General features: G+C 43.5%; 1 protein-coding gene across 1 annotated transcript; it reads right to left on the reverse strand.

The window, feature by feature from the left end:
* Positions 1-46101: 46101 nt before the first annotated feature.
* On the reverse strand, positions 46102-241387 carry cusr (Copper-only SOD repeat protein). Its single transcript, XM_078565163.1, has 10 exons — positions 241171-241387; positions 238913-240995; positions 230177-230276; positions 130618-130701; positions 129351-129452; positions 108762-108903; positions 98596-98719; positions 81060-81184; positions 57264-57347; positions 46102-55289 (listed from the first exon to the last, which is right to left on the reverse strand). The coding sequence occupies exons 1-10, from the start codon at positions 241208-241210 to the stop codon at positions 55186-55188; spliced, it is 2988 nt and encodes a 995-aa protein (XP_078421289.1). The 5' UTR covers positions 241211-241387; the 3' UTR covers positions 46102-55185.
* Between the last annotated feature and the right edge of the window lie 29127 nt (positions 241388-270514).

The raw sequence follows: 270514 nt of genomic DNA on the forward strand, positions 1-270514 counted from the left end.
CAGACAGACTGATAGAGAGAACACAGACAGACTGATAGAGAGAACACAGACAGACTGTGATAGAGGGAACACAGACAGACTGATAGAGAGAACACAGACAGACTGTGATAGAGAGAACACAGACAGACTGTGATAGAGAGAACTCAGACTGACTGATAGAGAGATCACAGACAGACTGATAGAGAGAACACAGACAGACTGTGATAGAGAGAACACAGACAGATTGTGATAGAGAGAACACAGACAGACTGTGATTGAGAGAACACAGACAGATTGTGAAGAAGAGAACACAGACAGAATGTGATAGAGAGAACACAGACAGATTGTGATAGAGAGAACACAGACAGACTGTGATAGAGAGAACACAGACAGACTGTGATAGAGAGAACACAGACAGATTGTGATAGAGAGAGCACAGACAGATTGTGATAGGGAGAATACCGACAGACTGTGATAGAGAGAACACAGACAGACTGTGATAGAGAGAACACAGACAGACTGTGATAGAGAGAACACAGACAGACTGTGATAGAGAGAACACAGACAGACTGTGATAGAGAGAACACAGACAGATTGTGATAGAGAGAACACAGACAGACTGTGATAGAGAGAACACAGACAGACTGTGATAGAGAGAACACAGACAGACTGTGATAGAGAGAACACAGACAGACTGTGATAGAGAGAACACAGACATACTGTGAAAGACAGAACACAGACAGACTGTGATAGAGAGAACACAGACAGACTGTGATAGAGATAACACAGACAGACTGTGATTGAGAGAAAACAGACAGACTGTGATAGAGAGAACACAGACAGATTGAGATAGAGAGAACACAGACAGATTGTGATAGAGAGAACACAGACAGACTGTGATAGAGAGAACACAGACAGACTGTGATAGACAGAACACAGACAGACTGTGATAGAGAGAACACAGACATACTGTGATAGAGAGAACACAGACAGAAAGTGATAGGGAGAACACAGACAGAGTGATAGAGAGAACACAGACAGATTGTGATAGAGAGAACAGAGACAGACTGTGATAGAGAGAACACAGACAGAAAGTGATAGGGAGAACACAGACAGAGTGATAGAGAGAACACGGACAGATTGTGATAGAGAGAACACAGACAGATTGTGATAGAGAGAACACAGACAGAGTGTGATAGAGAGAACACAGACAGACTGTGAGAGAAAGAACACAGACAGACTATGATAGGGAGAACACAGACAGACTGTGATAGGGAGAACACAGACAGACTGTGATAGAGAGAACACAGACAGACAGTGATAGGGAGAACACAGGCAGACTGTGATAGAGAGAACACAGACAGATTGTGATAGAGAGAACACAGACAGACTGTGATAGAGAGAACAAAGACAGACTGTGATAGAGAGAACACAGACAGATTGTGATAGAGAGAACACAGACAGATTGTGATAGAGAAAACACAGACAGACTGTGATAGAGAGAACACAGACAGATTGTGATAGAGAGAACACAGACAGACTGTGACAGAGAGAGCCCGGACAGACTGTGACAGAGAGATCACAGAAAGATTGTGATAGAGAGAACACAGACAGATTGTGATAGAGAGAACACAGACAGACTGTGATAGAGAGAACACAGACAGACTGTGATAGAGAGAACACAGACAGATTGTGATAGAGAGAACACAGACAGGTTGTGATAGAGAGAGCACAGACAGATTGTGATAGAGAGAACACAGACAGACAGTGATAGAGAGAGCACAGACAGATTGTGATAGAGAGAACACAGACAGACTTTGATAGAGAGAACACAGACAGACTGTGATAGAGAGAACACAGACAGACTGTGATAGAGAGAACACAGACAGATTGTGATAGAGAGAACACAGACAGACTGTGATAGAGAGAACACAGACAGACTGTGATAGAGAGAACACAGACAGACTGTGATAGAGAGAACACAGACAGACTGTGATAGAGAGAATACAGACAGACTGTGATAGAGAGAACACAGACAGACTGTGATAGAGAGAACACAGACAGACTGTGATAGAGTGAACACAGTCAGACTGTGATAGAGAGAACACAGACAGACTGATAGAGAGAACACAGACAGATTGTGATAGAGGGAACACAGACAGACTGTGATAGAGAGAACACAGACAAACTGTGATAGAGAGAACACAGACAGACTGTGATAGAGAGAACACAGACAGACTGTGATAGAGAGAACACAGACAGACTGTGATTGAGAGAACACAGACAGACTGTGATAGAGAGAACACAGACAGATTGTGATAGGGAGCACACAGACAGATTGTGATAGAGAGAACACAGACAGACTGTGATAGAGAGAACACAGACAGACTGTGATAGAGAGAACACAGACAGATTGTGATAGAGAGAACACACACAGACTGATAGAGAGAACACAGACAGACTGTGATAGAGAGAACACAGACAGACTGTGATAGAGAGCACACAGACAGACTGTGATAGAGAGAACACAGACAGACTGTGATAGAGAGATCACAGACAGACTGATAGAGGAAACACAGACCGATTGTGATAGAGAGAACACAGACAGACTGTGATAGAGAGAACACAGACAGACTGTGATAGAGAGAACACAGACAGATGGTGATAGGGAGAACACAGACAGACTGTGATAGAGAGAACACAGACAGATGGTGATAGAGAGAACACAGACAGACTGTGATAGAGAGAACACAGACAGATTGTGATAGGGAGAACACAGACTGACTGTGATAGAGAGAACACAGACAGACTGTGATAGAGAGAGCACAGACAGACTGATAGAGAGAACACAGACAGATTGAGATAGGGAGAACACAGACAGACTGTGATAGAGAGAACACAGACAGACTGTGATAGGGAGAACACAGACAGACTGATAAAGAGAACACAGACAGACTGTGATAGAGAGAACACAGACAGACTGTGATAGGGAGAACACAGACAGACTGATAGAGAGAACACAAACAGATTGTGATAGAGAGAACACAGACAGACTGATAGAGAGAACACGGACAGATTGTGATAGGGAGAACACAGACAGACTGTGATAGAGAGAACACAGACAGACTGTGATAGAGAGAACACAGTCATATTGTGATAGGGAGAACACAGACACACTGATAGAGAGCACACAGACAGATTGTGATAGAGAGAACACAGACAGACTGATAGAGAGAACACAGACAGATTGTGATAGTGAGAACACAGACAGACTGTGATAGAGAAAACACAGACAGATTGTGATAGAGTGAACACAGACAGATTGTGATAGATAGAACACAGACAGATTGTGATAGAGAGAACACAGACAGACTGTGATAGAGAGAACACAGACAGACTGTGATAGAGAGAACACAGAGAGATTGTGATAGGGAGAACACAGACAGACTGTGATAGAGAGAACACAGACAGATTGTGATAGGCTGAACACAGACAGATTGTGATAGAGAGAACACAGACAGATTGTGATAGAGAGAACACAGACAGATAGTGATAGAGAGAACACAGACAGATTGTGATAGGGAGAACACAGACAGACTGTGATAGAGTGATCACAGACAGATTGTGATAGAGAGAACACAGAGAGACTGTGATAGAGAGAACACAGACAGCTTGTGATAGAGAGAACACAGACAGATTGTGATAGAGAGAACACAGACAGAATGTGATGGAGAGAAGACAGACAGACTGTGATAGACAGAACAAAGACAGACTGTGATAGGGAGAACACAGAGAGATTGTGAGAGAGAGAACACAGACAGATTGTGAGAGAGAGAACACAGACAGACTGTGATAGAGAGAACACAGACAGACTGTGATAGGGAGAACACAGACAGACTGTGATAGAGATAACACAGAGAGATTGTGATAGAGAGAACAAAGACAGACTGTGATACAGAGAACACAGACAGATTGTGATAGGGAGAACACAGACAGACTGTGATAGAGAGAACACAGACAGATTGTGATAGAGAGAACAGAGACAGACTGTGATAGAGAGAACACAGACAGATTGTGATAGGGAGAACACAGACAGACTGTGATAGAGAGAACACAGACAGATTGTGATTGACAGAACACAGACAGATTGTGATAGAGAGAACACAGACAGATTGTGATAGAGAGAACACAGACAGATTGTGATAGAGAGAACAGAGACAGACTGTGATAGAGAGAACACAGACAGACTGTGATAGAGAGAACACAGACAGACTGTGATAGAGAGAACACAGACAGATTGTGATAGAGAGAACACAGACAGATTGTGATAGGGAGAATACCGACAGACTGTGATAGAGAGAACACAGACAGACTGTGATAGAGAGAACACAGACAGACTGTGATAGAGAGAACACAGACAGACTGTGATAGAGAGAACACAGACAGACTGTGATAGAGAGAACACAGACAGATTGTGATAGAGAGAACACAGACAGACTGTGATAGAGAGAACACAGACAGACTGTGATAGAGAGAACACAGACAGACTGTGATAGAGAGAACACAGACAGACTGTGATAGATAGAACACAGACATACTGTGAAAGACAGAACACAGATAGACTGTGATAGAGAGAACACAGACAGACTGTGATAGAGATAACACAGACAGACTGTGATTGAGAGAAAACAGACAGACTGTGATAGAGAGAACACAGACAGATTGAGATAGAGAGAACACAGACAGATTGTGATAGAGAGAACACAGACAGACTGTGATAGAGAGAACACAGACAGACTGTGATAGACAGAACACAGACAGACTGTGATAGAGAGAACACAGACATACTGTGATAGAGAGAACACAGACAGAAAGTGATAGGGAGAACACAGACAGAGTGATAGAGAGAACACAGACAGATTGTGATAGAGAGAACACAGACAGACTGTGATAGAGAGAACACAGACAGAAAGTGATAGGGAGAACACAGACAGAGTGATAGAGAGAAAACGGACAGATTGTGATAGAGAGAACACAGACAGATTATGAGAGAGAGAACACAGACAGACTGATAAAGAGAACACAGACAGATTGTGATAGAGAGAACACAGACAGACTGATAGAGTGAACACAGACAGACTGTGATAGGGAGAACACAGACAGACTGTGATAGAGAGATCACAGACAGACTGATAGAGAGAACACAGACAGACTGTGATAGAGAGAACACAGACAGACTGTGATAGAGAGAACACAGACAGACTGTGATAGAGAGAACACAGACAGACTGTGATAGAGAGAACACAGACAGACTGTGATAGAGAGAACACAGACAGACTGTGATAGAGAGAACACAGACAGACTGATAGAGAGAACGCAGACAGACTGTGATAGAGAGAACACAGACAGACTGTGATAGGGAGAACACAGACAGACTGATAGAGAGAACACAGACAGACTGTGATAGAGAGAACACAGACAGACTGTGATAGAGTGAACACAGACAGACTGATAGAGAGAACACAGACAGACTGTGATAGAGAGAACACAGGCAGACTGTGATAGGGAGAACACAGACAGGCTGTGATAGAGAGAACACAGGCAGACTGTGATAGAGAGAACACAGACAGATTGTGATAGAGAGAACACAGACACACTGTGATAGAGAGAACACAGACAGACTGTGATAGAGAGAACACAGACAGATTGTGATAGGGAGAACACAGACAGATTGTGATAGGGAGAACACAGACAGACTGTGATAGAGAGAACACAGACAGATTGTGATAGAGAGAACACAGACAGAGTGTGATAGAGAGAACACAGACAGACTGTGAGAGAAAGAACACAGACAGACTATGATAGGGAGAACACAGACAGACTGTGATAGGGAGAACACAGACAGACTGTGATAGAGAGAACACAGACAGACAGTGATAGGGAGAACACAGGCAGACTGTGATAGAGAGAACACAGACAGATTGTGATAGAGAGAACACAGACAGACTGTGATAGAGAGAACAAAGACAGACTGTGATAGAGAGAACACAGACAGATTGTGATAGAGAGAACACAGACAGATTGTGATAGAGAAAACACAGACAGAGTGTGATAGAGAGAACACAGACAGATTGTGATAGAGAGAACACAGACAGACTGTGACAGAGACAGCCCGGACAGACTGTGACAGAGAGATCACAGACAGATTGTGATAGAGAGAACACAGACAGATTGTGATAGAGAGAACACAGACAGACTGTGATAGAGAGAACACAGACAGACTGTGATAGAGAGAACACAGACAGATTGTGATAGAGAGAACACAGACAGATTGTGATAGAGAGAGCACAGACAGATTGTGATAGAGAGAACACAGACAGACAGTGATAGAGAGAGCACAGACAGATTGTGATAGAGAGAACACAGACAGACTTTGATAGAGAGAACACAGACAGACTGTGATAGAGAGAACACAGACAGACTGTGATAGAGAGAACACAGACAGATTGTGATAGAGAGAACACAGACAGACTGTGATAGAGAGAACACAGACAGACTGTGATAGAGAGAACACAGACAGACTGTGATAGAGAGAACACAGACAGACTGTGATGGAGAGAATACAGACAGACTGTGATAGAGAGAACACAGACAGACTGTGATAGAGAGAACACAGACAGACTGTGATAGAGTGAACACAGTCAGACTGTGATAGAGAGAACACAGACAGACTGATAGAGAGAACACAGACAGATTGTGATAGAGGGAACACAGACAGACTGTGATAGAGAGAACACAGACAAACTGTGATAGAGAGAACGCAGAAAGACTGTGATAGAGAGAACACAGACAGACTGTGATAGAGAGAACACAGACAGACTGTGATTGAGAGAACACAGACAGACTGTGATAGAGAGAACACAGACAGATTGTGATAGGGAGCACACAGACAGATTGTGATAGAGAGAACACAGACAGACTGTGATAGAGAGAACACAGACAGACTGTGATAGAGAGAACACAGACAGATTGTGATAGAGAGAACACACACAGACTGATAGAGAGAACACAGACAGACTGTGATAGAGAGAACACAGACAGACTGTGATAGAGAGCACACAGACAGACTGTGATAGAGAGAACACAGACAGACTGTGATAGAGAGATCACAGACAGACTGATAGAGGAAACACAGACCGATTGTGATAGAGAGAACACAGACAGACTGTGATAGAGAGAACACAGACAGACTGTGATAGAGAGAACACAGACAGATGGTGATAGGGAGAACACAGACAGACTGTGATAGAGAGAACACAGACAGATGGTGATAGAGAGAACACAGACAGACTGTGATAGAGAGAACACAGACAGATTGTGATAGGGAGAACACAGACTGACTGTGATAGAGAGAACACAGACAGACTGTGATAGGGAGAACACAGACAGACTGATAAAGAGAACACAGACAGACTGTGATAGAGAGAACACAGACAGACTGTGATAGGGAGAACACAGACAGACTGATAGAGAGAACACAAACAGATTGTGATAGAGAGAACACAGACAGACTGATAGAGAGAACACGGACAGATTGTGATAGGGAGAACACAGACAGACTGTGATAGAGAGAACACAGACAGACTGTGATAGAGAGAACACAGTCATATTGTGATAGGGAGAACACAGACAGACTGATAGAGAGCACACAGACAGATTGTGATAGAGAGAACACAGACAGACTGATAGAGAGAACACAGACAGATTGTGATAGTGAGAACACAGACAGACTGTGATAGAGAAAACACAGACAGATTGTGATAGAGTGAACACAGACAGATTGTGATAGAGAGAACACAGACAGATTGTGATAGAGAGAACACAGACAGACTGTGATAGAGAGAACACAGACAGACTGTGATAGAGAGAACACAGAGAGATTGTGATAGGGAGAACACAGACAGACTGTGATAGAGAGAACACAGACAGATTGTGATAGGCTGAACACAGACAGATTGTGATAGAGAGAACACAGACAGATTGTGATAGAGAGAACACAGACAGATAGTGATAGAGAGAACACAGACAGATTGTGATAGGGAGAACACAGACAGACTGTGATAGAGAGATCACAGACAGATTGTGATAGAGAGAACACAGAGAGACTGTGATAGAGAGAACACAGACAGCTTGTGATAGAGAGAACACAGACAGATTGTGATAGAGAGAACACAGACAGAATGTGATGGAGAGAAGACAGACAGACTGTGATAGACAGAACAAAGACAGACTGTGATAGGGAGAACACAGAGAGATTGTGAGAGAGAGAACACAGACAGATTGTGAGAGAGAGAACACAGACAGACTGTGATAGAGAGAACACAGACAGACTGTGATAGGGAGAACACAGACAGACTGTGATAGAGATAACACAGAGAGATTGTGATAGAGAGAACAAAGACAGACTGTGATACAGAGAACACAGACAGATTGTGATAGGGAGAACACAGACAGACTGTGATAGAGAGAACACAGACAGATTGTGATAGAGAGAACAGAGACAGACTGTGATAGAGTGAACACAGACAGATTGAGATAGGGAGAACACAGACAGACTGTGATAGAGAGAACACAGACAGATTGTGATTGACAGAACACAGACAGATTGTGATAGAGAGAACACAGACAGATTGTGATAGAGAGAACACAGACAGATTGTGATAGAGAGAACAGAGACAGACTGTGATAGAGAGAACACAGACAGACTGTGATAGAGAGAACACAGACAGATTGTGATAGAGAGAACACAGACAAACTGTGATAGAGAGAACACAGACAGACTGTGATAGAGAGAACACAGACAGATTGTGATAGAGAGAATACAGACATATTGTGATAGAGAGAACACAGACAGATTACGATAGAGAGAACACAGACAGACTCTGATAGAGAGAACACAGACAGACTGTGATAGGGAGAACACAGACAGACTGTGATAGGGAGAACACAGAGAGATTGTGATAGAGAGAACACAGACAGACTGTGATAGAGAGAACAGAGACAGGCTGTGATAGAGAGAACACAGACAGACTGTGATGGAGAGAACACAGACAGACTGCGATAGAGAGAACACAGACAGACTGTGATAGAGAGACACAGACAGACTGTGATAGAGAGAACACAGACAAACTGTGATAGAGAGAACAGAGACAGACTGTGATAGAGAGAACACAGACAGACTGTGATAGAGAGAACACAGACAGACTGTGATAGGGAGAACACAGACAGACTGTGATAGGGAGAACACAGACAGACTGTGATAGAGAGATCACAGACAGACTGATAGAGAGAACACAGACAGACTGTGATAGAGAGAACACAGACAGACTGTGATAGAGAGAACACAGACAGACTGTGATAGAGAGAACACAGACAGACTGTGATAGAGAGAACACAGACAGACTGTGAAAGAGAGAACACAGACAGACTGTGATAGAGAGAACACAGACAGACTGATAGAGAGAACGCAGACAGACTGTGATAGAGAGAACACAGACAGACTGTGATAGGGAGAACACAGACAGACTGATAGAGAGAACACAGACAGACTGTGATAGAGAGAACACAGACAGACTGTGATAGAGTGAACACAGACAGACTGATAGAGAGAACACAGGCAGACTGTGATAGAGAGAACACAGACAGATTGTGATAGAGAGAACACAGACACACTGTGATAGAGAGAACACAGACAGACTGTGATAGAGAGAACACAGACAGATTGTGATAGGGAGAACACAGACAGATTGTGATAGGGAGAACACTGACAGACTGTGATAGAGAGAACACAGACAGATTGTGATAGAGAGAACACAGACAGAGTGTGATAGAGAGAACAAAGACAGACTGTGAGAGAAAGAACACAGACAGACTATGATAGGGAGAACACAGACAGACTGTGATAGGGAGAACACAGACAGACTGTGATAGAGAGAACACAGACAGACAGTGATAGGGAGAACACAGGCAGACTGTGATAGAGAGAACACAGACAGATTGTGATAGAGAGAACACAGACAGACTGTGATAGAGAGAACAAAGACAGATTGTGATAGAGAGAACACAGACAGATTGTGATAGAGAGAACACAGACAGATTGTGATAGAGAAAACACAGACAGACTGTGATAGAGAGAACACAGACAGATTGTGATAGAGAGAACACAGACAGACTGTGACAGAGAGAGCCCGGACAGACTGTGACAGAGAGATCACAGACAGATTGTGATAGAGAGAACACAGACAGATTGTGATAGAGAGAACACAGACAGACTGTGATAGAGAGAACACAGACAGACTGTGATAGAGAGAACACAGACAGATTGTGATAGAGAGAACACAGACAGATTGTGATAGAGAGAGCACAGACAGATTGTGATAGAGAGAACACAGACAGACAGTGATAGAGAGAGCACAGACAGATTGTGATAGAGAGAACACAGACAGACTTTGATAGAGAGAACACAGACAGACTGTGATAGAGAGAACACAGACAGACTGTGATAGAGAGAACACAGACAGATTGTGATAGAGAGAACACAGACAGACTGTGATAGAGAGAACACAGACAGACTGTGATAGAGAGAACACAGACAGACTGTGATAGAGAGAACACAGACAGACTGTGATAGAGAGAATACAGACAGACTGTGATAGAGAGAACACAGACAGACTGTGATAGAGAGAACACAGACAGACTCTGATAGAGTGAACACAGTCAGACTGTGATAGAGAGAACACAGACAGACTGATAGAGAGAACAGAGACAGATTGTGATAGAGGGAACACAGACAGACTGTGATAGAGAGAACACAGACAAACTGTGATAGAGAGAACACAGACAGACTGTGATAGAGAGAACACAGACAGACAGTGATAGAGAGAACACAGACAGACTGTGATAGAGAGAACACAGACAGACTGTGATAGAGAGAACACAGACAGACTGTGATAGAGAGAACACAGACAGACTGATAGAGAGAACACAGACAGACTGATAGAGAGAACACAGACAGACTGTGATAGAGAGAACACAGACAGACTGATAGAGAGAACACAGACAGACTGTGATAGAGAGAACACAGACAGACTGTGATAGAGAGAACACAGACTGACTGATAGAGAGATCACAGACAGACTGATAGAGAGAACACAGACAGACTGTGATAGAGAGAACACAGACAGATTGTGATAGAGAGAACACAGACAGACTGTGATAGAGAGAGCACAGACAGACTGTGATAGAGAGAACACAGACAGACTGTGATAGAGAGAACACAGACAGATTGTGATGGAGAGAACACAGACAGATTGTGATGGAGAGAACACAGACAGACTGTGATAGAGAGCACACAGACAGACTGTGATAGAGAGAACACAGACAGACTGTGACAGAGAGAACACAGACAGATTATGATAGAGAGAACACAGACAGATTGTGATAGAGAGAACACAAACAGATTGTGATAGAGAGAACACAGACAGATTGTGATGGAGAGAACACAGACAGACTGTGATAGACAGAACACAGACAGATTGTGATAGAGAGAACACGGACAGATTGTGATAGAGAGAACACAGACAGATTGTGATGGAGAGAACACAGACAGACTGTGACTGAGAGAACACAGACAGATTGTGATAGAGAGAACACAGACAGATTGTGATGGAGAGAACACAGACAGACTGTGATAGAGAGAGCACAGACAGACTGTGATAGAGAGAACACAGACAGACTGTGATAGAGAGAACACAGACAGATTGTGATGGAGAGAACACAGACAGATTGTGATGGAGAGAACACAGACAGACTGTGATAGAGAGAACACAGACAGACTGTGATAGAGAGAACACAGACAGACTGTGTCAGAGAGAACACAGACAGATTGTGATAGAGAGAACACAGACAGATTGTGATAGAGAGAACACAAACAGATTGTGATAGAGAGAACACAGACAGATTGTGATGGAGAGAACACAGACAGACTGTGATAGAGAGAACACAGACAGATTGTGATAGAGAGAACACAGACAGATTGTGATAGAGAGAACACAGACAGATTGTGATGGAGAGAACACAGACAGACTGTGATTGAGAGAACACAGACAGATTGTGATAGAGAGAACACAGACAGATTGTGATGGAGAGAACACAGACAGACTGTGATAGAGAGAACACAGACAGACTGTGATAGAGAGAACACAGACAGACTGTGATAGAGAGAACACAGACAGACTGTGATAGAGAGAACACAGACAGACTGTGATAGAGACAACACAGACAGATTGTGATGGAGAGAACACAGACAGACTGTGATAGAGAGAACGCAGACAGACTGTGATAGAGAGAACACAGAAAGCATGTGATAGAGAGAGCACAGACAGATTGTGATGGAGAGAACACAGACAGACTGTGATAGAGAGAAAACAGACAGATTGTGATGGAGAGAATACAAACAGATTGTGATGGAGAGAACACAGACAGACTGTGATAGAGAGAACACAGACACACTGTGATAGAGAGAACACAGACAGACTGTGATAGAGAGAACACAGACAGACTGTGATAGAGAGAACACAGACAGATTGTGATAGAGAGAACACAGACAGACTGTGATAGAGAGAACACAGACAGACTGATAGAGAGAACACAGACAGATTGTGATAGGGAGAACACAGACTGACTGTGAGAGAGAGAACACAGACAGACTGTGATAGAGAGAACACAGACAGACTGTGATGTAGAGAACACAGACAGATTGTGATAGAGAGAACACAGACAGACTGTGAGAGAGAGAACACAGACAGACTGTGATAGAGAGAACACAGACAGACTGTGATAGGGAGAACACAGACAGATTGTGATAGACAGAACACAGACAGATTGTGATAGAGAGAACACAGACAGATTGCGAGAGAGAGAACACAGACAGATTGTGATAGAGAGAACAATGACAGATTGTGAGAGAGAGAACACAGACAGACTGTGAGAGAGAGAACACAGACAGACTGTGATAGAGGGAACACAGACAGATTGTGAAAGAGAACACAGACAGATTGTGATAGAGAGAACACAAACAGATTGTGATAGAGAGAACAGAGACAGATTGTGATGGACAGAACACAGACAGACTGTGATAGAGAGAACAAAGACAGATTGTGATAGAGAGAACACAGACAGATTGTGATAGAGAGAACACAGACAGATTGTGATGGAGAGAACACAGACAGACTGTGATTGAGAGAACACGGACAGATTGTGATAGAGAGAACACAGACAGATTGTGATGGAGAGAACACAGACAGACTGTGATAGAGAGAACACAGACAGACTGTGATAGAGAGAACACAGACAGACTGTGATAGAGAGAACACAGACAGACTGTGATAGAGAGAACACAGACAGACTGTGATAGAGACAACACAGACAGATTGTGATGGAGAGAACACAGACAGACTGTGATAGAGAGAACGCAGACAGACTGTGATAGAGAGAACACAGAAAGACTGTGATAGAGAGAGCACAGACAGATTGTGATGGAGAGAACACAGACAGACTGTGATAGAGAGAACACAGACAGATTGTGATGGAGCGAACACAGACAGATTGTGATGGAGAGAACACAGACAGACTGTGATAGAGAGAACACAGACACACTGTGATAGAGAGAACACAGACAGACTGTGATAGAGAGAACACAGACAGACTGTGATAGAGAGAACACAGACAGATTGTGATAGAGAGAACACAGACAGACTGTGATAGAGAGAACACAGACAGACTGATAGAGAGAACACAGACAGATTGTGATAGGGAGAACACAGACAGACTGTGATAGAGAGAACACAGACAGACTGTGATAGAGAGAACACAGACAGATTGTTCTAGAGAGAACATAGACAGACTGTGATAGAGAGAACACAGACAGACTGTGATAGAGAGAACACAGACAGATTGTGATAGAGAGAACACAGACAGACTGTGATAGAGAGAACACAGACAGACTGATAGAGAGAACACAGACAGACTGATAGAGAGAACACAGACAGACTGTGATAGAGAGAACACAGACAGATTGTGATAGAGAGAACACAGACAGACTGTGATAGAGAGAACACAGACAGACTGTGATAGAGAGAACACAGACAGACTGTGATAGAGAGAACACAGACAGACTGTGATAGAGACAACACAGACAGATTGTGATGGAGAGAACACAGACAGACTGTGATAGAGAGAACGCAGACAGACTGTGATAGAGAGAACACAGAAAGACTGTGATAGAGAGAACACAGACAGATTATGATGGAGAGAACACAGACAGACTGTGATGGAGAGAACACAGACAGACTGTGATAGAGAGAACACAGACAGACTGTGATAGAGAGAACACAGACAGACTGTGATAGAGAGAACACAGACAGACTGTGATAGAGAGAACACAGACAGACTGTGATAGAGACAACACAGACAGATTGTGATGGAGAGAACACAGACAGACTGTGATAGAGAGAACGCAGACAGACTGTGATAGAGAGAACACAGACAGACTGTGATAGAGAGAACACAGACAGACTGTGATAGGGAGAACACAGACAGACTGTGTCAGAGAGAACACAGACAGATTGTGATAGAGAGAACACAGACAGATTGTGATAGAGAGAACACAAACAGATTGTGATAGAGAGAACACAGACAGATTGTGATGGAGAGAACACAGACAGACTGTGATAGAGAGAACACAGACAGATTGTGATAGAGAGAACGCAGACAGATTGTGATAGAGAGAACACAGACAGATTGTGATGGAGAGAACACAGTCAGACTGTGATTGAGAGAACACAGACAGATTGTGATAGAGAGAACACAGACAGATTGTGATGGAGAGAACACAGACAGACTGTGACAGAGAGAACACAGACGGACTGTGATAGAGAGAACACAGACAGACTGTGATAGAGAGAACACAGACAGACTGTGATAGAGAGAACACAGACAGACTGTGATAGAGACAACACAGACAGATTGTGATGGAGAGAACACAGACAGACTGTGATAGAGAGAACGCAGACAGACTGTGATAGAGAGAACACAGAAAGACTGTGATAGAGAGAACACAGACAGATTATGATGGAGAGAACACAGACAGACTGTGATAGAGAGAACACAGACAGATTGTGATGGAGAGAACACAGACAGATTGTGATGGAGAGAACACAGACAGACTGTGATAGAGAGAACACAGACACACTGTGATAGAGAGAACACAGACAGACTGTGATAGAGAGAACACAGACAGACTGTGATAGAGAGAACACAGACAGATTGTGATAGAGAGAACACAGACAGACTGTGATAGAGAGAACACAGACAGACTGATAGAGAGAACACAGACAGACTGTGATAGGGAGAACACAGACTGACTGTGAGAGAGAGAACACAGACAGACTGTGATAGAGAGAACACAGACAGACTGTGATGGAGAGAACACAGACAGATTGTGATAGAGAGAACACAGACAGACTGTGAGAGAGAGAACACAGACAGACTGTGATAGAGAGAACACAGACAGACTGTGATAGGGAGAACACAGACAGATTGTGATAGACAGAACACAGACAGATTGTGATAGAGAGAACACAGACAGATTGCGAGAGAGAGAACACAGACAGATTGTGATAGAGAGAACAATGACAGATTGTGAGAGAGAGAACACAGACAGACTGTGAGAGAGAGAACACAGACAGACTGTGATAGAGGGAACACAGACAGATTGTGAGAGAGAACACAGACAGTTTGTGATAGAGAGAACACAGACAGACTGTGATAGGGAGAACACAGAAAGACTGTGATAGAGAGAACACAGACAGACTGTGATAGAGAGAACACAGACAGATTGTGATAGGGAGAAGACAGACAGATTGTGATAGAGAGAACACAGACAGACTGTGATAGAGAGAACACAGACAGACTGTGATAGAGAGAACACAGACAGATTGTGATAGAGAGAACACAGACAGACTGTGATAGAGAGAACACAGACAGACTGTGACAGGGAGAACACAGACAGAATGTGATAGAGAGAACAAAGACAGATTGTGATAGAGGGAACACAGACAGATTGTGATAGAGAGAACACAGACAGACTGTGATAGAGAGAACACAGACAGACTGTGATAGAGAGAACACAGACAGACTGTGATAGAGAGAACACAGACAGATTGTGATAGAGAGAACATAGACAGACTGTGATAGAGAGAACACAGACAGACTGTGATAGAGAGAACACAGACAGATTGTGATAGAGAGAACACAGACAGACTGTGATAGAGAGAACACAGACAGACTGTGATAGGGAGAACACAGACAGACTTTGATAGAGAGAACACAGACAGACTGTGATAGGGAGAACACAGACAGACTGTGATAGAGAGAACACAGACAGATTGTGATAGAGAGAACACAGACAGACTGAACACAGACAGACTGTGATAGAGAGAACACAGACAGATTGTGACAGAGAGAACACAGACAGACTGTGATAGAGAGAACACAGACAGACTGTGATAGAGAGAACACAGACTGACTGTGATAGAGAGAACACAGACACACTGTGATAGAGAGAACACAGACAGACTGTGATAGAGAGAACACAGACAGACTGTGATAGAGAGAACACAGACAGACTGTGATAGAGAGAACACAGACAGACTGTGATAGGGAGAACAGAGACAGATTGTGATAGAGAGAACACAGACAGACTGTGATAGAGAGAACACAGACAGACTGTGATAGGGAGAAAAGAGACAGATTGTGATAGAGAGAACACAGACTGACTGTGATAGAGAGAACACAGACAGACTGTGATAGAGAGAACACAGACAGACTGTGATAGAGAGAACACAGACAGACTGTGATAGAGAGAACACAGACAGACTGTGATAGAGAGAACACAGACAGACTGTGATAGGGAGAACAGAGACAGATTGTGATAGAGAGAACACAGACAGATTGTGATAGAGAGAACACAGACAGATTGTGATAGAGAGAACACAGACAGACTGTGATAGAGAGAACACAGACAGACTGTGATAGAGAGAACACAGACAGACTGTGATAGAGAGAACACAGACAGATTGTGATAGAGAGAACATAGACAGACTGTGATAGAGAGAACACAGACAGACTGTGATAGAGAGAACACAGACAGATTGTGATAGAGAGAACACAGACAGACTGTGATAGAGAGAACACAGACAGACTGTGATAGGGAGAACACAGACAGACTTTGATAGAGAGAACACAGACAGACTGTGATAGGGAGAACACAGACAGACTGTGATAGAGAGAACACAGACAGATTGTGATAGAGAGAACACAGACAGACTGAACACAGACAGACTGTGATAGAGAGAACACAGACAGATTGTGACAGAGAGAACACAGACAGACTGTGATAGAGAGAACACAGACAGACTGTGATAGAGAGAACACAGACTGACTGTGATAGAGAGAACACAGACACACTGTGATAGAGAGAACACAGACAGACTGTGATAGAGAGAACACAGACAGACTGTGATAGAGAGAACACAGACAGACTGTGATAGAGAGAACACAGACAGACTGTGATAGGGAGAACAGAGACAGATTGTGATAGAGAGAACACAGACAGACTGTGATAGAGAGAACACAGACAGACTGTGATAGGGAGAAAAGAGACAGATTGTGATAGAGAGAACACAGACTGACTGTGATAGAGAGAACACAGACAGACTGTGATAGAGATAACACAGACAGACTGTGATAGAGAGAACACAGACAGACTGTGATAGAGAGAACACAGACAGACTGTGATAGAGAGAACACAGACAGACTGTGATAGGGAGAACAGAGACAGATTGTGATAGAGAGAACACAGACAGATTGTGATAGAGAGAACACAGACAGATTGTGATAGAGAGAACACAGACAGACTGTGATAGAGAGAACACAGACAGACTGTGATAGAGAGAACACAGACAGATTGTGATAGAGAGAACACAGACAGATTGTGATAGAGAGAACACAGACAGACTATGATAGAGAGAACACAGACAGACTGTGATAGAGAGAACACAGACAGACTGTGATAGAGAGAACACAGACAGATTGTGATAGAGAGAACACAGACAGGTTGTGATAGAGAGAACACAGACAGACTGTGATAGAGAGAACACAGACTGTGATAGAGAGAACACAGACAGACTGTGATAGAGAGAACACAGACAGACTGTGATAGAGAGAACACAGACAGACTTTGACAGAGAGAACAAAGACAGACTGATAGAGAGAACACAGACAGATTGTGATAGAGAGAACACAGACAGACTGTGATAGAGAGAACACAGACAGACTGTGATAGAGAGAACACAGACAGATTGTGATAGAGAGAACACAGACGGACTGTGATAGAGAGAACACAGACAGATTGTGATAGAGAGAACACAGACAGACTGTGATAGAGAGAACACAGACAGACTGTGTTAGAGAGAACACAGACAGACTGTGATAGAGAGAACACAGACAGACTGTGATAGAGAGAACACAGACAGACTGTGATAGAGACAACACAGACAGACTGTGATAGAGAGAACACAGACAGACTGTGATAGAGACAACACAGACAGACTGTGATAGAGAGAACACAGACAGACTGTGATAGAGAGAACACAGACAGACTGTGATAGAGAGAACACAGACAGACTGCGATAGAGAGAACACAGACGGACTGTGATAGAGAGAACACAGACAGATTGTGATAGAGAGAACACAGACAGACTGTGATAGAGAGAACACAGACAGATTGTGATATAGAGAGCACAGACAGATTGTGATAGAGAGAACACAGACAAACTGATAGAGAGAACACAGACAGACTGTGATAGAGAGAACACAGACAGATTGTGGTAGAGAGAACACAGACAGACTGTGATAGAGAGAACAGAGAGACTGTGATAGAGAGAACACAGACAGACTGTGATAGAGAGAACAGAGAGACTGTGATAGAGAGAACACAGACAGACTGTGATAGAGAGAACACAGACAGACTGTGATAGAGAGAACACAGACAGACTGTGATAGAGAGAACACAGACAGACTGTGATAGAGAGAACACAGACAGATTGTGATAGAGAGAACACAGAGAGATTGTGATAGAGAGAACACAGACAGACTGTGATAGAGAGAACACAGACAGACTGTGATAGAGAGAACACAGACAGACTGTGATAGAGAGAACACAGACAGACTGTGATAGACAGAACACAGACAGACTGTGATAGAGAGAACACAGACAGACTGTGATAGAGAGAACACAGACAGATTGTGATAGAGAGAACACAGACAGACTGTGATAGACAGAACACAGACAGACTGTGATAGAGAGAACACAGACAGACTGTGATAGAGAGAACACAGACAGACTGTGATAGAGAGAACACAGACAGACTGTGATAGAGAGAACACAGACAGACTGTGACAGAGTGAACAAAGACAGACTGATAGAGAGAACACAGACAGATTGTGATAGAGAGAACACAGACAGAATGTGATAGAGAGAACACAGACAGACTGTGATAGAGAGAACACAGACAGACTGTGATAGAGAGAACACAGACGGACTGTGATAGAGAGAACACAGACAGATTGTGATAGAGAGAACACAGACAGACTGTGATAGAGAGAACACAGACAGACTGTGATAGAGAGAACACAGACAGACTGTGATAGAGAGAACACAGACAGACTGTGATAGAGAGAACACAGACAGACTGTGATAGAGAGAACACAGACAGACTGTGATAGAGAGAACACAGACAGATTGTGATATAGAGAACACAGACAGACTGTGATAGAGAGAACTGAGAGACTGTGATAGAGAGAACACAGACAGACTGTGATAGTGAGAACAGAGAGACTGTGATAGAGAGAACACAGACAGATTGTGATAGAGAGAACACAGACAGACTGTGATAGAGAGAACACAGACAGATTGTGATAGAGAGAACACAGACAGACTGTGATAGAGAGAACACAGACAGACTGTGATAGAGAGATCACAGACAGACTGTGATAGAGAGAACACAGACAGACTGTGATAGAGAGAACACAGACAGACTGTGAGAGAGAGAACACAGACAGATTGTGATAGAGAGAACACAGACAGACTGTGATAGAGAGAACACAGACAGACTGTGATAGAGAGAACACAGACAGCCTGTGATAGACAGAACACAGACAGATTGTGATAGAGAGAACACAGACAGACTGTGATAGAGAGAACACAGACAGACTGTGATAGAGAGAACACAGACAGACTGTGATAGAGAGAACACAGACAGACTGTGATAGAGAGAACACAGACAGACTGTGATAGACAGAACACAGACAGACTGTTATAGAGAGAACACAGACAGACTGTGATAGAGAGAACACAGACCGACTGTGATAGAGAGAACACAGACAGACTGTGATAGGGAGAACACAGACAGACTGTGATAGAGAGAACACAGACAGACTGTGATAGAGAGAACACAGACAGATTGTGAGAGAGAGAACACAGACAGACTGTGATAGGGAGAACACAGACAGATTGTGATAGAGAAAATACAGACAGACTGTGATAGAGAGAACACAGACAGATTGTGATAGAGAGAACACAGACAGATTGTGAGAGAGAGAACACAGACAGACTGTGATAGAGAGAACACAGACAGATTGTGATAGAGAGAACACAGACAGATTGTGAGAGAGAGAACACAGACAGACTGTGATAGAGAGAACACAGACAGATTGTGATAGAGAGAACACAGACAGACTGTGATAGAGAGAACACAGACAGATTGTGAGAGAGAGAACACAGACAGACTGTGATAGGGAGAACACAGACAGATTGTGATAGAGAAAATACAGACAGACTGTGATAGAGAGAACACAGACAGACTGTGATAGTGAGAACACAGACAGATTGTGATAGAGAAAATACAGACAGACTGTGATAGAGAGAACACAGACAGACTGTGATAGAGAGAACACAGACAGACTGTGATAGAGAGAACACAGACAGACTGTGATAGAGAGAACACAGACAGACTGTGATAGAGAGAACACAGACAGACTCTGATAGTGCGAACACAGACGGGCTGTGATATAGAGAACACTGACAGTGTGTGACAAGCTCTCCAATTTCTAGATGCTGGCACATGTTGAGGTTTTATGCTGATTAACCTTATCTATGCAATTTAACATCTTTGAGCCTACTATAAGGTCCTGACTTAGATGCCGCCTTTCAAAGCTAAAGGGCTCCAGTTTCTCTAATCCTTGCACATGACTCAATGCTTGATGCCAAGGTTCAGCCTCTTGGCTCCTCTCCATGGAGCCAATGTTACCATGGTTCATGAGAAACCAAATCTAAACACTTATTGAGATGGAACCTGACCAGGGATCCTTTTAGCATTTTCACATGATATCCTTGGATCCAAACTGACCCAGCGATATAATTAAACATTCAGAATTGCAGTAAGATTGTTTATTGCTGTTCTACAGTGACTTGACATGTTGGATGGAGATTATCAGCTTCCTGCTGTGTGGGAAGCAGTGGTGCCCTGATAATGATGGGGTCTTCTTATCTACCCATTCCTGTCGACAATGTGACAGCTGCTAATTCCCAAGGACTGAATCATGGGCGGCCAAAGAGCCAACCTGAGTCAGATGGGTTTTTTTCCATTTGTTCACGGGATGCAGGCTCCATTGGATAGCCCAGCATTTATTGTCCACCCCTAGTTGCCCTTGAGAAGGTGGTGGTGAGCTGCCTTCTTGAACCGCTGCAGTCCCTGTGCTGTAGGTACACCCACAGCACTGTTAGAGAGGGAGTTCCAGGATTTTGCCTCTCCAAAGTGAATGAACGGCAATATATTTCCAAGTCAGGATGGCTTGTGACTTGAAGGGGAACTCGCAGGTGGTGGTGTTCCCATGCATATCCTGCCCTTGTCATTCTAGGCGGTAGAGGTCACGGGTTTAAAAGATGCTGTTGAAGGAGGCTTGGCAAATTGTGGCAGGGCATTTTGTAGGTGGTAAGTACCGCTGCCATTGCGCGCCTGTGAAGGAGGGAGTCAATGTTTAAATTGGTGGATGTGGTGCCAATGAAGCGGGTTGCTTTGACCTGGACTGTGTCAAGCTTCTTGATTGTTATTGGAGCTGCACTCATCCAGGCAAGTGGGGAGTATTCCATCGCACTCCTGACTTGTGCCTTGTAGATGGTGGACAGGCTCTGGGGAGTCAGGAGGTGAGTTACTCACTGCAGAATCCCCAGTTTCTGACTTGATCTTGTAGCCATAGTATCTATATAGCTTGTCCAGTTCAGTTTCTGGTCAATGGTAACCCCCAGAATGTTGATAGTGGGGGACTCAGCGATGGTAACATTGTTGAATGTCAAAGGGAGATGGTTGGATTCTCTCTTGTTGGAGATGGTCATTGCCTGGCACTTATGTGGCGCGAATGTTACTTGCCACTTATCAGCCCAAGCCTGGATATTGTTCAGGTCTTGCTGCATTTGAACATGGGCTGCTTCAGTGTCTTAGGAGTTAATGTGCAATTTCGGATCCTTTGACATACATAGGAATTCAACTTAACTGGGGGGAGCGGTGGGGGAAGTACGCCATATATCCAGCTTCAGCTGGTGGTCCATCCAAAGAGGAGCCCAGAAGGTAAATTTTAATTTCTATTTGGGGGTCTAGGGGGAGGTGCAATTCTCCTCCAGATTCAACAAAAAAACTTCTGCATTCAGAACACCAGATCCTGAGATTCCCTCTCCCCAGCAACTCTCCCACCCAGCCCTCCAGCCCCCAACTCTGCCTCTCCTTTTTTCAAAGCTACACAACTGGATCTCCCTCCCCCCAAAAGGCTGTGAGGGCCACGGGTCAGCCGAAAATTTTCAAGACTGACAGCAACAAATTTTGTCGGCTAAACATTTCAGTGGATGTGGAACAAAGGCAGGTCAACGGAGTTGAGGTGCAAAGCAACCATGATCTAACAGAATGGGACTGGCTTGAAGGGCTGAATGGCCTGTTCATGTTCCAATCATGCTGACCAACTATTAATGGCGGCCCAGGCCTCATAAAAGAATTGAGCCTCCTTCTGGCACGATCATGTGGTTTGAGGATTGGAGGGAAAACCTGCCCTTGTGTCTCTTGATGTTTTCTGTCTCGTGCCATTTTTTTCAACTCTGCAATTTCCCATATACTTTTGCAAATTTGCTGCAGTTATGTATCTGGTGTTATACTGTTATGGTTTGATTAGTTTGATAAAAATCAAAAGTGTTTCCATCTAAATGTCCTACCTTTTGCCACAAGAGGGCAGAATTTGTTTTGCAATCGATGTGCTTCAGGTTCTAGTTTTCTTACATACAAAAGAATTGAAACTTCCTGTTGATTAGGAGTGACTCCGTAGGTGTGACACTTGTTGTTGTGTGAGGGGTGTCCTGTAATGAGAAAGAAAGCGTGCTAGCTTGGTTGCTAAGGAATCTCCAGTTGACTTCTGCATACCTGTTTTGAATGTTTGAACTGCCCTTTCGGCCAGTCCGTTTGAGGAAGGGTGGGTACGGTGCAGTTTTCACATAAGTGATACCGTTGAGGCTGATAAACCGTTGAAACTCAGCACTCGTAAATGCTGTGCCACTATCAGAAACGACTACTTCTGGTAGTCCGTTGATGGGAAAACTTTAATGTAGCTTCTCGATTGTAGCAGAAGACATTGGTGACTTCACCTCATATATGTCCATCCATTTTGAGTGGGCATCAACAATGAGCAGAAACATTGTTCCCATGAAAAGTCCCACATAGTCAATGTGTAACCGCACCCATGGTCTTCCTGGCCACTCCCATGGGTGTATTGGAGCTGTTGATGGTAACTTTTGCAGTTGCTGACATTGCACACAATTCTTCACTAAACTGTCTATTTCACCATCCATCCCTGGCCACCAAAGGTATCTGCGAGCTATGGTCTTCATTCAGGATATTCCTAGATGTGCACTGTGTAATTCAATTAACAGGGGTTCCTTCCCTTTGGAGGTTCTATCACTCATGCTCCCCACTATAAGATGCCATCCTGGCTGGTTATTTCATGCCTTCTGTTGAAATACGGTTTCATTTCATCAGATTGGCTCTTGTGACCAACCATGAAGCATTTGTTCTCATACTTAGATAGGACTGGGTCCCGGCTTGTCCAGTCTCTGATCTGTCGAGCACAGACCAGTGAGGAATCTAAGAAATTTAGCAATAAAACAAGTTCCTGTGGAACTGGGACATCCTCATCATTTTCTTGTAAAGGCAAATGACTGAGTGGATTGATGTTTGCGATTCGACTTCCAGGCCTATGTACGACAGTATACCCGTAGGCTGCCAGGATTAAAGTCTTATTTGTGTCTCTGTGCCTTCTTTCTACGTGCCTTCCTCTTTCTAGCACTGACTTTAATCCTGGCCTTCTTTTCAACTTCAAGTTTGGCCAGACTACTCTCAGGTGTATGCTTGACTTGAGTGAACTCAGTGGTTAATTTTCCAAACTTTCAGCATCTGTCTGCTTCTTAGAAAAATCTGCAACTTTTGCTTCCAAAGCTTCTTTGGCTTCATGTAGTTGATTCTTCAGTTCTTCCATCTCTTTTTTGTATTTGTTTGCTGCCTCCTGGAAAATTGAGCATTGAAGTGTCTTCTCTCCCAGCTCATCCTTCAGTTTATTCAGAGAAGTGCTGAATTCTTTCTGTTTCTTTTCATACTTTTCCAGAGGCTCAAACTTAGACTTGAGGGAATCTCGTTGTGTGTGAAAGTCTTTCAGCAGATTTCCCTTTTCCTTTTGGAGGTTGCTCACCTTGTCTTGAACTCTGTCATTAAGCAGGGTCTCTTCGAGTTCCTTTGCTGTTCTACCATATTTTGGCTTCTTTTTGCGTTTTGTGTTTCTTCAGGTTGTTGAGTCTTTACACACTCCTTTCTCAAAACAGGAACACTTCCAGCTTCCTTTTGGAATCTCAGTGGCCACTCAAGGCCGATTTCCCTTATCCAATTTCACCCCAGATGGTTTGGTCCTCTGCCTCTCAATACTAACACTAGTAGCTTTACCAATTGGCTTCCTTAATGGACAGTTACTCTACTTATGTTGATTTGAATGTCTTCATCCGTGTATGTTTTTAATTGGGCAGTTGTTTCTTCTAAATGTAATTGATGTTCCCCATTATTCAGATATCTGAAGGCATGTTCCCCGATTACTGTGGTGGAAGCTCCCGTGTCCACTTCCATTCTAACAGGTCTACCATTCACTTTCACTGCTACATATATTGGTTCTGTCTCTCCAACCTTCAAATTAAACAATGAATAAATATCTGAATTTGTTACTTTGGGCTCTTCTACATTGTAGATTTCACAGGTTATTTTCTTTTGATAGAAAGCCTGTTTGACTCTTTCCTTGCACTGTCTCATTATGTGACCATTTCTATGGCAATAAAAACATTAGATTTTTTAGGCTGCCAATCATTATAAGACTGCTTGTTTCCATTACTTTATTCCTTGTTTTCGCTGCTGCCATTTTTATTATCATTTCCTGGCTAGAGAGGCCTGTTTCACACTTCTTGGCACAGCCTTGCATTTTCACACCCTTTTTGGCTGAGGTTTCCTGCCCGATGTGGAGGACGGCACCATTTTGCGCTCCCTGTATTGCTTTTGAATCTCTTACTATGCTTTCCATGGCCAGCGCTACCTCTAGCGCCTTCTTAAAATCCAAATTCGCTTTGGACAACAATCTCTTCTGAATCATGTCCTCATTTACAACGTACATTAAATGATCACTGAGCATGTCGTTTAGAGATGTACCAAACTCACAATGTTCCATTAACTGCTTCAAACTTGTCACATAGCAGCAACTGTCTCCCACGGGGCTCTGTTTCCTGAGTTAAACTTGAACTTTTGCATCGTTACTGAGAGTTTTTGGTTGATAATGACCCTTCACGAGGTCCACCAATTCATCAAAATATTTCCAACCTGGGTGCCGTCAAACTTTGAATCAAGCCATAGCATTTTATTCTACACGTACTTAAGAGGATCGCTCGCCTCTTCTCTTCCCCCATAATCTCGTTCACTTGGAAAAAGAGTGTGAAGCGTTCAATATAATGAGACCGATCGTCCGTGGCCAGTTCAAAATGATCAATTCTTCTGAATTGCGGCATTCTGAGAGGGAATTACCTCTTCCATTCGAACGGAACTTCAACTTACAATTATTTTGCGAGATACAGCCCGATCTCATTTCTCTTGGTTTCTTCCTTTAACTTGTTTTATCCTTGCTTTATCCTCATTGCCAGTTTGCTGGATCTCATGGATCCTCGCCGCAGGCTTGTTGTAAGTGGGCCGAAGTGGTACTAAAGATAGAGTTGATCAGCAGACACTCCTTGGGTGGAAAACATAATGTTTATTTACAAAGGTGCTCAGAAGCAACTATATGTGCGCTTTCACATCAAACTCTATCTCCATACCACTGACTAACTACAGAGGTAGCCCACGCTACTCTTCTATTGGTTATGCAAGATCATGTGATCTTCCTGAACAGCATTCTTCTTAAAGGTATGTTACACATTAGATAAAACCATAATTACCACACGGTGGTACAGCCTTGTCCTCAGTAAACAACCCTAGCAATGGTTTGTGGTCTGAAATAATTGTATGTACTGGTGAAATTTCTTGACACCGAAGGTGATGGACAAGCTTTCTTTTTCTAGCTGCAAGTATTCCTTTTCCATTGTGGTGAGCGTTCCTGATATGTAACCTATTAGCCATTCCGTGACATTGTCCATCCGATGAGAGAGCACTGCTCCCACTCCATAGGGAGAGCGTCACATGACAGCACCCATTCTTTTGTCCGGTCATAATACACTAATAGATTGGACGAGTGCACCAATTGTTTCACCTTTATGAAAGCTTCTTTCTGGGGCGCCTCCCAAGACCAACGTTGGTTCTTTTTGAGTAGAGAATGCAGGGGGGCAGCACTGTAGACAAATTGGGCAAGAACCACCCATAATAGTTAATCATTCCTAGGAATGATTTGAGCTCGGAGGTGTTCTTTGGTACACGTGTCTCTCTTATGGCTCTCACTTTCTCCTCAACCGGGTGGAGGCCCTGTGAATCTACCCAGTGACCCAAATAGATTACTTCCCTCACTTGGAACGTGCACTTTTCTTTTAAATGCACTCCAGCTTGCAGGAAACATTTAAAGGCTTCTTCTAAGTTTGCCAAATGCTCTTCTTCAGTGAACCCTGTCACCAATACATTGTCTAAATAGACTACAACCTGGGGCAGTCCCTGCAGTGAGTTTTCTATTATTCTCTGAAAGGCAGCCGTGTATATTGGTACAGATCTTTGGGGGTATTAATTGTGACAAATTGCTGAGAGGCATTATCCAACTCTAATTGTTGATAACATGACTCATGTTAAGCTTTGTGTACATTGCCCCTCCTGCCAGTTTGGCATACAGGTCTTCGATTTTTGGAATGGGATGCCTGTCTAGCTTAGCTAGTTTATTAACTGTCAGTTTGTAGTCTCCACAAGTGCGGACGCTTTGGTTGGGTTTAAGGACAGGGACTATGGGCGCTGCCCATCCTGAGAACTGATCTGGTTGTATAATGCCCGGTTTCTCTAGTCTGTTCAGTTCAATGTTGACTTTTTCTCACAGGACACACCAGGCACCAGTCTTGCCTTCATGAAGTGAGGGATTGCTTCTGGATCCACATAAATCTTGGCCCGCAGGCCCTGAAATTCCCCCAGTTCATCCTTAAAGACGGTGGGGTATTTTCTAAGTAGCTTTGGTAGTCCACTTGCTCTCAATTGGAAAATTTCAGACCATTCTAACTTAACCTCCTTTAACCAATTTCGCCCCAGGAGGCTTGGCCCTTCACCTGCTACCACCATCAAGGGTAGCTTTGCCGATTAGCTTTCACAATGGACAGTTACTCTGCTTATGCCTTTTACTTGAATGTCTTCACCTGTATATGTTTTTAACTTGGCGGCTGTTGCTTCTAAATTTAATTGATGTTCACCATTATTCAAATATCTGAAGGTATGTTCCCCAATTACTATAGCGGAAGCTCCCATATCACTTCCATTCAAAACAAAAAGACTAAAAATGGAGCAGGATCAACCACAGCACTCAAAGGAAAAACACTGGTGCCTATATTGCAGCTTCCAATTTTTTCCTTTAAACCTTTTCCTCCAGGTTTTTTGGCTCCAAGATCCTATCTGGATTTACATTCTGAATATTGAACATTCCACACAAAGAACCTTCTGACTTTTGGCCTAAATTTGCCCTCGGCCACTTTGCACATAATCCATTTTGTCCTAGAGTCATGGTTTAAATTGAGATATGCTGTTGAATGCCTCCAGAGCATTTATAAGGTCTCTTCTCAGTTAGCAATCATAGAAGGACACAGCACTGGAGGAGACCATTCAGCTTATTGTGTCTCTATCAGCTCTTTCATACGGTTATCCATTTAGTCCCAGCTCCTTGCTCTCTCCCCATAGCCCTGCATTTTTTTTCCATTCAAGTAATTATCCAATTCCCTTCTGAAAGCTAAAATTGAATCTGCTTACTCCAGCCTTCAGGCAGAGCATTTAACACATAACAACTCACTGCATGAATTTCCGTAACAGAAACAAAAATACCTGGAAAAACTCAGCAGGTCTGGCAGCATCTGCGGAGAGGAACACAGTTAACGTTTCGAGTCCGTATGACTCTTCAACAGAACTAAATAAAAATAGAAAAGAGGTGAAATATAAGCTGGTTTAAGTGGGGGTGGGACAGGTAGAGCTGGATAGAGGGCCAGTAATAGGTGGAGATAACCAAAAGATGTCACAGACAAAAGGACAAAGAGGTGTTGAAGCTGGTGATATTATCTAAGGAATGTGATAATAAAGGTACAGATAGCCCTAGTGGGGGTGGGGTGAAGGGAAGGGATTGAAATAGGCTAAAAGGCAGAGAAAAAAGAATGGATGGAAATACATTTAAAAATAATGGAAATAGGTGGGAAAAGAAAAATCTATATAAATTATTGGAAAAAAGGGGGATCGGAAAGGGGGTGGGGATGGAGGAGAGAGTACATGATCTAAAATTGTTGATCTCAATATTCAGTCCGGAAGGCTGTAAAGTGCCTAGTCAGAAGATGAGGTGCTGTTCCTCCAGTTTGCGTTGAGCTTCACTGGAACAATGCAGCAGGCTAAGAACGGACATGTGGACATGAGAGCAGGGTGGAGTGTTGAAATGGCAAGCGACAGGGAGGTCTGGGTAATGCTTGCGGACAGACCAAAGGTGTTCTGCAAAGCGGTCACCCAATCTGCGTTTGGTCTCTCCAATGTAGGGGAAACTGCATTGGGAGCAGTGAATGCAGTAGACTAAATTGAGGGAAGTGCAAGTGAAATGCTGCTTCACTTGAAAGGAGTGTTTGGGCCCTTGGACGGTGAGGAGGGGGGAAGTAAAGGGGCAGGTGTTGCACCTTCTGCGGTTGCATGGGAAGATGCTATGGGAGGGGATTGCGGTGTAGGGGGTGATGGAGGAGTGGACCAGGGTGTCCCGGAGGGAACGATCCCTGCGGAATGCCGCCAGCGAGGGTGAAGGGAAGATATGTTTGGTAGTGGCATCATGCTGGAGTTGGCGGAAATGGCGGAGGATGATCCTTTGAATGCGGAGGCTGGTGGGGTGATAAGTGAGGACAAGGGGGACCCTATCATGGTTCTGGGAGGGAGAGGAAGGTGTGACGGCGGATGCGCGGGAGATGGGCCGGACACGATTGAGGGCCCTGTCAACCACCGCGGGTGGAAAACCTCGGTCAAGGAAGAAGGAGGACATGTCAGAGGAACTGTTTTTGAAAGTGGCATCATCAGAACAGATGCGATGGAGGTGAAGGAACTGAGAGAATGGGATGGAGTCCTTACAGGAAGCGGGGTGTGAGAAGCTGTAGTCGAGGTAGCTGTGGGAGTCGGTAGGCTTGTAATGGATATTGGTGGACAGTCTATCACCAGAAATTGAGACAGAGAGGTCAAGGAAGGGAATTTCCTTTTTCCCTTCAAGGCCAAGGAAGGGAATTTCCTTTTGCCCTTCATGTCGTCTCAGTTCCTTTGTCAATTACCTTCAGTCTGTTGCCTCTGGTTACCTGCCCTCCTGCCAATGGAAACACTTTGTAGCCTTTCAAGGCTACAGAGCTCAATATTCTCCATAACTCAGTCATTCGATGCTTGGGATCAGAGTCCTGTTGCACAAACCTTGATAAACACAAACTTTACAAGAAAACAATAATAACAAAAGTCGCAGTCTCATTGTTCAGAGCAGTTTGACAACAGCTACAGCAGCTATAAATAGTAAAGATAACACCATGAGCAGTGCTGGAGAGCCTCTGGTGTGCATGCATAATAAATGATGCGATTACAGTGAATGTTAATGAATACTCTATAGTGCGACATGGAGAGAAATTGTTTCTCAAGGCCGGAATAGAATAGGAGCTGTCCCTAATACTTGTTATTGAAGAATTGGTGGAACATTCCTCTTGTGGTGGGGAAATGAGGAAATGTGATCAATTTCTGTCAGCAGCAATAACAGAATGTGGAAAGAAAACTACAAAACATTAACCAATAAAGCAGTAACAACAATTACTCTTCCAGAACTTCACCAATCCTGTGCGGGGAAATATTTCAATCTCTGTTTATCAAAAATCCCTCACTAAAAATTACAGCTTTAACTTAAGTACCTCAAGTTTTAAATGTCAATAAAACAGTACATTCAGATTTAAAACCACCCAATTACTTTGTTAAAATCATTTGGATAAATGGTTGATTTTGAAATGTCATCCAAAGTTACAATTATGTTTATCCAGTATTGTTATTCTTTTTGAGTTATGGCATCATAAGTATAGAAACATCGAATGAGACAGCAGGGAAAGAGGCCATTTGGCCCATCATGCCTGTCCCGGCTCTCACTAGCACTGTTCTCGGTGTCCCACTCATTCACTTTATCCCCATGGCTCTGTAAAAGTTTTCCTTTCATATCATTAACCAATTACCTTTTTATAGTTACTATTGAAGTTTGTTACTATCGTCCTCAGTGATTACTACGTTTGCAGGTTATGCGCCATCCACAAAGTTTGAAATTATGCCCTGGATAAAGCAACCTAAGTGCAAGTACAAACCGTGCTCCCATTACAATCAGAATGACCAGTGACCATCACAAACCAGATTTGACTGATTTTCTTCGGCTATAAAAAAGCTAAAAGGTTATTAAAGATTATTAAAATTCCTTTGAAACATGCGCCAGAATTTTTTGTTCAGCGCGCGGGCTTGAGCCCGACATGTTCGAGTGTAGAGTCGCGCGCCGCGATGGGCGACCATACTGATGTCATCACGCACTCGCGCGGTAATTCGGGTCAGTGGGCGCACGCGGGAATCAGCAGCCCGCCCGCCGACAATTAAGCCACCTATTCAGACCCTTAAGCAGCTAATTAACTGGAATTTTTCGCTGCCTGTTCAACTGTTCGATTGGCCGGCGGGTGTAAAGGCCAAGCGGCCTTTGCATTTTTGGCGAAATCACTTCCACGGGCGGGATGAGATTTTGACCAGTGATTAAAAAAAAAACATTTCACACTCATATTTACCATGTCCCTGCTCATGTGACTCTGTCACATGAGGGACACGTTTTCATTATTTTGAAAATCTTTATTTTTATTGATAGGAATTGCAGGAATTCTCCAAGGCTCCTTAGACAGCACCTTCCAAACCCACAGCCACTAACATCTAGAAGGACAAGGGCAGCAGATGGATGGGAACATCACCACCTGGAAGTTCCCCTCCAAGCCGTTCACCATCCTGACTTGGAAATATATCGGCCATTCCTTCACTGTCGCTGGGTCAAAATCCTGGAACTCCCTCCCTAACAGCACTGTGGGTGTACCTACACCACATGGACTGCAGCGGTTCAAGAAGGCAGCTCACCACCACCTTCTCAAGGGCAACTAGGGATGGGCAATAAATGCTGGCCCAGCCAGCGAAGCCCACATCCCATAAATTAATTTTTTAAAATCCTAGTCCGAATGTAAGTTCACAACACAACACTGTCCCAAATTGTTGGCCTTCCTAATGTGAGGTGTTATGATCCCAGCTGATGTTATTACTGGACAAGTCAAATCCCAGAATAGAACCTGGCTTGATAGACTTTTGTTTTAATTTTTTTAAACCGTGGAGGGTATTTACTGAAATAGATTTCACAGGACAGAATTTAGCCCTCGGCAGCCGTCAGACAGCTGACCCCCGCCGCCGAAATGGGGCCCGCCGCCATTTTGAGTGGACGGGCCAATTAAGGCCCACCCAGCGGGCTGCCCAATGGGGTTCCTGAGCGGGAGGGTGGGGGAGGGATTCCCCAGCTGTCAAAGTGCGCTGTTTCGCGCATGCACACGAAAGAGCGCACTGCTCCCTGAGACCAAGTGCTGCCTCAGGGAGAGGGCTGAAAGTTTTATAAACTTAAAAAATAGAAAAATAAAAAAATTATTAACATCTTTAAGTTGAGAGGAGAAAACTATAGAGGCGATGTGCGGGGCAAATTTTTTACGCAGAGGGTGGTGAGTGTCTGGAATTCGCTGCCAGAGGAGGTGGTGGAAGCAGGTACGATAGTGGTATTTAAGAGGCAGCTTGACAAATACATGAATAGGATGGGAATAGAGGGATACGGACCCCGGAAGTGCAGAATGTTTTAGTTGACGGGCAATATGATCGGCACAGGCTTGGAGGACCGAAGGGCCTGTTCTTGTGCTGTACTTTCCTTTGTTCTTTGTTCTTTAAGAGTCATAAAACCTCATTAAAATGTATGCACACAAACCGGGTCTAGAGACTTCCTGGCTCCATCTCAAAAATACTCTAAAATAAAACCAAACCCAGGATTCACCTTTATTTTGGCACAAATAAAAAAGTATAAATCAAACTTAAAACTAAATGTTGTTCCTAACACCAAAAAATACAAATATAACTTACTTAAAAATATAGTTTGTTCTTAACAGAGGAGTGACATGTGGTGAACAATGGTCCTTTGTTAATTGACAAGTTTTTGTGACAAGGCAGAGGGACCATTACACTTTGCCTAGCAAATCCTGAATTGAATTGGAATGTCTTGATGAGGACAAAAAATACTAAGGCCAGAATATTGCGCTTGTCGGGCACACGCGGGCGCGACCTGAACGAGCATAAAATGGCACACGATGATGTTGGGCGAGCGTCCCGATGTTATCACGCACTGGTGAGATATTTCAGTTAGCAGGGGTCAGCAGCGCGCCCGCCAACAATTAACAGGCCTAATAAGGCCATTAAAGGCCTAATTGAATTAAATTTTTCGCTGCCCGTCCAACCTCATGGCCTTTGGATTTTTTGCGAAACCTCATACACGAACGGGATGAGGTTTCGATCCGTCATTAAATAAAAAACATTTTCAAACTAATTCCTAACATGTTCTAACAGGGGACCTGTTTTTTTAACATTTTAAAATTCTTTATTTTTAATTTTCAAATATCTTCGTCTCCCTGAGACAGCTCTGTGCCTCAGGGACCTTTCCCTGCATGCACCTGCACGCATGCGCTAAGTTCCCTCCTCGCCCTCCTCAATGCCACACACACAGGCAGCGCTGAGCACGGCAGCACACCTTTCAGGCTGGGCAGGTCTTAATCAGCCCACCAGCCTGAAATTGCAGCTGCAGCCCAATCGCGGGCAGCAGTTGACTTCCCGACCACTCCCGCCCAGCCCCACCAAACCCACCCGATGAGCACAATGTTCTGGCCCAAAGTGTGAACCACTATCCCAAAGGGACTTTTTTCATTCAAGTATGTTCACAAATGTGGTGCAATGAGTGTGCAAAAATATCTTACCCCATTGTGATGTCCTTTGACCTGGAAGCCGTAGAGTAAGGAGAATTTGTAATTTCTTTAAAATACCTGTAATTGGTTTTAAAAGCGCTTGAGAAGAACTTTTAAGAATTTGCATCACTTGTAAAAAGATCAATTGTAATTTTCTTGAATAATAAGAAACAATGGTCCACGTTACCTGGTGACCTTTGACCTGGATGCAGAGCCAACAGGATTGAAGTTAAAATACGGGAAGCATGTGGCAGACAGAAAGGAGAGCTGCAGACAGTGGGGAAAACAGAGAAAGCGAACTTACAAGGAGCTGTGTGTGTGTGTAATACAATTAAAAGGAACAGAAAGCTGAAGGCAAGGTTAGAGCAGAGATTGTGGCCTGAAACATTCCCGCGTCGGGCGGGTTTGGCGAGAGCGGGCGGGGGCGGACGGGGAGCTGACCACTGCCCGCAATCGGCTCTGCACCGCCATTTCACGGGGGCAGGCCAAAGACCAGCCCTGCGTGGATCACAAGCGGTAGCCCCGAGCACTACCTGTGCGGGCGGGGGGAGGGAGGGTCCAGCGCACAGTTCGTGCATGCGGGAGACAGAGTGCTTCGATCTCCCTGAGGCACGGAGCTACTTCAGGGAGGCCGAAGCGCTTTTTTGAAAAAATTAATAAATACAATAAAAATTCAATGAAAAAGTTCAATGACTGTGTCACATGAGATGGGACATGTTTTTAATTTCAAAAGAAAGTTTTTATTTAATGTGTAATAGCTTTAGGAAACCCCATCCCGCTCGTGGATGAGGTTTCCTAAAAAATGTAAAGGCCGCTTGGCCTGTTCACCTGAATTTCACCTAATTTCAAGTTAATTAGGTCCTTAATAGTCTTAATAGGCCTTTCAATTATCAGCGGATAACAGCTGAGTCCGGTGCACACCCGCCGAATGAAATATTGCGTGAGTGCGCGATGACGTCGGGACACATGCCCGACATCATCCCGCATCATATTACATTCGGGCGTATCGAGCGCACGCCCGCATGCTGAAGGTAAAATCCAGGCCTGTGAATTTGTCAATTCCACTGCTATGCCTCAGTTATGCCAGAACTGACCAGACCATTTAACAGAGCTTATTATAGAGAAAAACTAAAAGAGTCTCTGGGGAATCTGTGTCGTTGAGACTGTCATGAACCTAGCTAAGGAGGTGCTGCCAGGAGTGTAGCGTTCGGGTATTGACTGTCTCCAGGGAACTCAGAAAGAGTGGGTGACTCGAGGATCAAATCAATGAAGTGAGAAAAGTGAAGGCAGAGTTGGAAAGACTGTGGGATTGCACTTGATGCTACGTGTCTACAGAGAGTGAGGTGAATGCTTGTAATCTTGTGAGGTGGTCTTTGTGTATCTGCTGCTCCATGTGTAATTAATAGTTTGTACTGACCATAATTTGTCTGTTTATTCAGGTTTAACTTGTGTTGGTTCTGATTCATGTTAAACACTCAAGAAGCTTGAAACCAACCAGGACAAAGCAGCCGGCTTGATTGGAACTCCTACAAACATTCACCCCCTCCTGGCCTAGCCAGCAACCTCCAGAGCCTATGAATGAATAAAAGAAAATGTTAAAGTCAAAGTTACAAAAAGTGAAATCTTATTGGTAATTTCTTCACTTGGGATCATTTAGTAAATTTGGTTATTTTGATTTATGGTTTCCTCATGGAGATCGTAACATGCATATTTCCACACCCTGAAAAGTGTGTTGCCCTGTTCTCCAACCACAAACAAGAAATGGTTGGCAAAAAAATGTCTCTTCCATACAGTATTCCTTCAAATAAATGTATTCTATGTACTGCTTAAGAATGCCAGGAATGTTATTGTTGGTAGGAATTTATCACATGCTTATTTGAACCTAACTCATAAAAGTTGAACAATTAAGCTGCCATTTCTTCAGGAAATCTCTAAAGCCCAGCATTTTAACGACCTTACCCCTACAACTTTAATCTTCCCAGAACTGTAAATGACGTCTAATATTATTAACATGAACCATGAACTAGATATACACAATAATAATTATGTTTAATGGTATACAGGTGATAGGCAAAAACTGGAGGTCACTTTTGCCTCTGTAAATAGGCACAGACTAAAATGGTGGTTATTGAGTTAGGAGGTTCATGCTTGTAATAAATAAATGCTTATGAAAGTGTGTAAAAATTGGCTCCAGTTCCAGCCTTCACCAATTGGCTTTCTGGAGTGTTAACATCTCTGAGCGGCAACTAACTTATTTCTGTATATACCGTGTTTAAAAATCCGACTTACACGCAGGTGTTGAAGAGGAAAGTTTATTTTCACTTCCTGTTCATTGACAGTAGTTTCAATTGTGGCAGCTTTGGGTCATTGCTCTACTTCTCTGTCCTGATCTGGTTAGCCACATTGTGCATTTGAAATGTTTGAATTGACAGTCAGACCACCAGAACTGAGGAGGCTGAGGAGGCAGCATCTGGCAGTTCATCAGTTATTTCAGTAAAAATGCTCACCACTAGCTTGGGACTTAACAGCAATCTTACCACCAGCACAGACAAATTCTATTTTAAAGGGAATATCCCCACTTTGTCCCTTTCATAAGGGATGCTGACATTTAACACATGATGTACAGAAAAAAGCATTTTGTGATTATTTCAATAACTCTTTAGAACTTGCAGCTTCAACATTTTTGAGAAGAGAAACTCCTCCACGGTATTCGTTACACTCAAGGCTTCATGGAACCTTTGAAAACAATTGACAGAGAAATGACATTACCCCGATTGCCTTTAATTATTAATACTCTCTGCTGCACTTATTTTTAAAGTTATTTTTATTTGTCCTCAGGATATGGCAAAACTACTTTTATTATCTGTCCCTAGTTGCCCTGAGGAGTTGGTGGTGGACTTTGTCCTTGAACTGCTGCAGTCCTTGTGATGATGGTTCTGTATCAAGATGTTGGTTCAGGAATGACAGAATGTTGACCCTATGGTGTTGAAGGAATAGTGACATATGTTGCTGACTCTTAACTGCCCTCTAAAATAGCCAATCAAGCCACTCAAGGGCAATTAAGGGTGGGCATCAAATGCTGGCCTTGCCAGCGATGCCACATCCTATGAAAAGATTAATAATTTTAAAAAGTCAGAATAGTGTGCAACCTGGAAGGAAATAGTGGATGTGATTGCATTCCCAGAATACTGCTATTCTGTCCTTCACCATGGTTGATATTGCAAGGGAGGCGGGTATTTTGTTGGGTAGCTGTATTGCCTCCACTGGATCATACACGTTATATCTCAGTACATCAATGGAAAGGTTTTTTAAAATATTTATTCATGTTAGGTGGGCATTTGCTGGGCTAGGTCAGCATTTATTTCCCAGTGCTATTTGTCCTTGAGAAGGTGGTGGTGAGCTACCTTCTTGCACCGCTGCAGTCTGTGTGCCGTAGGAACACCCACAGTGCAGTTAGGGAGGGAGTTCCAGGATTTTGAACCAGTGACAGTGAAAGAATGGCTGAAGGAATGGGTGTGGGGTGAATATAAGAACAACTTTAATGTAGAAAAATGTTCCAAAGTGTTTCACAGGTGAATAATGACAAAAATAAACTTAGATACCGAAAAAGAGACATTAGTTGGTGTGACTGAAAGCTTGTTCCAAGCGGTGAGTTTCAGTGGTAACGAGGCTGATTGATTAACCACGCTGTATTAATCTAATTTACAAGAGAAACTTGAAAAGAGATCTGTTTTACAGTATTACTTCCTATGCAGGCATATTTTTATTATTTTTTGATGACTGTGGTGCAATCTAAAACTTTGAAACAACTCAACCCAGCGGCAAATTTATGGACGGAATTTCCTGCCTGTTGGGTGGGCGGAGCGGGAGCGAGAGAGGGAGCGAGAGAGGGAGCGGGAGCGAGAGAGGGAGCGGGAGAGGGAGCAGGAGAGGGAGCGGGAGTGAGAGAGGGAGCGGGAGAGGGAGCGGGAGAGGGAGCGGGAGCGGGAGAGGGAGCGGGAGTGAGAGAGGGAGCGGGAGAGGGAGCGGGAGAGGGAGCGGGAGCGGGAGAGGGAGCAAGAGAGGGAGAGGGAGCGAGAGAGGGAGCGGAAGCGGAAGCGGGAGCGGGAGAGGGAGTGGGACAGGGAGCGAGAGAGGGAGCGGGAGCGAGTGAGGGAGCGAGAGAGGGAGCGAGAGAGGGAGCGGGAGAGGGAGCGGGAGAGGGAGCGGGAGAGGGAGCAGGAGCGAGAGAGGGAGAGGGAGCGAGTGAGGGAGCGAGAGAGGGAGTGAGAGAGGGAGCGGGTGTGGACCCAATCGCCGCCCACGATCAGGTCCACGCCGCCATTTTATGTGGCCAATTAAGGCCCGCTCAATGTGAATTGCGGCTCCCGAGGACAGCGGGAGTGGGCGGCGGGGAGTCTGCAATGACCACCGGGTCCAGTGGAGACCCGGCCGCCTGTTTAAAAAGTTGCTGTAGCCTTTCAAAGAATGTGAATCATGTCCAGTGGAAGGGCTGCTCAGGGCGCTGCTGGTGAACAGGCCAGGCCGGAGGGTAGGGCAGGGGAGCACTGTGCCCCTCGTTTTTCTGATGATTGCCTTGCTGCCCTCCTCGAGGAGGTGGCAGCCCGGCGGGAGGTGCTGGTCCCCCAGGATGGGAGGAGGAGGCCCCCACATGCGAAATGTGTCTGGGAGGAGGTGGGGGAGGTGGTGAGCTCCCGCGACGTGGTGTGGAGCACCTGGGTCCAGTGTCACAAGCGTTTCAATGACCTGTTGCGCTCAGGAAGGGTGAGGACCATGTTAGCTCTGGTCACTTAACCCAGCAGGTAGGCTTTCCCCCCGGTACCCACACCCGCAAATCTGAGTGTAGTGACTGCATTGAATCATTGACAACATGTGTCCTTTGCTGGGTGGGCCAGCAGATATTGCCCATGCCGAGGTCACCCTGAGAGGGTGGTGAAGAGATGGGTTCTGCACCCGCAGTATGTGGTACACTGAGACCCACATGACTATTTTGGGGGTAACCTGGAGGAGCTGCACCTAGGCACAGAGCTGGAACTCCAGGACATGTCCAAGTCAGGGTGATGAGATGCTGGAAGGGGAGCTTCAAGGTGGCGTTGGCACCGATCAATCTGCTGTCCTCTGCACTCCACGTGCTTGTGCCTCCTTGCTATGGAAGGATATACAGTGTGGTGCTTAATGTGATGTAGGCAGCATTTGGCAAAGGGGGTGGGGAACAGGCCTAGCATCTTTGTGTGAGTGTTTGGCAGGTGAGGAGACACTGGAGCCCTGCAATGTCCCACTCCGGTTGGGGTGGGCCATCCGTGAAGAGAATCCAGGTACAAGTAGCACTAATCAATGTTCTTCTCTTCTTTTCAGGAGAAGAATGCACATAATGCCCCCGAGCGGGTGAGGACTGGCGGAGGGCCGGCACAGTTGGCAATTCTCAGCCGCTTCAAGCAGGAGGCCCTAGATTTGGAGAGGCGCCATGTGCCCAGGTCCACCGGTGTCGGTGAGGCTGGGGTGCCACGGGCAGGTATGTTTGCCCAGCAGTGAGGTCACCATTGTTCTGCCAGCAGCCATGGCAGTGCTGAATGTTCAGTGATTGAAGTTTGCAACATGGCTTGACCATTGCTTATGGAAGGATGAACGCATAATGATCCGGGGGACAGGGATACACATTGACATTGTCTCCACGTTAAATAATCAAATGTCCTCATTCATCCTTTCAGCATCAGCGGAGCAGGGCCAGGAGGAGGAGCAGCAGAGGCCCCCCTCTCACACCTGAGGGCCCTGAAATCTCACCAGCGTCACACCATCTCTGCCAAGCAGGCACCAGCGCAGATACTAGCACCTCGGTAGGAATTAGATCATCGGCTAGTGTCCCGGGGCACAGCGGTGAGGGCGCTTCACAGTCCCTGGAGGAGCTGGCAGAGACAGAGAGTGTCCATGGCGCCAACAGTTGGAGGACTGCAGGGGACCAGGCACATGCTCAGTCGGTGCCTGATGATGTGCCTCTGGAGTCGTCCGCGATGCAGCAGCTGCAGGAAATGCGGCCGGGTGTGTGGGAGCATCTGGGGGAGATACATGAGGCTATGCTTGGCTTGGTCTCCATGGTGGAGGAGTCTACGTGGACTATCGCTGAAGCAATGAGCCTCATGTCCGAGCACCAAGCGTCCTCCATGGAGAGAGTGGCGACTCTCATGGAGAGGATCCTCCAGGAAACCTGGAGGGTTGGGGGATGGACTCAGACCAGCAAGCCCTCACATCGGCGTTGACCTCAGCTGGTCAGTGCCAGTGTGGGAGATGGTCTGGGCACCAAGTTTCCCAGCTCGGTGCCCATCCATCCATAGTGAGCAGGGAGGTCCGAAGCGACCTCACGTCGGCGCAGCAGCTGCCTGGCGTCTCTGTGGGCTCCTCTCAGGGCGCTGCGGATGAGGACGGCAGCTCCTCCACCCCTCTGCCAGTGACCGTTGCATCTGCTGAGGCTGTGACAACTGGGGAGGTGCCAGCTGTGGAACTGGCAGCTCCCTCCCAGGCGGGTCCATCACAGGCTCCACAGGCCAGAGGACGTCCACCAAGGTCATCGAGGCCAACAGGACAGCAGAGTCAGCAGGCTGGCTCAGATACCACTCCCAGCAATGGGGCAGCACCAAGACATAGCACCTGAAAACGTAAACATAAGGCACGTTAGGCACACCACGGGTTTATCACTGGTGCTTTTGTGTTGTCCCGCAATGAGATCTTTATGAGTTGGTGTGATTTTTAACACCTTTGTTATTTGTTTTCTGAAGTTTCTTTGCCTGTGATATTAAATTCAGACATGTCACCATGGCTGTGGTGCCTCTTTTCTTCTGCACGTGGATGGTTTCCAATAATGTTCTGAGTGATTTGTGGGACATTCAGCTTTATTAACAAGGCCCTTAGTTAGTCTTCCTATCCAGGCAAATTTTGCACTTAGATATCGATTATGGAGCCTGTAGCCCAGGTTTGTCCTGGTGATCCATATGTGTTGTGCTTGCTTCATTGGATTAAAGCCTCCTGGGTGTCCCTGCCTCCCTGCAGTATGCCCAGGTCAGTGTCTACCCCCTCAGCATTTCCCTGTGCTCATCCTCGGACTCACTGCTGGACTCATCGTGTGCAGCCGCAAAACACAGGATAGTGGCGTCTTCTGCGGCCCATTGCACCTTGGACAACCTATGGGCCCTGCGCCCTTTGTGCCTGCGCCTGACCACCCAAAGGTGGCTCCCCTGGAGGCTGATTGTCCAGTCCTGGCCTCCTCCTTATTCTATCCCTCCCTTCCTCCTCAGGGGAGCTGCCTCCACTGGAGATGTCAGAACCCATAGCCCCAGGCTAAATGGAGGCCTCTGGAAAGCTGCAGGCCCAAGAAAGATTACTGTCTACAGACTGGTTTCAAAGTACACAAAAAGCTCTTGGAAATCGGTGTGAACTGCTAACAATCACACAGGCAACTTTAAAACACTTCATGTAAAACACGAACAACCCCTCTGAGTCCACATATCCCGACATTGCATGAGTTTTATTAAAAAATCTCCTTCCCGCCTGTCCATTGGGCCCGGGCACCGACCCGAAGTTCGCATGGGCCCCTCAAAATCCTGGACAATTGGCAAGTTAATGGCCTTAACGAGGCCTTTAATTAATGGCGGGCGAGCGTCCCGCTGCTGAGCGCGCACACCGTCCGAAATATCGCGATGCCGCGTGCTGACGTCGGGACACTCGCGCGACATTTTAAGCGCTGACGTGTGGGACCCGCCACCCATGCGTCAGCCAGAAAGTTCTGCCCTATGAATTTCTGAAAAAAATGTCCCCACACAGAACTCACTGATCTGGACATTTAGATAATAAAAATTAAAAATTAATCTCGGAAACCTCATCCCGCCCGTGGATGAGATTTCCTCAAAACTCCAAAATGCGTCTGGCCGATTCACCCGCCTGCCAGCCTCAAGTTTGGACGGTCAGTGAAAAATCGTTCTTAGTTAATGCATTAATGGCCTCAATAGGCCTCTTAACTGTCCTTTCCTCCCCACTCATCACTCACAGCTCTGGTCTTGTGGACTCTGCCAAGAGATCAGATATCATCGCTTTTCTCCATGTCACCCTCCAAAACGTATTCACTTGTAATTGAGGCCCTTGCCACCCATGGGCTTATTATGACTGTGTCCGTGACCTGCTAAATCTCGCGCACACCTGCTGACTGAAATATCGCGCGGGTACGCGATGATGTTGGAACACTTACCTGACCTCATCGTGCGCTATTTTACGCTCGGGCGTGTCAGGTGCATACCCACATGCCAAGCGAAAAATCCTGCCCTTGGCGTTGCTGTTAACTGTGTTATATGGAGTGAATATGTGCAGTTGAATCCAGTTTTACATGTGTTGGCTGCTCTCTCTATATATATATATATATATATATATATATCAAAGCATAGTTATCTTGAGGTAGCATGTCACCCCACTTAACTCTGTGCTCCATATCCATTTCTGTGCACTTTGGCTGCAGTTCTAGGCCTGAACCTGACACTTCCATTTACCCCTTTCTCTCCATTTTCCCCATTCCTCATTATCTTTCCTTGTCTCCTTTCTTTTTTCCACCTTCCCTCCTATAAATACCAATTCTTCAGTATTCATTGTCTTTCCTAATCTCATGCTGCCATTCCCAGGCTTGGCTCCCTCTTAAAGATCCTAGTTACCCTCTGTGTCTCTCTTGGCACCCTCCACTGAGGCACTCATTGCTGCCTCCTGATGAGCAGCAACTCCAATTGCCTTACACTACCTGCCTGCTCTTCCCAACCTGCGCACCTGGCTGGGGACTAATTTGGCTAATGTCCTTTCCATCCCACTCATCACTCACAGCTCTGGCCTTGTGGACTCTGTCAAGAGATCAGATATCACTGCTTTTCTCCACATCACCCTCCAAACTTGTAATTAAGGCCCTTGCCACCCATGGGCTTACTATGACTGTGTCCATGACAAACAGTCTCTTCTCACCCTTATCAACTTGTGTGCAGCTTTAGACACAGTTGCCCTAGCTCAGTTCCATTCTTAGCTAATCATAATCAGAAAATCCACCTGTAATGGCTTCCCTCTGGATTCCCCATGGATCTATTCTTGGTCCCCTTCTATTTTTCATCTGCATGCTACCACTCATCGATATAATCCAAAAATACATCGGGTTCCACACGCATACTGACAATACTTGGCTTTATCTCATCACCACCTCTTTTGGCTCAAAGGTCTCTAATTTGTCATATGCTTATCTGATACCCAATACTGGCTGAGTAGAAAGTTCCTGAAGCCATGTACCTACCAGATACTCCATTTCTATCCCTGGTAACTGTCTCAAGCTGTGTAATATCGTTTGCAACCTCGGTGTTGTGTTTGACCCCAAATTGAGTTTCCACTCATCCGACCACCAAGACTTTGTAACATTACTCGACCCTGACCTTCCCTCAGCTCATCTGCTGCTGAAACCCTCGTCCATGTTTCTTAATTCAATCCAGGTCCCCATCACCCAACACCCCTTTGCATGCTCACTTTCACTAGTTCCCCATTCGACAGTACCTCAATTTGAAAATCTTCATCCTTGTTTTCAAATCCTTCCATGGCCTCACCCTTTCCTATCTGTTTTAGTTCCTCCAGTCCATCAAACCATCAAGATCTCCATGCTCCTCTAATGATGGCTTCGTGTGCATCCCTGATATTAATGGCTCCACTATTGGAGGCCCTGAAATCTGGAATTTAGAATTCCTTCCCTAAATCTCTCCCCCTCTTTATCCTCTATTAAGATGCTCCTTAAAACTTAGCGCTTTGATCAAGCTTTTGGTCATCTTCCTGATTTCTCCTTCAGTGGCTTGGTGTCAAAAAAATCAAAAGTGTTTTTATTGCTATCGCTCTTGTTAAGCACCTTGGAACAATTCACTGCATTAAATGTGCAATACAAATGTAAGCTGTTAGGCAGAATATTACGCTCGGCATGCAGGCACGAGCCCCACATGCCCAAGTGTAAAATGACGCACGATGACATTGGGCGTGCGTCCTGACATCACCGCGCAGTCTCGCGATATTTCATTCGGCGGGCACGTGCCAGAATCAGCTGCACACCCGCCGATAATTAAAAGGCCTATTAAGGTCAGTAACAGCCTAACTAAATTCAAATTTACGCTGCCCGTCCAACTTAACGTTGGGCAGGCAAGCGAAATGGCCAAGCGGCCTTTACGTTTTTTAGGAAACCTCATCCATGAGCGGGATGAGGCTTCCTAAAACAAATAAACATTAAATAAAAACTTTATTTTTGAATTAAAAACATGTCCCAGCTCATGTGACAGAGTCACGTGAAGGGATATGTTTTATTAAATTTTTATTCTCTCCATTTTTTTTACATAACGCTTCAATCTCCCTGAGGCAGCTCTGTGCCTCACAGGAACACAGGTTCTTTGCTCCCATGGCAAGGAGGCGTAACTAGGTGCAGTGTCGAGGGCAGCAGATGGCTCTTGGCCACGAGACATTGAGGTTCCCCTTCCACAATCTGATCACCGTAAATAGGACATGTGTTGGAGTTCTGAGTATGCGCCGAGCTGCATCTCCTGCAGTTTGCCACCAGACTAGTCATGTGCGACTAAGAGCAACACATGGTGCGGGGGAGAACTGATCTCCTCATGAACCACTCAGGCTGATGTAAGCATAGGCACTATCTGCTTGACCACACAGCGTACGACAAATGCCCAACATGATTCAATGCAGTCACCACAGTAAGACTTGGGGGGAGGCTCTCAAAGGCTAAGGCTACCTGCTGGGTTAAATGCCCAAGGCCAACATTGTACTCACCCTTCCAGAGCACAACAAATCATTGAAGCGCTTGCGACACTGGATCCAGATGCGTCGCACCACATCGCGGGAGCTCACCACCTCCGCCACCTCCTCCCAGGCTTCGTCATGTGGGGGGGGTCTCCTCCTCCCATCCTGGGGGAACCAACACCTCCCGCTGTGCTGCCACCTCCTCGAGGGGGGCAGCAAGGCAATCATCAGAAAGGGGCGGGGCACATTGGCCCCCTGCTGGCTTCCCCTGCAGCCAGCCTCACTCCTCTGCCCTTCCCTCCAGCGTGTCCTGCTCATCAGACCCCCTGTGGTGTGACCTTTACGTGGCCATTGTGAGCAGCCTCCAGGAGGCTGCTGGGCCTTCCTTTAAACAGGCTGCCGGGTCGCCATTGGACCCGGTGGTCTGTGCACGCCCGCCGCAGCCCACACACTCCCGCTATCCTCGGGAGTTGGAAATGCGCTGGGTGGGCCTTAATTGGCCCGCTCGCGCAAAATGGCGGCGCGACCCTGATCACGGACGCTGATCTGATCCGCGCCCGTCCGCAGCCGCTCATACTCCGCCCACCCAACAGGCAGAAAATTCTGCCCATAGTTTCTAATATAGGGGTGGATGTAGGAATTTAAAATGGGAAAATATACAGGAAAAGTGTTCATATGAAGTTTTTAAATATGTTATAAATAGATGTTCCCAACTGCAGGAATACTTTTAAGACAATTAAAACAAATATGTTTCTGTTCTGCCGAAGGGTCATGAAGACCCGAAACGTTAACTGATTTCTTCTCCACCGATGCTGCCAGACCTGCTGAGTTTTTCCAGGTAATTCTGTTTTTATGTTGCTTTAATGTTAATTCAACCTGATTCACTTTGATGCTATTTGCAAATACCAAACCAACATTTTCTTCTGTTCTGTTGAAGGGTCATGAGGACTCGAAACGTCAACTTTGCTCTTCTCTGCTGAGTTTTTCCAGGTATTTCTGTTTTTGTTTTGGATTTCCAGCATCCGCAGTTTTTTGTTTTTATCAACGTTTTCTTCTGCCAAGCCTGTGAACCTTAAATTTTTCAATTCTTTTCCTTGTCAGCAGGACTTACACAATGGGGATTTTTGTCAGTGCGAGTGATATCAGTAAGGATCCATATTGCATTGGAGTGTCTAAGAGAATGGAACATTTATCCATTGTGAAAATTCATCCAAAAACCCTTAAAGTTGAAGAACATGCAGTGTTCTTAAGGAGTGTTTGACAAACATTTACATTATTTTTTGTAAACATTCATGTGCTGAAGCAATACACATAGAAACATGACGTTGTGTTGCCAAAACTTTATTGTGTGACTTGCACATGGTGTTAACGCAACAAAAGATATACACAGCTGTTCAGGCTCTTGCTTATCTCCTTTACAAAACATTTTAATGGATACTTAAATGTGAAAAGTGAAGAGAACCAAATGGCCTGCACTAGTGATCTCAAGTGAGTGGACTAGATCTACAACCACATCAACCTCCTTTTCAAGCACATATGCTTTAACAATGTTCCTTTTAGCAAGGGAGAAAATTCTCATCTAGAACCTTTAAACTAGTCTAAACACATTCACAACCTTGAGTGGAAGATTGTGGGATTTCCTACTTTCACATTGATACCACACCAGCAAAAGAATAAACTGAATCGAATGTCAGGAAGATATAATAATTTTCATAATGTTTATTTGGAATTTATTGTAGAGTAATAGTGGGGTCTGTGTCTATCTATGTATGTATGTGTGTATGTATGTGTCTATGTGTATGTGTGCGTGTCTGTGTGTGTGTGGAACATAAGTGAAACACAAGCGGCACTGCTCAGCGCTGCCTGTGCTCGGGGTGGGGGGCGTGAGCGGACCGAGCACGAACTTCACGCACGTATCCAAGTGAGCACTTAATAATCTCCCTGAGGCGCGGAGCTGCCTAGTGAGATTTGTTTAACTTTTAAACATCTGAACAAAGTAATTAAAAACTTTTAAAACGTCCCCTCATGGTGACAATGTCACAAGAGCTAGGACATGTCAATGAATTTTTAAAATAATTTTTATTGAATTTTTAAACCCTTCATGAAACCTCATCCCGCCCGTGGATGAGGTTCCATGAAAAATGCGAAGGCTGCCTGGGCTCTTCGCCTGCCCCCCCGACAACCTTAAGGTTGGACGGGCAGCTCATTTAATTATATCAATTAGTTTTTAACCGGCCCTAATAGGCCGTTGACAATTCAGCGGGAACGCACCTGAGTTGTCTGCATTGCCGCCGAACTGAAAATCTAAATAGCGCGCAGTGACGTCAGGACACCCGCCCGAAGTCACCGCACGTCATTTTACACACTGGCGAGAGGGCCCTGTCCCCACTCGCCGACCGGAAAATTCTTTCCAATGGGAATTTGCATTCAAAGAGGAAACTATGTATAAAGGAGAGGAGGTTGTGTACAAGGGAAGGAATTCTTAAGATCTAACAAGTGTGAAAAGCCTTCAGCCTCTAAGCCCCAAGTTGCTGTCTACACGAACTGAAGTTAAGAAAACTCACTTTAAATTTGACTGTTCAGGGTATCGTGTTACTTTGCCTGGGTCTTTTTAAATCTAAGCATTTTACTGTTGCTTTAACAAAGGTATAGCTGGGAGTTAGATTTAGTAGGGGTGCCAGGAGTCATCATAATAGTAATTTGTAGACCTATGTGTATGCTTAAAATTATGGGCAGAATATCGAGCTCGGTAGGTGGGCGTAAAATGCCGCGCGATGACATCGGGCAAGCGTCCCAACTTCATCGCATAGTCCCACAATATTTCATTCGGCGGGGGCACCAGAATCAGCAGCGCGCTTGCCGACAATTGAAAGGCCTATTAAAACCATTAAAAAGGTAATTAAATTCAAATTGACGCTGCCCGTCTAACCTTAACGGTGGGCGGGGCAGGCGAAAACACCAAGCGGCCTTTGCACTTTTTAGGAAACTTCATCCATGGGCGGGATGGGGTTTCCTAAAGCAAATAGAAATAAAATAAAAATTTTACACTTGAATTAAAAACATGTCCCAGCTTATGTGACAGAGTCACATGAGGGGACATATTTCGTGACATTTTTATATTCTTCATTAGTTTTTTTTAAACGGCGCTTCATCTCCCTGAGACAGCTCAGTGCCTCAGGGAGATTGGAGTGCTCTTTCGCGCGCATGCGTGAACTGCGTGCTAGGCCCGCTTGTCCGCCTCCCCCCGCCTGCACAGGCAGCGCTACCATCGCAATCCACGCTGGGCGGGCCTTAATTTGCCTACCCGCGTAAAATCGCAGTGCGGTGCCAATCGCGGGCGGAGGTCAGCTTCCCGATCACCCCTGCCGAGCACCCTTGCCAAGGGCAAAATTCTGCCTATTTCTCTTATTAATAAATGTTTCATTTAGCTTTGTAAAACCCTCTAAGACTTGGTGGACTTATTATTGCTGAATTCAAAGCACACATCTCAAAATAAATATATAGATTACAAAACAGTTGTGGCAGTTATTTCAAGTTTCCCTTTGGAGTTTAAGCAGTTTAGCATTTACCATCTGCTGTACCATAGGACAAAACAATGAAAGGTTGTTGCTCTACACATGAAAAAATTACCTATGCCTATTAATAGGATACCCAAGTTGTGATCTCCAAGGATCTCTTACATTGGTCTTATATGAAGACAGATCCCAGTTGAATCCAGTTTTAATCTAGTCTACAGGTCTATGTCAGTCTATGGAGATTGGAATTACCAGCAAAATAACGAGAGGCAGCTTATCGATGTCAGGCTTCTGAAATTCAATATAAAAAGATTAATATAAAAATAATTTCAGTGAAATAAAGTAAATCCTCTTTCCAAGTTAATTACTTTAATCCAAATTAATTTACATTTTTAGATTTTTGAACTCCCTTAATTTTGGAGGGGTTGGCACTCAACAAAGCAAGACACTGGGTGGTGGGATTTTCCAGTCCCGCCAGTGGTGGGAATCGTCGCAAGCGGGATAGGAAGGTGGCCGCTCTTCAAATTTTCCCATCCCATCCGTGACGATATCTGCCACTGGCGGGACCGGAAAATCCCATCCACCGTTTAATTCCAGTGCAACACCAATCATTACTTAGAACCAAGTAAAATCCATAAGACTTCCCTAGCTGAATAGTTTGGTTTAAGCGTGTAGCTGTGCCAAAGCAAAAGAAAACAATATAAAAATTAACATTTTACTTTGGGTGGTGTGGTGACGATCACTGCAGTTGTGTCTCTCATCTATGGACCAGGGTTACATTTTGAGAAGATAAGGTCACTGTCCTATTATTACAACGCTATTGAAAGCGAGATGGTAGAGCAGATGTAGAATGCAATAAAACCTGAACTACACAATTTTACACCAGAAGTTCATGGCGTGAAAGCCATTAATTCCTTGTGGTATTTACATTGCTGATGAACAGCAACATTTAGTTATTGGAAAGAGTTGTGGATGGACTTCCCAATGACCTAACTGGTTGAGGTACTCCCTGGTATATTAATATGCCATACAGGACAAACTGTGAGGATTATCTGAGTTTACTGAGATTGTAGTTTGGATCCTACACTTGACTACAATGCCCTACATTGCTGAGGTGTAATAAATCAGACATATCCTGTGATCAGTCTGGAAGATGGATGTCAAGTGAGAATTGAATTAAGTTTGGTTGTGCTGTTGTCCATGGTCAATAACCTGTCAAAGCTCATTGTCAAGTCTCACAAGTGAAGAACGGTTACTTTGATGAGGCATCAGAGAGTTGCTAGTGCCTTTGGAAACAAACACCAGCATCACTCAGCACCATCAGGAGGGAAAAGAAAACTGGAAAAAAAAGTGAAGGTGAGGTGTGAATCTTGTCACATTTTCACAATAACATTTCTTGGGTAGTTTTGAAAATCCAATATGATGTAAAAGATTGTGTACAAAAAGATTACATTTGTTTAAACATTCAGAAGATGCAATGATTTTGCACAAAGCATTCTGAGTTCAGGCTCTGCTACATGTCACATAAATGTGACCAGTATAAGCTATCTTCTACTTTGCCAAACTTTTAAAGGCACTTGTCAAAGATCAACTTTGACAATGCAAAACAGATGGCATTTGAAGAGATTAAGCACATTAGTGAGGGAATAAGAAGAACTCTAAATAATGTAAATGACATTGGTAAAAACATTTTCCCAGTACTTGTCATTTTGCTGCTTTATTTCTGAATTTTGGTTCACCATTTTCAATCCATATGGAGTTATTTTCACTTTCACAGTTTGGGGGGTAAACTGGTGCCCACCTATATCAAAGCCTGCCCAATTTCCATCAAGTTCAATGAAGATAAAAATCAAGTAGGCTCTATAACGAATGAGCAATCCCTTCCAACAGGCTACTTAGAACCTGTGACAGAACCTTTTCTTTGATAAAGTCCCGCAGCTGAAACTCATGGGATTGAAGGCAATTTATTGAACTGATTAGGAAATGGACTAAGTGGAATGAGGCAGACAGTTGAGATAATGGACAGGTACTTTAACTGGCAGAATGTGACTAGTGGTGTCCCACAAAGATCTGTGTTGAGGTCTCAACTATTCACTATTTATTAACTAATTAAATGATGGGGTAGAAAGCCACATGTTCAAATTTGTCGATGACACAAAGATAGCTAGCATCTTAAACAGTCTGGATGTAAGTGTAACATGACAAAGAATAGTGATAGATTAAAAGAATGGGCAAAACTGTGGCAAATGGATTTCAATGTACACAAATGTGAGGTCATCCACTTTGTACCTAAAGAGGATAGAACAGTGAAACAGTGGAGGTCCAAAGAGACTTGAGGATCCACATGTATAGATAAATAAAATGTCATGAAAAGTACAAAAAATAATCAAAAAGGCTAATAAATATTGGCCTTTATATTTAGAAGACTAGAATACAAGGAGTAGAAGTCTTGGTCACCCATCCAAAACCCTGGTTCGACAACACCTGGAGTACTGAGAGGAGTTCTGGACACCACACCGTAGGAAGGATATTCTGGCCTTGATGGGAATGTAGCATAGGTTTACCAGAATAATACCTGGACTCTAAGGTTAAATTACTATGGTCTGATTACACAAACTAGGATTGCAGTGCCTGGAATTTAGAAGATTAAAGGGTAATTTAATTGAAGTTTTCAAGTTAAGGGGAGCAGTTCAGATAGAGAGAAAATATTTTGGTTGGTTGGCAAGTATAGGATGAGGGGGCATGCTCCAAAATTAGAGTTTTCAGGAATGAAATTGGGAAACATCTTTACATGGAAAGAGTAGTAGAAGTTTGGAATTCTTTTCTGAAAACAACAATTAATGCTAGATCAATTGTTACTTCTAAAATGGAAATTGATAGATTTTTGTTAACTAAAGTTTTTAAGAACAAATGCAGGTAGCAGTTCAGCCATGATCTCATTGAATGGCAGAGTAGACTCAAGAGGCTAAATGGCCCACTCCCTTTCCTATGTTCCTAAGTGGGCAAGGTGAAAATTATCCTTGTGTTAGTCTAATACCTGATTTTATTTCTGTTTTCAGATTTATCCACACACAAGTTTACCAAATTACCAAATTATTTATGTCATGTGACATCTAAAATATGCAATACAAAGATAATTACAATACAGATTATTTCCCATTGCTTCTCTGATAAGTCACTTACAAATGGAATTTAACCAAGTCAAACTGGCTAATCAACATTAAGCTCCTTAAAAAGAAAAGGACAATATTCTAATCAACATTAAAAAAATTAATGACTGTACATAAAATCTGTTAGCCTAAGTGATTAATTTTGGATAGCACAGCATCAACTTCAAATGCAACATTTTTTAGTTTAAGCAACAAATATAACAAAAAGCAAAACATTAAGACCAAAATGGATGAATCTACAATGAGCTCAAAGGTACTTTGGTAAATATATACAGAGTTCTGTCAGGATAACTTGTGTTACTGAAAATTATATTGTACTTTTGATTGCTCCAGGGTTGCTTCATTTCTCACGAGTTACCTTGGGAGCTGTTTTATTAATTTCACTAATAATTGTGGTATAAGCAGGATAAAAAGATTGCAAGCAAATAATTTGGCTAAACTACAGGGATCAAAAACTCACGGAATAGTTTCTATAATCAGTGAACCATTATTGGCAATATAAAATATATATACATGGACAATATTCCCTGGCATAGAACTTCCTCGTAAACAACTAAAATTTTAACTGGATAAAGTTGCAGTATATCAATCATTAAAAAGAGAGATTTAAAAGGCTAACGATTATGGCAGTCTATATGAAAGAGCTATTACAGGCACATTGGCAGGATAGTTAAAGATGGGATAGAGACAAAGAGATCATCTTGTATTTAAAAATAGTTTGCCTTTAATTTCACAGAGATGGGTGAAAATGGAATGTAGGAGTAACCAAAGAGGATATGGACTAATCGTTATTGCAGATAAATATTCAATGGGGCCAAAAGTAGAACTGTCCCTGAATACTGCAGAGATGTTGGGAAGGAGCTGGTATGGGCACTAACTATAACTATCAAAAAGTCTTGTTCAAAGGACTGGAGTATTGCACTCGTTACATACCTGTTCAAGAAAGAATAAAGTGCAAAGTCAGGAAATTAGAAGCCAGAGTCTTACCTCAGTTGTAGAGAAACTACTAGATTGTAACGAAAAATTAGTGAAGACTTGCAGACACATGATCTAATCATGTAAAGGACATGTTTCATTCGGCTGCAGAGGTGGGCCGACAATTTCCCACTGTTAACCAGCATGCCAGTTTGCCAGCATATTCGAGTCTCAGGACCATTTTGAAACAGACTGCTTCAGGAGGATGCCACCCACCTGCTCACAAACCTTTCCAGTCAACTTGCAGGCACCCTGCTGAAGCTGTAACCTGCCCATGAATGGAGGCAGTCCAGGAGACCAGCACTCCATTATTAAAGTTAAGCCTCCTCAGTCACAATAACCATAGGGACACAGCTGCAGCTGCAGGCTGACCTGTGCAAGGGTTACTCCCTCCAAAATAGCTGTCTGGCAGTTGTGGCAACTTGTTATTTTAACGTTTTGAAGATTCCTCAGAAGGTACCTCCACCTTGAGATACCCTCTCTATCTCCCCTCTCTTTCTCTTAACTACATTGGCAGCAGCTGAACGGCTTCTTATTGACCCTCCCAGCCTCAGGAGCCCACCCTTCGTTCTTAGTTGGACAGGGGTCTCAGAGGCCTCTGGGGGTTCCCAACCCGCACTTCCTCCTGATGACGGGATTGGGACCTGAAAAATTCAGCCCTTTGTGCTTGACGAATTTAATTTTTTCTTAGGAAATCACAGAGCATATAGCTAAAGAGAACATAGTGGAAGCCATATATGTGGATTTTCAGTAAGTGTTTAATAAGGTTCCACAAGAGACTAGTTATGAAGATTAAGGTGCATGATTAGTTTTAAAGGGGAATATAAATGTAAACAGATGTATTTTGGTTGTGGTGCACCCATGGATCTGTGCTGCAATATCCTGCATTCAACTTTTATTAGTGACTTGGACATGGACACCTAAGGAAGAATGAAGTTGGCTGCTGTGATGAATAGTTTTGCAAATGCATAGACAGGAGAGTATAATGACTTGAATGGAAATAGATGTAATTCAATACAGAGAAATGTCAAGCAGTACATTTTGTGGTGTCGAGTGTGGAGGACAGTTAAAAGATGTCTACTCTAACCAGAAAAATCTGAATACAATGGAAAAATAGAAATGATCTAAGAGTGCAGATAAATAGATTTTTAAAGATGATGCAGGTGAAGATAAACAGACATAAAAAGGCAAATTTCAGGTTGTAAAATAGAAGCATTGAACACAAAAGAAAGGAAGTGATGTTGAACAAGACGTTGGTATGTCACAGCTGAAATCCATATATGTGTCTGAGCAACCTATTAAAGGAAAGTTATTTGAAAGGAAAGAATACTGCAATGTACCTGGAACAAGAGATTAATCTTAGGAAGAAAGGCTCAAAATTTTGGCAATTGTGTTTCACTGAAACAGGGAAAGTTACGCACAATCTATTGGAAGTTTTCAAGATTATAAAAGAGCTTGAGAGAGTAAACAGTGAAAGTTTGTTGGGGATTCAATAAAAAGAGGATAGGGGTTCAGAATTATCACTGGAAGAATGAAGGGGAATGCTGGAGAAAAATCTTCTCACAAAGTGTTATTAAAATTTTACCACAAGTAGCTATTGAAGCAGAGATTGTAATAATTCGAAGAATAGGATAAATGTTTGAAAAGGAAGATTATAAAGAACAGGAAAGGATGGCAAAATAGGATTAGTGCAGGGGGCTCCAATCTAAGCTAGTATTTGCAGTGGAACAGGTTGAATGCTGTAATTTCTATGATTCAATGGGCAATCTTTCTGTGTGAATGTCACAGACACGTCAGAATGTCTGATTATATCCACATTACAACAGTGACTACACTTCAAAAGTACTTCAATGGCTGTAAAGCACTTTGGGGCGGGTCCTGAGATTGTGAAAGGCACTATATAAACCTATGTTTTTTTAATCTTTCACATGGGCACAGAAATAGATTTTAAATTGAATTAACTATGGAAGTCAACTTTACAGTACAATGTTTAAAAATACCATAATGGGGTTTCAAGTCAAATGTGAAGGCCATCTTAATTAGGTACACATATCCTTTTTAATCATTCACTACGCAAGTGTCATACACTTACATGAGTCAAACTGCATATGAATTTTATTCATGGCTCATCTTGAATCTTCATTGCGTTGAATATGCGTTACTTTTACCAATGTAGTTTTAGAACTAAATAACTGTTCAATTTCTCTCCAGTAAGATGTGGCCAATTTCCCACCTGTTCATGTAACATTCAGTTTAGAACATACTCCTGAATTTTATTCAAGCATGTGTTCTTATTTGCCATACTGTATAGTATTTACCAAAAACACATTTCTCTGAGTTCATTATTTTATGATGCCTTAGACCTCTGATGCCTTAAAATTACAAATCTTTGAATATTAGTGCACGATTGCTTGCTGTATCGATATGACATTTCTTTGTCTGCTGTTTTAACAGAGATATTAACCTGCCTCTTTAAAATAGCAGGCAAATGAATTTCTTAAAAACTTTAAGTATTCACATGCTAAATATTTGAAGATCCAAATTTCAAGGCACAACACATTGATTCATAAGAAAATAAAGTGCAAGTCTAAGAATGGACCATTTGGTGCAATCTAAGGAAATCAACAGCAGTAAAACCCCTGGGTTTATTTAAATGCAATGCATTACATGATTTGTTTTTGTCATGAAACCAGCATTCTGGACCAGATGGAGGTGCTGACGCAAATGCCTGACATCATTTGCAATGCAATTATTCAAATACAGTGTACATGACAAGCTGCAACATCAGAGTCAGTATCCAGAAAATACTTTGTTCGACATTCGGGAGAAGGCCTGGAGCTATACCACTAGGATCTGTTAAAAATCACAAAGAGATGACAATTATTCCCTCCATTTATCAATAAGAGAAAGAAAGAAAATTGGCTCCATGTAAATTGTTATCTGTACGACTGCAGCTAGAATGCTTTAGCACTTAATAAGTCAATTTACACAACCAAACTAGGTACATTTAAATGTTTGATAGTTTAGGAATATTCACATTCTCCTCTCTTTTTCTCAAAGATTTAAAAAAAAATTATAATTCTTTTTTCCACAAACCATTTTACGCAGACTGGAGATTTGCTCAAATACTTTTATCAACAGAAGCCTAAAGCTAGTCACACGGATGTTTACATGAGTGGAATGCCTTGCTTGCTGATCTTCCCTAGATCCTAGTGTAGACAGAGCTGGACTCCTTCAGTTCATCCTTCTGGTAGCACAGCTTAGACTAAGAATTTACCACTTACAGAACCTTGGGGCTTAAAACTAGCTCCTCAATATCCTTCAAGAAAACAACTTAAAACTCCATTGACACTCATCTCTATGCCACGTTAGAGATTTTAAATCTAGTTTTTGACGTACAAGTGTTGACCAACACTCCAACATAGCCTATCCAATGTCAAAACAATGTGACGTTTTTATTAACCTTACATTTAACCTTAGTATGGATGATGTCAGAACCAAAAACAGATCATTTTTCAACATTGTGCACTCTGGGTCAGGATCATACAAGTCCAGGCAGCACGATTTACATGTAGAATCTGCTTTTACATTGCTCAAATAATTCACTTTAACCTCAACCTGAGAAACATACAATTTATCCTGTGTAATATTTTAATTTCCTATCCAAGCCATCTTACGGTACATCTGAACAATTGGGTAGAAATTGGTGTTCAGTTAATCAGATTGCTCAGGCAATCTTTACCTATAATCTCTTCATCCACTAAGAATTGGATTGAGACAAACTTATTTCAAATGGAACCCATATAATCATCTAAGAAAAGAAATTTCAATTGACAGAGGCAAAACGGCAGTGTACTAACCGACTGTCCTAATGAATCATGCAATATTTAAAAAGTGTCTGTGAGTTGCACAACATATGAGTCACAATGTATATAGCAGCATCCCACCATACATTGCTAATACAATGATGTCGATGAACATAATTTACATCTTTACACTGGGTACTATAATGAAAATGAAAGCTTGACTGAATACTCGTCTACATGGGAGAGAATGGAATTTACACACTGGATTTCTATACTTGGATCAAGAATGTACTTGTGTAGTGTGAGCTGCAATAACATTGGAATGGAGACATGACTCATTCTCCATCATTATCATTAGATACTGAACAAAGCACCAAAAACTATGGACAGATTTTTGTGTCCTCCTGGAGTCGGAATAGGATCAGAAATCACCAAAACTTTGTTTTTTTTCATAGCAAATTTAAATTTGTCATATAAAAATGCATCCACACAAACCTCCTATAGTAGGTTGTATTATAAGTTAGATGTGTTGTGTTTTGCAGTGGCAGTTCTATTAGATTGTTAGAGGTGTACTTTTTTATGTCCATTTTAAAGGATTCCTCTCGCTCTTAATGGCTGCTGAGGATTATGGATTTTGGATGATTGGTTATGAAGGATACATGGAAGGCATGGAAGGGGCAGGGGGTGGATGAGGAGGGTAAGGGGGATATGAGGGGGCATTGAGGGGGTATGGGAGGTGAGGCTGAGGAGGCATATGAAGTATGCTAGAAAGCTGGGCCAAAGTCCCAGAGAATTAAAGCTGGCCTTGTAACCAGCCCACTAGGCCCACACTCCTCCCACACTGCCTTGGAAATCAGAAGACCCAAACCCTGCCTGTTCACATCTCCAGGAGACAAAAATATGGTGGGTATGGACATAGGATTTCCGAAGTGGGGAAATGACCCGACTCGCGTTTCCTGAGCCCAACACAAAAATCCAGTCCTACACGTTTCAGTATTTACAAAGCTACACAGTAACATACCTGATGTACATTTGCTGGAGGCCTTGAATTTACCGAGTTTCTCTTGTTGATCTAAATTGTCCAGTTTGCTCTCATCAATAGCTCCTGAAAAGAAAAAAACATGCACTTTCTGAATTAGAACTGATATAGCTTTGGGGAAGACTGATCATGAACACTGTCAGCCTTGGCTTAGTGCTATAATTTTCACATTTGAATCAGAAAGTTGTAGGTTCAAGCACCATTCCGGAGACTTGAGCATGTTATCTAAGCTGACCATTTAGTGCAGACTAAAGCAGTGTTGCTCTGTCAAAGGTGCCTTTTTTCTGATAAGATGTTAAACAAAGGACTCCTCAGGTAGAAGCAAAAGAGCAATGTCAGTATTTGAAGAGAGGCAGCGTGTTCTGCTCGTGTCATGGCCAACATTTATCCCTCAATTAACATCACTAAAACAGATTGGCCTGGATCTTTGGAGTAGAGGCAATCATCACTCCATCCAGAAATTTTACCGACCCAACGCTGCTCCGCATTTCTGTTGGAATCTTCTGAACCCTACTGTCCCAGAAATGCAGAGCACACCACCCTTCAGAAAACTCCATCGGATAGTAATAGGGTCAGGGAAGACAAGACTCATCCTCTTTTTACCAAATTAGCTATCATATGGTAAGTTTAAATGTCCAGTCTGAATGTTAGTGAATGGATGTTAGTGAATGAATGTTAGTGAATGGATGAATGAATTAGTCAATGGGTGAGTGGGTGGGTAGGTAGCTGAGGTGGGTCAGTGGATGGGGGTGGGTGGGTGAGTGGGTAGTCAGGTCAGGGGTCATTGCGTCAGGTCAGGAGAATAGTGGGTTGGGTTGGGAGGGTAGTTGGTGGGTCGAGAAGGTAGTCAGGTGGTCATGATGGTAGTCATGGTTTCAGGAGGGTAGTCAAGTGGTTGGGAGGGTAGTCCAGGTGTGGCCAGGAGGGTAGTCATAGGGCCAGAAGGGGTGATTTGGGAAGCAGTTCTGTAGTTACCCAGGAGTTAGACTAGGTCTTAACCTATCTAACATTTCCTGGGTAATTATTCAGGTTAAGTACATCGGATCTGTTCCAAGTCTCCGACTCTAACTCGGAGTCGGACACATGCACAGAGAGCCCCAGGGAGCAGGGGAATGACTATCGGAAGTTGAAACTTCCTGGGCAATTCCCTTAAAGGTCCACACGTCAGGACTTCCACAGGGCTCGGATGTGCATCTCAAATGTATGTCCAGTTTCTGATGACCTGGAGACCGGAAGATTTGCCCATTGTCTCATCATTTATCACATAGTCATTTATGGAACCTGGTTGTGCGCAAATTGGCTCCTGTGTTTCCCCACTTTATAATAGTGGCTATATTTCAAACACATTTATTTAGCTATGAAGCACTTTGGGATGTCCTGAGGGTAGTATATAAATACATTTTTGGTTTTTAATTAACACAATGGGAATAAGTGTGATAACGTTAGCCACCTTTTAAAGAAGCAATAATAATCCATCTTGATACTTACCTGTTTAAGCAGATATCAATAGGTTATGGGTACAGTAAGCGATATGCTGCAGCTTCCCATGCAACCACCTCAGCTACATAAAGCTGCATTATACAGCATCTACCGTCAGCATCAGGAAATGGAAGTCACAACTTGGCATGAAAAGGTGAGAGTCTTCTGAGGTTAGGATTGTTGGGGAAGAACATGGAAGTTATATTCTGTATCGAACTTGAGATAAATCCCACAACCACTACTGTTAGAACAGTATGTGATTTTCTGCCCAATACCACAACTTTGCAGAAGAGTCAAGGAGACAATGTAATGACCAGTCTCTGGGCAGAGCCAAGTGATAACAGATCAGCTGTCATGCCAAGTCATTTGATCTGGATATGCTGCAGCAGCTAGTATTGGTTTACTACTGTGGGTAGTGTTACATCTACTCTAGTCTTGTTTTCAAATGTCTACTGTGCTTATGCTATTTTTCTTAACTTGAGTTCAGTTTAACAGAGGTTCTGAAGGCCTTTGGTTTGAACTACAGGCAACAGCAAAGCTTATAGGACCATTTCATCAAAACCCCACATTAAGCCATCAAATAAATATTGGATGGAGTTACTTTTTGCTTAACTGATCACTGACTGAGACACTGATACCTCCTTGCTTTACAGGACCATACCAGCAACGATCTAGAAATAAGAACAGTTCATTCATGTTTTAGCAGGAACTTCTACTAAAATACAATTAACATGCAATAGAAGCTAAAATATTAACAGAAAACGCCTGAAGTACTCAGTAGGACAAGCAGCATTTGTGGAGAGAGAAATAGAAGTTAAGGGTTTCAGGTCGATGACCTTTCTTCAGTCACCTGAAACGTGAACTCTGTTTCTCTCCCCACAGATGCTGAATGCCCTGATGAGTATTTCCAACATGATCTGTTTTTGGGCTGAATTTTTAGCCGCTGACTGGAGCGAGCACAGGGCCGGGCAGGTGCAAAATTTGCAATGACAATTGGTGTGTCGGCTCCCTGGCTTCAACCGCCCCAAGGCTATTTTCCCAGAGGCAGGATGGGTGGATGGCATGGCCACACGCACACAAGCAATGGAGAAATAACTGACCTTGTTAAAAGCCAGGATTTTCCATTTGGTGAGGCCGGGGGGGGGGGAGGGGAGGGAATGAGAGCGGACCTGTTCACCATCCACGATCGGGTCCGCGCTGCCATTTTACACGGGTGGGCCTCCAGCATATTTCCTGACTCCTGAGGATAGCGGGAGTGTGTGGGCAGTGCAAAGATCACCCACCAACCCCTGGAAGGAGCCAGAGGTGTAGAAATGGAGGGCAGATGTGACCTTCAGAGCCACTGGTATGGGGTGTCCGCCCACGCAGTTAGGGGAGATCTCAGGCCCAATCATCTGACAGATATAGTTGACTGTCCCCCTTGAGAGTCAGAGCCTCCTTCGGCACTGCACCTCAGACATATTAAGGTAGCTGCTTCGCCGCCTCTATACCCTGGCAGCAGGATAGTGGCATCTTCGGCGGCCCCTTTCGCCTTTGACTACCTCTTGGCCCTGCACCCCTTGTGCCTGCACCTGGTCTCCCAAAGGTGGCTTCCCTGGAGGCTGAATGTGCACTCCTGGCCTCCTCCTTATTCTAGCCCTCCCTTCCTCCTCAGAGGAGCTGCCTCCAGTGGACAGTTCAGCTCCCATTCCCAGGCTAAGGGAAGGTTTCCTGAAACCTGCAGACCCGGAAAAGATTCCTCACTGCAGAGTGCGGACCCGAAGGTTAAGAGTCCAGAGAAAGCTGCTGGGATGCATTCTGAAGTACTGTTGATCTCACAGGCAAATTTGAAAAACTTTCATCAATAAATACTTCACAGAGCAGATTCACGACCCCACTGACCCCACTTATCCCACCCGGGGATGAGGTTAATAGGAATGTCTCCTACCCGCCTGCCCGTTGAGCCCGCGCACCAACCCGAAGATCGCACGGGCGCCGAAAAACCAGCGTTGATTGAAGACTAAAGGGCCTTAAGTGGCCCGTTAATTAATGGCGGGTACATGTCGGACTTCATCGTCTGCCCACCCAGCGAAATATCGCGATGGTGCCCGGTGACGTCGGGACGCTCGGCCAACGGCACCGCGCATCATTCTACGTGCAGATGTACAGGGCCCAACCCCCCGCACGTCAAACGGAAAATTCTGCCCCAAGAAACAAAAACAGAAAATGCTGGAAAAACTCAGCAGGTCTGACAGCATCTGTGGAGAGAAAGAACAGAGTTAACGTTTCGAGTCTGTATGACTCTTCTTCAGAGCTGTCATGCGGAGTTTTTCCAGCATTTTCTGTTTTTGTTTCAGATTTCCAGCATCCGTAGTATTTTGCTTTTAGCCTTTGACCTTGTTAAAGACCTAATGAGGTTTATTGTTGGAGACCAACAATGAGGCGTCGAGGATCAGGGCACCTGCCTGAAGGTGGCCTCCTGGTGACAGACCAGTGGTGGGGGAGGGGGTCGGGCAGTGTTCCAGGCAAGCTTAAAGGCCCCCACTCCACCTGTCTTGTTTCTATTGCAGACCACACTGTGGAGGAGCTGTCCCTCCGCTACAGTGACCCATCTGTTGAGAGGATTATTTTAACTTTAAAGTTGAAAAGGTTGGACAGAGCGCATCTTCATCTTGTGGCACCCTCCTTCTCACCTATTTGCAAAGTGAGCCTCCTGCTGCTTTCAAACTGGGCAGCCTCTTATTGGCCCTCCAGCTCCTAGCGTCTACCCGCTGTCCTTAATTGACAGCAAGCCCTCCCTCTGGTCATTAATTGGCCAATTCGGGGAGAACCACAGTCCAGTAAATGTTTCCCCATATTTGTGCATGCTTCTGACCCATATTTGACCATGATGGTGTGGTCCTGAAAGCATGCCCTCTATTTCAGATTTCCAGCATCCACAATATTTTGCTTTTGTATTCAATAGAAGCTTCTATGAGGCCTGAAGAAAACTGCCTCAAACAATCAAATTTTCCTTATTATTTCTGCATCTTAAAGGACCTAATGAACAGAACATAAAGGGAGTACTAGAGAGCAGAATGAATAGAGGAAGAAGGGCCCATCTCAAGCCACTGCTCTGAAGTACCAGTTGCAGAGTTCTCCAATTACACAGATTATAAAGAAATGGCTTGTTCCCAGTGAAAATTAAGCAACATCTCCTTGGTCTGGAGGAAAAATGTTCAGGAGCTTATGACCAGAAAGTATGCTGCAGTGGTAGCAAATGGAGAGGGAAGCAGGAATATCACCAGCACAAAAGAATAATATTACAAAAATAAAGTAAATGAAGCTATTTTAAATGATACCCACTTGTTGTTTTAAATTCTCTTCCTATTCTCTGTTCCCAGGCCTCTCTCTATGCCAGTTTTACGCTGACTGCTAAAAGGTATAGATTTAGACTCTGATAAAGATCACAAAAGTCACTGACTCAGGCCAAATTTTCGCCTGGGCTTGGGAAAACCTGACCTGCACTTTTGCAGATCGCGAAATGTACATCCGACGCAGGTGTTACTTTATGAAGGAATTTTGTCTTTTCACACAGGGGTTGGGCTGACAGTGCATTTTGCGAGCAACAGTGGAATGTGGGTGGGCCAGTTAGAAGGCCTATCTCTGCTCTCCACAGCAGCCCAGCTCCCAAGGTTGTTTGAAGGTCCCCTAAAGCTCACCCCTCACACCCTCAAACCAACACCCAGCCCCCATGTCACCCCATGACCCTTCACATTTCCCCATGCCACCCCTATGCCCCTATGTATCCTCCATAGCCACTTACCTAGTATGCACTATGTATAGTTATCATGCAATAGCAACGTGAATTATTTAAAAGATCATTGGAAAAACATTAAACCCCTAAAAATATAAGAAAACCCTGAATTCAAACTCACTGTCATAGATATGGGACCAAAAAACCCAAGGGATAAAAAAGATGAAATCCTTTAAGTGCCTATTAGGTCTGTAAACAAACAAGGAACCACATCAAAGACACATTCTGTTACTATAGGCTCATAAAAGTTTCAATAGTTCTTGGATCAATAAGACTACCTACTGAGTTCAAGCTTTTGAAACCCAGCCTAGCATTCATAATCTAACAGCTGTTATAACAAAAGCTTCTAGCTACACTGAAACAACAGATATCCATTTCCATTTCAAAGCAGAGTGCCTGTCAATCAATGGAAGGGGAACAGATACAGGCCATTTTTTATACATCCAGAAGCAGGGGGCGTAAATTAACGCCTTCCCCTGTGGTGAGTTTAGTGACGGTCGCACAATTAATCGGGCAAGACAATGGTGGGTGGGGTGCTGCCACGTTCCCGCCTCCACCCTGATTAAATCCCTGGTGGGAAGGTCCGTTGACAGTCTTCCTGCTCCTCCAAAATTAAGGCCCTTAAATGGGCAATTAACACCCATCACACTGCCACTGGTATTAACCCAGCAGCAGGTGGTGGGCTTGCCATGCAGGAAGCGTGACAAGCAAACCCATGTGATATTGTTTGTGGGCTTCCAGAGGGTGCAGTCTCTGATCAAGGGATTAAACATTAGCAAGCCACCCCCTTGCCCTTGCTGCCAACCTCCCTCAACCCCTACTCTGTGACCCTCCCCTACCAGCTTGCCATCACTCACTTGTGGCCTGGAATCCAGTGACAATACTAGGCCTTGGACGAGTGCCTTCCCAGCAGCAGCCACCACTTCCCAAGTGGTGCGGCCATTCAATAAAGCTCCCAGTCTCTGATTCATCGACAACTGTCAGCTCGAGGCCCACCATTGGCCTGTCAAATGCTTGAATGACACATGATGCAACGGGCCTTCCCTAAAAGAGGCGATATCAGGCTCTTGTGAGCAGTCCAGCCAACGGATGGGGCAGTCCCCCTCCAACCCCCTATTGCCTCCATTAAACACCCACCCAGGGTGTTTTTTTAAAAGCCAGATCTGCCAGTCTAATTAAACCAGAGCACAAAAGCATGACACCAGAGGACGTTTTGTTTACACTTTTAATACATGGTAGTACTTTCTCCATTGGAAAAGTCATGTTTAGGGTAGGGCCTTTCTGCACTGTGGCTTGCCATAGGCTTGCCAAAGTCATGTGACTCTGATGCCATCCTTTAAGTATAAAGGCTTGAGAGCAGAAGTCATTTCATCCACCACTTGGAACAGGCTGCCAGGGGTATGCAGCCGAAATTGAGTGGATTTTGATAGCTGTAAGTGAGCCAACCACTGTAGGAAACAGCAAAGGAATAATTACAATTCTGTCCGCAACTGACTGCTCAGTGAGTCAACATGGTTTTGAATCTTCCAGCTCCGGCTCCTATGGAGGCGAAGGTAGAGTTGAGAATGAATTGGAAATTCTTCCAGTCTCACTGGCAGAACCAAGACATTGCCACAGAGTTAAACAAAAAAAAACCTGAACAAATAGGAGTAGCAATTCTGTTATTAGTGCTGGGGAAAGAGTGCCACAAGATGTATTGTAGCTTAGACCTCACTGGGGAGCAGAAACATCAATCTTGTGAAATTTTAGAGGCCTTGAAATCCCACTTTGAACCCTCGACTAATGTTATTTATGAACTTTACTGTGTGTTCAACACCAGAGCTCAGGGAGAGGGAGAGAATATTGGCCAGTATGGGAAGGCACTGAGATATTTAGCTGAATCTTGCGAGTTTGGCAAGCTGACGGATAACCTGATCAGAGATAGGATTGGTTTAGGAACAAGATGTGCTGCTGATAGCATGTTTGCTAAGAGAATGGAAACCTACTCTTAAGAAAGCCATTGACATGCACAGAAGTCCTGAGGCTGTTAGTCACGGCTGGAGAGTATTAATGGGAGAACTGATGAAACTTTGCGCTATGCTGAGAGGCAGTCTAGACCTTACAAGTGCAAGACAATAGAGAAAGGGAAGGAATATTTACAGAATGGTTAGCAGATAGGTCAAGGCTAGAGTACAGGATATAAATATTGCAGAGGACGCCATGTGAAAGAAAAGGAAACATATCCGGCGTGGGGAAAGCAGTTCTAACTGCAAGGAGCTGAATCGCTTTGCACGCAAGTGTTTTGCTGGAAAGAAGAAAAGCATGCCTATAAGGCTGGTTGCTGGAGAGATGTCAGATGACGATTCTGACGAATCACTCTACACCCGAGAACAGATTGGCACTGTCAAGTCACAAAGTAAAAAAAAAATGGTTTGTGATTATTGGAATGGTGACTGCAGAAGGAGAGCATTAAGTTAATATGAAGTGTCAGATAGACATTGGTATTACGTGCAGTATCATGAGCTTCACAGGCCTATGTGAAGTTGCTCAAGGTGGTGACCCGAAAATGAAGCTGTCAAAAGTAAAGTTGAGTCTATATAATGGAACAATGGTCACCCCAAGAGGACAAACTAATCTGAGAGCCCAATGCAATGTAAAGAAAGAAGACTGGCAGTTCCAAATAGTAGATACTAAGCAAAATCCCTTCATCTCAGCTGAATTAAATCAAAAGCTTGGACTGGTAACGCTCCAGAAGAAGTTTGCAGTGCTTTGCACAGCACAAAGCCATTGACTGCTGAACAGATCCTAAAAAATGAGGGGGGAGAATTTTTCCTATGGCGAGCGGGCTGGCCGGGAGTGGGCCGCCATTTTACGCAGGCGGGCCTTAGCGTAACGCGCGGCCAGTAGCACTCAGCTCTATCTGTGCGGACTGGGGGTGGAGGGAGAGTCAGGGCCTGCGCTCCTTCACACATGCGCATGAAAGAGCATAGCCATCTCCCTGAGGCACGGAGCTGCCTCAGAGAGATTGAATGGATTTGAAAACTTTTAAATAAATAAAGTGAAAAATTATTCAAACATGTCCCCTCATGTGACAGTGTCACTTGAGTTGGGACATGTTTGTGAAGTTAGTAAAATTTATTTTTTCATTTCATAAAATCTTCAGGAAACCTCATCCCACCCATGGGCTCTTCGCCTGCCCACCAACCTTAAGGTTGGACAGTCAGAGTTCTTAACAACTTTAATTTGTTTTTAATGGTTTTAATAGGCCGTTGACAGTTCGATGGGTGTGCAGCCACATCCGGCACATGCCCACCAAACGGAATATTGTAATGACGCACAATGACGTCGGGACACACGCCCAATGTCATTGCATGTCATATTACTCGTATGCATGTCGGGCCCGCCCCCACACGCCAATGGCAAAATTCTGCCCATGAAGATGTTTTCCTGATGAATATTATCCCGAAGTAGATGAGTGTGTGCGAACAACTCAGCATCTTCTGAGGACAGTTCCAGCTGCCCTCAAATCCAGCCTAAAAGATGAGATAGAGGAACTTAAAAAGATAGATGTAACAAAGAAAATGGCAACTCCTACAGACTGGATTTGCAGAATGGAAGCAGTGAAAAATCCCAGAAATCTGAGTGTGCATAGATCCGAGGACCTCAGTATAACTTCGAAGAGATCTCACTACCCCATGCCAATGATTGAAGAAATATTGCCACAACTTGCCAAGGCAAAGGTCTTTACTACCCTAGATTCGAAGGATGGTTATTGACAAGTGACAGTGGATGAAAGCAGCAGTTTCCTGACTATGTTCTGGACACCATTTGGGAAGTATTGATTGTGCATGCCGTTTGGCATTTCTACTGCTCCAGAAGGGTATCAACTCTGACAGCATGAGATAGTCAATGATCTCCCAGGAGTGCAGACGATCATAGATGATCTGCTAGTCTATGGATGGCTATTATCTTTGCTTGCGAGCATTTAGGAGAAACAAAGTGACAGTAAAGTCTGACCACAAGCCATTTCAAAGCATCTTTCTTAAAATGCTTCTATTTGTTCCAAAGTGTCTCCAAAGGATGTTACTTCGTTTGCAGAGATATCATTTGGAAGTGAAGTACAAGCAGGGGAAGCTGCACTCTCTTGGAAGGAAGTTGATGATGATAGCGCAGATTGTGAAGTCTTCCAGATTCAACAAAAAAAATAACAGCACAAAATGCTCTGGAAGTCATCAACCCAGCAAAGACATTGAATCTGACAGACAAGTATCTTGCTCAGATCAAGCAAACTGCACAATGAGAAACAACTCTCCAAATGCTGCAGTAAGTAGTAATTGATGATAGGATGGCCTGAAACTATTAAGGACACACCTGGTGCTATAAGAGAGTATTGGACATACAGGGATGATGTGATTGCCTTAGATGGCATCTTGTACAAAGAGACCAGAGTCATCATACCTAAAGAGTGAGAAAAGACATGCTGAAGAACATCCATGCAAACCATCAAGGAATTGAGTCTAGTCCTAGGAAGGCAAGAGAAGTGCTCTACTGGCCAAACATGAGCAATGAGATCAAGGACCACATCAGTCAGTGCCATGCTTGCAATGAACATCAAGCTAGGCAAGCTAAAGAGCTGCTCATGACTCATGATATCCCAGACAGACCATGGATGAAAGCTTGGAGTAGACCTCTTCAGTCTATTATGATGCTTGGCCAGACACTGGGATGTGGGGGAAGATCGGGTTAGGAACCAATAATGTTTTGTTTTGAAGTTGATAAAAGGTTGAGATTCAAGGCACCTGCTTTTGGAATAAAGCCGCAAGATTCTAGGGGTTTTGAACAAACAAAAACAAAACCTATTGTACGAGTTCAGAAAGATAAAACAATTTACAAATGTATCTTATACCCTGACATTCAGGGTAAGTATGAGGTACATTTGAATTAACAGATGAACTGTGATCAAACACACCAAACTACAGAGTAAATGACAGATGCAACTAAGACAGTGTCCTTGGATTTCTCAAGAACTCACCCAGACGTCAGTAAACACCAAGTCAAACAATCTTGTTGAAACTCTGTCTCATGAGGGATTCCCAGCTTCACCTTGGAAAACCTCTCTTTGGAATTCTCTCCAAAGGTCGCTCCCATTCGGACGGCTTTAACAAAAACCCATCTGGTTCATTAATGTCCTTTAGGGAAGGAACTCTGATGTCCTTACCTGGTCTGGCCTACATGTGGCTCCAGACCCACAGCAATGTGGTTGACTCTTAGATGCCCTCTGAACAAGGGCAATTTGGGATGGGCAATAAATGCTGGCCTAGCCAGTGACGCCCACACCCCATGAACGAATAGAGAAAAAAATGGCCCACCTCATAGGGTTTCAATCTCACCTTCCGAGATTCCTTCTCCCTGGATTTCTGAGTCTGTACTTCAGAATCTACTCACTGGCGTAATTTCAGCTCTTTTCCAGACAGCTTCACTGAGCTGGCAATGCCCCTGAGTTTCTCCAAACTCCAGTCTCCCAGATATATCCAGCTACGTATGACCCTGAGGGCTTCCTCTGAGCCCTCTCCAATTACCAGGGCTTTCCCTGAGCCCTCTTTTCAGCTCCTCAGAGCTAACAGCAGCCCTTTAGCTGCATGGAGCTTCTTGGCTGGCAGACTGCCTCCTACCGACTGACTCAAGAAAAGCTGCTCACTGACACTTGAAATGATCTGGGTACCTATCAAAACACTCCCATAGGGTCCCACCCTTGTTACTCGGCAGGAACCAATGTAACAAGCATTGGAACATCCTGTACCTTAAATGTTACAATCACCACAGACTGCGAATTTAACATATAGCGACACACAGATCAATGGGTTTCATGACAATTCTCATTGGAACTGATTATCTTGTCACAGTTGATTACTGGAGTCAGACCATCTGACGTAAACAACCACCAGTGAGATTGTGGATTGCCCGAAGGCACACTTCAGTCGTTAGGGCATTCCTGACATTGGGATGAGCAACAAAGGCCCTCAGTTCATGAGTGAAGAATTCAGGCACTTCATGAATGATTGCGAACTTCAGCATTACACATCACCTCTACACTATCCCCACCCAGTCAAATGAAAGGCTGAGGCAGCAGTGAAAATTGCCAAAAGGGTCATCAAAAAATTGGGTAGATCCAGCATGGATGTATACAATATTTAAAAGTAGAGAAACACACCAACTGAAGGCATGGAAAGTAGTCCAGTCCATCAACGAATGTCACGCTGCATCCAAACAACTCTTCCAATAGCTAAAAAAACTACTGAAATTAGTAACAGGAGTGAATGACAAAATTAAAGTGGAAAGACAAATTTTACTTTGATAAAGCTGCCAAATCATTTCCAAAGCTGACAGTTGGAGAGCTGGTCAGGGTGCAAACATTCAACGCTCTCAACAAAAGTCAGCCCACTTGACAACTTGGAACCTGTGTAGAGAAGTTGTCACCTCGATTATATGCAATGAAAATGAATCGCCGGTTATATCGTTGTAAGTGCAGATGTATACGTACAACTGGAGAAGGTGCTCCTTCGTAGCAGGCAGCGGGTGAGGATGATGTGATTTCACCAACCACATAAGGAACTGAATGATCATCAGTCCCAGAGGTCAACCATTCTCCAAAGGCAAGATCGGCAGCAACAATCGCCATGGCAGCGACATTCCCCAGAGAGACAGCATCACCCCAGGAACAAACGGACACCAGACAATCAGCCAATATCAACCCACACGCATACAATTAGAAGGCCTGAATGCTTTAAAGATTGTGCGCAATGGGACAGATAAAAGTTGGGCAGACTAGAATGAATAAACAGTTTTCTGTATGTTCATGATTTGTAACTGCAAATGATAGTGTATGCAGGTTCTGAAAAGGGGGATTTTTGGAGAAGCGCCTTTGGGCAGTGTGGCTTACCAGAGTCATGCGACCTCTGACATCCTTTTATATATAAAGGTTTGAGAGTGGAAGGCATTTCATCCAACACCTGGACCAAGCACTATAACGCATGAGAACAAATACACAATGCTGGTTAATGTAAGGGTCAACTTACCTCTGCACAGGCCTATATGATGAATCACTGCATTAAAAACACATCTACATTACAATACAGCACCTAATAGTGACAGTTGAAGCTGTAAAAATATTTTATGCTTACCTTTCAGAATTTTCCTAACTCCTCAACAGCCTTTCCATTTATTTCGTGAACTCTCAAACCTGGGGTAGAATTCTCCCCCCATCGGGAGGGTTGTGTGAGGGTGGGCACAGACCCGATCAGTGCCCCCGATCGGGTCCACGCTGCCACTTTATGTGGGCAGGCCAATTAAGGCCCGTCCACCCGGAAGCGCTGTGCGCTCCCTGTGCGGGCGGGGGGTGGGGGAGGGGGGTAATCCCTGAGTCGGGAGTGTGCTCTTTCACAGAAATCTCCGAGGCACAGAGGTGCCTCAAGGAGATTAGTTTCACTTATGAAACATTGATTAAAGGTAAACAAAGATTTTAAGGACATGTCCCCTCATGTGAAACTGTCACATGAGCTGGGACATGTCATTAATTCTATTAAAAACTTTTAAAATACTTTAAAAATGTTCATGAAACCTCATCCCGCCCGTGGATGAGGTTCCACGAAAAATGCGAAGGCCGCTTGGGCCCTTCGCCTGCCTGTCGCCCTTAAGGTTGGACGGGCAGCTCAGTTTATTAGTTTAATTGTTATTTAAATAGCCTTAATAGGCCTTTGACAGTTCGGCGGGCGCACAGCCAAATCTAAATGACATGCAGCGACGTCGGGATGCATGCCCGATGTCATCCCGCATCATTTTACACCTCGGTGAGCGGGCCCCGCCTCCAATCGCCGAGCTGAAGATTCTGCCCCTGGTGTCCTTTTAATCGGCTTCCAAAACACCGCTCCACCAGATGAAAATGGTGTGCTGGAGAAAATCCGATTTTCATTCCCCGTTTAAAATGAGGGGCAGGTGTGTGATTTGCATAGTTGGCATTCTCGACCCGCAAAAGGTCATAGGAAAATGCGTGGGATCAGGAAAATCACATTTCCTCCAGAAAAGAATTCAAGTGTAGCCATGTATGCAACGAAACGTGCCTCCGCACCCAGGCGAAAATTTAGCCCTCATTGTCAAAGAAAATTCAAGTTATGCAGCCCAGCATATTTACAGATCAGTGCTGCACTGCCAGGTTATCCAATGATGAAATAGTTACTTTAATGACAAAGTAATTAAATTCTTGAACAGTATCCAACATTGCATCTTTTACTTTTAGTGTGAGTGCAAAATGGTTTCACAAGAACAAACATTAAAATATTTCCCTGTACTACAATCCGGAAGTGCTTAAAAATACTTCTCTTTCTGTGGCAAAACAGTTAATCTGTTCTACATAATGAAAAAGGTTCCATGTTTGACCTGACACAATGGGATGTAATTTTCAACTTTGTCACTTGAATGGTAATCTGGCAGAGCAGGTCATCTGCCTGCTGTAGAATAAGCCTAATTTTCAGTCCATTGATTTTGAAAATTATCCTCAATGTGCCCTTGGGCTATAAACAATAATACAGCACATAACAACAGTGAATGACCCAGCAACTCCCAAGTTTGAGTCAGATACTCTGGGGCAATTTTAGCTCCTGCCTTGGCGGGTAGTTAATATTGCTGTGGTCATGTACCTGCCTTGGAGCTGACCTTCTGCAATTTTCACTTGCTCAACTGAACAAGTGGCAAAGAGACCTGCCAAAGCTGATGGGGTCATTTTTAGTCTATGCATATCAAATTGCAATGACTTCACCAGAACCCGACAGCTTGAGCAGAAGGCAGCAGTATGTTTTATCTAAGCCAACCCACCAAGAAAAAGAGGGCAAAAGGGGCAAAAAAGCTAAGTTTTGCATTTTGTTTCACTTTTCTTACTGAGCCAGGAGAAGCAGGAGTGTTTCTCTGGACCTCACAAAGAAATTTAGGCCTCCCCTGATATCCATCTCACCCACTCACTCCCCCTACCACTCACCATCCCCAGTCACAGGACCTCCACAGGTAGCCTGGCAGCTGATCCCAATACTTAGCTACTGTTTGGATTTTGAAATGCAATCATTACTACATGTCCTAGCTGGCTTGCTGTAGTCATGTGACCTCTGCCATGAGGCACTCCCTGCAGGCAGCCTTATAGTCATTTCGATAAAGACATTGCACTAGAAAGACAATAGTCTTTGAGCTTGTAACATGGTGTCAGAAGTGGAGCTGTGATTGAGTTTAGAAAAGCTGGAAGAAAAGCCACAGCTACTGAAAGAGGAACACGGGAATGTTCTAACTTGCTAAAAGCTACTGAAAAAAGCATTGTCAAGGAAAAGCTAACACAAGCTGAAGGCTGCAAGTAAGATATTGGGTGAGACAGAATGGCTATAAATTTTCCACTCCCAGCTCATGTCAAAATGAAAGGAGACATGTGGCAGAACTGGAAATGTTTCCACTTGCAATGGCAAAACTACAAGACTACAACAGATTTAATTAACAAGCAACAGCCAATACGAGTAGCAACACTTTTAACACTGCTGGAGACAGACGGCTACAAATTGTGTTCCACCCTAAATCTATCCGAAGATCAGAAAAAACAAACTGCAGAACTTTTTAAAGCCTTGAAGGCATGCTTTGAACCCCAAATGAACAGAACTTATGAATGGTATGTGTTCAATATTGTATGTGACTATGGTAATGCAGCTTGCAGAATCATGTGAATTCGGGAAACAAAAGGATGATCTCATTAAAGATGGAATTGTCTTAGGCATAAGAGATCTGACAGTGAGAGCAAGTCTACTGAGAGAGGAGAAACTTACTCTCAAGAAAGCAATAGACGTGTGCAGAAACACAGAGGTTGTAAAATGTCAGCTAGAGCACATGTATGGCAGAACAGACCAGGAGATACATTATGCTGTGATACATTCCAGACTGAAAGAGCAGAACAATCGTGGACAAACGGCAGGATGCAGATACAACGGAGGACATCATACAAAGGAAAAGAAGGATTATCCAGCAAGGGGGAAGCAACGTTTTAACTGCAAGAAGCTGAATCATTTCGCACACAAGTGTTTGGCTAGAAAGAAGCAAAACAAACCTATACAAATGGCCACTGGAGAGATATCAGCCGAAGAGTCTGGTGAAGCACAATACAACAGATTGGTTCCATCTAGTCTATAGGTGATAAATGGTTTGTGGCTGTTAAGAATGATGGCCGCAGAAGGAGAGCATCAAGTGAACAAGAAGTGTCAGATAGACACTGGTACATTATGGAACATCATGACCTTCACAGACCTGTGCGAAGTGGCTCAACATGGTGATCCAAAAACGAAGCCCTCAAAAGTAAGGTTGAGGCTATATGATGGCACGATACTCTTACTGAGAAGACAAATGAGTCTGAGAACCCAATTCAATGGCAAGAGTGAAGATCTGGAGTTCTAGATCATAGCCAGTACGCAACAGCCACACATCTCAACTGGACCAAGTCTAAAGCTTGGGCTGGTAACCCTAAAGGTGCCAACAGAGATTCAGAATGTGTCACAGCACAGCACGTAAAACCAATGACTGAGGAACAGATCCTAGAAGAGTACAAAGCTGTGTTTACAAGGTTTGGATGTGTACCTGGGGAATATCATCTTGAAGTAGATGAGAATATAAGACTAATTCAGCATCTGCTGAGAAGAGTTCTAGCTGCCCTCAAATCAAGCCTAAACAACAAGATAGAAGAGCTGGAAAAGAAGGGAGTAATCAAGAAAGTGACAACTCCTGCAGATTGTTTCATTACTACCATGCTGGTAACCCAATCTGGAGAGCTAAGAGTATACTTAGACCCAAAGGAACTAAATAAAGCACTGAAAAGATCTGACTACCCCATGCCAACCATCAAGAAATTCTGCCACAATTTACCAAAGCAAAGATCTTTACTACTCTAGATGTGAAGGATGGTTACTGGCAAGTGAAGCTGGATGAAAGCAGTAGCTTTCTAACAACATTCTAGATGCTGTTCAGGAGATACAGATGGTTGCACATTTGGTATTTCCATGGCTCCAGAAGAATATCAATGCAGCCAGCATGAGATAGTCAGTGATCTTCCCAGAGTGGAAGCCATTATCGATAATCTACTAGTCAATGGATGTGGAGACGCAATGGAAGAAGTGATAGCTGAGCATGAATCAGAACTGAAAACAACTGCTAGAAAGAGCTCGCCAGTTGAACCTGAAGCTGAACAAGAAAAAAATTGCATCTGAAGGTGTCTGAAGTCAAGTACATAGGTCATGTACTGACAGCAAAAGGTCTTCACCTGAATCCTGACAAGGTGAGAGCTGTAGCGGCGATGCAGATGTGAAAGCAGTGCAATGCTTTGTTGGATTCATGAAGTATTTAACAAAATTTTTGCCCAATTTGTTGTTGGATTGTGAACCGTTACGCAAGCTGATCACCAAGGATGTGCAGTGGTATTAGGGCACAGAACAAGAAGCAGCGTACGCTAAAATCAAACAACTAGTGATGACAAAGCCAATGCTGAAGTACTATGATGTCAATGATGAAGTTACCTTGCATTGTGATGCCAATGAGACAGGTCTTGGAGCAACTCTAATGCAGTAAAGATAACAATTTGCATTTGCATCCAGGGCATTAATGCAAACTGAATGACGCTACACTCAGAGAAAGAGTCCCTGGCTATTGTTTTTTGCTTGTGAGCATTTTCATCAACACATGCTAGGGTGAGACAAAATAACAGTGGAGTCCAACCACAAACCACTTCAAAGCATTTTTCTCAAAACCCTACTATCTGCTCCAAAGCGTCTGCAAAGAATATTACTTTGTTTACAGAAATATCATCTGGAGGTGACATACAAACAAGGAAAACAGATGTACATCATGACATGCTGTCAAGAGCAGCACTTCCCTTGAAGAAAGTTGAGGATGCTACAACAGAATGTGAAATCTTCCAGATTTAACCTGAAGCAGCGACATTGAATCTGACAGTTAAGCGCTTTGCTCAAATCAGAAAAACTACCCAACAAGGTACATCTCTCCAAGCGCTGAAAGAAGTAGTGATGAAAGGATGGCCTGAGAGCATCAAGGACAAACTTGTGGTCACAAAAGCATATCGGGCATACCGAGATGAAGTGACAGCCCAAGATGGCATCTTATACAAAGGAAATAGAGTCATCATCCCTAAGGAGATGAGAGCAGAGGTGCTGAAGTGCATCCATGCCAGCCATTAAGGAATTGAATCAATCTGAGAAGAGAAGAGAGGAGCTCTACTGGCCAAACATGAGCAATAAAATTAAAGACCACATTGGCTATTGTGGTGCTTGTAACAAGAATCAAGCTAAACAAGCTAGAGAGCTATTAATGATACATGACATCCAAGACAAACCATGGATGAAGCCGGAAATAGACATCTTCACTATAGCAGGAACTGATTATCTCGGCACTGTAGACTACTATGCTGACTACTGGGAGGTAGACCAGTTGACTTCAATGACTGCAGGAGAGTTAGTAACATGCTTGAAAGCACACATCAGCTGTTACAACATTCCAGATATTGTAATGAGTAACAATGGCCCTCAGTTCACAAGTGAAGAATTCAGCCACTTCACAAAGGATTGGGAAATTCAACACTATACCAGTTGAAAGGAAGGTTGAGGCGGCAGTGAAAATCGCCAAAGGAATCATCAAGAAATCGAGCAAATCTAGCACAGATGTATACAAGCCAATCCTCGAGTAGAGAAACGCACCAACTGAAGGCATGGAAAGTAGTCCAGTCAAAGACTAATGTCACACCGCACCCAAGCTACTCTTCCATAGCAAAACAGCTACTGAAACCAGGAGCAGACGTGACTGAAAAAAATTGAAGTGAAATGGCAGAAAGCCAAATTTCTTTTTGACAAGACTGCCAATCTATTACCAGAGTTGAGCACTGGTGATTCAGTCAGGGTACAAACCTTCAATACTCTCAACAGAAGTCAGCCCACGTGGCAACGTGTGTAGAGCAGTTGTCATCTAGATTGTGCACAGTGGAAGAGAACAGCCAAAGATACCAGCCCAACTGCAGGCATATAACTAACAATTAGAGAAGCTGTTCCTTCACTGCAGGCGACTGATCAGAAAGGTGGGATCTCACCAGTTGCACAGAGTACAGAACAACCACCACTCCCAGAGATCCACCAGTCCCCAACAAATGGAAAAACAGCAAGTTACCACAGCAACAACAAGTGCCACAGGAATGACACTCCCTGGAGAGGGTACATCACCCAGATGAACAGCCAATGACAACGCACATGCACAACATTAAGAGACCTGCACGATTTAATGGCGATTCATGTGCAGTGACTGACAAGAATAATGAACAGTTTGTTAATGCAGGAGAACAGTTCTGGGTGACTTGGGTAACTCAGTTACACATGATAGTGCATGCAAATTTGTCTTTTGTTCATATGGAAAAGGGAGATGGTTGTGTCTTTTGTTCGTTATTAAAAGGGGGATATTTTGGGTTTTGAAATGCAATTATTACTACATGTCCAATCCAGCTAGCCATAGTCATGTGACCTCTGCCATGAGGGACTCCCTGCATGTAGCAATCTTACATTTAGTTCAATAAAGAGATTACACTCGAAAGACTGTAGTCTTTGAGCTCGTAATAGCTACTGTTAAAACACCCAAGTCCTCATGTTTGAAGCAGCAGGTGACTTACACCATGGCTTACCTGCCAAATCCTAGCCTGCAATTATTCACCCCAGTGAATAAAATCTAGATTTTTTCTAAATGGTTCATAAATGACCATCTTATAGATTTCACCATTTCAGTACTCTAATGGTGCCAGCTAGATCTTTAATTGGGCACAAAAATATAGCAACACATCATTCAGAAACAAGTATTTTTCGTCACTGATGTTCTGGTGTTCACTAAGAGGATTAAGGGATTTCTTCTGAAAACTATTTTCCTCATTAGCAATATCATACATACAGCGGGGAGACTTTTTACGTTCAGTGTTCTGGAAAATTTGAAAAAGCATTCTAAAAGAATATATTCATGATCTCAGCAGATTGGCAATTAGGAGATATCTTCTTGCTATGTTTACAACATTGTTGACAGATAGTGACCAGAAGAAATCTTCCCTCAGGGTTACTCTGGCGACATTTTAACTCAAAGATGACTAAGGATATATGCAACAGGCATTTAAAAAGAAATCAAATTTTGTATGTTATTTCCATTTTAGGTGTCTCCTCCCCCTTTCCAAATTCCTGAGATAAATCTATCAGTTTCTTCCCAGACTCTGCTGAAAGTGCTCTGGAGTCACTACTGAGTACTTGGCAGAGCTGTATGTTAGTTTGGCTTCTGACTCAGTGCTTCCTCTCTATGGGAGCTTTAAATCCCTCCTCCTGAGCAGATCTGACTAAGATTAGCAATTCACCAAGGAACAAATTATTATCGTGTAACTCACATCCTACCATTCTACATCAGTATTAGCTTCCTAGTGTCCTGTACCATCAATCAGCTCCTTGATCCATCAGTCTATTTGACAATGTATGAGCAGGTTCAAAAAGAAATGTTTTGGTGATAAGGAAATTATTCTCAACAGGTTTGACTCTCTATAGGTTTGGATAGTTAAGGTGCTTTTTTTTTCAAAAGCCTTTTAGTTTTTGTGTTCATTAAGATTAAAATGTCATCACTAGGAAATGGAACACTTTCCCATTGTGGGTATCCCCAATATTTAGCGTTATGAATTTCAAGATCAAGTAAATCAGAGTAGTTAGATATCAGGAAATTTGTCTTCACATAAAGAATAATCAACTTTTGAAATAAATGTCTAGATCGGGTGATAGAGGCAAAAACCCTGAAACAATTAGATGCCACGAGGATTGAATTTTAGGATGACCTTCCTTGTCAGTAATTATGACCTTGTCTCTTTCATTCATGACAAAAGCCTTGAAATTATATTGAAAATATTAACATTTGAATGTTTTGTATCTTTGCATAAAAAGCTGATGGTCATTATTTTAAGAGATATTAGACTATTTAAAATAAATATGTTAATGCTTCTTTAAAACAGTTGATAATGGAATTGTAAGCTATCAAGGAGATCGAGGATACGAGTTTTGGGTAAATAAAAAGATTAGAAATAGTCAAATTGCTTCCTGGAACAAGACCGGGATCTTAAATGGCCCAAATGGAACTGAACAGCCTTTCCATTTCCCTAGCTATCTGTTATAAAATCATTCTTCGGGGTTAGCTATAAATATGCAGGCCAACAAGAGCTGTGAGGAGTTAAATCAAAAAGATAAGAAAATGGAATTTGTTAACATAATAAGGAACATAAAATGGCAAATATCAGTTTTAGAAAAGATAAAAGGAAAACTGAATCGCTGCTGTCAGTATCCAACTCAAACTTCAGTTTGCCACTTAAAGAGATAAATTGCAAAATATTTATAACACTTTGCATTTTGACTAAGAAGGGCTGAATATCATCAAATTTAAAAGCACTCAGGTGGTCTATGTTCTTCAGTTCTGGCTGATCTGCGTACAGCAGAACTGAATAAACGATAGGCTGTAAGACCTTACATCAAGTTTAGCTCATTGATCGATTCAGTTATTGACTTGTGGTCAAGTCAAATTTGACTGCAGTGTTGTTGTTTTCCTTTTCATTTAAAAAAAACCTTGGAAATTTTCTCTCAAACTATCCTCTACCAAAGGCATGGCCTATTTGCCATGGGCAGGTAGGATGCTGGTATAAGTTTGACTATGAAGTTAAAGTTAAAGCCTTTACTCATTGGCCCGAACCCACAAAAAATCAGGCCACAGTCATTTTACATCTCCATTACTAACTGTGATGGCCTGCGAGTTGCCTAGTTCATATTTGAACAACTAATCCCCATTCTTTAATCCCTTCCTACAACCAGCTAAACTTGTTATCTCGAGCAGTTTCCCTTTCAACTCCACTCACTTACTCCTGATCAAAGGTGTCAATCTGGGAATCCTCCTAGGTTCCAACCATACTTGTCTTTTTGTGGTTTATGTGGAACACTCTTTGTTTCAGTCCTATTAAGTAAGTCATTCCTCTCTGTCTTTAGGGCACTACTGCCCTGTTTCTGCTGAATCAGAGGCTTTAAAATCCTTAAAATCCCCCTTTCCATCTCTTTCCCTCAGTTTCTCCATTTCTCTTCTGATGACTATACTTTCTACAACAGAACTTTTGAAATGTCCTTTTTCCCCACTTATTAGTCAACAGGGCTCTCTATAAGGTCCATTTAATTTCCCGTGCTCCTGCTCCGATCCCTTCACCCACCTCTCATAAATGTGACAGTGGGTTGAATTTTGCCGTTGGCGAGCAGGGGGCGGGGCCCACTCGCCGACACGCAAAATGACGCAGGATGACATCGGGGGGAACCCCTGACATCATCCCGCCCCATTTAAATCTTCAGGAAGGTGGGTCCGCAGTAAAATCAGCTGTGTGCCCTCCGACCTGTCAATGGCCAATTGAGGCCATTGACAGGATAATTAGAACAATTAAAGGACCTGCCCGTCCAACCTTAAGGCAGGCAGGCAGGCCAGGAGCCCCGGCGGGCTTCTGAAAAAACATGGAACCTCATCCACCGGCGGGATGAGGTTTCATGTAGGGTTTAACAAACTTTAATAAAGCTTTAGTGAAATTTATTAACATGTCCCATCTTAAGGCAGCACTAAACCTCAGGGAGATGTGCGCACTCTCGCATTTGAGGATTCCCCCACCACCCACATAGGAAGTGCATAGCGCTTCCCGCTGGACGTCACGCTAGGCGGGCTTTAATTGGCCCACCCACTTAAAAGGGCAGCGGGGCCCGCTTCTCCTGCGGGGATCGGCTCCCCGCTTGCCGGAGATTGGGTGGGGCCCGCCCACCCGGTAGGCAGAAAATACTGCCCAGTGTCTCACTGGTCCCCACCAACCTTATTCATCAAATCATCATCCACCACTTACACCTCCTACAACATGATCCATCAGCAAATACACTTCCCTTTTCCACTTTCCAGAGGAACAATGCCATCAATCTGTCTTTCACCACCCCAACCACTGGTCAGTCTTTCTGTATAAATGCAGGGGATGTAACACTGTCCATGCACTTCTTCCTAACCCACTTTCTTGAGCCCAAACAGTTCTTCCATGTGAGACAGCAATTTACACGTACTTCATCTAATCATGCTCAAAGTGCAGTCTCCTCTATATTAGAGAAACCACATGCAGATTAGATGGCCACTCTGTTAAACACATCCATCCTGTTTACAATTATAATCCTGAGATATTTGTGGCAATATTTCTGAGTAAATTTTGGCTTTTCATGTGGTCCAGGATTTTTGAAACCTAATGACCGTGGCCCATAATGAGCTCCATACCTTCCTCACCTAATTAATTGAGGCAGATGATGATCATCAACACATCATTTAGAACCTTCACTGGGACACTTCAAGTTCTTTAGGCAAATTAGGAAGGAGCTCAACATGTGCCATCTTCAAAAGCTGCCATGAGGTGTCAGCTGTGGCTCAGTTCATAGCACCCTCGCCTTTGAATCAGAGGGTTGTGGGTTCATGTCCCACTCCTGGAAAAAACCAAGAACTGTGATTGTACTCGAAAGAGTTGCAATCTGTGACTGTTGATAACTCGAAAGAGTTTCAAAAGCTGCCATTCTTTTGGTATTTTAACCTTGAATTTAGTTACTGATTTGTTTTGATTCAGGTGGGAGTCAGACCTGTAACAGTTCAGTGCAGCTGGTGCTTTTTGAAGTTTCTCTTTCTACATGGCTATCCATGTGTGTTTAATGAGAGTTTTGTCAGTAATTTATATTGCTCTTGGTACAATGCAGCAAATAAATAACAACTTCATGACAGAAAGCGTAAGAAAATAGTGAGATGCACTTTCATTTTCAATGCCAAGGAAAAGTAGATTGGCTGCCATTTTACACCCCAACTGACTTTCTTTTACAGATAGAAACATTGGCCAGTGTGTAAAGTAGCAGCCAATCCACCACTGCCCAGCAGTAAAAGTGAAAAATCACCCTAATGCATTCAGCAGTGGCAGAAAATGTGGTTTCCCCTCGTATGTGTATTCTTATTAGTACCTCGCTCTAGAAATGTATCAAAAATAGCTGCTGGATGCCTAATATTTATGGTTGATGGCGTTGGTGACTTAGAACACAAGTGAATATTCCTGAAAGAAAAGTCTATATTATTATCCAATCACTTAAATGTTTTTTGCATTGGTCTTACTGCCTTTGATGGTATTACATGCAATTATTTTACTCTGTAGGTTGCATCAAAAATAATTAGCACTTAGATGGTCCCTCTAATTTAATAATACATCCAAAAGAGCTTCCCGGGGATCGGAAAAGAATAAATTCAGACACTAAGCTGGGGTTGGGAGAACAGTTAACAGAGTTAAAAGAGAAGGCAAATTCATTGTAATGTCTTTAAAATGCTTTCTTCCCTCACAAAAAATATTGCAATTGCTAAATGGAACATGTTTGAAAACTTGCCTGCCATATAGAAGCTGATTTTCTGGCATCCCTTTGTACTGGCTGCAGATGGGCTCCCTGGTAGTATAGTTACTCGCCAGATAGGAATCCCCAGAACATCAGCAACGGTACTGCGGAATTCATACCTAGAAAGAGAAAAAGAATTTCATTTATTATGTTCAGTATGCGATTTGTGACAAATCCTGATAGTTAAATACCAAACTGTCAGGCACTTTGGGCAACATATTCCCCCCTGTCAGGGCAGATGTGTGGGAGCAGGAGCAGGCTGGCGGGTTCCTGATCGGCGTCCCCGCCATTTTACGTCGGCGGGCCAAGTAAGGCCCGCCCAGCATGACATCCGCTCGGAAGCGCTGTGCGCTCCCTGTGCGGGTGGTGGGGGGAGGGGATTCTCTGAGCTGGGAGTGCATCTTTCGTGCATGCGCATGAAGGAGTGCACAGATCTCCCTGAGGCAAAGTGCTGCTGCAGGGAGATCGCTGGAAGTTTCAAAAATTTTTAGAAGTGTGAAAAAAAAATTCCTGACGTGTCCCCCTCATGTGACACTGTCACAGGAGCTGGGACATATCAATTTCTTTTATTTCAACATTTTGTAAACCTTTAAAATCCCTCATGAAACCTCATCCCGCCCGTGGATGAGGTTTCATGTTTTTTCAGAAGCCCGCCTGGGCTCCCGGCCTGCCCGCCAACCTTAAGGTTGGACGGGCAGGTCCATTGATTACCTCAATTACTTTATTAATGGCCTTAAGTGGCCGTTGACAGATCGGTGGACGCGCAGCCAACTCAGCTCCATGCGCACTGACCTGAAAATGTAAATGACGCGGGATGGCGTTGGGACGCCCACCCTGTGTCATTTTATGAGTCGGTGAGCGGACCCCGTCCTCCACCTGGAGGATGCAGCCCTTTAAGTTGTGAACTCACATCTACAAGGGACTGAATTGAGATTTCCTGAATCTATTTCACATAACCGCATTATAACTGGCAGGAAGAGAAAATCCATCAAATCTGACTGGATTCAAACTCATATCCTCGTTGTTTTCTAACTTCAGCTAAGAAGGCAAAGGACTCACTTCAAGGTGGTAAAATAAATAATAACAGAATGCAAGAATGGGTTGTGTCCTAGGCCCATCCATCTTCAGCTGCTTCATCAATGACCTTCCTTCCATCATCAGATCAGAATTGGGCATGTTCACTGATGATTGCACAATGTTCAGCATCTTTCGCGACTGCTCAGATACTGAAGTAGTCCATGTCCAAATGCAGCAAGACCTGGACAATATTCGGGCTGACGAGTGGTAAGTAATATTTGCGCCACATGAGTGCCAGGCAATGACCATCTCCAACAAGAGAGAATCTAACCATCGCCCCTTGATATTCAATGGCATCACCATTGCTGAATCCCCCACTATCAACATCCTGGGAGTTACCATTGACCAGAAACTGAACTGGACTAGCGATATAAATACAATTTATATCAGCAGGAGAATTTCATTATGCCTCTCATTTACATATCCAAGAGGCCTAATGCCTATTTTAGGCATCTGTCCCAGACATCAACACCATGCAAATTAGCTGCAAGCCATCTCACTGCTCAATTGGTATGCTTTGTATCCAATTTACATCCCAAAAACAGTGAAAGTGCATGCCAATTACTCCTTCTGTGCGTGTGAAACTCTTTAAATGGTACACTTCTTCCTGTTAAAGGGTGTGATTCTGCATTGAGGAATTCCGACAAGCTTAAATGGTCTCCTCCTTTTCCTATCTTTCTTTATAACAATGGTTATGTGTGTGATCATCTGTCCAACATTAGTCTCATCAGGTGATGGATGTTCATGCTAGGGAATTTCTTCCCTCTCAGATGGGCTAAGGTTCCAAGGCAAAAGAGCAGGGGCGTTCTCCCCAGTGTCCTGGCTAATATATAAATATCCTTCAAAAAAACAACACTAAAAAACAGATTATCTGGGCCTTTTATGATTGTTGTTTGTGGGAACTTGCTGCGTGCAAATTAGATGCCATGTTTCCTACAATAGAATCGTGACTACACTTCGAAAGTGCCTTACAACACAAATGGCTAGTATCTTACAAACACTAAAAGCTGAAACCAATAGAATTCCAGCCGTATTCAGGATCTCTGAGCAAATATACATTCACGATATGCTGATATAGTGAGATGAAATAAACAGAGTGAGAGAAGGCTTGCATGGAGCAGAAACACCAACATAGCCCAGTCTGGTCAAATGGCCTGTTTCTTTGCTATATCTTTTATGTCATTCTATGCCAACGTGATATCAATGCAAAAATGTTGGAAATATATAGGTCAATCAAAATATTAAAGAGAAAATGAGAATGACAATACTTCAGGTATGTAGAAATGATGAAAGGGAGGCATTTGAGTAGGATTGAAAAAGAATAGAGAGCAAAGTGGGGAGAGCAGAAAAGGAAAATGACAGAAAAGTAGATAAGGGGTCCAGTGACCTGCAGAGATCATTGATATGAAATGCTTCACCAAGTATTCTTTGGTTTGACATGTTTGCTCTCGAGCTTGAAAAATTGCTTATCAGGTAATATCAATGCCAGTTCAGGTTACCTACTTACACAGCATTACAAAGCCAACACAAACTTATAAGTCACTGATGTTTCCCAATTGACATCCAGGACCAAGAACATAGCTATCCACTTAAAATTAACTGAGCGCTTCTTTTATGTAAGTTTGGGAGCTGACATGACAATTCAAGCAGATGGACCTTTAATGCAACCTGTTCACTAAAAATCAAGGGGAAGAACTTTATATTAAAAATATTCCTTTGCCTCTTAGGTGAGAAACAAGATCTTAACAAAAAAACTGCTTGGGAAGTATCAATCTCCAAAATAATACTCATAATTTCCTGTCCAATTCAGAGGACATCTTAGTTCCTGTTAAAATGAATATGTTGGCACAAAATTTTACCTAAGGTAATCAATCTCTCAGCAGCTTGAACAAATATCAGAAAATTGCACTGTTGAATTCTTTTCAGAAACGTTTTTGTGCTTTCCAAAAGTTTATCGGAAGTGCACAGGTTTCAAATAATGAGCCTGTTTCCCTGACAAAATCAGATGCTAAGTGTGATGACTTCTGATTGAACAGGAATGGCACATACATTATACAGAACCAAACTCTGCTGAGTTTACACTTAACAGAAATAATTTATAATGAAATAATAAAGAGCTGTTTTGATATCAGTTGCAAAGGAAATCATCAACTTGTACAATAACACTGCTAGTAGATTATATTCATCCTTTAAGGAAGATCTCATTGAGGTTAAGTTGATTCGACAATGATATGCCTAAAGTTGGGAAATTTGATAATCCAATAACTAAGCCAGACAGATCCATGCTGTTCCAGGGCACCATTACTGAGCAAGTCTATCTGGAGGATCATAAAGGGGTGGGGTTCCTGTTACTAGGGCTGAGTCTCTTTCTGCTCAGCTCCAGATAACCTGCAGGTTAATAAACGGATTGTCAGAGTAGTTCTAGTTAGCTTTGGGAAACTTACTAGTGCTCTGTGCTGCTAAGTTGTGCACTTGTAGCCAACTAAACTCCAGCTGCACCCATTTAGCAGTTCCTAAAACTTCCTCATTTCCTGGGCAGCCTGCCATCCTCCACACTTTCAATTTCAACTCAACCAATATTCTGCTGTCTGTATCCAAACCTGCTTCAAGCACCATTCTCCCATCACTCCTGTCCTTACTGACCTACTTTGGCTCCAGACTCCCAACACCTCCAATTTAAAATTATAATCTTTGTATTTAATCCCAGCATGTTCTTTCCCCTCCATATCTCTAGCCTCCTCCAGCCCTGTAGGCCCCCATTCCCATAATTCTTTATTCCTCTGGCTGACTCTCACCTCTTGTTTATTCTGCCATCTCTTCAACTTGTCATTGACAATTATGCCTTCAGATGCATGGGTCTCATGCTCTGGAATTCGTTCCCTAACCATTCTGCCTCACCACCTCTCCTTTGTCCTTTAAGGTCCTCCTTAAAACCCACTTGGTTGGCTATACTTTTGGTTACCCTTCCTAATATCTCCCTCTTTGGTGCAGCATTCATTTTAGACTGACTGCATCTCTGTGAAGGATGTTTTCCTCCATTCAATGTAAATTGTTGCTTACGCAACTAGTGAAGCGGTTCAATCTCCCAAACCATATGGTGTTTAGGATGTTTAATATTATATTAAATTTTCATTAAAAATGAACATCAATGCTTGAAAGCAACAGCGTAAACATCTGCTGCAATATAAATCTCCCCACTGGCTGACATTAATTAGCACTTATTCCAGAAACCAAACTAATCTGACAGTTCATTGAAGTGTTGCTGTCACTTTTTGAGTACTATTTTTGACCTCTTCTTTTTATTAATGCTAGTTTCATTATAAACAAATCAGGAATAGAAATTAGGAAAAGCACAATGTGGTATATTCACACCATGCAGAAAGCAGAAGTATCATTAAAAATAAAACATTGGGCAGAATTTTCCATTCTGGAACCTTTGTGCAGTGGCGGGCGGGAATGCTGGCGTGATTCCTGCCAGATCTTCCGCTTTTCATTAGTTGTGCATCAGCGAGGAGCACGTTAAATCTCGTGGCTGGGAGGGCAGGTATTCATCCGCCCCACTGATACCTCATGGGGTCTAAGGTCTTGGCAGCATTTTCAAACAGCAGTCACACACACATTCACTCGCTGTAGTAAAATCAGAAAGTGCTGGAAAGACTCAGCAGGTCTGACAGGGAGACTCCGCAGATGCTGTCAGACCTGCCGATTTTTTTCAGCATTTTCTGCTTTTATTTCAGATTTCCAGCATCCGCAGTATTTTGCTTTTATCTCACTCACTATAGGCCAGGTCTGGGCTCAAGATCTAAATTAGCATGGCGCCCAAAAGAAATAAACCCTCTTCTGCACGGTTCAGAGAGGCTCCCCCTGGAGAAACTCCACCAGGAAGGGTGGGAAGTCCTCCTTCCTTGGGATGGGAGCAAGAAGTCCACCAACCTGACATCGGCCTGAGAGGAGCTCACCAGAGAGATCAGCACCCGTGAGCCACAAAAAAAGGACTGCCCTGCATTGCTGAAAAGGGGTGAAAGATCTACTCCCGTCCACCAGGGTAAGTGAACCTTCTCCTCACACTAAACTCCCATTCTTATAAAGGCATCAGCCGATCTAAGGGTTAGAATCCACAGGGATGTCACACACAACCAGCAGATGGAACATCAGCACTGATTGTCTGCCAGCCACTTTCAGATCCTCATCTCATGGGATCCTGGACAAACGGTGTCTTCCTCCATTACTGGGGAGGGCTCTGCACAGGAGGCATGTGTGCTTCTGGACTGCCCTTTCATCTGTGGTGCTGACAGTCAATCCATCTGTCTTAATGCAGGACAAGATTTCCCAGAGCGAAAGGGAGGGGTTAAAGGTGGAGGCGGGATCCCAGAGTTGAGGACCCTCTTTCTGTATGAGGTACAGGCTGCAGAACCGGCTGGAAATGGCAGAGATTGTTCCTGCATAGGAGGCGAGATTGGCCTCCCCTCCTCAACAACCAGTGAGAGTCCACCCAGTATATATCGGCCACAGACAGACAATGATTATGAGTGACCTATAGTGGAGGAGCTTGTCGAGTCAATCACTAATCATCTCTCTTCTCTATTCCAGCCACCAGCAAGAAAAGGCAAAGGACATCCTTCAGGGCACCTAGCCCCAGTTCAAGGACATCTCAGATGAGGTAGCAGACCAACAGTCTGATGAAAACCCATCACTGTGTTCACCTGGAGATAAGGCTGAAGCATTTGCTACAATCTTCAGCCAGAAGTGCCAAGTGGATGATCCATCTCGGCCTCCTCCGGAGGTCCTCAGCATCACAGGTGCCAGTCTTCAGCCAATTCAATATCAAGAAACAGCTGAAGGCACTGGTGACTGCAAAGGCTATGGGCCCTGACAATATTCTGGCAATAGTACTGAAGACTTGTGCTCCAAGACTTGCCACGCCCCTAGCCAAGCTGTTCCAGTACAGATACAGCACTGGCATCTACCAGGCTATGTGGGAAATTGCACAGGTATGTTGTGTACACAAAAAGCAGGACAAATCCAACCCGGCCAATTACCACCCAATCAGTTTCCTCTCGATCATTAGCAATAACCTGCTCACTGATGCCCAGTTTAGGTTCCACCAAAGCCACTCAGCTCCTGACCTCATTACAGCCTTGTTCAAACATGGACAAAAGTGCTGAGCTCCCAAGATGAGGTGAGAGTGACTGCCCTTGACATCGAGGCCGCATTTGACTGCATGTGGCATCAAGGAGCCCTAGAAAAACTGAAGTCAATGGGAATCGGGGGAAAGCTCTCCACTGGTTGGAGTCATACCTCGCACAAAGGGAGATGGTTGTGGTTGTTGGAGATCAGTCATCTCGGCTCCAGGGAATCACTTCAGCAGTTCCTCAGGGTAGGGTCCAAAGCCTAACCACCTTCAGCTGCTTCATCAATTACCTTCCTTCCATCATAAGGTCAGAAGTGGGGATGTTCACTGATGATTGCACAATGTTTAGCACCATTCGCAACTCCTCAGATATTGAAGCAGTCCCTGCCTAAAGGCAGCAAGACCTGAACAATATCCAGGCTTGGGCTGACAAGTGGCAAGTAACATTCGTGCCAAACAAGTGCCAGGCAATGACCATCTCCAACAACAGAGAATCTAACTATTGCCCCTTGGCATTCAATGGCATTACCATCACTGAATCCCCACTATCAACATCCTGGGGGTTACCACTGACCAGAAACTGAACTGAACTAGCCACATAAATACTGTGGCTACAAGAGCAGGTCAGAGGCTAGGAATCCTGTGATGAGTAACTCACTTCCTAACTCCCCAAGGTCTGTCCACCATCTACAAGGCACAAGTCAGGAGTGTGATGGAATACTCCCCACTTGCCTGGATGAGTACAGTTCCCACAACACTCAAGAAGCTTGACACCGTCCAGGACAAAGTAGCCCGCTTGATTGGCACCCCATCCACAAACGTTCACTCCCTCCATCACCAACACACAGTAGTAGCAGTGTGTACCATCTACAAGATGCATTGCAGGAATTCACCAAGGCTCCTCAGACAGCACAGAGGGATCTGGGTGTTCTTGTGCATGAAACACAAAATGTTAGCATGCAGGTGCAGCAAATAATTAAGAAGGCAAATGGAATTTTGGCCTGCATTGCTAGGGGGTTGAAGTTTAATAATAGGGAAGTCTTGTTACAACTGTACAGGGTATTGGTGAGGCCGCACCTGGAGTACTGTGCACAGTTTTGGTCCCCATGTTTAAGAAAGGATATACTGGCATTGGAGGTAGTTTAAAAGAGATTCACTGAGCTGATTCCTGGGTGAAGGGGTTGACTTATCAAGAACGGCTAAACAGGTTAGGCCTTTATTCATTAGAGTTTAGAAGAATGAGCGGTGGTCTTATTGAAATGCACAACATTCTGGCAGGGTAGACGTTGAGAAGATGTTTCCGCTAGTGGGGGAATCTCAAACTAGAGGACATAGATACAGAATAAGGGGGCACTCATTTAAAACTGAGAGGCAAAGGAATTTTTTCCCGCAAAGGGTAGTGAATGTCTGGAATTCTCTACTCCCGAGAGTTGTGGAGGATAGATCACAGAGTATTTAAAGAGGAGGGAGATAGATTTTTGAAATATTGGGGCATTCAGAGCTGTGAGGAGCTGGCACGAAAGAAGAGTTGAGGCCTGTGGCACAGCAACAATGATCTTATTGAATGGCGGGGCAGGCTTGGAGGGGTGGGGGGACGCGGGACGATGTAAATGGCCTACTCCTACTCCTATTTCTTATGTAATCCCATGACCACTACCATCTAGAAGGACAAGGGCAGCAGACACATGGGAACACCACCACCTGCAAATTCCCCTCCAAGTCACTCACCATCCTGACTTGGAAATATATCGCTGTTCCTTCACTGTCGCTGGGTCAAAGTCCTGGAGCTCCCTTCCTAACAGCACTGTGGGTGTACCCATAGCACATGGGCTGCAGCGGTTCAAGAAGGCAGCTCACCACCACCCTCTCAAGGGCAACTAGGGATGGGCAATAAATGCTGGCCCAGCCAGCAAAGCCCACATCCCATGAATAAATTTTTAAAAACCTGCCGCCTCCACCAGTACAGATACACGCACCTTGATGGGACCTAGTTCTAGAGTAGGCTTGGGTTCACAATCTGGTGATCACCTCACATACATGGGTCCACAGCAGGCAGAGAAAGTGATAGCTGATACCTTGGTTACTCAGAGGACTGCTGCGTGCAGAATCCAAGTCCGATGATGAGTGTCTGCAATCAGTCCTAAGACAAATGTTGCAGATGCAAAGACAGGCAGGGAAAACATCAGGCAGAGTTGTCAGAAGCCAACAACAGACTGGAATGAAGGTTGGAGGAGTTCATCCACGTTGTCTGATGTCATGGCTCTGGCAAGCGAGCGCAGCAAAGTCTCCATGAGAAGAATGGCGGCTGCCTTGGAGACCCAGGTCCAGCAGTTTCTGCCAGATTTGCGCTCAGACCTGCACACTATCACTCTAGCCCTTCCAGTAGTGGCTAAGCGAAAGGGGGACAGGGCACCACAACCTCCCTCAAGGCACTCTTTCTCAAGAAGTGATACTTGGGCACCCAAAGGGAGTCTCCAAGGGTGCCCAGCCAGTCCAAATCTCCTCTGCCCATCAACTCTAGCAGGTCAGGCCAAGGAGGCTGCACCTGCACCGGAGCAGGAGACCCTTAGCTGGCCAGGACCCTCCAGGCCCCCATACGATGCCTGCCAAAGTCATCTAACAACAGGGCATAGCAGTCAGCAGGCTGCCTCCATCTCTGCTACGGATGTCAGGGCTGCACCTAGACATGGCAGTAGAGTAAGGAAAATTAGGAAGTTGTTAATGCACAATGGCGGCACAGGTTTCCAATCGCTGTATATACTTTTCACCTTTATACATATATTTCACTTTTATCCCTCAAAGTCTCCGGTACTGAATGGCTCATCGATGTAATGCAATGTCCCGTTCTCATTCAAATGTACTAAATGCAACCCATACAATTATCTCCCATCTTGTCCCTCAGTTCCATGAAGTCTCAATTTTATTTCAGTCAATTGCCTTTAGTTCCACATCAGCGACTTGAACAAAGGCACTTCCAATGTAAAAATGATGGTTGGACAATGCACATGTAAGCCTTGTATCTGAGGATCACGTTATGTGACTTCATGAGAATTGTTCATCAAGGTTAGTGATTATCCTGATGCTACAGCCCTCATGTCTGTTTTTTGCGGATGTTATAAGTATTTATTGCAACCCACATTGGAGCCTTTTTTATCCAAGTGCGTTTTGCAATGTCCTTTATTTTATGACTGTGAGGTTTTGGTTAAAGTTTCATTCTTTGTCAAGCACAATAGCCTTTCAAGCCTCCCTGCAGTGTTATTTCATAACCACTTTTAAGGCTGAACATTACTTCTTTATTAGTTCACACTCTCCCCATGCATGATGCTGAGCGATGGAAGTTGATTCCACTTGGTGACATTTGAAATGTCTGCTAGATGGGCATGAATGTGCTATGTCAGAGATGTGTGCTCATCCCAATGATGACATCCAATTACCTGTGATGATGTTACTTTGCTATTGAAGGGCTGCATAGCGTTGCTTGACAAAATCTCTCTGTTAGGTCACAGAACACCAATTGATATGGATTTCGTTATATGACTGTGCAGTGTCTTAGGGTTCACATGAAATATTGAACTTTGTGAGATGAACAATCTGGAGGGCTGTCATGCTATGAAAGCAATGCTCTGGCACATCTCCTGAGTGCTCATCAGTATCTATGACGGGACTAACGTAGCTCTGTCTTGAGACGGTCAAACAATAATCATTGATGTAAATAAAAACAAAAAACTGCGGATGCTGGAAATCCAAAACAAAAACAGAAACAGAAATACCTGGAAAAACTCAGCAGGTCTGGCAGCATCGGCAGAGAAGAGCACAGTTGACGTTTCGAGTCCTCATGACCCTTCAACAGAACTTCTGTCAACTGTGCTCTTCTCCACCGATGCTGCCAGACCTGCTGAGTTTTTCCAGGTATTTCTGTTTCTGTTTTTGTTTTTAATAATCATTGATGGATGTTTTTCCTCTACGAGCTGCCTTGTTAGGTTCCTGTCACATTGGCATGAGTGCATTGATGTGTGCAATAGTGTTTCTGCCTCCTGAAGGCTGCTATGACCAGTGAATTTTTCACGCCATGGTTCAAAGAACTGCACTATGTGTAGTTGCTTAAGAGTGAGCGCTAGTGCAGTGCTTGTCCTATTACACAGTGGTCACATGCTGCTTAGGGTACTGCACCTTCCAAGGATGACCCCATGGTTAGGGTTGAAGATGACTAATGCTTCCTCTGTTGCCATTTTGAGATTGAAGGCCTTTCATGAGATATTGAAGATGACAATGAAGGTCTTATTGTCTCCCTTGCATCAAAGCATCAGGAGAACTGCATTCCTATCAGCTTGTCTTCACCTTATTCCTCCTGAAATCTTGTAGTCATGAGGTTGTCATCGGCACATCTTCCACGTTGTGCCTATGCAATGGCATCCTCACGTGGCTTGTCTGAATCTTCACCCTCTTCAAATTCGTTCCCTTCAACATTTTCTCGCCTGAGGAGATGTGTAGCTCCTCCATGTCATCATGTGGCAAATCAACCCCCCTTTGCAGCACAAGGTTGTGCAGGGCGCAACAAATAATGATGATCTGGGACACTCTCTGTGGTACTTGTTGGACAGCCCAGCCTGATTGGTCCAAACATCCAAAACACATCATTAAGAGGCCAATAGTCTGCTCTATTAAGGACCTTATGGCTGAATGTGCAGCATCGTATCTCTCCATAGATACACTCTGTGGATGACAAACTGGTCAATAGTCTTCTATGAGTTGTGCCATATAGCGATGGGTCCTTCTTCTCCTCACTCACAACAAAGCTATCAAGAGGGCAGCGTTGCCTGAAGTCTGCAGTCTCCACTCCTCCTTGTATCTGTGCACATTCCACAGGTCCACAGGAGACTGAGTATCCCCCTCTGACGTGACTGCACATTCACAAAGAGGGTCTTGATCAGGGTGAATACATCAATGTGCCAGAACCAGTACTGTCAGCTTGCCTCCATTAGCCTAGACACTAGCTTAGTCATGACTTTAAGTATTATGTCCTGTAAGCCATTGCTATTAAAATGAGAATATCGAGGCTTGTAGTGCACATGTAGTTTCTGTCCAGCAGCCGTGGCCCTTGATTGTTTGATCATCCTTCCCTTTTACATGCCTCTGTCAGGATCAGATGGCCAATCAGCCCAACTCAAATGTAGCCCCAAAACTTAATGGATTTTTGCATGAGTGCACACCATTAGTAAAGGAGCAATACTCCTTCAAAGGGCATCTGACCCTCAAAACCAGTGCTTAGCTGAGCCTTGTTCTCCATGTCTTGAGCAGATAATTAATAGGGTGCCCCTTCAATCAGCCTGAAATAGTGGTCATGAACATCTCTCACACAGCTTAAGACTCCTTCTGTATTGTTTTTTTCAAGCTTGTTTTCCCAACCTGTCATTACTCAGTGCTCCTAACCTTTGTGAATGTGACAACACCTTCCAATTGCCCCCATCACCCATCAAGTTCCTCCCATCCTCCTCCACAGTCACCACCTCCTAATTCCCATCCCTCCTGTTACTATTTAGCCTCCCCCATTACTCTTGACCCCATCATTGTGAACGTGGATATTCCTGTTCTCCTCCCGTTCCCTTCAATATTGATGTCGCCATGCCTATGACCCCTTCCTTTCTCAAGGCCACCTGCACGCTTACTTTCCGAGACCACCCCCATGAGACCATCCAATACCCGCCCCATGACTTTAAAATTGCCAATTTATTGAATCCAAATGGCTCCTCTGAATGTAACTGTGCTCTCTGCTTCCCGATGCCATGACTCTAACCCTCAGAACCAAAGACCTTAGTTGACTGACCATGTCCTGTACAACATTCTGTGAATGACCGTCACTGTCCAGAGAGGCCTTCCTCCACCAAGACTGGAACCAAGACATGTGTGCCATGCAGAGCACTCAAACATAGCCCACACAGCCCAGGACAGTCTGTTCAATCTCCCACACGACAGCATGGTCTCAGCCCCAGGACAGTCTATTCAATATGTCCCCGACAGCGTGGTCTCAGCCCCAGGACAGTGTCTGACTCTTCCTTGAACGGTCTTATAACTCTTGACCCAGGACAGTCTTTCACTACTCCACTCTGCCCCCTGAACGCCCCCCCACCCCCGCCCCGCACCCACCTCCCCCCCTAAGTCCTGCCTCATTTTTGCCCCTTCCCTCCTATGTTCCACCAACACCCTACAAGTTATGCTTCCGTCTTTCCTCTTTCCTCCCATGTTCCGCCACCCCCTCCCACACAGTCCTGCCTCCGTCTTCCTCCTCTCCGCTGGTCTTGCCTCCCGCACCTAGCCTTGGCGCAGATTGTGGTACAAGCACCCGAAATCTCTCAGCAATGCTGTTAAAGGTAGGCGAAAGCGGCATCTACGTACCATTGATGAAGTGAAGCCCACTAAGTGCACGCCCCTCATATACAGTGGGGAAATTGATCGTTTTAATTATCCGCTGGTGGGGCGCTTAATTTGGAAGGGGAACGTAACTCCAGCAGGTTGGCCTTTTAATAAACATTTATCAGATGCAAATGAATGCAAATGCAGTTCCCGACATAGATCTGCAGGAAACTTGACCTGCCTTTAACCCGCCATCAAAGTCGGGAGAACAAAATTCCAAACTAATTTCCTGCCAGCGGGAAACTGAATTTTGCCATCACTCCACATTCTGTGCCCCAGCCTGTCACGATTCCTGCCATTGGTGGGAGCAGAAAATTCCACCCATTATTTTATAATAAAGGCACTAAAAGCATCACAAAGACTGTGATCTGTACAACAAACGGTTTTCATTCGTGGTAAAGGTTTTTTTGGGGTAGTAAAGAGGTTTGGAGCACATATCTTTATGATTATCTGTACATGTAACCTTGGGCTGAATAATTTGCCGCATTTCAGAAGGTGGGACTCAGGCCTGCAAGAGGATGGATTTCCAACTCTAGCACCTGCCATTGCTGTAGCCCGTATAAAATGGCAATTAGCCAATTGATGACTTCAGAGTCAATTTTAAGGCTGTGACGTTGGAGGATTCACATTTGCCACCCTATCTGAGCAGGAGGGCAGGATGTCTGGCAGCTGTAATCGTTGGCCATCACTTGGAAGGAGGTCACAGTCACTGATGTAAAGGGCTGCCTGGCACAGGGCAGTGTCAGGTGAGCCTGTGAATGTAGAAAAGTAAAAGCCAAAAGGAAGGTTTTTTTTCAGAAAGATTGTCAGGCTTTGTTTGAGGTGTGTTATTATTTTGCAAAGCGTGTTAAATTCTGCAGAGGCTTTGAGTTGATTTTTGCCAGGGAACACAGATGGCATTAAACCTGATCATGCACATGATGTCAAGATATTACAATTGAGCAGCTGCTTAGTAGATGTTTTCCTCCATAGATGGCCGAGACAAGGGAGTGAGGGGAGAGGCAGGGAAGAATGGCCAGAACTGCTCTGCGTTTTGATGATGAATCTCTCCGTGCCCTCCTCCAGGCTGTGCCCATCAGGAGTGAGGACCTTATGCCAGCTGATGGGAAGAGGAGACCTCCCCCTATAACCCGACCAGCCTAAGAGGAGGTGGCCAGGGAGGTCAGCAGCTTGGGATTGTGCCTTGAAACTGGAGGCAATGCAGGAAGAGGCAGAATGACCTCTTGAGATCGGCAAGGGTGAATAAGTCCTCACTATGTGTACTATTGTACAAGAAGATACAGGGAAGGCTCAAAAATGCTGGAGCCTTGTGAGTACCCCTGAGATCCAAGGCAGCATTATGCACCAATGTCACCGTTCGTGGCCCTGATGCCTCTATGGAGGTATCGATGTGGTTCTGGGCAGGTGGCCTTAGGCTTGAGGCTGCCACCCATTGCGTAAATTCCTCCTTTACCTTTGAGACATGATGAAATTAAGCTACCCAAGAGTAGTCCCCCAGCACTGTGTCTCTGTCATCTAAAAGTAGCTCATTCTCTACTTTGCACATCCAATGAAAGCTCTGAAATGCCAATTAATGCCCTTTTTTCTGGATGTTCTGTAGTGTATCCTCCGGCACTATGTATCCGTCAACTGAAGGTAGCTCATTCTCTGCCTATAAACTCGATTGGCAGCATAACTCCTCCTGCGCCTCTGTTGCTGCAGCATTAGGCCTGCATCAACTTCTTGCTCCAGCACAGGTCTACCACCCTCATGTCCGCCAGTGCATTCTGAACCTCGCCATCTGCCCTTCTTCTTTTCCCTCTCAATCTCCTCTTCCTCCTCTTCATTTCCTCCTCACTGGACGATGTGTCTCCCATGAAGACCAGTATTCCCATGCCTTCACTTACATGGAGGCTGAGGTACAGTTGAGTGTCTAAATGCACCTTTCTGCAGGAAAAATGACGTCTTAGAACAGCAAATGTATCCCCTGGAAACGCAGCTTTCAATATCAAATATTGGCAGCACTCACAGCACCCTGAACTGCTGAGGTCAAACTATGGACCCAGCTGGTGACTTTTAACCAATCTGTGAAAAAAGAGAGATCCCACTGGTGCGATTCACACTCTCTAAGTGTTTTATTGCTCACAGCACATATTATTCCAGTAAACTGGGACATTAGCAAACTTAAATAAGCAGCTTAATTGAATTTGAATAAGGCGGACAGGCTCCCAATTTTTAGGCTCGCCTGTCTACTGCATTATTTTGTACAGGCGTGATGATGCTGGGAATGCGACCCAACATCATCAAGCATGATAAACATCTGTGCAGGCATGGTACAGGCATGTTTCCATTGCGTATCACTCCACCCCTTATTTTTCTTGATATTTCTCTCCTCCTGGTCCCTATCTGGCTTTTCCCTTTCTGTGATGAGGAACAGCAAAAGAAGGAAGATTGATTCCAATTAGCTGGCAATTGGATGAAGGTTACAAAAAAAATCATTTTTATTGGATTATGAAAGCAACAAATTACAGTACCACTATTTTGATCTGTGCAATTCTGATGAAAAGATTAATGACTGGAAATGCTAACTCTGTTACTCTCTCCGCTGATGCTGCCTGACCTGCTGAGCGTTTCCAGCATTTTCTCTTTTTATTTCAAATTACCATTACTTTATCTGCTTACTGAAACGAAATCTAATGAGACACACTAGGCTGTCACCTATCCCATCAAAGGTTCTAAGTCTGGCTTGAAGCAACGTGAGGTGAGGTATAATGTGGAACTGAAGCATAGTCAGTGTCTGAAAAGGAGGGAAAGACTGTGGACACAAAGCTCCAAAAGCAAAATGGAGGCAGCGTGAGGTGGCGACACTATGGCATGTAAATTGAGACTTTTCTTTCATTCATTATTTAATTTCATTCCTTTTTTTCAGTGATAAGTAGATTCACATTTTCCTGCTACAATTTTGAATAGATCTTAAATATTTTGTTATGTTTATGAAATTAGAAGAGATCAAAAAAGATTTAAAAAAAGATTTTAAAATTGATAAACTGATCAAACTTAAAAAGGTTAAAATTGCTGGTCAGGATGTATTACATCTATGCATGTTAAAAGAAGTTAGGGAACAGAAGAGAGGCACTATTGCATATGTGTAAAAATTGTTTGCAAAGGGAATAATGTCAGAGGACTGACAAACATCTGATGTGATTCCTATATTTAAAAAGGGAGATAGAACAGGTCAAGGAAACTATAGACCAATTTGCTTAACATTGAATAAGATAATAGAAACCTCACTCAAAAATGTAATAGAAAAACATCTAGAAATAGCAAGTATAATAAAAAGTAGTGAGCACGGATTTTAGGGAAGACTATGCTTGACCAACCCTAATGAATTATTTGAAGTAACAGAAAAAGTAGATAAGGGCAATCTTTGATTTCCAAAAGGCCTTTGATAAGGTACCACATGGTACACTTATGCCCAAATTGAGAACATATGGGGTAAGATAAGAAGTAGCAGAATTGATAACAGAAAAGAGAGAATAGGGGTTAAAGATAGTTACTCACAATTGGTTAAAGGTGGGAAATGGTATTCCATAAGAATTGGTGCTGTGAACACTGTTATTACATAAATCATCTGGACTCAGGAATACAAATTACAATCTCAAAATTTGTGGACAAACTAAAATAATACAAATGAGAACTGTGACAAAATATAGGGAGACATCAATAAACGTGCAGAATGAATGCGTTATTGGCAAATTAACTGTGATATTGTGCACTTTGGTAGGAATAAGAAGAAGGACACTCCTTGGAAAATAAGTTCTAAATGCAGTTGAGGGACAGAAGGAACAGGGGATACTAATACACAAATCACTAAAAGTAGTGATGGAGGTTAATTATGTCAAAAAAAGGCAAACAAAACACTGGGGTTCATTTCTTGAGAGATTGAATTGAGACAATGGCATAGTGGTTTTTTCACTGGACTAGTATTCCAGAGACCCTGGGTAATGCTGTAGGGACCCAAGTTCGAATCCCGCTACAGCAGATGGTGAAATATGAATTCAATAAAAAATCTGGAATTAAAAGTCTGGTGATGAAACCATTGCCGATTGTCGTAAAAACCCATCTGGCTCACTAATGTCCTTTAGGGAAGGAATCTGTCATCTTTACCTGGTCTGGCCTACATGTGACTCCAGACCCACAGCATGTGGTTAACTCTTAAATGCATACTTAAAGTAGTGATGCAGGTTAATTATGTCAAAAAAAGGCAAACAAAACACTGGGGCTCATTTCTTGAGGGATTGAATTGAAAAACAGAGAAGTCATGTTAAATATGTATAGGGTCTTGCTCACATCCCTCTCCTGGAGTACTGCGAACAGCTCTGGTCTCCATATTATAAGAAGGATACAGAGGCATTGGAGAAGGTGCAAAAGAGATTCACTAGAATGATACCAGAAGTGAGAAGTTATACCTCTCAGGAAAGAGTGAACAAACTGGGGCTTTTTACTCTGCAAAAGAGAGACTGAGGGATAAGCTGGTAGAGGCCTTTAAGATTCATGAAGGGTTTGATAGAGTAAACATAAAGATGTTTCCACTTGCAGGGGAGAACAGAACAATGAGCCATAAATATAAGACAGTGATCAATAAATCCAACAAGGAATTCAGAAGTTTCTTTATCCAAAGAATGGGAAGAATATGGAACAAGCTACCACAAGAAGTAGTTGAGGGGACGTTAGGACAAGGGGGAGAAATTAATAGAAGGATATGGTGATGATCTTAGATGAAGAAGGTTGAGCGGAGGCTCATGTGAAACATAAGCACCAGCATGAACCTATTGGACCAAGTGGCTTGTTTCCGTGCTGTAAACACTTTGTAATACTATACTTTGTACTATGTAACTTACTCCAACCTTTCCATGTTAGTCCAATTCTTACCTGCTGAATGAGTCCACTTTCGGAAAAACAAGTGACTTCACTAGATTATCAGCAACAATGTCAGCACAATCCATCAAGGTTTTACTAGGCCCTTTATTGTGAATCACCACCGACCTGCCCACAACTAGAAATAAAGAAACCAGTTATACATTTTCTCAAAATCAAATACCGCAGATGTGGAAATACGAAACAAAAGTAGAAAATGCTGGAAAAGCTCAGCAGGTCAGGCATCATTTGTGGAGAGAGCAACTGCGTTAACATTTCAGGTCAATGACCTTTCTCTCTCCACTGACACTGTCTGACCTGCTGTGTATTTCCAGCATTTTCTGTTGGTGTAAAACATTATCTGTCCTTTTTTAAGTTCATTTCTGCATTTTTGTCCTTTCATTCAAACAATCACTTTCCATTCAAAAGGGAAAACATACATATGGCATCAACGCTGGTTCAGCAAGTAATGGATTTGTACTTGTACTGTATTTAATGGCAGAGGTCTATTCAATGGTAGCCAGTTCCACAAGCAGGAGAAATAGTGTGTAAAGATACCAGTTTGTACTTTGCATAAATGTTTTAGTTAGCTTAGGAATTTTCAGCTGCAGCTTAAGCCATAGAACATTCCTTGGTGGAGTATTAATGGTGATCTTGTAACAGTACTGACACTCATCAAATTCACTACAACTAGAAAGGATCAATATGCAGGAAAGCTTCATGTAGACCATGGATTACTTCTTGTAAAAGTATAAGGGCAATAATATGCCACTTTACAGAGATAACTGCAATTTGTAAAAAGCTTGTATTTTTGGAGATATCCCTTTAAACAAAGTGAAAACAAATTAAGCTTCTGGAAAGGGTATAATTGGAATTCCTGGCTGTGAGATCATTTCTAAGAATAGACCCTATGACTTAAGGTTGCAATTAAAATGAAAGGTTGCTATGGAAATGAAAGCCATGTAATCCAAAAAGGCAAATAGAAGCTAATTGGGAGGGTCAAATTTCAGCCTGTGCTGCCGAACACAAAACTTTTAGTGTGTAGTTCTTCAGCAGGGAGAGAACAGAGAACACATTTACAATATGTTGTGTGCATAATATAGTTATAAAGGGCAGAAATCTATAGACAGAATTAGAGCAGGGATTATGACTTAGAAAATTCTGCTGTTACAGTTTTACCAAAGCCGACCAGGTAGGTCAATGAGGTATTAAAGGAATCTGATAAAAGAGTCTCTGGGGAATCTGTCATGAACCTAGCTAAGGAGATTCTGCAGGAGTGTGCTGTTTTGATGACGACTGTCTCTGGGGAACTGAATGGAGTGAAGCTGCCATTGCAAGTGACTCAAGGACTGAATCCATTGAATGGGAAAACTGAAAGATCCTACATATGGAAGTCAGAGTTTGAAGAACTTTGGGACTGCAAGTGATGCCATATATGTGCTAGGACTGCTGCTGAGAATCACATATGAATTACTCTTGTTCTATCAGTTGCTTAAAGTGAAACTTATTGTTTTTATTGAAATACCATTCCTCCTTTAATGCATGCTTATTTTATGTTGATTTTTATTTAATTGTTACAGTTATGAAGATGTATTATATAAAATATTAATTTATAATGTCATTGGCTGGACATATTGATCTTTTTGAAAAAAAACACTCTTTGCTAAGCAAAGGACACTGGCCTACAGCAGCTACTATGTTGTATTTACGAAGGACACAAGCTGCTTTTTACAGAGACACAGAGTGATGGACCTCTCAGAGAGAGGTCACGTGATCCACCTCTTCGGTGAAAAGATACTGGAGTTTGAATAGTCAGACAGACTGCTACAGGGGCAACAGCCTTACTATATCGCTCTTCCTTCTGAAACCTCACTCATCAAAGTTGAGCTGTTTGTAATTGAAAACCCCACCAGAAGACCTCATTGCTGCAAACCAAGAGTTCTTAAAGTAGAATTCTAAACCAACACCACCGTGTCCAAGAGAAGAGAGAACCAACCAACAGCTACCATGGAAATGGGCCCTTCAACTGCAAACAAGCTTCTGGACAATCCAGTGATTTTTTTTTCTGACTTTACTTGTTACTTTGCCAAGTTTTTAATATCTCATACTCTGCAGAGATTTACCTTTTCTGTGCATGCTTCGTTTGGGTGTGGCGGGGGCGCGGTGTGTGTTGGGGGGAGGATTGTGTGTGTGTTATTTTTGCATTAGTGGGTAGTTGGACATATTTGTGCATTTTAAAATTTCTGCATATTTACTTGGGTGACATTTAGCAATAAAACTAATTCTTTAGAAATATAGGACTGATGAGCAGGAATAGGCCATTCGGCCCTTTGAACTAGCCTCCACTGCTTTGTGGGGAAGAGAATTCCAAAAGCTAATGACCCTCTGAAAGAAAACATTTCTCCTCATCTCCATCTTAAAAGGGAGATCTCTTCTTCTTAAACTATGTGTCCTAGTTCTAGTTTCCCCCCACAAGACGAAACATCCTCCTGTTATCCACTCTGTCAAGCCGCCTCAGAATCTTGTACATTTCAATAAAATTATTGAAATTCTTCTAAATTATTTCTTCTAAACTCCAATGGGTAAAGACCAACATGCTCAACCTTTCTGTGGCAAGGCCCCGTACAACTGCAGTAAAACTTCCCCACTGTTTATATTCCATTCCCCTTGCAATAAATGCCCACATGTCATTTGCCTTCCTAATAACTTGCTGAACCTGCATACTAAGTTTTGTACTTGTTAACTTAAGGAATCCAGCTGGCTTATTTCTTGCACTGAGCTCTAAACAGTTAAATATATATATAAGCAGGTAGCATGCAATTGGGTGTATTTTATAGATCCCCAAATAGTAGGAAGAAGATAGAGGAGCAGATCTGCAAAGAAATTACTAACAGGTGCAAGAACTACAGAGTTGTGATAATGGTAAACTTTAACTACCCCAGTTTTGAATAGGGAGAACTTTCTAAACTGTGTTGAGGTGGGTTTTTTTTCATCGGTATGAGGAAGGAAACTTTGCTGGATCTATTTCTGGTGAATAAAATGGGTCAAATAGAGAATGTCACATTGAGGAAGCATTTCAACAATATTGACCACGGTATCATAAGGTTTAGATTAGCTATGAAGCATTCTAGAATAAAAATATTTAATTGAAAGAGGATTCTTTTCAGAAAATTTAGGAGGGATCTGGCCTAGATATATTGCAATCAAAGACTGGCAAGCAGAAACAAAATGGAACAATGGGTGGCCCTTCAAAGAGGAGATGGAGCCAGTACAATCTAGGTACATTCCCACAGGGAGGAAAAGTAAGGCAACTAAAGCCAGAGCTCCCTGGGTGGTGAAGGAGTTAGAAAGTAGGATGAAAGAGAAAAAGGGTTAAGATGTTAAGTTGACATATTCCAAAGGAGAACCAAGCTGAATATAAAAATTACAAAGAAATGAAAAAGGAAATAAGGGAGGAAAAGAATCAGTGTTAGAATAAATTAGCAGTTAACATAAAAGGGAATCTAAAGGTCTTAACAGTAAAAGGGTTGTGAGATGAGAGGTGAGGTTGTTTAGGAGGCAATGTGGAAATCTACTAAAAAAGGCAAAATACATGGCTGTGGTGCTAAAGGTGAGGTGCAAAATGAGTACTTTACAATGAAGAGGACTTAGTGAAAATTACTGTAAACTAGGAACTTGTCAGGATACTGAATGAAATAAACATAGGTAAAGAGAAGATACTAGCATGACTGGCAGACTTTCTCTGACATTACTTGTTACTTTGCCAAGTTTTTAATATCTCATACTCTGCAGAGATTTACCTTTTCTGTGCATGCTTCGTTTGGGTTTTGGTGGGGGGTTGGGGGGGAGGATTGTGTGTGTGTTATTTTTGCATTAGTGGGTAGTTGGACATATTTGTGCATTTTAAAATTTCTGCATATTTACTTGGGTGACATTTAGCAATAAAACTAACCCTTTAGAAATATAGGACTGAGGAGCAGGAATAGGCCATTCGGCCCCTTGAACTACCCTCCACTGCTTTGTGGGGAAGAGAATTCCAAAAGCTAATGACCCTCTGAAAGAAAACATTTCTCCTCATCTCCATCTTAAAAGGGAGATCTCTTCTTCTTAAACTATGTGTCCTAGTTCTAGTTTCCCCCACAAGACGAAACACCCTCCTGTTATCCACTCTGTCAAGCCGCCTCAGAATCTTGTACATTTCAATAAAATTATTGAAATTCTTCTAAATTATTTCTTCTAAACTCCAATGGGTAAAGACCAACATGCTCAACCTTTCTTCATAAGATAAGGCCTTGAACCCAGGAATGAGTCAAGTGAACCTTCTCTGAACTGCTTCTAATACAATTATATCCTTTTTCAAATAAGGAGACCAAACTGTACACAGTACTTAAGATGTGGTCTTGCCAAGGCCCCGTACAACTGCAGTAAAACTTCCCCACTGTTTATATTCCATTCCCCTTGCAATAAATGCCCACATGTCATTTGCCTTCCTAATAACTTGCTGAACCTGCATACTAAGTTTTGTACTTGTTAACTTAAGGAATCCAGCTGGCTTATTTCTTGCACTGAGCTCTAAACAGTTAAATATATATATAAGCAGGTAGCATGCAATTGGGTGTATTTTATAGATCCCCAAATAGTAGGAAGAAGATAGAGGAGCAGATCTGCAAAGAAATTACTAACAGGTGCAAGAACTACAGAGTTGTGATAATGGTAAACTTTAACTACCCCAGTTTTGAATAGGGAGAACTTTTCTAAACTGTGTTGAGGTGGGTTTTTTTTTCATCGGTATGAGGAAGGAAACTTTGCTGGATCTATTTCTGGTGAATAAAATGGGTCAAATAGAGAATGTCACATTGAGGAAGCATTTCAACAATACTGACCACGGTATCATAAGGTTTAGATTAGCTATGAAGCATTCTAGAATAAAAATATTTAACTGAAAGAGGATTCTTTTCAGAAAATTTAGGAGGGATCTGGCCTAGATATATTGCAATCAAAGACTGGCAAGCAGAAACAAAATGGAACAATGGGTGGCCCTTCAAAGAGGAGATGGTTTCAGTACAGTCTAGGTACATTCCCACAGGGAGGAAAAGTAAGGCAACTAAAGCCAGAGCTCCCTGGGTGGTGAAGGAATTAGAAAGTAGGATGAAGGAGAAAAAGGGTTAAGATGTTAAGTTGACATATTCCAGAGGAGAATCAGGCTGAATATAAAAATTACAAAGAAATGAAAAAGGAAATAAGGGAGGAAAAGAATCAGTGTTAGAATAAATTAGCAGTTTACATAAAAAGGGAATCTAAAGGGTTGTCAGATGAGAGGTGAGGTTGTTTAGGAGGCAACATGGAAATCTACTGAAAAAGGCAAAATACATGGTTGTGGTGCTAAAGGTGAGGTGCAAAATGAGTACTTTACAATGAAGAGGACTTAGTGAAAATTATTGTAAACTAGGAACTTGTCAGGATACTGAATGAAATAAACATAGATAAAGAGAAGATACTAGCAAGACTGGCAGTACTCAAAGTGGATAAGGTACCTGGGCCAGATGGGATGCATGCTAACTTACTGGAAGGAAGTGAAGTTAGAAATTATGGGCAGGATTTTACGTGTTGGCAAGCGGGGGCAGGGCCCACTCGCCGATGCGTAAAATGATGTGCGGTGACGTCGGGGGAACTCTCAACGTCACCGCGCCCCATTTAAATTTTCAGGAAAGAAGAAATTTTCAGCGAAATCAGCTGCTCGCCCGCCGACCTGTCAATGGCCAATTGACGCCATTGACAGAGCCAATTAACTAATTAATGGACCTGCCCAGCCAAACTTATGGTTGGCAGGCAGGCCAGGAGCCCCGGCGCAAACTAGGAAATGCATGAAACCTCATCCACGGGCGGGATGAGGTTTCATGTAGGTTTTTAAAAATTTTAATAAAGGTTTTGTAAAAATTATGGACATGTCCCAACTCATGTGACATTGTCCACTTCTGTGCAGACGTCACGCTAGGCGGGCCTTAATTGGCCCGCCCACGTAAAATGGTGTCGCGCCCCCGATCGGGGGTGCTGATCGGAAGCTCGCCTGTACATGCCCGCCTTTCAATTCCCCACCCCCCCCCCACCCCACCGATGGGGGGCAAAATTCAGCGCTATGGAAGTGCTGGTCAGAGTCTTCAAACCCTTCTTAGATTTAGGGATGGTTCCAGAGGACTGGTGGATTGCAAAATGTTACATCCTTGTTCACAAAAAAACGGGAGGATAAACCCGACAATTATAGGCCAGTTGGTTTAAAATCAGTGATGGGGAAGCTTTTAGAAACAATAATCTGGGAGAAAATTAATAGCCATACAGACAAACATGGACTAATAAAGGAGAACCAGCTTGGATTTGTTAAGGGAAAATTATGTTTGACTAACTTGCATGAGTTTTTGATGAGAGAACAAAGAAGGTGGATTGAGAGCATTGAGTTTCTGTGCGTAGATTTTCAAAACCTATTTGATAAAGTTCCACATATTAGGCTTGTTAGCAAAATTGATGTCCATGGATAAAAGGAACAGTGGCAGCATGGGTACAAAATTGGCTGAAGGCTGGAAGACCAATACTTGTGGAGAATGGTTCACTTGGACTGGAGGGAGGTAGACAGTGGTGTTCTCCATGGTTCACTACTATCCTTCTATTATGGATATATATATGTATTAATGATTTGGATTTGGAGGTACAGGTCATTATTTTGAAATCTGCAGATGACACAAAACTTGGAAGTGTATTAAACAGAGTGGAATACAATAACAGACTTTAAGAGGGCTGGTGGAACAGCTGGACAAACGCCAGATGAAATTTAATGCAAGCTATGTGAGGATGAGGAAAGGCAATACAAGTTAAATGGTACAATTTTAAAGGGTATGCAAGAACAGAGCTATCTGGGGGTGTTCATGCACACACCTGGCATGTTATAATTACAATTATGCACAAAAGTGGCAGGACGGGTTAATAAAGCAGTTAATCAAGCATATAGGATCCAGAGATTTAAAGCCTTAGCACCGGATTTACCCTACCAACGCAGTAGCTTGAGTTGGGAATTTCCTGACTCAGCCATCCCACCTCAGTTTAAAGTGCCTCGTTGGACCCAATTTTCACTCTGTGGAGGTGGGCGGGATAGAGTTGGGCCCACCGACCCCAGAAGCAGATTCTAGGTGGCCACGGAGCTGGTAACTGCCGAGGTGATCTGGTTAGAAGGCCAACCTCGGTTCTCTGGGACTTTGTTCCAGTTATTTTAGAAGCTGTCAGGCTCTATAGCCCTCCCCCTCACTCCCCCATTTGACCCTCCATGCCAACTCATGCCCCATCCATCTACTGCACGAATAGGGGAAAAGAGTGGGGGATTGGGACAAACTGTCTGCCCTCTGAAATAATAGGCACATACTTGATCAGCCATTTGTTATCACTCTGTGTTGCACTATATTATGATTCCACTATTCCATGAACATTCCATTAGCCTTTTTGACTTTTTTGAATCTGTCCATTACTGTTTAGTGTTTGTGCACAAATCTCTTTGCTCTTCCTGGTTCTTAGTTTCCAACCATTTAGAAAAGACTCTGATTTGTTATTCTTGGATCCAAAGTGGATGACACCACCCTTCCCCATGTTAAACTTCATCTACTACAGTTTTGACCAATCACTTTATCTATGTCCCTTATGTCCCTCCTGCTCTCACCTGCACTACATTGCTTCCTAATTTAATGTCATCCGCAACTTTGATACACAACTAATGAAAGGTCATTAACTCTCTCTTTCCGTAGTTGCTGTGCGACCTGCTGAGTATTTCCAGCACTTGCCGTTATTTTTTGATAAACAACTCGCTGGCCTAAAAATTGCTAAATGCTGTCCTTTGGGGAGTGGAGTTGAGATTTGCGATCTGCCGACACCCATTGAGGTGGAGATAGGCAGCCTATAAATTCCATACTGCTATCTCATTTGCCTGATCGTAATGTAGGGCCGAGGGTCTCCCAAGCTACTGGCTGACTCTGTGCTAATGTTCTCTTCTTCAAGGCAATCTGTCCCTCTTAAAAGGAAGCTGTATTGGCTTAGAGGAGGCTGCTGAATACAATGGTCACAATTGTAAACAAAGAAAATGGATCACCAGGTCAGAAAGAGGGTTCTAAGGTCACTGATGCAGTGCTGGCCTTATTGGTGGAGGTGGAGAAGAGGTGAGACCATGTTTCTGAAGGTGGAGGTTAGGAAGTCCTTAAGGATCAGCTTCAAAGGGGTTGAGAGCAGGTGGCTAATTTCTGACGTCTGGCCTCAAGGACCTGACAGCAGGATGTGCAACAAGATGTCTAATAATTTCATGTTGGTGGTCAAGGTAAGTGAGTGCTCAATGCACCACATTCCCAACACTCACCCAGCAATGGTTCCTAGCACTCAGGACTCATGCATAATTTACAGATGCTCAGTCTCATTCTCACATGACTCTCAATGCTTCCCACCTCACACCCAGCTCTTGTTGCCTCCACACATACCTCCAGCTATTCAGCTATGGCAAGTACATCACCCAAACCCAGTGCTCCACAGTCACTGACATTCTGCTGTCTCTCTTGCAGAACAGAAAAAGGATGGGAAAGATGTATTTTGGACTGGAGGAAGGTTTGCAGTGGAGTTCTGCAAGGGTCAGTGTTAGGACCCTTGCTTTTCCTGATATATATATCAATTATCTAGACCTTGGTGTACAATGCACAATTACAAAATTTGCAGCTGATACAAAACTTGGAAGCATTGTGAGCTGTGAGAAAGATAGTGTATAATTTCAGAGGGGCAAAGACAAATTGGTAGAATGGATGGAGAAGTGGCAGATGAAATCCAACATAGAGAAACGTAAAGTGATTCATTTTGGTAGGAAGCACAACATAAAATATAGGGTACAATTCTAAAGGGGGTGCAGGAGCAGAGGGACCTGGGTGTATATGTGCACAAGTCATTAAAGGTGGCAGAACAGATTGGGAGAGCAGTTAATAAAGCATAATCCTAGGCTTTATTGGTAAGGGCATAGAGTACAGTTTATACTAAATTTGTATAAAACACTGGTTCAGCCTCAACTAGAGTATTGCACCCAGTTCTGGACACCACACTTTAGGAAGGATATGAAGGCATTAGAAAGAGTGCAGAAAAGGTTCACAAGAATGATCTCAGGGATGAGGAACTTCAATTATGAAGATAGATTGGAGAAGTTGGAACTGTTTGCCTTGGAGAAGAGAAGGCTGAGAGGAAATTTGATAGAGGTACTCAAAATCATGAGGGGTCTGGACAGACTAGATAGGGAAAAACTGTTCCCAATGTGAAATGATCAAGAATGAGAAGGCACAAATTTAAGGCAAATGGCAAAAGAACCAGTGGAGATATGAGGAGAAACTTTTTTCATGCAGCGAGTAGTTAAGATCTGGAATGTGCTGCCTGAGAGTGTAGTGGAGGAAGGTTCAATCAAGGTATTCAAGAGGGAATATTAGCTGCAAAGGAAGAATGTGCAGGGTTACCGGGAGAAAGTGGGGGAATAGCATTGCTCATTTGGAGAGCCAATGTAGACATGACGGGCCAATTAAATGGCCTCCTTCCCTGTTGTAAAAATTCTGTGATTCTGTGATACTTCCAGAAACTTTGCAGAAGCATAAGTTATTCAAAATTACCTCACCCGCAAGTTGGGTGCTTGATCCTTTAAATGCCTGTAACACTATTGCTGGGGCCCTCTTACAGCTGAACGCTTGCTCTTTGGTGAGTGACAAGCAAATTCATTGAATGGATCTGCAACCAGGTTTGGAAAATGAGCATCATGTCAGCCAGCAGAGCTATGTGACCTCATGATAGCACCACCTCAGCTGCCTATGGGACACCTGCACGTGTGCCCCTTGCAGCATGGTACGCCATGTGGACAGAACCAGAAGCAGCAGGCAGGGCAGTGCCCAGAAGAGGGTTTGGCTTCCATAGTGCTGTCTTCAGTGGCACTATGGATCTGAATTTCACACCCTCTATTCCTCCATACAAGTCATCAATAAATAAGTGTACCAGCTACATTTTGCAAAATAAAAGCATGCATTACAAGTATAAAATATTTAGATGTCTAAAAACAAACAAAATATTTCCCAGCTTGCACACTTGAATGTTAGTATATTAGGAAACATACGTCCACACATTTGGCATAAACCTACCAGTAAAATCTCCGTAAAGTGGCAGATGGATGTCATTCATCAAATGTCTCTTCCCAAGACTAAGAAGGCCCTGTTTGGATTCTAGGTCTCCCACTTCGCAACGCAAAGGATAGGCTGAAGAACAACTGAACTGGTAGTTGGCCTGCAAAATAAATGAAAATAATAAATTCTTGGTCAATTAGTTTCCAATGGTGCCCGGTGATCTAGGATTAAAACACTGCTGGTAGCTTATTGACCTGCTTTTAATTGATAAATCTGAATATGGAAACTGTTTATATTTCTATGTTTTGAAGCATCATCATCTCGTACAGTCACAGTGATATCATGTCACCTACCATGCATGGGCATTTATCTTCCGGTATTACACAAGGATCTAGAAATTCTGACGCATCCATAAACTGTATACCTGAACAGTGAGGCCCGAGGCTCACCTGATGTTGGGCCTCAGTTCAACAGAACTGGCGAGATGCACACAACTGTCAGCAAAGCATAATTGAGGAAGCGGAGCGGCCAGGTATGAAAGGGTGTTGTGGGGAAAAGGTGACCAGAGGAGCAATTGATGGAAATTGGGGGCAACCCACTTTCTTTTAATGCGGAGTTGAGAGAAGCAAGATCCATTTTCAGGTTAAGTATATTTCCTGTTAAGCCACTTGCAGACCTGATTTTACTGAGTGCAGTGGTCCCTCAGGGCAAACTGAGATTGTGTTGGGGACCCCAAATAGGCATTAATCCATTTATCTGCACATGAAAAAGTAGTAGCAGTTTGGAAATAATCATTGGAATTAACGGCAGAGGAAATATTTGGGTTAAAACCTGTAATTTGTTTCACACAGAATTCATACATAGGCAACTGAGGTAATGGCCCCTGCTGCCTGAAAAACTTCAAACTGCCAATCTCAGGTTAATGACATTATCATCAATAAAATGTAATAAGAAAGCTTTATTTCTTTTGTTTTTCAATAGAGAGCAATTATTCGCACTGTAATTCTCCTTTCCCAGATCCCACTGGTAGAACTAGATTTGACAGAAATACATAAATGCAAGGCACTCTTTTTTTTATTTGCACCAAGCTTGAGAAATGTGGAAAACTTTATCTCTTTAGCACCTGTGACTCATGCTGTGCTGACATCACTCAGTGATTACTCTGAAGTAAAGTGCTACTACTGACATTTTTTTATCCAATTGTAATCGGATGCAGGCATTGGTTGTCATTAATGATTTCCTTTAGTTTCCTGCTGCACAACTTTTCCAAAAAACAGTTCAGTAAAATTCTAACACAGTGTACCATTTCCCACTGAAAAACAGGAAAGTGACACTCAACTTCAGTATGTTTTGTTTCAGGACCTTGCCAAAACTATTACTCAGAAAGAAGTGTTGTCTGTTTCCTTGTATAAATTACTGCTTTTGCCGAGCATTTGTTGACATTAAAAAGTTCATAGAGTTGATTCTGTGTGATGTCAAGAGCAAGATACATAGCAGATGGAATCCACAGAGTGCTTAATAGACTATAACAGGAAAATGTATGCTTCCTTATCTGCAAAACAAAAGCATCCGATCCCAGTTCAAGAACTGCACAAACATTAGAGATGGAATTTTGTAATAGAATATCAGAGTCACTGAGTATCATAAACCATATACTAATCTTCTGCGGGAATAATAATGATAGCAATGTTATGCTATATCACAGTTTGATTATGTTGTAGCAGAATATAATGCAAAGCTATAACAATAGAACAGTAATAATGATATAATGATCTCCATTAACAAATAAAGGCAAAGATAAGGAGCAGGATTTTGCATGGTGGGGGGGAAGGTAGTAACAGTCCACAATTTTTGCCCAAAGTTGAGAGCTAATTGGCTGGAGAGTGGGTTTGGCAGCCAATTAGTGGCAGGGGGCACAGGATGGAAGAGGGGCTCTTAAAATGCGGTCCTGATTTAAAGGTCTTTACTGTGGCAACTGTGATGCATTGGAATGGAAGACCGAAGTCTGCAGGAGGAGTGGCAGCGGTTTGGCATCCATGGCAGTGCTAACCACGGTTTACCGATGCTCTTGGAGGCTGTACACAAGAGGCAAGGAGGAGGCCACCCAATGAAACAAAGCAGGCCTGGCAGAAGGTAGCAGAATGTATCAGAATACGGTGAATAGTGTTGTTCCGGGTGCAGTACTGCAAAAGGTTTAATGACGTTCTTTGCTCTGGCAAGGTGGGTGCCACATGACACCCAGACGACAGACCTGTAGGTTTGCAGCCTCCAGCATACAACCCAGCTGGGTCAGCCTGAGGACGCATGGAGCTCCTGAACATGGGAGAGATGTGCACCTAGGGTAATTAATGACCCATCAGCAAGGCTTAGAGCCTCAGTGCCATTGCGAACCTTGCAGCACGCAGACCTGCTGCATGTATAGCACTGAAGTGAAATGTGCCTGGATCAGATGCACCCTGGCCTGCACTGGAGTGCTGCTTTGGGTGCATTAGAGTGCTTAGGATGGAGTTTGGTGAGTGAGGGAGCTGGCTCTTGCTTTGCTACAGGGGAAGATAATGATTGGTGAGTAAGTTATTCTAATTTAATGGATCGGGCAGAATTTTGCTGTCGGCGAACAGGGGGCAGGGCCCACTCGCCAACGCGTAAAATGATGCGGGATGACATCGGGGGGAACCATCCTGCCCCATTTAAATTTTCAGGAAGGTGGGCCCGCAGCAAAATCAGCTGCACACCCACCGACCTGTCAATGGCCACTTGAGGCCATTGACAGGATCAATTATACAATTAAAGGACCTGCCTGTCCAATCTTAAGGTTGGCGGGCAGGCCAAGAGCCCCGGCGGCAAATAGAGAAAACATGAAACCTCATCCACCGGCTGCATGAGGTTTCACGTAGGGTTTAAAAAAGTTTAATAAACTTATTATGTAAATTATGAACATGTCCCAGGGGGACATGTTGAGGAATTTTTTTTTTCTATTTTTAATATTTTCAAAAGTGTCAGCGATCTCCCTGAGGCAGCACTTAGCCTCAGGGACATGTGCGCTCTTTCATGCGCATGTGCGAAAGAGCGCACTCTTGCTTTTGATGGGAATTCCCCCCAACCCGCACAGGAAGCGCATAGCCTTAATTGGCCTGCCCACGTAAAATGGCGGCGGGGCCCGCTTCTCCGGCAGGGATCGGCTCCCCGCCCACCGGAGATTGGGTCGGGCCCACCCGCCCGACAGGCAGAAAGTTCTGCCCATAGTTTTTAAGTTACGGTATGGCAGGTCAGCTTGGCTGAGTGGAATATACATTCAGCGGTATGTGGGAAGTTATGGACGCACCATGTGTCCTGGATGAGCACATTTGTAGAAAGTGTCACTGGCTACAGAAGCTTGAGCTTCAGGTTTCAGAACTCCAGCGGTGGCTGGAGTCACTCTTATGCACCCATGAGGCAAAGAACTACATGAATAGCACATTTAGGGAGGTGGTCACACCACAGGTCTAGAGCATACAGTTTGAGAGGGAATGGATGACCGCCAGGCAGTTTAAGAGAACTGGGCAAGTAGTGCAAGAGTCCCCTGCTTCTTGAGTGTTGTTGAAGCTAGTTCAGTTCAGTTTCTGGTCAATGGTAACCCCCCCAGGATGTTGATAGAGGGGTATTCAGTGATGGTAATGCAATTGAACATCAAGAGGCAATAGTTAGATTCTCTCTTGTTGAAGATGGCCATTGCCTGGCACTTGTGTGACGCGAATGTTCTTTGCCACTTATCAGCCTAAGCTGGATATTGCCGAGGTCTTGCTGCATCTGCACATGGACTGCTTCAGTATCTGAGGAGTCACGAATGATGCTGAACATTGTGCAATCATCAGTGAAAATCCCCACTTCTGACCTTATGATGGAAGGAAAGTCATTGATGAAACAGCTGAAGATGGTTGGGCCAAGGACACTACCCTGAGGAACTCCTGCAGTGATGTCCTGGAGCTGAGATGATTGACCTCCAACAACCACAACCATATTCCTTTGTGTTAAATATGACTCCAACCAGTGGAGAGTTTTCCCCCTGATTCCAATTGACTCCAGTTTTGCTAGGGCTCCTTGATGCCACACTTGGTCAAGTGCAGCCCTGATATCAAGGGCAGTCACTCTCACCTAACCTCAGGAGTTCAGCTCTTTTGTCCATGTTTGAACCAAGGCTGTAATGAGGTCAGGAGCTGAGCGGTCCTAGCCACTGCATTGGTGAGCAGGTTGTTGTTAAGCAAGTGCCGCTTGATAGCACTGTTGATGACCCCTTCTATTACTTTACTGATGATCGAGAATCGACTGATGGAGCGGTAATTGGCTGGGTTGGATTTGTCCTGATTTTTGTGTACAGGACATACCTGGGCAATCTTCCACGTTCTGGGGTAGATGCCAGTGTTGTAACTGTACTGGAACAGCTTGGCTCGGGGCGCAGAAAGTTCTGGAGCATGTCTTCAGTACGATTATTGGAACAGTATCTGGGCCCATAGCCTTTGCAGTATCCAGTGCCTTCAGCCGTTTCTTGATATCACGTGGAGTGAATCAAATTTGCTGAATACTGGCATCTCTGATGCTGGGGATCCCTGCAGGAGGCTGAGATGGATCATTCACTCGGCACTCCTGGCTGAAGATTATTGCAAATCCTTCAGCCTTGTCTTTTGCACTGATGTGCTGAGCTCCTCCATCATTGAGGATGGGCATATTTGTGGAGCCTCCTCCTCCAGTGAGTTGTTTTATTGTCCACCACCATTCACGACTGGATGTGGCAGGACTGCAGAGCTTGGATCTGATCCGTTGGTTGTGGAATCGCTTAGCTCTGTCCATCGCTTGCTGCTTATGCTATTTGGCCTGCAAGTAGTCCTGTGTTGTAGCTTCACCAGGTTGATGCCTCATTTTTAGGTATGCCTAGTGCTTCTCCTGGCATGGCATTCTGTACTCTTCATTGAACCAGGATTGATCCCCTGGCTGGTGGTAATGGTAGAGTGGGGGATACGTCAGGTCATGAGGTTACAGATTGTGGTTGAGTACAATTCTGCTGCTGCTGATGGCCCATAGCACCTCATGGTTGCCCAGTCTTGAGCTGCTAAATCTGTTCGAAATCTATCCCGGTTAGCACGGTGGTAGTGCCACATAACACAATCGAGGTTATCCTCAATGTGAAGATGGGACTTCGTCTCCACAAGGACAGTGCTGTGGTCACTCCTAACGATACTGTCATGGACAGATGCATCTGCGTCAGGCAGGTTGGTAAGGATTAGGTCAAATATGCTTTTCCCTCTTGTTGGTTCCCTCCCACCTACCACAGGCTCAGTCTAGCAGCTAAGCCCTTTAGGACTTGGCCAGCTCTGTCTGTAGTGCTACTGAGTCACCCTTGGTTATGGACATTGAAGTCCCCCACTTCACTGCTTCCTCCAGGTGGTGTTCAACATGGAGGAGTACTGATTCATCAGCTGAGGGGCATTGGAATGGTAATCGGCAGGAGGCTTCCCCGCCCATGTTTGACTTGACAACATGAGACTTCATGGGGTCCAGAGTTGATGTTGAGGACTCCTGGGGAACTCCCTCCTACTGTATTCTACTGCCACCACCTCTGCTGGGTCTGTCCTGCTGGTGGGACAGGACATACCCAAGGATGGTGATGGTGGTGCCTGAGACATTATCTGTAAGGTACGATTCCTTGAGTATGACCATGTCAGGCTGTTGCTTGACTAGTCTGAGACAGCTCCCTCAATTTTTGACACAAGCCTCCAGATGTTAGTAAGGAGGTCTTTGCATGGTCAACAGGGCTGACTTTACCATTGTCTTTACCGATGTTCAGGTCGATGCTGGGTGGTCCATCCAGTTTCATTCCTTTTTATTGGCTTTTTAGCAGTTTGATACAACTGAGTGGCTTGCTAGGCCATTTCAGAGGGCAGTTAAGAGTCAACCACATTGCTTTGGGTCTGGAGTCTCATGTAGGCCAGACCAGGTAAGGACAACAGATTTCCTCCCCTAAAGAGGATTAGTGAACCAGATGGGTTTTTACAACAATTGACAATGGCTTCATGGTCATCATTAGACTTTATATTGAATTGAAATTTCACCATTTGCCATGGAGGGATTCAAACCCAGGCCCCCAGAACATTACCCTGGGTGTAGTCCAGTGACAATACCACTCTGCCACCGCCTCCCCGCTAATGTGTCAGTGGAATTCCCAAGCCTGGTTGTGAAAAAGTCACTGAGTTGCTTTGGTGGACACTGTTTATTGCTCGTCACACAGCTCACTTCTCCACTCTAATACCAGACACCCAGTGCTGGCTAACTGGTCTTTATATACACATTTAAGTACAATTAACTAAACAGTACCCAACACCCGCTCACCTTATTACCTTAAACTACTGGGTTTTAGTATCCATTAACAAAACCTATTCGATATTGACAGATTCCCCTCCTTTCTTTAAATTAAATTTGCAAACAAACTATTCAGAAGAAAAAATACAAAATGATAATACGTTATCTTATTATACAATCAATCTTTAAACGTATTCCATATTCTCCAATACCACCCCCCAACCACGTCTTGAAAACAAAAAAAAAATTCATAAGGTTACAACAAGAAAGGCCACAAGGCATCCCTTTTCGAGGACATCTAATAATTGCTTTGGGCAAGCAGTTCTTCTTGTGAAACAACCTGACAACTGGTGACAAAAACAGAAAGTGCTGGAAAAACAGAGCTCTGAAGAAATCATATGGACTCAGAATGTTAACTCTGTCTTTCTCTCCACAGATGCTGTTAGACCTGCTGAGCTTTTCCAGCATTTTCTGTTCTTGTTTCAGATTTCCAGCATCCGCAGTATTTTGCTTTTATCTTAGTGACAACTGGTGACTTGCATCGACCCATTTTATTTTTGAAATCTCCTTCATTTCCAACATCTCTTTTATACTCGTGAGATCAATCCTCAACCTCTTTTCCATAACACTCTTTGTAGAACGGACATTGTCCCAGAGCAAACGGTTATCTATATAGCAGACAAGGTACCAGAGGATTGGAGGTCTACGAACATTGTACCAACGTACCAACATTTCTTTGGTAGATAAGTCATCAGGGCCAGATGGATTGTATCCCAGGTTCTTAAAGGAAGCCAGGGAGGAAATAGCGGATGCTCTGATGTATCATTTTCCAATCCTCATTAAATACAGGCGAAGTACCAGACAACTGGTACTACGAACATTGTACCAATATTTAAAAAGGATATGAGGGATAGGCCAGAAAATTATAGGCCGGTCAGTCTGACTTCAGCGGTGGGCAAATTATTAGAATCAATTCTGAGAGACAGGATAAACAGTCACTTAAAAAGGCTCGGATTGATCAGGGATAGTCAGCATGGTTCTGTTAGAGGAAGATCATGCCTTACTAACTTAATAGAATTTTTTGAGGAAGTAAAAAGGAGAATTGGTGTGGGTAGTGAGTGGATGTCATCTACATGGATTTTAGTAAGGCATTTGACAAGGTCTCACTTGGCAGACTGGTCAGAAAATTGAAATCCCATGGGATACAGGCGACATGAGGAAGAACATTTTCACCCAGAGGGTGGTGGGCGTCTGGAATTCACTGCCTAAATTGGTGGTTGAGGCTGAAACGCTCAACTCATTTAAAAGGTACCTGGATCTGCACCTGAAATGCTGTAACCTACAAAGCTATAGACCAGGTGCTGGGAAGCGGGATTAAAAATGAGCAGCAAATTTCTTTGTTTCTCTCTTTTTGGCCGGCGCCAACACGATGGGCTGAATGGCCTCTTCCTGCACCGTAACTTTTCTATGGTTCTATGGTTCATTCTATAGGCACATTTTTCCATGGTTGTCCCTAATATAGGAGGTCCTTTAAAACATTCACTAAATACATAGCCATATCTCTCACTTCTCCCAGCGCAAGTGTCTCCACAGCTAAGGTGCTTTTAACTACTCTCTTTATTTTCTTTGATTCCCATGCTAATGGACAACATTTATCGTTTCTCCCCACTAAAACTATACTGAATCCTCCTGCACTCGAATAACCATCGGGAAGGTTAGTATGTGAGGCGTCACCAATAACGACGAACTTCATCCCTTCTAGGTCTCATAGGTCTGGAAATCTGAGCGTACATTCTTCTAAACTTAATTTCGTCAATGTCTTAACTGCTTTTAGCATTTCCCCAACAGAAGCATGCTTCAGCATGGTGCTCAATTCTAATTCACCATAGCACACCTCTGGTCTAATTTGTGTGCATAACCAGTTCAGTTGCCCAATTAAGCTTCTTGATCGATCTGCTTCTTCCTTGGTTGTGGAACCTTCCTTTTGTTAGGGTCTGGCCCGATTTATCAGGATCCTATTGACATTCTCTAGCTAAGACTGTGGAGTTAGGGTTATTCCCAACTTAGTCTGCCTAATGTCCAACCCAATATGTTTAAAAGCTCCTGAAGCCTGACTTCCAATTTTGAATTCCTTTATGATTTTTCCTATCACAAATTACTCAAATGTCACAGCTGCTCTCCACAGGAAATCAGCCACATGCATTACGAAATGCCTGCTAGTTTTTCTTCATAGTTGCAATAAAACATTGCTGGATCTGCTTTTAGCTGAAGATAACCAGCTTTTAATAGGACAGACCTAATGGAAAAATATCATACCCTGGATGCATTGTTTAGCCTGTAAACACACTTGTTCAGCCTCCATAACTTCTCCTCTATATTTCCAGCTTCTTTTGGAGGTTTTATGAATACTTCTCTTTGGAACTGTTCCCTTTGCAAAAATGCTGCTTTGACATCAATGGATTTACATTCCCAGGAGTATGTCACTAACAGTGCAAGGAAAATCCTCAAACTTAATTTTCCTGCTGTTGGGGGTCTACTCTGACTTCCTGGTCACCCAGTTGTTTCTGAAATCCCTGAGCTACAGGTCTGGCTTTAGCCTGTACCATCGGGAAGTACTTTCTCCTTATCTATCCATCTATGGGTTAACGCTGGCTGTCCTTTGTCTGGCAACTCTGTGTAAACACTAAACTCTCTCCAACTGTCAAGTTCTTTTTGTTTCGCCTCCTTTACCAATTTACCATCTAACTTGTTAGTAATCACTAAAGCTTCTCTATCATAGGGGCTCCTATTTCTTGTGTCACTCCTCGCCTATTCTTCGGTCCTTGCTCTTGTTAAATTACGTCCCTCACTAGATCTCCTGTCCTTATCTGAACAACTACTACTCAACCTGTCCCTCCTGCAACTAGACTTCCTTTCACAAGTTCTTGGTCTTTTCCTTGGACTATGATCATCATTAGGCCCATTGTCTGAACTTACAACACGTTTCCTGGCTTTCCACATTTTCACTTCCTTGTGCCAATCCACAGATCTGATAATCTGCCCCTTGTCTTGTACATTCAGCCAGTTTTTGTATTTCCCTGTGGTCTTTCCTGCCCTTCCTACTATGGTGGCTTCCTTCCACTCACTAGCCCCTTCTGGCATATATGCCACCCTAGTTCCAACTTTTGGTAGTTGATCTTTCTGATAAATGGTCCCATCCTGATCTTCACTATCACTTGGTCTACTCTCAGTTAGCCCATTATCTGCCACAATCTGTTGTTCGTACATGCCCGGCATATGTGTGCGCGAAGTGCATGGTGCATCTCCAGTTTCCATCCTCTGTTCAGGTTCCGTCAATGTGTAATCAGTGCCAGTTAGCTGCATGGAATGTACTCTAATAGTTTGGTTACCATGTTGCAAGATTATCATCTTGCCATCAGTGCCTATAACATTTTCCTGGGCCTCCCCATTCTTTCTGCCGTTCTCGTTTATAATACTCATGTTCCCGAGCTTAAAATTCATTTCTAATGGCCTGATTCAATACCTCAAAGCTCTGATTTTTTCTGAAACCTTTGCCTTAATAAATGCTCTCCTACCTGCATGCATGGCATTCAAATACTCTGCAAAATTTGAACCAATGGTAGTCCCCTCCAAAGCCAGGGGACGGTCCTATATTATGGAAGGTATCTTCAGATTCCTGCCATAAACTAATTAATGGGAGCTGTAGCCCCAAACCATCTGAAGCGTATTTTTTGCATATACTGCCCACACTAGAGCAGTTGTCAATTTACAATTCAGTTGATCAGCTAAAATTTTTCAGAGGATTTTGTCAATCACAGCGTGATTTCTCTCACATATCCCATTGCTAAAAGGACTTTATGCTGCTGTGCACATTGCTACAATATTCAAATTTCCACACACACTCCTTAATTCCTCATTGGCAAATTCTCCTCCATTGTCTGTAAAGAATTTAGCTGGTGCTCCCAGCCACGTTCCTACACATTCTTCCATTATTTTAATCAATAATTACTTTTTCTCTTTGCTATAAATTACCATTGACAGACTAAATCTAGTCGCTACATCCACAAAATGTAGAAGAAAAATATTTTTTTTTCTTTCTCCCGTCATTTGAGGCCCATCGCTACGCTTTCATTAAAGTTTCTCGCCAATAGAAGTCCTACTACTGGCTGTGATAGCATTCTACTGCACTGTATACAAATATCACATGTTTCACTAATATCCTCGACAAGTCTCATGTTTTCCTCATCCAGTAGCCCTGCATCCTTCAACAGAATCCGCAACCTAAATTAAGAAGCAGAACCTCAAAGATAATAATCTCTGGATTGTTACCTGAGCCACGTGCAAATTGGCATTGGGCAAATAAGATTAGAGAGATGAATGTGTGGCTCAAAGCCTGGTGTGAGGGAAATGGGTTCCGGCTCGTGGGGCACTAGCACCAACCCTGGGGAAAGTGGGATCTGTACCATTGGGACGGTCTACACCTGAACCGTGCTGGGGCCAGTGTTCTTGCAAGCCGCTTGACTAGGAAAGTAGAGAGGGTTTTAAACAAAGTAGTGGGGGCAAGGGTACAAATTTAGGAAGATGTGGTAAATCAAAGCAAAAGAGAAAGGTATTATTACGGGAAATGGAAAACAAACGGTGACAGAGTAGAGAGTATAAATCTAACAGTAAGTCATCAGATGAGACTAGAGGTTATAAAAAGAATAAAAGGATAAAACTGAAGTCTCTGTATCTGAATGCATGTAGCATTCAAAATAAAACAGATGAACTGAGAGCGCACATAGAAATAAATAAGTATGATTTGATGGCATTATAGAGACATGGCTGCAGGAGGACATGGATTGGGACCTGAATATTAAAGAGTATAGGACATTTAGGAAGGACAGGAAGTAAGGTAAAGATAGAGGGATGGCTCCATTAGTTAGTGATGGTATTAGCACAATAGAGAGGGGTGACCTAAGTTCAGGAACCAGGATGTACAAATGGTTTGGGTAGAGATGAGAAATGGTAAAAGCGAGAAGTCACTTGTGCAGGCCTCCTAATAGTAATTTGTGATGGGATGGAGCATAAAGGAAGAAATACAGGAAGCTTGTCAGAAAGGCACGGCAATAATCATGAGAGATTTTAATCTACATATAGACTGGAAAAGTCAGATAGGCAAATGTAGCCTAGATGAGGAGTTCATAGAATGTTTCCAGGATAGTTTCTTAGAACAACATGTTCTGGATCCAACCAGAGAGCAGGCTATACTAGCCCTGGTATTGTGCAACGAGATGGGATTAATTAATGATCTCATAGTGAAGGTATCCCTAGGTAGCAGCGACCATAATATGCTTGAATTTTACTTTCAGGTTGAGGGAGAGAGGAGTGGGTCCAAGACCATGTTTTTAAACTTAAATAAGAGCAATTATGAGGGCATGAAAACAGAGCTGGCTAAAGCGAACTGGCAAATTAGGTTAAGGGATAGGTGAATAGAGATGCAGCAGCAAACATTTAAGGGGATATTTCAGAATACACAGAATAGATACATTCCAACGAGTAAGAAAAAGTCCAAAGGATGGAAACACCATCCGTGGTTAACGAGGAAGTTTAAAGATAGTATCAAACTTAAAGAAAAAGTACATAACTGTACAACAATAGGTGGAAGGCCAGAAGATTGGACAGAATAAGGAACAGCAAAGGATGACTGAAAGATTAATGAGGGAAAAATTACAGTACGAGAGAAAGCTAAAATATAAAATATAAATATAAAAACAGGTAGTAAGAGTTTCTCTAAATATTTAAAAAGAAATTAGTTAACAAAATGAGCATTGGTCCTATAGAAAGTGAGTCTTGGGAATTGATAATGGAAAACAAGGAAATGGCAGATGAATTGAAGGGGTATTTTCTATCAACCTTCACTATACAAGATACAAGTAACATCCCAGATGCAGCTATAAACCAGGAAATGGAAGGGAGAGAGGAACTCAGGAAAATTACAATCAACAGAGAAGTGGTCCTGAGTAAATTGTTGGAGCTGCGGGCTGACAAGTGCCCAGGTCCTGATGGGCTTCATCCTAGGATTTTAAAAGAAGTGGCTAATGAAATATTTGATGCATTGGCTTTAATTTTTCAAAACTCCCTCGATTCTGGGGAGGTCCCACTTGATTGAAAGATAGCAAATGTAACTCCATTATTCAATAAAGGAGACAGAAAGTGGGAAACTACAGGCCAGTTAGCTTAACATCTATCATAGCAAAAATGTTAGAAGCTATTATTAAAGAGGTTATAGCAGGGCACTTGAATAAGTTCAAGGTAATAAGGCAGAGTCAACATGTTTTTGTGCAAGGCAAATCATGTTTAACCAACTTATTGGAGTTCTTTGAGAAAATAACATATGCTGTGGATAAAGGGGATGTACTGTACTTAGATTTCCAGAAGGCATTTGATAAAGTGCCACATCAAAGGTTATTGCGGAACATAAAAGCTCATGGTATAGAGGGTAATATATTGGCATGGATAGAAGATTGGCTGGCTAACAGGAAGCAGAGAGTAGGCATAAATGGGCCTTTTCAGGTTGGTAAGATGTAACAAGTGGTATCAGTGTGGGACCTCAACTGTTTACAATTTATATAAATGACTTGGATGAAGGGATGGATGGGATGGTTGCCAAATTTGCTAATGACACAAAGATAGATAGGAAGGTAAGTTGTGAAGAGGACATAAGGAGGCTATAAAAAGATATAAATAGGTTAAATGAATGGGCAAAGATCTGGCAAATGGAGTATAATGTGGGAAAATGTGAAATTGTACATTTTGGCAGGAAGAATAAAAAAGAAGCATATTATCTAAATGGTGAGAGTTTGCAGAGCTCTGAGATGCAGAGGGATCTGGGTGTCTTCGTGCATGAATCGCAAAAGGCTAATATGCAGTTACAGCAAGTAATTAGGAAAGCTAATAGGATGTTATCATTTATTGCGCGGGGAATTGAATACAAAAGTAGGGAGGTTATGCTTCAGTTACACAAAGCACTAGTGAGGCCACATCTGGAGTATTGTGTACAGTATTGGTCAACTTATTTAAGGGTGTAAATGCGTTGGAAGCAGTTCAGAGAAGGTTTACCAGACTATTACCTGGAATGGACAGGCTGTCTAATGAGGAAAGGTTGGACAGGCTAGGCTTGTATCCACTGGAGCTTATAAGAGTAAGAGGTGACTTGATTGAAACATATAAGAGCCTGAGGAGACTTGACAGGGAGTATGTGGAGAGGATGCTTCCTCTTGTGAGAGAATCTAGAACTAGGGGTCACTCATTAAAAATAAGGGGTCACCCTTAAAATGGGGATAAGGCAAAAAATTTTCTCTCAGGGGGTAGTGAGTCTTTGGAACTCTCTTCCTGAAAAGGCAGTAGAAGCAGAGTCTTTGAATATTCTTAAGGCAGAGGTGGATAGATTCTTGGTAAGCAAGGGGGTGATAAATTATCAGGGGTAGGTGGGATGCAGATTTGAGGTTATTATCAGATCTTTTTAAATGGCGGAGCAGGCTCGAAGGGCCGAATGGCCTACTCTGCTCCTTGTTCATATGTTCGTACGGCCAGAGGTATGTGCAAGTTGTCAATGTAATTTGGTAATAATTTGTTTCTCATCCTATAAATTATTATCCCCAGCTGTCATTAATACCTCTTTAAGATTCTGTTTAGATATGATAGACCTAAAAAGAATACAATAATGTTTAGACTGTGTAAATTGCAAATCTACAGATCTACCAAAAACAATCACTTTATCATGCTCCATGTCCAACTTCATTTGGTCCTTTTTCATTAAAGGCTTATAACAGTAAAGGTATTTCACTCGATACTACATCAGTACTGATAAAATGATTCAATTTTTCTATTTTACACAGAATTACTATTCTTTTTAGTGATTTCAACATGTTACTATCACTGAACCTGAAACAAGTAGAACTTGCAAATTCTTTACTTTACTTAAAGAATCCATGTAACACTTTAGCCAGTCCACTCCACATACCGTGGATGTACATCCACTATCTAGAACTGCGTGATTGAATGTATCTGAAACTAGGATACTCATTACTGGACTGAAGCTTCTGGTGACCAATATGATTCTTTCTAATTGGACAGTATTGTCCTCCTCACCTTCCATACCTTCCATGTCATGTGCTGTCTTAAAACCCCTGGCTTTTCAGTTTTGGGCAATTCAACATAAAATGATATTTAGAGTCGCATTTGAAGCTCCTGTGGGCCATTCCTTTGTCATTCCTGGGGTTCATCTTCCTGGCTCAGTCCATAGCACCCTCGCCTTTGAATCAGAAGGTTATGGGTTCATGTCCCACTCCCGGAAACCAAGAACTGTGATTGTACTCGAAAGAGTTGCAATCTGTGACTGTTAATAACTCGAAAGAGTTTCCTTCCATAATTGGAGGTGTCAGCTGTGGCTCAGTTCATAGCACCCTCGCCTTTGAATCAGAAGGTTGTGGGTTCATGTCCCACTCCCGGAAACCAAGAACTGTGATTGTACTCGAAAGAGTTGCAATCTGTGACTGTTGATAACTCGAAAGAGTTTCCTTCCATAATTGAGGTGTCAGCTGTGGCTCAGTTCATAGCACCCTCGCCTTTGAATCAGAGGGTTGTGGGTTCATGTCCCACTCCCGGAAACCAAAAACTGTGATTGTACTCGAAAGAGTTGCAATCTGTGACTGTTGGTAACTCGAAAGAGTTTCCTTCCATAATTGCCCAACTCCCACCACCTGTTTTGGCTCCCAAAAGGCTCACTATCCTCATAGTTTTGGTTTGTATTTCTTCTTTCATACAGACATTTGTGCCCTATATACAAACATGCTGCTGGCATTGTATCCTCCATCTTTGGTGTCACTGCTGAACAGCTCATTTGTGCCATAAAATGAATGCTGTCCCAAAAATATTTTTGAGGCTTCGTACATTTATTCCAAAAGTGTACCTCCCTCTTTGAATCTAATTCTGGTTAAAACCAAGAGCATATCCATGTTTAATATCCTAGCACAGTCCAATAATTTAAAGGCAAGTACTAATTTAGGAATTTCCAACTGGAATCAATGCAATCTTGTATATAGTCGGTTAAATCCAAGATATATTCTTCTAAGGAAGAACCATCCACTTTTTAAAATTTATCAAAGTGCAGCCATGCCTCATAGCTATTCAGTAAGTCATCTTTCATATGAATTTTACCCATGAATCTCAAAGGAATGTCCAAACCTTCTTCATTGCCCAGTTCCTGAGCATCTAGTTCCGAGAACATTGTGCAACTGATCTTGCTCCTGGCAGGATGCGAAAGTGACAGAGCCATCCCTTGCTTTCTCTTCCGTGGAGATGTAATCCGCGCCCATACTTTGTTCGATCATAAGATTCCATCTCTCAAAACAGTGGTAGAAAATCAGCATCATCTGCCACCCTATACCTGGTTTCAGTTATCTTTCTTCAAGGAGTCTCCAATTACTGTTTTCTCTCAAAAAAAAGACTCCAATACTAGCCTTTTGTCTGGAAGTAAATCTTAGTCTCGAATCTTCGCTTTCAGGCAACCATCCTCTGCAACCAAATGTCAGGTTGTGAATAAGACACTGGGACTAGGATACTTTGGTGGAGACTATTTACTGCTTATCACAGTCCTTAATTCTCCACTCTAACATCAAACACCCAGTGCTGGCTAACTCTTTATATACACATCTGAGTATAATTAACTAATTAATATCCAACAGCTATTCATCTTATTACCTTAAACTACTGGGTATTTAATATCCATCAACAGAACCTTTTAGATACTAACAAATGGGATTTAATTGGCTAATCATGAAACTTTAAATCTGTATCACTATAACATTTATTGAAATAGCACCCTCACAGAAAAAAAACACTAAAAAACGGTTATTGTAGAACTGTGGATACTAAAGTAAAAAGTGTACAGATGGCATCACTGGAAGTAGTTGCCCACACCAGAATTCAATGTCAAGAAGCAGTCGAAGATCTATACTCAACAAGGGATAACAAGGTTGAATGATGATAATATATCAGGTTCTTTCTAAAGACACAGTTTCTCTAATGGATAACTCACAAACATATCTAGTAGATAAAGAATTCCAGCAGTTTGACTGACTACCAGTCAAAAAACCATTAATTAAAAATCAGGTTACCTGTCACTAATATAAAAGCAAAATACTGCGGATGCTGGACATATGAAATAAAAACAATAAGTGCTGGAAAAACTCAGCAGGTCTGGCAGCATCTGTGAAGAGGGAAATAGAATTAACCTTTCAAGTCCAATATAGCTCTTTTTCACAATAGATGCTGCCGACCTGCTGAGTTTTTCCAGCACATTTTGTTTTTATTACCTATCACTCTTACTTCATTATTCAATTGTGGGAGTTCCATCAATCTTCAATCAGGCATCAGATGACGAGTCACAGAATCACACAGCGCAGAAGAGGCCTGTCGGCCCATCGAGTCTGCACCGACATGTGAGAAACACCTGACCTACCTACCTAATCCCATTTACCAGCACTTGGCCCATAGCCTTGAATGTTATAACGTGCCAAGTGCTCATCCAGGTACTTTTTAAAAGGATGTGAGGCAACCCGCCTCCACCACCCTCCCAGACAGCGCATTCCAAACCGTCACCACCCTCTGAGTAAAAAAAGTTTTTCCTCACATCCCCCTAAACCTCCTGCCCCTCCCCTTGAACTTGTGTCCCCTCGTGACTGACCCTTCAGCTAAGGGGAACAGCTGCTCCCTATCCACCCTGACCATGCCCCTCATAATCTTGTACACCTCGATCAGGTCGTCCTTCAGTCTCCTCTGCTCCAACGAAAACAACCCAAGTCTATCCAACCTCTCGTCATAACTTAAATGTTTCATCCCAGGCAACATCCTGGTGAATCTCCTCTGCACCCCCTCCAGTGCAATCACATCCTTCCTATAATGTGGTGACCAGAACTGCACACACTACTCCAGCTGTGGCCTCACCAAGGTTCTATACAACTACAACATGACCTCCCTACTTTTGTAATCTATGTCTCAATTGATAAAGACAACTGTCTCAAATGTCTTTTTCACCACCCCACTAACATGCCCTTCCGCCTTCAGAGATCTATGGACACGCACGCCAAGGTCCCTTTGTTCCTCAGAACTTCCTAGTGTCATGCCGTTCATTGAATACTCCCCTGACAAATTACTCCTTCCAAAGCGTATCACCTCACGCTTTTCAGGGTTAAATTCCATCTGCCACTTGTCTGCCCATTTGACCATCCCGTCTATATCTTCCTGTAGCCCAAGACACTCAACCTCACTGTTAACCACCTGGCCAATCTTTGTGTCATCCGCAAATTTACTAATCCTACCCCCCACATAGTCATCTATGTCATTTATATAAATTACAAATAATAGGGAACCCAGCACAGATCCCTGTGGTACACCACTGGACACGGGCTTCCAGTCACTAAAGCATCCTTCTGTCATCACCCTCTGTCTCCTACAACTAAGCCAATTTTGAATCCACCTTATCAAATTACCCTGTATCCCATGTGCATTTGCCTTCTTTATAAGTCTCCCATGTGGGACCTTGTCAAAGGCTTTGCTGAAATCCATATAAACTACATCATCTACACACCTGGTCACCTCCTCAAAAAATTCAATCAAATTTGTTAGGCATGACCTCCCTCTGACAAAGCCATGCTGACTATTCCTGATCAAACCTTGCCTCTCCAAGTGAAGATGAATACTCTCCTTCAGAATTTTCTCCAATAGTTTCCCTACCACTGACGTAAGACTCACTGGTCTGTAGTTGCCTGACTTATCTCTGCAACCCTTCTTAAATAGTGGAACCACATTGGAGAACAGCTAGTCTTCTGGCACCTCCCCTGTGGCCAGAGAGGAATTAAAAATTTGGGTCAGAGCCCCTGCAATCTCCTCCCTTGCCTCCCTCAGCAGTCTGGGACACAAATCATCCAGACCTGGAGATTTGTCCACTTTTAAGGCTGCCAACACTTTCACTTGTCACTCCCTATATCAATTTGCTCAAGAACCTCGCAGTCCCTCTCCTCGAGTTCCATACCTTCATCCTCATTCTCTTGGGTGAAGACGGATGTGAAGTATTCGTTCAACACTCTACCAATGTCCTCTGGCTCCACCCATAGATTGCCCCCTTGGTCCCTAATGGGCCCTACTCTTTCCCTGGTTATCTTCTTCCCATTGATATACTTATAGAATATCTTGGGATTTTCCCTACTTTTACCAGCCAGAGCTTCCTCATATCCACCCTTTGCTCTCCTAATTGCTTTCTTAAGCTCCACCCTGCACTTTCTGTACTCCACTAATGCCTCCGCTGATTTGCTCCCCTTGTACATGCTAAAAGCCTCTTTTCCTTCTCATCGTATCCTGAATATCCCTGGTCATCCATGGTTCTCTGGGCTTGTTACTCCTTCCCATCACCCTAGAGGGAACATGTTGAGCCTGTATCCTGCCCATTTCCTTTTTGAATGCCCCCCCCACTGCTCTTCTGTAGATTTCCCCACAAGTTGCTGTTCCCAGTCTACCTTGGCGAGATCCTGCCTTATTTTATTAAAATCCACTCTCCCCCAATCCAAAACATTTTTTTGCAACTTGTCTATTTCTTTGTCCATAACAAGCTTAAACTGTACCGTGTTGTGGTCACTATCACTAGAATGCTCCCCCACCACCACTTTAGCCACCTGTCCGGCTTCATTCTCCAGAATTAGGTCCAGCAATGCACCGTCCCTTGTTGGACTCTCTGCCTATTGACCTAAAAAGTTCTCCTGTACACATGTCAAGAAATCCACTCCACCCCACCCCTTAACACTCTGTCTATCCCAATTAATGTTGGGAAAGTTGAAATCACCTAATATAATTACCCTATTGTTATTGTTTTTACACACATCCGCAAATTGTGCACATATTTGCTCCCCAATTTCCCGCTGACTATCTGGGGGTCTATAATAAACACCTAACAATGTGGTTGCCCCTTTTTTATTCCTAATCACTACCCACAAAGCTTCATTCGATGCCCCCTCCAAGATATCATCTCTCCTTACTGCAGTAACTGACTCTTTAACTAATAATGCAACGCCTCTTCCTCTTTTACCCCCTCCCCTGTCTCGCCTGAAGATTCTATATCCCGGAATGTTGAGCTGCCAATCCTGCCCCTCTCTCAACCATGTCTCAGTTCCACGTGTCAATCCTCACCCTTAACTCATCCGTTTTATCTGTAATACTCCTGGCATTAAAGTAGAGGCCATCCAGCCTTGCCTTACTCCCTTGAAATTTAATGCAGCTGTACTCCCTCTGACTTGATTGTTTTACTGTATTATGATGTGTCCCTATTCTGCTAACATTTTGTGTCCCCTCCCCCTGCCGAATTAGGTTAAACTCCTCCCAACAGCACTAGCAAACCCGTCCGCAAGGATGTTAGTCCCGCTCTGGTTCAGATGTAGACTGTCCCGCTTGTACAGGTCCCACCTTCCCCAGAAACGGTCCCAGTGATCCAGGAATCCAAAACCCTCCCTCCTGCACCAACTCTTAAGCCACGTATTCATCTGCGCTATTCTCCTATTTCTGTGCTCGCTAGCACGTGGCACTGGGAGTAATCCAGAGATTAGAACCCGAGAGGTCCTGCTTTTCAGTCTACTGCCTAACTCCCTGAATTCTTGATGCAAGACCTCATCCCTCTTTCTACCTATGTCATTGGCATCAACATGTACCATGACCTCTGCCTTATCACCCTCCCCCTTCAGGATGCCCACAAGGCTACGAGGCATTTCATATGGGGTGTGGAGAGAATGACAGTATTTTTTCTTGTCTCACTTTGAATCATTATTGATGGTGACTAATCACAGAATGGTGAAATGTCAATCTCCAAAATTGTCTATTGTGTAATGGCAATCTTGATTAACTTGGTCTGTTTTTATTGTTGAACTATTTTTATATGGAGGGGCCTAATTTGAGATACAGTTATCACTATCTAATATTGTCTTCCAAGGTTCTATCAAATTAATCTGAACAGACTTAGGGGTCTGTTTTACTTTCTGTGTAAAGTTCAATATGTTTTACCAAAATGTCATTATAAACCAATAAAAATTTAGTAAAATAACTTTTAACTTTCCACACAAAGGAAAATATTTATTCCTTTCTTTTTTATTATTAATAATAATAAATACTTGACTTAATATCAGTATAATTTGCAGTGATTGATGTTCTGCTTTTTCTGTATCAAGGGGCTGAAATAGAGGCATCACTTACCCCTGTATCTATATTGTAAGGATTATAGTGTCCTCCTACATCACTGCAGTTCTCACTGTACTGTCGAGGATTGGTATGAACATGCCACATTAGATCATTAGTCTGTGGAATAAACAAATCTCATTATATAATATGGAAACCAACATATTTGTAACTACATTATTAATAATTCTGCCCATACTTGACTGCATGATTCCACTTTCAAAAATTAATTTGGTGGAAGTGAAGAATTTTGTATATCCTGAAACATTATAAGGTGCTTTATAGAGTTTAGTAGCGTAATGGTTATGTTACTGGACTATTAATCTGGAGGCCTGGACAGATAATCCAGTAATATGAATTGAAATACAACCATGACAGTTTTAGAATTTTAATTCAGTTTTAAAATCTGGAAATTAAAAGCTGGTATCAGTAAAAATGACCCTTAAGCTTCTGGGCTGCTGGAAAAACTAAGGTCTGGTCTAAATGTTACTCCAATTCCACACCAATGTGTTTGACTAGCTAGCAAGCCACTCAGTTCTATCAAAGAATAAATTGCCAAAAATGGAGGCCCAGCACCACCTTCTCAAAGCAACGAGGGATGCCAGTCTCGCCAGTGATGCTCATATCCTAAGAATGAATAATAAAAAAGGAATGCATTTTCATTTTTAGAAAACGATTGTAGACTAGGACAAAATAGTGGGAGGGTAGGATATTTCCTGGTCGTGTTTGGTTCTGGTACTGCTCATGCACAGCTTCCCTTCAGGACATTGAATGTGTGCAATAGAATCCAACATGCATCAAAGACCAGCTGGAGATCCAAAAATTATGAGATGAATGGCCTTCTCTCATTTCAGGTTGTGCTATATTCTTAAAGTTTCCACCAAGATCTTAATGAAAGGGGTTAACTGCAGGAGGGAGAAGGGAAATTTGAAATAAGTTTATCTGAAAATACAGCATCCAATTTAATATAGAGAAATATTAGCGAGACTATATTCATGTTGCAAGCTTTAGATTGTTATATGAAAATTATTTAACAACAGATTTTGTACAATGCATGAAGTGTAGGGGACATGCTGCGGTACATTGGAATTCTGCAGACTTTAGCAAACTGTGTCTGAAGCGTTCATTCCCTTAACTAGAATCAGCTTTGTGAGGTGCATCTGGTAACCCAATGAACTTATTATTGTTTTTAGTGAAAGTTAACTGCAGCAGTAGTCTTGGAAGTAATTTCAAGTTTATCTGGCTCAAGATGAAAAGAAATGCACAGAATAATGTTGGCACTTACACCACCTGCATTAGACTTGGTTGCCTCAAGGGCTATTTCCATTGTTGTGTCACTCGAACTCCCATCTGCAAAGATCTGTTGTGACTGGAAACAAAAGGACAGTGTGTTAAAAACATCAACGTTTCCAACTGGAAAATTTCCACTTTTTTATTTTGTGTATTTCCTGCAATAACCTTTCATATCTTCAATGACGAAGGAGGAGGGGAACAAAGGGATTGGAAGCAATATTAGCAAATGATCTTCTGACCTCAATACACTTCTATCATCAACAACCTTTTCATGTCTCATCATTCTTTTCTCTCCTTAGCTCCTTTTCTGTCAAGGCAACAACAAAAACCCTTCCTAATATTTTTGCTGAATGATATTAACACAAGTAACATTACTTTGGCACCTGGGGCAGGTTTTCCAGTTGGCAAGCAGGGGCAGGGCACACTCGCCCACATGTAAAATGACAGGGGATACGTTGGGCGTACATCCCAACATCACCTCGCGTCATTTAGATTTTCAGTTCGGCGGAGCGCAGCCGAATTGGGTGCGCACCCGCCGAACTGTCAACGGCCTATTAAGGCCATTAAAAAACTAATTTACAACCTTAAGGTTGGCGGGCAGGCCGGGACCCAGGCGTGCTTCAGAAAAAACACGAATGAGGTTTCATGAGGGTATTTAAATTTTTATTAAATGTTTAAATAAAAGTTATGGACATGTCCCAACTCATGTGGCAGTGTCACATGAGGGGACATGGCAGGGAATTTTTTTTATCACCCTTATTGAAAGTTTTAAATCGGAGCCAATCTCCCTGAAGCAGCACTTTGCCTCAGGGAGACCTGTGCACTCTTTTGCGTGCACGTGCGAAAAAGCACACTCCTGGCTGAGGGAAATCCCGCCCCCCCCCCCCCCCCCCCCCCCCCCCCCGCCCGCACAGGGAGCGCATAGCACTTCCTGGCGGGCATCATGCTGGACCGACCTTAATTGACCCACCCACATAAAATGGCGGCGCGACCCCAACGGGGGGAACCGACTGGAAGGCCGCCAGCCTGCGCCCGCTCCCGCACTTCCCCATCGACTGGGGGAAAATGTTGCACCTGGTTTACCACAAAGTGACCAGGGTCAGTAATCACTGGCTTTAAGGGCACAGTTCTTCCTCCGCTAAAGGGGAAGCTACACGACACATGCTAGGCCTAACTCTCACTTACAATTGTACCAAAATAATATTAGCAACAAAATAATTTTCATTGTAAAGGACAACTTGAACTGCTGAAAATTGAACAAAATCCTACAAATTTCCACAGTGAATTGTTTTAGTTACACCATCTTGTGAGCAATAACCTGAAACTTGCTATATGCCAGGTATGGTGCGTTTAGAGAAGCTTGTTATTGTGTACATTGGTCCAAGTGTGACCAAAACCAAACTGAATGCTTTCCACTCCTCAAGCAACTCAATTTTCATTTTAACAGAGGGCAGTGAGAGCATGTACTTTCAATTAACAGTAACAACATCGCCTTCAAAGTTTTATAAGTTTTTACAGCTCAATGACTCACCTGTACAAGTTTGATTCTAGGCTGCTTGTGAAGCTTAAGAACAAAAGAACATATGAATAGGAGCAAGACTAGGCCGCTTGGCCAATCAACTTTGCTCCGCCTTTCAATAAGGTTACAGCTGATCTTCTACCTCAGCTAAACCTTCCACCATCCTCATATTGTTTCATTCCCTTGCTATCCAAAAATCTATTGACCTCTAACTCCAAAATACTCAACGAATGAGCATCCACAGTTCTTTGGGGTAGAGAGTTCCAAATGTTCACAACCCTTTTTGTGAAGAAATTTCTGCCCATTTCAATCCTAAATGGCCCTTATTCTGAAACTGTGAACCCTAGTTCTAGACTCTCCAGCTAGGGGAAACATCCTCCCAACATCTACCCTGTCATTTCCCTTAAATGAGATCACCTCTCATTCTTTTAAATTCTAGGAATATAGGAATAGTTGACTCAATCTGTTCTCTTCGGAAAAATCCCCTCATCCCAAGAATCAGTCTTGTAAATCTTTATGCACGCTCTCTAACACAAGTATATGCTTTGTTACGTAAGGAGACCAAAACGTACTCCAGTCATGGTCTCACCAAGGCCCTAGGTAATTGCAGTAAGACATCTTTACTATTATACCCTAATCCCTTTGTCAGACAGGCCAACATACCACTTGTTTTCCTAATTGCTTGTGGTACCTACATGATAACTTTTCATGATTCATATGGAAGAACACCGAGATCCTTCTGAATACCAAGATGGTGCAGTCAACGTGAACTCAAAATGGTGTGAGATTCCATCTTCATGATTGGTGGGGATTACACTACCTCTCTTTAGTGCATTCAAATCAGATCAAAAATTGATGCCCAGATTAGGAAGCTATGTTTTGCATTAATTTGGACCCAACTGTATTGCCATGAAAGTGACAGTAAACTACCCTTAGTTTCCTGACTCAGAATTGTGGTTTCTTCACTGATAGCCAGTACATGAATTCCATAGCCTCACATGTTTCTCCATCTTAAGTCTTTTACATTCAAACTTATATCTATGACACCACATTCATGACCACTCAACTACTAGAAACAGTCTGCCTCTTCCTCTTCTCCCTCTTCCTTTTTAATTTTAAACACTTCTATAATATTGTCATATAATCTGCATATTTCAACAAAAAAATCCAGTTTTTCAAATTTTTCTTCATACTTATGTTTCCTCATATTACACCACACACTGTCTTATTGGAACAAGCTGATTACATTTTTGAATCTACGGGAACGGGGAGGGTAATGGAAAAACTCTTGTATGGTCATAGGTTAAAATTGTTAAATTTCATAGAAAATAATACACACGTCATTTATTCTTCTCCTGTTTGTGTTACACATGGAAATTATAGATTGAGTGTTGCAATCCCACACAGATTTTCTGTTTATGTCACTGAAAAGCTGCCTTGTTAACATGATACTAAACCCAGGGACACAAACTGGGTTAATAATTTCAACAGCTAAATAATTCTGACATTAAACCAGGAAGGTTCTAATCTCTTCTAAAGTTACTTTCAATTTTGAAAGTTTTTGTTTCCAATCCAAGTGTCACATTATCCCATATCTGAGGATTCTAAACTTTGCTGCTGAGATTTTTGGAATGTTTTCTTTACGATATGCACAACTTTACATTTTTCCCACGTCTCAAATTCATATATCCCAATCTGATCTCACTTCAATACAATAGTTGTTTCAGAAATTATTTTGAACATGGTGAACACAGAACAATTGCATAGCATTTGTTACCATATGTAATGCAGTACGAACAGATTCAGAGTGTGATGTTGAGGGCTGGCTTCTTATATACAATGTACAAATATAATAATGGCAAGAGTGAAAAAAGTATTTAGGCCAGATTAGTAGGATAAAACCAAAGGGCAGGATTATCTGGCCCCACCCGCTGCCGGGATTATCCAGTCCTGCCACCGAATCTCCCGGTTCGTGGTTGCAAAATCCCAGCCAAAGACTGTTGAGTTAGAAATTTTGCTCGCTCTTGGAGCCAACTTCTGACGCAACATTATCGGAGGCATAACAATTTCAAGAGTAGAAATAGATCCGTAGTGTTTCCTGCCTTGGTGCCAAGCTCAAGCAAAACCTGCCAGAGAGAGAACCAGGTACTTCTTCTACTTGTCTTCTTCATCAGTTCTCTGCCTGAAGGTAGGTCCTTGGCGATTATTCACCTAACCATGGCAAAGTTCCATGATTTTCTAACTGTGGGTATGGCGAGGAGGCTGGCCCCAAGTCTACCTCCTCTGTCATGGGGATTGAACCCCACACACTGTTGGCATTAATCTGATTCACATGCTAACCACCTAGTCAACTTCTTCTATCAACCCCACATCTTCTACCCCCTATAACTAGATAGTAATTTTGGGAGGTGGAGGTGGGAGGGACTGGGACTATTTTCAGGCTTTCTAGATCTGGTTTAGGTATCTTTTTCCACCACAAGTGGGCCCCAAAGTTTCAGTGTCAAAGGCTTCCTAAGGGAGCTATTATTGTTGGCCAACCAGCATCTGAGTCAAAATACATGTGAAAATCTCACCTTGGATGTTTGGCTTAACTAACCTGCATCAATCCCTACTAGGGCAAAGGTATGTCATTCTGATCTTAATGGGCAGCTACCAATATTGTGTTGCAGCAGACGTAGTCAGAAAAAGCCAAACTTTTAATGGCCCCATCCCCAGGGTTTGGGATTTGGTCACATGGCGGGCAGAAAGTTCCAGCAGAGCAACTCACTGCTACAAATTCTATTTCTATGTTTTCTATCATTTCTGTGTTGTTAAATATAAATATATAGGGCTTTCCCTCTGACTCAGTGACTTCTAAAAAAAAACATCCAGCATTTGCTGAGCCATTAAAAAAGTGTCAGAGGGCCAGGTTTTACCAAAACTGGTGTGGTCCCGACATCAGCCAGAAATGAGTGTCATCAACATGCAGGGCCAGCCAGCCAGCAGGCCTTGCCCCTTAATTTTACGGTCGGCAGCTGGTGAATAAGCTGCTGCCAAGGTTGCAGTCCTGTTCAGGATGGCTGCCAACCCCCAACAGCTGCTGACCCAAACAAGAGGGCTGGCAGCTCAATAGCCTCAGCAGCACCACCGGGAATCGTGGCCACTGCTGAGGAAGGAATGAGCCCTGCAGCCTACAGAAGATAGGCTGAAGATAATTTAAAAATAAAATAAAACCACTGCTAATGGAGGGGAAACCCTCCACAGAGAGCACTGCAGCCACAAGGGCTGCCTTCCCTGCCCGCAGCTTCTCTCTGCTTAAAATACACTCCCCCCCAGACTGCTGTTTGGAGGTCACCTACATTCAGCTAGCGGCTTCTCCAGCCAGCAGGTGGGCTGATCCACCGTCGGTCTGATGAATTTCCATTAATAGGCCTTTTACATATTCAAATTTGCTTCCTGCCTCCCTGTAGCAGGCGGCTTGTCTGCTCCCTTACCCACATGGGTAAAATTCCCTGATGACAGGACGTGACTGGAGAGCCGATATGCTGCCTTCCCAGATTTTACCAGCCTTTGTTCCCGCCTTGAGCAGGCCAGTAAAATTCTCCCCATACAGTCGTTTACAGCACTGAAGGAGGCCACTTGGCCCATCGAGCCAAGCTCAATTTGTTCTGTAGCCTGTGCTAAATTAGCAAATTGCTGAAGCATGCAACAAATTACTACAGTCAAATTTAGGACCCCAGACTTAGGACAGAAATAGCCAGAGATCTTGTATTGATTGTTCATTGGCTGGTTCTCAATCTAGGACCAAATCTAGAATTTGAACATGTAAAGTATGCTACCATTTAAGTGTAGTATAAGAAGTGTAGCATACCCAGAGGTGCATCTTTCACGTGAGACATTAAACTGAGGCAAACCTAATGGATCAAGATAATTCCATGGATTTGAAACATTTCGTAATATCAATCATGAAGTGTTATGTAAATGCAAGTACTTTCATTTCTCCCATCTATACAGTAAATTCTGCTGATAGTCTGCATGTGAACATCAAATGTGGATAGAATTAGACTAATTTGCAATTTGCCCTACAATTGAATCATCTATAGTTATTTGTATCCAGAGCCACATGTGAGGAAAGGCCAATTTAGGTGAGGGTGAGAATCATACAATTTCTGAGAACAGGAGGTGACCATTCATCCTATTGTACCTGTACTGGCTTGCTGAAAGAGCCAACTTTGTTTCATTTTCCTCCTTTTTGTCATCCTATTTTAGATTTTCTTTTTCAAATAGTTATCTATTTCTCTTTTAAAAGCTATTATGGGCTCAGTTTCTGCCATTGTTCCCGGTAAGGCATTCCATGTCTTAACAACTCTGCATAAATGAAGATGCACTTAACTGCTCCTACATTCTTTTGGTGATGGTCTTAAATTTATGCGATTGAATTACCAACTTACCAACAATAGAAAGGGTTACTCTCTCATACCTCATAAGTTTAAACACCTATATCACTCCTCTTAATCTTCTCAGTTATAAAGAAAAGAGTATCTCCTCTTAAATAAAGCCACTTGTTCCTGGTATCATGTTAGTGAATCTTTTCTGCACCTTTTCAATGATGTCAAAGTAGTTTTCAAAGCAAGGTTCCCATAATTAAGCATAACGGGATAACTTTCCATCTTCAATGCATGGTCAGTTGTCTGACGCAATGGATCATCAATTGAAATCAATAGACTAAAAATTGGGTGTGTTTTTTTCAAATGGTTGGGCAATCCACCTCATCCATACAATGAAGAACATTCTAAACAGCCTAACCAATTATTTTTATCATGGGAAACTGGCAAGCGTCCATACTTCAGCACAGGATGGGAAAAGGGAAAATAATGCAGGGGAAAAAAAGAGAAAAATATGATTTAATTAAAGTTCCGTACATTTGGCCAAAACAAAATATAGTAAATATAGTAAAGCACGCAAAAAAGAAAAGATTTTGCCTGCAATGCAAAACACGTTCATCTAAAATGGAAAGTTATTTTAAATTCAAGGATTCAGCTACCAGAATGCTAGAATATGTTGGGTTATGTACTACTTGTCTTGTTCTCATATCGCATTGCAATATCCCTTTACCTTTGTCTCCAAAAGAGTAAAGAAATTCTGTATCATATTTCAGTTTATTGTTAAGGGGAATAGAAGACTTTTCTTTACCTTCTGTTGTGGCATACGTTGCCAGGTTTTCTGATTCATTCCTTATTGGAAGACATGTGACTATTAGTACCACAGCAGAAGGCTTGAGGTCAGAGTTTGGTGGGGTGGAGAGTGCGAGGTGGAAAAAAGAGACAAAAAAAATCGACATTAGGGGCAGCGAGGGTGGGACTGCGATCAGCGGAAAGGAAGCCGGGGGGGGGTTTCCTGGAAGGGCTGAAGGAAGTATTCCTGCTCCCCCTTGCCCATAAGGAGTGCTCTAAAAACACAAATCTTGCCGGAACTGGCAGCTTGTGTTTCCTTTTTGCTGCCAGGGTTCCAAAGCCCCGGGAAACTTGGTCGACAGTTATTAAGTCTAAATCTGGCTTCCAAATACATACATTGTGGGAGCCTGATGTAAACATGATAATAAAAATAAGTGTCCCAACTCTCCAAGATAAGAAATGCGCACAACCTGCAACCCATTGACGTAAAAATAGTTAGGAGGTGTTGGGCGATTTCTCATTTTTAATTCCACCCCCACCACCACCTATCCCAAGTGGGGTTAGTATTGAGGCCACAGTGTTCTACCCAACAGGTGAAAACAGACAGTCAATTGGATAGTTCTCACCGCTTTTAGGAAGGAATGATCTGTTTTCAATAGCACACATTTTCCAGTAAGGAATGAGTCATCAAACCTGACAACAGACACAAGAATAGTAGGTAAAGAAAAATCTTCCAATCTCCTAACAATAGAATGAAATATAACGCAGAATTTGTTTACTCTTTTGAAGACAAAGGTAAGAGGATATTGCATCGCAATATGAGAACATGAAAAGTAGCACTTACTCCAAGGACAGGAGTTTCTTTTCGTTGGGCGAGCATGGTGGGTGGGCCTGGGAGCGGCCGCAAAATGGCCAATTAAGGCCCACCCAGCGTGCTGTGCAGCTCCGCACTGGCCGGGAAGGGCCTTGCGGGGGTGGGGGGCCAGTTGGCCTCCGGGTCCAATGGTGACCCAGCAGCCAGTTTAAAAGTGGAGCAGGCAGCCCCTGGAAGGCTGCCACAGAGGACATTCCCTGAACCGGCACGATGGACCCGAGTGCAGCTGGACGCAACAGGCTGGAGGGCAGGTCGGGTGGGCACTCGGCCCCTGGTTCTCTGATGAGTGCCAAGCCGTCTTCCTGGAGGAGGTAGCTACCAGGAGGGACACCGTTGTCCCCAGGAATGGCAGGAGGAAGCCACCGCACCTCACCAAGAGGGCATGGGAGGTGGTGGCAGTGCTGGTCAGCAGCCTTGACGTGGTTCGGTGCTCCTAGATGTAGTGCTGGAAGCACTTCGATGATCTGTTGTGCTCAGGAAGGGGGAGTACCATGTTGGCATGGATCAGTGTGCAAATGTGTTAAGGTCTGGCCGTCCCCCCCTTGACCTCAGGGGTGCTAGGGTCTGAGTGCCAACTGTCAGTCATGCCGGAGCTGGCCAAGGGGGTGAGCTCTGGCTGCTTGGACTGAGTGGCTTGTGGCTCAAGGGCCACGACTCAGAAGTGCCCTGCAGGTGCTCCTCAGCTGAGGTTGGCCAGGCTGCAATGGCACTGCATGTATAGAGTAGACTAATCAATGCTCCTCTGTTGTATCAGGAGAAGACTGTCCACAACAATATAGAAAGGTCGCGTACCGGCAGAGGCCCTACTAGCCTCCTAACCCTTTTTGAAGTATGAGCAAGGTGCCCTGGAGCTTGATAGCAGGCACACCCCACAACCGGGCGTGGAAGGGCAGGAGGTGCCAGATGAAGGTATGAGTGCAGTGCACAGAGGTAAGAATTTTGGGTTGTGCAACCATTCTAGTGTAGTCTTTTCATTGACGCAAACGCAAATTCTGCGTTATATTTCATTGAACCTGGAGTTCCCATTGATCATTGGAAGATGAGAGTACCATGATGCAGATCTCCGTTGTCTCACCAGTATGCCTGGGATGCACAGTGACAGTGTGATGACTTTAACTAATGGCATGTCCTTCTTCTCCCTATTAGGTTCGCCAGCAGGCGTTCGATCTCTGGACCCCGAAGGGCCACCCCTGACACCGGAGGACCACCAGGAGTAATTTGCACTTGTGTCACACCCACTCTGAGGAAGACACCAGCGCAGATACCAGCACCTCAGTAGGCATTAGAGCAGTGGCTACTATATCAGTGCACATTGGTGAGGGCACTTCGCTTGCACCTCAAGAGATTGTGAAGGCAGAGAGTGCCCAGGGCGACAGCAGTCGCAGTACTGCTGGGGACCAGGAAGATGCTCAGTCGAAGGCTGATGATGAGCCTCTGGAGTTGTCCATTAGGCGGCAGATGCTGGATGTCCAGCGAGATGTGTGGGAGGATCTGGCGGAGATCCATGAGGGTGTGCCTTCCATGGTCTCTGTGATGGAGGAGTCCATGCGGAGCGTGAGCACTGTGTTGACCATCATGGCCGAGCACACTGCCTCCTCCATTGAGAGAGTGGCGACTCTCATGGAGAGGCTGATCCAGGGATAGAATCAGGGGTTCCTCGCTCAGACTTGCAAGCCCTCACACAGGCACTGACTTTAGGTGGTCAGTGTCAGTGTGGGAGATGGACGAGGCACCCAGTGTCCCAGCTAGGTGCCCGCCCATCAATGGTGAGCAGGGAGGTCCACAGCGACCTCACGTTGGCACACGAGCTGCCTGTCATCTCTGTGGGCTCCTCTCAGGGCGCTCTGGATGATGGCAGCAGCTCCTCCGCACCCCCGTCAGTGACCGTGGCATCTAATGAGGCTGCGGCACCTGGGAAGATGCCAGCCATGGCACTGGCCGCTCCCTCCCAGACAGGGTCAGCGCAGGCTCCACTGGCCAGAGATGACGGCCAAGGTTATCAAGGGTACAAGACAGCAGAGTCAGCAGGGTGTCTCCAATGCCAGTGCCAACAAGGGGGGAGCACAAGATAGACAGGTCATGGGTGATTTTATGTTCATTTTTGTTAACTTTATATATACTGGTCCAATGTTAAATACCAGAAACCTTCCTGTTAGCATTGTTGAATTGTCAGAATGACATAAATTGTGTTTTTGTCTTCATGGCCTCAGTATGCTTCACCTTTTTATTTCATTGGTGTGGGGAAGGCCAGTATCTGATGCTGGACATAGGTGGGCTTGAACTTTATTGCATAGGCACTGAATGTTCTTTGTGTTCAAATGAAAGGGACATCCAGGAAGGAGGCGGCAGCCCTGCCATGCAATTAAAGCGGATCTTTGGTAGCCTAGCTGAAGGAGCGTTGGATCAAGGTGTCACTGGTGTCCCTGCCTCCTTGCAGGTTACCGAGGTCTGGCTCCGCACCCTCAGTGTTCTCCTCACCATGCTTATTTTCGCACTCACTACTGGACTCATCATCTGTGGCCTGAGCAGCTGCGTCGGGATCCTCTTCCTCCAGTGGGACCCCCTTGCCATTGCCAGATTGTGGAGAAAGCAGCATGCAATGATTATCAGTGACACCCGCTCTGGGGGTTATTGTAGTGCTCCCCCGAACGGCCTAGGCATCAAAAGCGCATTTTGAAAAGACCTATGGTCCTCTCTACCACTGCCCTTGTGGAGGCATGACTTGTAACGCTTCTCTGCCTCTGTTCTTGGGTGGCGGAGAGGCATCATGAGCCACCTATTCAACGGATAGTCCTCGTCACCCAGCAGCCATCCATCCAGTTAGGCTGGAGCACTGAACAACATCAGCACCCGGGAGCATCTGAGGATGTACGCATCACCTTGCACAGACTTGCAGAATTTGCATCCTGTGGTCACACACTATCTGCACGTTTATGGAGTGGAAGCCCTTTCTTTGACAAAGGCACCCAACTGACCTGCTGACACCTTGATGGCCACATGTGTGCAGTCGATGGCACCCTGGACGCTGGGGCACCCAGCAATCACTGCAAAGCCTCTGGCTCGCTCAGCCTGGCTGGTCTCATCCGTATGGAAAGAATAAATGTCAGTACCCGCCTGAACAGAGCTTCTGTCACCAGCTTGACACAACTGTGGACAGCTAATTGGGAGACTCTACATAGACCCCCTACTGACCCCTGGAAAGAACCGGAGGTATAGAAGTTGAGGGCCACTTTCACCTTCAGAGCCAATGGCATGGGGTGTCGCCGCCTGTAAACCCAGGCAGCAGGATAGTAGCGTCTTCTGCGGCCCCTTCCACCTTGGACTACCTGCTGGCCCTGCGCCCCTTGTGCCTGCACCTCTCCTCCTACAGGTCCCTCCCCTGGAAGCTGCATTGGGACACCTGGCCTCCTCTCCCTTCTGTCCCTCTCTTCCTCCTCAGAGGAGGTGCCTCCAGTGGAGCCCACAATCCCCATTCCCAGGGTAAGGGAAGGTTGTCTGATACCTGGAAGGGTCCACATGGTCTGAATCCTCTGGGGCCTGGCAGACAGCAATGAGGCCTGAAATGAAGCCTGGAAATGCTAAGAATGAAGCCCCGAACAGAGATGAAGCTGCCAAGTACCAATAAGCAACCAGCTGCAAATTATCCCAAAAATCCTTACTACTCACGCTGGCAATGCTGCTGATCCTTTTTAACCCGCCCTTGGATGAGGTTTGTGAAAATGTCTGCTGGCCGCCTGCCTGTTTTGCCCGTGCAACGAGCAGAAAATTGCACAGGCAAGGAAAAATCAGTCAATTGGACTATTAAGGAGCTTAAGTGGCCGTTTAATTAATGGCCGGCACCACTCCGGCACCCGAATGCACCCGCCGAGCGAAATATCGCACGAGTGTGCAATGACATCGGGACGCTCACCCGACATTATCGCACACTATTTTACTCCCATTCAGGCCGGGCACACGCCTGCCCGCGAGATGAAAAATTCTGCCCCAAGTGTTCTGGTGGCTGAATCTAAAATGACTCTTCATTTCAGACAAATGTGTTTGAAGTTGCGTTTTTATCTTTGCATGCTACTATATTTGGTTTTGACCAAATATACTGAACCTTAATTAAGTTACAATTTTCTCTTTTTCCTACTGCATTGTTTTCCCCTTTGCCCCCTCCTGTGCTGAAGTGTGAGCTTTTGTCAATTTCCCAGGCTACAAATAACTGGTTAGGCTACTGTTACGTTAGGATACATTTTCCTCTTCGGTGGATGGGTGGAGCATATTGCCCACCCATCAAGAAACCCACCTGGTTTTTATTCCATTGATTTCAGTGGATGAACTGTTCAGTCAGATGTCTATGCAGCAAAGGTGAAAAGGTATCCGGTTATGTTTAATAATGGGCCTCCTGCCATGGTCTCCAACAGTCCCCAGCTGTGGCCTGCTACCATTGGTTTCAACATAAGAACAGAGAACATGAGGATTAGGAGCAGGGGTAGGCCATTCAGCCCTTTGAGCCTGCTCCTCCATTCATTAAGATCATGATTGATCTTCTACTTCATCAACATTTTCCTGCACTATCCCTGTATCCCTTGATGTTTTTAACATGTAGAAATCTACCAATCTCAGGCTTCAACATACTCAATGACCGAACATCCACAGCCCGCTGGGACGGAGAATTCCGAAGATTTACTGTCCTCTGAGTGAAGAAGTTCTTCCTCATCTCAGTCCTAAATGGCCTGCCCCTTATTCTGAGACTGTGTCCCCTGGTTCTAGCCCCGCCAGCCCAGTGAAACATCCTTCATGCATTTACCCTGTCAAACCTTGTAAGAATTTTGCATGTTTGAATGAGATCACCTTTCATTCTTCTAAACTCCAGAGAATAAAGATAAAAGCAAAGTACTGCAGATGCTGGAAATCTGAAACAAAACTAAAAATAGCTGGAAAAACTCAGCGGGTCTGACAGCATCTGCGGAGAGGAACACAGTTAATGTTTCAAGTCTGTATGACTCTTCATCAGAAGTGATTCTTCAGTTCTGATGAAGAGTCATATGGACTCGAAACGTTAACTGTATTCCTCTGCGCAGATGCTGTCAGGCCTGCTGAGTTTTTCCAGCTATTTTTGTTTTTGTTCCAGAGAATAAAGGCCCAGTCTATTTAAAACAAAAACAGAAACAGAAATACTTGGAAAAACTCAGCAGGTCTGGCAGCATCGGCGGAGAAGAGCACAGTTGACTTTTCGAGTCCTCATGACCCTTCAACAGAATTTAATCCTTCCTCATAAGACAATCCCACCATCCCAGAAATTAGTCTGGTGAACCTTTGTTGCATTCCCTCTATGGCAAGTATATCTTTCCTTAGGTAAGGAGACCAAAACTGAACACAATGCTCCAGGTGCACAATAAACCAAGGCTCTATTTAACTGCAGCAAGACATCTTTACTCTTATACTCAAATAATCTTGTAATAAAGGCCAACATACCATTTGTCTTCTTAATTGCCTGCTGTACTTGCATGTTAGCTTTCAATGACTCGTGAACAAGGACACTCAAGTCCCTTTGAAGTTCAACACTTGCCAGCCTCTTACCATTTAAGAAACGCGGTGTTTTTCCCACCGAATTCCATCTACCAAATTTTTACCTACTGGCTTAGCCTCTCCCAAACCGTCTTGAAGCGTCTTTGCATCCTCTTCACAACTCACACTTCCACCTAGTTTTGTGTCATCTGCAAACTTAGAAATATTATATTTAATCCCCACATCCAAATCATTGATATAGATTGATATAGCTGGGCCCAAGCACTGATCCTTTCGGTACCCCACTAGTCACAGCCTGCCAACCTGAGAATGATCCATTTATTCCTACTTTGTTTTCTGGCCATAAAACAGTTCTCAATCCATGCCAGTGTATATCCCCCGATCCCACGTGCTCTAATTCTGTTTACTAACCTCTTGCATGAGACCCTATCAAAAGCTTTCTGAAAATCTAAAGATACCACATCCACCAATTCCCCCTTATCTATTCTGCTTTTACATCCTCAAAAAACTCCAACAGATTTTGTTGTTGACTCTGCCCAATCGGACCATTATTTTCTAAGTGTCCTGTTCTTACATCCTTTATTATAGTTCTAGCATTTTCCTTATGACTGATGTTAGGCTAATACTGTAGTTCACTGTAGTTTCTCCCTCCCTCTTTTTTTAAATAGTGTGGTTACATTTGCCACCTTCCAATCTGCAGGAACCATTCCAGAGTGTATAGAATTTTGAAAGGTGATCATCAATGCAACCATTATCTCTACAGCCACATCTTTCAACAATCTGGGATGTAGATCATCAGGTCCAGAGGATTTATGTACTTTAAGTCCCACTAATTTCTCTAGTACTTTTTAAAAAATATTAATATATCACAGTCTCTCATTTACACTAGTCCCTTGAATCTTCATTATTTCTGGGAGCGTTTAGTGTTTTCCTCCTTGAAGACGGACACAAAGGGCAGAATCATCCAGATTTGCACTAAGTGCAGTAGCAGGCGGTAAAATGTCGTTTTACCCGCCAGCCGCAATGGTGGCTTTTCACGCTGCATCGTACCAAACCCGTTGTATTAATTATGTATTCCCGGGAAACATGCCGTTTCCATGACAGGCGGGTTCTCATTCGTCCGCCGTGCCATTACCTCACCACCTCATCATGCTGGACACCATATTTAAAGTCCAGGCCCACGCATACATCTCAGGGCTTCCAGCCCAGGACTACTGCAGGGAAGATGTCCACGAAAGGCAAAAAGACTGCAGCTCCCAAGTTTAATGACCCATCACTGGAAAGCCTTTTGGACACTGTGGAGGCCCACCGCAATGTCCTCTACCCTCGCTCTGGCCGCAGGATGGGCAGCAGTGTGACCAACCAGGCTTGGGAGGCAGCGACAGCGGTGGTCAGCGCCAACACCCTTCAAAAGAGGACAGACGCCCAGTGATGCAAGAGGATGAATGATCTCCTCCATTCTGCCAGGGTAAGTCACTCTTCTCATCACTCGCAACTCACACACTCACAAACCCATCACACAGCCACAGGGCCCTCACTCACTGCCGGTTCAAGGGACATCACCATTCACTCTCTCACACACACCTTCATTATCCTCATCCCGTCCATGGGACCACTCACCACCCACACATGCCAGGCATACTTATCATCTGGCCTGGCAGGCATCCTGCTTACACTCTCTCCATTTCTATTCATGCAGGATAAACTGGCAAACAACATGAGGAAGAGGTTGCAGACCAGTGGAGGAATACCTGAAATCAAGGTCCTCACAAACTTTGAAAACAGCCATCTACTTGGCTGGTGACGATCTGGACCATTCCTGTGCTGGTGGTGAGGTTGGTGGTGCTCTATCAAGTGAGGATTCAGAGGTGCAACATCCATCAGACAACCATGCTGTGACTGATGTGTCCTGTTTCACAGGCCACTGCCATGCACTAATTAATATTCCACAGACACATCTGGGAAACAGCCGACTGAGTCCATGACCCAGGGCCTCCAATCAAAACCTGAAGAAACCTCTGAAGAAGAATCTGGAGGAATTCCCCTTGAAGTCCCATCACAGTACCAACCCACACCCTCCACCAGCGCAGAGACACGTACCTCGGTGGGACCTAGCTTTACAGTTGCCTTGGGATCACAATCTGGTGAGCACATCGCACTGTCTGATCCACAGCAGGCGGCGGGAGAGACTTCCCAGGTGTCCGACAGTCGAAGGATTTCTGGCAGCCAGAACATTGCTGAGCCTGAGTCAGATGACGAGCCTCTGGACTCGGTCATGTCACAGATGCTGGAGCTGCAAAGTCAAGCTCGGGAACATCAGGAACGATGTCCGCTGCACTCCTCTGATTGCAAGATTGCAGATTGTCCGCCTTCAGGCTGAAGTGATAACACTGGCATGCCAACACACCAAGGTCAACACTGGTAGAATGGCTTAAAAACAAAAAGCTAAAAGCTACTGCGGATGCTGGAAATCCAAAACAAAAACAGAATTACCTGGAAAAACTCAGCAGGTCTGGCAGCATCGGTGGAGAAGAAATCAGTTGACGTTTCGAGTCCTCACGACCCTTCGGCAGAACTGAGGTATAGTTAGTAGAGGGGTGAAATATAAGCTGGTCTAAGGTGGGGGGCGGGGGGAGAGAGAAGTTGAGGGTGGGGTGGTTGTGGGGATAAGCAAGCAGTGATAGGAGAAGATAATCAAAAGATGTCACAGACAAAAGAATAAAAGAGGTGTTGAAGGTGGTGATATTATCTAAGAAAAGTGCTAATTAAGAATGGAAGGCAGGATACTCAAGGTACAGCTCTAGTGGGGGTGGGGTGGAAAGACTAACAAAGTTTTAGTTTTAGATTTAAAAATAATGGAAATAGGTGGGAAAAGAAAAATCTATATAAATTATTGAAAAAAAAAGGGGGAGGGGGAAGAAATGGGGTGGGGATGGGGGGGAGGGGGAGTTTAAGATCTAAAGTTGTTGAATTCAATATTCAGCCCAGAAGGCTGTAAAGTGCCTAGTCGGAAGATGAGGTGCTGTTCCTCCAGTTTGCGTTGGGCTTCACTGGAACAATGCAGCAAGCCAAGGACAGACATGTGGGCAAGAGAACAGGGTGGAGCGTTAAAATGGCAAGCGACAGGGAGGTCTGGGTCTTTCTTGCCGACAGACCGCAGGTGTTCTGCAAAGCGGTCGCCCAGTTTGCGTTTGGTCTCTCCAATGTAGAGCAGACCGCATTGGGAGCAACGAATGCAGTAGACTAAGTTAGGGGAAATGCAGGTGAAATGCTGCTTCACTTGAAAGGAGTGTTTGGGCCCTTAGACGGTGAGGAGAGAGGAAGTGAAGAGGCAGGTGTTGCATCTTCTGCGTGGGCATGAGGAGGTGCCATAGGTGGGGGTTGAGGAGTAGGGAGTGGACCAGGGTGTCCCGAAGGGATCATTCCCTACGGAATGCCGCCGGGGGGGTGAAGGGAAGATGTGTTTGGTGGTGGCATCATGCTGGAGTTGGCGGAAATGGCGGAGGATGATCCTTTGAATGCGGAGGCTGGTGGAGTGATAAGTGAGGACAAGGGGGGCCCTATCATGTTTCTGGGAGGGAGAAGGCGTGAGGGCGGCTGCCTCCACCTCCACTGTGGATGGCCAGGGAGCACCAAGGTGTGGTGGCAGGGTTTGGGAAGTTAAGAAGTTGTAGTTGCACAGCCTAGGCAAGGGTGTAAATCACTTATACACACTATTCACTATTGTCAATAAATGCTCAAGAATGTCTCCCTTCCAATGGCTCCTTGTTCTGATGAGCAGTGTTCATGTCACTCAGATGTGAAACCTTTCTGCACAAGATAAAGGCAGGTGTCTCAGTCCAGGGCTTCTTCCCTGTGCTTTGTGCAGCCTTCAGACCAAAGTGATGGTCCAGCCTCACACTCCCTGGACACATTACTGATGCCTGCACCTCTCAGCACCTTTAAGATGGGGCAGGCCCCCATCTCTTCAGCATCTGTGACCAGTGATGCTGTGCTCCTGAGGGGCTCAGATGCTGAAGACAGACAAAGGATCAGATGCTTTTAAAATTTCATGGCTGTGTCTCTCTGATAGGACCCTGATCACAGAGCACAAGCAAACTGGCCTTGGCCAGACAGGAGTTAGACATTCTCAGAGGCTAGGTAAAGATCTATGGAGTGTCCTCATTGCATGTCATCATTATCCTCCTGCAATTGAGTGACAATTAAGGCCTCCACTGAGTCTCCATGACAGGAGCATTATCACAGAGGGTATGTGCATTGTCATAAGCCAGACTGGACTCAAACATTCACAAATGCAATGTGAGAATCTATGGTATCTCCTTACTGCATGTCATCATCATCTTCCACAAATCTGGCAGCTATGAGGCTGCGTGAGCACATCTGCCTCACCTGGCCAGTGCGAGGGCTTCATCACTGTCATCGTTGCCTTCGAGGGCTGCCTCACCCTCACCCCCGTTGGCATCCTTCTCATCAGAGGAGACCTCCAGCTCCTCCATCGCCTCCTCAGCCAGCTCCTCTCCCCATTGCAGCGCCAGGTTGTAAAGGGCACAGTAGGCGACGACGATGTGTGACACCCTCTGTGGACTGTGTTGCAGGTTCCACCCAACCAGTCCAGGCACTGAAACCTTATTTTCAGAATCCGATGGTCTGCTCCACCAAGTTGCGAATTGCAGCATGAGCCTCATTATACCGTCGCTCTGCTGCAGTCTGAGGCCGCCGCACACATGTTATCAGCCATGGCCTCTGCGGGTAGCCCTTGTCCCCGAGGAGCCAACCCTGCAGCTTCTGTGGACCCTGGAAGACTTCAGAGATCTGTGACTGACTGCAAATGTAGAAGTCGTGCACAATCCCTGGAAACCATGCGTACACCTGCAGGATGCATTTCCGTTGGTCGCACACCAGCTGCATATAGTTGACATAGTTGACCACGTGTTGTGGAGGAGATCTGAGTAAGTGCACCCTGCACCTGTGGGAAACCCGAGATCCGGGCGAATCCAATCGCTCTTGCATCCTGGCTTTCCTGGTCCCGGGCGAAATGCACAAAGTTTTGTGCCCTCGTGTAGATGGCATCCATGACCTCATGGATGCATTTGTGGGTGGAGGCTTGTGATATCCCACAGAGGTCACCTGTGAAGCCCTGAAAGGAGCCACTGGTGTAGAAATTGAGTGATGCTGTCACTTTCACAGCCACTGGCAGTGGATGCCCTCCATGTCCAAGTGATGCCAAATCCTGCAGTAGCAGGCAGATGTAACCGACCAGTTCCCTGGGCATGCACAGTCTTCGGCAACACTGGTTCTCGGTCATCTGCAGGAATGAAAAGCGGCATCTATAGACCCTGGGTCTAGCTAGACGCCAACCAGCAACAGCCCATTCTGGTTCTTCGGCAGTATGTGCAGGAGCCCCACCCGCCTTCTTCCAGAGGGTGCTGCCTTTGTGCAGCCAGGCACTTCAGTCGCTCTCTTCTCCATTGTCTTCGCTCTCTATATGCCACAAGGCATACAGCTAGGTCACTGAGCTCCATAATCTTGATGCACTCCTCCTGTAAGATGAAAGGGAGAGCCACATGGGTTAGCATAAGCGTACTAAGAACCTGTCTTGGTCACGTCTGAAGGCTTAGCTCTTAGCTTAGCTCATCCCTGAGAGTGCTGGGCATCACTTGGATGGCAGAGGTTAGTGTGCTTTATGGTGCCCAAAACCCCACCCACCTCTGCCACACTCCACCCGACCGATTGGAGGCAGCTTTGCACATTGGACTGCAGGCATTCTCCTGATTCACGCTGCAAGGTTGCACTGTTAGCTGGAACCATGGGAGAGACTGGTCCAAACCGGAAGATGACATTGCAAAGGGCTGTGAGCACCTCCACCAGTGACCAGCTTTAACAAGGAGATTGTACAATGTGTCCAGTCGTGCAACTGTTCTGCAGCCCACTAAAACACTACACTGCAGTCTGTGTCCAAATGGGTGAAAAGCTCTGGAGCACTTGGTGCACTTTGATGCCTCTGCATTGCTTGTGGGCAGAGAAGATAGAGGGCCGACTCAATGTGGCTGCACCTGAACTGTCTCAACTTCAGAGAAATGGTCACTTTCTACAATGTATCCCTTATGCATGGGCACTGCACTTACCCACTGACCGCCCAACCCTACACATGCTTGTGCGCTGCCTTTGCTAATTTTCTCCTTTCTACACACCTGTAGAAGCTTTTAGTCTGTTTTTACATTTCTCACTAGTTTACTCTCATATTCTGTTTTCTCTTTCTTAATCTTTCTCCTTTGCAGAATTCTAAAATGCTCCCAATCCTCAGGCTTACCCTTTTTTGGCAACTATATACATCTCTTCCTTTGATCTAATACAATCCTTGATTTTTTTCAATAGCCACGGTTGGAACATTTTTCTTGTTGGCTTTTTGTGCATTAAAGGAATGGATATTTACTGTAAACTATGTATTAGCTCTTTAAATGTTAACCATTGCCCGTCTACTATCATACCTTTTAATGTGGTTTCCCAATCCAACACAGCCAATTTGCCCCTCATACCTTCATAGTTTCCTTTGCTTAGATTTAAGGCCCTAGTCTCTGATTGAACTACATCACTTTCAAATTTAATGTAAAATTCTATCATATTATAGTCACTCTTTCCTAAAGGCTCTTTTACAGCAAGATTATTAATCAGTCCTTTTAGATCTAGTGTTGTGCAAGGAAAAATATCCCGTTCCCTTTCGGTTCCTCAACTTACCGCTCCAGAAAACCATCCTGCATACATTATAAGAATTCATCCTCTACAACATTAATACCAATTAGGCTTAATAGCTTAATATGTATTGTATTACCCTGTTACATGCAACTCTAATTTCCTGAGTAACACTGTGATTTACATTACCACTGCTGTTTGGCGGCCAACTACATCTTGACCTTTACAACTAAAGTCATCTCTCATTACAGTGCTAATACCCTCTTTAATTAACAGAGCTACCCCACTTTTTCCTAGCTTCCTGTCCTTCCTGAATGTCACATACCCTTCAATATTCAGGTTCCAGTTTTGGTTTCCTTGTAGCCATGTCTCTGTAATGGCTATCAAGTCATACATATGAATTTCTACTTGAGCTGACAATTCATCTGTTTTATTGCGAATGCTGCAGGAATTCAGATACAGAGCCCTCAATTTGTTTTTTTTAACTGTTTTTGTAAACTCTGACCCTATCTGCTGGCAGACTCCTAAGTTTGCAATCACTGTCCCTTCCTGCCATACTCTGATTATCATTGCCTTTATTGCTACCGTGATCTATTGCCTTGTTATTTCCCTTTATTTTGCTCAATCTTCCTCTAAATGATCCCTTTCCACTTCTATTTGGTTTAAAGCCCTCCCTACTTCTCTAGTTATACGACTCGCTAGAATACTGGTCCCAGCACTGTTCAGGTGAAGTTCCTCCCAACGGTACAGCTGACTTTCCCCAGTACTGGTACCAGTGCCCCACGAACAGGAACCCACTTCTCCCACACCAGACTTTGAGCCATGCATCCATCTCTCTAACCTTATTTATGCTATGTCAATTTGCACATGGGTCAGGTTATAATCCAGAGATTATTACCTTTGAGGTTCTGCTTTTTAATTTAGTGCTAGCTCCTCATACTCGCTATGCAGAATCTCTTTCCTGGTTCTACCTCTGTCACTGGTACCTAAATGGACCACAACAACTGCACCCTTCCCTTCCCACTGCAACTTCCCCTCCAGCCCAGAGCAGATATCCTGAGCCCTGACACTAGGCAAGCAACACAGCCTTCTGGATTCTTGCTTTTGGCTGCAGAGAACTGTGTCTATCCCCCTGACTATACTATCCCCTAATACCACTACATTCCTTTTAACTCCCCAAATTTGAATGGATTCCTGTACCATGGTCAGTCTGCTCATCCACACTACAGCCCTCGCTATTGTCTTTACAGTCTGCAAGAACTTCAAACTTGTTGCTCAATTGCAAGGGCTGAGGGTCCTCCACTTCCATATTCTTGATCCCCTTACCTGCAGTTGTACCCTCCTGTCCTTGACCACTGACCAAATCAGGCGATGCTGACCTAAGGGGTGTGACTGACTTCTGGAACAAAGTGTACAGCTAAATAACCCCTCCCTGATGGATCACAATGTCTGCAGCTTGGCATCCAGCACATTAACTCTGAGTTAAAGTTCCTCAAGCCACAGGCACTTACTCCCGATGTGGTTGCCATGGATTACAAAGGCATCCAGGAGGTCCCGCATGCTGCAGCTGTGACACATCACCCATCTTGCCATCTTTATTATGTTAATTAAATTTATTTCTCTTAATTAGTTTATAGTTCCCCTCTTTAACTAAGTCCCTCACTCACCAAACTCCCAGCTTCAACACTCTGTGCACTCAGGCAGCACTCTGATAGCCCTGTATCTATGGTCTCTGAAAACAATGATGAGTCCGTTCTGCTGAGCCTCAGAAACCAGGTTAAAATAGCTACTTAATTAACTGGCTACAGCTGCTCTCAGAGAGCTTGTATATACCTACTTAAGCCTGGAAGAAACTTAACTTGCCTGATAACTTAAACAATCATTTTTAGTTAATTGCTAAATGTAAACAAAAACTAAACTGTAGAAAAAAGATTAAACCTTAAGATCCCCTCACTTACCAAAATCCCAGCTTCAACACTCTACAGACCATTTTCCCACCTGACAGCCAGCCAATTTAACAATCCAGCTGACTGCTGGGTGAGAAACAGGAGGGGCAAATGTTAATGAAATTGATCATATTGACAGGACGTCTGGGTTCAATGGCATTCCGGGTTTTAGATGTACTATCATGCTCCCCCTATATCCCTGAGATGAACTTCGGACCACATATCCAAGCAGTCACTAAGACCACCTATTTCTGCCTCTGTAATATCATCTAACTCTGTCCCAACTCATTGCAACTGTTACTGAAACTCTCATCAATACCTTTACTCCCCCTAGACTTGACTCTTGCAGAGCACTTCTGACCAGCCTTCCATTTTCCACAAACATGAGCTCATCCTAAACACTGCCACCCATAAACTGACAAGCATCAAGTTCCATTCACCCATCACTCCATATTCCCTGACATACGTTAGCTCCTGGATAAGCAGTGCCTCTATTTTAAAATTCTCATTCTGCTTTTCCAAGCCCTCCATGACCTCGCCCCTCACTGTAACCTTCATCAGACCTACAACACTGATAGATATATGCGCTCCTCCAATTCTGGCCTCTTAAGCCTTTAATTATTTTTCCACTCCACCATTGGAGCCATGCCTTCAGCTGCCTATTCCCTAAACTCTGGAATTCCCTCCCTAAAGCTCTCACTTCTCTACCACTCTTTCCTCCTTTAAGACCCCCTTCAAACTAACCTCTTTGATCAAGCTTTTGGACACATCTGCCTTAACATCTCCTTATGTGTCTCGGTGTCAAAAATTGTTTGATAACACTCCTGTGAAGCAATTAGCACATTTAACAATGTTAAAGGTGCTATATAAATGCCAGCACCTGTTGTTGTAAATATCAGGCCCTATGAGTTACATTTGTTAAATGGTAAAGCTGAACGTATTTGGAGGCACAGGTAAAGTATTCAACATTAAGCACTAATTCTATGACTGCAAGTTTAAGGAACTCTCACCTAATTTTAGTCACTGTCATTTTGGAGAGGTAAGGAGCCCAGAATAGCAACACTCTGTTGAGACAACATTACACATGTACAACCTATCCACCCAATGTTGCACAAGGTAAATTGCACTGGATTTGCACCAGTGAGGACACTATTCACACCTGCCAATGCTCTGCAGTGTGCAAATCTCCTGAAAAATTGGAAGACTGTGTTAGAGGTACTTCAAAATTAGAATACAGCCTTTAAATAGTTAAGTCTGCTATAGATTGCAACCACAGGCTTGGAAGCAGCAGGTAAGTAGGAAGGTCCTTGGCTCATTAAGTTGAATGTCAGGCGTCTGGACTGGGTACTAAGGGAATGAATGGATAGGGGGATACTGTGGAAAAGGTGGGATTATATGATTGTATTAAGTGGCGGAGCAGGGTCAAAGTTCTGAATGAGCTACTCTCACTTATATTTCTTATATTCTCATGTATGATTGTATCCTGTTTCTCAGGAATGTATTCCACTGCTAGATCTGGCAGAGACACCAAACAAAAAAACAAAGGCCATTACAATGGGTGAAAAAACAGTCAAAATTCGATGATTCTAACCTCCAGAAAATTCAGCAGAAAAGAGAAAAATTGTTTCGTCTCCATGGAAAAAAGCTACAAAAACTTGAGTTCTAGTGGTACCTGCAGCCAAGCTGCTCTAGTTCAGTTACAATACTGGCATCTATCCAACAAAGTGGAAAATTACCCAGATGTGTCCTGCCTACAAAAAGCAGGAAAAATCCAATTTGGCCTGTTAGCAGCCCATCAGTCTGCTCTCAATCATCAGCAAAGTAACAGAAGGGGGTCACGGACAGTGCTATCCAGCAGGTATTTACTTGCCAATAACCTGCTCACTGAAATTTAATCTGGGTCCTGGCATGATACCTCGGCTCCTAACATCATTACAGCCATGGACAAAAGAGCTGAGTTACAGATGTGAGGTAAGAATGACAGCCCTTGACACCTAAGAAGCACTTCACCAAGTGTGACATCAAAAAGCCCGAATAAAATTGAAGTCAACGGGAATCAGGGGGATAATTCTTCACTGGGTGCAGTCGTACCTAACACAAAGGAAGATTTGTTTCAGACTGAGGCAACCCACTCATCTCAGCTCCAGGACACCACTGTGATGGAAGGAAGATCATCGAGGAAGGAGCTGAAGATGGTTGGGCCTCAGGGCAGTGCCGTAGGCCCAACCATCTTCAACTCCTTCCTCGATGATCTTCCTTCCATCACAAAGTCAGAAGTGGGGATAATATCGATGATTGCATAGTGTTCCATGAGAGTCTCTAAACAATTTGCCATGAAATTCAACAGCATTACCAATATCAAATCGCTCACCATCAAATGTTCTGGAGGTAATCATTTATCAGAAATGGAATTGGACCAGTCACATAAATACTGTAGCAGAAAAAGCAGATCAGAGATTGGATATTCTGCAGCGTGTGACTCACCTTACGACTCCCAAAGCCTTTCCAAACTTACATGGGACAAGTCAGGAGTGTGAACGATACTCCCCATTTGCCTGGATACAACTACAGAAGCACTAAAGAAGCTTGACACCATCCAGGACAAAGCAGTCTGCTTTGAGTAGTACCTCATCCACCAATTTAAACATTCCCTCCCTCCACCACCAGTCTGGACTGCGGCTGCAATGTTTACCATTTACAAGATGCACTGCAGCAACTTGCCAAGGCTTCCCCAATAACACCTGCCAAACCCCCAACCTCTACAACATAAAAGGGCAAGGGCAGCAGGTCTATGGGAACAGCACCATATCCAAGTTTCCCTTCAAGTCACACACCATCCTAACTTGAAAATATATCACCATTCCATCATCATCTCTGAATTAAAATCCTTGAACTCCCTCCCAAACAGCACTGTGAGCGTACCTAAACCCCAGTGTTTCATGAATGTGTCTCTCCACCCCTTTCTTGAGGGCAATTAGAGATGGACAATAATTGCTGCAATGCTTAAATCCCACAGTGAATGAAAAATTAGTCTTGAAATGCATTGTCTGCCTTTTGTATTTTTGTGCTATTCAAAAGTGCATTGTGAAATGTACAATTCTGAACGTATGTGTTATCAAATTTAACCTACAATTTTTGGGCCCCTATGGGGGATTACAAAGTATTATTAAGTCACAGGAGTTTTAGATGTCTCCAACTTTCCCCTTACACAGTGACCCTTGTTCTGCTTTGCATGTTTAAAGATAATGTAGAAGGTGCTCAACCATTGAGGAATTTATGCCTTGCAAGCAAGAAACTCTATCTCCACAACCCAGGGATGACCTATCAGCAATGGCATCAATACTGCAGCTTGTACAGCAACCACTGTTGTACTATCAAATTAAATTATGATAAACTATGCCTTGCTGTTAGATTTTCTTGGTGTTTTTCACAAATTATTTCTTGAATAATTTCAGAAGCACTATTTTCATATAAAACCTTGAACAAAACCAAAGTCCTTTCTAATACAAATGAATAACTAAAAATGCAGTCTCATAGCTTCTACTGTTATTCTTAATTATGCTGAGAAACCTGAGTTTCATGCCTCAATTCCACTATCCCTTCTTCCACAATAATGCCCCAGATGGCAGCCCTGAATTGCTAAGATCTTTACGAGTCCAGTTTGGTTGCCTGTCCTGCACACACTAGTGGGGCTCACATGCATCTTTGAGAATACCTGCATGCTTCAACTAATTAGATGTACTGGCCAACATTGCAACAGCAAGTTGCCACAATGCAACAGGGTCAGGAACTCTGGTTTACGGAATGCCTGACCTGTTATTTGTTTGGAAACAGGTGGACAAAAATTCTCCTCTTTACAAGGCACTGAGGAAAACCCTGAGAATTTTGGTTGGAGATCAGGAATACCGCTGAAATTTCAGCCCTAGCGCTTTTTGCACATATAACTATTTAAGTGGATACATATTGTAAAAATAATCTATTTCAACAACTACCTCCTAAATCCTTTGCTTTTGCCATGACATCAATATATTGTATAAGCATACTAAGGTGGTATTAAAGCAAATCACTATGTATTTGTACACAGGGTAATCGAGTTATCAAGGAAATGTAATCAAGAAGGGAATTGCAAGAAGAAATGTTGCCATGTAATAATATAAAACAACTTAATTCAACACGGGTAATTTTTGGAAAATGGTTCACTTTGTATGTATTAGTTATTATAACATAACATTGCCCTGTTGGCATTTTGGCATGTTTCCAGCAAACAGAACAGAAACATGTAATTGTGTTTGGGGAATTACTGTTACACAGGGCCAGCCTCTTCCTTTGTGAGGTACTTTGGAACTCTTTCCACTTTGATCAAAAGCACAATGGACAGAACTCTCCCATGCCCTCATCGGTGGGATCAATGATGGGCAGGGGGGAGAATTCAGCAGGAGGTCCAAATATCGGAGTGAAATGACAGTGGGATCTTCCGCTACTGTCCACCATGGTGGATCGCCATCCCTGGGGGCCAGCGTGAAATTGATCTGCATCCCACTAATGGATGCAAATGAAGGCCCGACCGAAATCTACCCCCCCACGCCCGATTCTCCGCGACAACAGTCCAGAAGATGTCTGCACCAATGTGGCATGCAAAAGTCGGGACTTACCTTAAGGGCCTTGGTCAACTTGCAGTCATCCAATGAGAAGATGGAGGCCTCCAGCTACCAAACCCTGGAGCACCACATGCAGCACAGGTGGGAGGAGCTTCATCCATGTGGCTCTTCCACAATGCAGCTTCCAGAAGGTGGGAGTTCTCCACACAGCAACATTGCTTTCGCTTTGGGCCTTCTTCCAGGGACTTTGCCTTGGGATCGGTTCTTCTTCCAGGGACTTTGCCTTGGGATCGGTTCTTCTTCCAGGGACTTTGCCTTGGGATCGGTTCTTCTTCCAGGGACTTTGCCTTGGGATCGGTTCTTCTTCCAGGGACTTTGCCTTGGGATCGGTTCTTCTTCCAGGGACTTTGCCTTGGGATCGGTTCTTCTTCCAGGGACTTTGCCTTGGGATCGGTTCTTCTTCCAGGGACTTTGCCTTGGGATCGGTTCTTCTTCCAGGGACTTTGCCTTGGGATCGGTTCTTCTTCCAGGGACTTTGCCTTGGGATCGGTTCTTCTTCCAGGGACTTTGCCTTGGGATCGGTTCTTCTTCCAGGGACTTTGCCTTGGGATCGGTTCTTCTTCCAGGGACTTTGCCTTGGGATCGGTTCTTCTTCCAGGGACTTTGCCTTGGGATCGGTTCTTCTTCCAGGGACTTTGCCATGGGATCGGTTCTTCTTCCGAGGACTTTGTCATGGGATTAGACCTTCTGCCAGGTACATCGCTCAGGCTTCAGATCCTTGAGCTGCAATATCGAAGGCAGCAGGAGATACTGTTGGGCAGCGATGGAATGTTAGGAGGGTGGGAGGTTAAAGAAGGCTAGGAGGACTGCAGATGGGGTGTGGGTGTGGTGGCCTAGAGAGGCGTTGGTGGTTAGGAATGCAGGAAGGGGTTTTACAGAGGTGTAGCTAGGTGCTACAGGGAACAGATGGGGAGGTTGGGTAAGGGCCATGTTGGTTGCTGGGGGGTGTGGGTAATGTCCATGTGTGTGAATGGGGTGGGGGGGGTGGAGGTGTAATGTCCAAGTTTGTGAGGGGTGGGGGGTAATATCCAGCTGAAGAGGCTCACAGGGAGGGGTCTGTGAAATCAACTGCTGACTCCTGTGGAGCAAACTCAGGGTGGGCATGGTAGGAGGGAATGGTCAAGAAACAGGGGGCAGAGGGAGCCAACAGGGTGGGAGAGTGAGGGTTCAATGGTGTCACGTGAAGGGGCGACAAGGGTTGTTCATGAGGACTCATAGACACGGACACAGAGGGTGGGCAGGACGAGGTCAGGCAGGTCATTGTGTATGGGGGATGGGATTTTTGGGGGGGTAGGAAGGGAACGTGAATGTTAAACTAGACATTATCAAAAGGAAAAGGGTTCGGGTTGGAGGTTGGCAGTGGGGAGATCAAAGATAATGCCAGGGAATGGGTCAGTGGTGATAAGGGAAGGGCGTGGGTGACTGAGGGAGGGGAACTGGTGCCGGACCAAAGAAAAAAGTTAACAACTGCTATGCTGGTCAAATTGAAAGTAAATAGAGCCTCTTGTTGGATGGGCTGAGATGCTGCATGGGGGTTGGGTCAGTGGGTGGGCAGAGATACAGGTCATCTCAACTGGACAACTAAAAGAGAACCCAGCAGGCAGTACTGACAATGCTAGGGACTTGGGACATGAGTTTGACAGATGAAGGCTCAGTGTGCGCAGGAGAATGATTGCACATGGCTCGCAAAGGCCCTGCCACACACCCTTCTCCCTGCAGACTCACTCAGGAGGGACTGGGTACGCGCAGGAGAGGTACTTGGGAGGCACTGTTTGCTAAGTCTGAAGAACCACGATGAAAAAGGACAACAGATATTACAGCAGTTAAAATGATTATATTTACAGAGGTTAGAATTGTGACAATGATTTGTTCACCTGTGTTGTGATTATAATTTCTTTATGTTTTGTAGCCACTACTTCTCCTTAGTGCTCTCCTGACATCCGCAGCAAGGGTGGAGGCAGCCTGCTGACTAGTTGCCTTTGATGACTTTGGCAGCCGTCCTCTGGTGATCTGAGGCCTGGAGAGACCCGGCTTCCTTTGGCTGTCCTCCTGTGGGCCAGCTGCTCCCTCTGTGGTCACAGAGGATGAGGCTGAAGGGGTCACAGGCAAAGGGGATTCAGGAAGTCCAAACAACTTCTGAGATCCCTCTGTAGATGACCCAAGGGTGTCCAACTGCTGCTGCTCTCCCCCATAGGACGCCTGAAGGCCCCGGCCTGACTCCTTGAGGGGAAGAGGTACATGGAAGGAGGCTGAGGTGCCCCGTCTCCCTCTTGCATGCCAACTGCAATAGCTCCACCATGGCTATCGCAATGGAATGCAGGTCTACTCGCATGTCCTGCAGGATCTGCTGAACTAAAATCTCCATGGAGTCCAGCAACCTCCCCATGGACACCTCAATGCATGCATAGGTCGGCACCACTTCATCGAAGAGCAGGCAGAGAGACTCCCCCGACTTGCATGCCACTCTGCTGAAGGCCTCCAACACCTCTGCCTGATGTTCCCCCGCCTCTTGCGAACTCTCCATCATTAGCTGGAAGGCCGATTCCCAATGCCCATCATCGGACTCGGACCTCGCAGATGCCTCTTCCATAACAGTCCTCCGAATGCCGGTGAGCTCGGCTGACCCTGCCTCCGCCTGCTTCGGACAGATGTCCGTGCAGTGACCACCAGATTACGAAACCCTTCATAATCTAGCACTAATACCTACCGAGGTGAGTAGCCCTAAGTTGGCAGAAGGTTCAGGAGTCTGCTATGATGCCTCTACGAGTGAATATCTCTCCTCTTCCGCTCTCTTCTAGCTCCTCTCTGGACTAGGGCTTCTACTGAGGCCTGACAGGGAGTCCTCATCCTTGGGCCTTGGCCTCTTCCTGATGGCATCTGTAAATGAGAGAGGAGAGAGCAAGTGACAGCATGAGCTGTCTCCAAGATGGAAGCACATTTGGCCCTCGGGTCTCTCGACCATTGATGGATCCTTACTGGGTGGACACCAAAGTCTGAGCTCCCCGTCGCCAATTGCCCGGCCCCGCCCAGTGTTGTGTGGCATGGCAGTACTGCACTGGCAAGTTGTCCAGAAGGGTTGTGGGTTAGCTCACTCCAGAGCTCTGAGCCCATCCACATGCAAGGAGAAGGTTCAGGCAGACATCTGATTTGTGGAGGTTGGTGGTGCTCTCTACGCCTAAGCCCATTCCCCCGATCCCCAACACCCTCCCCCTTTCATACTGTGATCTCTGTATGTAGAAGGGTAAAGGAGGTACAGTGGTCACCCCATCACAGAGTGGATGCACTGTAGTGGGGCTGGGAGGCACGACTATGCCACTGCCACTGAGGCCCGCGTACTCTGACATATTGGTCTCATTATGGCTGGTGCAAGCAGCTGAAACTTTACTTACCTTGGCGGAACAAATGTGGTCGTTTATCCTTTGTGGCACTGTATTGCTGACCTCTTCTGTACAGCCTAGGCACAGATGGCATCGACCACCTGCGCCCATGCAGGGTTGGCTTCCCTGCTCGGGGTCCTCCTCCCATCAGCAGGGTACAGTATATTCCTTTGGACCTGGAAATGGCCCAGGAGGACACAAGGGAGTAGTCACTGAACATCAGCGCTGGACCTTCACATCCCCTTCTAGACATCTCCATGGTTCCTTTTGACAGTGGATGTCTGAGCACCTTTTAAATATGGCGCCTGGATATGATAGCGGGACACGCACCATCCAGCCCACCCCCACAACATGTCGGGAAATCCCCTGCTGCATTATTAAATGATACTGTGGGATTTCCCATCGGCCTCCACAGCAGGAAACACTCCGCGTCCCTGCTACAGGACTTGGTCCCAGATGGCAGAATTCTGCCCAATGGGTCTGAAATTCTGATGTGTCAATGCCAATATGAAAGAAACCTGAGAAACGTTCAACACAATGTGACCCGGAGTGAGTGGCAACACCGTAAACAACTGTATCCATCTGTCTTGGCGAAGGCCTTCAAAATGATGCATTCCATTTGGATGCTTTGATTAGTGGCCTTCGGAGGTTGGAATTCCATTTCGTAGAGAACGATGACCGCTGGATTCCAAGAAATTCGGGACATTATTTCTCAGGCTTTCTGCAGATTTAATTGAGATCATCAAATCTACCCTCCTACACTCAGATCCAGAACCCAGCACAAGCAGTTGGAATAGTACCAAATTTCCAGATCTGACAAGGCAACAGGGCAAAATGGATGTGCATGGCAAGTTTATGAAGGACAGCAGAAAGTATTTATTGACACAGGAGTGATCAACAGCTGGAATGGATGCCTAGGAAGGAAGGCTGAGACAAAGACATTGGTCTCAGGTTTTGAAAAAAGCTAATTGCTGCGTTAGAGATGTGAGATTTGAGAGCAGCTGTTCCATTTCAAATATAATAAAAGGTTCATTACATTGTGGAAACTTTTTATGAAAATTAAGCTTACAATTACTATTTAACATTATTTATAAGGGTAACATAGGCTAATTTCTGCAAATGAGTTTACAGAGAATCTTCATGCTGTGTTCACGGTTTTGTGCCAATATTAGGAAGGTAACTGGTTAAAAGCCAGGCAGCAATTTATTTTCTTCCCAGTTTGTTAACTGTTTGATTACAAATATCATGTAAAGTTGCTTGTGTAAAACTGACTAAGCTGGCCGAGTCCTAAATGGCGTAGCTGCTAGACTGGGTCTGCGCAGGTGGCGAGGGAGTCAACAACAGGGAAAACAATACTTGACCTCATCATCACCAACCTGCCTGCCACAGATGCATCGGTAGGAATGACCACCGCACAGTCATTGTGGAGATGAAGTCCCACCTTCACATTGAGGACACCTTCCATCGTGTTGTGTGGCACTACCACCGTGCCAAATGGGATAGATTTCAAACAGATCTAGCAACTCAAGACTGGGCACCCATGGCGCTATGGGCCATCAGCAGCAGCAGAATTATATTCGAACACAATCTGTAACCTCATAGCCAGTCATATCCCCCACTCTACCATTACCATCAAGCCAGGGGATCAACCTTGGTTCACTGAAAAGTGCAGGAGGGCATGCCAGGAGCAGCACCAGGCATACCTAAAAATAACTGGTGAAGCTATAACACAGGACTACTTGCATGCCAAACAGCATAAGCAGCAAGTGATAGACAGAGCTAAATGATCCCACAACCAACGGATCAGATCTAAGCTCTGCAGTCCTGCTACATCCAGTCGTGAATGGTGGTGGACAATTAAACAACTCACTGGAAGAGGAGGCTCCACAAATATCCCCATCCTCAATGATGGCGAAGTCCAGCACATCAGTGCAGAAGATAAGGCTGAAGCATTTGCTACAATCTTCAGCCAGGAGTGCCGAGTGGATGATCCATTTCAGCCTCCTCCAGAGGTCTCCAGCATCACAGATGCCAGTCTCCAGCCAATCCAATTCATTCCACGTGATATCAAGAAACGACTGAAGGCACTGGGTACTGCAAACGTTATGGGCCCTGACAATATTCCAGCAATAGTACTGAAGACTTGTGCTCCAGAACTTGCCACGCCCCTAGCCAAGCTGTTCCAGTGCAGCTACAACACTGGCATCTACACGGCTATGTGGAAAATTGCCCGGGTATGTCCTGTACACACAAAAGCAGGACAAATCCAACCTGGCCAATTACCGCCCCACCAGTCTACTCTTAATCATCAGTAAAGTATTGAAAGGGGTCATCAACAGTGCTATCAAGCGGAACTTGCTTAGCAATAATCTGTCACCCAGTTTGGTCAGCTGCTGGCCTCATTACAGCCTTGCTTCAAACATAGACAAAGGAGCTGAACTCCCGAGGTGAGGTGAGAGTGACTGCCCTTGACATCAAGGCAGCATTTGACCGAGTGTGGCATCAAGGAGTCCTAGCAAAACTGGAGTCAATGAGAATAGGTGGGGGGGAACTCTCCACTGGCTGGAGTCATACCTAGCACAAAGGAAGATGGTTGGTCATCTCAGCCCCAGGACATCATTGCAGGAGTTCCTCAGGGTAGAGTCCTCAGCCCAACCATCTTCAGCTGCTTTATCAATGACCTTCCTTCCATCATAAGGTTGAAGTGGGGATGTTCTGATGATTGCACAATGTTCTGCACCATTCGTGACTCCTCAGATGCTGAAGCAGTCCATGTCCAAATGCAGCAACACCTGGGCAATATCCAGGATTGGACTGACAAGTGGCAGGTAACATTCATGCCACACAAGTGCCAGGCAATGACCATCTCCAACAAGAGAGAATCTAACCATCGCCCCTTGATGTTCAATGGCATTACCATCACTGAATCCCCCACTATCAACATCCTGGGAGTTACCATTGACCAGAAACTGAACTGGACTAGCCATATAAATACCGTGGCTACAAACGAGGGTCAGAACGAGGAATTCACCTCCTGCCTCCCCAAAGTCTGTCCACCATCTACAAGCACAAGTCAGGAGTGCGATGGAATACTCCCCAATTGCCTGAATGAGGGCAGCTCCCACAATATTCAAGAAACTTGACACCATCCAGGACAAAGCAGTCCGCTTGATTGGCACCACATCCACATTCACTCCCTCCATCACAGACGCAGTAGTAGCAGCAGTGTATACCATCTACAAGATGCATTGCAGGAATTCACCAAGGCTCCTTAGACAGCACCTTCCAAACCCACAACCACTACCATCTAGAAGGACAAGGGTAGCAGATAGATGGGAACACCACCACCTGGAAGTTCCACTCCAAGTCACTCACCATCCTGACTTGGAAATATATCGCCGTTCCTTCACTGTCGCTGGGTCAAAATCCTGGAACTCCCTTCCTAACAGCACTGTGGGTGTATCTACAATGCATGGACTGCAGCAGCTCAAGAAGGCAGCTCACCACCACCTTCTCAAGGGCAACTAGGGCTGGGCAATAAATGCTGGCCCAGCCAGCCAAGCCCACATCCCTGTGAATGAATTTTTAAAAACTCAAAGTAAGATCAAAAGGTAATGTCTTAATGTAATGCAACTGATGATTGCTGTTTGTTTAGAATATCATTGAACAAGTAGAAATTCAGCAGTTTGAAATCACCCTTACACAATGGTTGCTTGGTGGAACCGGGGACAGATTGGGGAAGTGCTGAAGCAAGCAGATCGAGGAGGAGATTGTCAGGACCTTCCTGCTCTCGGGAGAATTGACGGGGGTGAAAATGAGCCAATCATGGACTGTTGCTATCAGAGAAAGGAGCTGGTCATGGACTGTTGCTATCAGAGGAATAAGCCAATCAGCAAGTGTGTACATGACAGGCCGGGAAGCCTTTTTGAGCACAGTGTTCGTTAAGCTTGAGGCCATTGCTGCAGTCAGACAAGGGGGGTCGCCTGGTCAGCGATCTGAACAGAGAACGGACAGGACGGATCCACCTCCCGATCAGGGTAGAATTAGTAGTCACATGTAAAAACATGGATTGTTAAGGAAGAGCCAGCATGGATTTCTAAAGGGGAAACTAACTTGCTGGAGGTTTTTGAAGAGGTAACAGAAAATGTCAATGAGGATAAGTTGTTGATGTGGTGTCCATGGACTTTCAAAAGGCATTTGATACGGTGCCACGCAACAGATTTGTGAGAAGAGTTATTGCTCATGGAATAAAAGGGACAGTAGCAACATGGATACAAAATTGGCTGAAAAATAGGGAGCAAGGAGTTATGGTCAATGGGTATTTTTCGGGCTGGAAGAAGGTTTGTAGTGGAGTTCCCCAGGAGTCGGTATTGGGACCCTTGCTTTTCCTGACATATATTAATGATCTAGATCTTGGTGTGCAGGGGACAATTTCAAAGTTTGCGGACGATACGAAGCTTGGGAATGTTGTAAACTGCGAGGAGGACACTTTAGAACTTCAAACAGACACGGACAAGTCGTTGGAATGGGCAGATAGGTGGCAGGTGAAGTTCAATGCAGACAAGTGTGAGGTGATGCATTTTGGTCAGAAGGACATGGACAGACAATATAAAATAAGGGGTGAAATGTTGAAGTGGGTGCAGGAGCAGAAAGACCTAGGTGTATATGTGCATAGATCATTGAAGGTGGCAGGACAGGTGGAGAGAGCAGTTAATAAAACATATAGTATCCTGGGCTTTATTAACAGGGGCATAGAGTACAAGAGCAAAGAGGTTATGCTGAATTTATATAAGACACTCGTTAGACCTCAGCTGGAATATTGTGTACAGTTCTGAGGGCCACATTATGGAAGGATGTGAACACATTGGAGAGAGTGCAAAAGATGTTTACGAGAATGATTCCAGGGATGAGAAATTTCAGTAGCGAAGATAGAATCACAGAATCACACAGTGCAGAAGAGGCCCTTCAGCCCATCAAGACTGCACCGACATGTGAGAAACACCTGACCTACCTACATAATCCCATTTACCAGCACTTGGCCCATAGCCTTGAATGTTATGACGTGCCAAGTGCTCATCCAGGTACTTTTTAAAGGATGTGATGCAACCCGCCTCCACCACCCTCCAAGGCTGCGCATTCCAGACCGTCACCACCCTCTGGATAAAAAATGTTTTTCCTCACATCCCCCCTAAACCTCCTGCCCCTCACCTTGAAATAATGTGTCCTTGTGACTAACCTTTCAACTAAGGTGCTCCCTATCCACCCTGTCCATGCCCCTCATAATCTTGTACACCTCGATCAGGTCGTCCTTCAGTCTCCTCTGCTCCAACGAAAACAACCCAAGTCTATCCAACCTCTCGTCATAACTTAAATGTTTCATCCCAGGCAACATCCTGGTGAATCTCCTCTGCACCCCCTCCAGTGCAATCACATCCTTCCTATAATGTGGTGACCAGAACTGCACACACTACTCCAGCTGTGGCCTCACCAAGGTTCTATACAACTCCAACATGACCTCCCTACTTTTGTAATCTATGTCTCAATTGATAAAGACAACTGTCTCAAATGTCTTTTTCACCACCCCACTAACATGTCCCTCCGCCTTCAGAGATCTATGGACACACACGCCAAGGTCCCTTTGTTCCTCAGAACTTCCTAGTGCCATGCCATTCATTGAATACTCCCCTGACAAATTACTCCTTCCAAAGTGTATCACCTCACACTTTTCAGGGTTAAATTCCATCTGCCACTTATCTGCCCATTTGACCATCCCGTCTATATCTTCCTGTAGCCTAAGACACTCAACCTCACTGTTAACCACCCAGCCAATCTTTATGTCATCCGCAAACTTACTAATCCTACCCCCCACATAGTCATCTATGTCATTTATATAAATGACGAATAATAGGGGACCCAGCACCACTGGTACACCACTGGACACTGGCTTCCAGTCACTAAAACAGCCTTCTGTCATCACCCTCTGTCTCCTACAACTAAGCCAATTTTGAATCCGCCTTATCAAATTACCCTGTATCCCATGTGCATTTGCCTTCTTTATAAGTCTCCCATGTAGGACCTTGTCAAAGGCTTTGCTGAAATCCATATAAACTACATAAACTGCACTACCCTCATCTACACACCTGGTCACCTCCTCAAAAAATTCAATCAAATTTGTTAGGCATGACCTCCCTCTGACAAAGCCATGCTGACTATCCCTGATCAAACCTTGCCTCTCCAAGTGGAGATAGATTCTCTCCATCAGAATTTTCTCCAATAGTTTCCCTACCACTGAGGTGAGACTCACTGGCCTGTAGTTCCCTAGCTTATCTTTAGAACACTTCTTAAATAGCTGTTTAATAACCACATTAGCTGTTCTCCAGTCCTCTGGCACATCCCCCGTGGCCAGAGAGGAATTAAAAATTTGGGTCAGAGCCCCTGCAATCTCCAGCTTTGCCTCCCTTTTCAGTCTGGGACACAAATCATCTGGACCTGGAGATTTGTCCACTTTTAAGCCTGCCAACACCTCCAATACCTTGTCACTCCCTATATCAATGTGCTCAAGAACCTTAGACTGGAGAGGTTGGGACTATTCTCCTTGGAGAGAAGAAGGCAATTTGATAGAGATGTTCAAAATCGTAAGGGGGCTGTACAGGGTAGATAGAGAAGCTGTTCCCGCTTGTAAAAGGATCAAGAATGAGAAAGCACAGATTTAAAGTGATTTGCAAAAGAAGCAAATGTGACGTGAGAAAAAACTTTTTCACATAACGAGTGGTTCGGGTTGGGAATGCACGGCCTGGAAGTGTGGTGGAGGCAGATTCAATCGAGGCATTCAAGAGGGCTTTTGATGATTATTTGAGTAGAAACAATGTGCGGGGGTACGGGGAAAAAGCAAGGCATTGGCACGAGGTCATAATGCTCATTTGGAGAGCCAGTACAGACACGATGTGGCATTAAAATTCTGTGATTCTGTCTGTTTCTCGGAGAAACCAAGCAACTAAAGCGTGGGGTGAGTAGGCACTGGTATAGGTATTACTGAACTGTCTGTAATATAAATCAAATGATAAAGTGCAGTTGTTTTGGGCAAAGTCTCGAGTTTTGGGTCATTGATACCCAGAGTAGGCCTCCAAACCCAGGTGGTAGGAATACCCTACAGATTCTTAATTGCACACAATCAAATAGTTCGAAGGGATTTCTTCATCTGAACCTATATTACATCTTCAATACAACAGAAAGGAATTTCTACAGGGAGCCCTGTTCCAATATTTTTTTTTCTTGGTATCTGTACATTGACGAGGCTAACGTATAAAATGGTGCTGGGCAAACCGGAAGCTCTTGTAGGAAAACTATTGTGCGAAATAAAGGACGAAAACAGGAAAGGCTTGTAGCAATTTGTTACGAATGATTCTAGGAAAATCTGAATATATCAGCCAATGTTGTCCAGAAAGCAGAGTGAATCAATTTAGAGATTTACTCTACATTACTGAAAATTACCTTTAATGTAATGGAAATATTGGTTTGTACTGAATCTCCTGTAATTCCATTTATTCAAACAAAATCTCTCCTGGTGAAGCAAGCAAAATAATTGCCACCAGGGCAAAAATAATTTTTCCTGGAGGCCAAGATTAGCAAAGCTGTTAGTATTTTTAATCTGAACTAATATAATAGGTTGTCAAGGGTTTTTTTAAAACCTTTTTTTTAAATCATTGTCCCTGCTACAAACTCTATTCCATGGCTGCCCTTCAAAAAGGACTCGTTGAGAAGGATGAACCACCCGTGATTAACAAAGATGATCAAGGAGAGTATCCGATCAAAAACTAAGGCATACAAAGCAGCAAAAACTAGTGGTAGGCCGAAGGATTTGGAATTTTTTAGGAACCAGCAGTGGATGACTAAAAAGCTAATAAAGAGGGAGAAAATTGATTATGCAGTAAATTGGCAAGAAATATAAAAACAAACAGGAAGAGCTTCTGTGGGTATATAAAAAGAGAGTAGCTGAAGTGAGTGTGCGACCCTTGGTGGATGAGATTGGAGAATTGATAATGGGGGAACAGGGAACTGGCAGATAATTTAAATGAATATTTTGCATCGGTCTTCACAGTGGGAAACACTATAAACATTCCAAAGATATCAGATAAACAAGGAGCGAATGGGAGGAAAGATCTTGTAACAGTCTCTATCATGAGGGACAAAGTCTTTGACAAATTAATGGGACTAAAGGCAGACAAGTCGTCAGGACCTGATGGCCTGAATCCAAAGCTTTTAAAGGAAATGGCTGCAGAGATAGTGGAGGGATTGATCGAAATATTCCTGAACTCACTGGATTCCGGGAGGGTCCCAGCGGATTGGAAAACCGATAATGTGACGCCCCTGTTCAAGAAGGGAGGGAGACAAAAGCAGGAAACTATAGGCTAGTCAGCCTAACATCTGTCGTTGGGAAAATGCTAGAGTCAGTTATTAAGGAAGAAGTAGCAGGACATTTAGAAAAGCTTAACGCAATCAAACAGAGTCAACATTGTATTGTGAAATTTTGACAAATTTGCTAGAGTGCTTTGAGGATATAACAAGCAGAGTTCATAAAGGGGAACCAGTAAATGTAGTGTACTTGGGTTTCCAAAGGCATTCAATAAGGTGCCACCTAAAAGGTTATTGCACAAGATTAGAGCTCACGGTATTCAGGGTAATGTATTAGCATGAATTGAGGATTGGTTAACACACGGAAGACAGAGTCGGAATTAGTGGGTGTCTTTCAGGTTGGAAAGACATAACTAGTAGAGTGCTACAAGGATCAGTCCTAGGGCCTCAATTATTTATTATCTATATTAATGACTTGGAGGAGGGGGCAGAGTGTAATGTTTTCAAATTTGCTGACGATACAAAAATAGGTGGGTGGACATGTGTGCTGAGGACATAAGGAATCTGCAAGGGGATATAGAGCGGTTGAGTAAGTGGGCAAAAACTTGGCAGATGGGGTTTAATATAAGAAAGTGTGAGATCATGCACTTTGGTAGGAAAAATCAAAAGGCAGACTATTATTTAAATGGGGAGGGACTCCAAAAAAATGCAGCACAGAGGGATTTTGGTGTTCTTGTGCATTCAGGTGCAGCAAGTAATTAAGAAGGCAAATGGAATTTTGGCCTGTATTGCTAGGGGGTTGGAGTTTAAAAATAGGGATGTCTTGTCACAACTGTACAAGGTGTTGCTGAGGCCACACCTGGAGTACTGTGTACAGTTGTGGTCCCCGTATTTAAGAAAGGATATGTTGGCATTGGAGGAAGTTCAAAAGAGATTCACTGTGTTGATTCCTGGGATGAAGGGGTTGACTTTAGGCCTTTATTCATTAGAGTTTAGAAGAATGAGGGGTAACCTTATTGAAACGTACAAGATTCTGAGGGTGCTTGACAGGGTAGATGTTGAGAAGATGTTTCCACTAGTGGGGGAATCTCGATCTAGGGGACATAGTTATAGAATAAGGGGAAACTCATTTAAAACTAAGATGCGAAGGAATTTCTTCTCTCAGAGGGTACTGAATATCTGGAATTCTCTACCTCAGAGAGTTGTGGAGACTAAATCACTGAAAGTATTTAAAGAGGAGGTAGATAGATCTTTGAAATATCGGGGAGTTGAAGGCTATGAGGAGCTGACACAAAGGAGGAATTGAGGACTGGGGCAGATCAGTCATGATCTTATTGAATGATAGGGAAAGCTTGAGGGCCAAATGGCCTACTCCTGCTCCTATTTCTTATGTTCTTATGTACCGGTTCCATCCCTCTCCCTGGCAGCTAACTGGGGCCAAACAACACTGTTGGAAACCTTTGTGTCATATCTGACCCTGAGATGAGCTTCCAACCACATAGCCACCACGTCACTAGGCGTGTTCCCAACTCCGCCCCACCTCAGCTCATCTGCTGCTGAAACTCTCATCTTTTTGACCTTTAGACTTGAATATTTCAGTGCACTCCTAGCCAACCTCCAACATTTTACCTTCTGTAAACTTGAGGTCATACAAAACTCTTCTGAACCTTTCCTTACATGTGCCAAGTCCTGTTCATCCATCACCTCTGTGCTTGCTGTCCTACATTGGCTCCTGGTCAAATAATGTCTCAATTTTACTGATCCCTTTTTCAAGTCCCTCCATGGCCTCACCCCTCACCATCTCTGTAATCTTCTCCAGTTGTCAAACATTCTGAGATATCAGCGCTCATCCAGCTCTAGCCTTTTAAAATCCCCAATTTTAACTACTCCATCATTGGTGACCCTGCCTTCAGCTGGCTAGGCACTAAGCTCTGGAATTCCCCCCTAAAGTTCTGTCTCTCTAGCTCTCTTGCCTCCTTTAAGACACTCCTTAAGACCCATCCTTTTAATCACCTGCATTAGTATTGCCATAGTCCCATTAAGATGTCTTATTATGTTAAAGATGCAATACAAATACAAATCACTGCTGCTGTTAAACATTATGTACAACTTCTAACAATAAAATTTCACAGGGTTGGAAAACAAACATCATCACATCTGGGGTTACAAGGTCGTAACAGGTTCAACCTATACCCAAACATCATCACCAATGTTGTGGACAAAATTTACACTGGATATATTCTTTGTAGAATAAATAGCGGTAGCTGGGTTTAAAAAAAAGACTTTTAAGGGAAAAGGCCATCTGAAAATAAAATATTTGGCAGCTGTCGGGAAGGAAGGACGAAAGAAATGGATTTATATAATGTCATTAAGATTTCTCTCAGAAATGTCCCCAAGGATTTCATGCACAATGAGTTACATGGTGCAGTTACTGTTGTTATTTGACTAAAGATGAAATATAGTCTTCGAAAAGTCTTCCAGGGCTGATGAGGCTTCTCTATCTTGAAGATTTTAGAAAGCATGCATGTTGCCATTCACCTGACAATAATATAGGCTGAAAGGTTGCCTCTTCCAAAACATATATTTGGGATGATGGTTTGATGCTAACTTGAAAATCTAAGCAATTCCTTGAGAGGACCCTCATTTTATTCCTGTTGAGGGCTCTAAAGCCTAATACTCAAAAGTCTAAAGTTTCAGCCACTGAGTGCAGGAAATGGACCTTACTTTTTCACCCTTTCTATTTTGCATGATCATTTTAAGCAGCCCAATCAGAGAAAACGGAGGCCAGCGAATCATGGACCTTCTCAGCCCACTGTCTTCTTCTGCAATAAATGCGACAGAGGCTGCCATGCAAGAGTGGGACTCCTGAGCCACAGAAGGCAATGCTCAACAGAGTTGACCACCATGGCGCAAACCATTGTCTTACAGGCAGAAATCTGCCAATGCCACAATCTGAAAAATTTCTAATCAGAATTTGTTACCACTTTACAGTGAAGGTATTTACATCTGCTCAGCCATCCAAAGTTTCTTCTCCAGCTGAATCAAGATTCAGAAACCCAAAAGCCTGGAAATTACTGAGAGCAATACCATCATCTCAATACTTAATTTATTTCTACAAAACTCCCATGTCCACTACATTAACCAAATTTTAATATGGTTGATACCTGCATTAAATTTGCAGAAGGAGAAATTTCAGCCAAGCCTATTGTGTGTTCATACAACAAAATAGATTATCTGGTTATTATCACATTCCTGTTTATAGAAGTTTGTTAGAACAGATTGGCTGCCAGGTTTCCATTACAACAATGACTACACTTCAAAAGTATTTCTTTAGTTGCAAAGCAATTTTGGATGTGCTGAGGTGGTTGAAAGACACTTGGTGGCATTAAATGGTCTTGGTGGTAGGCCCACCCACCAGCTGGAGCCAGTTGCAACCCCACCATTTCTGGGAGCCCCAGTGGGATTAGGCAACATACTGACTGCTTTCAGGCTTCCTGGCTCTACTAAGGGAAATGTCCACAGTATTTTTGGTGCAGGGCAGATGTCCTGCTTCCGAGAGCTGCCAGCCATTCAGAGAACAGAAGCTCTCCTGTACCAGCAGTGGCACCGGGAGCAGTAACCACTGCCAGTACTGCAGGAGACCCAAGGACAAGGACCATTGCTGGAGCACGTAGGTGTAGGTGAGTGTGGGGTAGGGGAGGCAGAGCTGAAAATCATCGCAGCCGTTCAGGGAGACCCAGTGATGAGCGTGTAGAGTCCTTGTGAAGGGCAGAGGTTGTTTTCCTGCAAGTCCCACCCTTACCAATAGCAGGTTCTTCCATTGGGCACAAGATGCCCAAGAAGGAGGGACACCCCCACCCACTAGGCCACAGCATGCCCTCCAGGATTTACCTAGCAGTTTTCCTACATAGTGTCTCTCCTGCCCGCCACTGGTAGGATACCAGCAACAGCAGGATGAGGCTCTTAAGTGACCTCTGCGCAGGAAGGCCACCCTCTACCCTTCCTGCTCCAGACTTCGCTGGGGGAAATTGGGAAGGCAACGGGGTCTTCACACCACAACTTCCCACCCCCCTGCCTACTCCCAGGAGGAACATTAAACTCTGCCCACTATATAAATGCAAGTTTTTATTTCTTTAACAATCAGAGTGATTTGTGGGTTTATGTCTTTATATAAAGCTTATGTAAATAAAACAGAATTTATTTCTTCATTCAGTCACGCAGAAGGCATTTTTCCTCTGTGAATGACAGTAAGGAAAAATGATTTTACAAAGAAGTTTATATTGACTCCTTGGTCATTTCTTTTTTTAATTTGCACACAGAGGAATATGCATTCCATAGAGACTGATTGCTGTGTTTAAAATGCAGAAACACTCAAGGCAGGTTTAATGAATAGGCAGTACACTAAATTAATTACATTACCCTTTCCTGCCCTGGGACAGGAGGGAAATTAATTGTGAACAATAACAATGAGCAGCTGGAAGGATTTGCAATCCTAAGCAAATGCTTCCTTATTGAAAATCTGATCAGTAAAATAGAATAACAAAAGAAAAGCAAGGCTAGTCTAAAGTCTATTAAGCAGTAATGAGGTAAATTTTTTCTTTATTCTTTCATGGATGTTGACGTCACTGGCAAGGCCAGTATTTTTTGCCCACCCCTAATTGCCCTTGAACTGAGTGGCTTGTCAGGCCATTTCAAAGGGTAGTTAAGAGTCAACCACATTGTTGTGGGTCTAGAGTCACACGGGCCCATACCAGGTAAGGATGGCAGATGTCCTTCATTAAAAGGACATTGGTCGGAATTTTCCAGCCCCATTGGAGCCCGACATCATGGCAGTCAGGCGGGGTTTCACGCCATCGTGAAATCAGTTTGCAATCATCCACTCCACCCGTCAATGATGGGCTGCATTTCCCATCGCTGCACGTCAGGAACCTAATTTCAATACTTTGGCATCTCATTATAAGCCCCGCTCGATGGAATCATCCCGCCCACGCGTCCCAGGGATGCATCATTGAATTGGAGGTCTGCACTCTTCTTGGCTTTTAGGGTCATGCCTTCACCAGAGCAGTTCTGGGTTACAAGCATTGAGAAGTGTGCTCATGGCTGTAGTTTAAATATGGCGCCCTGCATGAGCAAGCGGCGAGGTGATAGCATGGCAGGGAAATCGGGTGTGGCCTGCCAACGAGCTGTGTGTTTCCTATGGCTGCATAATCAATGAGGCAGGAATGGGGTGATATGGCGCAAAAACCCACCATTGCAGCAGGCGGGTTAAACACGTTTTTTTCCCCGCACTTTGTGCAAATCTGGGATGATTCCGCCCATTAGTGAACAACAATCAATTCGAGCTGTCACAGGCGTCATAACTGGCACTAGTTTTATATTTCAAATGTATTAACTGAATTCAAATTCCACCAGCTGCCATGGTGGGATTTGAACCCATATTCCCAGAGCACGAGCTTGTGAATTACTCATCCAGTGACGTTACTGCTAAACTACCATCTCACCTATGAAATGAGATGTCTCTGAATGTATTTCAGAATCTTTGTCTGTCAATATCAAAATAGATCTTTTCATTGGATTGGCAAGCATGTGCAATATGTTTTTTAAAGAAAGCATTCCATATGTTTTAAACACAGAGCATATAACAAAATGGAACGTGAATGGAACTCAGCCAGTTTTAAAGTAATTAGAAAATGAAAAAGCTTAGATTTTAAAAATTTATTTGTCAATAACATTTCAATTTTAAACAGGTTCCAAGGAAACTTCCCCATAAACACAAACGATTCCTCAAAAAAGAAAGCCTCTGCTTGTAAGAAGCAATATAAATTAAGACAAATATATATACTTTCTAAATGTATGGACCTTTACTGAACTGAACTGGACTAGCCGCCTAAATACTGTGACTACAAGAGCAGGTCAAAGGCTAGGAATCCTGCGGTGAGTAACTCACCTTCTGACTCCCCAAAGTCTGTCCACCATCTACAAGGCACAAGTCAGGAGTGTGATGGAACACTCTCCACTTGCCTGGTTGAGTGCAGCTCCAACAACAGTCAAGAAGCTTGACATCATCCAGGACAAAGCAGCCCACTTGATTGGCATCCCATCCACAAACATTCACTCCTCCCTCCACCACCAACACACAGTGGCAGAAGTTCATACAATCTACAAGATGCACTGCAGGAACTCACCAAGGCTCCTTAGAAAGCACCTTCCAAGCCCACAATTGCTACCATCTAGAAGGACAAGGGCAGCAGACACACGGGGACACCACCACCTGGAAGTTCACCTCTAAGCCACTCGCCATCCTGACGTGAAAATATATTGCCGTTCCTTCACTGTCACTGGGTCAAAATCCTGGAACTCCCTCCCCAACTGCACTGTGAGTGCACCTACACCACATGGACGGTAGTGGTTCAAAAGGCAGCTCACCACCACCTTCCCAAGGGCAATTAGACATGGGCAACAAATGCTGGCCTAACCAGCAACACCCACATCTCATGAATGAATTTTAAAAATCCTTCAGACACACAACCGTTTCCAGCCAACCTTACCATTCTGTTACTGTATACAGCTGAATCCTCCAATTATTTCAGAGTTACATATTTTGCCCTTCCAACTGAAGTCTCTTTGTTTTCCTGTTGGGGAAGGGTGGGCGTGCTGTGTGTTTTATCCATCTTGTGACTTATATCCAGACCATATTTGCAGGTTTTCAATTGTTTCAACTGCTCCCTTTTTCTCAATTTTGGGTGTGCCTCTCACTGTCTTGGGTACTTTATCATTCTTTGTTTCTCCAATGTCTTGAATTTCTTTCCTGTTGCTTATCATTATCTGATACAAAGACCATATCAGTCATCTAACAATCTCCTGTTTCACCTGTAACTAGGTGACAAGCAAAGACAGAGATTAGTTAATGCCTGTTTGTTTCCTCTCTCCTGCTTTTTCGGATTCAATTAAGGTCCTTTTTCATCTTTAACTTTTCTCTTCTGAATTATGGGTTTTTGATAGGCCCAGTGGAAATCAAATTGGGCGGTTAGTTGCTTTCACTGGCATCACTAGCATTATCAGAGGCCTGATAATCTACTTCCCAGAGTACTTAAGGAAGCAGCCCTAGAAATAGTGGATGCATTGGTGGTCATCTTCCGAGATTCGATAGACTCTGGAACAGTTCCTACAGATTAGAGGGTAGTTAATGTAACCCCACTATTTAAAAAGGGAGGCATAGAGAAAACAGGGAATTATAGACCAGTCAGCCTGACGTCAGTAATGGGGAAAATTCTAGAGTCCATTATAAAAGATTTAATAGCTGAGCACGTGGAAAACAGTGGCAGAATCGGACAGAGTCAGCATGGATTTATGAAAGGGAAATCATGCTTGACAAATCAACTGGAATTTTTCGAGGATGTAACTAGTAGAGTTGATGAGGGGGAGCCAGTGGATGTGGCTTATTTAGACTTTCAGAAGGCTTTCGACAAAGTCCCACATAAGAGATTGGCGTGTAAAATTAAAGCGCATGGGACTGGGGGTAGTGTATTGAGATGGATAGAAAACTGGTTGGCAGACAGGAAACAAAGAGTAGGAATAAACGGGTCTTTTTCCGAATGGCAGGCAGTGACTAGTGGGGTACTGCAGGGATCGGTGCTGGGACCCCAGTTATTCACAATATATATTAATGATTTAGATGAGGGAATTAAATGTAATATCTCCAAATTTGCAGATGACGCAAAAGCTGGGTGGAAGGGTGAGCTGTGAGGAGGATGCAGAGATGCTTCAGTGTGATTTGGACAAGCTGAGTGAGTGGGCAAATGCATGGCAGATGCAGTATAATGTGGATAAATGTGAGGTTATCCATTTTGGTAGCAAAAACAGGAAGGCAGATTATTATCTGAATGGCTATAAATTGAGAGAGTGGAATGTGCAACAAGACCTGGGTATCCTTGTACACCAGTCACAGAAGGTAAGCATGCAGGTGCAGCAGGCGGTAAAGAAGGCAAATGGTGTGTTGGCCTTCATAGCGAGAGGATTCGAGTACAGGAACAGGGATGTCTTGCTGCAATTGTACAGGGCCTTGGTGAGACCACACCTGGAATATTGTGTGCAGTTTTGGTCTCCTTATCTGAGGAAGGATGTACTTGCTATAGAGGGAGTGCAGCGAAGGTTTACCCGACCGATTCCTGGGATGGCGGGAGTGACATATGAGGAGAGATTGAGTTGATTAGGATTACATTCGCTGGAGTTCAGGAGAATGAGGGGAGGGGTTCTCATAGAAACCTATAAAATTCTAACAGGATTAGACAAGGTAGATACAGGAAGGATGTTCCCGATGGTGGGGGAGTCCAGAACCAGGGGTCACAGTCTGAGGATATGAGGTAGACCATTTAGGATTGAGATGAGGAGAAATTTCTTCACCCAGAGAGTGGTGAGCCTGTGGAATTTGTTATCACAGAAAGTAGTTGAGACCAAAACATTGTATGTTTTCAAGAAGGAGTTAGATATAGCTCTTGGGGCGAAAGGGATCAAAGGATATGTGGAGAAAGCGGGAGCAGGCTATTGAGTTAGATGATCAGCCATGATCATAATGAATGGCGGAGCAGGCTCAAAGGACCGAATGGCCTACTCCTGCTCCTAGTTTCTATGTTTCTATCACCTCATAGAGTCAGTCTAAGTACTTGGCTGGTTTTGAGATGTTACGCTCCTATAACCATAAGTTGACAATTAGTTCAAGTTCTCTGAACTCTTATAATATATCTATTAGATCTACATTTCTCCTGGCGTCCACCTGAACCTGTCCTGTGCTAACATTTGTAAGCATACAATATCAAAATAAAATTTATCTGATAAACAAGTTCATATGGAATATATGAGCAACACGGCATTGACCAGGGGTTTGATATGGAAAAAATTGTGATGAAAAATTGAACCACGTTTCTTTCCCATTCTATCAACTCCCTTAGCAACCATTTAATTACGTAAACCTTTAAAGCAGATGATGATTTCATTCCGAAGTTGGCCTGTTCAACAAAAAGAAAATTGCAGCTGTTGAGCAGCTAAGTAATACATGATTAAATACAATTTTAACCAATTTGTTTGAAATATTCAGACCAAGATTGTGATATGGTCTACACTTCTTCCCACAATAAGTGTTCTACAGTACCTTTCACCAGCCTGGAGGTTGAAATCACAATGGCACCTTCCCAAGAATATCTTTGGGGTTCCCATCCAAATACAGTGACTGGTTTATTTAAGGACTTTCGTTCCTACGGAATTTGACAAATAAATTATGTTTGCTCCTAAGTTTGAAAGATAACTGATTTTAAAAAAAACTGAAAAACTATACCAAATGCGAAATAAAGCACAAATCCTGGGGCAGGATTTTGCCCTTGACGGGTGTGCTCAGCGGGTGTGGTCGGGAAGCTGACCGCCGCCCGCGATGGGCTCCACACCGCGATTTCATGCTGGCCCAGCATGGAATGCAAGTGGCATTGCTCAGCGCTGCCTGTGCGGGCGGGGGAAGAGGGCGAGTTGACCTAGCACGATCTTCACACATGCAAGCCAAAGAGCAATTCAATCTCCCTCAGTTACTGAGCTGCCTCAGAGAGATGAAGCGCTGTTTAAAAAAAAATAAAGGAAATAAAATTGTCATAAAACATGTCCCCACATGTGACTCTGTCACAGGAGCTGGGACGTGATTTTAATTCGAAAATAAAATTTTTATTTAATGTTTATTTGCTTTAGGAAACCACATCTCGCCCGCAGATGAGGTTTCCTAAAAAAATGTAAAGGCCGCTTGGCCTTTTCGCCTGGCCGCCCCCCCAACCGTTAGGTTGGACGGGCAGCGTAAATTTGAATTTAATTAGCTTCTTAATGGCCTTAACAGGCCTTTCGATTGTCGGTGGACGTACAGCTGACTCCGGCGCACGCCCGCCGAACGAAATATCGCGAAACTGCGCGATGACATCGGGAGGTTTGGCCGACGTCATCACGCATCATTTTACACTTGGGCGTGTCGGGCAGCTGCCTGCATGTCGAGCGTAATATCCTGCCCCTGCTGAATGGAACAGATTACAAAGAACAGCAAAGGGTGGTAAAATAGATAGGAAGAGCTACAAAAAGGGAGTATGAAAGAAACTTGTATGGAATATCAAAATCAACGAGAAAGCTTTTACAATTATATTAGGTAAAAGAGGGCGGGCAGAAGCAATGAGGGTCCCCTGAAAACTGCTAATGGTGATACTGTCAATGAAAATAAAGAAATGGCAGACATCGTAAGTAATTACTTTTCTCCATTATTTACAGCAGGGGAAGAGGATAGCATGCCAGACATCCCATGGAAACTAATACTGAATCAGGGACGGTGACTCACCAGGACTAGCATCAGCAAAATAACAGTCATGACGAAAATAACGTACATTGGCATGTGTGTCCATAAATCTCTAAAGGCGGTGGGGCATGTTAGTGGGGTGGTGAAAAAGGCATATGGGACACTTGCCTTTCTCAATCGAGGCATAGATTACAAAAGTAGGGAGGTCACGTTGGAGTTGTATAGAACTTTTGTGAGGCCACAGCTGGAGTACTGTGTGCTGTTCTGGTCGCCACATTATAGGAAGGATGTGATTGCACTGGAGGGGGTGCAGAGGAGATTCACTAGGGTGTTGCCTGGGATGAAACATTTAAGTTATGAAGAGAGGTTGGATAGACTTGGGTTGTTTTCGTTGGAGCAGAGAAGACTGAGGGGCGACCTGATGGAGGTGTACAAGATTATGAGGGGCATGGACAGGGTGGATAGGGAGCAGCTGTTCCCCTTAGTTGAAGGGTCAGTCAAGAGGGGACGTAAGTTCAAGATTAGGGGCAGGAGGTTTAGGGGGGATGTGAGGAAAAACCTTTTTACCCAGAGGGTGGTGACGGTCTGGAATGTGCAGCCTGGGAGGGTGGGGGAGGCGGGTTGCCTCACATCCTTTAAAAAGTACCTGGATGAGCACTTGGCACATCATAACATTCAAGGCTATGGGCCAAATGCTGGTAAATGGGGTTAGGTAGGTAGGTCAGGTGTTTCTCACGTGTCGGTGCAGACTCGATGGGCCGAAGGGTCTCTTCTGCACTGTGTAATTCTGTGAAATAGTCACAAATATCCAGGATCAGATGGCTTCTATCCTAGGTATTTAATATAGTGTGTGAGATTCCTGAACTATAATCATCCAAAGTTCTTTCAAATCTGGGACAATTAGGTTGGAAAACTATACATTTTACTCGCATCTATAATGAATGATGGAGTCACTGATCATCATCAAAATATTCAGCTGCTCAGAGAGAACTAGCATGGATTTGTAAAGGGTACGTCATTCCTAACAACACAATTACATTTTTGAAGAGTTGATTTGAGTGGACAGGGGTATGTCTATAGATGCTATTTAAATGAACTTCCAGAAGGTATTTGATAAAATCCCTCATAAGAGTTTGTTGGCTGTAGTTGAAGCTCATGGGGTAGAATTTTCACCTCAGCGGTGACCGACTCAAGCGTGAAATGACACGTGATGATGTCGGGCGAGCATCCCGACGTCAACGAGCAGTCACGTGATAGTTTGGTCAGTGGGCACCCGCAGGAATCGGCAGCATGCCCGCCAACAATTAAAAAGCCTATTAAGGCCATGAAAATATTAACTTAAATTTTTCGCTGCCCATCCAACCTTACAGTTGGCAGGCAGGCAAAAGGCCAAGCGGCCTTTTAATTTCTTTGGCAACCTCATCGATGGGCAGGATGAGGTTTCCAACATCAAATAAAAATGAAATAAAATGTTTTAAATTTCATTGATAACATGTCCATTCTCATGTGGCAGAGTCAGGTGAGGGGACATGTTTTATAACATTTTTAAAATCTTTACTTCTAATCTTTAAAACTCTTCAACTCCTTGAGGCAGCTCTTTGCCTCAGGGAGATTTTCAAACGCACACTCGCGCGCATGCGCAAAGTTCGTCAGCATGAAATCACAGTCCAGTCCCGCTCACAGCGACAAGCAGCTTCCCAACCACCTCCACCCAGCCCGCCCGACATGAGAAAAATTCTGCCCATAGAATTGAAGGCAAATTCTTGACCTGGTTGGGAAATTGGCTGAGTGGTAGGAGACAGAGAGTTGGGATAATAGCCATGTACTCTAATTGGCAGAATGTGACCAGTCGTGTCCTGCAGGGATCTGTGTTCAGCCCTCAATTAATCACTGTATTTATTAAGAACTTAAATGATGGGATTGAATGGCACATGTCCAAGTTTGACAATAATGCAAACTTAGGTGGCATTGCAAACAGTGTAAATGGAAGTATAACATTACAAAGCGATATTTAGGAGGAGGCGGATTGTCACTGGACTAGTCAATCCAGAAACCCAGGGTAATGCTCTGGAGACCCGGGTTCGAATCCCACCACAAGAGATGGTGAAATTTGCATTCAATACATCTCTGAAATTAAAAGTCTAATGAAAACCATTGCCGATTGTCGGAAAAGCCCATCTGGATTTAAATCTACTGTCCTTCCTATGTGCCTATGTGTGACTCCAGACCCACAGCCTGCTAAAAAGCCTAAAAGGAATGGAACCAGACTAGGCACCAGAAATGGCAACGACAAACTCAGCCCTGTCAAACATCTTGGAGCTGGGGCTTGCCCAAGAATTGGGAGAGTTGGGAAAATTGGGAGAGCTGTCTCACAAACTAGTCAAGCAGCAACCTGATGTAGTCATACTCACGGAAACACCATCACCACCACCACCACCACCAGCAGAGGCACATTGGTATAGTCAGGAGGGAGTTGCCCTGGGAGTCCTCATCATCGACTCCGGACCCCATGAAGTCTTATGGCATCAGGTCAAATAGGGGCAAGGAAACTTCCTGCTCATTACCACGTGCCCTGTCCCCTCAGCTGATGAATCAGTATGCCTCCACATTGAACACCACTTGGACGAAGCACTGATGGTGGTGAGAACGTACTGTGGATGGGGAACTTCAATGTCCATCACCAAGAGTGGTTCAGTAGCACCACTACTGGCCGAGTCCTAAAGGACATAGCTACTAGACTGGGTCTTCGTAGGTGGTATGGGAGCCAAGAAGGAAAAATATACTTGACCTCATCACCAACCTGCCTGCCGCAGATGCATCATGACAGTTTCGATAGGAGTCACCACTACACAGTCCTTGTGGAGGCAAAGTCCCATCTTCACATTAACAAGTGGCAAGTAACATTCGTGCCACACAAGTGCCAGGCGATGACCATCTCCAACAAGAGAGAATCTAACCATTGCCCCTTGACATTCAAAAGCATTACCATCACTGAATCCCCCACTATCAACATCCTGGGGGTTATCATTGACCAGAAACTGAACTGGACTAGCCCTATAAATACTGTGGCTACAAGAGCAGGTCAGAGGCTAGGAATCCTGTGGTGAGTAACTCACCTCCTGACTCCCCAAAGCCTGTCCACCATCTACAAGGCACAAGTCAGGAGTGTGATGGAATACTCTCCACTTACCTAGATGGGTGCAGCTCTAACAACACTCAAGAAGCTTGCCACTATCCTGGACAAAGCAGAACACTTGATTGGCACCCCATCCAGAAACATTCATGCCCTCCACCACTGACGCACAGTGGCAGCAGTGTGAACCATCTACAAGATGCACTGCAGGAACTCACCAAGCCTCCTTCGACACCACCTTCCAAACCCAGGACCACTACCATCTAGAAGGACAAGGGCAGCAGACGCACGGGAACACCACCACCTGGAAGTTCCCTTCAAGCCGCTCACCATCCTGACTTGAAAATATAATGCCGTTCCTTCACTGGCGCTGAGTCAAAATTCTGGAGCTCCCTCCCTAACAGCACTGTGGGTGTATCTATACCACATCGACTGCAGCAGTTCAAGAATGCAGCTCACCACCACCTTCTCAAGGGAAATTAGGAATTGACGATAAATGCTGGCCCAGCCAGGGATGCCCACATCCCATAAATGAATTTTTAAGAATTAATAGATTGAGTGAATGGGCAAAACTATAGCAAATGGATTTCAATGTAGGCAAATGTGAAATCATCAACTTTGGACCTAAGAAGGATAGAATACTTTACCAACATGTATATGATGGGTCAAATAGCCTTCTTCTGTGCAGTAAATTTCTTGACATTTCTATGGCCAGGATTTTATGGCTCCTCCCACCCAGCAGGGTGTTACAGTCCCGCCGAACTGAATGGAGATTTAAATGGCTCGCTGCACCCGCCAGGGGAGACAAAGGCTACATGACTACACAACATGTGTGTTGGAAATTTGGGACTTGCTTTCACAAATTGCAATTAATTCTATATCAATCGTGAATTTTAAATCTGAGATTGATAGATTTCTGTTAATCAAAAGTATTAAGGGATATGGGACAAAGGCAGTTGGGTCACAGGTCAGCCATGATCTCAGAATGGCTATGCAGGCTCACTGGGCTAAAGAGCCTACATCCACTGAAGCTGTTTTGTAATTTGATGAGTATGAATAACCAGGTCAAATTCACTGCACAGAGAAGATGCATTCTGGTGTGCAATCAAATCAATTATAGCATTAAATGTATTAAATAGCACAGAAGAATAACTACTTCACCGGTAATCAACACATTTCTATTTGCTTAGGTCACCATCTGCAAATGCTGGCTCCCAGAACAAGCTCAGGTTACCTGAAGCATCAAATCTCAGCATATAAGGCTAATAAGACATCACAAACACGATGTTAAGTCTAAGGCAAATCATTCACTCAGGTTTCAATCCCATAGTTTATGATGTTGTCTATGTGGTTTGATTGTATAATGGCTTGTAAATCCCTCAAAGGTCACTGGTTTTACACGCGCACATTAGTTTGTATGTGGCTTAGTGTCATTTCTATGGGCTATGTAAATTTGCTGAGTGTTGAGTGGACAGCTGATGTAAAAAAGGTAACAGTATGAAAGTACATCTGCTTCCATTGTACTTCCCAAACAGCACTGTAGGTGTACCACACAGACTGCAGCAGTTCAAGAAGGTGGCTCACCACCATCTTCTCAAGTACAATTAGGGATGGGCAATAAAAATGCTGGCCTAGCTAACCACGCTCACATCCCATTAAAAGATTTAGCTTCCTGGTCAGATTACACGGACCACGTTTACCTTATTCCTGTTTTACTGCTAAATCTACCTTCCTGCTGAATAACATAACTGTTGTAGGAACCAACTTTGCTAAACTGTGCACTTGATCAGGTGAAGTAGTTATTACCATTTCTTACTGCTTGTACTAACTCACGCCAAGTCCTGATCATCCATTACCCTGGCGTTTGCTGATCCAAACTGGCCTCCGGTCCAGCAACAGCTTGATTTTAAAATTCTTATCCATGCTTTCAAATCTCTCACTGGCTTCATCCCTCCTTACCTCAGTAATCTCATCTAGGCCTATGACCCTCCAATATCTACAGTCTCCTCTAATTCTGGCATCTGTAGCATCCATGATTTCATTTCTGGCACCACTGGCAGCCCTGTCAAGGCCGTACACTCTGCAATTCCCTCCTGAATGTTCTCCTCCTCTTGATCTTTCATTTCTCCTTTCAGACATTCCTTATAACCTATATATTAAGCTAGGTTTTTGGTCACCTATCCTAATATCTCCTTACTACAGAAGTAGTAAGCATACAAGGCACATGATAAGAGTATTATTAAGCAAAATTTGCCACCAAGCTAAATCAGGAGATATTGTGAGTCAGCCAGCACAGAGGTATAATGAACAAGATTTGGTACAAGTTAAAATATAGTAGCAGAGTTTAAATGAGCAAAAAATTAAGGAGGATGCAAGTTAGAAAGCTGGCCAAGAAAGCATTGGAATGGTTGAATCTAGAGGTAGCAAAGGCATGGATGAGGGTTTGAGCAGCAGATGAGCTAAGGTAGGAGTGAAGAAAGGTGATGTTAAAAAGGTAGATTTTGCGATGAGATACTTTCCAAACCATATAGGGTGGGTGGAATTCAACTTACAGCACAAAATGGGTGATAGCAAGTCTGTGTTTTCATTCCCAATACTAACACATTGCGACCAGAGTGAGGAAATTAATTTTCATTGCAGTAAATTCAATAGTGAGGAGGTCTTGTGGCAAAGTGGTAGCATCCCTACCTCCAGGCTAGAAGCTCTGGGTTCAAGTCCCAATTTAGGACTTGATGGCCATGGAAGGAGTTCATACATGGCCAAACAGGCTGCAGCCTGTAAATCATTCCAATACGCCTTATGGTAAGAGTGGGAGAGTTTCCTGGTAAGCTATACTGCAGAAGGCAATGGCAAACCACTGCAGTACTTTGCCAACCATAATCATGGACCAATCCAATAGAAGACCATGGCTGCCAATGCCCTCTTAGGGCATAGTACCTGAAGAAGGAAATTCAGTACCAAAATTATATTTATCCATAATTTGCTGTCAAAACAAAAGTGAGGCTAATGTTGCTCAGAATTTATACAGATTATGCAAAAGCAACTATTGCGAAAGATAGATCCTTGGAAATCCAAAAGTTGCTGTCTGAGATGTGCCATTATCTTCATGAAAATGGCATCTCACTGTCTGGTCCCCAATTGAAATACATTGAATAATGTGAAGTTGCTGCACTTAAGCGCTAGCTATGAACTAAAATTGTGTTCATTTCAGTCTAAGTACCCTTTTAACAATGTCATGAGTGTTAATTACTGCCAGTCAATGTCTCTGGCACTGAAAATTATCTGTGTTAGAAGTGTGGGGTTTCAATTCTCCAGGTTCTAATTGTTGATGGACATTTTAAAACTGTAAACCTTTTTTTAAAATCTATTTTTTTCCACTAGTCCTTTTTGCCTCTCTTTCTAAATCTAACCTTCCTTTCCCTCTCCTTACTTCTCTTGCTATACCTGATTTGGCATTGAGTTCACCTTCTACAATTTATAGCTCCTTCTCAGTCCCTGTGTCATTTATTTCTCAATCCTTCAATCTGATTGGTCATGGTGGTACACAATTGCTTGCTCTGTTCGCTCAGGTCCCAGATGCCAGGTTTCCCCTCGCTGCAATGTTACCTTGTCACGTAAAATTTTTAAAATCCAGACACTGTTCGGTTCACCTTCTACAGCAAATTATGGACTTCTCTGAATGTGTCTTTAATGCTTTCCTTAAATTAACAAACAATGGAGCAACGTTGACTTCATATCAAAATGTTTCTACATACAAAACCACAACTTTCCTTCCATAATAGTTAAACACGTTGACTAAAGATTAATTCTATAATATGGAATCTATGTTATTTTGTTACATTCACTTTGGTCAATTGCCGATAGTCATTTCCTGCATGAGTAATCATGAGCAGTTCCTTGATGGGCATCACTGACCTGCACTCACAAATGCACCATATTCCGAGTGTCTACCAATATCACTGTGTCAGCCAATGCATTGAAAGTGGGGTAGGACAGGCAGCAGCACTGACAGCAAACTGTCTACAGTAGACAAAATCTATTTACTCAACAATCAGCAAACCAAACAAAGTATATTCACAGAGCCCATTCACAGACCACCATGTGATCCTATCAATCACAGCAAACACAGTCCATGACTGAAACTGCAGCTACTTTTTCTGACAAGAGCAGAGTGATTTCTTCAGCAAGATGCTGTTAATGGTGGATAGTTACATAATACAAATTATGTGCATCAAACCAAGCTGAGTGACTTTTAGGAGTCCAGTCTTCAGGCATGATTGATGGGAGGAATTACCCAATCATCCCCATTTAGGCTGGGAACCGTCATCCTTGGCTGTCCCTCAATTCAAGGATGACATCTACTCTGGGTCACGAGATTCTGCCATGGGTCTTCATGTGACTGAACAGGCTGATTCTCAACCTGCACATCTTTGGGCAGATGGGGCAGGTCATCCCACAAGGTGGTGAGATCCAGAGTGCAGGATTTGCTTCCGTTTCTTTTCTTCTTCAGCGCTGCTCTGCCTCATCATTAGGATGTTGGGACTCAAAGAGTGTGTTGCAGCATGATGGGTGTGTTGTTGCCATTTTGAACAACTGGTAGCAAGCACCTCCCAGTCATTCAGGTCAATGTCGCCACGCTTCAAGGGGCTAAATTTTTCGCCGAGCGGGTGGGCGTAAAAACAAAATATAAATGTTAACGTTTCTTTTATAACATGTCCCTGCTCATGTGACAGAGTCATATGAGGGGACATGTTTCATTACATTTTTAAAATCTTTATTTTTGATGTTTAAAACTCGCCCGCTCGAGCGTAAAATGGCACGATGACGTTGGGCAAGTGTCCCGATGTCATCGTGTACTCGCATTATTTCAGTTGGCAGGCGAGCCCGGGGGTTGGCAGATCGCTTGTCGACAATTAAAAGGCCTATTAAGGCCATTAAAGATTTAATTAAATATTATTCTTTGCTACCTGTCCAACCTCACGGTTGGTGGGCAGGTAAAAAGGCCAAGTGGCCTTTGCACTTTTTAGGAAACCTCATCCACGGGCAGGATAAGGTTTCCAATGGCAATTAAAAATAAAATATAAATTTTAACATTTCATTTATAACATGTCCTTGCTCATGTGACAGTCACCTGAGGGGACATGTTTTATAACATTTTTTAAATCTCTATTTTTGATGTTTAAAACGCTTCATCTCCCTGAGGCAGCTCTATGCCTGAGGGAGCTTTTTCAGCGCGCTCCCACACAAAGTTCACGCTTGCCCTCCCTTCCCCCCCAACACACAGGCGGCGCTGCCGTGCGCAACTCACGCTGGGCAGCTTTAATTGGTCTGCCAGCGTGAAATCGCGGTCCAGCCCCGAGCACTGGTGGGGGGCCAGCTTCCCAGCCCACCCCCACCGAGCTTCCCCAACGAGCGAAAAATCCTCCCCAATGAGAACTTCAGAGTGCTCCTGAAGCTTTTGCTTTGTCTGCCCCCTGGAACATTAGCCATTTGAGAGCTGATTGACCAGGACCTGCCTGGAGGAGACGGTTTACGGCTATCTGAACACAGTGTCCAGAGAAGTTGATTTTGTCTAAGTTTTGCCTGAATGGCAGTGGAGCGTTTGTTCAATGGTTGTCCCATTGCATCTGGAGGATGTGGCGAAGGCATTGCTGATGGAATTTCTCAAACACTCTCGTGTTGCAGATACACAGGGCTGGATTTTTGCAAAGTCGGGAAGACTCCATGGACCTTTAAGAATGGCGAACGGGACCCAGATGCGGAAGTTCCACCCCCATCTCCGACAGATCCTATTTTTGCCGATAGGTGAAAGGGGTCAGGGCATGATTCACACGGGAGAGAAACTCAAACTCAGCAGGAGCATTTGAACTCAGTGCTGAGTTCAAACACACCCCATTTTGGCTGTTGCAAGGGCACCACAGTGTTGGAGTCACAAATTAATGGAATAGATGTAAAGACTCTTGAAGGGTGGATAAAGTCTGCATAACTGTCATGATAAGTTTTTTTTTTAAATCACCTGCTCTTTAAACTTTAAAGAGAGCAGGCTACAGCTATCATTGAGAGTTAAAAAAAAACCTCTGCTGGACTATTTTGATTGACCAGCCATCTGCTGCAGTTTAGGAAAAAGCAATAGCATCTGGTCATGCAGTTTCAACAGAGTTCTCTGCTGACATTTCCCTGAGGGCTATTATAATGTCATATATTGGTATGCTCAGCTGAGTTTGAAAAGCTACAATTGCCTCAGCAAGGTGTTCTGAGTTCACAGTTTGATTGACAGTTTAAAAAGGCTATTAAATGATTAGTTGTCTTTGATGTAGGGTCTGAATATAAGTTTGTTTGTTTTTATAAGAGATTAACCACTTGAAAAGATTTGAAGGTTTTGAAAGGGTTCTATGATTTTTTTTCACTATCCAGTGTACAGGTGAAAGAGTTATATCAGATTGTTAGAAGTTTATTATTTTGATTTCGACATGGCTCCTGAAGTCTGCCCATGGTGGATACTGGGTTAAGGGCAATGGAGGTGGCATGAAGGGTATGAGAGGTCATAGGGCGCATGAGTTGGGGGGAATGACTTGGCATGGAAGGTATTAGGAGAAACAGGCATAGGTAGGCAATGAGGGGGTATGACGAGTGAAAGCTAGAAGGCGTAACATCTTAGAACCATAGAAGCATAGAACACTACAGCACAGAAAACAGGCCATTCGGCCCTTCTAGTCTGTGCCGAAATATTATTCTGCTAGTCCCATTGACCTGCACCTAGTCCATAACCCTCCAGACCTCTCCCATCCATGTATCTATCCAATTTATTCTTAAAACTTAAGAGTGAGCCCGCATTTACCACGTCAGATGGTAGCTCGTTCCACACTCTCACCACTCTCTGAGTGAAGCTTCTGAAACAACTCGAATGAAATCCCAGAGAACCGAGGTGGGCTTTCTAATCAGCCCACCTCGGCACTCGCCCATCCCAGTTGCTGCCTATGCCCTATTTCTGGGGTCAGCAAGCCTGACTCCATCCCGCACCTGCTGCCCCTGCAGTACACTATCTGTACACTAGGAGTTTTGTTGACTTGGGGAGGTCTTTGTGGTCAAAAACTCGCTGGCATAGTTTGTAGAAGGCTGAATTGGCACAGCTGATCCAGTATTGGACCTCGTCGTGAATGGTGGTCTTTGGAGAAAGGTGGCTGCCAAGGGATGGGAAGTGCTCAACATATTCCAGAGTCTCTTCTTCAACATATATGAGGGATAGAATATTTGGTTGGTCTGTAATAGTGTCACGATATGCATTCTATTATATTTTCAACCATCAACATGAACAACTTCTCCAGAGCAGTGCAGACAAAATCTTACGTATTTATAACTTATTTCACAAAGTGTTTAATTTGCTAGCTGTTAAAAAATACCAAGAATAGCTCATTTTATCAAACAATCTTACATCGCAGTATTTTTACAGTGCAGGAGGCCATTCAGCCCATCAAGTCTGCACTGGCTCTCTGAAAGAGCATTCCACATAGTCCCACTCCCCTGCCTTATCCCCGTAACCTTGCAAATTCTCTCTTTTCAGTTAACAATCCAATTCCCTTTTGAATACCCTCATTCGAACCTGCCTCCACCACCCTTTCAGAAAGTTTGTCCCAGACTCCAACCACCCTCTGGGTGAAAAAAGTTTTCCTCAAATCACATTTACTCCTTTTGCCAACTATTTTGAATCTGTGCCCTCTAGTTCTCGATGTTCTCTTGAGTGGGAACAGTTTCTCGCTACTTACCCTGTCCATACCCCTCAGGATCTTGAATACCTCTATCAGGTCTCCTCTCAGCTTTCTTTTCTCCAAGGAAAACAGTCCCAACCTCTCCAATCTATCCTCATAGCTACAGTTTTTCATCCTGGGAATCATACTTGTGAATCTCCTCTGTACTCTCTCCATTGACTTCACATCCTTCCTCAAGTATGGCGCCCAGAACTGGACGCAGTACTCCAGATGTAGCCTAACTAATTTCTTATACAAGCTCAACATGACCTCTTTACTCTTGTACTCAATGCCCCTATTAATAAAGCCTAAGATACAATATATTTTATTAACTGCTCTCTCAATATGCCCTGCCATCTTCAATGACTTTTGTACCTATAAACAGAGGTCCCTCTGCTCCTGCACCTCCTTTAGAGGCTCTCCCTTTATTTCATGCTGTTGCACCATATCTTTCCTGCCAAAATGAATCACCTCACAATTCTCTGCATTAAACTTCATCTGCCACTTGTCTGCCCAATCCACTAGCATGTCTATGTCCTTCTGAAGTTCAAGATATCCCCATCACAGTTAACAACATTTCCAATCTCCATATCATCTGCAAATTTTGAAATCATGCCCTACACACCACAATCTAGGTCATTAATATATAGCAGGGAGAGCAAGGGTCCCAACAATTACCCCTGAGGAACTTTTGCCAAAATAATTGGCAAAATGAATAAACGTGATGCAAAGAAAAACTTTTTCACCCAGAGGGTGGTTGGAGTCTGGAACAAACTTCCTGAAAGGGTGGTGGAGGCAGATTCAATCGAGATATTCAAAAGGGAATGGGATTGCTACCTGAAAGGAGAGAATTTGCAAGGTTACGGGGATAAGGCAGGGAAGCGGGACTAGGTAGAATGCTCTTTCAGGGAGCCAATGCAGACTCAATGGGCTGAATGGCCCCCTTCTGCACTGTCAAGATACGGTGATGTAAGATCATTTGAAAGCCAGTTATAATATTTTGAATTACAAACCTTCCTCCAATCTGAAAAACCACCATTTATCACTACTCTCAGGGTAAAGTTTTTAACTCCGTGGGCGGGCGCGCGCCTGACCCGACCAAGCGTAAAATGGCACGCGATGACATTGGGCGTCCAACATTACGCACTTGCGCGATATTTCAGTCGGCGGGCGCGCGCCAGAGTCAGCAGCATACCTGCTGACAATTAAAAGGCCTATTAATGTTGGCAGGCAGGCGAAAACGCCAAGCGGCCTTTGCAAATTTTTGGAAACCTCATCCACAAGCAGGATGAGGTTTCCAAAAGCAAATAAATATCAAATAAAAACATTATTTTTTCATTAATAACATGTCCCTGCTCACGTGACATAGTCACATGATGGGACATGTTTCGTTACATTTTTATTTTCTTTCATTATATTTTTTCATATATCTTCATCTCCCTGAGGCAGCTCCCTGCCCCAAGGAGATTATGCAGCGCTCACTTTTGCGCATGCGCAAGGTTTGCGTTTGCCCCGCTCGCACTTCTCTCCCCACTCTAACAGGCAACGCTCAGCACCACCAGTCGTGTTTCATGCTGGGTGGGCCTTAATTGGCCCGCAAGCATGAAATTGCCTTCCGGGCCCAATTGCTTCCCAGCTGCCCCTGCCCACCCCTGCCAAGCCCTAACGCCAAGAGCAAAATTCTGCCCTTGGCTTCCTATCATTCAGCCAATTTCTCATCCAAGTGCCTACTTTCACTTTTATTCCATGACCTAGAATTTTGCTCACAAGTCTGTTGTGTGGCACTGTATCAAATACCATTTGAAAATCCATGTACACCACATCAACAGCATTCCCTTTATCAACCTTCACTGTTACATCCTCAAAAATCTCCAGCAAGTTAGCTAAACATGATTTTGCCTTGATGAACCCATGCGGCTTTCCTTAATTATCCTGCATTTGTCTAAGTGATTATTGATTTTATCCTGTACTATACTCTCCAGAAGTTTCCCTACCACGAAGGGCAAACTGACTGAACTGTAGTTGCCAGCTTTATCCTTGCACCTTTTTTTGAACATTCACAGTTCTCCAGTCCTCTAGCAACTCCCCTGTGTCTAAGGAAGCCTGGAAGATTATTACTAATGCCTCTGTAATTTCCACTCTCACTTCCCTCAGTACCCTTGGATGCATCTCATCCGGTCCTGGTACCTTATCTATTCCAAGTAAAGATAGCCTTTCCAACACCTCCTTCCTCTCGATTGCAAGTTCTTCTAGTATACCAGTTACCCCCCCCACCCCCCTCACCTTGGCCTGAGTAGCAAGTTCTTCCTTTGTAAAGGCAGGTGCAAAGTACCCGTTCAACAACTCCGCTGTTTCTCCAGCCTCCACATGCAAGTCCCCTTTTCTGTCCCTAATCAGCCTTACTCTTTCTTTTACTGCCCTTTTATTATTTACATGCTTATAGAAGACCTTGGGATTCTCTTTTATATTCACTGCCAGCCTCTTTTCATGCTCCCTCCTTGCTTTTCTTATTAGTTCATTCACTTCCCCTCTGGTCCTTTTATATTCAGCCTGATTCTCCATTGTATTTTCTACCTGACATCTTACCTCTATCTCTCTTTGTCATCCTGGGCACTCTGGATTTATTTGTCCTACCTTTCCCCTTCAAGGGAATATATCTTGACATTGCCTGCAATACTTTTTCTTTGAAGGTGACCCGTTGTTCAACCACTGTCTTTTCTGCCAACATTTGATTCCAACTCATTTGACTCGGATGCATTCTCATCCCACTGAAGTTGGTGTTCCCCCAATTAATTATCCCTGCTCTGGATTGTTCTGCCCTTTTCAATGATTAACCCAAACCTTATGATCCAATGGTCACTGTACCCTAGAGGCTCTCCCACTGATATTTGATCCACTTGGGCCAACTCATTCCCCAGAACCAGGATGAAAAGTGCCTGTCCTCTCATTGGACTGGAAACATACTGTAGAAAATTATCTTGAACACATTCCAGGAACTCTCGCCTCTCTTGTCCTTTTGTACTATTCCTATTCCAGTCTATATTTGGATAATTGAAGTCCCCCATTATGATTACTCTTATAACTCTTGCACCTCTCTGTAATTTCTTTGCAAATTTGTTTCTCCACTTCCCTTGTAGTTGGTGATCTACATATTACACCAATCAATGTTATTGCACCCTTCCCATTCCTTACCTCTAGCCAGAGAGATTCTATCCTTGACCCCTCTGGAACATTGTCTCTCTCCAGCACTGTAATGAACATCTGTTCTAAAATAACATTCATTTGACGTGTTCATGCACATTAATTAATTGCTCAGCTGATATCTCACAGTTCTAAAGCAGCACAGGAAATAACCTAATACTGAAATCAGCCTACCACAGTGTGGCTCATTGGTAGCACTCTCACCTGAGTCGGAAGGTTGTGGGCTGGTCCCACTTGACACTTGAACACAAAATCTACATCAACACTCCAGTGTAGTGCTAAGGGAATGCTTCCCTGCTATCTTTCTGATGAGGCCATCACAACCATGTTTTGCAGGTGAGACAATACTAACTCTTTCCAATACCTCGATCTAGCTTACAGAAGTATCACTCTTGACTGCAGTATGACCTTCAGCACAAAAAGGAGCTACTTTCGTTCCAGCACCTCACACAGCATCATTACTGAAACAAATAATTCACTCTGGTAATTTCCCCATGCTGCTAGGTGCCAGTTGCTGCTCAGTGGTCGCCCTCACACCTGAGTCAGAATGTAGTGGATTCAAATTCCATTCCTGAAACTGCTGCACAAGAAAACTATAGGCCGCTACGTAGATGCACTGCAGCTTATAGCCTGGATTTTTGCTATGCCAGGTGGGCTGGGCAGGAATGGGCAGGGGCGCAGAGCCCATTGCCATCCACAATCGGCTGCGTGCCGCCATTTTACACGGGCAGGCAAATTAAGGCCCGCCCAGCGTAAAGCGCAGCCAGTGCTCAGCTCTACGTGTGCGAGCAGGGGGAACGAAGGAGCGTCGGGGTCACGCATGCGAAAAGGTGCAGCAATCTCCCTGAGACACGCAGCTGCCTCGGGGAGATTGAATGGAGAATAAAACATTTTAATAAATTATGTAAAAATTGAATTAAACATGTCCCCTCATGTGACAGTGTCACATGAGTTAGGACATGTTTGTGAAGGTTGGAAAATTAATTTACTGATTTTACAAAAGCTTCAGGAAACCTCATCCCGCCCGTGGATGAGGTTTCCTGAAAAACGCAAAGGCCACTTGGGCTTTTTGGCTGCCCACCAACCTTAAGGCTGGACGGGCAGCATTTTTAACAAGTTTAATTACTTTCTTAATGGCCCTAATTGGCCGTTGACATTTCGGTGGGCGCGCAGCCGACTCCAGCGCACGCCCACCGAATGAAATAACTTGATGGCACTCGATGACGTCGGGACGCACACCCAACATCATCGCGCAATATTTTACGCATCGGCATGTCGGGCCCACCCAACATGCCGAGCAGAAGATTCAGCTCTATGTGTTCCCACAAGCAGCAGTGAGGTAAATGACCAGGTAATCTGTTTTTAGTGATGTTGGTTGAGGGCAAAAAGCTGGCTGCTCTTCTTCAAAATAGTAACCCGAGATCATCTACATTCACCTGTGAGGGCCAACAGGGCTCGCTTCAACATCTCATCTGATATTGCAACACCCTCTCAGTGTCAGTCCAGATTTTGTGCTCAACCTTCTGGGTGGGAATTGAATCCACAACCTTCTGATTTAGAGGCAAGAGAGCTACCACAGGTTTTGAACCCCTTTCCCAAATCCCCTCTGCTCTAAGGAGAACAATACCAGCTTCTTTAGTCACTGCACATAACTGAAGTCCCTCATCTCAAGTATTATTCCATTAACTCTCTTCTGTATCACCTTTAAGGCCTTGATATCCTTCCGAAGGTACGTGCTTAGAATTGAATTTGTACTCAATGCCTCTATTAAAAAATCTAAGGATCCAACGTGCTTTTTGACACGTCTTAATATGGCCTTCCAACTCCAAAGATTTTTGTTCAGACACCACTACATCTTTCTGTTCTTGTCTCACCTTTAAAATTGTACTCTTTAGTTTATATTGCCTCTACTCATTCTCCCCACCAAAATAAATCATGAAATACTTCCCTCCAGCATGAAAAACATCTGTTCACCACCACTCTCTGCTTTCTGCCAATTTCATATCCTTTGGCTTTAATTTTGCTAACATGTTAATGAATGACGAAACTTTCATGCCTTCTAATTTTAATTTGTTTTTTTATTCTCTTGTAGTCTGATTATTATTGCATTCTCGAGATAATGAATGTACTTTTGGCTACCGGTCATTAAACATTGCCTTGGCAACTGCCTCTTTTTCTCTAGTCGTCTGCAATCCATGTACTCTCAATTTGACAGGTACATATGGCAAAGACAGGATTAGAACCAGGTTACTGATGTTCATGGGCTGCTGTGCATTGAAAAACAGGAAAAGATGAACAGATCTGTTAATGAGCACTGCAAGACTCCAAATCATTACTGGCTAAACTATCCTCAGTATGAAATAGATTAGATGTCATATTTTTGTGACAGCCAAAACTTAGCCCCTGCAATGTAAAAATTACAAAGCAGCAGATCTTTCCATTTATCATCAATTTTCCACATGAAGGATGGACACTAAATTAAATCAGGAAGATTAAGATCTAGCACACAGGAAGTGGAGCTAAAATGTATTTGAAGTGCAGCGCTTAATAAACCGGTGAAAACAACCGGTGTAAATGCAAGTAGGCTCTTTCCACTTAGATTAGGAGAAATAAGCACGAGAGGACATGGCTTTAGGGTGAAAGGGGAAAGGTTTAGGGGGAACATTAGGGGGAACTTCTTCACTCAGAGAGTGGTGAGAGTGTGGAACGAGCTACCATCTGACGTGGTAAATGCGGGCTCACTCTAAAGTTTTAAGAATAAATTAGATAGATACATGGATGGGAGAGGTCTGGAGGGTTATGGACTAGGTGCAGGTCAATGGGACTAGCGGAATAATATTTCGGCACAGACTAGAAGGGCCAAATGGCCTGTTTTCTGTGCTGTAGTGTTCTATGGTTCTGACCATTTAAATTATTGGGCAGGGGAAGCGGTGTGGGGAACTGAGGGAATTAGTTCTGATGTAGTGTACTTCCTTCATCTATTCTCAATATGTGAAATTCGCCACTAATTGGCCCTAAAATTCTTGGCTCTCTATTCCACAGGTGTTATTGCAGCAGCAGTCTAGCACTGGGCTGAAAACTCCATCTCAAACCCTGGGAACAGAATCATTTGCAATAACGAGGAGAAGCCATCAATGCCTGCAAGGGCACAGCAGCAGTGCCTACCCCATCCCATCCTGAACTGCCCTTCAAATGTAGAGCAGCCACTTTGCTTGAAAACACCCGAGCCACCAAGCCTGCCGAAGAAAATCATGGCCAGAATCTTCAGGTTGGCAAGCGGGGGGCGGGGCATCCCGACGTCACCGCGCGTCATTCAGATCTTGAGTTTGGTGGGCGCGAACCGGAATCGGCTGCGCGCCCGCCGAACTGTCAAAGGCCTATTATGGCCATTTAAACAGCAATTAAAATAATTAACTGAGCTGCCCGTCTAACCTTAAGGTTGGCGGGGGGGCAGGCGAAGAGCCCAGGCAACCTTCGCGTTTATCACGAAACCTCATCCACGGGCGGGATGAGGTTTCATGAGGGGACATGTCTTAATTTTTTTTTCCCTTTATTTAAATTTTTACAGATCAAACTGATCTCCCTGAGGCAGCTCTGTGCCTCAGCGAGATTTCTGCGCTTTCACGCACATGGCCCCGACTCAGCTTATTCCCCCCCGCCCGCACAGGGAACGCTTAGCACTTCCGGGTGCACTACACGCTGTGTGGGCCTTAATTGGCCCGCCCACGTAAAATGGTGGCACGCAGCCAATCGCGGGCAGCAATCGGCTGCACTCCCGCCCCTGCCCAATCTCCCCGAAGGGGAGAAAATTCCCCCCCATATATTTTTAGAAGTCTGGCATTAGACAAAGCAATTAATTGATCCTTCCTATTGCTGAAAAGAGAGACATTGCTGAAGCTTTTCATCTTGCCCTCACCAGGACAAACACAAGAATGACAAATTTAGAAGGAACACATCAAAGCTATCCTGCGGGGCAATGGCTGTCCTAATCAGATCCCCCCCTCCTCACCGTCCAAGGGCCCTAGCATTCCTTTCAAGTGAAGCAGCATTTCACTTGCACTTCCCTCAATTTAGTCTACTGCATTCACTGCTCCCAATGCAGTCCCCTCTACACTGGAGAGACCAAACGCAGACTGGGTGTTCGCTGTGTATCAGGCAAACTCACAAGTGAGCCAAAGGGCACCACCATTGGACCTTAAAAATGCCTGTTCTGCCTGCAATTATCCTGGCAAGGCAAAATACCTCAACAATTTGAAGACCAGGCAAGCCAATTCACACTGCTGCTATGCAGTGGCTACACGAGTGGTATTTTCCACTAACAGAATGCTGCTATCAGTCCACAAAGATATTTTGCTTACCCAACAATTGAGCAACATTGTGTATGAATTTCAGTGCTGGTGTGATGCCAGGTACATAGGCTATAAGTCTCAACAATTGGCTGATCAAATCAAACATGTTCCTTCCATTCGTAATAGGCTGAGTACAGACCTTACCCAACCAGCCCATGCTTGCAAAACCCAAAACAAAACGTCTACTGTTAAATGCAATTCTGCAATTGGGCAGCACTAGCTGAACAATCCCGAGCGCACTAATAGCAACACTAACAACTAACTGAAGATAATTAGTCGAGCTCATAACATGGCTCATTTACGCTTGTTGGAAGCAACATACATTCATATGCAGCGATCCATTCTCTGCAACAAAAGGAATATTTCAAGCCTTGCTCCTTTTTTGAATTACCCAGGATCTTGAGGAGCCCATAGTTATCCGTTGCTTTCTCCATGGCAACAACTTGGCCAGAGTCGACTTGCCAACCAATCAGCATCCTTTTCTCCTGCAGTATAAATTGTTGTGATCATTTGAAATTTGGCATTCTTGCATTTATCCTGATAAGCGCAATACACAAAGCTCCGGCAACATGTCTCTCTTTTCAGCAATATTAAAGTTCTTTACTACCAAATGACTGTTTGATCCTTTCTAATTGGAAAGAGAATGGGTCAATTGTAAAGCAAACACCTCAATAACCAAATTTAGTATGCTTTCCTCCTCTTCTATCCCTCTAGTGTCTGCCCATGGGCACTCTCACCTCTTAGTCAAAAGGTTATGGGTTCATGATCCACTCCAGAAATTTGAGCAGAAAATCTAGACTGAGGGAGTACCACAGACGTACCATCTTCCAGATGAGACATTAAATCGAGGTCCTGTTTGCCCTCTCAGGTGGATATATGTTATTATTTCAAAGAAGAGCAGGGGGTTCCTCTTTGGTGACCCGTGCAATATTTATCCCTCAACCAACACCATAAAAACAAATTATCTGGTCATTACCATATTTCTGTTTGTGGGATACTGCTGTGTACAATACAATAGATAACTACATTTCAATTGCTAATTGGCTATGAAGTTCTTCAGAAGATTCTGCGATTGTGAAAGATGCTAAGTAAGTGCAATCTTTGTCTATCTTTTCTTTCTTTCTCCAATAGTTACATTGGTAGTTACATTGTGCAGATTATAAGAAGCCGAGGTTTTATGCTGAGTTAGCTACTCAGTCAGGATAGTGACATCTACACAACAACTGCATCAGTGCCCTCAGGGTTTGGGGTAAAGGAATAGCAGGGTCTCCATTTTGCATAAAAGTAAAATACTTCGGATGCTGGAAATCTGAAATAAAAACAGAAAGTGCTGGAAAAATTCAGCAGGTCTGACAGCGTCTGTGGAGAGAGAAACAGAGTTAATGCTGCGGGTCATCCGGACTCGAAATGTTAACTCTGTTTCTTTCCCCACAAATGCTGTCAGACTTGCTGAGTTTTTCCAGCATTTTCTGCTTTTGCTTCCATTTTTCATCATTGTTCCAGTACATGTTTGGGTGTTGATGATGAACAGGATCAGTCTTGATCTCCCTATATTTTAATAGTCTGCTGATACTCAAGCATCTAGGCACACATGAAGAATGGACATTTCAAGGAGGAATCGAGGGCGACTTGTCATATGCAACTGTACACAACATACAGCAGTCAGAAGAAAAAATAAGAAAATTGGAGGAGGTTGAAAGACTTTTTTGAAAAAACACGACTAAATTTCAGTTAGATTAGGATGTAATGTCATTTGTAATCACTTGCCACCTCCACATATCATCACTTCATTTGTGAGGCTGTATTCACCTCTCCTAGGGACACTTCTATTACTATCTTTGCAACAATCTCTCCCAAATATCAAGTTGTCCCTTCCAAGTTCATTGAGACTTGCCACTATTGTCCCATTAAGTAAAAGAGTTGCAAGTAGGTCAAAACATTTTGAGAAATCGGTAACAAATTTGAAGTCACCTATCAACACCTCCTCAGCCAGATCACCAACCAACCAGTCCAAACCTGTCTTTCAGGTAAATTGAGGGCTTAGTTATTTAGATAACTATTTCAAAATATTAGCTCTGCTGAATTACAGTTGATTGTTTGTGTTGTGGCATCCAACTCATTTAGATTCCTGGCTGGATGAGAAAAACAATTGTGCAGGTATAAACTGTCCAACCACTCTGCTTCTACTCAGGAAAATGGCAGCTGAGAAATGGGGCAATATCAGATCCTTGCCCACATTTCTGCCCATTCCTTTTTGACAGCATTTCCAGTAGCTGGAAACAGTGTCCACCCATTTCTAGGTGGAGGCGCTTAAATCAGGCAGTAATAATATGAATTTGGATATCTTTCACCCTTTGCAATAAAAGTGGTATCCAAAGGTGCTATGCAATACCCAAAAAGCAGAAGTGAGTGTAAAGGAACAACTTTCTACACTTACAGGTACTGTTACAACTTTATTACTATTTCATTTTTGTTAATTTGTATTGCTCTTGGCATCAACCTTTGTGTCATTTGCCTATCGAGCTGCCATTTATTAGTGTCCACCCTTTTCGGATAAGGAAATTGTGTTATTCCCATTGAAAGGAGGAGAAAAAATGGGGGCAGGCCAGGCTGTTGAAGTTGCACTGTAGGAGCATGGAACAGGACAGCAACCTCAGTGTCAGCCACTTAATTGGCTGCCGGCCATTAAATTGAGAGGGAAATCCCATTGACCGCCCATGCTTGCCAGCAGCCCAATTTTTCCAGCTGATCTGCTCATTCGACAAAATTCAGCCCAGCCACTGGCAAGATCTTTCAGAATCTTGTATGTTTGAGATCACCTCTCATTCTTCTAAACTCCAAAGAATATAGGCCATGTTACTCAGTCTCTCATCAAAGGACAACTTCCTCATCCCAGGGACCAATCTAGTGAACCTTCCCCCACCGCCTCCAATGCAACTATATGCTTCCTTAAATATGGAGATCAAAACTGCACACAGTATTCCAGGGGTGGTCTCACCAAAGCTCTGTACAATTGTAGCAAGACTTCTTTATTCTTGTACTCGAATCCCTTTGCAATAAAGGCAAACATGCCATTTGCCTTCCTAATTGCTTGCTATACCTGCATGCTAATTTTCTGTGTTCCTTATACAAGTACACCCAAGTCTCTCTGAACATCAATATTTACAAGTTTTACGATTACAGAAACTAAAGTCATAGAAGTCTACAGCACAGAAAAAGGCCCTTTGGTCCATCAAGTCCGTGCCGGTCAAACAAGTACCTAACTATTCTAATCCCATTTTCCAGCACTAGGCCCATAGCCTTGTATACCATGGCATCACAATTGCACATCCAAATACTTCTTAAATGTTATGAGAGTTTCTGCCTCTACCACCCTTTCAGGCAGTGAGTTCCAGATTCCCACCACCCTCTGGGTGAAAAAATTCTTCATCACATCCCCTCTAAACCTCCTGCCCCTTACCTTAAATCTATGCACCCTGGTTATTGATCCTTCCACCAAGGGGAAAAATTCCTTCCTGTCTAACCTATCTATACCCCCTCAATTTTATACACCTCAACTAGGATTGCATTCCCCAGAATTTAGAGGGTTAAGGGCTAATTTGATTTAAATTTTCAAGACTTTAAAGGGGAAGATAGAAACTATTTCCACTAGCTGTGGAGTCTAGGACTAGGGGGCATTGTCTAAATATTTGAGCCAGACCTTTCAGAAGTAACATTAGGAAACACTTCTACTACAAAGGGTGGCAAAAATTTGGAACACTTTTCTGCAAATAGAAATTGATGCCAAGTCAAATTGAAACTGAGATTGATAGATATTGATAACTTTTTGGTAATTTCAATATCGTTCCTTCTCTGTCGCTGGGTCAAAATCCTGGAACTTCGTACCTAACAGCACTGTGGGTGTACCTACAACACATGGACTGCAGCGGTTGAAGAAGGCAGCTCACCACCACCGTCTCAAGGGCAACTAGGGATGGGCAATAAATGCTGGCCCAGCCAACCAAGCCCGCATCCCATGAATGAATAAAAGAAAAAAAAAATGCGGACATATAAATTAGGAGCAGGAGTAGGCTACTCAGCCTCTCAATCTGCTCTGTCATTCAATAAGATCATGGCTAATCTGATTGTAACCCCAACTCACATTCCCACCTACCCCCTATAACCTTTCACCCCCTTGCTTATCAAGAATCTATCTACCTCTGCCTTAAAAATATTCAAAGACTCTGCTTCCACCGCCTTTTGAGGAAGAGAGTTCCAAAGACTAACTACCCTCTGAGAGAAAAAAATTCTCCTCATCTGTCTTAAATGGAGGGCCCCTTATTTTTAAACAGTGACCCCTGGTTCTAGATTCTCTCACAAGAAGAAACATCCACTCCACATCCACCCTGTCAATACGTCTCATTTATTAAGGGATATGGGGCAAAGGCGAGTAAATGAAGTTAGGTCACAGATCAGTCATGAACACATTGAAGGGTGGGGATGGCTTGAGGGGCGAAATAACTGACTCCTGTTCCTATGTTCCTATGAAGTTGCCAATCACACTAATCTATAAAAGTTCAATTCTGCAACAATCAAACTTTAAGGCCTTAAAAGGGACACAGTTTCACCTTAGAAGAATTACACTTGAATCACACAGTATAAGATTTCTTTCTTTACAAGTTACTTTGAGCAATGCCACCAGAGATCCACTAGTGAGTGTGTGCATTCAATTCTACATAGTTTATGGTCCACCATGACATTGCACATGGGAAGTCAAGGCCCAAACAAGACCTGGAAACTTAGCATAGTGACTTCTGTTATAGAGTCTTATAGACTTATAGACTTCTGTGATATATAATAGGGAGGAGATTAAAAAGTAAATGGAGTAAACTGAAACAGAAATTACAACAAAATAAAGTTTTGACATTGTACAATCACAACAATAAAACTCAAATCAGAGAATCCAATACACTCATTGTCAACAACAAAAAGATACTGATAAACACTACAGCATGGATTGGTAAGCACCAGTAAGTTAATAAAATCAACAGAGCATTGGCCACTAGGCAATCAATAAATTTATAGAGCAACAGGCACCAGAAAATTCATAATTCATAAATTAACACAACAGCTAGTACAGCAAGGAACTAAAAATGAATGGGTTAGTGGCAACCATAAATTAGTGGAGAAAAAGACAGGAATTAATTAATAAATTCAGACCAGTAGACACAATATTCAATAAATGTGTGCAGAAACAGGCACCAGTGAAGTAATGAAACAGTAAGTACATCAATACATTAATGATGAAAAGGTACTAGTCAATTAATAAATTAACAGAGAAGCAAGCTTCAAAGAATTAAAAATTAATAGAACAGCAAGCATGTCAACAAATCAATAAGTTGACAAAGCAGCAGATTCCAGCAAATCAATTAATTCACAACATAGTAATTACAAAAACAAATCAGCAAACTGATGAAGCAACTTGCACCAATAAAGGTTTCCATAAATTAATGAAACCAAGGATAAGCCAACAAAACAATACAATGGAGAAGCAGGCACTGTTAATTAAAAATTCATAAAAATAATGAACACTATTGTAACATAATGTTAATATAAAGGATTTCTGCATCAAAATCATCCGAACCTTGATCTGGGGCTTTCCACATTATAAATGCTGACATAAAAAGCTGATAGAAAATCTCAGCAACAGGATGTAAGAGTTGTAAGTAAGAAATGGGAACAACAAGGCGGGCTAAATTCAGGCCACGATTCAGCCGTGTCTATTGATTACAATATTTTCAGTGCCAGTCAACGGTTCATTGGCTGGACACATCAGCAGTGGCTAGCACTTCTTCTTGGGTTTTTTTTTAAAGAGAGCGAAGAGGCTTCATTTAAAAAAGAGCAGGGAGAGCTCATGTGAGACCAGTGGTGGAGTAACGTCACGAACCATAACGTGACATGAGTACAGGGAAAGCAGCTGATTGATGAGTATTTCTAGTCCTTAAAATAAAAGCAAGGTGTTTAGGTCTCCAGTCTTTTTCTTCTCACTTTTTCTTATAAATAGCTTGTTAAGTATAAGATCGATATTGATGTAAAAAAATAATTATAATAGAGTATAAAGAGCTGGGGATTCTTCAACTGTAAAGAGCAGGGATACTAGAGTAAGTGATTAATAAATTGATTAAAATATGATATCAATGGCAGGATGGATGATGTGTTGCTGCTGCAGCATGTGGGAACTTCTGGATACCACGGTTATCTAGAGTGAACACATTTGTAGTAAGTGTTTGTAGCTTCAGGAACTTTGGATCCAAGTTGAGGAGATGGAGTCCGAGCTGCTGACATTGCGCCACATCAGGGAGGGTGAAAATTACCTGGACACTTTGCTCCAGGAGACGGTCACACCCCTCAGATTAGGTAATTCAAATTTGATCTGTGATCAGGGACAGGAGGGTGTGACTGCAGGTTAGGCAGGTAAGGAGACCCATACCTGCCTCACCAAGGGCAGTGGCACCGCTAATGGGGTAGAAGGGAGCTGTTCTGGTGGGACAGGCTTCACTTGAACAACGCTGAGACCAGTACCCTGGCAAACCGAATAACTAGGGCTGTCAAGAGAGCTTAAACTAAACAGAGGGGATATGTAAGTTTACAAAGCAAAAGGATATGGCACCATTAAGAACATAAGAACTAGGAGCAAGAGTAGGCAATTCAGCCCCTCGAGCCTGCCCCGCCATTCAATACGATCATGGCTGATCTCATTTCGGCCTCAACTCCAATTTCCCACCCTCTCCCCATAACTTTTCAACCCGTTACTAATTAAAAATCTGTCTATCTCTTCCTTAAACTTATTCAGTGTCCCGGCATCCACTGCACTCTGAGGTAGTGAATTCCACAAGATTCACAACCCTTTGAGAAAAGTAATTCCTCCTCATCTCTGATTTAAATCTACCATCCCTTAGCCTAAAGCTATGGCCTCTCATTCTAGAATGCCCCACAAGGGGAAACATCTGCTCCATGTCTACTTTGTCTATCCTCTTTAGCATCTTATATACCTCAGTTAGATCTCCTCTCATCCTTCTAAACTCTAGCGAGTATAGCAGCTATTTAGGTAATGATACCTAGAGTGTTTTACAGGAAGGGACAGAGTGTGCAAACCTTTAAAAAAAGCAGCAAATAGGGTCAAAGGGGGAAAATAATGGTAAAAAGGCAAAATTAATGGCTCTTTACTTCAATGCACAAAGTATTCGGAACAAAATAAATGAATTAACGGCACAAATAGAGGTTAAAGGGTATGAGCTTATAGCCATTACAGAGACAGGTAACTATAGGCCAGTTAGCTTAACATCCGTCATTGGGAAAACGTTAGAAGAGTCTATTATAAAGGATGTAATTGCAGAGCATTTAGAAATGCTTAATATAATCAAGCAAAGTCAACATGGCTTCATGAAGGGGAAATCATGCCTGCCAAATTTATTATTCTTTGAGGAGGTAACAAGCAGGATAGAAAAAGGGGAACCAGTAGATGTAATATGTTTGGATTTCCAAAAGGCGTTTGATATGAAGTAGCTTTATGTGTGGTACCTTAAGATAAGAGCCCATGGGGCAGAATTTTCTGCCTGTCGGGTGGGCCGGTCAGGAGCAGGCGGGCGCAGAGCCGCCATTTTACATGGGAGGACCAATTAAGGCTCAGTATTACGTGCGGGGTACTGCATGGAGCTGCCTCAGTGAGATGAAGTTCAAATTGAAAGTTTTAAATAAAGAAAGATTAAAATTATTTCGACATTTCCCCTCATGTGACAGTGTCACATGAGCTGGGACATGTTTAAGAATTGTGTAAAAAATATTAATTTATTTAATAAAAGCTTCAGGAAACCTCATCCCACCCGTGGATGAGGTTTCCTGAAAAACGCGAAGGCCGCTTGGGCTCTCCGCCTGCCCCCCGCCAACCTTAAGGTTGGACGGGCAGCCCTTTCAATTCTCTAAATTAGTCTCCTAATGGCCTTAACAGGCCTTTGACAGTCCAGCAGGTGTGCAGCCACCTCTGGCGCGCGTCTGCCACTTGAAAGATCGGAACGATGCACGGTGACGTCAGGGCGCATGCCAGGCATCACCACGCGTCATTTTGTGTGTCAACGTGCAGGGCCCACCCCCACATGCCGACATGAAAATTTTGACCATGATGTTGCGGATAATTTAGCATGGTTAGAGGATTGGCTAACTAATAGAAGACAGAGTTGGAATAAGGGGGGGGGGGGGCGCATTTTCAGGATAGCAACCTGTAACTAGTGGAGTGCCACAGGGCTCAGTGCTGGGGCCACAATTATTTACAATATATATATATTAATGACTTGGATGAGGGAAGTGAATGTACTATCGCCAAGTTTGCAGATGACACAAAAATAGGGGGGAAGGCAAGTGGTGAGGATGACACAGAGTCTATAGGTGGATATAGACAGGTTAAGTGAGTGGGCAAAAACTTGGCAGGTGGAATATAATGTGGGAAAATGTGAGGTTATGCACTTTGGCAGGAAGAATAGAGAAGCTGAATATTATTTACATGGAGAAAGGCTGCAGAAAGCTGTAGCACAGGGGGATTGGGGATCCTCATGCATGCATCACAAAAAGCTGGCGTACAAGTTCAGCAGGTAATAGGGAAGGCAAATGGAATGTTGGCCTTTATTTCAAATGGAATGGAGCGTAAAAATAGGAAAGTCTTGCTAAAACTATACAAGGCACGAGTTAGACCACATCTAGAATGCTGTGAACAGTTTTGGTCCTCTTATCTAAGGAAAGATATACTGGGCATTGGAGGCAGTCCAGAGAAGGTTCACTCAGTTGATCCTGGGTATGGAGGGATTTTCTTATGAGGAGAGGTTGAGTAGGTTGGGCCTGTACTCATTGGAGTTTAGAAGAATGAGAGGCGACCTTACTGATACATATAAGACTCTTAGGGGGCTTGACAGGGTAGATGCTGAGAGGTTGTTTCCCCTCGTGGGAGAGTCTAGGACCAGAGGGCATAATCTCAGAGTAAGGGGTTGCCTATTTAAGAAAGAGGTGAGGAGGAATTTCTTCTCTCAAAGGGTAGTGAATCTGTGGAATTCTTTACCGCAGAGGGCTGTAGAGACGATGTCGTTAAGTATATTCAAGGCTAAGATGGACAGATTTTTAATCAGCAAGGGAATCAAGGGTTATGGGGAAAAGGCAGGAAAGTGGAGTTGAAAATTATCAGATCAGCCATGATCTCATTGAATGGCAGAGCAGACTTGATGGGCCGAATGGCCTTCTTCTGCTCCTATGTCTTATGTACTTAGGCAGTCCTTTGGGATCGAGGATGACTTGCTTCCACTTCAATTCGATGAGTTTTGAGATGGCTGGTAGGTCCAATGTGCAATCTGCAGACTGACACATGTGGGGCAGGTGGTGCTTGAAGGGTTGGGTAGATGATTTATTTGGAGGTTTGTTCTCTCCCGCTGATGCCTTGACTTTGCCTTTACATGTTACCAACGAAGTCTCTCAATGAGTTTGTTACCTTCCCGAATGATCCTTCTTCATTTTGCTTGATCACCAGCCAGGGTCTCCCATGAGTCGGCAGGTACATTTGACCTCTTCAACAATGCTTTGAGGACATCCCTAAAGTGTTTCCGCTGTTCTCCTGGGAGTCTCCTGCCATGACCAAGTTCTGAGTAGAGCAGTTGCTTCGGGAGTCTTCTGTCAGGCGTATGAATGACATGTTCCACCCAGCAGAGCTGGTTTTGAAAGATTAGCACCTTGATGCTGGGCTATTTGGTTTGGGAGAAGATGCTGTTTTTGAACCGCCTTTCCTGACAATGGGTTTGGAGGATCTTGAGAAGGCACCACTGGTGGTACTTCTCCAGTGCTTTGAGGTACCTGCTATAGGTTGCTCTCAAGTCTCCAAGGCAAATCGGAGTCCAGAGATCGCTGCTACCTGGTAAACCATGACTTTATTCTCGGGTTTGAGATCCTGGTCCTCCAATTCTCCTTTCTTTAGTCGGTCAAAGGCTGAGTTGACAAATTGAAGGTGATGATGAATTTCATTACCTTTGTCTGCCTTTGTTGAGAAGAGGCTCCCGAGATATGGAAAATGGTCCACAATTGCCAGGATCACGCCACTGATCTTAATCATGGCAGGGGTGGGGGGTGGTGGGAGGTATTGTGCTGTGGGAGCTGGCTGGAAGAGGACATTAGTTATCCGGGTGTCAGTGAAAGGCCCATTTTCTCATGCTTTGGAGAAGGAGTCAACAATGACCTGGAGCTCAGTTTCTGAGCAAGAGCACAAATGAGTATCATCAGCATACTGAAGCTCTATGACTGAGGTTTGAGTGGTTTTGGTTTTGGATTGAAGCAGCATAGGTTGAGCAGTTTCCCACCTGTTCTCTAAATTATCTCCATACCTTTGGATAATTTTCTGGAGGTGAGGTGCAGATGAGGAAAATGGAAAAGAGGCTTGCACTACTTAAAGCTAGCTGCACTGCTTAAAGGAGTGGTGCATTGTGGCTGGAGCAGGTGGTGACAGACAGATAGGAAGTGACTGTGACCTGGGAAAGCATTGAAAAATGGCACAACATGGGAGACCGTAGGCTCCATGATTTTCAGATGCTGCACTGGAGGCTTTGGTACAGAAGTTGGAAAGGAGGGGTGATGCCTTGTACCCAAAGGGACCAAGAGGCCCTCTGGACATATGCTCATAATAAAGTGAGATAAGATAGCCATGGAGGTTAATGCAGTATCAAGATCCGAGAATCTGGATGCAGTGTTGCAAGAAGTTCAATGGCCTAACTTCTGAAGGAGATAGCTGAAGAGATAGTGGAGGCGTTAGCGGTGATCTTTCAGGAATCACTGGAGTCAGGGAGGGTCCCAGAGGACTGGAAAATCGCTAATGTAACCCCCGTTTAAGAAGGGAGTGAGGCAAAAGACGGGAAATTACAGGCCGATTAGCCTGACCTCAGTCGTTGGTAAGATTTTAGAGTCCATTATTAAGGATGAGATTTCAGAATACTTGGAAGTGCATGGTAAAATAGGGCAAAGTCAGCATGGTTTCATCAAGGGGAGGTCATGCCTGACAAATCAGTTGGAATTCTTTGAGGAGGTAATGAGTAGGTTAGAAAAAGGAGAGCCAATGGATGTTATCTACTTGGACTTCCAGAAGGCCTTTGACAAGGTGCTGCACAGGAGGCTGCTCAGTAAGATAAGAGCCCATGGAGTTAGAGGCAAGGTACTAGCATGGAAAGAAGATTGGCTGTCTGGCAGGAGGCAGAGAGTGGGGATAAGGGTGGCGGTCGGTGACTAGTGGAGTTCCGCAGGGGTAAGTGTTGGGACCATAACTTTTCACTTTATACATTAATGATCTAGATGAAGGAACTGAGGGCATCCTGGCTAAGTTTGCAGATGATACAAAGATAGGTGGAGGGACAGGTAGTATTGAGGAGAGGCATAGACTATTTTCTAAATGGGGAGAGAATTCAGAAATCTGGACTGCAAAGGGACTTGGGAGTCCTAGTCCAGGATTCTCTTAAGGTTAACTTGCAGGTTGAGTCGCTAGTTAGGAAGGCAAATACAATGTTGGCATTTATTTCAAGAGGACTAGAATATAAAAGCAGGGATGTGCTGCTGAGGCTTTATAAGGCTCTGGTCAGACCACATTTAGAATATTGTGAGCAATTTTGGGCCCCGTATCTCAGGAAGGATGAGGAGAAACTTCTTTAGCCAGAGAGTGGTGTATCTATGGAATTCATTGCCACAGAAGGCTGTGGAGGCCAGGCCATTGAGTGTATTTAAGACCGAGATAGATAGGTTCTTGATTGGTAAGGGGATCAAAGGTTACGGGGAGAAGGCGGGAGAATGGGGTTGAGAAACTTATCAACCATGATTGAATGGCGGAGCAGACTCGATGGGCCGAATGGCCTAATTTCTGCTCCTATGTCTTATGGTCTTATGAGTGGTCAAGGTCGATAAATGTATCTTCAAATGCCATATCCTCCCAACTGTGCCACTATTCTCAGAATTGCTTATTTCACTATATCCGCATCACCCACCTACGAACAATCTGTATAGTCAGGGCTCACACTTGACACTTGCTTCCCACACCCTCATACCCACATCCCGCAGCCTGCACACAATCAGCTATAAATCATGAAAGCTAAATCAACCAAACATATTGCATAACTTTCACGAACACACTTTGATCAGGCCATGACTTGAGATAAAGGAGCACAGGGTGATGCAAGCACAATTGAAAGTGTGACATCAGAACGACATCAGAATCAATGCAGCTAAGAAGGATCAGCAGAACTCGAGGGAACTAAGATTGTGATTGAGGGTAAGTGTTATGAAGGTGTGATTATGTCAAACATTTATTTTTAATCAATATTTTATTATAGGCTAGAAACAGTATTTGGATTTTTGAAAAGAGAATTTTTTGAAACAGGCTAACATCAATAACATGGCCAACACTAATTTTCATTACTATATATTCCACATTCCAACCCTATGGAAAGGGGACAGCAAGCCTACTAAATCCATCACAGACAATGGCAGCCCAGAGGTTTGTATACAATCTTCCTTCCTATTAACAAGGCATCTATGGAACTCACCTGAAGTATTCAACTGCTGAAGGCGGACCATTGAAAACTAATTGCTTGGCCAATGGGACCTTGATTCTAAAATAGCTTTCCAGGAAAGCTAATCAAGTCACAATTGGAATATGCAATTATGTTCAAATTACTGGCCGTTGGAGAATGCACTCACATGACAAGCTGAAGTCTTTTGTGTGTTTAATGCACATTTCCCCAGCAGAACAGAACAAGCAGAACCGAGAAGCTAAGAAGCCCTCCTGCATCTCTCTCTTCACCCAACTAACAAGTTTGGACCCTGTCTACTAATTTGGCTTTGTCTCCATTCTGCAGTAGACAGAGATTTCAACTCCACAACTGTGCCTCCAGGAGAACAATCAACTCTACATCTTTAAATTGGAAGCAGCAAAACCATCAAATTCAACCTACAGCCAGTAGAAACTACAAGCTTTACCACAATATGATGTGCGCATATAGATTATTAATCTTTAATTTCATCAACTGGTCATATAAATTGAACTTCTTTAAAAGGACTCTTTGCCAAGTCAGGCAGGCGGGCCTGACCCAATCGCCAACGGGCGCGGAGTCGATCGTCACCAGCGAAGCGGGCAGCGCCGTCATTTTATGTGGGTGGGCCAATTAAGGCCCGCCCAGCTTGACATCCGCCGGGAAGCACTATGCGCCCCCTGTGCGGGCGGGAGGGAATCTCTAAAAGCGAGAGTGCACTCTTTCGCACATGCGCATGTAAGAGCTCACATCCCCCTGAGGCTAAGTGCAGCCTCAGGGAGATCGCCTGGACTTTTAAAAATATTAAAACTAGAAAAAAAAATTCACATGAGTTGGGACATGTTCATAATTTACAGAACAACTTTATTACAATTTTTAAATCCCTACATGAAACCTCATCCCGCCACTGGATGAGGTTTCATGTTTTTTCTATTTGCCGCCGGGGCTCCTGGCCTGCCCGCCAACCTTAAGGTTGGATGGGCAGGTCCTTTAATTGGTTAATTAATCCTGTCAATGGCCTCAAGTGGCCATTGACAGGTCGGCAGGCCCGCAGCTGATTTTGCTGCACCCCCGCCTTCCTGAAAATTTAAATGGGGCGGGATGATGTCAGGGGCTCTGCCTGATGTCATCCCGTGTTGGGGATACATGTTGGCGAGCGGGCCCCGCCCCCAGCTCGCCAACGGCAAAATTCTGCCCAATGACTTTAAAATGGCTGGAGAAGTCACCCGACCTACAAATTACAAAGTCTGGAAACTTCTGAACATGCACTTGAGGGGAAACATTATTATAGGCAGTTTCCCTGGTGAACTTTGCACCTGCCATTGTCTAAACTCTGTACAAAACATAAAGACAATGGGCCGCAAGACTTTCTGACTACAGAAATTTACAGCAACAATGAAAAACTAAGAAATCTCATTAAGCAAGGAGGATGCTAAGGACCCCTATCTGTTTCAATGACATCTTGATAACTTTAACAATGGGAAATCAAAGCTCTTTTGTTAACATGGATCACCCTCCATTGTATACCAATAGCAGCTGTCACATGACTGAGACACCCTTGTGAAAAACTGAGATTACAAGTTTACTTGTGGCTACTGTAACAGAAGATGAAAAAGCCTGCAGAATGGACCAGTAACACCATCTCTCTCCCTGCTGTTTTCAAGTTTGGAGCCCTATCCATGTTACATTTTTGGAACACATCATAGAGATAGAGAATTTCAATTGGAAGGAACTCTGCCTGCTTATATCATACTAGGATCAAAAGATAGAGAAGTTTGGAAGGAGACTTAAAATTTCCAAAGCAGCATTTCCAGGGAAAAAAAGGAGGACCACTGTTTAAAGAACTGCCTCAGCCATGAACAACAGCAAAGGACTCATAACCAGTGAACTCTATTTTTTTGCCTTTTATCATTACATCTGAATTTGGCCAAAAGTTAACCTCCTCTACTGTGTAGCTTATAATTGTGAGTGTGTGTGTGTTGCGATGGTCAGGACATGCGTTCACCTTTTTAAGTATTTTTATACCTTTACCCTGGATGGGTTTTTAGCACAACAAAAGCTAACCCCTTTTGTGTTTAAACTCAAGAAAGTGTGCCAGATTGAGTTATTTACAATCGGCACATAAATGATAAGTACATACACTGAATTGACACATTTGTCCCTCTAAATTTACAAAAAAAAACCTTGTTACGATCAATCGAGGAGTAGGAAAAAAAGAAGTCCTGGTGCCTGTCCTCACCCAATCGTAACAGCTGCAAACTGTGAACTTCTTTTATTTCTTATGGACTCTAATTTTGGCTAATCTATCCTCCCCTCCTCTGTAATCTGTATTTGTGTGTGTGGACTTTGAGTGTCTGTGAGTGCGTGTGAGTGGAAGTCGGATCGTATTTTATTATTTTACTCTGATTGGCTTAAATACAATAAAACTAATCTACTTCTTTGTTAAACTCAAGAAAGCCTGCCTGACTGGTTCTTTTATGATTACAGCACATAAATGATTAAGTACACACTAAATTGGCAAGTATATCCCCTTCCCAAAACAAAAAAATAAAACCTGGGGCGGTCAAATGAGGAGAAGGCAAGGAGGGGAGCAATTTGACCCCTCCTCACATGGTCATAACAGTAAGTATACGGGATCCTGGGCTTTTATAAACAGAGGCAAGTACAAAGCAGGGCAGTGATGATCATTCCTTATAAAACACTGGTTCGGCATTAGGTAGAAATCCCAAGGACTCATGGAATGTTTCTCATTTTTGTTTCGATACTGAAGCACATGTTTCCAAACTTGAGCTTCATGGCTTTTATTGATCTTGCACCAAGCAAATGCTCTCCTCGCTGACAGGAGGTAGACTTAAAAACTAATCAAAACTGCAGTCCCTCTCTCCTAACCAAACATCCTCTCTGGTGTTCAGATATGTGCTGACTCATTCTGTCATTACTGTCCTCCAGTTCCTCTCACCAACAAAAAGATACTGTCTCTCCAGATCCCATGAGTTAGTAAGCAGTACACTCTTTGTTTAGAAGTTAAATACCATCCTGAAAACTGACTATAATTAATCTGTCAAAACATTAACATAATAATGAAAAATAAATATAAGTACCTTGTTTTTCATTTGAGAGTACATTGTAGCTAAAGTTACCTCTTCAATGATATTTAAAATCGTACCTTGTCAAAATACTGCAACAAGGCACCGCTACTGATAGAGAAGGTAGAACTGTTACCCAGTTCCAATAGTATGTTCCCACGGCAATAGAAATATTATTTTACCTGTGGCTTTTGATCTGTTTTTATCCAATGTTTTTTGCCAAGGAATTCATATGCTGATGAAGTACTGAAGTACAAGGAGAATGATAATTCAAATAGTCAATAATCTTTTAAATTCAGGCTAGAATATTGCTGAAAAAAGATACATTTTTTGTCAAAGCTTTTCATCGTGCACTCATCAGGACAATTCGCAAGAAAATACCAATGTCAGGGGAAACAACATACTTATACTGCATGAGAAGACAGAGCTAATTGGTCGGCAAGTGGATACTGATTGGTAGAGGCATTGCCATGGAGAGTTCATCAGTTGATGGTGACTGACCATTAACTGCCAAGCATTGTTTGAAATTTAAACCAGGCAGCTTGGCTCTGATTGGTCAAGATATTGCCCTGGGGAATGAACCAGCTAATGGGTGTCACTTATTTTGTTTAAGTGAAACAGGCACAATGTGTGTACACGTTCTTTCTGTCTGAAAAAAGGGCCCTATGTATTAATATATGTAGCTTCCAGTACACACAAATACACCACACTGTGAGCCTGGCTGACAATCTTAAATTAGTTGTCAGCATAATTTTTAAGCACACTGAGGCTTATTTAGCAAATGTTGTCCAATTGCAGAATCACACCTAATGTTGGACACTGTGTTTTGAGTGTTGCAAGCACGGGCTGGTTGAGTACAGTCTGTAACTTGCCCATTGCGAAAAGTGGAAGGGACATGCTGTTCGATACGATCTGCCCACCAGGCTATGGAATGTATGGCCTACATGCTGAGCACCACACTGGCACTGAAATTCACACATGACATTACTCATTTGTGCGATAGGCAGAAAGTCTATCCTGTTAATAGCAAATAACACTCGCGTTGCTACTGCATAGTAGCAGCATGAAACAGCTAGCTTCACTTGTTGCTCAAATTTTGAGATACCAATTGCCCTCCGGGGTAATTTGAGGTCGACTGGGCACTTATCAGGGCCGCAAGTGATGGTCTTGGGTCCATTCATGAGTTTGCACGATACACAGCGTGAAATGACCTGATCAGGGTAGCCATTATCCCACAGGATGTCTTTGATGTGCCCTATTTCAGCATCAAGCTTGCATGATGAGCAAATGGCTCGGACCCTATTTACAAGGTTGCCTATAAGGCCAAGCTTATAGCGCATGGCACTGTAAGAGGCCCAATGCGTGTATTGACCAGTGAAGGCAGACTTGCAGTAGACCATGGTAGAGAACCCCCTGGCAGATTTCTCAATGAGTACATCAAGGAAAGGGAGTACCTTTGGCTGCTCCATTTCAAAGGTGAATTTGAGTGCAGGATGGAGCCCATTAAGACATGCAAGGAAATTATTACATACAGCTGCGGATTTAAATGTAGCAAACGTATCATCCACATATCGGAAATATGCAAGGGGTAGGAGATTGGGTGTCATTCCATCGAAGACACATTTCTCATGGAACCCAATAAAGATGTTTGTGAGAGCTGGGCCAAGAGGGGAGCCCATGGCAACATTATCTATTTGGGCATACATGGTGCCATTAAAGATGAACTCAACAGCACGAGTTGCTAAGTTCATAAGCTCAATGAATACTGATTCACGCAATGGTGGCTGGTCTAGATAGCCGTGGTATAGTGCCGCAGCGCAAATATCTAGGGTTTCCTTAACTGGAACATTGGTGAATAGGTTAGCAATATCAAGTGAGCATATGGACACAGCATTGCTATCGATATGCAAGTCCTGTATGGTCTTGGCTAATATGAAGGGATCGTTCACCGTGTATCTGGAAAACTTGCTCAAAACCGGTTGTAACAATTTGCCCATAGGTAAGTTAAGAACAGGTAAGCAATCTAATGAATTTCTCCAAGCATGTATTAAACCCAAGGTTGTGCCAGTTTTCATTTCCAAACGCATCAATAATGCTAAAGTGAGACACAGGACCACGATTAAGCGGGCATTTATGCGAGATAAGGTTGAACAGATTGGTAACAGGGGCTGTGCCCCACACTGCACTTGGTCTGAGGTGCACAAATTTCTTTCATTTTTCAATTTGATCCATTTATGCCGCTATATTGCTTCAATAGATGTCCACACCATAAACAGCACAGGTTTGAAACACGTCCACACCATAAACTCACCTGAGTGGAAGCGATTTGGCAATGCAATTAACAACGCCACTAAACATGTAACAAATCTCTCTGACCACGTATTCTCAGAAAGTGATGAGTTTTTTCTTGCACGTGGTTTCAATTTTGGTGTGCCTTCATTCGAAATCAAATGGGAAGAGGTATTTCCTGAGTTCAAACTCCTCTACTCCCAACTATCCCACCATAAACCAGCGTCCACTGAAGATATTGAATCCTTGAAAACATGCCCAGTGATCTAGTACACGCATATTGTGGGATCCCAAAAAACCACATGCAATGCGAATGTCTTACAGCGTTGTAAGGCCTTAAGACCAACCCAGACATACACATCAGTAAACCTGACAAAGGGACGAGATTAGTCACCCTGAACAAGCGTGACTATAACAACAAAATGCACACCATTCTTAATGACGGGTCTAAATTTGCATCCATTGGACCTGCAACTCAACATACCTGGACAGCGTTGATCGAAAATAAGCTAAAAATGCTTGCTGGACTTATGTAAGAGCACTGAACTGCTACGTAATATATATAACAGGGTTTGTCCTCACGGCTTACTGTGTCTACGTATGTATGGGCTGCCCAAGACACACAAAAGTGAGGTCCCTTTATGCCCTACCTTATCTATGACTGATTCTGCACAACATGAATTGGTTAAAAGGTTGGGTGAAGTGGTACAACCAGATTTGAGCAAGTCTTCCAATTGCATGTCTTAATGGGCTCCATCCTGCACTCAAATTCACCTTTGAAATGGAGCAGTCAAATGAACTCCTTTTCACTGACATACTAGTTGAGAAATCTGCCAGGGGTTTCTCTACCATGGTCTACCACAAGCCTACCTTCACAGGTTAATACATGCATTGGAGCTCTTACCGTACACTAGAAGTTTGGCCTTATAGGCAACCTTGTAAATAGGGCCTGAGCCATTTGCTCACCATGCAAGCTTGATGCTGAAGTAGGGCGCATCAAAGACACCCTGCGGGATAATGGCTACCCTGATTAGATTATTTCACGTTGCATATCGCGCAAACTCATAATGGGCCCAAGACCATCACTTGTGGCCCTGAGAAGTGCCGTCCACCTCTGATTATCCTGGATGGGCAATTGGTATCTCAAAAATTTGAGCAACAGGTGAAGCCAGCTATTTCAAGCTGCTACTATGCTGTAGCAACACGAATAGTATTTACCACTAACAGGATGCTGCCACTAACAGGATGCTGCCATCAAGCCAAAAAGACATTCTGCCTATCACACAAATGAGTAATGTGGTATATGAATTTCAATGCCAGTATGATGCTAGGTATGTAGGCCTTACATCACAAAGACTGGTGGTTCGTACCAAACAACATGTCCCAGCCGCTTTTCACAAGCAAATTATGGACCTTACCCAACCAACCTATGCTTGCAAAACAGTGTCCAGTGTTAGATGTGAATCTGTGATTGGACAACATTTGCTAAATAATCCTCAGTGTGCTAAGAATTACGCTGACAACCAATTGAAGATTGTCAGTTCGGCTCACAGCATGGTGCATTTGTGTGTGCTGGAAGCTATATATAATACACAGGGCCGTGTTCTTTGCAGACAAAAAGAACACGTACAGGAATTGTGCCTGTTTCAGCTGAACAAAATAAGTGACAGCCATTCGCAGGTATTCCATTCCCTGGAGCAATGTCTTGACCAATCAGAATCAAGCTGCCTTGTTTAAATTTCAAACAATGCTTGGCAGTTAACTGTCAGTCACCATCAACTGGTGAATTCTCCATGACAAAGCTTCTACCAATCAGAGTCCACTTGCCAACCAATCAGTGGTCTCTTCTCAAACAGTATAAGTATGTTGTTTCCCCTGACATTGGTATTTTCTTGCAAATTGTCCTGATGAGTACAAGGTGAAAAGCTTCAACAAAAAGTCTCTTTTTTCAACAATACTCAAGTTCTGTGCTATCAAATGACTAAATTCAAGCTAGTTATCACCTAATTCTTAATTCAACCTAATCTTCTCTGCTACCTCTGTCAATCTTGGTGATGTATTGTACTATGTGGCTCAGCCCATTAACGAATTATTGTAATTTTTAAAAAATTGAATAATGGCTTTATGCTATCAGGAAATTAAGACTTTGACACATCACCAGGCATATTGCTTATTTTTAATGTACTCATTATGTCTCCTGTACAGTTGTGAACCCATAAACCCCCTCAGGCAGGAGTCAATTTGTAACAAATCTCTGATCCTTCACTGAAATAACTCATTTAAATATCTATAATTAAAAACATAACAGATTTATCCATTAAATTGGATGGTAATACCTTTGTAATTGCTTTGCCTGTAGAACTCCTTTAAATCCTATTTCCAAGGTGCTATGTCAGAACTGATTCTAGCGTCTACAGGAGCAGTCAACATTAAATGCATTGGGTATGCATGATAGATTCTGTTAATCCTTCCTAAATTTCATTTGTATCTTTTTTTTTGTAGCTTAATTTTTTTTCTTCCATTTAAAGGGGGTATGCACTGAGCCTGAAAATACATGCTGCTGCCAATGAGGGATTCCCAAGTTGGGAGTTTTCTCAATCCTGGCCTGGTGGAACAGCAGCAGCTGGCACACATAGTGAAAGGTGGTTTACCATGGGGAGATGGTGGCATAGTGGTAATATCATTAGACCCGGAGATCCAGGTCCAGGTCCAGGCTCAGGCTCATACTCTAGGAGCATGAGTTCAAATCCCAGCATAGCAGCTGGTGGAATTTAAATTCAATTAATATGCCTAAAAACTCATCGAATTCACTATGGAAATCTACTGATCTGGCTTAATGTGACTTCAGACCCACAACAATGCAGTTAACTCTTCACTGGCTGAGCAAGGAATGGGCAAAAAAATGCAGGCCCTACCAGAAATGCCAACATCCCATGAAAGGATTCTTAGAAAGACAGTGTGCATCATGTAGGAATACAGGCCTGCATCGTGATTTGTAACCCTTGAAGAAACGTCTCTTTATTTTCCTGACAAAGAGGGTAATGAACCATGTTGCAGGATGTTTTCAAGGGGGCCCTGACACCCACTCGGAGCAGGGAGCCTCCACTGCATTTTACTGCCTCCCTTGGATCCCTGGATTCCACCCTGCTTATTAACATTAGAAAGCCTGGCAGAGTTAGCAGTGGAGATCAAAGGCCATGAATTTTAAATCCCAAGTTATTCACTACTGCCGTTTTAAGGTGAAAAAATGATTACAAATACAAATTGGTCCATGGTTTTTTTCTTAAATTATCAATTTTCTCAATTCTGTGGAAAACATCCAAGTCTGCTTGCTGCTAGGCTGAGCTCAAACAGTGAAATGATTTTTCAAGCATGGGTGTTGGGTAATTTGAATCAGTGTAGACGCTTTTGATGCTCAAATTGCTCTCCCCCACATTGAGGGTTTGTTTTCTCACTGATCCTGCTTATGCAAGTATTCTCAGAAAAGGTGCTTTCTGATAGTCACATTTCCAGTCAGCTAAATTGCAAAAACAAGGGCTGGACAATTGGTAAAATATCTTGAATGGTGCATCAGAAGATCAGATCACCTTAAAAATTAGGTAAAAAGCAATTCAGTATAGAAATTTTGCTTATATTTTACAGTTGAAAAATAACTCATTTTCTCAAACTTATTTGCCTGTAATGGTTTAAATAAGTTTCAAGGTCCAAGAATATACTCCATTATCTCATCGGTTTACAGAAATGTCTGGTATTTTAGATTAATATGACTTAATTCAACAAGGAATGATCAGTATTTTGTTTTTAAAAGCTAGTATGTAATATGACATTGTTCACTAAAAGAATTTCACAGGTCAACAGTTTGAAATAACTTTGACACTTTTGGGTCAAAGAAAAGCAAGCATAAAACAAAGATTCTTTATATTGGTGTATTAGAAAAAAAATGCTTGCATTTAAGTAGTGGACAGAATTTTCTGCCTGTCGGGCGGGCGGGCCCGACCCAAACTCCGGCGGGCGGGGAGCCGATTAAGGCCTGCCCAGTGTGACGTCTGGCGGGAAGCGCTATGCACTTCCTTTGCAGGCAGGGTGGGATTCCCTAAAAGTGAAAGTGCGCTCTTTCGCACATGCGCACGAAAGAGCGCACATCTCCCTGAGGCTAAGTGCAGCTTCAGGGAGATCGCTTCCACTTTGAACAATATTAAAAATGGAAAAAAAAAATTCCCTAACATGTCCCCCTCATGTGACAATGTCACATGACATGGGACATGTTCATAATTTACAGATTAACTTTATTAAAATTTTTAACATCCTGCGTGAAACCTCATCCCATCGGTGGATGAGGTTTCATGTTTTATCGAGTTCCCGCCGGGGCTCCTGGCCTGCCTGCCAACCTTAAGGTTGGACGGGCAGGTCCTTTAATTGTTTAAATGATCCTGTCAATGGCTTCAATTGGCCATTGACAGGTCGGCAGGTGCATAGCTGATTTTGCTGCGGGCCCACCTTCCTGAAAATTTAAATGGGGCGAGATGACGTCGGGGGTTCCATCCAATGTCATCCCGCGTCATTTTACGTGTCAGCGAGCAGGCCCCGCCCCCTGCTCGCCAACGGCAAAATTCTGCCCATTGTCTTTCACAGCCATAGCATGTCCCAAAGCACTTCACAGCCAATTAAGTATTTTTGAAGTGTAGACACTGTTATAATGTAAGAAACACTACAGTCAATTTGTGGACAGCAAGTTCCCACAAACAGCAATGTGAAAATGACCAGATCATCTGTTTTATTTTTTAAGAGTGAGGTTGGTTGAGGTATAAGTGTTCGTAGGAAATTGGGGTGAGTTAGTAGGAGCTAATTGTCATTGAGTGTGGATAAGTAAAATATATACAAGAAACCAAAAGGGAGCTGGCAGTGAATTTCGGTGGAGTTTCTCCCCATCATTCACTTTAACTTCATCAGGAAGATCAATGGAAACTCTAGAGGAACAGCTAAGGTTTCTGCAGACCTTTTGCCAACTTCACAGTGGGCGACTAGGAGGATCCTCTTAGAAATTCAGCCCTCACATGTGAGGGGTTTCTTGGTCAAGAAAGAAATCTAGTGGGTTTAGCGTCTTAATGACATTTCAGCCCAATGTTTGATTACTGGAAGAAATGCAAATAAAGCTCTGTGTTGTGCTACCAGAGAGAGAAAGTATAATTCAAAATGTAATTGTACTGTTGTTGTATCAGGCATTGGTCAGATCACAGCTGGAGCATTACATCTGGTCATCTAACTGTGTAATTGTCCCTGAAAGGGCATCCAGGTCTGCAACAAAAATGATTTCACTTAAGGAAAGCTGAAAAAATGAAAAATGAAAAAATTTTACTTTTTATGGGTTTTCCCATAAAAAGTAAAACTTAAAGGTGACCTAATTTAAAATTTCAAGATTCTGAAAGACATTTGAGCCATTATTGGAAAGGGTACAAATACTTGAGGGCAAAATTAAAAATGGAGAAGTTATGAGGAAAAAGTTGAGGCCATGCAGGTACTAGATAGGTTTGTGAAGAGACAAAGGACTAGATTTTCAATTTGCTACCCAGGCATAAAACTGGCATTGCCAGTTGGAAATGGAATAGAAATGAAACCAGGCAGTTTCAATTAATGATACATCAATCCACATGCCAGTTTCATGCCTGGGCAACAAGCTGATAATTTACCCAAGAAGTTGAGAGATATTATGAGATGGCAAGTGGATAAAATGTATGGGTCTAAAAGCAAAAAAACTGCAGATGCTGGAAATCCAAAACAAAAACACCTGGAAAAACTCAGGTCTGACAGCATCTGCGGAGAGGAATACAGTTAACGTTTCGAGTCTGAATGACACTTCATCAGAACTAAGGAAAAATAGAAAGAGGTGAAATATAAGCTGGTTTAAGGGGGGCTGGGACAGGTAGAGCTGGATAGAGGGCCAGTGATAGGTGGAGATTGCCAAAATATGTCATAGACAAAAAGGACTAAGAGGTGTTGACAGTGGTGATATGAGCCAAGAATTGTGATAATGGTGTCATTAAGGGTAGAAAGCAGGACAAGCAAGGTACAGATAGCCCTAGGGGGGGTGGGGTGGGGGGTAAGGGATCGAAATAGGCTAAAAGATGGAGATAAAACAATGGATGGAAATACATTTAAAAATAATGGAAATAGGTGAGAAAAGAAAAATCTATATAAATTATTAGAAAAAGGGGGATCAGAAAGGGGGTGGGGATGGAGGAGAGAGTTCATGATCTAAAGTTGTTGAACTCAATATTCAGTCCGAAAGGCTGTAAAGTGCCTAGTCGGAAGATGAGGTGCTGTTCCTCCAGTTTACATTGGGCTTCACTGGAACAATGCAGCAAGCCAAGGACGGACATGTGGGTATGAGAGCAGGGTGGTGTGTTGAAATGGCCAAGCGACAGCGAGGTCTGGGTCATGTTTGACAGACAGACCGAAGGTGTTCCGCAAAGCGGTCACCCAGTCTGCGTTTGGTCTCTCCAACGTAGAGGAAACCGCATTGGAAGCAGCGAATGCAGTAGACTAAAATGTATGGGTCTGTTGGGCCTAAAAGGCATTTTCCTCTTGTTCTCAATTACATATTTAATATTCTTACTACATTCTTATGAATCACAATGACAATTATTCAGTGTTGTGGTTATATGATGTGGTCACATTGCAATGATGTTTCTTCCTCAGCAAGGAACTAGTTTTAAGGAACTCATAATATCCAGTCCATAGTTGCACAAATCTAGTTTGGAGACAGTTCTCTGAATTAGTTTTCTAGTACATTTGCACAACTTCACAGGCAATGTAATTACAACTAAGTCAAGTCATGCTGACAAAACTCCATGAGGACCCTAGTTGCGCAAATCTATTTGGGAGACAGTTCTCTGAATCAGTTTTCTAGTACATTTGCACAATTTCACAGGCAACATAATTACAACAACCGAGTCAAGTCATGCTGACAAAACTTCATGAGGATCCCAGTATTAGCTGGCATGTGTAGAAATGAATGGAGTGCCTTAAAAAAGATTTTATTTTGTGAATGAAGGGTGGCACAATAACAGTCTCAGCCAGTATGTATTTTTTTTTAAAAACTGTGTTCATTAAAATGGTAAAAATTTTCACACTTAATAAAATGTGACACTGGCACAAGCACCATGGTAGTGAAGTTTTACAAAAGCGGTTTTCCAAAAAATGAAAATATCCCTTTAAAAATGAAAAGTTACCACATATTCACAACTGAGGTTACACTCAGAGGGTAAAGAGAAATCTTGAAAAGATAAACTTGTTCTACACACAGACTTTTTTCAATATTTAAATCAGTATTATTTATGATAACAGCAAGCAATTATTACTTTTGGTTTAGCCTTGATGTAATGTACAGACCATCCCCTTCTCCAAGTAACATCTACTCACTGTCCAGGGAGCCAGTTTTAGCCCAGTTGGCTAAGAGCATAGTGCAGAATAACGCATAGGTTCAATCCCTGTACTAGCTGAGTTAGTTATTGGGGCCTACTTCTTTACTTTACCCCATAATGATATCATAGTGTAACCCAAGATTAGCAATCCCCAGTTGACTGCAACAAAGGGAAAAAGCAGAGAAACACCTTGTACCCATCATCCACTACATCTGCCAAGCTACCCAGATGTCTTCAATCCTCCTTGCCTCTGGGATCATGAGACAGCAGCCAAGAGAATGGGGGTAGCAACGCGCATCCTTCCTCCATTATAATCAAACTCTTTTGTGTAGTTTTAGCTGTAAAATGTGTGACCTTTGAAACTCTTTTGCATAGGTTTAGCTGTAAAAAGTGTGACTCTAACAACAAGGAGTCTACCACTACTCCGTGTCCAAAATACCACCTGTTTCAGGAAGAACCTTGCTTTGAAACCTGGTGCGTTCTGTAAGCTTCTGCTAAGGAGGTAGTATCAGAAGAATCAAACTTAAGTAGTGAAATAGAATTTTAATAGTTTTAACAGTGCATGGTGACAGGGGATTGAGTGCTTAACAGTGCACAGGAAGAATGGAACTAGATGGAGGATTTCAGCATCTTGAAGTCAGAAAAGAAAAAGAAGAATTATCAACATCTGGAATGAAATGAGAAACTAGTTTTTAAACACAGACTTCTAAAAAGACAACACGGCTTTTGCTTCATGTCTTGTTTTCATGCTCACCATCATGAATGATATTAGTGCTGAGAAGTAGAACAATTACTTACCTTACAGGGTCTTCATTCTCCATCCTTCACACACCCCTGGAATGGAGAGAAGCCAAAAACATTCCCAGAAAGCCATGTGATAAGCTTTATGATTACTTTTATAGAGGAACATTGCAGTATCAAATGATAGCTCCCGACGTGACATAAAAACACTAGCTGTATGTTACGATAGAACTGGTTAAAATGAATTATTATATATGCACTTTCCGCAAAGCCTAAAGAAATGGTCAGATGGAAGCAAAATATGTGGAAAATGTTTCTTCAAATAATGGAGATAACTCTGCAAGATACAACAACTTGCATTTATATAACACCTTCAACAACTTATATTTATACAGTAACTTTAACGTAATAAAACGTCCCAAGGCACTACACCGAAGCGTTATAAAGCAAAGTATGAAACTGAGCCATGTAAGGAAATATTATGACAGGTGACCAAAAGCTTGGACAAAGTGGAAGATTTTAAAGGTGCATCTTGAAAGAAGAGAGAGGTGGAGAGGTTTAGGGAGGAAATCCAGAGATTAGAGCCTAGGCAGTTGAATGTATAACCACGAATGGTGCAGTAATGAAAATTCGAGTTGTGCAAGAGGCCAGAGTTGAAGGAGAATAGAGGGTTGTAGGACTGAAGGAAGTACAGAGATGGGGAGGGACAAAGCTGAACACTTTAGATATCAAGGTGATGCTGGACCAGGGACATTGTAAATTTGGATAGGGGCAGCAGGTAGTTGCATAAACTCAGTTTAAGGGGAGGGTACAAGATGGGAGATGATCTTCCTTCTGCATTCAGCAACCTACACATATCACTGTGAAATTAATCCAGTAGTCATAGAGTCATTGAGGTCCACAGCACAGAAAAGGCCCTTCGGCCCATTGAGTATTCAGAAGAAAGAGTAGAAAGGCTCTCATAGGACAGTAGATAACTCTACTGGCAGGGCAGATTTGCCAAAAGTGGTACCACAGATGGTAAACAGTGAGGTTTAGTAAATGAATGTAAATTACTCCGCTCAGCACTCTTACATAAACTTTGAATAGATATATGTTTTGAGGAAAGCCAAAAAGCAACCATGGAATTGGGAAAATTATTTGTTATGGAGCAATCAGGTATCCTTCCAAAGAGATGCTGCTAATTAACAGTGCATCCTGCTATCAAGCAAGAGACCATTTTGGGGCAATATGCTGAAGTACATAATCTAAATTAACATTTCAAAGTAGTGCTGACAGAGTCCTACACTGTCAAAGGTATCGTCCTTCATAGGATGTTTTGATGGATGTTAGAATACATTGGCATTCTTTGAAGAACAGAGAATGCTTCTGCACACCAGTTTCCACATTCATGCTGACGGCATCCAGTTCAACCTCACCAATGAAGGAATTACAATGACTTGTTTGAAATTAAAAATAAATTACTCTTTGACATATAGCCCACATGTGCTAAGAAGAGTTTATTTCGAGTGCCAAATGAAATAAGGTTGATTGATGACCAACTAGTACCAAGGCTACAGAAACATAATGAAAATACTTAGCACTGCTCCATCGGTGGAAGTGCAACACAACAGGTTCCAAACTGCTGACAGTGCCAAAATATCCAGGTTCAGGATGGAGTCACTTCATTTGGAGTGGCAGGTCCCTGAGCAACTATGATACGGAGAAGAGTTGCTGGCCAGCTGCTTACTCCAGAGCCGGTAACACCAGCCAAGGTCATTTTTAAAAAGCAACCCAATAGGGGGTTATAAGGGGGACAAAAATTACCATTGTGCCAGTTTTCTTGCATCAAGGGGCTTCAGGATAGGTCCCCTGGGTGCTGAGGGGACCTGCATGCCAGGCTCATTCAAGAATTCAAGGCCAAAGAAACTCCTTTCCTCTGGCTCCACTTCTCAAGACCCATACTTGCAGCAGACAGAAAAGGTTCACCTATCCCAGGCACCGGTGCAAATTTCTGATCAGCTAGATTCTGAGCATAACCCAGCATTCCAAGGTCCTGCCAGAATTCCTGCCTTTATGTCTGACTTATGCTGTAGGACTACCATTAGAACCATTGGGTTTTAAGCACCAAGATGTCTCTCGGCTTATAAGTTACATTTTTTATAAACAAAGTCAGAATTCTGATGAATGGCAACACTGACAGAAGCAGGAAACCTGGCACCAAAACCGTGAAATGCACAGCATCCATCAGGGATCTATTCTATCTTTCTGGACAAGCATCCTTTGGATGTCAGGATGATTAAGGATGTTCCACTGACTCCATAGGTGGTATGATTTCCCCCATTCCCACATAGCACACTCCAAAGTTCTTGCCCATCTAGGAGATACCCAGCATACTCCAATCTTGAGAATTGCTGATAAAGCCATTTTGGCGAAGCTTTTCCTCCTGCACTCAGGACAATCGCAAGAATACCAATGTCAGGGGAAGCAACAACTTTTTACTGTATGAAAAGAGAGTGCTGATTGGTTGGCAAGTGGACTCTTTTTGGTAGAGGCATTGCCATGGAGAATGCACCAGTTAATGATGACTGACAATTAACTGCCAAGCATTGTTTGAAATTTAAACCAGGCAGCTAGACTCTGATTGGACAAGGTATTGCCCTGAGGAATGAACCAGCGAATGGCTGTCACTTATTTTGTTTAGCTGAAACAAGCGCAATGTGTATACACGTTCTTTGTCTGCAAAGAACAGGGCCCTGTGTATTAATATATGTAGCTTCCAGTACACGCAAATGTGCCACACTGAGGCCACCTAACAATCTTAAATTGGTTATCAGCATAATTTTTAGCACACTGAGGGTTATTTAGCAAATGTTGTTCAATCTTGGAATCACATCTAATGTTGGACGCTGTGTTGCAAGCACAGGCTGGTTGAGTACCTTGCCCATTGCGAACAGCAGAAGGGGCATGCTGTTTGATACGATCTGCCTAACTTTGGGATGTATGGCCTACATATTTAGCATCACCCTGGCACTGAAATTCATACACCACATTACTTTGAGAGATAAGCAGAATGTCTTCTTGGCTTGACCACAGCTTTCTGGAAGCTACATATATAAATGCAGACAAAAAGAACATTCACATACTTGCACCTGTTTCAGATAAACAAAGTATGATAGCCATTTGCTGATTCATTGCTCAGGGCAATGCCTTGACCAATCAGAAACAAGCTGCTTAGTTTAAATTTCAAACAATGTTTGGCAGTTAACTATCAGTCACCATTAACTGGTGCATTTGCCATGACAACGCCTCTACCAATCAGCATTCTCTTCTCATACAGTGTAAAGTTGTTGCTTCCCCTGACATTGGTATTCTTGCGATAATACTTTTAATTTTTAGATTCATTGTTGGTCTGAAGTAACATCTATGGATTTTATTTTAACCAATTTTTAAACAGTTCAGTTTGAATTTCTGTTTGTGAGACAATGAGCAGTCAAGGCAGTTGGGGAACAGGATGGCAACTATTGCTTGTGAGGATCTACACTTAATGGACTTATAGCTGTAAAGTTGCCCGAGAGTCTGGGTTTAGCAGTTGTATATCGTCTTAACTGTATGTGAGCAGTTAAGAGTCTTTTCATTAGCTATGACTGAAAGGTAACTTACTTTGGATGACCTTGTCTTTAAACAAATCCCATGCATTGATTAACTATATTTGTAGGGCAGAACATCTGTATTGGAGGGAAACTTTTCTTTCTGTTTTGACATTATGGTAGGAAATGTTTTCATATTTGTCCTTAAAGGCTTTAGAATCTGTGGGGCTTGGGTTAAAATATGCTGACATTGTTGTAGCTGCTCTGTATCGAAAGGAAATGTGTCATTTGTTCACAATGGAATGTAAACTCTGGGGGCCCAGGGGATAAGAGGTGGGCATTTATCCTTAGTTTACATGATACTAGTTACAGAGGTGGGGTGACACCAGATGACCCGCTCCCTAAGGCAATGGAAGAGGTGAATTTGGACTATTTCCAAATAAAAGATTCCGGAATAATGAAAATTAGGAATAAAAGTTGGAAAATTGGAGTCTTTGTTGGCACAGTATTGCCCTGGCTTCTGCGGTATGATACTTCTGTGACACAGTGCTACATCACTTCAGAGACAGACAGAAAGAAAGACATTGCCTGTGCTGGCAACGCTCAAGGAATCCTAGGAACTTGAGAGATAAGGAACTTCCATATTGTCTTCACTTTTTTTTTTAGTATATGTAAAGTGTTGCTTATTAAATTCTACTTGATTCATAAATACTAGTTAATATCGTTTGGTAGTACAGAACTTGAGTATTGCTGAAAAAGGACATTTTTTCAAAGCTTTTCATCTTGCACTCATCAAGACAATCACAAGAATACCAATGTCAGGGGAAGCAACAAGTTATATTGTATGAGAAGAGAGTGCTGATTGGTTAGCAAGTGGACTCTGATTGGTAGAGGCTTTGCCACGGAGAATGCACCAGTTAATGGTGACCGACAGTTAAATGCCAAGCATTGTTTGAAATTTAAACCAGGCAGCTTGACTCTGATTGATTTATTCCTCACGGCACTGCCTTGACCAGCAAATGGCTATCACTTATTTTGTTTAGCTGAAACAGGCGCAATGTGTGTACATGTTCTTACTGTCTGCAAAGAACAGGTCCCTGTGTATTAATATATGTAGCTTACAGTACACACAAATGTGCCACATTGCAAGGTGGACTGATAATTTTGAATTGGTTATCAGCGTAATTCTTAGCACACTGAGGATTATTTGGCAAATGTTGTCCAATCGCGAAATCATATCTAATGTTGAACAATGTGTTTTGAGTTTTGCAAGCACGGGCTGGTTGGGTGTGGTTTGTATCTTGCTCATTACAAACAGCAGAAGGGACATGTCATTTGATACAGCCTGCCTGTCTTTGGGACGCACGGCCTACGTACCTAGCATCTCACTGGCACTGAAATTCATTTACAACAATACTCATTTGTGAGATGCGCAGAACATCCTTTTGGTTTGAAGGCAGCACCCTGTTAGTGGTGAATATCACTCATGTTGCTACTGCATAGTAGCAGCGTGAGACGGCTAGCTTCACCTGCTGCTCAAGTTTGAGATGCCTTCGCCTTCCAACCGGGCACTTTTCAGGGCCAAAAGTGACAGCCTTGGGCCTGTTCATGAGTTTGCGTGATATACAACATGAAATCATTTGGTCAGGGTATCCACTATCTCACAGGATGTCTTTGATGCGCCCCATTTCAGCATCAAGCTTGCATGGTGAACAAATAGCTTGGGCCCTATACACAAGGTTGCTGATAAGGTCAATCTTATAGCACGTGGAACTGTAAGAATCCCAACGCGTGTATTGACCAGTGAAGGTAGGCTTGTAGTAGACCATGTTAGAGAACCCTCTGGCAGATTTCTCAACTAGTATATCAAGGAAAGAAAGCTTCAACAAAATGACAAAATGTCTTTTTTCAACAATACTCAAATATTAGTTACTCATACCTTTTTAGGTCAGGCACAACTGAGCACCCTAGTATTATAAATTAAAAATTCGGAACTTGGAGATTTTAATTTTATATCTCAAAAACCCTAAAATCTTACAAGTGCATGCTGCTCATGCATTTCTAACTAATAGAACATAAAAGTAGACATGGAATGGTGAACCTAAATAAAACTTTATTAGTTGGAACATTATGTACAGTTCTGGGCACCTCATGGGTTTGGTAGATCACACATAAAAAACTTGGCCTTCTGTTTCTACAGGTATATGTTAAGTCAGGTGTAATTCTGGCATAAATGACAGGATTTCTGGGACAGCAGCTCTCATTATTCTGTAATTTCCATGCATGCAGTACTTTGTACTGGGCACAGCTTCTGCCAGCTCCTAGCTCCATCAGAAGTTATCATGTATTTTTTAGAAGCAGCATAACTCTAGTACACTGTAACCTCTCCAGTCCTGAAATCTATTGTTCAGAGACACCAGTTGTCCAGAAATTTTTGAGCAGACTCAAGCATTCCCTCGATGTCATTTTAGTACGGTACTTTCAGAGAAAAAACGTGGAAGATACAGTATTTGTTTGCATGAAACAATTTTTATTACTGCTTTATAATATTTTATCACCATTTATGCTTCAGGTAAATATTTATATCTATGGTGTTTTTCAGTTTATACACTTGTGGTTAGGCATTCTAACATCATTCTGTAATCCAGAAAATTCCAAAATCCAGAAATGATTTGGTCAGTTAATATCTGACTATGATCCAAATTCTCACTCCATACACTGGAAATGCCCAAAACAATAGCTGAATTTTAGGCCCCTTGACTTCTATTGGTACTATGGTCAATCATAAATCTAAAATTATGTTTATTCAGAATAAACATCTGCTTTTTTGGACATCCTTCTGAAAGCTATGGGAATTATAAATTGAGTGCAAGTGTTTTTTTTTGCAGGAGCAACCTGATGTACATTATTGAACGAATCACAAAGATGTAAATGACTACATTGCACCTGTCCTTAATTCCACAAAGTTGGTGCAACAGAATAGGGGGAACCATCTTATCTTTAATTGTGGAATAAAAAGCAATTGAAAAAAAGTACCGGCTTACCAGAGTAATTCTTCCCGTCACCATACCAGTAAACACTGCTTTGGCTCGAATATACTCTCCATCTGTAGCCTTCACAGCAAGCAGATTTGCACATTGTAAACTTTTTCCCCCATGCATCAGCGGTATTGCAGCAACCAAAAGAAGAAAACAAATTAAATTAGAAGCATGTCAAAATTAATAAAATGATTCATTTAATTATTTTTCAGTTCTGGCTTTTTTAATTAGTGTGCCAACTCAGAAATCCACAGAATAAACTTCTAAATAAAGACTGGAACTTTGGAATTCTATACAGCTTGACTTAATCTTTATAGTCTTCAATTCTTTCCCTAAATGGATAACCATTTATTTATTTCTCAAATAAATTAACTCAGCATAGAACCTATGAAATCAGTATAAAATGAATGCAACAAGAATGCAATTTTAGGACATGTTTACATTACTCAAGTTAGTGCAAAACAGACAAGGTGGGTGTGGAAAGGATGTTTCCTCTAGTGGGTGATCCAGAACTAGGGGACACTGTCTTAAAATTAGGGCTCACCCTCATAGGACAGAGATGAGGAGGATTTTTTTCTCAGAGAGTTATGCAACTTTGGAATTCTCTGCCTCAGAAAGGTGGTGGAGGCAGGGTCACTGAATATTTTTAAGGCAGAGTTAGATAGATTCTTGTTAGGCAAGGGAATGAAAAGTTATCGGGAGTAGATGGGAATGTGGAAGTTGAAACACAAACAGATCAGCCATGATCTTATCGAATGGCAGAGCTGGCTCAAGAGCTGAATGGCCTACTTCTGCTCCTATTTCGGACGTTTGTAAATCACTTTTTAATCAACATTAAAACTAGAATATAAATCAAACTGTAAAGCCCCAAGGGCTGAATTTGATTCCCTTAGCCAAAAATTAAAAACAACCATGTCTGGTGGGCTCTATTCAGTTCATAGAATGGACACACTGATGGGAGGTTGGGGGTGGGGGGGCTTTGAGCCAGGGGGCCTGTTAAGGAAGGACCCCCACTCTGGCCCTCCAGGCTGGGCACTTGGCATGGGTCTCTCATGCTGCTGGTTAAATCCCAGTAGCTGGCTGAGGCCCTTAAGTGGGCATTAATTGCCCACTGGCGTCCTCAATTGGCCCATGGGCAAATGGGACTCCCATCACCCTGATGGTAAAATTGTGGAGGGACAAGGGCAGGTAGGTAAGTAGCAGGCCTGGCACCCACTGTGCCCCCACCATTAAATCCACTAGCATGGAGCTTTAAATCCAACCCAGGTTAAAGAAAGAAGTACACCTTTACAAATATGTACGCTGTCATAGATCCAGGGTAAATCTGAATGCAGAGGGTTGTTGTTTTAGCCCTGATTGCCAGTTGGTCAAGGGAGAAACCTCACCCAGTCTTAATCAACCCAAAGTTAATGCCAGCGGAAGCAGGATGAGGCCCTTAAGTGGGATTTGTTACCCACTTGAGGCCTCAATTGGTGGCAGGACAAGAAGGCCATCCACGGGCTTTCTTGCTATAGACTTATTTGGGTTGGAGGCAAGGTCCCCACCTGCCACCCTCCCACCTGATTATATGCCCCCTGCCACCAAACTCACCACTGGGGAGGGCGCAAGACTCCACCCCCTATGTCAGTAAGTAAGTGTTTCTTTATGTGTACTCAAGTAACCATACAATCAATGGACTCCACTTGTATATGTAACCTCAATTGATACAACTAACAGTTACCTGGTAGGTACGCTGAATCCAGCAGGTAAGTGGAAAGGCACTTAACTCTAGGATCAGACAGTCCTTAACTAGGTGTAGTCGCTAATTTCCTGAAGCTCGAGAAACCTATCCATCCACAGTTAACTTCAAAACATTAAATATCACAAATATTTAAAGTGCTGCCCTTCCTCCTTTGAACTATTTGGCCACACAAACCACCTCCATCCATGTCTTGTCTCCATTAAAACAGGAGAAGGGTGGGTTGGGGGCAAGTTTGTGTCGGGATTCTGATTTTTGAACACTTTAACCCGACCCAAAATCTACCCTTTTTTGTGGGGCTTGGTGATTCCTGTTGTCGCCTTCTTATGTGAAGGCCTGAACAGTGTTCATTCTTTCCTCCCAGTAGTAAGCGGCACTACTTTTCATGAAGTGTAATTAACAAGTATAAGTTAAGACATGAACAACCTTGTCAACCTTTTCCTGAATCTGCATATGTACATGCTGCATCATCCATTGCAAATATGCCCTGAACATCTTTCCTGATGCTGTTAGTTTCAGAAGAAACTACAGCTTTTGAGATCTGATTACCAAGAATTAAGTGGCCTTATCTGGCAGACCCCAGTGATTGCCTGGTAATATGACAAAGGATGAATATTATAACAGTTGTACATATTTCACATAGCTTGCAAATGTTCCTCATTAAGAAAGATTAAGGGTTTAATTCCAAATATTTACAAGCGTGTAAGATTTTGCAGTCTACTGACTTCAACTCCTGTATCAGTCAGAGCTACAGTAATCTCTCCAAATCCCTTCACATTAGCCATGAAGGCCTGTGTTTTATGCTGAGTATTAAGTTAGCAAGAATAGAACAGTGCAATAAAAATAGCAAAAAACTGGGTAACAGCACCTGCTGCTGGTAGCAATAGACTGAATTTTTGCTATTTTCCAAATATGCAGAATAATTAATGGCAACTCTGAAAAAGGATAGCATTTAAATTTGAACCAACACAATACAACTGCTTTAGCCCCACTCAAACATCTGCTTCATAAATGGTTTAAAAAGTACCTTCTTACACCCAGAATTACCATGTTCAACAGATTAATATTACTGATTTTGCTGCCAGCTGCTCAAGACCCAGGCACAAACGTCGACTGACACTTATGTACACACACACACACACACACACACACACACCAGGTTTTACACAGAATTTACACCCAGCATAAAAATCATGAACAAAGGGGGCATTCGTTCTCTATACCAAACTGTTGGTGGAATAATTTGCTGTTTTTCCCATTCCTATGATACATTTTTTAAAAATGCAGTGGTGGTTTAAGTCAAGGATTGTTTCAACATACTTGACCACATAAACTGTAACAGTTCCAGAACAAGGAATGTGTAAGAAATGCTGGCCTTACCAGCGATACCTATATCCCAGGAATGAATAAAAAATACAGAAACTACTTGATTCTTTGGGTCAGTTAATGCTACTTGTGCTTTTATTCAATCTGACAAAGCACTCAGGGACACAAAAGGCACCATTCTGACCCTACAAGGTTGTCTTTGTTGTAATGTTCACACAGCGATTGCACCAATTAGACTGCGCCTACAGTACAACTGGGATTTTACAGAACTGATGGCAAACATCATAAAGGAGGGTAGGCAGGAATATCTGGAGTTAGACAGGAAGCTCAGCATTGACAGGAACAAACTTATCATTTTATTTTGAAAAAAGGGGTGAAGATGAATTGAATTACACAATTTCTGGGATAGATATTGGCTTGCGTTCCCCTGTATCAACAGCCCACTAATTTCACAAGTTTCTGTTTTGTGGAGTAACCCCCTAAAAATAAATCTTTCCTCAATGCTGGACTTGCCCCCCTTCCCTCCTAAAAGAAATCTCGACCTCTGGCTCAGTTCATGAGGATAGTAAATCGATTTCCCACGCTCGCAGACAGTGAACTGCCTATCAATAGTCATTTACCAATGTCAGTTCATCGAATAGTTTCTGAAAATCCAGATAGACAATGTGTACTAGGCTATTTTCAGCCACTAACCTGGCGAGTTCTTAAAAAAGTACAATCAAATTATTAAGATAAAATCAGCTTTTTCAGAAGGCATGTTGGGTTGGGTCCTTCTATTTTCCTATTTTTTTCAGCGGGACTATGTAGTAGCCAACATAAGATCAAAGTGAAGGACATTCTGCTCCATTCTCATCGATCTGTGGCCTGGGCGAAGTGGACAGGGAAATCAGTGTCCAAGGTTTCTTCCAGAAATAGATGGGATCCTAATTTGCATACATTAATGAGGTTCCCATGATGTGCATAGGACCCCAATATAATTTTGAACTTCAAATACACGGCTCTGCACTGTGCAAGCTCCACTTATCAGGTTATATACTTACAGCAGGTTATATACTCAAAGTGACCAAGGAAGTAATCACCAGTAAAAACTGCCACAGGTGGGTGTTTTGAAGAATTTTGTAGGGCCAAGAAAGGCTGAAATGCTCTTCCTGTGCCTCTATAAAAAAATCTTTCCCCAATGCTGGGTTTCCCCCACTCCCTCCTAAAAAAGATCACACACAACCTCTGCCCCAGTTCATGAGGAAAGTAAAACGATTTCCCATGCTCGCAGACAGTAAACTGCCAATCAGTAGTCATTTACCGGTGACAGTTTGTCAGTATTAGTTCATTCAGGCCAGGCCATTAAAATTGCTCGAATTAAGATAATTAATATCAGAATCTTATTTCACTTCCCTGTGAAGTACAATGACAAGGAGGCATTTGTGATAAGATTCAGTTACATTCCTATTAACTCAGAGCATGAAATTGAGAGGGCTTATGTAAAATTCTGTACATCAGATTACCTGGCAGCTAAAGGTTAAGCTTCAATGCAGCTGGCCAAAAAAATAGAACTTATGGGCGAGGCTTAATATTAACACCCTTGGGTGCTGCTGCCAGATACCTTTCCAGGAAGCTTCCTGCCAAAGAATTTTCCACACTCGTCTAACCACTAATTTGCCTTCAGTTTTCTCCACACCCAATAAACCTTAAAGTTTCCCTTCTCAGCTTTTAAGTGTGTCACAACATAATCCTCTCAATAGATATACTTGATCTTTGTCTTGGAGCGACAGCAAGGGAAAGCATTCACTATGACTTGATTCAGGTAGCCGGAAAGAAACTGTGGAGGGTACTGGGAAATTCAAAGAAAGAGGAAAATATGAACAGCTCACACTTAATTTTAACTGTAATCACAGTAGTGTATACCAATGTTTGATTATCCTTCTTCTGGTGCAAGTGACATAGCTGTGCAGCGAGATCAGAAATGTGTGCAGCAGGAGGGATCAAAGGTACCCAAATGCATGAGCATCATCAAAATTTTAACAAATTAAAGGTAGAAATACCACAAGGTGGGGCAAGAGGTACCAAGCATATGGAAGGAGAAAAATAATAAATTGATATGAATTCTATTTTCCTTGTTAATTCCGTCAATGGCAATACCATAGTTCAGACTTTCTTCCAACACTTAAACTTGTGTTCAACGCACATATAGCAAACTTCCACACGCAAACATGGCCTTCTGTGAATCAAAACATGCACCCTTTATACATGGCATACTGGAATAACATGACACTAACAATTTATCCCTCAATTGCAATATATTGCACTGGAGACTACATGGAGTGCCCACCATGCTCCTCCAGCAACTTTAAAAGGCAGCAAGTGTCACACCATCAAACCACTATATTCAGGCTAGAACAGCTGAATTTGTTAACAAAGAAAAGATACACAGAATAAATAATAAGACACAACAGGAAGCAAAATAACACAATATATAAAGAGATTCAAACAAAAAAAAGTAAGTCCACAATAGCTATTTTGGGAAACCTGTGCCCAAGACTCTTTTGAACATTACATGGGAGATGTGCCATGGAACCTTTCCTTCCCAGTTTACATCATAAGTATGTAGGATTTAGGAGCAAGGATAGGTCATTCAGCCCTTCGAGCCTGCTCCGCCACTCAATAAGATCATGGCTGGTCTGGCTGTGATCTCAACTCCACTTTTCCGTCTGTTCCCCAGTAACCCTTGGCTCCCTTATCTATCAAAATCTATCTAACTCAGCCTTGAACAAATTCAATGACCCAGCCTCCACTGGTTTCTGGGGAAGAGAATTTCACATACTAACAACCCTTTTGAGAAAATAAATTTCTTCTCATCCCTGTCCTAAATGGTAGATCTCTTATTGTTAAACTGTGTCCTCTGATTGTAGTCTCTCCCACAAGTGGAAACATCCTCGTGGTATCTACCCCATCAAATCCCTCAGCATCTTATATGATTCAATAAGATCACCTCTCATTCCTCTAAACTCAAGTAAGCTAAACTAAGCTAGCTCTAAACTAGTGTAAAACAGGTACCTTATGGACAATATGTTTTAACAAGTGTCCTTTCTTTGATATAAAGGCAGACCCCTCATTGTCAGTTTTCCAGTTGTACCATGTGTCCTTTGAAATCACATTTTGTCCTGTTGCTACATATCAGTCAGTGTTTTAAACAACTTACAATTGGAATTCCCCTGGGACATAGCTCCCTTCATCGTTCAGCTTTTTGAGATGTAATAAGTTCATCTGTAAACTTGCAGTCTTTTAATCCTTGATGACAATTGAAGACTAATAAGCAGCAGCTATATTTTACATTGCACCTCAGAGGGCCAATGATTTTATTAGTAACAGGAACCAAGCTTCTACATGCTTGTTCATTAACAAGTTATAGAATTACCCTGCAGTCTGACAGCAAGCTGGACTGCAATTCACATTTTAAAGTTCAGTAAAGAAGTAGTTTCCATTTTAACTCTAGTAATTTAAAATAATTTGAATACCAGCTAAGTTTATACAGCCTCTACAACCAATTTAAACCTCTAAGCCCTGGTATCATTTTGGTACATACTGGACAGCTCTTATGTACTCACTCCACAGTGGAAATGCACCACCCGCCATAGTGGTAGAGTTTCTACCAAAGGCATCCAGGGCATTTCTGATCTTGTTGCATTTTAGGGTCATGATTAGCACTCACAGATCGACAACGAACAACAAATAAGGCCAGTTCACCAATTTTCCATGGTCTTTATTAGGTGCAAGCAGAGTACAGAGAACTAGAATGGTGCCTCATTTCAGAATTCAACTTCTTGACCATGATGTCTAGTCTCTCAAAACCTTCACTTCTGAGCTTTAGACATAACTTTGCCTATTATACAAAGCAATGTATTCTTTGGCAATAATAGAAGATAAATATGATAAATGACACACAAATATTAAAGATGCCATCCAAACCGACTGATTTGCCTATATCAAAGTAACCTTTCTAAATAATTTATTATCAACTGGCCTGGAACAGCAGTGTCACATTAATTTCCTAACTTAAATACCTGTCTCTATTTTCCTGAAAATGGAAACATGATCATCTAACATCAAGCTATAAATGTTCTTGTATTTTATAGTATCAGAATCTAATTCTGATCCCAGTTATTGTGAGGAATACAAAAATGTTCCACAATTTTTAGATTGAGGGCATGGCCAGCATTTTAAAAACTACTGCCATAGGATTATGTTAAACACTGGGGAAAAAGCATTGAGTTGCACTGTACATGCATAACCTGCTTCCCAAGTCTTTTACTGTCTTCACCCTATTCCCTGACTCTCTCTACCTACTTGAAGCTCTATCTGTCCTCACGTCTCTATCCATAGAAAAAGTAGTCGGGATCACAATTAGCAAATGCCTCTTAAATACATTCCTGTCATTGAAGATAATACACATAATGACAAATGTTGATAGGCACAGACTTGCAACTTATCTTTTGAGACACACAAGAAAGAATAGTTCATCATGATATGGTCCACTAAACATTGTCTTTAACTCACTAGTATTTGAGCCTCTATCTCACAGCCAGCATTTATATTGTCATGAGTGGGTAAATCCTACATCAGACGATGGGAGTAGTTGAAAACATTCATTTCAAAGCACTGCCAAACTCAAATGAGTGAATCCATCCTCATAACAATATGTGCAAATTAGCTGAAGACAACATCCCCTCCTAGCTCAAATGTGAAATTCTGCTGTTGATTTAAAATTGGATACAGGAAGTGGAACAATAACATGTATTTAACATAGTAACTGTCCCAAGGCACTTCATAGATTCAAAAACAGATGCCGAGTAGCAATTTCCCTGTGCATGTTTGTTCACTGCATAATCCCTTTAAGATTGCTGCACATCTTAAAGGGACCTCTTCTTGTTTACAGCCTGTTTGTCCCCTGTGCGTTAATCTCTGGACTGATGCACAGCTTAGACTGAATGTTGCTGATTAGTAATAGGAAAAGTATTAGAGGAGGAAATGAAAGGCATGTTAGTAATGAGAGATTACATGTTTTTCAAACTTGGAGAGAAGTTAAACAAAAAGGTAGGAGTTTAGCATTCCAGAACACAAGGCTAACCTGGCTAAAGGATTTGCTCACAATTTCCCTTGCATTCTGGAATGCTAAACTCCTACACTTTCATTTAACCTCTCACTAACTTTCAATTCCATTGAGCCTTACAGATCAAGAAAATCCCGATTGATCTCTGGTTTGTGCTCAGTTATCAGACTACACTCAGGATGGCAGCTTGGTTGAACCAATATTTCCAAAGTTAGCAGGAGAAATAATCAGCCAGGGCTTTCATTCGTAATCTCTACCCAGTCATCTGTGATGGAAAGTATAAACATGGATTCTGGGTGAAAACAGCAGTGGGCTATAACACACCCAAAGTTCAGTAGGTTGCTGTCACTCACTATCTAGGCTTACACATATAAAAAGCAGCCACTTGGGCAAGATAGTGAGTAACCACCTGCCAGAGGAGCTGCATTCCTATCTAAGATACCTTTTTGATGAGAGGAGAAGAAAAAATACTTTTGGATACTTATAATCCAAAGCCCATGTCGAGAGTATTGAGAAGGGTAGTGTACTATTCAATCAGCCTCAAGCAAAAAAATGACAAGTTTGTAAAACTTACCGTGATCCATTTGTCCGATAAATAACCAAAGAACGTTTTACAATGCTGTGAGGTCCAAACAAGGGCATGTTCATGTCCATGTACTTTTCAATTGTTTGGTTCAGCTCATTCAGTGTTCCGAATTTCCCACTGATATCGCCAACTTCATACTGGTCAACTGTACCATTGCCTGGCTCAGGGGACAAAGATCCATTCACACGGAATGGGTTGTAACGGCCTTCAACACTAGTGTCAGAACAGAGATCTGTGTTAGGCAAACTAGCTTTGATGGGAAGAGTGTGGATGCTGTAAGTTCCTGCTTCACCATTCAGATCTGTTAAGTTAACCTGCACAACAGTATGATCTAAATCAGAAAGTTGTTTGAATGCAACATTTCCATTTACATTTTCAACACCCCTCCATGAATCAATTTCCAGTGAAGTTGGGCGAAGAAAGGTGACATTAGCACAAGCTAAATGAGAGGTTGCGTTATTTGCATTATTAATGACTACTGATCGAGGAACAATGGACATTGGCCCAGCAAGTGCTGATGTGGTGTCAGTAAAGAAGAACTTGGTGTCAACTGCATTGGTGTGGTTGGTGAGAGTTATGGCTTTATGTTTCTTGGCATAGTCGCCAACTTCACATCGGAAAGGGCTGGCTGGACGACACTCAGTGTGATATTGACTACCAACATCTACTTTGAAAGGGTTAAAAATCATCTTGGTACTTAAGCAAACATTTGAGTCAGAATCCAGTTCAGAGCTTATGGGATATTCATGAATATGCCAAAGGTGATCAGCTGATGTAGGAACAGATGAGTTGGTGTAAGAGAGGTCCATAAAGATGGATATGTCTGAATAGGGATTGCTCTTCAGCTGTCGAAAAATGATTCTTCCTGCCACTGGGCTCTTAAATATGGCTACTGCTGTTATGACTTCACCAGGGTATCCAATTGTAGCACACAGCCATCGTGATGAATTTGGGTGGTGGACAACCACAGAACGCCCAACGATGCTATTCTTCCCAAACAATGGGAGATTCCAGTCCTTAAAGGTGATTTCATAATTCTCCAGCCCATTTAAATTGCCATGTCTTCCACTCAAGTCCCCCATTTCATATTGATCATGGGTTTCATTTGTGTTTTGGGGATAGGAAGGACTGGAAGCAACCTTCCTAAATGGATTCCAGTGCCCTCCGAGATTATCATTCCCACAAAGCTTATCTTCAGGAGTACTGCGCTGAGGCACTGGGAAATTGTGAACATGGTAGGCACTGGCCAGCTCTCGCAGATTCATCAGAGAGACAGTGTAGTTCGTGGTATCAAATGGGGAAACTTGACGAAACTTGAAAGTTCCTTTGACAGCTTCCATATCGATGTAAGCCCAGACTTGCTTTGCTTCCATCTGCCGAATTTCGGTGCAAGACCACTCAGTGCCGTCGTACATGTGGAGAAACTGTTTGGGGGTCCTGTTTGGTAAAGTGACTCCATCATTGCGACTTTTTACAGGGTTTAAAGGGTTGCCTACTTTGAATTGGCCGAGCAATGACCAGGCGTCTGTCCCGTTGGTCTGTGGCGGTAGGGTACAGTTCTCTGCCCCGACTTGCAGATAGAGAGATACGTTCTTCCCCACCTTGCTGCTGTCAATCGCCATCAGATCGGTCAATACTCTTGACGAGTTCTCATCATCATTCTGGCGGATGTAGACATCTCCGGCTACGGAGGTGAAAAATTTCCCTTGCCAGGTCTTTGTGTTCCCAACTTTCCTGACAGTGGCGCACGCTTTACTTTGGTTTCGACAGTGGTCTATGGTAACTGACAGATCCGAGAGGTCGGATTTGATCTGGAAGAGGGCGTTCTCCATCAGTGTTGTGTTCGTATCGTTCGCCGTGAACCCATAAATTTTCTTACCAATGTTTGACTGGTCGCAGGGGTTGTCGGAATTGCCGTACATAACTGGGAATTCATGGAAAGAAATCATAAACTGGCTGCAATTCGCCTGCAAATTTATCTGGAGCCACTGAGAAGAGGTGTTGAACTCCACGGTCCCCTGAATTCCAGCCATATTTATATCCGCGATGTAGTATTGGGAAGATACCGATCCTTTTTTAAAAAAATAATAAAATATAATTATTTTCCATCCTGCTGCTGTGGCAAAACGGCTTCGTTGAGCCAAAACAAATCTTTTCGCGTTAACTGTTAAAATGTCAAACAAATCAGCACTCAAAAGTATTGTAAAATGAAGTTGAAGCACTGTTACAGAATAAGGGTCACTTACCGAACACACCAACAAGCAGCAAATTCCACGTTAAAGCCATGGTGGTGGTGGTGTTGTTGTTGTTGTTCCAATGAACTATACAATGTATGTAGACTCTAGCCAACTGAACGCCAGACTTTTGGCTTTCACGAGTTTGTTTTATAACTCAGCTCATTCGAATAGCTGCCTTGCGATTGGATAGCCGCAGTGTTGTTCAGCCCACTTTAGTGGCTGTGGTTGTCTGAGTTTCAAAGGTGGAGGATTTTAAAGCTCGTTTTTTTTTCACTTGCTTCATTTAATTTAACATCACCTGTATAGTATTTTTTTTTTAATTGGAGAACATATTTACACTCAAAATGTTCAGTTATTTCAATCCAACAATTTCGTATTGCCAGACCGTCCGTTATTTTGGAACCGTTAAATTTTGTTATTTCTTGTATTTTGACAGTAACTGCAGCTGTGAATTAAATCACTTGGAGGCTCCCAACTTTTTGTGGGGCCGCCTTCCAGATTATGCCGAACTGCCTGCTGCATGAATCATGTAACCAGAGAGAAAGAAAACAGAGGGCAGATGTGTACACAGAACATCACCATTAAATTTGTATTTCAGGGGAAAATCCACATAGATTTAGCGCTGCCACCTCAGTTACCTAAGAGTACTTGGCCGAACAGAGCCTGTGCTGCTGGCTACCCCCACCACCCACCTCAACAGGGAACATGGCTCTACAGGGGGCCAGGTGGACCTTAAGGATCATCCTCTGAAGAAATTGGGACCTGGAAGAAATTGGTGGTTGGAGAGATCAATTCCCTGCATCTGCACCCAAGGACCTGGCAGCAGTGCCACAAATCATCTAATGACTTGACCATGTGGGTGGTCAAGGTCAGTAAATGCATCTCCACGTGACATCTTATACCCACTGCACCACACGTCTCTCACGCTGTTCAATACATCACATCCCCCATCACTCACTTTCACCAGCAATAGTCCCTAGCACTCAGATATTCACCTCACCCTCACATGCCTACATGTGCAGCTAGACACACACTTCACTGCCTCCACATACCTCCAGCTTTTCAGCTATGGCAAGCACAACATTCAAACACAGTTCTACACTGACATTATTCCTTCTCTCTTGCAGGACAAGGTCGCATACAATATAAGGGAGCAGAGCAGAACCAAGGACACATGCATCTCCTGAACTCGACAGAGGAGGTGGCTGTTAAATTACGATCAAAGCAAAATACTCCAGATGCAGGAAATCTGAAATAAAAACAGAAATGCTGGAAAAATCAGCAGGTCTGGCAACATCTGTGGAGAGCAAAACTGCTTTGTAGGACATAAAAACAAAAAACTGCAGATGCTGGAAATCAAAAACAAAAACAAAAATACCTGGAAAAACTCAGCAGGTCTGGCAACATCGGCGGAGAAGAACAAAGTTGACGTTTCGAGTCCTCATGACCCTGCAACAGAACTAAGTAAAAATAGGAGAGGGGTGAAATATAAGCTGGTTTAAGGTGGGGGGGGGGGGGGGGGGGGGGTGTGGGGGGAGAAGTGGGGGGGGGGTGGTTGTAGGGACAAGCAAGCAGTGATAGGAGCACATAACCAAAAGATGTCACAGACAAAAGGGTCAAAGAGGTGTTGAAGGTGGTGATATTATCTAAAAGAATGTGCTAATTAAGGATGGATAGCAGGACACGCAAGGTACAGATAGCTCTAGTAGGGGTGGGGTGAAATAAGACTAAAAGGGCATAAAAGGTATAGATTTAAAAATAATGGAAATAGGTGGGAAAAGAAAAATCTATATAAATTATTGGAAAAAACAAAAGGGAGGGGGAAGAAACAGAAAGGGGGTGAGGATGGAGGAGGGAGTTCAAGATCTAAAGTTGTTGAACTCAATATTCAGTCCGGAAGGCTGTAAGGTGCCTAGTCGGAAGATGAGGTGCTGTTCCTCCAGTTTGCGTTGAGCTTCACTGGAACAATGCAGCAAGCCAAGGACAGACATGTGGGCAAAAGAGCAGGGTGGAGTGTTAAAATGGCAAGCAACAGGGAGGTCTGGGTCATTCTTGCAGACAGACCGAAGGTGTTCTGCAAAGCGTTCACCCAGTCTGCGTTTGGTCTCTCCAATGTAGAGGAGACCGCATTGGGAGCAACAAATGCAGTAGACTAAGTTGGGGGAAATGCAAGTGAAATGCTGCTTCACTTGAAAGGAGTGTTTGGGCCCTTGGACGGTGAGGAGAGAGGAAGTGAAGGGGCAGGTGTTGCATATTTTGCATATGCATGGGGAGGTGCCGTAGGTGGGGGTTGAGGAGTAGGGGGTGATGGAGGAGTGGACCAGGTTGTCACGGAGGGAACAATCCCTACGGAATGCCGCCGGGGGGGTGAAGGGAAGTTGTGTTTGGTGGTGGCATCATGCTGGAGTTGTCGGAAATGGCGGAGGATGATCCTTTGAATGTGGAGGCTGGTGGGGTGATAAATGAGGACAAGGGGGATCCTATCATGTTTCTGGGAGGGAGGAGAAGGCGTGAGGGCGGATGCGTGGGAGATGGGCCGGACATGGTTGAAGGCCCTGTCAATGACCGTGGGTGGAAAACCTCGGTTAAGGAAGAAGGAGGACATGTCAGAGGAACTGTTTTTGAAGGTAGCATCATCAGAACAGATGCGACGGAGGCGAAGGAACTGAGAGAATGGGATGATTATGAGGACGGCTGCAACAGAGCCCATGATGTTCTGCACCACTGAGAACTTAGAGGATCACGGTGTGTTCCTGCCTTCTGCCCCTTTTCAACTCCCCACTCACCCTCAATCTGCTATCTGGCAAGATCAGCAAGCTGCAGATGGAGTCACCATGGACCGTCTGTTTTACCCCAACCCACTTCCCTTATCCCATTCTTCCCATTCTGATTTTCTGCTTTCAGATACCCAAGGACATCAGATACCCTGCCTCCATAGCAGGCCCAGGAGGAAGAGGAGAGAAAAACAGAACAACATGGATGAAGAGGCCCTGTCACTTGATCTGACACTCACAGCCACTAGCTCAGAAACTGGCACTGCATGTATCTTGCAGGCTACTATGGAGTTAGGATTCGTATGTGATGAGCCACCAGAGAGGAGAGGCAGGCCATCGGTAAAGGATGGCTCATTTGCCAGCTCACTGGAGGGCAAGGTCACAGATGAATTCTGGGCAAGGGGCCAATTTGGATGTGCAATGTCAGATACGCATGAGTTCAGCTGCTTCCACGATGAACACAGGACATAGGTGCAAGCACCCTTTGAGAGGGTGTGCTGCTCAGACCATGCCGGAAGCAGCTAGCAGCACAATACGTCTCACCTCACCACCACCCCCACTTCCCCACTACCAAGGAAGGAAATGAGAGAGATCGGCTTCTGTACCAATACTGCATGTGACTCTGTGAATATGATTTTTGCATCCTGCATTTGTATATTTCGACACAGTGAAACACTTGCAAAAGGGAACGTGATACAAGCATCATCCTTGCCTTAACAGTAGAATTCTCAACTCTGACACAGAATGTAATTCAAACCACACCTCAGACTCTTATGAAAATAATGTTGTGCAATACTAGGGGAATGTTTCACTTTTGAAGATGTGACCTTTGCTATGAGATGTTAAGCAGAAGTCTCATCTATCCTCTTGAATGAACTTAGAAGATTCCATCCCTAACCAAGAAGACCAGGGTAACTCTACTAGTATCCAGCAACATTTATCCTTCAATCATCATCAAAACCGATGATCTGGTCAGTTATTCCACTGCTGTTTGTGGAACCTTGCTGTGTGCACATAGTCAGATTACCGGCATTGCATCAGTGACAACACTTCAAAAGTACTTCTTTGGCAATAACACACTTTGGGATGCCCTGAGATGATGACAGGTTCAAAATAAATATAGGCCTTTGTTTCAGAGCTGGTAAATGGTCGAGGTGAGATTTACCATCAAAAAGATTGAGGCAACTGTAAATGATTCTTACTCTTAGGAGTACTAAACATGAAAATAGACCATATTTTAAACAAAAAAAAAAGTATCATTCCAAGTGAATTAGAGTTGGAAGCCTTCAGCTTTCACTCAGTATAACACCAGCTTCATAGAAGTGTTTTATAACAACTCTGAGGCAGAGCTAAAACTGGCTAACTGTGCTCAACAGCATTTTTATGACAATTCTCTAAAGCTGGTATTCTTCAATTTGTTTCAACAAATAAATCAGGTTTTTAATGTCAAATATAGTTGAGCAAAGTTTTACTATTGATTTTGACTTATGGAGCTTTAAAAAGAATATTAGAGGAACTAAATCTTTGAAGTTGTTTTTAAACAGTTTTTTTCCTTGTAATAGTGCACGTAGACATGGGGTAAAATTTTTAGCTCAGCTGGCAGGCGCGCGCTCAACCAGACCGAGGGTAAAATGACATGCGATGACATCAGGCTTGCACCAAACGGCCTTTGCACTTTTTTGGAAACTCATCCATGGGTGGGATGAGGTTTCCAAAAGCAAATAAAAATCAAATAAAAACTTTATTTTTTCATTAATAACATGTCCCTGCTCAGATGACAGAGTCACATGAGCAGACATGTTTCATAACATTTATAAAATCTTTAATTTTTTTTTGAAATCAGTTCATCTCCCTGAGGCAGCTCTCTGCCGCAGGGAGATTATGCAGCGTGCACTTGCACGCATGCGCAAAGGTTGCACTTGCCCAGCTCGCCCTCCTCCCCACCGCCTGCACAGGCAGCACTCAGAGGTGCTGCTCACCTTTCACACTGAGCGGGCCTTAATTGGCCCGCCAGCATGAAATTGCCTTCCGGGCCCGATCGTGGGTGGCAGCCAGCTTCCCAACCTCCCCCACCCGGCCCCACTGAGCCTGCACGCCAAGGGCAAAATTCTGCCCATGGAGTACTGAGGGCTAAGTGTAAGCTCTACCTTTGGCTTCAATATTCCTGAGCTATTTGAAAAGCTTCTGTTTACTTTATCACTACACACAAACAAAGATCATATTCACACGCAGTATTAAAATTCCCTATTTAAGTTGATGTGCTGTCCCTTGTATGACAACACACAGTTCGTTGACTGAGAAACAGGAAGCAAGAGTGTCAAGGTCACAGATCCTATGAGGTGCAAAGTTTATCATCAGAAGGAACATGATAGAATGCATTTTTTTTTAAAAAATTCTCTAATTTTCCATGACAAATTTTGCCGTGACATTTTCCTAGCGTACGCCCCATTCTTTCCTGAAGTGTTGAATCTTTTTTAGAGTATGACTCCTTGCTAGGATACTGTTCCATGGATACAGTTCTTCCTCCAGTACATGATCCTAGTTGCCAATATTTATATGTAAGCTTTGAAGGTAAGTTTTTAGTAGGCTATTATCAAAACCAACTCAGATCTTTTTTTAAATTCATTCATCTGATCTGGGCATCACTGGCTAGGCCAACGTTTATTGCCCATCCTTAATTGCCCTTGAGAAGTGGTGGTGAGCTGCCTTCTTGAACCACAGCAGTTCATATGGTGTAGGTATATCCACAATGCTGTTAGAGAGGGAGGTCCAGGATTTTGACCCAGCGACCGTGACATGTGGATGGTGAGTGGCTTGGAGGTGACCTTCTAGGTAGTGGGGTTCCCATGTGTCTGCTCCCCTGTCCTTCTAGGTGGTAACGGTTGTGGTATGTTCCTATGTTTGGAATGTGCTGTTTAAGGAGCCTTGGTGAGTTTCTGCAATGCATCTTGTAGATGGTACACGCTGGTGCCACTGTGCATCGATGATGGAGGGAGTGAATGTTTGTGGATGGGGTGCCAATCAAGTGGGCTGCTTTGTCCTGGATAGTGTCAGGCTTATCGAGTGTTATTGTATCTGCACTCATGCAGGCAGGCGGAGAGTACTCCATCACACTCCTGACCTGTGCCTTGTAGATGGTGGACAGACTTTGGGGAGTCAGGATGTGAGATACTCACCACAGGATTCCTAGCCTCTGATGCTCTTGTAGCCACAGTATTTATATGGCTAGTCTAGTTCAGTTTCTGATCAATGGTAACCCCCAGGATGTTGATAGTGGGGGATTCAGCGATTGTAGTGTCATTGTATGTCAAGAGGCGATGGTTAGATTCTGTCTTGTTGGAGATGGTCATTGCCTGACACTTATGTGGTGTGAATGTTACTTGTGTGAAGATGGATGTTATTATTTTAACATTTTTTGGAATATGGTGGTGTCCTGTAAAGAAGGCTGTGTGCGTGTGTGTCCATTATTAATTAAACTGGGGGAACGTACATAGAGACAGCTTGTCTATGGGAACTGACAAATGAAACGTAAAGGCTCTAGATGCATGCATTTGTAATGAGAGGCCATGGTGAAGTTGGAATTACAAGCAAATAAGTTGGGTTTTAAAATTTGTTGTGAGTATTTAAAGGAGATGTTTAGTTAAGGTGACTGTGTGGGAGAGATGTCCTGAGGCTAAATCTGTGCTGAGAAATGTTGTGAATTTAAAGCAGCCATCCAATTTCAAGCCAGAAAAGTCTTTGTTTCCAAAAAGTAGTGGAAGAGAGTGAGAAGTCATCTTATTAAAGTAACAGTAGTTTTTGCCTTGGGTAATATTACTGGATTTTTATGGTTAAAAATCTATAAGGAAGCTATTATCAAGTAGTTTATTTGTGTGTCCTGACCGAGTGTTTTTTGGGGGGAATATTTTGTAAGATTGTTTAATCTTGTGTGTTTAAGTTTCTTTTTGTTCTTAATAAATCTTTTAATTTTAAAATCCTGAAAGTGTTACTGGGATTCTATGCTTCTGGCATACCCTCATCTTCAAAATACAAAACAAAAAAAGTTATGATCAGTAAGACAAGTTTCCCCTCTGGGATTTCGTTAGCTCAGCAAATAACATTGGGCTGTGGTTGTAACAAATTTGGGGGCTCTTTACAGGATTTAAAATTCCTTGATTAAATTGGAATTTGTGAATTTAAAGGGTACGAGTATGAGGAGAGTGCTGAACTCAGGAGTTTTGTGTTGAGTTGGGACTGCGACATGACTTTGGCAATCGCTAAGACTTTTCTAGGAGTGGAAGATGTAACTGTGGAGTTTTTTGAAATCTGACTAAAACTCAGCTGAGAGAGTTAGCAAATGAAGTGCAGGCAGAAATAAAAGCAGAATTTCGTAAGGCTGATATGGCATTTAAAGTTAGGAGACACCTGAAACTAGTGTGTCACAGCTGGAGGTAGTAAGACTTCAGTTGCAGATGAAGCAGCTTGATATATAAAGAGATAGGGAAACTTGAATTGGAAGAAAAAGGCAGAGAAATGAGTAAACTTGACTTAAGAGAGAAAGGAGAAAGAGAAAGAAAAGGGTAGATTTTAAAAAGTAGAAATGAAAAAGCTTCAATGGGAAAAGGGGGAGCAAGAAAAAAATATTGCAAGAAATAGAAATGCAAAAGCTTCAGCTTCAGAGAGAGAAGGAAAGAGATAGAGAGCTTGAGAGAAAGAAGCCAGACAGTATGAATTGTCTAAAGTGAAGCTTAGAATAAAGGAAGAAAGGAGAAATAGTGATTCAGTTGGTGACTTTGATACCTTTGAAGAATTTGATTTCACGAAAAATCTTTGGCTGGTGCTTAAATTTACAGAGGATGCAGTTGAAAGATATTTCACTTCATTTGAAAAGATTGCTATAAAACTGAATTGGCCAAGAGACGCTTGGACTATAATGTTACACAGTGTTTTGTCAGGTACAGCAATGAATGTGTATGCTAGCTTTTCAGAGGAACAATCTGCAGACTATAATTTAAAAAAAGGCAATACCAAATGTTTATGAGCTTGTCTCTGAAGCTCATCAGTTGAAGTTTAGGACTGTAAGAAACAGACCTAATCAGACATTTGTAGACAAATTCAAAAATAGCTGGAAAAACTCAGCAGGTCTGACAGCATCTGAGGAGAGGAAGACAGTTAACGTTGAATCCGTATGACTCTTCATCAGATATTTGTAGAGTTTGCAAGAGAAAAAGAGACTCTATGGGATCAATGATTTAGGGTATTAAAGTTAGACAAGACTTTTGAAAATGTAAGAGAAATTATGATTAGGGAAGAATTTAGAAATAGTATTCCAGTAACTATCAAGACATATTTAGATGAAGATGCTAGGACTGAGTGCATACAGTTGTTGGGTAAGAAAGACTAAATTTTTATTCTGTACAAACCTAATTTAGTTTGTAGTTGGCATTTAACTGAAATCTACAGTTTAAATTCTGTAGTTGCCAGCCTTAAGCAGGGGTTTTTCAAGGGTTCCAGTGAAAGAGCAACTTAATGGAGAACCAGCTGAAACTAGATCCTCATTAAGTGACTCAGATAGGCCTTTTGTGTTAGGAGCATATATAAGTAGCCAACTTAATGTGACTTACAATAGAGTGTCGGAGTTGAGCGCTTCAGGGAGTTAAGTGGAGGAGAGGAAAGAGGTGTTTGGCTGCTTTTGCCTAAACTTTTTCAGCCTCCAGGAATTGATTCTTGCTCTGCTACAGGAGAAGAAGCTGGTTAATTGGTGAGTATCTGGTAAGTGATTAAGGTTTATTCTATTCCTAACGCTCAAGATAGTATTTTGAGCAAGAGGTAAGCAGGAAAGGATAAAAGTCATGGATTGAGAGGCCTGCCTGCAGTGAGACCAACAGTGGAGTCATGTCATGAACCACAGCGTGATGTGAGTGCAGGAAAAGCAGTGGATTGGTGAGTAGGATTGGTGCATATTTCTAGTATTTAAAGTAAAAGTGAGGTCTTTAGTTTGTGTTAAGGTTTTTGTCTTTTTTTCTTTAAAATAGCTTGTTAAGTATAAGATTGATACTGGTGTAAAAAAAAATAATTACAATAAAGTGTAAAGAGCGGTGGACTCTTCAAGTGTAAAGAGCAATACTAAAGTAATTAATTAATAGCTTAAGTAAAATATGATAATAATGGCAGGATGAGTGATGTGTTGCTGCTGCAGCATGTGGGAGCTGCTGGATACCAAAGTGATCCATAGCAAACACATCTGTAGTAAGTGTTTGCAGCTCCAGGAACTTTGGATCCAAGTTGAGGAGATGAAGTCCCAGCTGATGACATTGCACCACATCAGGGAGGGGAAAAGTCACCTGGTCACTTTGCTCCAGGAGACGGTCATACCCCTCAGATTAGGTCATTCAAATTTGGTGTGAGGAGCTGTAGTCGAGGTAGCGGTGGGAGTCGGTAGGCTTGTAATGGATATTAGTGGACAGTCTATCACCAGAAATTGAGACAGAGGTCAAGGAAGGAAAGTGTTAGAGATGGACCATGTGAAAATGATGGAGGGGTGGAAATTGGAAGCAAAATTAATAAAATTTTCCAGGTCCAGACGAGAGCATGAAGCAGCACCGAAATAATCATCGATGTACCGGAGAAAGAGTTGTGGGAGGGGGCCGGAGTAGGACTGGAACAAGGAATGTTCCACATTCCCCATAAAGAGACAGGCATAGCTGGGGCCCATGCGGGTACCCATAGCCACACCTTTTATTTGGAGGAAGTGAGAGGAGTTTAAGGAGAAATTGTTCAGTGTGAGAACAAGTTCAGCCAGACGGAGGAGAGTAGTGGTGGATGGGGATTGTTCGGGCCTCTGTTCGAGGAAGAAGTGGAGAGCCATCAGACCATCCCAGTGGGGGATGGAGGTGTAGAGGGATTGGATGTCCATGGTGAAGAGGAGGCGGTTGGGGCCAGGGAACTGGAAATTGTTGATATGAAGTAGGGTGTCAGAGGAATCACGGATGTAGGTGGGAAGGGACTTGACAAGGGGAGAGAGAATGGAGTCAAGATAGCAAGAAATGAGTTCTGTGGAGCAAGAACAGGCTGACATGATCGGTCTGCCGGGACAGTCCTGTTTGTGGATTTTGGGTAGGAGGTAGAAGCGGGCCGTCTGAGGTTGGGAGACTATCAGGTTGGAAGCTGTGGAAGGAAGATCTCCAGAGGAGATGAGGTCAGTAACAGTTCTGGAAACAATGGCTTGATGTTCAGTGGTGGGGTCGTGGTCCAGGGAGAGGTAGGAGGAAGTGTCTGCAAGTTGACGTTCAGCCTCTGCGAGGTAGAGGTCAGTGCGCCAGACAACAACAGCACCACCCTTGTCAGCGGGTTTGATGACAATGTCACTGTTGGACCTGAGAGAACAGAGTGCAGCAAGTTCAGGGAGAGACAGGTTAGAGTGGGTGAGAGGAGCAGAGAAATTGAGATGACTAATGCCACGCCAACAGTTCTCAATGAAAAGATCAAGAGAAGGTAAGAATCCAGAGGGAGGGGTCCAGGTGGAGGGAGAATATTGGAGGTGGGTAAAAGGATCCATTGAACGGGGAGAGGACTCCTGCCCAAAGAAGTGAGCACGGTGACGAAGGCGGCAGAAGAAGAGTTCAGCATCGTGCCGAGCCCGAAATTCATTGAGATGAGGGCGTAAGGGTATGAAACTAAGTCCTTTGCTGAGCACTGAACGTTCAGCGTCGGAGAGGGGAAGGTCAATGGGTATGGTGACTACATGGCCGGGGCTGGGATTGTTCCCTCCGGGACACCCTGGTCCACTCCTCCATCACCTCCTACACCTTAACCCCCTCCCACGGCACCTTCCCATGCAACCGCAGAAGGTGCAACACCTGCCCCTTTACTTCCCCTCTCCTCACTGTCCAAGGGCCCAAACACTCCTTTCAAGTGAAGCAGCATTTTACTTGCACTTCCCTCAACTTAGTCTACTGCATTCGCTGCTCCCAATGCGGTTTCCTCTACATTGGAGAGACCAAACGCAAACTGGGTGACCGCTTTGCAGAACACCTTCGGTCAGTCCGCATTACCCAAACCTTCCTGTCGCTTGCCATTTCAACACTCCACCCTGCTCTCTGCAAACTGGAGGAACAGCACCTCATCTTCTGACTAGGCACTTTACAGCCTTCCGGACTGAATATTGAGTTCAACAATTTTAGATCATGAACTCTCTCCTCCATCCCCACCCCCTTTCCGATCCCCCCCTTTTTTTTCCAATAATTTATATAGATTTTTCTTTTCCCACCTATTTCCAATATTTTTAAATGTATTTATCTCTACCTTTTAGCCTTTTTCGATTCCTTCACCCTACCCCACCCCCACTAGGGTTATCTGTACCTTGCTTGTCCTGCTTTCTACCCTTAATTAGCACATTCCTTAGATAATATCACCACCTTCAACACCTCTTTGTTCTTTTGTCTGTGACATCTTTTGGCTTTCTCCACCTATCCTGGCCCTCTATCCAGCTCTATTTGTCCCACCCCCCCCCCCCCCTTAAACCAGCTTATATTTCACACATCTCTTCTATTTTTCCTTAGTTCTGCTGAAGGGTCATTCGGACACGAAACGTTAACTGTGTTCCTCTCCGCCGATGCTGCCAGACCTGCTGAGTTTTTCCATCTGTTTTCATTCCGTATTTACTTGTTTTTAGTGGTTTGATAAAACTGAGTGGCTTGCTTGGCCATTTCAGAGCGCATTTAAGAGTCAAGCACATGGCTATGGATCTGGAGTCATCTGGCCAGATGAGGTAAGGACAGCATTAGTGAACCTGTTGGTTTTTTCATGACAATCAACATGGTCATGATTAGACTTTTAATTGCAGATTCGTATTGATTGAATTCAAACTCATGTCTCCAGAGCATTACTCTGCATTACTAGTCCAATGACAATACCACAATGCCCCTGGCTGATCATCTGCTAATATAGCTTAAACTGGTCTTATATTGCTTCACTGTTCTGATTTAAGCTTTCTTGATCTGCATGGCTCAGTAACATTCTATTCAGTGCATTTATCCACTGAGATTTTTTTTTTAACATGTCCCAAGTATTTAAAAATCACTCTCTGTAATTTCTGGTTTTTGAGAGTGATCCATGGTGTTGTGTAGTCTAATTTTCTCTCTCTCCTTAAGGAAAGTGCTTGACCTTAACCCCAAATGTGCTGTCAGAGGAATAAAGGTAAACTATCGGGGCAGATCAAGAGAGGTGATTTAAACAGCAATGAAGCCATAACAGCTGAGCTTATCAGCAAAAGCAAAGCAGCCAATACCAGGCAAAGAGAGGAAGGAACTCAATGGGCAGAATTTTTCATCCCACGGGCGCACACGGGCCCAACCCGATCGGGAGTAAAATAGCACACGATGCTGTCGGGCGATATTTCGCTAGGCGGGCACATGCAGGTGCCAGAGCAGTGCCTGCTATTAATTAACAGGCCACTTAAGACCCTTAACAGTGCAACTGACTGTGATTTTTCCTTGCCCGTGCGATTTTCTGCTCGTCGCACGGGCAAAACAAGGAGGGGGCCAGCTGACATTTTCACAAACCTCATCCAAGGATGCGATAAAAAGAGTCAGCAGCATTGCCAGTGTGAGCAGTTTTGGAGATAGTTTGCAGCTGGTTGCTTATTGGCAGCTTCATCTTTGTTCAGGTTTCCTAGTATTTCCAGGCTTCATTTCAGGACTCATTGCTGTCTGCCAGGCTCCTCGGGAATTCAGGCCATATGGACCCTTCCAGGTATCAGATCCCTTACCCTGGTAATGGGGATTGTGGTCTCCACTGGAGGCATCTCCTCTGAGGAGGAAGAGAGGGGCAGAAGGAGAAGGCCAGGTGTCCCAATGCAGCTCCAGGGGAGGGACCTGTGGGAGGAGAGCTGCAGGTAGAAGGGGTGCAGGGCCAGCAGGAAGTCCAAGGTGGAAGGGGCCGCAGAAGATACCACTATCCTGACGCCAGGATTTACAGGCGGCGATGCAGCTAACTCAATATTTCTGAGTTGCAATGCCGAAGGAGGCTCCACCTCTCAAATGAGACCGTGAACTCCATTTGCCAGATGATTGGACCTGAGATCAGCTCCAATTTTGTGGGTGGATACCCCGTGCCAGTGGCTCTGAAGGTCAGTGGTCTTTCCAGGGCTCAGTGGGGGATCTTTGTGGAATCTCCCAATTAGCTGTCCACAATTGCGTCAAGCTGGTGACAGAAGCTATGTTCAGGCAGGTACTGACCTTTATTCTTTACCATAGGGACAAGGCCAGCCAGGCTGAGCGAGCCAGAGCCTTTGCAGCGATTGCTGTGTTCCCCTGCAGACAGGATACCATCGACTGCACACATGTTACCATCAAGGAGCCAGTAGGTCAGCCGGGTACCTTCATCAATAGGAACATGCAGATAGCGTGTGACCACAGGATGCAGATTCTGCAAGTCTGTGCAGTTCCCATGACATGTACATCCTGAGACACGGTCAGGTGCTCCAGCCTAACTGGATGGATGGCTGCTGGGTGACAAGGGCTATCCGTTGAAGAGGTGGTTCATGACGTCTCTCCACCACCCAGGAAGAGAGGCAAAGAAGCGTTACAAGTCTTGCCTCCACAAGGACCGTGGTAGAAAGGATCATAGGGAGCACTACAATACCCCCCCCAGAGCGGGTGTCACTGATGGTGGTTGCATGATATGCTCTCCACAATCTGGCACTGGCAAGGGGGGACCCACTGGAGGAAGGGGATCTTGACACAGCTGCAAAGGCCACAGATGATGAGTCCAGTAGTGAGTCCAAAGATGAGCATGGTGTGGAGAATGCTGAGGGCATGAGCCAGACCTCAGTAACCTCCAGGGAGGCAGGGATGCCTTGATCCAATGCTCCTTCAACTAGGCCACCAAAGATCAGCTTCAACCACATGCCAGCACTGCCTCCTCCATTTGGGATGTCTGAAATGGCCCTTTCATTTGAACACAAATAACACTCAGTGCCTGTGAAGTAAAGTTCAGAGTCACTTACATCCAGCATTACATAGTGGCGTACCCTGCACCAATAAAATAAAAAGGTGAAGCATACACAGGCCATGACGACAAAAACAAAATTTATCTTCCTGTGACAGTTCAAAACTATTTACATAAATGTTTCTGGTCTTCAATCCCAAACCAGTATAGATAAAGTAAACAGAAATGAGCATAAAATCACCCGTGACCTGTCCCTCTTGTGCTCATGGTGCCTTTGACTTACGTTTGCGAGTGCTACGTCTAGGTGCTCTCCTCTCGCTGGCACCAACATTGGAAACAGCCTGCTGACTCTGCTGTCTTGTTGGCCTTGATGACCTTGGCGGTTGTCCTCTGTCCAGTGGAGCCTGTGCTGGCCCTGCCTGGGAAGGAGCGGCCAGTGCCACAGCTGGCATTCCCCCAGTTGCCACAACCTCATCAGATTCCATGGTCACTGGCAGAGGGACAGAGGAGCTGCTGCCATCATCCAGAGCACCCTGAGAAGGGCCCTCAGAGACGACAGGCAGCTTGTGCGCCAACGTGAAGCTGCTCTGGACCTCCCTGCACACCATTGATGGACAGGCACCTAGCCAGGATACTGGGTGCCTCATCCATCTCCCACACTGACACTGAAAACCTGAGCTCAGTGCCTGTGTGTGGGCTTGCAGGTCCGAGCGCAACCCTAGGAACCCCTCATGTTGTCCCTGGAGCTGCCTCTCCATGAGAGTTGCCACTCTCTCAATGGAGGAGGCAGCGCGCTCGGCCATGATGGTCAACACAGTGCTTATGTTCCACATGGACTCCTTCATCACGGAGACCATGGCACGCAGACCCTCATGGATCTCCGCCAGTAACTCCCTCACATCTCGCTGGACATCCAGCATCTGCTGCCTAATGGACAACTCCGGAGGCTCATCAGCTTTCAACTGAGCATTTTCCCAGTCCCCAGCAGTCCTCTAACTGCCTTCACCCTGGGCACTCTCTGCCTCCACTCCACCTGTGCCTCAAGTGACTGAAGTGCCCTCACCGTTATGCACCGAGATACTAGCCATTGATATAATGTCCACCAAAGTGCTGATATCTATGCTGGTGCCTGTTTCAGAGAGCAGATGAAAATGACACCCAGTGGTTCTCCGGTGTCACGGGTGGACCTTTGGGGCCTGCAGATCGGACGCCTGCTGGTGAACCTAAAGGAAGAAGAATGACATGTCATTAGTTAAAGTCATCAGACTGTCACTGCGCATACCAGGCATCCTGGTGAGACAATGGAGATCAGCATCTTGGTGCCATCGTCTTTCAATGATCTTTCAATGGGCACTCCAGGTTCAAGGCTCACATCAGTGAAGAGACTACACCTAGAATGGTTCCAAAATCTGAAAGTCTCACCTCTGTACACTGTGTACTTACCTTCACCTGGCACCCCTGCCTCTCCATGCCCGCTTGTACTAGGGAGTGTGCCGGCCCTCAAGCTCGAGGGCATTCTACTCGAACCAGGAGAGCAGCAGCAGGTTGCGGGGGGCCTCCGCCTGTACGTGCCTTCTCGGCTTGGTTATGGCTTGTCTGCTCCTGAAAGGACAGAGGAGCATTGATTCCCTGCAGCGCCGTTGCAGCCTGGCCAACCCCAGCTGAGGAACACATGCCAGGGCACATCCGAGTCGTGGCCCTCGAGCCACAAGGCACTCAGTCCAAGCAGCCAGGGCTCACCCCCTTGGCCAGCTCTGGCGTGATTGACAGTTGGCACTCAGACCCTAGCACCTCTGAGGTCCACAGGGGGCACGGCCGGACCTTAACACTTCTGCTCACTGACCCGTGCCAACATGTTACTCACCCTTCCTGAACACAGCAGGTGCTCCGGCACTGGATCCAGGTGCGCCGCACCACATCATGGCTGTTCACCTGGGCTGCTTCCTCCTCCCATATCCTCCTGGTGAGGTGCGATGGCCTCCTCCTCCCATCTCTGAGAACAAGGGTGTCCCTCCTGGCAGCCACCTCCTCCACAAGGACAGCGAGGCACACATCAGAAAAGCAGAGAGCCGAGTAACCTCCTGCCTGACGTTTGCAGCGGCACTCGAGTCTATTGTTAGAACAGCAGACGGAAGTCTTTCCTTAAGATAAAAGCCAGCTGCAATGTTCCAGTGAAGCTCAACCCAGACCGGAGGAACAGCACCTCATCTTCCAGTTAGGCACTTTGCAGCCTTCCGGACTTAACATTGAGTTCAACAACTTCAGATCATAAACTCTCTCCTCCATCCCCACCCCCTTTCCAATCCCCCCCCACACTTTTTCCAATAATTTATATTTTTTTTATATATATATTTTTGTTTTCCCACCTATTTCTATTATTTTTAAATGTATTTCCATTCATTGTTTTATCTCCACCTTTTAGCCCATTTCGATCCCTACCCCCCACCCCACCCCCACTAGGGCTATCTGTCACTTGCTCATCCTGCTTTCTACCCTTAATGTCACGATAAGCACATTCCATAGCTAATATCACCACTGTCAACACCCCTTCGTCCTTTTGTCTATGACATCTTTGGCAATCTCTTCTTTGCCTCCACCTATCACTGGCCCCCTATCCAGCTCTACCTGTCCCACCCCTCTCAACCAGCTTATATTTCACCTCATTTCTATATTCCCTTAGTTCTGATGAAGAGTCATACGGACTCGAAACATTAACTGTATTCCTCTCCGCAGATGCTGTGAGACCTGCGTTTTTCCAGCTATTTTTGTTTTTGTTTAGGAAGTCTTTCCTTGGCAGCCTTTCTGGGGCTGCCTGGGCTATTTTTAAACCAGCCACTGGGTCGCCATTGGACCCGACGGCCGACAGGCCCCTGCCCCTGCTCAGCCCTTCCGGCCAGTGTGGAGCCGTGTTTCTTGCTGCGTGTGCCTTAATTGGCCCGCCAGCATGAAAGTGCTCCCAGACCCGCCCGCCATGCCCACCCAAAGAGGGGAAAATCCTGCCCAAAAAGTAGCATCATGGTCAGCACAGTGTGTGGAGTGTGCAGATAAATTTAGGTAAGTATTTAATGTACTGGTTAGTGTTTTTGGTAGTTAGTGTAAGAATTAAGTTTATTGGTTATGTTTTTAGTGATTAATGTTCTTTTTATTTGTTAATGTTTTAGAGACTAAATTATCAAGGATGAATGCTGTCTTCATGAGAGAGAACAGCCAAGGAGCCACTCCCACTCTCCTAAATTGGGGCCTCAGCAATTCTAATACTCCCATGGAGAATAGATTGCTGGACTGCTCTGACATCTTAGAACATAAGAACATAGGAAATAGTAACAGCAGTAGACCATTCGGCCCCTCGAGCCTGCTCCGCCATTCAATAAGATCATGGCTGATCATCTTGTGTTTCGATTTCCACATTCCCATCTAATCCCGATAACCTTTGATTCCCTTGCCTAACGTGAATCTATTTACCTCTGCCTTAAAAATATTCAATGACCCCGCCTCCACCACCATGCAAGCCCCATTGAATATTGTAAACTATAGCCATGATGTCAGCGGTCTGTGCTTGCATGTCAGCAAGCTAACTTTGCATGACAGTGGTTTGTGCATCCACTTTGGCACCCAGTCATTTGATGGCCGCTGCTTTTGCTGCAATGGAAGTTGCGGCATCCACCATCAGGCAGTGCATCATGATTGGGTCCCCAAGTGTACAAATGGAGCTGACCACCATTTCTATGTTGGAACTGATGTGCTCAAAGTGCTGTGTCACATTTTTGCTGGACTTCAGGTTTTCTGACAAAATTCACCAAGAATTCTGTTGTACTTGCTCATTAGTGTTTTACTGTAGGCTGCCAGACTTCTGTCAATTAATATTTGCATCCACGCTAATCCTACCTCTTTGTTTTTTCATAACTAAATGGTGATTAATCAAATTGACCAATACACATACCTTACCTGCAAAAGACGGATAGTTTCAGCAATACCTTCAGTCATGAACAACTTTTGCTTTCAATAATCTTGCCAAAGCTTGTGAACCAGACGTTGCAGCCCAAAGTTTTCTTCCCCTGCAGATTTGCACAATCCTAGTTTCCTCTGCAGGCTTCTTCAGAGGGGGAAGTGGTGGCATAGTGGTATAGTGGTGTTGCCACTGGATTGGGTAATCCAAAGACCCAGGGCAATGGGTTTGAATCCCGCCATAGCAGCTAGTAGAATTTGAATTCAATAAAAATCTGGAATTAAAAGTCTAGTGATGACCATGAAACCATTGTCAATTGTAGTAAAAACCCATCTGGTTCACTAATGTCCCATAGAGAAGGAAATCTGCTGTCCTTACCTGGTCTGGCCTACATGTGACTCCAGACCCACACCAATGTCTTAAATGCCCTCAAGGGCAATGGGATGGGCAATAAATACTGGCCAGCCAGCAATGCCTACATCCCAAGAACAAATTTGAAAAAATTCCAAGTCACTTCAGAAGTGATACTAACACAGCGCATTTAAATTGGCAGAGGTAGGCATCTGGCATATCTTCCAATTAAGCATTCTTCACCTATGCCCTCATACTAAGCCATTAGACTTAAATTAACTAACTAATTGACTTCTCAAGGGTAATTAGCCAGTGGCATGCACATCCCATGAATGAATAAAAAATATACTTAGATATTAAATAAGTGTGACACATTTATGTACAACGATAGCAGTAAACTTGAATTTTCAAAATTACACTCTGCTCCATTTGATCACTCCTGCCTTCCATCCTATACATTACAAACCCTTTTTGGCCTTTCCTCCACTCCACTATTCCCTGTCTCTGGGCTTGCTTATAACCTGATACATCTGTAACATTTTCTTGTTTTAATGAAAGATTACCAATCTGAAATGTTAACTTTGTTTCTTTCTCCACAGATGCAGCCTAACCTACCCAGTGTTTCCAGCGATATCATATTTTTATGCTTTTTCATGTTTATATTTCAGGGTAGCCTGATTACTGTTCAGGTGATGCCTGCTGGAAAAACATGAGGGACAAGGGAACAGATGACTTTGCTGATGGAGTTAAATGAATGATGGAGGCTCGACTGGAGCATAAATACCGGCATGGGCTACTTGGTCCAGAAGGCATGTTTCTGTGCTGTACATTCTGTGTAAATCTATGTAATGTGTCCCAACCTTCAGCTGTGGCTCAGTTCATAGCACCCTCGCCTTTGAATCAGAGGGTTGTGGGTTCATGTCCCACTCCCGGAAAAAACCAAGAACTGTGATTGTACTCAAAAGAAGTTGCAATCTGTGACTGTTGGTAACTCGAAAGAGTTTCCCTCCACCTACCTCCAACCACAGTTAATTAGCTCATCAACACTTAATTTATGAGGTAATCGATGAGATGGAAAACAAGTCAAAAAGTGATTTTAAAACAACATAACCAATCTATGTACTTTGCCTGCAAAAGTCAGTTTCTGCAACACTTTCAGTTCTTGCTTGCAATAATCTTGCCACAGTTCTTGTAAACAGTTTTTATCTCCCTCCATATACCCGGAAGCAGGAACAGTAAGGAGAATTTTTAATTACTTTAAAATGATTGGGGGATCTGTAATTGATATTTGAAAAGAATTTTGTATCAATTGTAAAGGGGTTAATTACATATTTTGGATAATAAAAAAATACTGGTCCATGTGACCTGGTGACCCTTGACCTGGAAGCAGTATCAATAGGAAAAAAGTTAAAATATGGAGGCTGTGCGGCACATTAGTAGAGAGGAAAAAAAGGAAACAGGAGAGCTGGCTGCTGCTTGTTTCTTGTGGAGAATCACTAAGTCCTTGCAGGAAAGGGACTGGAATTCTGCTTGGAGGGATTGTGTACCTGAAACTGGGACCATACAGGTGGGGCAGACTGCCTACTAATGCCATTGAGATAGTCTTTATGGTATCTACTATTCCACACGCCAGTTATGGTTTGTACTGACCCAATTTGCCTGTAAATTTTTGTTTAATTTACATTGATTCTGATTTTTAAAAATTATTTCATGGTGTGGGCGTCACTGGCTAGGCCAGCATTTATTGCCCATCTCCAGTTGCCCTTGAGAACGCGGTAGTGAGCTGCCTTCTTGAACCACTGCAGTCCATGTAGTGTAAGTACACCCACAGTGCTGTTAGGGAGGGAGTTCCAGGATCTTGACCAGCAACAGTGAAGGGACGGTGATATAGTTCCAAGTCAGGGTAGGGTATGGCTTGGAGGGAACTTGCAGGTGGTGGCGTTCTAATGCATCTTCTGCCCTTTATAGGTGGAAGAGGTTGTGGGTTTGGAAGGTGCTGTCGAAGGAACCTTGGTGAGTTGCTGCAGTGCATCTTGTAGGTGGAACACACTGCTCCCACTGCGCATCTCTAGTGGCGGCAGTGAATGTTTAGGGTGGTAGATGGGTGCCAATCAAGCAGGCTGCTTTGTTCTGAATCATGTCAAGCTTCTTGACAGTTAGTGGTGCATGCACCGATTCAGGCAGGTGGGGAGCATTCCATCAAATTCCTGACTTGTGCCTTGCAGATGGTGGACAGGTTTTGGGGAGTCAGGAAGTCAGTTAATCGTGCAGAATTCCCAGCCTCTGACTTGCTCACGTAGTCGCAGTATTTATACGGCTGATCCAGTTCAGATTCTGGTAATGGTAACCCTTGGTGTTGTGTTAAAGTAAAATTTACAAAAAGTGAAATCTTGTTGGTAATTTCTTCATTTGGAGGTTGGTCGGTAAATTTGATTATTTTGGTTTTACAGATCACCACAGAGATCACAACACCCTGTGAAGCAGAAGTTGCAGTCCAAAGATTTATTCCCCTGCAGATACCTTATACCTCTCAAGACATGTACAATCCTAGATCACTAGTTTCCATTGCAGTTTATTTCCCTTGAGCCATTTCATAAGTGTTACTATTAATGCACCACACTTAAATTGAGCTTACGTTGGCAGATATTGACCTCTGCATATCTCCCAACTCAGCATTCTTTATCTATTACCTCATACAGTAATAGTCAGGGATGCACATAAATGCAAGCCTTTTTTCCTTTTTTTTTTAATAGAACCTCTTTCACAATCTCAGGAAGTCCCAAAGTGCTTTTGAAGTATAGTCCTTGTAATATATGAAATGCAGCAGCCAATCTGGGCACAGCAAGTTCCCACAAAGTGCAAAGATGACCAGATAATTTGTTTCTATGTTGTTAATTGGGAGGTAAATATTGGCCAAGATACTGAGGATAACTCCCCTGGCATCTTCAAAATAGTGCCATGGGATTTTTTACACCCACCTCAGAGAACAGCGATGCTTTGGTTTAACAACTCATCTGAAAATTGGTACCTCTGATAGTGCAGCACTCTACTGGAGTGTCAGCTTATATTTTTGTGCTAAGTCTCTAGAATGAGACTTAAACCCACAATCGTTTGTGCTACCCACTGAGCCATGGTTGATAGTTAAATTAACTAACCAGATATCTTACAGATATTAAACAACTGTGACACATACTGCATAGCTTTAAAATTAATATCCTGAAATTTCCAAATTACGCTCTACTCCAATGAACATAGTCAGAATATCTTTACCAATGGTCTATAGCATCCTCCAGCATTCACTGTCAGTTCTGTTTATTCAGGATCACTTTGCTTCCCATGCTTTTGTATTCAGCTTTTTGTGTTCTTTCAGACAAAAGACTCAAATGTTTGGAATAGCCTTTCAATTTATTGGAATATATGGTAAATTCTGGGTCAACATAAAACAATGCAGATCGTTTCTACAATTTTGATTGCATAATAATTGATCCGATAGATTGAATGAATCAAAAGAGAGTCTTCATTTACTCCATGCTTGTGAACACATTAAAAGTATGGAATCAGAAAACATAAGCTATTGCTTGAATTTGCAAGCTAGATACACAGAAGCTGTGTGGCTTTCTGAAACCTCACCAGCCTTAGTTTTATAACGTGTTACAAAGTATTAATTTATATTTTTATACAAAGATAATTCTGGTTATATCTACTCCAATGCAGTGACAATACAATGGATTCAACACATTTCCTCAAAATCCAAAGTATTCTTTAGTTTGTTATTCCCAAACAAAGCACAATGGGGCCATTTTTTGATGTCTCCTTCAAGCCCTAAAGAGCTTCCAGGTGGCCAAGTTGGGGTTCTGAGCTGAAACTCTGGTGTTTGACGCAAGGCACCATCTTGGCAAAGCAATTGAAGCTTGTGCTATGAATTGCCACCTGAATGATTATTAAAGGGCTGGTTGCTACTTTGCCTGCTAGATTGGGGATTGGGAGTAAACAAGTCACTGCTAAGCAGTACATAAAGGCGTACCATATTTTATAATTCACTTGCTGCTAGATGTTTAAAGATGACTTTTATAAAACAGAGAGACTTTCTACAACACTGTCAAAATCTCACTAACATTCTATCATTATTTATCCTGGAAATTGTCTGAAGACGTCACCTTAAAAAGAGTAAGTGCTTTGCTTCTCTACCAGATTGGATACCTTACAAGGGTCACCAGGAGAAAGGGAGTTCTTGATCATGAGCACCTTACTCGGGGTTCCCATTGGTCTGCATAAAGAATGGGAGGAGGACATGAGGCCAAGTAGAGCAGCACCGGCTGCTGCAGGACAAGACAGGAAGGCAAGGTGGACTTCTGCCCCTCCCCTACCATTGTGGGAGCAAGACATCCCCCCCCTGCTCTGGATCTCCACCACCAGGACTTTCAGTACAATGCCCAATAACTTGTGCATCCCCTCCTTCAGTCCCTGAGCCATCTGAAACCTGTCACTGTGCACTAGCAATGCAGTCCATACCTTCAGTGGAAGAGGGTACATGGAGCTCACATATACTGTTCCACAAAAACAAAACTTCTAATCAACCCTTGACTCCTAAACCTGTGGGTATGTTTGCTTTACAACCTTCAGCCAAGTTCAAATTATTGTAATCAACAATTAGGACCAAAACCTCACTTTCAAACAGGTGTGTGTTATGACCATAGCACCCATTTGCATCTGTTTGCACCCTTTCATCAAAATAATGCCTATTGTTTCTGCACATAGATTGCAAAAACATTCCAAATTTTGAACCTAAGTAAATGAAAAAAAATCTATTTTTTAGAATCAGAAATATTGCATCTGTGTTCCACCTTGCAATAGAAAATGCATTTTGATTTCAATTAAATATTATACAAAAATAATAACATCACTTTCCCTGAATAATAAACTATTAAGAATAATGTTACAATGATCGTATTATGTATCGCTGCACAGTTAGAGATGCTACCTCTCAGATGTGACATTAAACCTGTGCCTCATCTACCCACTCAGGCAGATCACATTTCCCATGGCACTGTTCATAGAGGAACTCAAGTGTTTGCCTGAAGTCCTCAGGCCTCATTATAATAAAGGAGGAAAAAGTTTGGCACCAATTCTTGTTTTCCCCCCAGTTCTGATTCCTGCTTCTATGTCCTCCACACACTGCTAGTGATCAGTGATAGCACTCTCTCCTCTGACTCATAGTCATGGCTTCAAACCGCTTTCAGAGACTTGATCACACTTCAATTCAGCACTTCAGTATCATGCTAAGGGAGTGCTACACTGTCAGACATGATGACTTTAGGTGAGACATTCAACAAAAACCCTGACTGCCCTTTCAGATGGGCATAAAAGATCTCACTTTATTTAAAGAGCAGGTGTTCTGGCTAACACCTAAAGCAAACGAGTTATTTATTGTTTATCAAACCTTGCTGTGTGCAGATTGGTTGCCTTATTTCCTATATTATTAATCGATTTTGGAATGTCCTAAAGTCATGAAAGGTGCTATACAAATGCAAGTTCTTTCCTCCTGACACTCAATGTAAGATTCAGATGTATTCCCCAAGTCCCTGCACTGCAATGGCAATTCCATGGCATCCACACTTCCAAAGCAATCAAAGGGAGTATTTCTGCATTGCTTCCCATGCAGTGACCATGTCACTGTATTACTCTGTCATTACTTTAGAGATACAGTTGCCACTTTGTGACCACGAGTCTCTGGGCATATAATGTCATTTTAATTCCATTTTTTATTATTTTCACTGGGACTACTTTATCATGTTGCATACAATTACCAGTACTGCTGTGTTTGTGCTCCAAAAATACTTCAATTATTTGTCACAAAGCTAAAGTTTCTAGATTCACTGTCATTGTATATATAAATATAACTCAACCGAAAATTATCTTGAGGAAGGAACTGATTTAGATACTATCTTCCTGCTACAGTAAATTTGAGAAAATAATATATCAGAAGTGATAAAAATGTATTTATATAATTGTAATTGTTAGAGTATCACATGTTAAGGAGATAAAACTCAAAGCACCAGACTAAAATAAAATTGATTGAGTAAAAAAATACATTTTTTTGCCTTCAATATAAGCTGCTAAATACAAATCTTATCTCCTAGATGAGGAGAATTTTCACAACTCAGTCTTGCAGCACTTACTTCTACTCCCTCATTTTTGGATTAAAATTTATTCAGTATAGTTGATGACTGACTATTATCTATTTGGAGACAACGTTACAGAAATAAACTGTCTTTATTCTAGTAAACTCAACAAAAATGAAGAGCAAAATATTGCAGGTGCTGGAAACCTGAAATAACAGAAATTTCTGGAAATATTCAGCACATCTGGCAGTATCTGTGGAGATAGAAACGGGTTAATATTAAAACCCTATTTAGCTAAAAAAAAGTTCCATCTCTAAGCACTCCCAGTTCTAATGAAGGGATCTGATATTTAACTCTGTGTCTCTTTCAACAAAAATCATTTCTGCCAATGAGGCAGCTCTATATTTTAAGTCAAATTGTAAAGATTGTCAAGAAAAATGCAAAGAGTGACATCTGCTGGTAAATCCACGTAGAAACACTTTGAAATTCCTAAACTTGAAAGTACCTAGTTTCTAGTTAAGTTTATCAATTTTCTCCTTTATTCTTCTATCCAAGCAACCCTCTAACTCTCACAAGCAGCCGTTCTTCAAGTATAAGCTTAGGTAGTGAGTACCGGCTGAAAAATTATGAGATGCTGTTATGGCCCGGCCTGATTCTGTCAGTGCCTATATAATCCCTGTTTTTGCCTGCCGGATGTATGCTGAAGACAATGAGCAGGTTGATTAGATGCAACAAGAACCTGGGATTATGCTTGGAATCTTTCCTGATCTGTGTAGTACCAAATCACACAGTGCATTACCCAATGACAGATAAAGTTATTTGACCTTTTTTTTCAAAAGTGAATTTCATTTCATCACCAATTTAACATAATGCTTTTGAGAATATTAATCTCTCATATTAGCGTCAGGTTGGCTGAATTCATACCTCCTAAATCAGAAGATTATGGATTTAAGTCCCACTCCAAGACTGAAACACTTAATATGTACAAAAACATAAATGTTGTGCCGCGTGAGTGCTGCATTGTCAGTGGTGCCATCCTTCAGATGAGATGTTAAACTGAGGCCCCATTTGTGTCCTGATGGTTCAGATTAGAAGTAAAACATCCTGTGGCAAAATTCGAAGAAAAGCTGAGAGATCTAGTATCTTGGCCAGCCTTCCTCTCTCAACCAACTGCACCCAAAAAATAAACAGAGAAACAGATAATTCAAGCATTGCTGTTTGTGGAACACTGTGGTGTTTACCACATGGCAACAGTGGCTGCAGTTCATTGTCATAGACTTGGATATTTCTGAGATGTGTAAAGGCACTATAGAAATGCAAATTCTTTGTTAAAATAGTATTTGATTTATTTCACCTTTAGAAATGAAACATTCTTCTGCAACAGTTATAGCAACAACTAAGTAGAATTCAGGTTTGTTGCAAAATACATTTAGTCAAAATCTAAAAGTATTTAAATATTGTTAACAGGCCTACTGCTAGCAGTATGCTTTTATTTCTTACCGAGTTCACTTTTGTAAGCTTAGGCCAAAAAAATTCTCTCATCCCACAAATATCAGTTCCAAACAGCTGAAAAGAAATCAACATCCTGTTCATGTAACTGAAGTCATGGATAGAGTAAATAAATGATTGTGCCCTTGGAGAGATGAGTCACCCGCTGCAAACTGTAGCTTCATTCTATGTGTTACACATTAAATAGGCTGCCTTTATACTGTGTCCTACTGTTCTGATACCAGCGGTTTGCAACCAGCAGCACCACATCATCCTACAGGCAGATCATTCCAAATCTACACTCTTGCTACCATTAGAGAATTTCACATCGAAACATAATAGATAGATTTGCATTTATATAGCACCTTTCACGACCATTGGGTGTCTTAAAGCACTTTATAGCCAATGACTTTTCAAGTGTAGTCACCCTGTTGTAATATAGGAAACACAACAACCACTATGTGCACAACATGGTCTCAATGTGATCATGACCAGATAATATTATTGTAACGTTGATTGAGGGATAATTATTGGCCGGGATACCAGGGATATCTCTTCTTCGAAATAGTGCCATGGGATGATTACCTCCACCTGAGAGGGCAGATGGGGGTCTCGGTTTAATACCTCATCCAAAAGACAGCACCTCTGACAGTGAAGCACACCCTCAGTACTGCACTGGAGTGTGAAATGAGCGAATAATTTTTTCACGGCAGCCATATTTGTACAGAACCTTCCACAGACCTTCCTATTTTACCGTGTCAAAAGCCTTGGTCAGTTCAACGAACACCATATAAAGGTCCTTACTCTGTTCACGGGACTGTTCTTGACTTTGATGTGCTGCAAAGATCATGTCGACTGTTCCTCGTCCTGCACGGAAGCCACACTGTGATTCTGAGTACACAGAGACAATAAGTTGAGTGATAATCCGATTAAGAATAATCATTAAAAGAGTTTTTCCTGCTGTTAAAAGTATCCTACCATTAAATTATGTATCCCCTTGCCTTGTTTGTCATCTCAAGTGCACTGCCACACACTTCTCCAAATTGAATTCCATTTGCCACTTTTCTGCCCACCTGACAAGTCCATTGATATCTTTCCACAGTCCACACCTTCCTTCCTCACTACCAACTACATGCCAATTTTTGTATCATTTACAAACTTCTTAATCATGCCCCCAAAACTTAAGTCTAAACCACTGATAAATGTTACAAAAAGCAAGGGACTTTGTACAGAGCCCTCTTGGAACCCTACTGGAATCACCCCTGCAGTCACAAAAACACCCATCCACAATTACCCTTTGCTTCCTGCCACCAAGTCAATTTTAGATCCAAATTTTACCACTTTCCATGGATCCCATGGAATTTTACTTTTCTGAGCAGTCTGACATGTGGGAGCTTGTCAAAAGCCTTACTAAAATCCATGTAGACTATATCAAATGTGCTATCCTCATCAACTCTCCTTGATACATCCTCAAAAAAAACAAGTTAATCAGACATGACCTTTCCTTAATGAATCCATGCTGATTGTCCTTGATTAATCTGTGCCTTTCCAAATGACAATTTATAATGTCAGAATTTTTTCCAATAATTTGTCCACCACTGAGGTTAGGCTAACTGGCCTGTAATTATTTGAAACATCCCTCCCTCCCTTTTTAAATACTGTATGTTATTCTCCAGTACTCCAGAATCACAACTGGTAAAGAGGAAGGATTTGAAAATGATTGTCAGAACCTCCAATATTTTCTCCCTTGCTTCTCCTAGCAGTCTGGGATACATTTCTTCTGGGATTGGCAATGTACATAGAAAATAGGAGCGGGAGTAGGTCATTTGGCCCTTTGAGCCTGCTCCGAACTTCAATATGATCATGGCTGATCCCCTATCTCAACACCGCACTTCCACACTCTCCCCATACCCCTTGACACCTTTAGAGTCCAGAAATCTATCTATTTGCTTATTAAATATATTCAGTGACTTGGCCTCCACAGTTTTTTATGGTAGAGAATTCTACAGGTTCACCGCCCTCTAAATGAAGAAGTTTCTCCTCATCTCAGTCCTAAATGATCTACCCCATATCCTGAAACTGTGACCCCTTGTTCTCAACAACCCAGCCAGAGGAATATTATCCCTGAATCCAATCTGTCCGTCCCTGTCAGAATTTTATATGTTTCAATGAGATCCCCTCTCATTCTTCTAAACTCCAGTGAATACAGGCCGAGTAGGCCCAATGTCTCCTCATACAAAAATCCTGCCATCCCAGGAATCAGTCTGGTGAATCTTCGCTGCACTCCCTTTATGGCAAGAATATCCTTTCTTAGGTAAGGAGACCAAAACTGTACACAATACTCCAGGTGTAGTCTCACCAAGGCCCTATACAACTGCAGTAAGACATCCTCGCTCCTGTACTCCAAGGGCCTCCCACAATGAAGGTCAACATACCATTTGCCTTCTTAACTGTTTGCTGCACTTGCATGCTTGCTTTCAGTGGTTGGTATACAAGGAGAAGACCATGTTGGTGAAAGTAGAAGAACTGTCTGTTCACACCCATTACGGATTGGCACAGGAGCAGTGAGCATCCAGGACAAGCAAAAGCAGCCGGGAGAAATCACAGGTATGTGCACTGGCCCTTCAGCAGCACAGCCAAGCAAGGGAGAAGCCCAGATCCCTTTGTATGTCAACATTTCCCAATCTATCACCATTTAAATAACACTTGTCATTCTGTTTTTCCTACCAAAGTGGATAATTTCACGCTTATCCACATTATACTACATCTGCCATTTATTTGCCTACTCACTCAACCTGTCGAAATCCCTAAATACCTTGAAGCCTCTTAACACCCTCCTCATCGCTCACATTCTTACCAAGTTTTGTGTCGTTAGCACACTTGGAAATATTACATTTGGTTGCCTCATCCAAATCATTGCTATATATTGTGAATAGCTGGGGCCCAAGCACTGATCCCTGCGGTACCCCACTGGTCATTGCCTGTCACTCCAAAAAAGACCCGTTTATTCCTACTCTCTGTTTCCTGTCTGCTAACCATTTCTATCCGTTCGCTAACATTCACACTGGGCATAGTTCCCCTGATAAGCTCGGGAAAACAACCTCTTAGTGTCTACCCTGTCAAGCCCCTTCAAAGTCTTCTATGTTTCAATGAGATCACTTCTTATTCTTCTAAACTCCAGAGACTTTCAGTTAGGAGAAAATAGTGAGGCAGAAAGGTTTTCTGCAATATGTAATTGCTACTATTTACAGAACTCTTTGCTAATTCTTTTTGGCAGTTTATAGCTTATGCAAGAATCGAATGCAGTGCCTTCTGAAATAAAATATCATGTAAGCTGAAATACAGTGATGAGGGTTTTCTTTTCAAACCCTGTGCTTTCTACAGGTTACTTAGGTACTGAGGAGAGAGAGGTACTCTGTGAATCATGGGAATTAGAGGGCTTGCATATTGGAGTTGTCTGAGATTACCAATTTACCATATGGCAGCTAGTGCCATAAGAAGGGGATGTGTTATGTCTTCCCCATCGACTCTACAGGACTGCGCCAGGGTGTTCCGATGGATGCTGAGTTGCACATTTCTGGAGAAGCTGGAATCAGAAAACCCAGCAAGAAATACAGAGCAGTGTCTAGGCGGGGAAAATTTCAAGCAGAACAGCAAACTGACGACGACTGCCACTCTGTGGAACATCTGGGCTGTGGTCTCTCTACTCCTGTGTACCCCCTGGACTAAAGCCTCCAGTGCCA

This window comes from Cetorhinus maximus, chromosome 20, assembly GCF_964194155.1.
Source record: "Cetorhinus maximus chromosome 20, sCetMax3.hap1.1, whole genome shotgun sequence".
Taxonomy (NCBI): domain Eukaryota; kingdom Metazoa; phylum Chordata; class Chondrichthyes; order Lamniformes; family Cetorhinidae; genus Cetorhinus; species Cetorhinus maximus.

Excerpts from the sequence above, each read along its gene's own strand:
- cusr (XM_078565163.1), bottom strand. The coding sequence starts at position 241,210 with ATGGCTTTAACGTGGAATTTGCTGCTTGTTGGTGTGTTCG. Across the intron at positions 240,996-241,170 it reads GCTGCTTGTTGGTGTGTTCG|GATCGGTATCTTCCCAATAC; the intron begins GTAAGTGACCCT and ends TTTTTAAAAAAG. Across the intron at positions 130,702-230,176 it reads TGACGGGAAGAATTACTCTG|TCACAACAGATCTTTGCAGA; the intron begins GTAAGCCGGTAC and ends TTTTGTTTCCAG.